This window comes from Astatotilapia calliptera, chromosome 22 (genome assembly GCF_964374335.1).
Source record: "Astatotilapia calliptera chromosome 22, fAstCal68.1, whole genome shotgun sequence".
Lineage (NCBI taxonomy): Eukaryota > Metazoa > Chordata > Actinopteri > Cichliformes > Cichlidae > Astatotilapia > Astatotilapia calliptera.
In genome coordinates, this window is record NC_137442.1 from 35,836,318 (window position 1) to 36,124,675 (window position 288,358).

The window sequence follows — 288,358 nt, forward strand, 5'->3', positions numbered from 1 at the left end:
GATTTTGGTGATACAACTGAGTAAAAGTCACTATTGTTTTAGAATAAAAAACTAATTGTCTACTACAATAAGAAATAGGCACTGCTCGTATTTGTACTTAATTTCTTATAAGTTACTGAAGCTCATATTCATGAATATCTTTCCAACCAACGTGCGTATGTGAACAGAAACCTCCTAACTGATACATGATGTTCACTGTGTACTGAAAACCAGGACTAAAACGGGTTACAAGGATTTACAACCAGAATAGTGAAAAAATAGGAAGTTCTTTTGGTTCAATCCAAGTTAAATTTCCCATTTTATTTTAGTCAAACTTGAATCCACCAAACAGACACTTGTTAACAAATTCCTCTTATTACAATTAACAAACAGCATAGGCCTTTCTTGGAAACATCCATCTAATTTACTCCAAAATATTATTTCATTTTCAGATAATTATGAAGGAGGGTCCAGTAAATTAGCTGAGCACACACAGAAAAGAGATGGCTATAAAATAAATGTTAAGCATTAATCATTAAACAGCAGTGTTTATGGGAGATGTGCATGTAACATGCAGATAAAATACCACTAACAATGCTACAAGAGAGAATTTAGCACCATCAATAAAAATGCACCAAAACCATGATGATTGTAGAGACCAAGCAGCTGTCCACACACATACACAACCTTTCTACATAGAAATGGGAAGCATTCCATCCAGCAGATAAGATTACATTCTTCTGTAGTTCATCAGGGTAAACCCAATTACCAATCTTGAGAGACCAGCTCTTATAATTACTGGACCCTTGTCCCTGTATGGAATTCCCTGGTGATTTAATCTGATCTTCCATCACACTCACCGTTTACTTACAAATTACAAGGTTATTCAAAATTATACAATTTGGGGTATTTATATTTAGCTGTACTCTTGACTATTTATATTTGGGCATTTTACTATTACTTTGTTCAATTCAATTGCATTTTTATAGTGCCAATGTACAATGCACTTCCAACTTGGTAAGGACAGAGAGACAAGCACTGATTTTCATTTCATTGCTTCCAATGCTCCAGATGGTTTCCCTGTGAAGCTGGCAGAGAGCAGGTTAAAACATTTGCACATAAAGCAGATGTTCGTTGAGACAATCTGCTGGAGATGAGCCAGTGGTCTGACACACAAAGCCACTTGATAAAGGAGGATCAAGAAAACAGACACTTGTGCATGCTCTTATATATTTACAGTATGAGTTAAAGACCAGCCTGGGTTGGAAATTATTTAAGGAAGAATTTTGAACTTTCTATCTCCATTTTTTTGCAAAATTCGCTCATATAACCAAACCACAGATAATACATATAGATACTTGGAATAATGCATTAATGCAGTTGTCTTACATACATCATTCTACTGTGTGGCAGCACGTCTATACAAGTTATAACTAGTCATACTACGCTGAACAATTTTTTTGCTGATTTTCAGGTGGTCTATTTTGTCCAAATCTCTAGATACTTGTACTTACATGATATGAGAATATCAGACAGAATAAATTGTAATAATGTTGTCTGTTCAGCACAATGTGTGTGTCTTGTGTAACAAATCACCAGCCCATAACAGGTGCTATTGACATTATTACCAGATTTCGGTAACAAAAAATCCAAATCGCACATGCACAGAAATCTAACCATAGATGTCCATAAGTTTTGTGTATTAATAAGAAATAAAACAGGGGAAAACTATTGAACACATGAAGAAGGCAAGGTGCAAAAAGGCATGGACAGTCATGACACCAGCAGAAATCTATCAGTAATTAGAAAGCAGTCATGCAAATTAATATCAGCTGGTTCAGTCCCAACTGATGGCCAATAAAAACGTGTCATTACCAACATGTCACACAAGAAACATCTCATGATGGGTAAAAACAATGAGCTCTCTCAAGACCTTCATAACCTTATTGTTGCAAAAACTACTGATGCCACTGGCTCCTGTGAGCACTGTTGGGGCCATAATCTGGAAGTGGAAAGATCATCATTTCACCATAAACCACAATTAGATGCCCCCCGCAAGATTTTAGACAGAGGAGTATAAAGAATTATCAGAACAGTTGAAAATTGGGCCACAACCACACCTGATGCATGCAAAGTTTCTTCACGTATCTTGAAGCTGTCCCCACCAACACAAAGTATTAAATATATTTCAGTAAGCATGTTAAAGACTATTTCCCTATGTCATTTCTCATAACTTAACCCATGGACATCCATGTTTTGATTTCATTGCATCTGTGGATTGGATAGATTGTTACCAACAGCTGAGAATTTCATTTCATTTGTAACTTATAAGACTCGTATGTTCAATTCGACTGCATTTTTATAGTGTAATTGAATTGAGTTGCACCCGTGGGGTTGCAGAGGGTGTCTGCCGTTTGAGACCTTGGATGAGTAGCGATAGCTGAGGCGATGAAATGGTCAAGCAAGGCGAACCTGTGAGTGTTTTGGCAAAGAAATTGATGCCGCCCAGAAATCGGAATGCAAAAGATACAAACCTAGACGTGATTGCAATGTCAAATAACGGGAAGGGAAGATTGAAGTGATTGTGGAAGAAACGGAACATGTTCCAAGTTGCTTGCGGCAAGACTATTGATTATAGCTTCTTGGGAGAGGTCGATGAGCTCTGCGATGCTAGGGTTTAGATCACGCATTTTGTGGCTGAAAATGGAGAACTAGTGTCAGAGCTGACAGCCATGCATGAGCAGATGCATGAGGGGCATGATGGAAGGGGAATTGCTTTGGCCTTTGTTGATTATGTGAGCTACAGTGAGGTTGTCTGAGTGAATGAGGATGGATCTTTTTGACCATTTGTGGCCCCACAGTAAGGCCGAGATGACCACTGGGTAGATTTCGAAAACAGCTGAGGAAGGCAGGAACCATTCCTGGATATAGTGGCAGAACTCAGGAGGCCATGCTGAAGTGAACCATCTTCTGCCATAATAACCCCCAAAGCTGGCAGAAGGGGCAGCATCTGTGTAAAGCTGAATGTCATAAAAGAAAGAAATGCCAGTCCAGTTAGCAAGGAGAAGTTGCCAGAGTCGCAGTTTGGCTTTGGAAGAGTTTTCTAGCGTGATAGTGCTGCGGAGTGATGGTTTAGATGCTGCAAGTGAAAGCAAGTGAGAGATAAAAGAGCGGTCTTGAGGAATTATCCATAGTGCAAAGTTTAAGTAAGGGAGGCTAGCTGTCGTTTGGAACATGTGGCAACGAGGAGAAAGTTTTGAAGGACAAAAGTGATTTTCAAGAGTTTTCAAGAGTTTTTCAATAGGCCCTCTTTTTTTCTGAAATTGGAACGCCAAGTTCGGAGAAGACTCATGAGCTGGCGGTGACATGGAAGGGGATATGACTAGGAAATTGTCAAGAAGATGAACTAAAAATGGCAGCTTATGGTTGTAGAAAAGGAACTAACATAGAGCTTCAGAGAGTGAGTCAAACAGCTTGGGGCTGCTTTTGCAACCAAAGGTTAGCCTGACGGCGAAATAATAGACATCCCTCCACTTGACTCCGAACAGGCACCTGAAGTCAGGGTGAATTGGCAGGCATTTTAAAAGCCATGCACCTCTGCCAGCGATCTTAACAAGGGAAATGGCATGGTTCACTGTAGAGTATTTAAGAGAATAATCATCGCTGGGAACAAGGCTATTTATGCACGCAATATGACTACCATGAAGCACAGATAACTCAACGATTTTGCGCTTTTTGCCTGAATAATTTCTGTTGTGATGTCAAGTGGGCTGATGCAAAAGAGGGGAAAAGGCGGTTTAGAAAAGGGTCCAATCATGAAACCCTCCCTAACTTCTTTGGCTGTCAACTGGAGGTTTCTACAGGTACAAGAAACTGATGGCTGGGTGACAATGCCTGGGTGGAAACCTTCTGAAAAACCTTTGAATAAAAAGTTGACAAAGTCTGGGTTAGGGTGATTTTTTAAGGCTTCTTTTGATCTTGGATTCTGAATGCGTGTCGAAACGGGTAAAGCTAGTCATTGCTTGGGGGGCATGCTGAGCGGGAATTGCCGCCGTTGTAACAGGAGCAGGAGTGGAGATAGCGGCACTAACACCTGAGGCAACCAGAATCGTTGAAATTATTGCAAATGGTGCGGCCTCCTGGATGCATGACGGGTCTGCCCTTCCTATCTGTACCTTGTGGCAAAGGCATGCTAGGAATGGATTCTGTGTGTTTTGAAATTTCTGGTGTACATGTTGGGGCCAAGCAGTTAAGAGCGGATGTGCGGCTTATGGGCTGTGAATTATTTTGGGCTCAAACGATACAGGATGATACAGGAGCACCGCATATCTTGCAGGAAAGACAAAAACGGGCAGCGAAGATGCGACCAGAGTTCCTGGTTGAGACTGCCCCTGAATGTGTCCTGATCAAACTGTTGTAAGCAAACTGCTGCATGAGAAGCGAACTGGATGTGGTACTAGTTAAAGCCGGTGCCGCCGAATCATAGGGTGAGATCAAGTATTATAGTCAAGTACGTATCGAGCTCTTGTGTTTGGAAGGGGAAAGCGGTGCAGAGAACACCTCTGTATAGTGAAAAGGCGAAAGCAAACTCAAGCGCAGTGAGCTCCTTTGCCCGAGATGGGGCCGCACATGATGATGGGACCGTCGTGGCTGTCGATCAACCTGGGTGGAGTGGGCTGGTTGAGTGGTAGTAGAATGAGGTCAGCTAGATCTATATATTTACCAGCAACGATTTGTTGGTGAAGGTGAGCAGATACTGGGGAAGGTTTTGGAGCTGGTGGGCTGGGAAGAGGAATTGCAGAGGGAGGTGAAGAGGCCAGCGAAAACTGAGCAATATTAGTTTGAAAAGAGGGGTCCTGGGCTAAAAAACTTGGCCATGTGCTGCTTGGAGCTGCTCTGACGGAAGGAGGAAAAAGAACTGGGTTAGGAGGAGATATAGTTGGATACCTGGTAGTAGGAATGTAGGCTGAAATATTGTAAAGAGAAGCCGAGGTGAGAAGAACTTGCAACCCGGTGCCAGGAGGGTTTGCTGCAGTGATTAATAATAATAATAATGATAATGATAATAATAATAATAACAATAATAATACATTTTATTTAAGAAAGCGCCTTTCAAAACACTCAAGGACACTGTACACAAGCGATCACAACAACAAACATAACAATTTACAAAAAAAAGGATAAAACATTGAGCAAATAAATAAAATAAATTAAAGTAGCAGGATGGAAAAGTTTCCGTGAAATAGGCTATTGTGAATAGGTGAGTTTTGAGTCTTAAAAAGAGGGAAGGAAGTGATGTTTCTTATCTCAGGAGGAAGGGAGTTCCAAAGACGGGAGTGTTAGGATGCCTGGGTCGTTGACCCAGGGTTTTTGAGTTTATGATATTATTTATATTTTCTAGTTTTTGGTTTTTTTGAGTTCTGTCTTATGGTTTATGTCTCTGTCTTCTTTAGTTGCTCTGTCTCCCCTATCACCTGCATCCCCTTGTCTAGTTCGCGTCTATGTGTATCCTTAGTTCCTATATCCCCGTGTGCAGTCAGTGTTTGTGTCTGCCCTGGTCCCACGTCTCTGTTCCCTCTGTAGTGCCTACATGTGAGGCTGTGTCTTTGTTCAGTCTGTGTTATGTGTTTCCTGTTTTACTTTGAAGGTCTCTGTCTTTTCTCAGTGTGTTCAGTTTACGCTTCTTTGGTCTCGTCAGTTCTGATTTGTCCCAGCTGTGTTTCCCTCCTGTTACTCATTCCCTGATTGCTCCCTCTGTGTATTTAAGCCCTGTGTTTCTCTGTGTCCGTGTCGCGATCTACCGTTTACTTTGCTGTGTGTTTTGCTCATCCACCGGTGTAAGTTTATTTTGAGTTTTTTCTAGTTATATGATGTTTGCGTTCAGCATTAAAGCTGTTTTGGTTTAAGTTCTGTCTCCGGAGTCTGCACCTTGGGTCCTATTCCTGCCTGCACACAGCCACACCTAACAGGGAGGCAGAGCAACAGAAAGCCCTGAGAGAAAAAATTCAAACGTACAGCTCTGCTGTCACTTCCAACATAAATGAAGACAGAAAACTAAACAGCAGTGACGTTTGTAGGGTTACTGAAGTTGGACTAGCTGGTATATAATGATGTGCTACTTGATCGCTAGCTACACAGCTAAGTTAGCATAACATAAGGCGGTCGTGGCTCAAAGAGTTGGCAGTTCGCCTTGTAACCGGAAGGTTGCTGGTTCGAGCCCCGGCTCGGACTCTCTTGTGTCCTTGGGCAAGACACTTCACCTACCGCCTACTTAGATAGATTATGTATGTTATACATACATCAAGTAATAAATGTTTAAGTAATTTTACTTTTTCAGCACATTGTATTGAATTATAACGTTTTACTCTTACATAGTTCAGTCTGTTGTTGTGACTTAAAATATGGAAGCAGCATTCTACACAAGAACAGTTCCCTATATAATAACCACAGTGTAATATTCTGTATCAAACACTTAATAACTGAAACAAGGTGTTCGCATCAGGTGAGGGCTACTGAAGCACAGAATTAATGTGCCTTAGCCTTCACCAGGCGGTACAGCACACTTCAACATACATCTAGAGGAAAAATACTTTGGTGCATTTGTGATGGCTGGGCGGTTACACACTGAAGAGAGGCAGCCACAACAATTTAGCCCTGCTACCTATTTGAAACTCATGGCTGCTTCTAAGAGGCAGTGTGACCACCTGCAGACAGATGGGACGTATAAACATAGATGCATTACACCCCTCATTACATGTATGTGTGGAGGTGTGGTCATCAGTTAGCTACATGGGCATCAGTTGCGGGGGAGCCTTTTTCCATTTTCTGCGTGATTAAACTTTGAGTCGGCTTCTCTGCATGTTAACATATACAGAAAGCTCAGAGAAATAAAGGCCATTGACAGACAAGTGGGCACAGCTAGTGTGGCTTACGAACAGGGAGAGAAAAATGAGCGACTCCTCAACCCTTACCCTCTGGCTGAACCTGCCGGTTGGGTAAAAAAGCACAGGCTCCCTGCTGGAGTCTGCGAGATGAATAAGGGGAGGGACTGTGATTGGCTATCTATGAGAACTGTGGTTAGTGACACCAGAGAATGCTGATATGAACACACACTGCCTTTTACAACCAGCCAGTAAGAGAACATGCTGACTGAGAAGTTCTTCTCTCTTGGAATGGAGAACTGACACCATATACCTCCCCCTTAAAGAAATTAAAATAATTCAGAATAGGGCTGCAACCATTCACCAAGTAATTTGAAAAAGAATTATAAAAAATCTTCACATTTTTTTGCTTCAATGCTTTTTTTTTATCGCACAGTGCCATAGTGCACCGTCGTCACCATGTAAGCGGGAGCGTTTAACCCACATTCGTGACTAAAAATAGACCTGCACCACAACAGTGTGTGAATAATAAGTTTGACAACATTAAACCCAGCAGCCCCCAGTTTTTCAACAAAAAGACTGATAACACAATAGCTCCACTGGAGCTGACGCTGCCACAGTTTAAGGCAGGGTTGTCAAACTCATTTTACACGGCGGGCCACATGCAGCACACTTTGATATTAGTGGGCCGGAGCAGTGACACTCCCCTTTGTGTCACTGTAAAGGATATTTACATACATTTATACATAATATATAATTATATAATATTAATATTAACATATTAAACTATTTTTCTACATGATGAAGAAAAAGCTGCTGTGACAAAGAAAGAAAAACTGAAAAGAAAAAACTAAAATTTCTATAGCAGAAGGTGAAAAAAGAAACTTTTCTGTCATATATTTATTGTTTAATGAACGGCCATAAGGGAGGTTTTTATCAGTAGGAAAAGCTGTAAAGTTTATGAAAATACAGTTAAAAGTCTACAAATTCTGCTTGTGTTTGTTTGTTGTGAGCAGCAGATCAAACAAGTTAAGAATTATAAATGGCTTCACTGTGAGACGTTGAGCCATGGCTCTGTGCTACATCTCTGCCATTCAAAGAATCTTTGCACATCCTTTATTTTATGAAAGATTTCACCCTTAATGCTACATTTTATTTTTTTAGGAAACCATTTTTTTCTCCAGTGTTTTCATTTTCACAGCACACTACAGCCAGTTTAGAATGACCACACCTAACCATGATTATCTTTGGACTGTGGACGGAAACCTATTTACAGGGAGAGCATGTCAATTCCATACACAAAGGTTTTTAGGTTTTAATCTGGAGATTCGTTCTGTGCTCTCTGCATCCTTATATCCAATTCTCTAGGATGGAAAACAAGTAGCCTGTGAAACTCTGTCCACACGGTCCACAAAACAGACACATAGCAAAGAATATGAAGCAAAGCCTGTCGCTACAAACAGCAATGAAGCTTTGGAGGACAAAGCTGCTTTTATGCTGCAGAAGGGAAGGTGCGCTAAAAATGTATGTCCTAAGTAAAAATCAATTGAGTGGTACTATCATAAATCACAGGATTTAATTAAACCTGACAAAGAGATGTTTCTGTATTTGGTTTGTGTTAAGCTGTGGTGATCTTGATGTGGAGACGTAGGCATAACCTGAGTGGCTGTGGAAAGGAAGCTCACTCTTAATACTGACACTCCTCTGTATGGGAGTGTGTTTTTGTTCAGGTTTTCACAAAGTGTGCACCACATTAGAAGCAGCTTTGCATGGCCTTACAATGTGTGCCAGAGGGAGCAAGGTTAAGAAGAGCTTAAAATACTCAAAGCATTTAAGCTAATTTTGTTGTGAGCAGCAGATCAAACAAGTGTCAGTACTGGTTGACCTGTCCAGGGTGTACCCTGCATCTCGCCCTATGATAGCTGGGATTGGCTCCAGCCCTCCTGCAACCCTGACAACGTTAAGTGGAAGAGGATGGATGGATGTCAGTTCTGGTCAGTACTGGTAGCATGAGGGAATATATTGCATATTTTACTCACACATATATGTGTGTGTGTGGGGGGGGGGGGGGTTAAAACATCAGATCTCAATGGGAAAAGATTATGCTGGATGTCTGTGCTAATATGAGCATGGTATCGATACCATTACATAGTAATGTGTTAGGAACAAAAGAATGCCACATCTTTTGATGGAAGTAAAAATCAACCTCGAGTGCTGAATTCAAAAGACCAAAAGTCAAAGGCAAAAACTGATGTGAGAGACTAGTCCATTCTGCACTCTTCTGTCCACTCTTACTTAGTAGTTTGTATGGCCTCCACATGCTTGTATGTCTGCCCAACAACATGGGCTCCTAATGAGATGACGGATAATGGGGATCTCTTCCCAGATCTGGACCAGGGCATTTCTGAGCTCCTGGACAATCTGAGGTGTAACCTGGCAGCATCAAATGGACGGAAAAATAATGTTCCGATCTGTTCTATCAGATTTAGGTCAGGTCAGTGTGGGGGCAGGTCAGTGGTATCAGTTCCTTCATCCTCCAGGAACTGCCTGCATACTCTCCCCACATGAGGCATCGTCTTGAATCAGGAAGACTTCAGGACCCATTTTGGAAGCGTAGGATATGACCGCAGAGCCAAGGATTTCACCCCAGTACCTAAAGGCAGTCAGGGTGCCATTGTGCAGCCCAGGGGTGCCCAATCCCAGTCCTCAAGAGTCCTGCAGCTTTTAGATGCATCCCTACTCCAACACAGCTGAATCAAACGATTGGATTACCTCTTCAGCGTGCCATCAAGTTTGGCAAAGGCCTGATAACAAGCCATTCATTTGATTCAGGTGTGACGGAACAAGGATGCATCTAAGCTGCAGGATGGTAGCTCTCGAGAACTGGGATTGGGCATCCCTGGTCTAGCCTGTACAGGTCTGTGTCTCACACCTCCCAGTTTTGGTATCCTATGGCAAATTCCAATTGGGCTATGGTGCCAGGCAGTGAGCACAAAGCCCACTACAGGAGTTAGGACCACCAGACCACCCTCATAGAGTCTGTTTCTGATTGTTTAATTAAAGACACATACACAGGTGGCCTTAATGTGCCATCCTGGACACGTTGGACTACCTGTGGAACCTCTGCAGGGTTCATTAATTGCCTCGCGCTGCTCGTAGGGTCACTGACCCTAGCCAAATGCAAAATAATGAAAAAACAGAAAAGATAAAGAGTGAAAATGTTTGTTCTGTTCTTAATTTCATTCAAGCTTCAACTGATTTATATCCGCTGAGTGAGTGTGTGTGTGTGTGTGTGTGTGCGTGTGTGTGTGTGTGTGTGTGCGTGTGTGTGTGTGTGTGTGTGAGAGTGTGTGTGTGTGTGTGTGTGTGTGTGTGTGTGTGTGTGTGTTATTGTTATTCAGCAATCATTCTGATAAAAGAATAATTGTTTTACTTTACAACCAAACATTTCACTGTTTGCCCGTCAGCTTCAGAAAACTGTATGATTATATTAGAAAATCAACGTTTATTTTTTTGGAAATCAAAAATCATGAAAAATCACATAAACACACAACTGTGAAAAATTATGAAACTATCACTGGGACCCTAATAAGAAGGTCTGTGACGGTGTGTTAAGAGCAGACTGAAAAACTTTCAGTATATTTTCAATAATGTATTTTAATGTATTTTTCAGGTTTGTACATTCAAATTCTGTCGTACACAGTACAACATGTAGTGAAACGTTATTGCTGTACAATATCCGACCATTAAACTACAGTAAAGAAATTTACAAAATTTACATTTTAAAAGTTTACAGTAAAAAAAAAGGTCTAACAGATTTGAAGAATAAATTAGGAATTTAACCTAAGAACTAAGCTAAATTATAAGATAAAAAATAGAATATGCAAATAAAATATTTAAGAAAGAAATTATAAGAAGTGTGCAAATAAACAGTGTGTGTGCAGTGACATGATGCATGACAGTTCAGAGTATCCCTGGGTCAAGACCCGAATAGCCTGAGGGAAGAAGCTCGTCCTCATTCTCTCTGTTTTGGCCTTAAGAGAGTGGAAGCATTTGCCAGACCTCAACATTGAGAAGAGGCCATTGTTGGGATGGGAGAGGTCCATATATAGTGTTTTGTAGTAGCCTAAAACATGTATATTTTCCACTTCTGCAAATATACTTTCAGAAGGAGAAATTCTAATGTATAGTCAAGTAATTAATGACAAATCAGGGAAAACTCCTCTAAAACTCTAATAAGACTGCAAAAGACACAACAAAAAATTCCTCATATTTTTTAACATAGTCGATAAAATTATTATCTATTGGTTTGTACTGAGGTTTCCCGTTGTTCGCTCTGTTGTTTTATCCTATTTCTTTATTTTTTATTGCAGTTTTAAACAAAACTGTCCATTTTATACATTTAAAGATGACATGAAGCTCAGGGCAGGCTATTTTTAAAAAAAATTCTGTGAAAAAAATCTAATTTTCAACATCATAAACCTTTTTTAAAAGTAATAACATCTAGGATTTTTTAATTACCACTACAACATCAGCTATAGAAAGTGTGAAAATGAGTCATTCTTTATAATATGAAATCTAAAAGTTGCATGTATCAGCAGCTATGATCATTTATGAGCTCGCTAATATATGATATTTATTTAAAGGCAGGTATTTTCATCAACACACAGTGTCAGCAGAGCCCAGGGCAGCCTTAATGCCACCCTAATCATTTCACTGTTGTACACAGCGTTTTATTTCCCCCCGTTCACCTGTCATTTCACACAGTCAATTAGTTTGGTGGCAAGTCGTGGCCTTTCATGTCCATATCAGAGATGCTAAGGCTTAAAGACAAAAGACTCATTATTTCATAGCATGTGTCAGATCTACAATCCATACCAGGCTGTCTCTTTGGCTTTGTCTTTTCATGATAACATTTCAGCTGCTTGTTTCCAGATTATTGACATCATGTGTAGCCATTCGATAGTCCATTTCATCAGTGTAAGAGTTTCTTTCACTCTTAATTAACATCTGAACTGAACGAGGAAATGCATTAATGGTTGCTTTGTTGTCATTGCAGCTAATTAATACTCAGGAGGTTTGCATTTTCCTGGAAAAACAAACTATAAAACCGATGTTTCAGTGAACACAAGACATGCTTCTTCAAATCAAGGTCTTATTTAAACAGTAGCTTACTGGGATGTGTTAGTTAGAAGGCCTCCTGTCACCTGCACACTGGGCTTCACAGGCCAAAGTGTTACTCATGAGTTCCTCATTTTTAGCATTGCGGCTATTTCAAGTTCACTGAGATCTGACATTGAGAGATTGCACAAAAATAATGGCATATTTAAAAAAATGGGGGCAGGGGAGGCTTTCCCAGTCATTTCCTTATTTCTACCTTACTTTAAAAATTAATCTGCAAACTTTTATCAAGAATAGAATTATTGATAAAAGAAACATTGCCCAGTCACCAACAGCAGTTTTACATGCCCTACAGATATTAAAATATTCACAAGCTACACTATTTTCATCAATCGATTCTTAATTTAATTTACTTAATTAACTTATTAATTAAAGTACTGAGTTCATTTTGAAGGTTCATATAAAAGATTAAGGACATTTTGCATCGTCAATGAGGAACATAAGAGTGAATTCACTCAATCACGGAACCATAAAAAATTATGAAATGCAAAATATAACAAACAAAAAACATTCACTTTTCTATTTGAAGTAAATCAAGTGCAAAAACTGTTGTTTCAAACAAAAAGGGAACAACTGAATAGGAAATAGTAGATACATGAAATAAAGAAATAAATATGCACTGGAACAGGCCTCTGCTCTGATGACAGAGAAAATCCTCCCTGCAAGCCAGTGAGACAAAGTAAATTTACGCAATCTGTTAATTAGTAGGCTCACTGCAAATTAAGAGATCATGTAAAACTGCATCAATATAGACCAATGCTTAAAAAGTCATTTGGACTTAGTGGAAGAAAAAACACTTGGACACGGCAGAAGTCTGAATAAAATCCAGTCCATGTTGGCCTTTTGTTCAAAGCTGACAGGACGAGTTTACATGGACATATCCAAGAACTCGTGGGACTAATGCTCCTTGCTACACACACTAAGATTTACCTTTTAAAAAAAATATTATTTTTCCAAGTAATGAAATGTCTTTACATTTACATTCTTAATGCGGACACTTTACCCGCTGGAGTAAACCTTTCACAGCACCATGCTATCATCGCTTTCTGGTTTTGCTCGTGTCTTAAATAAATAAATGGACAAAAATTAAAAAGCATATAATTGAAAAACTATACAGAATACCTGTAAATAAAAAACAATAATTCATTTAATCTTAAATACATATTTAAAACGTTTACATAGTTCTGACTGAGCACATAATGTAATAGAAAACATTTTTAAATGGGAAAATATTTAACAGGTTTAACGGCCTGATCGCTGTTTTTTTATTATTGTTATTTTATTTAGAGCAATAATTTGTAGATAACCACAAATTTATGTCAACTGGATATAAATTTTAGGAGAAAAAGCATAGCTCTTAAAGACAATCGAGTTTTGGCATGCTGATCATTTAAAGAGCCCTGACCACCAGGAACAGGTTTCTGACAGGTTAGCAGAAAATACAGTCATTACGAAAATAAGAACTAGATGTAAATTTGAGGTAAATGACACGCAGCACAGCGCTGTGGGAGTCGGCTGCTGGTTAAAGGCTTCAGCCGAAACTTTTCTGCTCACTGGGTTTTGCCTTTGAGCAGTGACACATGAGGAGGTCGTTAACAAATTAAGATGAATCAGAGAGCAGCAACAGGGCGTCAGCCATAAACAAACACTGACAACTGCCTCATGACAACAGGCTCAGTTGTGAGTGTGATATTATATCGGCTGTTTCGAATGTCGTGCAGTAACATGCAGGCTAGTTTTGTAACAAAAATCTAAACAGATCCACAAATAACGAGTCATAATTCATATAATAATAATAATTAACACAGTGCTCATTCTCGATATAGTCCTGACTGTGGACTGTTAAATCTTACATTTATTCTTTATGTCAACAGTACACGCAACACTCTGTGCCCTTAAAGCGTCCACTTGGTCTCCTGGATAAAAACTAGCACAAAATCATTCATTAGCTTTGGTCAGTTCGTGTTCCAGCAGCGAGCTGCCGCTAAAGTCAATGAAGTCCGCGCGCTCGTTTATCTGCATTAGTGTCAGAGAACGTAAGTCGCGGTTTGCCAGGCCCCCCCCCTCCTGTCATGTGCAGCCCGGGGAGGGAGGTGTGGAAACACCGCCCGTGTTTACGGTCTACATTCCTCCAGCTAGGGTGCTGCTCTCTGAACTGAACTGCTGGAAGCCATCAGCATTCATTCAGTAGATCGGCTCTGCTGGGAAGCACGTGAGGCGCTCGGAGACTTTTTCTTTGTTTTTAATAATCTAAACATTTGATTTTGCTCCAAAGATGCTCCACAAATGGTCTCCCTTTGAATCTTTAATACCTTTTTTTTTGGAAGATTTAATTATGCGGCAGCGTAAAACTCTCAAATAATTACCCAGCAGTTTCCATCGTGTTTACCACTGTCACTCTTGCCACCTGCAGGCCCTTTCATTAGAACTTGTTGTGAACAGATGCCGGACTCCGCCTGTATGATTATTTCAAGCTCACCTCTGCGACTCAAAGCGAAACAATAAGCACAAGAACGACAGCATGAATACGACAGAATGTGGAGAAGTTGGACCTACAGTGTGCGCTCCGGCGGTGCTGCCACTCTCTATGCGCCAGTCCGCTGATGCATGCTTTCAGAGCCTTCTCTTGCAACATGCAGGAGGACGGGCTGGAGGTGTAGAAATCCAGCATCTGTCCGGGACTTACGGTGAGCATGTCCATGCAGTCAAACATGATAAGAGGCTCTTCGTTCAACTACTCTTGTGTGTGATGGATAAAAATCGCCGACATAAGCGCAAGCAACTCCGTCGAACTCCTCTCCCCCTCCCTCCCCCTCTCCTTGGCACGGCGGATTTCGTTCCTCTTCTTCTCCTTCGTCCCGCACTGGAATCACTAATTATTTCAGTCCGAAACGCTCCGCCGCTTTTTCTAAATCCTCATTTCTTGCACCGAGTCTACTCTCCGCCCTGCCGCGAACCTCCGAAGACTCCATAATAATAACAATAATCCGACCTGTTTTTTGGAAATCGCCCCGTCTCGCATTGGGAGCGGTGGTAAAACACGCGCGAACAGGAGAATTTGTCTCTTGTAATAATAATAATAATAAAAAAGAACCACGGACGGCGTTTAAAAGCTCACGTTTCTTCAGCGATGACGAATGGGTTATCCACCCCCCCCGCGCAACTCATTTCCAACTAGTTTTGCCACAGAGAGTGAAAGATTGAAATGCTTAATATATGCCGGTGAACTCTGTATGAACCCTTCCGAGGCGGCTGACCTTCAAATCACCCAGGCAGGCTGACATCACTGCAGCTCCGCAGCGCGGAACAAGGCGAAGTGAAGAAACGCAGGGAAAATAATACTTTCTTCAGTTGGGAAAGAAGACCCACGCAGCTAAAATTTGAAACGAGGTTTTTTTTATTGTCGTTATTATTATCAATTGTATTATTGTTATTGTTATTATTGTTATTAGTCATTATACAGTATCAGCACTCACATCTCTCTGGCTGTGATGGGCATATTGCTTTTTACGCACGACGCTCACTGTTGGTGAATGTTGGACCATGAGATCAGTCGTGAGGTCATATTATTTATTTGATTAGTGATAAGAACTTTATCGTCATTTTATTTATCTTTTATTTTTGAATTAAAAAACAATACTCTATTTTGTTAATAGTAAGCGTTCTTGTTTTACATGAAAACCATGTTTTTCACTGACAACGATAAGCATATTCACAGTTGTGCGCATTAGTAAAAGATATAAAGGGCTTATAAACTAAACTGTGACCTGTGATTTGCAACATTTTAGAAAACTGCTGACTTTGTTGTTATATTGATATACTGAACATATATACACAATGTTGGTAGCATTTAATATCTGAATAATTAAATGGCTGCATTCTAAAACATGAGTTTCAGTAAGACCCAGAATACAGATTTAAGTTGCTTTGACTTAATTTTAAAATAGCAGATTAAAGCAAAAAAAAAAAATTAAGAAACTTTAGCATAATAATTTGAACCACTTTACTGAGAGTTCTTCTAAATACTCTTATTTATTTTGGCTACAGTGCAGCTGCCATTCCAAGAAATGAATTAAGTAGAACACATTTAAGCCTACAGGCTTACATGCTGAGGGAACAAATGTATTATTTCGAGAATCTTCCTTATTTAAAGTGTTCTTTGTATAGCATTTTCACACAGCATTAGTTTCTTATGATCTGTTATTGACAACAACATGATTCATCTGACTGTTGATCTTCCAGGCAGATGAATCTTTATCTGTTTTCAAACATGAAATCATATGAATAAGAGAATCAATCAACATAAATTATTTGCCCTCTCGCACATTTAGGAATATGCATGAGGGGGAAATCTTATATACAAATCCTCAAAACAACATTAAGGGAACAGCTGCTGATCACAAACACAAAGAGAGATAAACTTCAGTTAGGAAACAAAAACCATCGTGACCACTTACTGGTAGCTTGAGATGGTACCTGAAGGTCGTTCAGGTTTGCAGGTAGGTCTTCTAAAAAGGAACAGAAGTACTTCTTTGGGCTTCATGAGGGGCATTTCATAGGTTTTTTTTTTTTTTTTTTTGAGTTGGCTGCCTTTTGTTCCAATCTTTGTTAAGATGCACTACGTCAATAATGTCTAGGTACAGGCTTTCACGAGGCCAATCCATGACTGATTGTGTTCCCATGTGTATGTTTTTCTATGCAGGTATGCTTTTACTGCACTTGCAGTGTTGGGATCACTGTAATTTGGAAAAATGAAGCTGTTCCAATACCTTTAACTTTACAAGGTCCCCAAAAAACCATGACGACACCTAAGGTGTATTTTACAGATGGCTAAAACCGCTCACTGATGTACTTCTTCCCTAACCTAGACCGTACATATAAACAATAATTTGAACCCAAAATGTCCACTTTGGATTAATGAATGATTAAAACAAGTTGCAGTCCAGTACGTGTGTGGTTAGAAATAGCTCAGCCTTTTCTCCTCATTTCAATTCTCTCTTCCATTGAGACTCTTTGCTGGGATTTTACCCCCATTTCCTAAGGACATGACTTTTAGATACTGTTTATAGACATATATATGCTATAGACACTTCTTTTACTTACGCAGTTTTCTTACATTTCTTTAAGGACAAATCCCATACCACATTGAGGTTTGACAAATGTTTCAGCTGATAGCTCTGTGGGAATCACCTCGTTGGTTCAAAGATACAATTGTATGTCTCTCAAACCTTGACATTTTTGGAAATTTGTAAATTCAACTAAAGAAATGAGAACAGATTTTGTGTTTTTGCGACCAGACTAAAGATAGACTTGGTTTTGTGTAGGTGTAGGTACAACACTAGTTTATTCACCTAGTGAGGTGCCTTTTGATGTTTTAATGATTTATAGATCAAAGTTAAGTGGCTCAAGACTTTTACACAGTCCTGTAAATATTTTATTTTAAATAGCATCATGTGCTAATTAGACAAGAAGTGCTGCTTTCTGAACTAAGCTCAGTATATTCTATCTAATAATTACTCTCCCTGTGCCTGTGTTTGGTTTCAAATTAAGACTAAATTACTGTGATATTCTTTGCTGGCCACCAGGCTCTACATGTTCTACTGACAGACCAGGCAAACACCGAAACAATCACCTAAAACCAGAATTGTATTTTCTTGTAAATGTCTCTAATTCTTATCATCTCTGTTTTGTGGTTTGAACTCTTGGTTTACATTAGTGAATGTCAGTTTCTACAGTTGCTCTAGTAAAAAAAAGTTCTTTGATTTTTTTGTGTATAAGTTTTGTCAATATCATTCTTGTTATTGATTCCTGTGATTGTATTATTCCTGCCTTGTAGCTGTTCCACACCAGCACATTGTGATATTGTGTTATGTTTGCTTGAGTTGTGTCAGAGGAAATCTTTCATGCTGGTGCTGTGGTTGGTTCTACTGCATCATAGTAATGTCTCATGTCTAAATCTCCTGGTTGGGTTAGTTCTGGTTCTGTGTGAAAGTTTGAATGTTCTCTCAACGCCTGCTTGGGTTTCATCCAAGTTCTCTGGCTTCCTCCAAAAACACATGTAAGGTAATTGGTGATGTGAAATTTGTCATGGATGTAAAGTAGATAAAAGTGCTGTGTGAATGTACGTTTGAAAATGTGCCTTGTAGTCTGAAGCACTTTGGGTGTCAGGGCCCCCAGTGCTAAATATTCCTGTCTTCTGAGGCCTCTTTGCTCCCTGTTTCAGATTCTCTCCCAGTGGACCTAAGCAATCTCTGCCTTTGTATTCCTTCATCTGTTTTGTTGAGCTGGTTCTCCATTAAAAATCGCCCCTGGAAAACCCTCCGCTCCACCAGCTGCTTGCCCTCCTGCCTATGATCTCCTGTGAGTAAACCAGTCCACCCCTCCTGGACCACTATTCACAAGTACACCTGAACATTAATCTTAACAACACTTGGAACTGTTATTTTACCCATGTACATTTTCGGGATTTAACACCCATCACCTCTCTCCCAGTGGACCGCCATCCCAGGCTCAGGTTCTGCCTTCTGAAGCTCACCCATCTATGCTCTCCCCTTTGTGCCCGTATTCTCTGGCACATAGTTTCCCAGTGCAAACCATTCAGTGTTTCAAGTTCTCTACTTCTTGTGCAAAGTAAATACATTTGCACTACTCTCTAGTCTCAACTTAGTCATGCTTTAGAGTCCACTTACCTTTGGTGCTTGCACCTTAACATAAAGGTCCAAACAGCAAGAAATTATTTTTTGAGTTGCTGGTTTCCACTGGTTTAAATAAACCAGCCAAACTGGTTTATTCCCGAATTGTCCCATTTCTAAATCTTTGTCTAGCAGAAATATTACATACATATTTGGATGCTTAAGCCTTATTAAAATCAAGTGTCAAAAGAAGATACTCATTCATCTAAACTAACACCATTAATTTGCTACCCGACACCATACTATACCAGAGAAAACCATGAAGAGCAGAAAACGAGTCTCAAGGTTTCAACTAGATCTGACACAAGGACATTCTATCTATTCATATCACATATCTTCATCATTACAGTCATTATGAAAGGCACCATGCAGCCTGTGAAGCCTGTATAAACAAGCAAAGTTATCTGTGGCTCTGCAGGGCATGGCCGTATCTGTAACAAACAGTCACCAGTGGTGCTTATAAAGAAATACTTTTGAGTCATATTATGGGAAATGTTCTAGTGTTTTTGGAACCACAATAAATACAAAAACCTACAATTCTAAACATTGTTTTTATCTACAGCAAATCTCTAAACTTTATAGTTTTATAAGTCAAGATTGTTGAAAAAAAGGCGTTTGTTCTAAATGCTGATAAAATCAATTTTTCCACTTCTCTGGTATAGTTTTACTTGATTTACAAGGAAAACAGATAGATAGATAGATAGATAGATAGATAGATAGATAGATAGATAGATAGATAGATAGATAGATAGATAGATAGATAGATAGATAGATAGATAGATAGATAGATAGATAGATAGATCACAGAGTAAGTGAGGCAGTTTCAGAGGCAGAACCAGTTTGAGTGGTACACAGCACACAGCACACTGATCCCCACATAACTCATGAATATTGCACAGAGCCTACAGCAAAGCTGAAACAAAACCCCCTGGAACCCAGTCCCACCCCAAGCCCCTCCCCAACACACACGAGTTGACCCCTTGGAGTTCAGCAGGTGTAACACTAACTCCTGGACACACATTCACACAACCCCGGTCAGCACAGGTAATGAATACATTTGACAATCCACCTGTAATTAGAAGGTGATAATGAACCCATCCATCAAGATAAGCCACTTTTTGGCATCACTGCTCCGCAGTTCATGGCTGTTGCCAAAACTCACTCTACTGTGACTATAAGCAGTGTAGCTGATCATTTAATAAGGAAGAGTAAAGTCTGACAGCCTCAAGGGAACATGCATACAGCAGCTGATGTTTTTAGCTACTTTCAAATCCTATTTTTTCTCCACAAGAAATCCTTATTTTATAAAGTACTTATGAGAACTAGTCAGTTTGGTAGTCACAATTCATTCATGGGTCAAAACCCGTTCACACAGCTATATTTAGTTACATTTGCACTTAATCTATTGTTAATTTAATTGAACCTGCATGAAGCAGGAAAGTAATTTTCCACTCATGAATCGTGCCTGAGCACGATTTCAGTACATGAAATTATACCTTTGAGCTTCAAACTGATACAGAGTGAAAGTAAACCAATTTGGGATTCAGCATCTTGCCCCAGGATACTTTTGCCTGTGGACTGGACAGTCGGGTCTCAATGTAATGACCTTCCAATCGATAGACTGTTGGTATGCCTGTCTGCGTGCAGATTCTGTCAAGACTGCAGTGTGGTGACTAAGTAAGACAGAGTCAGGGTAGTCTTTTCAGGTCTGCAGTTGGGATCAAAATAAACATTTGAAGATGGTTGTGGTTGGATCCACAGATGGGGAAAGGGCTGGAAATTCAATTTTTAGAATTGTTTTGATGAAATCTCACACAGTATAGTGTTATCTGCTGCATATAGATTTTATATAATTTGTCCACGCTGGAGAAATTATATCTCTCGGCTGGCCTGGGAACCCCTTGGTGTTCAAGCTGGAGGAGGTGGCCGGGGAGGGGGAGGTCAGGGCTTCTCTGTTTAGGCCGCTGCCCCCGCGACCTTGGCCCAGTCCCAGATAAATGGAATAAGACGGATGGATGGATGATTTGTGCGGTCCAAGAAGAGCGGTGTTGTGGCAAATGTGCCAACAAAATGACTTCTAGTTACATGACTATTAGAAGTAATCAAGAGTTGGAATACTTTATATTTCCTTTTACATGGTTTGAGTTTACTTCATGTATCATGTGCTATGAAGTTCAGGACGTCTGTGTTCTGATGACTGATTGTGTTTATTTTGTTCATCTGATAAAAACAGAGAAGCTCGGGTCCAGTCCCGAAACATTTCTTGATGCACACATCAGAAACTTTTTTATGAAAGAGAGCAAAAATGAACTAATGTCAAACTGCCACAGAAAAATGTATCAATGCAGCCTCACAGAGGTTACAGCAGAAACTTGGCCAATAACAGGAAGTATACGCTGCTCCAAAAATTTAAGCAACACTTGAAAACACACCAGATGCCAAAGCTGGCTGTGTGGCTGACAGAGTTGGAACAAAATGCAAGACTTGGAAACAGAAGAGATAAACTAAAAGATGGCTTTATTAAACTAAAACAAAGTACAAAATTATGAGTCAAAAACAAGGAAACCAAATTTTTCTGGGCTCCTCTGGCAGCACTGTCCTATGTATGCAATAATTCTAACATGACTGTTTATTACGGATTTAAAAATCTTATTTGGTTTTCATATGTACCTATTTTCAGTGATATCAACTTTAATAGCAGGAAATTAACTAGACAATTCTTTTCCTTCTCTCTTTTTTGCCACATTTTTCAAGTAACCCTTTATTTGACAACAGTATAATAAAACTGGAGATTCTTTTTAGTGACCACTGTATGGAAACATTCTGGACGGGCCACTGAAGACACCCCGAAAAAAGTGATGCAGCATTTTGCTGAAATATGTTTCAAGCAACTCACAATGGTAGTTTGTGTGGCTCCCACATGCTTGTATGCATGCCTGACGATGTCGGGGCATGCTCATAATGAGACAATCGAGTCTCAGTTTCTTCCATGTGTCACGGCGGGGTGCGCCGCTGTGTTTTTTGAAACAGGACCCAAAAGCAGATGTGGACGAGGAGTTGCAGGTTTAAACAGAAAGCGATCCTTTATTTGGATGATAGCAGGAGTTAAACATGGAACCCTAAGCAAACTAAAAAACACTAAGAAACAAACACTATGCCGTTCTATGACTAAGACTATAACAATGACAATGGTGGGATAACAGATGACCTGACAATGACATTCAGAAAACAGAGGACTTAAATACACACATGAGGCGATCAGGGGAAGTGGAGACACATGAGGAAACAGCTGACTTGGATATACATAATGATGCACAGAAAAGAGTAAACTAAATGCAGTGAACAAAGAACAGACTCTTTCAAAATAAAACAGGAAACACGGAGACATAGACATGAAACGAACTAGACAACAAGAGCCACACAGACATGACACATAACGGGTAAGCGCACGAACCAGGGAGACCGAGTACAGGGGAAGATGACAGAAACGACAACATGAACTTGACAACATAAGACACACAGACATAAACACATGAAGGGCAAGGGAGACTTAACACAAGGGTAATATAATAACAAATGAGCTAGAATAACTTAATGAACCTAAACAAACAATAAACATCAAAATAGACTAAAACTGAAAACACTGGGTCCATGACACCATAGTAGTAGTAGTATTTATTTATTGTCATTGTCAAGAACAATGAAATTGCGTTTGGGGCTTCCATACAACCCAAAAAAAGAAGAAAATAATAAATACCCCTTAAAACCCAAGTGTACATATTTAACCCAGTGTGACTCCAATGCAATAAGACAATCCTTAGCAATAATGTTCGTAGAAATTCAGACCATGTTCATTTTTACAGGTTCTTGTGTCTAGTCCTAGTTCACCCAGTTTAGGTTATAGTTTAGTTTTCACCTTTCCCATTTCCTTTTGTATTTTTGCTCGATCCAGGTGTTTTTCTTTCCCTCCCTCTACTTCTTTCGCCCGTTCCTTTCCCCCAGTCATGTCTGTCCCGTATGTAAGAACTGAAAATAAAATAAATAAACAATAAAAACAAAGGTCAATCAAATGGACCAATACGGCAAGGCCGGGATGGTGCACTCGGTAAAGTAAATCGGCTGGGCATCTTTCTTGGCCTTTAGACAATAATTCTGATGGCAAAAGAACCAAACGGGACAGGCGGCAAAAAAAAAAAAGAATCTAAGAAACTCCCACCCAACTCTGTTATCCAACTCAGAACATAAGTATGTTTTTCATGTCTCCCGCTTTGAGCTGTTTCTAATTTTGTAATTTTAAGATTTTTAGGAATGTTTTTCTTCACAATTGCACAGTATTTATTGATTATGTGCACTATCCTTGTCAAGAATGGCTCCAAGATTACGCACATTTTTACTGTAATGCCTTCCAGAGTAGTTTTCTGGTTAAACACTACGTTTCTAAGACTTTTAGGCCAGGAGATTAGAGCCTATCCAGGTCCTTGTGTCTTTCAGAGATTCCTGCAGTTTAACTAAGTAGTATGTGTCACCTGGCTTCATAGACAGATACAGCCTGGAATCATTGACATAGCAAGGAAAATGTATACTATCCCATCTAATAATACTGTCTTGGAGAACGCTGTATAATATCAATAGAAATGATCCTAGCATGGAACTCCACCACCTTAAAGGCCCACGGTATTTAGCCCACTAATAGAAACAGATGGATCACATTTAATATCGAAACATTAATTAATGGCAGGACTTTTTTTGAGTAGTCTTCCAGGGATGGGGTTTAATAGAGATGGTGATGATTTAGAGGAAGTTATTGAACTTTACTCAGCAAGATCAACTGGAGACTGAAAGATTGATTACTTTGTAGATGGTACGTCATTACTTTGATGATCAAATGTCGTCTAAAAAATGCTTCAGTGTTTTCCAGAACAATTTCTTAACCTGTTGGTAGCACTAAGAGACTCAGGAAATAGCACTACCAATAGGATCTCTCCTCTGGGAAAAATTACTTCTTGCAATATTTTATGGCATTCTCCACCATATTTGTCAACCAAACACAGTTCAACCTTCACACTGGACTTAAAGTAAGCACAAGGCTCCCCTGACAGGGTATTTCAAGTTAAATGCACATTACTGTTTGCTCTGTACAAGACAATAGGTTATAAACAATGACTGTGAGGGCTGATTGTGAGTGGTTAAAGATGTGTACCGCTGGCCAGAGGTGCAGAAGAGAGACCCATTAGAAACGAGACTGCAATAAAGAGAGCTCATTTACTCCTAACAACCTAAGTACATTCAGCAATGGGTCCCCTGCTGGAAATCTGGGTCGATGGAGGAGCAGTAATTACACTTCTAAGTGTCTTAATGTGACTGCCTAAATTGTTTACTTTTCTGTCTCCCAAACACTGGCTGATGGATCATTTTCATTTCCAATTTGTGAGGGCATGTGTGTATCTGCTTGTCACCATATGCATGTGTATGAGCGTATTTTCTGTGTCACAATGCAATCGAATCCATCTAAGACAATTTTCTCATTTAGCCCTACAGCAAAGGCTTTCTTACAAAATTGTTAATGTTTTAATCTGTTTTTAGTTTACTTTAGTGTATTTTAATGGTGAGCAAAACACTATTAATTTTTCATTTGCTACATCCACTGTCCTATAAGAAAAGGTTTTAGATGTTGTTTTGACAGGTCCATATTTACTTGGCTCATGTCTCATGATAGCTGTGGTTTTAGCTATCATGGCAGCAACATTTCAAACTGTGATAGAACCAAACCTTTCTGTGGAAATTGATCTATTACGGTCAACAATTGGTTCTTTAACAGTTTTATAAAGTTATCTTTGTAAAATAAAGGGATATAGTGCTATAGTATAGAAATAAACTCTATTCATTCTCTTGGCATTGATCACCTTTGCATGTGATTTAAAAACATTTAAAAGATGTTCAAAAAGAAGAAGCTCTCATTTCAGAAAAACAATCAATAAATGTACTAATTTGTCCATAAAACCCATAGCCCTGATATTGTGTTTTCAGCTCTGCCAAGGGGATTCCAAGATATTCACAGAAAAAAGTTCTGTTTCCAGTATATATATTACATATTATCAGTGTTGGGGAGTAACGGAATACATGTACCGCCGTTACGTATTTAAAATACAAAATATGAGTAACTGTATTCCGTTACAGTTACCGTTTAAAAAGGTGGTATTCAGAATACAGTTACTGTGTTGAAATAAATGGATTACACGGCGGTACTTCCCTGTTTCATATTGTCGCGGGTCAGGACTGTTTGGGTTTGTTTGACAGCTACGTTCTGTTGTTCCAGGCGGCAGCGTTACGGTTGCCATGGTTACAGGGTGACGCTCTCTCTGCGTGTTTCCTGGGTGAGAGAGCGCCTTTTTGTTGTTGTGCTAAGCTAATAGGCAGAATGCTACAGGTATAGGGCTTTGGAGCGTGATGTCACGGGGGTGGGCGTGGAAAGGATTTTGGCCCGAGCCACCATTTTGAGGGTCTAAACAAAGCGCAAGCAAAAAAGGAGCAAAGGCACACACAACAGCCATGGTTCGTATTTGCTGTGTGGTCAGCTGCAATGTTCGATCGCACGACCAGCAAGAGAATAAGCTTGAAAGAATGTAGCCTCATAGGCAGTGTAGTCCCTGCTGCAGGGAGAATGGATGCCATACCCGTTATGTCTCTTATGAGCGCGAGTTGGGAGAAAAAGGGGAGTGAAAAAGTACAAGTTGTCATCAAGGAAAAACGGGAGCTGGAAGCATGTAAATATAATAATAACCACTGCAGCCAAGAAGAGAGCCTGACGAGCCCAGTTGTAAGTAAGCTATTAAGACTCGACTGTACACCGTGTTCGTGTTTTCCTCTGAAACAATAAGTTCTGTTGGAGCCTTTCAACGCCTCTCTCTGTCTCTCACTAGCAAAGTTGACCCAGACAACAAAGTAAAGCTATTTTTCGGCTACGAGCCGACACGAACCCGACGTATTAGTCAGAGGTCCCTTTACTACAGTTCGGAGTCGCGGACCTTCAGTAACAGTAATAAATCACACAGCAATAGTACATTCACGTAGTTGTAAACAGCATGATAATATATTAAGTAATCCAAAGTATTCAGAATACGTTACAGAATACATTTTGGGGCATGTAATCTGTAATCTGTAATGGAATACATTTAAAAGTAACCTTCCCAAAACTGTATATTATGTTACTGCAGTTTACTTAAAGTTGTAAAAAAATTTATTTGCTGTGTGCATACACATGAAAATGTCAAACCTGAATTCTTTTTAATGGCCAGTAAATAAATCATTAGATTTTATTATTTTAATAGACATTTTGACTCTCTCTCTTAGTCTCATTCTTTGAGCCAGTTTGTTACAAGATAGTGATAGAAAGAACACTCAAGATTCACTGAATAGTGGGTAAAAATCAATTAACACTTGCTTTTTCCGTTTTTTAATGCATCTTTTTTTTAACACCAACTATAACCTTATGTGACTTAGACACCGACTACTGTGAGCAAGAGCTGTATAGTGTTGTCATACACTGGTGAGTTTGAACTTTTAATTGACTGTTTGTGATGCTAGCAGCTGATGCTAATTGGCTGCTGCCAGTCCAAACAATTTGAAGGATTGTTGTCTATTTGTTGGATAACAAATGTTTTGAAGCTATACAATCTGTATATAGCAGTTGAACTGTTTTAGTTAAATCCTTATTGATTAAATATACTTTAAATATACTGTTTATTTATTTATTTATTTATGTATTTATAAATTGTGTACACAGGAACAAGAATAACTTAATGTATTTAGCTCAACTGGCTGACATTTTCATATTCTTGTGATTTGTTATTGGCTCTGTTTATTTAATGCAGGCCAGGTGACCCTTTTTGGGTATAAAAAAGGATGGCGAGCCAACGAACGGCTAGGAACAGGAATCGTTCTGCATTGAAGCTTCCACTTCCACTGGTCTGGTAGGAAGTTATCAAAGACGATGCTCTGTGCTCTTCTCTGAAACCATTTTTCAATTACACTGATTTCTACAATCATACACACCATTCCCCCGTTTATGGACAATAGCGCTTGGACATCTCTCATGGACACTCAGATAAAATTCATGGACTTTTCCCTCTTCTGTGTGGACAAGTGCTTTTGATGTTGATGTGTGTTACTTATGGGGAACATTTTTTTAAATTTGAGAATCTATATTGCTTGATATAAGCTACAGGATTATTTAGTTATCTTTGTGCACCCCAACTGGGTTTTTGATTAATCGAACCGCTGCAGCAGGAATGATTATTTAAGTTTCCCCTTTTCTTTGTTAGTTTCCTTTGGTTTTGTTGAAATACATGGTACCTGCAAAAGCATTTTGTGTTATGTGTATTTATTAATTACTGACAATCAGCTCCAGTGGCCGTTCTTAAATCTTCTGATTAACAATAGCCCAATATTCTGCTTAATACCTGACATGTATTAATTCAATAGAGCTTCATTACTGTTACATATGGACGATACCCACCGTCACCATTACCAAGACGAACAAGCTGATCTACACAACGGCAGCAGTGATCAGTGAGATGTTTGGCTACTAGCCAACTATTGGAGCTGCAGAAAGGTGCAATGAAGAAGGTGCCTAAGAAATACAGCAAGCTTTCCATACCTGAAACTGCCAGGCGAGACTCACAGTCTTGGCGTGCCACTTTAAGAGGTACACCAGAGGGATTGAAGGCAGGAGAATAAGCTGTTCTCCACAGAACCAGCCAAGGTGTACTCTCAGTGGCAGGGGAACAATATGAGAACAGCACCACCAAGGCTGGAGACAGAGCAATACTGGAAGAGCATATGGGAGAAGGACGCAACCCAAAACGGCAATGCTCAGTGGCTAGTAGATCTAGGAGCAGACCACAGCGACCTCCCTGAACAGGGTCCAGTAAACATCACAGTGTCAGATATCCAAGAAAGGGTCCCCAGGTGCTGTCCAGTTGGACAGGCCCTGACATGGTTCATGCCTACTGGCTAAAGAAGCTGACTGCACTCCACGAGTTCCTGGTAGCACACATGAACCAGCCGCTAGTTGACAAGAGACACCCAGAATAGCTAACCGAGGACCCCCAGAAGGAACCGGTCTCATCCAACTACCGACCAATAACCTGCCTCAGTACTACATGGAAGCTCCTGTCAGGCATCATAGCGGGTGAGATGAACAGGTACAGGGGTCAATACATGAGCGGGACACAGAAAGGGATGGGCAAGAATACCAAAGGCACAAAACACCAGCTACTGGCAGACCGAGCAGTCAGCCGAGACTGCAAGACCAGACTGACCAACCTGTGCACTGCCTGGATTGATTACAAGAAGGCCTATGACTCAACGCCCCACACCTGTATCCTGGAATTCCTAGATCTATGCAAGAGCACCAGGACCCTAAGAGCCTTCATCAGGAAGTCAATGGGAATGTGGCGGACAACACTAGAGGCCGTAGTGATCGATGTAGCGGTTCCCAACGACAGCAACATCAGAAAGAAGGAACACGAGAAGCTGGAGAAATACCAAGGGCTCAGAGAAGAGCGCGAGAAAATGTGGAGGGTGAAGGTAACAGTGGTCCCAGTCGGAGCACTCGGTGCAGTGAATCCCAAGCTAGGCGAGTGGCTCCAGCAGATACCGGGAACAACATCGGAGATCTCTGTCCAGAAGAGCGCAGTCCTGCGAACAGCTAAGATACTGCAGGACCCTCAAGCTCCCAGACCTCTTGTAGAGGACCCGAGCTTGGACAATGTAGCTTGTGAATAGCTAATCGAATAACAACAAATAAAGTGGACATCTGGCATTGCTAACATAATATTCCTGTTTCTACTTTTAAAAATACAGCTTTGGAGAATTGTTTCTGTTTTATCTTAATGTTAAGTTATAAATTATCTGAGGTCCCGGCATGGCTGCATGCTAACCTAAGTTAAATTAAGTTAAGCTAATAATAAAAAGGTAATAACATACCAAGGTTGCTATTTTTTATAGTATGTTTAAAAATGTACTATTATTCTTTTTTGACATTTTGTTCTTACAAATCTTACAAAATAGAACATTAAAATACTTTTAGTGGCTAAAGCTGTCAAACAACAAGTTGAATTTCAAATTGCAGCTTGCTATCTTTTATGAATACCCTGGCATTGGAGAATTTAACAAATGACCAGTTTTTGATGTGAATGAAATTTATTCCAACAGTTACCTCAACATCCAAGACCAGGTTTCCTGTTTCAGGCCTTCTCTGACTGCTGTTGGCAGGTACTCACCACTGCTGACCAGGAATACTCCAGCTCACCTGGAGATTTTCTAACCAAGAAGTCTAATAATGATTTCATCAACACTGGTTTTAAATTTGCCCTTTTAGACCCACAGACATGCAGACTACAATCAACATTATTTGCCTCATGTATGCATGGTCATAATATCTCCAAACCGTTGTACGAAACCAACAAAACCATATTTTTGATATCCCTGGTTATTTCACAGCCAAATCAAATTTCTCCTTAATGCGTCACCTCAGCCCTCACCTCCCTAACTCCGCTGTAGTCTTCACAGTCCTGGCTGTAATGAACAGTTTTAGAGGCAGAAGTCTGGTTTTGCAGACAGGGAAGCTGCCTATCATTCAGGCAGTCTTCTCTGTGGCTTGGGGAGAGATTACTGAGGATACAGACAGCTTCACACAGTGAGCCACAGCCTCTCTGATCAGTGGAGCACTCTCCTATCTCCCCACCTTATACCCCTGGGGCAATGATTTCACAGGGATTAGCACACAAAGTCGCCTAATCTCTCCCTCCTCTTTCTCTTTCTACTGATAGCTATCTCAGATATGAATGCATACATATACTGGCAATCACATTCCTTTATGTACAAACACGAGAACGTAATAACCAACAACTTGCAAAAAAGTAACTCCAGAAGACAACTTACCAGAAAATATCTTTAAATAAAACAGATCTCAAAAGTCTTAAAGGAATAGTATACACAAATCTGGAAAGTACTAATCCCAGATTCATAAAAATCTGTTGTACATTTGTTTTTGACAGACATTTGGTGTAAATGATATGATGAAAGTTTTCCATGCACCTTCCTTTGTTTGGGGGTCTAGTTATTGTGCATAAAAATTACCATAACTTAACATAAAGACATCTCAATGGAAAAGAACCATCATCAATGCTACCGTGGGTTTTTTCTGCAGGGATATGCTGTGGATAACCATGTCATTTGTTTGGTTGGCTTTGGCTCAGTTGACTTTTAAACTGTATCCAACTACTGGGCAGTGAAAACACTGGTTACTGCATCTCAGTGAGTACTATAAATTAGTACATTTTGGTTCAAGGGGTGTCTCTCCCATCTCAGTGTTGGGGATTCTTCAGACTAGTACCAAATGGCAGAACACAGACGGCTAATTCAATCAGAAACCCTGAGGGCCACCCAGCATTGCTAACTACATCATGGTTAAGCATCTTGAGCTTGTCAGAATTATCGAAAATGACAAGTGAACTTGACATGAACCAGAGAGTCGGAGTGGAATACTTGTATTGGCATTTCTTAATCTACGAACGGCACAGGGCAGTGCAGGAAAAATCAATACTTTTCAGTCACTGGTAGTTTTTTCTATGTGCCTGAATAAAAAGAACTCACAAGCATCAAGGTACAGTAAGAAAATAGCACAGGCTCATTCAAGTCATGAGACACAAAGGAAAGATGTTCAATGTTGTACAAATAATTTATTATATTTAAACCTGAATCCCTATTATTTATCCCACATTTTAGGAGCCCATGAAGTTGTTCAGACAAAGAAAGGAAGTTGTGGTTATAAAACTCTCCAGAATCATATGAGTTTGTTTTTTTTCCACATATATTTCACGCGTTGTGATTTGGGACCCCCAAAACAAAAGTCAAAACTAAATCCACTAAACACAGGGGCAGGAATAGACAGGGGATGATAAGAGATACTCAGACAAAGAACAAAGACAAAGGCAAGGTAGAGGTGAATCCAATCAATGACACAGAAGGAGGAAGTAAAACTAAACACAACAGACAAGAGAGAAACGACTACGTAAAAGCAAACTTCAATAAAATAACTCAAATAAGAATACAATATAATAGAAGATGGGATAGAATGCTGACAGGTACTAAACAAATATCAGCAAAAACAAGAAAGAAGTAAACTAATTGATAAAGAAACAAATGGTAATTTCTATGACTAATAAAGCAAGAACTTACTACGAATATAGTATGAACTGGTCTAAAGGAAAACCTAAAACACAAGACTCCAATAATGGAACAATAATACGACACAGGGGAGGAATAATAACAAATGGAGCTAAATTATAAAAGACATAAAAATAACAAGAACAATACAACAGAAAAGGCAGTAGAAACTCTACAAAACTCAAAAACCACAGCAGAGAAGAGGGGCCTGAAAACTGAAGGCTCTCCCTCCCATTCTACTTTTAAATACTCTAGGAACAACAAGTAGGCCTGCAGAGCGAGAGCGAAGTGCTCTAATAGGGTGATATGGTACTACAAGGTCATTAAGATAAGATGGGGCCTGATTATTTAAGACCTTGTATGTGAGGAGCAGGATTTTAATTCTGGATTTAACAGGAAGCCAAAACAGGAGAAATCTGCTCTCTCTTTCTAGTCCCTGTCAGGACTCTTGCTGCAGCATTTTGGATTAGCTGAAGGCTTTTCAGGGAGTTTTTAGGACTTCCTGATAATAATGAATTAGAGTCGTCCAGCCTGGAAGTAATAAATGCATGAACTAGTTTTTCAGCGTCACTCTGAGACAGGATATTTCTAACTTTAGAGATGTTGCGGAAATGGAAGAAAGCAGTCTTACATATTTGTTTAATATGTGCGTTGAAGGACATGTCCTGGTCAAAAATGACTCCAAGGTTCCTCACAGCGTTACTGGAGGCCAAGGTAATGCCATCCAGAGTAAGAATCTGGTTAGATACCATATTTATTATATGTGTATATATGTATATATGTGTGTATATATATATATGTGAGCGTGTATGTGGAAATATGTGTGTGTACATATGTACATATATGCATGCATGGGTGTATGTATAACTTGTACATATCTTTATTGTGTAAATGTAACTTTGTCTGTATTATTGTAAATACTTATGCTATTGTGTACTTCACAAACATGGAGAGATGCCAAACTGCCAAACTGCCTTTCATTGTTTTTGTAACAATGAAAATAAAGAGCTATTCTATTCTATTCTATTTCTAAGATTTTCAGGGCCGAGTACAATGACCTCAGTTTGATCTGAATTAAGAAGCAGAAAGTTAGCGGCCATCCAGGTCTTTATGTCTTTAAGACATTCTTGCAGTTTAACTCATTGGTGTGTGTTATCTGGCTTCATGGACAGATAGAGCTGGGTGTCATCTGCATAGCAGTGTAAATGTATGCTATGTCTTCTAATGATGCTGCCTAAGGGAAGCATGTATAATGTAAACAGAATTGGTCCTAGCACTGAACCCTGTGGAACTCCATAATTAACCTCAGTGTGTGAAGAGGACTCTCCATTTACATGCACAAACTGGAGTCTATGCCTGAACCACCTCATGCTCATTTTTTCAAAAAGGATCTCACCTTCTTGAAATGGCATCAGCTACATGTGTTACATCTTCCAAACACACAATCTTCGTATACACCTTTTTACACAGTTTTATACATCTAAAAACTGTTATTCAGATGGACTCCTTTAAATACAAGCAAACTTACATCTCATCAGCTGCTATCACACATCTCATTCGCATTTATTGGAGTTCATACATCATAATGAAGGTGCTGCAAGGGGCAGATTACTCCAATAAGTCTTGCACAGCAGGGATCGCCCCAAGGACAACAATTAAAAAGGGCCTTCCTGGTCAATGGACTAGAAGCTTGCCGAAATGGTGCCTGACATCCAGTCACCGCCGCTTTAACATTGAAACTTTCCTCTGCTGTGCTCATTTTTTCCTCACTAGTTTGCTGCTTTGTAAAAATTCTTCTTCCTTACAGTTTTTTCACCTGTCTTTACTTTGGCTCACCATGACATTGTGATTTTAATTGTTTTAAAGTTTCTATGCATTTAAATGCAGAGTACAGATACAAATGTAAAGATTTTTAATAAGAACAGGAAATTAAAATGCCTTAAAACAATAAAACATCTGAATATCAGAGTGAAGTTTAGAGCTTGTAAAAAAAAAAGGGAATATGAAGGAAAGTCCTGATTTTAAGAGTTCACATGTAGAACTCTTTTTTTTTCATATTTTTATTGAGAGACAAATGTACATTAGTTTTACAATGACAATCCGGTTGTTCAGTCTGACGTCACTAGCCATGTCTGGGTCTAAACTCCGCTGCAGGTCCATATATCAAACGATCACTGTGGCATTACTGAGAGTTGAAAAACTGTCTAAAGTCTTTCATCTTTAATAAAATGATCAGCGTTCTGCTCTACCGGGTGTAACAACTGAGTTTAACATCCAGGCATCCATGAAAACGGAATTTATGACATTTAACGGAGTTAGAAGTTAGCAGGGAGTTAGCTCGCTAGCTTCTATCTAAATACAATATAGCATGTCCTGGCTGCGGGGTTTTGGAAACAAATTCAAACGTACAGCTCTGTTATCACTTCCAACATAAATGAAGACAGAAAACTAAACAGCAGTGACGTTTGTACGGTTACTGAAGTTGGGCTAGCTGGTATATAATGATGTGCTACGTGACCGCTAGCGACACAGCTATGTTAGCATAATATAAACAAGCTAACTTTTTTTCCACTTGATAAAAGTTAACGTGAGTGTTCTCGGTGGTCAGGAACAAATGTAATCGCATGGCAGGATGCTGTAAAAGGACCAAACTTCAGCCAGGAGAACAACTGAGATAATCCATCCACAATACGAGGTTAGTCATTCATATACTGCTGCATGGGCTGGGCTGTAGTTACATCCTAAGGTTTTAAAAACTGAGCTTAAATAAATGATTAGTGGTAATAAAAGCCGAGGGAGGTCAACAGTGATCACTGACTGTTTTAGGAGCTTTTTGAGATCAAATAGAAGAAAATACATAACATTAAACATGTTAACAACACAAAAGCCATATTAAACGCAGACTACTTTAGACCCGGAAGTAGGATTCGTCGCGTCATCACTGAACAACCGGATACAATCTGTTCCCCTCACATATTTTTTAGTTTTTCTTACATGAACAGATACGATAATACACACACACACACACACACACACACACACACACACACACACACACACAGGCACACCCCCACACACGCTTAAATAAAATTGAAAAAACAAACAAACGAACAAAAGAAAACCTAATAAGAGACCCAAAACAAACACAAACAACAAACCCCAAAACACACAAAAAAAAAGGGGGGGGGGGGGGGGGATATGATATTAATCAGCTGGTAGAGCATTTAATGGCTTGCAATAGTCTATGAAGGGGCCCTAGATACGATAAAATTATCTGTATTTGCCCTTCGCCACAAGGCCTATCTTTTGCAATTTAAGAAATGACATCACATCTCTAAACCAAAAAGAAACTGAAGGTGACTTTGAAGATTTCCAAAGGAGTAAGATGCAACGTCTAGCTAAAAGTGATGTAAAGGCTAATATTTTGAAGTGTGTTGGGTCGGTTAGACCAGTGTTGACTGGAAGCCCAAAAACAGCTAGAAAAGGGTCCATGCAGATCTGGGTCCCAAGAGCCTTGCAAAAGAATAACTGAATACTGACTCCAGAAGCCATGGAGTCTTGGGCACAGAAAGAACATATGGCCTAGGTCACATGGGGTGGCATGACATCTCTCACACTGATCCATCACTTGTGGGTAAATCTCAGACAGACGAGACTTTGAATAGTAAACCCTGTACAACACCTTGAACTGGATAAGTTGTAACCTGGCACAGGACGTACTATAACGGACATTGGATACTGCTTTCTCCCATTGCTGATCCGAAAAAATTACTCCTAACTCCCGCTCCCAAGCCCCCCTAATTTTAGCAACTGAATGGACATTTAAATCCATAAGTTGTTTATATATTAAAGATATAATTGACTTCTTATTGGGTTTAAGGGATAAGACGAGAAGAAAGGAAAGAAAAAACGCTACCACAGTCTGCTTATTTTTAAGAGTCAGTAAGTGTAACAGTTTGGAAACAGCTGTTATGACCACTATTTAATACACAGCACAGAGCAGCGTTCTTTCATATTATGCATTTGGACTTGATTGTATCATATGTATCAAATGACAGGATCTTTGCAACACAGCAGGTGGCTTTAGCTTGTGCCAAAAAGCAATCTCCAGGGTGGGCCATTTATATGGATACACCGTAATATTTAGAAGTCGGCCATCTTGGATACAACCTTTGTTTTTTCAATAGGAAGAGGGCCATGTGACACATCAAACTTATTGGTAATGTCACAAGAAAAACAATGATGGTATTGGTTTCAACGTAACTTTATTCTTTCATGAGTTATTTACAAGTTTCTCTTTGTTCACAGCCATTGACATGTCGAAGAGGTTAACACGTGAGGAGCGGATCGAAATTGTGTTGATATCTGGTGAACGCAGTAACCGGGTCATTGCAGCAGATTTCAATGCCAGACACCCTACGAGACCACCCATCTCCCATGCTACAGTTAGCAAACTGCTTGCTAAGTTTCGTGAAACTGGTTCAGTGTTGGATTTGCCAAAATGTGGACGCAAGAAAACTGTCACTAATGAAGAAACATCAGTGGCTGTCCTAGCTTCATTCAGCAAGAGCCCACAGCGTAGCACTCGCCGCATGTCACTGGAGAGTGGCATTAGTCGAACATCCCTTCGGCGGATATTAGCTACTCACAAATGGCACCCTTACAAACTCCAGCTACTGCAGCATCTCAACGAGCATGACCCAGGTCGGCGCACAGAATTTGCAGAATGGGCAAAACAAAAATTTGAACAGGACCCTCAGTTCACGCAGAAGATTTTGTTCAGTGATGAGGCAAACTTTTATGTGAATGGTGAAGTTAACAAAAAAAACCCCCACCGCTATTGGTCTGACACTAACCCACATTGGATGGATCCCTCCAAGACTGTTGGAACAACAAAGTGATGGTTTGGTGTGGTATATGGGGTAGAATGATAGTGGGTCCATTCTTCATCAATGGAAACCTCAAGGCCACTGGATATTTGAAATTGCTACATGATGACGTGTTTCCCTCTTTATGCACTGAAGCTGGCACGTTCCCTGAGTTTTTCCAACAAGATGGTGCACCACCACATTATGGGTGCCAGGTCCGAGCATTCCTAGATGAACAGTTTCCTGGAAAGTGGATTGGTCGTCGTGGGCCAGTTGAATGGGCCCCAAGGTCTCCCGATCTGACCCCCTTAGACTTTTATCTTTGGGGTCATCTGAAGGCAATTGACTATGGTGTGAAGATACGAGATGTGCAGCACCTGAAACTACGGATACTGAATGCCTGTGCTGGCATTTCTCCTGCGGTGTTGCTATCAGTGTGTGAAGAGTGGGAGAAGAGGGTTGCATTGACAATCCAACACAATGGGCAGCACATTGAACACATTTTATAAGTGGTCAGAAACTTGTAAATAACTCATGACAGAATAAAGTTACGTTGAAACCAAGCACACCATTGTTTTGTGACATTACCAATAAGTTTGAAAGTTGTATCCAAGATGGCTGACTTCTAAATGGCCACCATGGTCACCACCCATCTTGAGGAGTTTGCCCCCTCACATATACTAATGTGCCACAAACAGGACTTTAATATCACCAACCATTCCCATGTTATTACGGTGTATCCATATAAATGGCCCACCCTGTAGATTCTCTGTTAGGGATTTCACGTTCATGAGTGTACAAAGAGCAATGGGTCAGAGCTGTCATCTAACTTTATTGATGGGAAAAATACATAACCAAGGGACTTAATACCTCTGCTATAGAAAATTGCTTGATGACAAAAACTATTTCTGCACAATTGTCTGACATTCTTTATAAAAGTTGCATTTGTAAAAATCAATCAATATTCTTTCTTTGCATTCATTTCCTTAACTTCATTTGGTATAATCTCATCATTATAATCAGTCTATAAGTTTGTCTTGTTACCTCAACGCCAAATATCCAGCGTTTGATAATCAATTGTTAGAGCTCTGCAGTTTTGCCAGTGTTCTGCAGAACCCAGGAGGGTGTGGCTTAGCGGCTTTCAAAGCCTGCACAACAAACAGAAACAGAGAACCCATCTTACTCTATTAATGAACCACCCCCTCCCTGTCTGTCTATGGGTTGCATTTGCTGGAGGAGGCCAAGACCAGCAGCCAAGTAGAAAATGAAAAGTTGCGTATATGTGTCATGTTTCTGGGTCATTTTGACCCAGCATTTTGAGTTTCTTATGTTTTGGTTTATTTTTGTATTGTGGAGTATTTTCTGATTCTCTGGTGTTTTGTCGATTATTATTATAAATCTATGTTTCAGTTATTGTTGGTGACAGCTTAGTTCTTAGGTTTTGTGTCTCATGTTTAATGTAGGCTTAGTTCAGTGTCTAGTCTGTGTCTTGTGAATTGTCTCGTTTCCTGTTTTACTTTGAAGGGTCACGTCTGATGTCAGTGTATTCTGTTTTTCTTCCCCTGTCTCGTCTTGTCTATTACTCCCAGCTGTGTTCCCCACCTGTTTGTAATCTCCCTGTGTTCTCCTGTGTGTATTTAAGTCGTGTCTAACTGTGTGCTAGTTGCTGGTCTGTCTGTAAATCTACCGTGTTTCATTCCATGTGTTCTCCCTGCTGTGTACGGTCATATGCCTCAGCTCACCCTCCTTCGTGTTCTTGTTCATGTTTAGTAGTTTAGTTTACCCAGTTTAGATTATCGTTTGCCGTTTTCAACTTGTGTTTTATTTTTACAGTAAACCTCTTTTGCACCTCCACGAGTGCCTGCCTCCTTTATTTTCTCCACATGGCTCATCCCACTCGCCGTGACAATATGCTTGCTGTCTACAGAACACCTGAGCCTTTTCCTCCTTTCACATAATCGTATGATCCCAGTCTTTCTTTGCATGTGATTGGCCGCCCGGTTTGTCCATCAAAATAAAGTTCCCACCCTGCATGGATTCTCAGCAGGGCTGAAGATTCAGTTCCTACATACCGACACAAGAAATTGTCTCACGGGCCGGATAAATTTGACACCCCTGTTCTAATGTAACTGAGGAGTTTGGCTCAAGGTTGTGACCAGAGGCTACAGAAAGGGTCCAACAGAGGCGGGTACACTGTAAAGACAGCGACTGAGTGTTTAGGCCACAGCATGTCAGATAACTGTAGAGACATTTGAGCGAATGTGTCATTGTGCCGAGGAGCTTTGTATGGTAACATTCACAAAGTTTATATTCTCAAACAGATTCTCAGACTCGATAAGTCTGATGATCTCATGGGAATAGTGAACAAAACTCTCACAATTATACACAGCTTGGGCTTGCAGTGTGGCTGGAGCCCGTCCTACTTAAAATAGAGGGCGGGTAGGATAACACCTGAGATAGGCAACATATCTGTTACTGTGAAAACTCAGAGATACTTACATTCCACCACCAGTAAACCATAATATCTGGAATCAATATGTATCTCTGTGGATAACCTACGCCTGCCATCCAAACTCCGCACAAAAAGGCCTCAGCTGATCAGAAAACTCTAGCCCAGAACTCTTCTGCTGTGTGGCAACTGTACCCAAATGTGACACTCTACGCGTGTTACACAGCAACGCTATCCAGATCTTACCTGCAAATTAAAAATAGTTTTCCATCATCCCTGTGTGTATTTCAGAGTCAAGCCTCATCTTGTGATGTATCCCTAGCCCATTTAGCAGAAAAAGCACATTGGCTCTCTGTGAATGACAGTGTACATTCATCCAACTTATCTCTGAGTGCAGACCTGGGCTCTGTGCCTCATGTTTTTGTAGGTTCATACAGACAACTCATGGATGCATGCTAAATGGCTTCACACATTAATTTCCCAACCCCCTTTTTTGAGTCTAGATGAACTGAAAGGAAACAAAGTGCTTGCTTTTCTGGAGGGATTACGGTAAAACTAAGTGCAGTAAAACTCCCAAAGAAGTGAGTAAAATTTAGCACATGAAAGTTCACAGTGGCCAGTATTTGACTTCAGGCAGGATGCCTGCTGTGTTTGCTTCGGATTACTCCTCATCCCCCACCCGACCCTGTGGCTTGTCACGTGCTCCATAATGTTGTGCTATGGACATTTATGTGCTTTTTGTGCAGAGGAGTTTTTTTGTTTCCTGTTCTCATGCTGTCCTCCCAGGAGCCCAGCATGAGTAGAGGTCTCTTTTTTTCCTCTTGTACTTTCCCATTGTAGTGTATATTTCAGTGTTTTTCTGTAATGCTACTGATCTCCGACCTGTATCCCCATGTGATGTCTGTGTTGTGTAAGGCGGGGGGGGGGTGTCCTATTTCACTGCAGGGCAACCTGCACGTGGCGAATAAAGCCTTGATTGATTGATTGATTGGTTGATTGAGAATCTCCAGCCCCACCTCACAATTCCTACAGCCTCCCTTTCTTTGTTCTGATGAAATCTGCTCCTAGTGATAGATTCAGAGCCCCTCCTCCACTCCCTTAACACCCACCACCCAAAAAGAAGCAAGCCTGATTTCTGCTGGCCTCGTCAAACAATGAGATGCTCTCTAGCTGCTTTGTGCTGCAGTTCTCTACATTCAAAGAGATCTCTGAGAACTGCGTTTTCATTGTTTCATCTTCAATGGGTAAAAAATAAGCGCTCAGACAGCTAGACAAGCTGCTACAGGCCGAGAATAACAATGCCATTGTTAAATAAGGCCAGCTTTCAGTCAAAGTCCATTCAAAGAATAGTTGAGGATCTGTAAGAGTGCATGTTGTGCCTGTTAATGAACATGCAAAAAGGAGCCATTTCTTTGATTTATCAACATGAAGACTATTCAGGCAGACAAGGCTATATCTTATAATGTACATTTGGATATTTATGTCTGACACCAGATTCACTGAGAAAGCAGAATTGGGCTAGAATTTTTTGTTTGTGTTTGGTGTAATTTTCAAAACTAAATTTGGGTTCAGTCTCACGTCTTTCGAGTTATGAAGCAGATTCGCTCGGCCCGGAGATGCAAACAGGAAATATGAAAAACCTTTGGTCTGCCAACAGGAAGTACAAAGCACACAGGCGGTGTTCAGTACAACAAAGCTCACTGGCTGCTTATTACTGTTACTGACTTACTTACTGTTGTTATTTATTTGTTTGCTTGCTCATTTTTGGTGGTATGTGACTCTGTGTGTGTATGTGTGTGTGTGTAGGTGTAGGTGTTTCAGTGTTACACAGAAGTGAAACTAACTACATGATATCCAACCAGATACGTATATTGAGCTGCGGATGAACACTGTGGACAGACAGTAACCGTAAAACCAAGGTCACTACTCTCAACTCGCTACCTATTAGAGAAGTTGCTTGTAGATGTGAGCAAGGTTCTATTCAATTCAATTCAATTTTATTTATATAGCGCCAAATCACAACAAAAGTCGCCTCAAGGCGCTTCATAGATACAGAGAAAAACCCAACAATCATATGACCCCCTATGAGCAAGCACTTTGGCGACAGTGGGAAGGAAAAACTCCCTTTTAACAGGAAGAAACCTCCAGCAGAACCACGGTCAGGGAGGGGCGGGGCCATCTGCTGCGACCGGTTGGGGTGAGAGAAGGAAGACTGGATAAAAGACATGCTGTGGAAGAGAGACAGAGGTTAATAACAGGTATGATTCAATGCAGAGAGGTCTGTTAACACATAGTGAGTGAGAAAGGTGACTGGAAAGGAAAAACTCAATGCATCATGGGAATCCCCCGGCAGCCTACGTCTATTGCAGCATAACTAAGGGAGGATTCAGGGTCACCTGGTCCAGCTCTAACTATATGCTTTAGCAAAAGGAAAAGTTTGAAGCCTAATCTTAAAAGTAGAGATAGTGTCTGTCTCCTGAATCCAAACTGGAAGCTGGTTCCACAGAAGAGGGGCCTGAAAACTGAAGGCTCTGCCTCCCATTCTACTTTTAAATACTCTAGGAACAACAAGTAGGCCTGCAGAGCGAGAGCGAAGTGCTCTAATAGGGTGATATGGTACTACAAGGTCATTAAGATAAGATGGGGCCTGATTATTTAAGACCTTGTATGTGAGGAGCAGGATTTTGAATTCAATTCTGGATTTAACAGGAAGCCAATGAAGGGAAGCCAAAACAGGAGAAATATGCTCTCTCTTTCTAGTCCCTGTCCCTTTTCAGGGAGTTTTTTGGACATCCTGATAATAATGAATTACAGTGCGTCACTCTGAGACAGGATATTTCTAATTTTAGAGATGTTGCACAAATGGAAGAACGCAGTCTTACATATTTGTTTAATATGTGCGTTGAAGGACATATCCTGGTCAAAAATGACTCCAAGGTTCCTCACAGTGTTACTGGAGGCCAAGGTAATGCCATCCAGAGTAAGAATCTGGTTAGATACCATATTTCTAAGATTTTCAGGGCCGAGTACAATAACCTCAGTTTGATCTGAATTAAGAAGCAGAAAGTTAGCTGCCATCCAGGTCTTTAAGTCTTTAAGACATTCCTGCAGTTTAACTCATTGGTGTGTGTTATCTGGCTTCATGAACAGATAGAGCTGGGTGTCATCTGCATAGCAGTGTAAATGTATGCTATGTCTTCTAATGATACTGCCTAAGGGAAGCATGTATAATGTAAACAGAATTGGTCCTAGCACTGAACCCTGTGGAACTCCATAATTAACCTCAGTGTGTGAAGAGGACTCTCCATTTACATGCACAAACTGGAGTCTATTAGATAGATATGATACAAACCACTGCAGCACAGTACCTGTAATACCTACAGCATGTTCTAATCGCTCTAATAGGATATTATGGTCGACAGTATCGAACGCTGCACTGAGGTCTAGTGCAGGACAAGCACAGAGATGAGTCCACTGTCAGAGGCCATAAGAAGATCATTTGTAACCTTCACTAAAGCTGTTTCTGCGCTGTGATGAGCTCTGAAACCTGACTGAAACTCTTCAAATAAACCATTCCTCTGCAGATGATCTGTTAGCTGTTTGACAACTACTCTTTCAAGAATGTTTGATATGAAAGGAAGGTTGGAGATTGGCCTATAATTAGCTAAGACTGCTGGGTCTAGAGATGGCTTTTTGAGTAAAGGTTTAATTACAGCTAGCTTGAAGGCCTGTGGTACATAGCTGATTATTAGAGATAGGTTGATCATATTTAAGATCGAAGCATTAATTAATGGCAGGACTTCTTTGAGCAGTTTTGTAGGAATGGGGTCTAAAAGACACGTTGATGGTTTGGAGGAAGTAATTATTGAAGTTAACTCAGAAAGATCAATTAGAGAAAAAGAGTCTAACTTAACATCAATGGTACTAAGAGTAGCTGTAGATAATATTACATCTGTGGGATGATTATTGGTAATTTTTTCTCTAATGATAAAAATTTTATTTGTGAAGAAGTTCATGAAGTCATTACTAGTTAACGTTAAAGGGATTGTTGGCTCAACAGAGCTCTGACTGTTTGTCAGCCTGGCTACAGAGCTGAAGAGAAACCTGGGGTTGTTCTTATTTTCTTCAATCAGTGATGAATAGTAAGATGTTCTGGCTTTGCGGAGGGCTTTCTTATAAAGCAGCAAACTATTTCTCCAGGCTAAATGATGATCCTCTAAATTTGTGACACGCCATTTCCTCTCCAGATTACGAGTCATCTGCTTTAGGGTACGTGTTTGAGAATTATACCATGGAGTCAGGTACTTCTGATTAGAGACCTTAGTTTTCACTGGAGCTACAGTATCCAGAGTCGTACGTAGTGAGGAGGTGAAATTATTAACAAGATAATCGACCTCTGTTGGGGTAGCGTTCAGATAGCTGCTCTGCTCTATGTTGGTACTGTCACGGTTTGCCGGGGCAAGCCGTGTGGAGGTGGAGAAAGGACCCAAAAGGCGGCAGCTCTGGTGCAGGTGAGTGCTTATTTACAGCAGTGGGTACAAACAGCAACGGGGTGTGAACATGAAACCGAAAACCTAAACTGGGTAAACTAACAACACAAACCAGGAATGACGGTGCAGGGAGATCCGGGGAAATACACATGAAGAGACGCAGGGAGACCGAGGGGAAACAACACAGACGAACCAGCAACTACTATGACAGAAGACACAACTTAAATACACTCAGAGAACACAGGGAGATTACACACAGGTGGGAACACAGCTGGGAGTGATTAACATGACGAGACTAGGGAGGCAAACTGAAAACACTCACATAAGATGCAGACCTTCACAATAAAACAGGAACTTACACATGAAAGGACACAAACTAAGAAACGCGGACTAGATACAGGAACACACGGGCAGAACAGAGTAAACGCTAACCAGAGGAAGAACAGAACCAAAATCACGAAGAGAAAACACAAAACGCTGGGTCAAAAGGACCCAGGATCATGACAGTACCCCCCCGTCAAGGGTTGGCCCCAGACAGCCCAACACAAGAACACCAAAACAAAAAAAAGAAAACCGCCCAAAACAGAAAACAACCCGACCAGGGCAGGCGGAGGGGGTCCAGGAAGGAGGGCACGAGGCAAAACAAAACAGGAGCACCAGAAGGCCAAAAGACAAAAAGAAAAACAAAACACGAGTCCCAACCCAAAACAACCAATGAAACGAAACACACCTCAGCCCAAGAAAAATGGAGTCCAAAACAGAAGAGTTCAGGGGGCCGGCCCGAGGCCGACAGCACAGGAGTCCAAAACAGAAGAGCTCAGGGGGCCGGCCAGGGGGCCGACAGCACAGGAGTCCAAAACAGAAGAGCTCAGGGGGCCGGCCAGGGGGCCGACAGCACAGGAGTCCAAAACAGAAGAGCTCAGGGGGCCGGCCAGGGGGCCAACAGCACAGGAGTCCAAACAGTTCAGGGGGCCGACCGTGCGGACGGCAACGGCGGCGACGTGGACACAGTTCGGGAGGCCGACCGTGCGGAAGGCAACGGCGACAGCGCTGGTCCGGGGGCCGGCCGTGCGGAAGGCAACGGCGGCCGCTCAGGCGAAGAGGGTCCGGGGGCCGGCCGTGCGGAAGGCAACGGCGGCCGCTCAGGCGAAGGCGGTCCGGGGGCCGCCCACGACGGCAATGGTGCCCGGCCAGTGGCCTAGCCAGCGGTCTAGACAACGGCCGTTTAGCTCCAGACCCAAACGAGGCTGGGCCAGGCGGGGCTGAAGGCACGGAGGCTGGGCCAGGCGAGGCTGAAGGCACGGAGGCTGGGCCAGGCGAGGATGATGATGAAGCTGCAGCAGGCGAGGATGATGAGGAAGCTGCTGCTGGCGGCTGGACGGGCTCCTCGGGCCCCCCAGCTGACGAGGCAGGAAGCAAGGGCCGGAGCGGTCCCTCGGACCCTCCAGCGGAAACAGGAGACGAAGGCTGGAGCGGTCCCTCGGACCCTCCAGCGGAAACAGGAGACGAAGGCCGGACGGGCCCCTTGGACCCTCCAGCGGAGACAGGAGACGAAGGCCGGACGGGCCCCTTGGACCCTCCAGCGGAGACACGAGACGAAGGCCGGAGCGGTCCCTCGGACCCTCCAGCGGAGACACGAGACGAAGGCCGGAGCGGTCCCTCGGACCCTCCAGCGGAAACAGGAGACGAAGGCCGGACGGGCCCCTCGGACCCTCCAGCGGAGACAGGAGACGAAGGCCGGACGGGCCCCTCGGACCCTCCAGCAGAAACAGGAGACGAAGGCCGGAGCGGTCCCTCGGGTGGCTGCTTAAACTCCAGGGGTACAGAATCAGCTGAGGACTGGGACCTAGCCTCTGGGGAAGCCCTGGAGCGGCAAACTGTGCCAATGGCGGCTAAACCATGAAAAGCACCTTGAGTTGGAATTAGACTTTCTCCCTGCATGGAGTGAATGAGTGAAACCGGTAATGCTGGAGCCAGAGCTACGGGTAGCGGGGGCACTGGAGCTACTGGGGCCTGCGCTACAGGCGGCACTGGTGCTACTGGGTGGCACTGGAGGCTCTGGAAACTGAACTGAAAGGGACACTGGAGGCTCTGGAAACTGAACTGAAAGGGACACTGGAGGCTCTGGAAACTGAACTGAAAGGGACGAGGGTGGCTCTGGAAACTGAACTGAAAGGGACGAGGGTGGCTCTGGAAACTGAACTGAAAGGGACGAGGGTGATTCTGGAGGCTGAACTGAGGGTGACTCTGGAGGCTGAACTGAGGGTGGCACTGGAGGCTGAACTGAGGGTGGCACTGGAGACTGAACTGAGGGTGACTCTGAAGGCTGAACAGAGGGTGGCACTGGAGACTGAACAGAGGGTGGCACTGGGGGCTGAACTGAGGGTGGCACTGGGGGCTGAACTGAGGGTGGCACTGGAGACTGAACTGAGGGTGACTCTGGAGGCTGAACTGAGGGTGGCACTGGAGACTGAACTGAGGGTGACTCTGGAGGCTGAACTGAGAGTGGCACTGGGGTAGCTAACCGAGCTGAGAGTGGCTGCGGGGTAGCTAACCGAGCTGAGAGTGGCTGCGGGGGAGCTAACCGAGCTGAGAGTGGCTGCGGGGGAGCTAACCGAGCTGAGAGTGGCTGCGGGGGAGCTAACTGAGCTGCCGGTAGCTGCACAGGCGATAAGCAGCTCGCGTTGACATCCGCCACACAAAACACAGCCCCTGAATGAACAGTCAAAAAGTCTGGAAAAGACACAGAGTCCTCACTCACCACAGCCGGTGAATTAGAAGTCCGAACGTCCGGCTGTGGGGTGGCGCGCCGGCGGCGCGATCTGCGTTTCCTCCCCGCAGACGGCTCCGACGGGCCGGGTAAGATCACATCCGGCGAGTCGGGCAGCGAGGCAGGAGCGGCTGAGAGAAGGTGCGGTGTGAGCCGGAGAAAAGCCTGCATGGTCGGAGGAAGCAACTGCAGAAGCCATGGCAGGCCAGAAAAGAGCCGTTGTAGCCGACTTTCCACGGCACGACGAAGCTCCTCTGGAGGGTTCTCTAGCCATAGCCCGAGGAGAATCTCCACATTATACACGATGTCGTCCTGGAGCTCCTCGGACGGATTTACTGCCGCTGGGTCCATGGTGGCTGGTTCGTACTGTCACGGTTTGCCGGGGCAGTGGAGGTGGAGAAAGGACCCAAAAGGCGGCAGCTCTGGTGCAGGTGAGTGTTTATTTACAGCAGTGGGTACAAACAGCAACGGGGTGTGAACATGAAACCGAAAACCTAAACTGGGTAAACTAACAACACAAACCAGGAATGACGGTGCAGGGAGATCCGGGGAAATACACATGAAGAGACGCAGGGAGACCGAGGGGAAACAACACAGACGAACCAGCAACTACTATGACAGAAGACACAACTTAAATACACTCAGAGAACACAGGGAGATTACACACAGGTGGGAACACAGCTGGGAGTGATTAACATGACGAGACTAGGGAGGCAAACTGAAAACACTCACATAAGACGCAGACCTTCACAATAAAACAGGAACTTACACATGAAAGGACACAAACTAAGAAACGCGGACTAGATACAGGAACACACGGGCAGAACAGAGTAAACGCTAACCAGAGGAAGAACAGAACCAAAATCACGAAGAGAAAACACAAAACGCTGGGTCAAAAGGACCCAGGATCATGACAGGTACAGGGCATTGAAGATGATAACAGTGGGTGGATTATATTCTTAAACTTAGTTACAACGCTTTCAGAAAGACATCTACTTTGATAAAGTCTACTCTCCACCGCTGTGTAATCAATTATTGTATATGTGTGTGTATTGCCTTTCTGCTGGGCCAAGTTACAGGCACCTTCAGCCCTGGGGGCGTGGCCTAACTTGAGGGCTGGCCACACCCGAAGTCCTGGCCGCACACCTGCTCCTCATCTGGGCTCGTCGGGGGAGCTATTTAGATGAGCGATGGAGCTTCCACCGACGCGGGATTATTGCGGTTGACTACACGTTAGTCTTCTAGCACAGTCAAGTGTTAGTGTATGCCTGCTGGGACAAGTGTGTAACGGCTGCCTCTATTGTTTTCCCCTCAGGAGGAGTGTGGGACGAGAAGGAGCAGTGAGCACAAGGAGCGCAGGGACACTGGGGCAGAGAGCACTACATGGGGACTTTTGGAAGAAGACACTACACAGGAGTCTGGGAAACGGGGGGTTTATTGTTGTTTACTTCACCACCTTGTAAATAAACACTGTTGCACTGAAGAGTCCGGCGTTTGGGTCCTATTTCCCCATCTCCCCACGGTCTGCCAGCCAGACCATGACAGTTTTACTCTTTGGTTCAGATGTGGATACTGTATTGTTCTTTCTTTGTAATTGTTTATGTTTAAGTTGTTTGTTGCTGGTTTTTAGTTTGTTTTTTGTCTTTTTGGAAGCTGACACAGTCTCTATGTAGATGGGTTTTTGGGGGGGGTAGCAGGAGGAGAGAAGCTGCAGAGAGGCGTGTAAGACTGCAACTCTGCTTCCTGGTCCCAACTCTGGATAGTCATATTTTGGGGTTTTAATAAATTTGTCCATATTTCTAGAAATGAGAGCTGCTCCATCCAAAGTGGGATGGATGCCGTCTCTCCTAACAAGACCAGGTTTCCTCCAGAAGGTTTGCCAATTATCTATGAAGCCCACATCGTTTCTGGGACACCACTCAGACAGCCAGCAATTTAAGGAGAACATGCGGCTAAACATGTCACTCCTGGTCTGATTGGGGAGGGGACCAGAGAAAACTACAGAGTCCGACATTGTTTTGGCAAAGTTGCACACCGATTCAATATTGATTTTAGTGACCTCCGATTGGCGTAACCGGGTGTCATTACTGCCGACGTGAATTATGATTTTACTGAATTTACGTTTACCCTTAGCCAGCAGTTTTAAATTTTCTTCAATGTTGCCTGCTCTGGCCCCTGGAAGACAATTGACTATGGTTGCCGGTGTCTCTAGCTTCACATGTCTGAGAACAGAATCACCAATTACCAGAGTTTGACCCCCGGCGGGTGTGTCGCCGAGTGGGGAAAAACGGTTAGACACATGAACGGGTTGGTGGTGTACCTGGGGCTTCTGTTTAGGACTATGCTTCCTCCTCACCATCACCCAGCCGCCCTCTTTCCCCAGCTGCTTGGGGTCTGCCGGGGAACAGCTAGCGGGGCCTACGCTATCTTCGGCTGCACCAGCTACAGGGGCCTGGCTAGCTACGGGTGTTCTACTCAACATCTCCACTTACTGTTTCTCTGAAATCAATGAGCTCAGATGTGCACTCCTGGAAACATTTGGGAAGAAAGATCAAGAATGATTACAGACTTAACTGAGGCTGTAGAAATTGCGAAACAAGGCCTCTCAGCTCTGATTACTAAGGTGAAGAGATACACCAGTGAAGCTGAGCCCAAGAGAATAAACAGCCTGTTCTCCAAAGATCCATCCAGGGTGTTCCCCTAAGTTACAAGGGGACAATAATACGAGGGCAGACCCACTCAGAGCTAAGACTCAACAATACCCCTATCTCAACGAGAGGTCTGGGCTTGGGTGAGCCTGAGTGCTGAAGATATCTACCTATTCTGAACCATGGTAACAGGGTTCTGGCGGATCGGAGCTGGCTTGGCCCTGACTTATCGAAGAACTAAGAAAGCGTAACCAGTTGTTCAAACCCCCACAAAGCTGCCCGCTGGGATTTGAATGATGGGAGAGATGTGAGTTTCTCAAAATGGGCTCATTGAGTCAGCACGGATAAGATCTTAGAGAGGCTACGGCTGCTGTGAATACTCAGAATAAGATCTCTGACTGCAGACTGGATACATCTCGGAAGGGCTAGCCCGGAATAACATCTCTGGGCGCAAATTGGATGACATCTTGGGGAGGCACACTGCCGTGAGTTCTCAGAAATCAGCTCCTTGAGCACAAGAAATGACAACATCACAGAACACAAGTATGGAGAAGCTCGCGGCTCTCCAACGGGAGATTGAGAGAACAGTGTTGGACTTTAGAACTGCTTTGAAATTCATATGAGCTGTTTGCACTAAAGTAAAAAGCACCATCACTTCATGCGGATACCCCTTTGGCGGCAGCGGCGGTCTCGAGGCTGGAGCCGAAAAACAACATCCTGATAACAACTGTGTTTAGTCTGTTCCTTCCCATTCCATGCAAGACCACCTGGGTTGGCTGGAAGACTGTTTACTTAGCCTGGCAGGGCGAAGGACACTGTCTCAGCTGAACTATGGACACGCACACACATACACTTACACTGATAAGCACACACTCATCCCCCTCCCTTTCCAAACACCTTCGATGCTTGTTTCCTGCAGGGGAACACGGCGGGTCTGTGTGCCACGCTGGAATGGTAGCGCTGTGCAGGGCGGCTGCTGTGTTCGCTTCGTATAACCCCTCACCCCCCAACCAATCCTGTGGCTTGTCATGTCTTTCACAAAGTTGTACTGTGGACATTTATGTGCTTTTTGTGCAGAGGAGTTTTTTTGTTTCCTGTTCTCGTGCTGTCCTACCATGGAAGCACAGCATGAGTAGAGGTCTCTTTTTTTCCTCTTGTACTTTCCCGATGTTGTGTACATTTCAGTGTTTTTTCTGTAACGCTACTGATCTCCGACTTGTATCCCCATGTAATGTCTGTGTTGTGTGTGTAAGGTCGGGGGGGGGGGGGGATCCTATTTCACTGCAGGGCAACCTGCATGTGGCGAATAAAGCTTTGATTGATTGATTGATTGATTGATTGATTGATTGATTGATTGATTGATTGATTGATTGATTGATTGATTGATTGATTGATTGATTGATTGATTGATTGATTGATTAATTGACAGGGCAGAACAAGGCTGACCACCAGCCAATGACCTGCCCCTAAACAAATTTAAAGCGCTTCTCAGGTATCATGGCAACAAAGATGAGTAGGGACATTAATCAAAACATGATTGCAGCTGAGATGGGCATTGGAAATAATGCCAGAGATGAAATAACTGGTGGCCAACTTTAAGACTGTTGCACAAGTCACCATAAAGTGCAGCATATACAAAGGTGATTCATGTTCCCCACTGCTGTTCTAAACAGGACTCAACCCACTAAACCAGATCATTGCAAAGCACATTTATGAAAACTGGTAGATGAGTGGAATGATCATCTACCACCTCCTGTACATGGATGACATCAAACTGCATGCCAGGAGTGAGCTGGCACTCATTTACCTCACTGGGATCTACATTGAGGACATTAAAATGTCAGTCAAACTGGATAAGTGTGGCTTAATGGTTGCAGAAAGGGAAAGCATTTTCATTTGTAGGTGCCCTACAAGCAACAGAAAGAGGAAGCATGATCATTAAAGAGTGTGAGAGCTATAATCCAAGAGGAACCATCACAAGATGAGTGTGTTGGGCACCTGAAAACAGATACTGATGAGGAACAGGACCTATCCATGAGTCTACCACACCTGATAGACCTAAGTGGCAGTTGGTGCAAAGGTGTTGTCCTGCACATAGTTGCAGGATGTAAGAAGCTGGAACTGTATACGCCGAGAAATGGTATGGACAGTGTACAGGAGTATTTGTGTTGTATATGGACTACAAGTCCACAAGTCTCAATAGGATACACCACCAAAGGTTGTTGAGAATGACACGGCTAAGATCCTGTGGGACTTTAGTTTAAGTCAGAGACATAGTAGTGACTGACAAGGAGCAAAAGAGCGTTGTGATAATGTGGGAAACCCAGCAGCCCACAGCTGCAGCCTGATAAAACAGAGAAGTACCAGAGTGAAGAAAGAGCTAAAGTCAAAAGTGGTCCCAATGGTCACAGGAGCATTAGAAGTAATAACCCTGAAACTGGAAGAGTGGCTCCAGCAGATTTCAGTCACAAATGGTAAATGGCCTGTATTTGTACAGCGCCTTTCTAGTCCCTAAGGACCCCAAAGCGCTTTACACAACCAGTCATCCACACATTCAGACACTGGTGATGGCAGCTACATTGTAGCCACAGCCACCCTGGGGCGCACTGACAGAGGCGAGGCTGCCGGACACTGGCCCCACCGGGCCCTCTGACCACCACCAGTAGGCAACAGGTAAAGTGTCTTGCCCAAGGACACAACGACCGAGACTGTTGCTCGAACCGGCAACCTTCCGATTACAAGGCGAACACCCAACTCTTGAGCCACGATCGCCCCCAACATCAGAGGTCTCCGTCCAGAACATTTTCTTAATCTTAACAACATTACTTTTTGGCTTTAGTTCACATCTAATATGTGTATGGAAGTATTTAAATAAATGAATACATATAAGACCTATCTTTGACTGAGCATTTGGGATATGTTCACATTTTAATGTGTATGTTATTCAAAATATGTATTAATTTGTAATCTTTTTTTTAAGTGTCATATAAAGTCACTGTTATTTCTCTCTGCCATGAACTTAAAATGATTTAAATGTATTCATACTGAAAATAGTAGTTCTGTAGTATTGTGATGTTGTTATGTTATATTAACTCTGAACTGAACTTGTCATCCCACATAGCAGACCGCACTGCTGGCTGACTTCTGGCATGGTAAGCTGTATGTCATCCAGTTTTGGGCCAGGCCTGGTGTAGATGACACTATTTATGTGATGGCATGCCACATCTGGCCCGATAATGGTTTGGTATGTGGCCCAGGCTCATAGAAAACAGGTCTGGCCCGGATTCGGCATCAAGCTGGCACTTCTGACTGACCGGTGTCATGGCAGGGTGTCTGTCAACCAGATGTGGGCCAGGTCTGGCAATGATGGCACTATTTATGTTCCTATTTTCCTATTTTAGTTAGAAGACCCAAATGCTATGTTGCAATACTATACTGCTATGGTAGCCAACGTTTCAAATGCAGGTTTGACAGGTTTGTGAGTGTACACTTTATCCAAAACCTAGTGAGGTTTTGGATTTTCCTCATGTTTACCACTGTCAAGAGTATGAATATGTATGGATGTAGTTAGGAAACACTCAGTTTAGAAAAATTGTGTGACTGGGTGAATGCAGCATGTTGCCTAGACCACTTTAATTAATCTGGGAGAGTAGAAAAACACTATATAAAAATCAGTCCATTCACTATCTGAACAGAGTTTCGTCATGTTACTTTTGCACTATTATGTTCCAGCACATGTTGTTATTACATGGCTTGATTAAGGTACACATTAGGCTGACATCTGGGTCCAGAGCTGAAACTGCCTGGGCCAGCACAGGACCAGTGTGTCTGCAACAGGCCCGTGGCTGCACACAACTTACACATGGCCCACATACCACAAAGAATGATGGCCCTTTGGTGGCCCTGATCAGTTTTGCCAGAGGTAATCCACACATGGGCCAGCACAGGACCACCAGTGTGTCTGCAACTGGCCTTGTGCTGGCCCATGTGTGGGCCACCTCTGGCAAACCAGATCTGGGCCACCAAATGGCTGTCATTCTTTGCAGTATGTGGGCCATGTGTAAGCACATTGTGTGGGCCAGGTCCGGGCCATACCAATTTTGCTATGTGGGATATTGATAATATCTGATAATATAAAGATACCTTCAGATCTTTAATGCTGTAATGTTTTTTTCCTTTTATTATATTGGTTACCATACATATTAACTATTTCTAACATCTGGAATATTCTAATGCTTCACAAAAACCAACATTCACTACATAGTCATCTGCCAAAATGACACTATCAAGTCTGAAAATGAGGCAGTACTTCTTTTTCTATGTACCACAGTCTATGGTACCAAAACTACACTGGACAAACCAGATAACAAAAGACAGAATGCAGGTGTTTTAAATCTTATGGAACACAACAACTGACTAAAAACGTAGCCTATGAATTGGCAATTTAGGGGGCATCCCTTCAAAAGAACCACAGAAAACCAGGTTAAAATGTTACTGTGTATTTCTGTGATAAGATGTTAACACAGTTGTCAGCGCTGGCTTTCAGACAATCCAATCTGTATAACTCTTTTGATTTAGTTAAATATCTGTGTGACTATAAACTTCAGTTAATTGCATTATTTTTCTTTTGTTGTTATTTCTTCTTTTTGTCTCTCTAATGGATAAACATGGACACACACACACACACACACATACATACAACTCAGGTGTTTACTTGGCCATTGGAATTCCCAGAAGGTGTATGATTTATGCAGTAGCACTAAATTTCCTTTGTGAATCCTACGGTGGAAGTGCAAGCAGACAGGGCCAACCAGATGGCTGACTCACAACAGTTTGTGTTTGAGTGTGTCCTCTGGGGATGCTGTGACAGCAATCAATTGTGTGGATCTACAAATGACACTCAACAGCAGTGGCCATTATCTTAATGTTTGTTCCTTCTGTTTTGATTTTTTAAAACAGAAGGAATTCAGATGTGTTCAGACACAAAGTATCAGCATCAGATAGGCTTACATGTAGTCTTTTTTTCTTTGTCGTGAGTCTTCACTCTCACATTCACACACTGGTGGAGGCAAACCACAGTTGTAGCCACAGCTGTCCTGGGGCAGACTGACAGAAGCGAGGCTGCCATATCACATCATCGCCCCCTCTGACCAACACCAGTAGGTGGTAGGGTAAAGTGTCTTGCCCAAGGACACAATGACCAGGACAGAGAGAGCTGGGGGATCAAACTGGCAACCTTCCGGTTACAGATCAGCTTCCCAACCCCCTGAAACACGGTCGACCAAGTGTGTGTGAGAGTGAATGAATAGTGGAATTGTAAAGCGCTTTGGGTGCCTAGAAAAGTGCTATATAAATGCAATCCATTATTATTATTATTAGTCTGTTTCACAAACTAAAGGAAGATCAATGAAGAGACACAATTTGTTGTCTTTTTAATAACATTTTTTAAGGTAAGCGACCCATGTTGGAGGTGACGTCAGACGCTGGAGATTTGGCGGAGAAAAAAAAAAGCGAATGGTAGCATAGAATTTAACAAAGTTTCTTTAAACTTCAGTATTGCCAAATAAACTAACCAACTGTCACATAACTAACAACATCTGTCCTATCATCTCTAACACCCTGGAGGACAATGAGGAGAGTTTAGACGCTCTCCAAGAATACATCGACTGGTGCTTCGAAGATTTAGTAATGAAGAAGGCCCAGAACGCTTCTTCCCCGGCCAAAGCTGAGACGCCGTCATCTAAAAGATATCGCCCGGCAGACTCCCCCAGCACAACATCGCCTGCCGGCAAAGATATCGTCGACATCCTGGAGTCAATCGATAAGCGATTGTCCAGTTTTGATGCAAGGCTGTCCCTGGTGGAGATTTTACACCGGGAATTTAAATCTCTAAAAGAATCCCTGGAGTTCAGCCAGCAGCAGGTGGAAACACTTGCTGCGGAAAACGCCACGCTACGGGACTCGGTCAAATCTCTAACCGAAAATGTGACCCAATTAAACATAGAAAATAAAAAAATAAAAGAGACCATTATAGATTTACAAGCCCGTAGCATGAGAGATAATCTGGCGTTTTCTGGTATTCCAGAGTCTGCCGGAGAGGACCCGGAAACGACCGTGAGAAGCTTCATTAAAATCCACCTGAAGCTGCCGGAGGACACGGTGAAAAACATAGGGTTCGATAGAGTGCATCGCATAGGGGCTCCGAAGACAGGAAGCGGGAGACCACGTCCTATTGTAGCCAAATTCAGCCACTTCAAGCAGAAGGAGCAGGTGAAGAGTCGCGGCAGAGAGCTGAAAGGAACGGATTTCAGCGAGAACGATCAGTTCCCCAGAGAGATCCTGGAACTACGCAGGGTCCTCTTCCCAGTCCGACGTAGTTTTATCCAGAAAGGCTCCCAGGCTGTCATCGCCGTGGACCGGCTCTACGTGGACGGACAGCTCTACCGCGACCCTGGCACCACTCCTTGGCTGTATTGACCGCACACCAGATAAGAGTCCGCTACACTATTCTCTTCACTCACACTCTCTTGTATTAACTTTTGCTTAAATATGTAATTTCAGTTTGCTAATTTAGTATAACGTCACCGCTTTAATTGGAATGTTTCCGTTTTTATTTCTTTTTCCCTCTCTCTCTCTTGTCGCTCACCTTGCTCTTTGGTTTATTTGCTTATCTTTTCTATCACTATGTCGATCACCTGTTTCCCTATCCATCCACAAGCGACACTGTCTATTTCTACATGCTTACTCTGCACGATCACGCACACACATGCGTTTAAAGGCAACACATTTACAACAGCCACACAGCGCACACAGATATAGGACACACGCACACATTTGCTCATATTAGTTATTATGCACACACATAGTAAGACCTATGGAGCTTCTTGCCGCGCATTTTCTTCTCTTTACTTACAAAAAAAAAAAAAAAAAAAAAATGACGTGTTTCCATTTTCCTCACCTGTCTAAGCGAGACACACAGCGTACATCATTAGCCACAAACACACAACTATGGGCATGCTAAGATTTGTCACATGTAATGTGCATGGAGCTGGCTCCAGAGAAAAAAGGTTAAAAAATACTTAACCAACTTAAAAAATTACAGGCAGACGTTGTTTTATTACAAGAGACTCACAGGCCTGTCACAGGCTTGAATGAACTTAAAACACCTGAGTTTCCTAATGTGTTCTCAGCCTGTTATAATTCTAGACAAAGTGGAGTAGCAATTTTAATACATAAAAATATTAAATTCATAGTACTCGATACAGTTATAGATCCAGAGGGCAGATTCCTAATTGTCAAACTATCTATACTTAACCAAAAGCTAGGTATTGTAAGTATATATGGTCCAAATGTTGATGACCCCTCATTCTTCCACGGTTTTTTTAGTACACTCTCCGAACACCTAGACTGCACAATTGTTCTTGGGGGAGACCTTAACCTGGGACTAAATGAAGAAATGGATAGGCTCAATACAGCAGGAACTCAGCGTAACTGGCAATCCACAAATATAATCAAACAGTATATGAGCGACTTTGGTCTTTGCGATGCATGGCGCTCCCTTCACCCCAACAGTAAGGAATATTCTTTCTTCTCACATGTCCATCACTCCTTCTCTCGTCTGGATTATTTTCTGGTCAGCAGCTCACTGCTGAATGACATTTCAGACACTGAGATTCACCCTATAGCTGTCAGCGATCATGCTCCTGTATCTTTAACACTAATACAGATGAATAATACTACACCAAGAAAAAACTGGAGATTTAATACATCGCTGCTCAAAGACGAAGAGTTTATCAAATACTTCAAAAAAGAATGGACTCTATATTTAGGCTTTAATGACATTCCTGGAAGATCAGCATCTGTCCTCTGGGAAGCAGGGAAAGCTGTGATGAGAGGTAAAATAATCTCTTTCTCATCACATAAGAAGAAAGAAGAAAACAAAAAAATTCAGGAACTAGAGAAAAACATCAAATCCTTAGAAAAAGCCTATGTGTCCCACCAAGATCAAGAAATATTAAACAAAATACGCAAGACAAAACTAGAATTAAATGAAATTATTAATAAAAAGACTCAATTCTTAGTACAAAGACTTCGCCTGCAAAATTATGAACACGGTAACAAATCCGGACAATTTCTTGCTAACCAGTTAAAAATCAATAAAGAACAAACGACTATATGTGCTGTTAAAGATTTATCTGGGAATACAATATATGATCCTAAAAAAATAAACAACATTTTTAGGGATTTCTATGAAACTTTATATACACCACAAATAAACCCATCTAAAAACGAAATTGATCAATTTCTCGACAACATAACTCTTCCAAAATTATTAGACACCCAAGCAATGGCACTGGAGTCGCCACTGACACCAGGTGAACTCCAGGAAGCTCTGATAAGTATGCCCAATAATAAGGCTCCAGGTCCAGACGGTTTTCCAACAGATTTTTACAAAGAATTCTGGACGATTCTGGCACTAATTTTCACAGAATGTTGCAGGAAATAAAAGAAAATGGTAGACTACCACTAAATATGAACTCTGCAAATATCAGTCTCTTACAAAAACCAGGCAAAGACCCTGTATTTCCTTCAAGCTATCGTCCAATGTCCCTTATTAATGTAGACCTTAAAATAATCTGCAAAGCTCTCTCAAAAAGATTAGAGAAAATAACCCCCCTCTTAATTCATCCTGACCAAACTGGTTTCATAAAAGGTAGGCACTCATCAACAAATACACGTAGATTACTTAATTTAATAGAGTACTCATGCAGTAAAAACATTGAAACCATAATATTTTCTTTAGATGCAGAAAAAGCATTTGACAGAGTTAACTGGAAATTTCTATTTGCAACTTTACATAAATTTGGTTTTGGAAACGCTTTCATAAGCTGGTTAAAAATATTATATAACTCCCCAACAGCTTGTGTCAGAACAAATGACCAAACATCGTCCACCTTCTCTCTTCTGAGGGGCACCAGGCAGGGATGCCCACTCTCCCCTTCACTGTTTGCAATTTTTATTGAGCCACTAGCAGCAGCAATTAGACAGGCTACAACAATTAAGGGCATAAAATGTATAAGAATATAGAACATAAAATCAGTCTCTATGCGGATGATGTGTTACTTTTTCTCCAAAACTCACAAACCAATATCTCTGGGGTAATCGCATTGATAAATTCTTTCTCAAGTGTCTCAGATTATTCAATTAACTGGTCGAAATCAACAGTTCTTCCGATTAATTGCTCCTTCCATAATTCTTCTCCTTCCCCACTGCAATGTGGAAATATAAAATATTTAGGTATTAATGTCTCTCCTAAACTTTCAGAATTAACCAAATTAAACCACATCCCGCTTTTAAAGACAGTAGAAGGTGACCTGGCTAGATGGAAATCTTTACCCATATCACTCATGGGAAGGGTCGCCGCTATAAAAATGATGGTCTTGCCAAAAATAAACTATTTATTTTCAATGATCCCAAATAAGCCATCACAAGATTGGTTCAGATCTCTAGACTCGTATATTTCTAAATTCCTTTGGAAAGATAAACCCCCGCGTATCAGCTTAAAAACACTACAAAAGACCAAGGATAAAGGAGGATTAGATCTGCCTAACTTTAATCACTATTTTTTTAGCCAACAGGCTTAAGTTCATCTCTAGATGGTTCAAACACACCCTCTTAGATGAACCTTGGATAGATGTAGAACAGGCACTATGTAATAACCTAGAAATTTCAGACCTACCATTTATCAGCTCAAACATCCAACGACATGAATGCTTTAAAAGCATCAACAGCAGCTCTTCTCTGACAGCATGGTGGGAGTTTCTAAAAATGACAGAGTCTTCATTAATCCCATGCAAACATACACCTATCTGGAGCAATTCGGACATATTACAAAACAATAATATGATAAACTTTCCAGACTGGAGTTGCAAAGGAATTACATACTTGGAACATATATTGGCAGGAACAGACTTTATTTCGTTTGACAGACTAGTTACACAATATAGGATCAACAAGAAACGATTTTTGGAATATCAATAAATTAAATCCATAGTAAAAAAGAAATTTAATCCCAGTGAAGCTGAATTACAAACACCACCAAGTGTGGTACAATTTTTTAGTCTAAAACCCCCCTAATTATTGTCTAAAATACAGGGAGTGCGGAATTATTAGGCAAGTTGTATTTTTGAGGAATCATTTTATTATTGAACAACAACCATGTTCTCAATGAACCCAAAAAACTCATTAATATCAAAGCTGAATGTTTTTGGAAGTAGTTTTTAGTTTGTTTTTAGTTTTAGCTATTTTAGGGGGATATCTGTGTGCAGGTGACTATTACTGTGCAGAATTATTAGGCAACTTAACAAAAAACAAATATATACCCATTTCAATTATTTATTTTTACCAGTGACACCAATATAACATCTCCACATTCACAAATATACATTTCTGACATTCAAAAACAAAACAAAAACAAATCAGCGACCAATATAGCCACCTTTCTTTGCAAGGACACTCAAAAGCCTGCCATCCATGGATTCTGTCAGTGTTTTGATCTGTTCACCATCAACATTGCGTGCAGCAGCAACCACAGCCTCCCAGACACTGTTCAGAGAGGTGTACTGTTTTCCCTCCTTGTAAATCTCACATTTGATGATGGACCACAGGTTCTCAATGGGGTTCAGATCAGGTGAACAAGGAGGCCATGTCATTAGTTTTTCTTCTTTTATACCCTTTCTTGCCAGCCACGCTGTGGAGTACTTGGACGCGTGTGATGGAGCATTGTCCTGCATGAAAATCACGTTTTTCTTGAAGGATGCAGACTTCTTCCTGTACCACTGCTTGAAGAAGGTGTCTTCCAGAAACTGGCAGTAGGACTGGGAGTTGAGCTTGACTCCATCCTCAACCCGAAAAGGCCCCACAAGCTCATTTTTGATGACACCAGCCCAAACCAGTACTCCACCTCCACCTTGCTGGCGTCTGAGTCGGACTGGAGCTCTCTGCCCTTTACCAATCCAGCCACGGGCCCATCCATCTGGCCCATCAAGACTCACTCTCATTTCATCAGTCCATAAAACCTTAGAAAAACCAGTCTTGAGATATTTCTTGGCCCAGTCTTGACGTTTCAGCTTGTGTGTCTTGTTCAGTGGTGGTCGTCTTTCAGCCTTTCTTACCTTGGCCATGTCTCTGAGTATTGCACACCTTGTGCTTTTGGGCACTCCAGTGATGTTGCAGCTCTGAAATATGGCCAAACTGGTGGCAAGTGGCATCTTGGCAGCTGCACGCTTGACTTTTCTCAGTTCATGGGCAGTTATTTTGCGCCTTGGTTTTTCCACACGCTTCTTGCGACCCTGTTGACTATTTTGAATGAAACGCTTGATTGTTCAATGATCACGCTTCAGAAGCTTTGCAATTTTGAGACTGCTGCATCCCTCTGCAAGATATCTCACTATTTTTGACTTTTCTGAGCCTGTCAAGTCCTTCTTTTGACCCATTTTGCCAAAGATAAGGAAGTTGCCTAATAATTATGCACACCTGATATAGGGTGTTGATGTCATTAGACCACACCCCTTCTCATTACAGAGATGCACATCACCTAATATGCTTAATTGGTAGTAGGCTTTCGAGCCTATACAGCTTGGAGTAAGACAACATGCATGAAGAGGATGATGTGGACAAAATACTCATTTGCCTAATAATTCTGCACTCCCTGTATACAGAACACTTTCTACAATAGATGAATCAATATCCCTTCCTATTGCAAAATGGGAAGCAGATTTATCGATCAGCTTAGACCCAAACCTTTGGTCTCAGATATGCTTAAAAACCTTTCAATGGATCAGAAATCCCAGTTTGCAATTAATACAATACAAAATATTACACAGAGTGCACTATACTGGTCATAGGATGTTCAAGATGGGCTATACGCCTTCCAACAACTGCTCACACTGCACAGCAAATACACCGGACAATTACATCCACGCTCTTTGGTTCTGTCCACCAGTTCAGAAATTTTGGCGTGAGATATGTGAAGACTTATCAAAGTGTCTGAAATGTAACATTCCAGCCTCCCCTTTAGTGTGCTTGCTGGGCAACTTGGATGAGGTCACTGCAGAAATAAACACAGCCCACATTGTTTTTACGGTCCTATGCATTGCCAAGAAAATGGTCCTCATTAACTGGAAAAATATAAATAATCTTAATTCTAACCAATATAAAAACCATCTAATAGATCACATTAGTCTTGATACAGCCCCTGCCATCACATTTGATCAATCCCTTTGGGCTCCTTTGATCGGCTTCATCACCTAGTGGGGGTGGGGGTTCATGGTTTGGTCCTGCCTTCGCTATTGTGGTTGATATGGGGATAGGGACGGCCTTAGGGCGTCTGGGGAGTCCCTAGAGGGCCTAACCTGCAGGATGTGGCCATGACCTGGTTAGGAGCTCTGGGGGCTCTTAGATGGTGTTTTCCTTGTGGCTGCGTACAGCGGAGATGGGGGAGGGTCTGTGCAGGGTCTGTGCAGGGTCTGTGCTGGCGGACGTTGGTTACTGGCCTGGTAGCCTGGCTGCCCCTGGGAGGGTCCGGGACGGGCGTGGAGGCTAGGGGGTCTGGCTGTTGTGTCGCCGGAGCAGTGGGCGGGTGGGTGCATGGGGGCTCAGCCCCAGTGCAGGGGACCTCTGGTGCATCGGCCCAACTGGAGGGTTCTCTAACTGGTGGGGAGGTTTTTATATCTTTGCAGGTGGTCTCCTCACTACAGGAGCTCACTCTGTAGGTGGGGGGAGAGATATAGGAGAGGTGGAGAATGAACTGGGCGTCTATTGTCTTGTGTAGTTTGGGAGATGATTGGATGATGGGGTGGGTGCAGTTTTCTCTGGGGTGGAGTCGGGTGGGCTGCCCCGGACTCTGTGGTGCTGGGCGGTGCTGCTGCAGCGGGCCCCGGTTCGGATGGGCCTGGGCCCCCTTGCCCTGGTGGGTTCCAGAGTGTGGGGGTGCCTACTGGGGTCAGCGGGGGAGCTGGCCCCAGGGAGGGGCCGCTTGCCCCTCCCTTTCTTCCCTCCCCATCCTCAGCTGCCTCCCTATTCCCGCTCTACCACACCCACCCACACACGCAGGGCTTGGGGTGCAGGTATGTCACCAGGGTGCAGGGGAGGCACTCCCCCTCTGTCCCCTTCTGGCCACCTGTGCCTCAATTCTATTCTGCAACCTAGACATCCACATTACTCACACTCTCACATAACACATACATATAGGGCCTTGGGGGTGGGCACGTTTTACAGCATCCAGAGGATGGTCGGTGTACTCCAACCCACCTCTGGCGCTGGTGCCCTACCCTCAATTTTAAATGCATTTAGACACTAAGGGTTTTCGGGAGGAGCCGTGCTGCTCTCTGAGAGGAAGCAGGAACCATGCTCTCCTGAGTTTTAAATGCACTTTAGAACAGCACACAGCAACACTACATATGAGCGGGCGTAGGGAGGTTTGAGGTCTTCACTCACCCCGGTTCTGTTAGCCGTCCGGGCTGGGGGGCTGGGAGGAGGTGCTGGCCGTCAGACTGGGGTCTGGGATGCGGGGCCTCCCTGCTACTGCAGATAAGGAGGTGGTCCGCTTGCCTCCACCCCAGGGAGAAGGGTTACATCTCCTGGGTCTAGGTGCGGCTTGCCCCTCTGAGGGCGGGGATACCTGGACCTGGGATATAGAGTATGTTTGGGGAGTGCGACAGTCTGTGCAGTGTCTATTTGTGTCTGTCTACACGTTGGGTGAGTGCCGAGTATTTGGTTGTGCATATGGGGTGGGAATGCACGTCTGTGTCCTCGTGTGCCTGTTCGTCTGTGTCTATATGTCAGGTTAGGTCTTAAGTTAAGTCTGTTAAGCTGGTCACGTTCCCGGTACCGGCGTTTGGCATCTCTCACCGCACGCCGTATGAGGCCGCTTTGTAGGCGCTAATATCGCCAGTGGCGAGTCCCGCGTTGTAGGAGGCGGTCCTGGCGTTTACTGCAGTGCGGATCGATCTGTCCATCCACGGTTTCTGGTTTGGGAATGTGGTGACTCTCGCAGTGGGGATAATCTCCTCCGCTAGCATATTGACGAAGCATACTGCTACTTCCGTAAACTCGTTGATGTCGACTGCGCATGCTCTGAACATGTCCCAGTCGACGTCGTTGAGTGCGTCCTGTAGCGTAGCTTCTGATTGGCAGTCCACCGTTTTACCTCCCTCGTGGTCACGTCCTCCCTCCGTATGCTTTGTTTATACTGGGGGATGAGGAAGATGGCGTTGTGGTCAGACTTCCCAAAAGCCGGGTGTGAGACAGCTTTGTAGCCCTGCTTGTATGGCGTGTAGCAGTGATCCAAAATTCGATCCCCTCTCGTTGGACACGAGACATGCTGGTAAAAGTTTTGTGCACATGGCTACAATGTTCTACATGTGTTTGTTAAATTTATGGGAAGAATTTAATTGCACAAGTGACAATGAATACCTGCACACATGAAATGAAATTGTTTGCTAGGATTATGTTTTTTCTCATGCCTGACTATTGACAGCAAAATAATTCTATACAGACATCCTGGAACCCATGGATTCAGGACTCTCTGTCTCAGGTGCAGAGAGAGGGGAACCCAGGGACACAAAACCTGGGGCTACTCAACTGACCAGGGGGAGATTTGGAGATGGGGACTGCAGCGGCTCCAGGTTGGAGACCCACAGGATTGTTGTAACCCCTTTGATTGCAAGGACCCTCAGCCTTCAGTGGATGAAGCTGCACATGGTACTTAGCTATACTGACCCTGGGGACAGCGTAAGGGGCAGGGGCAGGCTAGACACTGGCTACCCTGACTCCAGTCCCTTGGGTGCAGGGTTAAATTGGGCACTATCCACCCTCACGCTGTGAACAGGCTCAGAAGAAAGAGGGTTGAACTTTGAATGTCCTTGTTTCCTCATGTAAGTCTAGACCTGACATAGAGTGAGCAGAACTTGCAGTCAGCCTTTTACCGATGGGCCAGAGAGGTTGACCTATGACAATCTGGGAAATGGCAGCACTGAGCCTGGGGAACTGATTGGCAACTGCATCGAGGATAAGAGGCTGGACAGCAAGGTATACTTCTGTGTCCAAGATCTAATAGGGTGGATGAATGCTAAGGTGATGCATGTCTCAGGCATATTATTCTAGCATCCACCACTGAGGCCCACACTTCCTCAAACAGGAAGCAGGTTGCTGTGATGGCAAAGAGATGGACAGGGAGTCACTGGCAAACAGGGCTTGAGTGCAGGGGAACAGAGGCTGAATATTGACTGGAGAGGGGCTTCCGGGTGAACGGCAGGAGACAACAGGCAAAGTGAGATGCAGCGATGCAAAATCCAAGACAGTATCTGACGGAGGACTGAGGGTAGAAATGACTTTTAGGCAGATTGGAAAAAAGCCTACAAGCCTGGGGTTTTCAAAGACTACCCATCTGATCCTCCATCTGCTGTTCGATGCGCTCCAACTGCTCCTCCAAGAAGTCTGGGAGTCTGTGTGTGGTCGTGTCATTCTGTCATATTTCAGGAAGAGCTAGGACCTCAATGCAGGCTCATAGGCAGACTTCAAACCTAAAACAGCCTTTTATCCAATAATAATCCACGAAAGAAAGCAATAATTCTAGGGAAGACGTGTAACTAAGCAATACTAAACAAGGACCACCAAACAGAAACTATAATAACAGGGACCATAGAAACAGAATGACGTGACAAAGGCTATGGGAGACACAGCAGGTAATTAGGGAGAATAGACACTCCTGGAACACAGCTGTATGAGACCGGGGAGAGTAAAACTAAACACACACGGGGCAAGCATTACCAATAAATCCACTGCTTTATCATTCAGCAACAGTGTGGATTTCACAACTCTTTTGCACCTAGACCTCTCAATCTAAACGTGTCTTAAGTGTATCAATCCACAGCCAAAAGCTGTTTTAAAAATTGAAGCATATTTTATTAACATATGTAAGTAACAAAATTCTCCATATTAGGTCACCATGATCCATCAATCATAGAATTTTATATACTAATGATTCTACCAGCCAAGTGACACAAGTTAAGGTAGGTACTTGTGCTATATGGTTCAAGGCAGGAATGACAGGAAGAACCAAACAAGCTGTGTAATCTTATTTCATACTAGCTGGTTACTCGTTTCACATAGAAAACCTTTAAATCCTTATAACATGTATAAGTGGCGAATCAGGAGAACTCACCAACAGGCAATGGTGTGCTGCCACTGCTGGATAGGTGCTGAATCTGAAGTCTCTGAGTTAATTGTGGTGGCACCTGAGGCAGGGGGCTGATGACTGATGGGATAAGAAAAGAGTAGATCCCAGGTGTGTAGTGCTTCATCTGGGTCAGTGGGGAACTGCTGCGAGCCGGGGCACGGCTGGCCGTCTTCATCACAGTGATGATCAAATGACGTGCTGAGCACTGAATGGTCAGAGGTTTGGAGAAAATGGGAGACCATCGTATGAGCCCCTGGTTGCAGTTAATGTAACTGGAGCAGGTGTGGTACCACCTCTGCACTCCGAAGATGCATGGTGGTGGAGTTTAGTGTCATCCAGGTTGACTCAGAGACTAACCCTGTAACACAGACACATATGAACAAGGTGTGGAGCGGTCCAGTCTGCATTTCTCTGTTAATCATTTCCTGTGTCCTTGCTGAATGTTTCCTATAGGTATAAATGAATCAAGATCTTACTGCTTACATAGTTATCTTGAGGGGTTTTAGTCTTTAATTCTGGTTAGTTTTCTATTCTTTGTTTTTGTTATCTTGAGAATTGCTTTTGGTTTGTGTTTACTTCTCTGTGTTTCAGTTTAGCATAGTGTTTCCCCAGTGTTTCTTGTTAAGTCTTCGTCTCTGTCCCATGTTTGTTACTTCCTGTTTTATTTTGACACTCCTTTCTCACTTGTACTTTGTTTTAAATTATATTGCCTTCTTGTCTTGTTTCCTAGATTCTACTCACCTGAGTCTCATTTACCCCAGCTGTTTACATCCCCTAAGTGCCCTCTTATGTGTATTTAGTGGTGTCTTTCCCTCAGTCCTTGTCACAATGTTTGTTTTCACTTCTTGTGCCTTCCCTGCCTGAATTTCTGCATTTTTATGGGCTATGTTATATGGATTATTAATTTTTCCATCAGTTTAAAAAAAGTGAGTTTTCAGTAGTGAGGGGCAAAGCAAGGTTTTGTGAAACGCTGAAATATTCACCCCATCGGGGTGACTGTGGCTCAAGAGTTGGGAGTTCGCCTTGTAATCAGAAGGTTGCCGGTTCGAGCCCCGGCTTGGACAGTCTCTGTTGTTGTGTCCTTGGGCGAGACACTTCACCCATTGGTGGTGGTCAGAGGGCCCGGTGGTGCCAGTGTCCGGCAGCCTCGCCTCTGTCAGGGCAGCTGTGGCTACAATGTAGCTGCCATCACCAGTGTGTGTGAATGACTGGATGTGTAAAGCGCTTTGGGGTTAGGGACTAGTAAAAGCACTATACAGGCCATTTACCATTTTACCCATCTCCACAAATACACCAGTTAGCTAATTTGGTTATTCCCTCATTTTGACAATACTAATCTGAAACAAAGTCAGAGACACGACCTGCATAATTCCAAACAGAGGTATACATTTTCTTATAAAGGCATAAAGCTTAAACTGTACACCTTTTTTTGTGGTAATATTACACACATTTGGAAATTCAGGTTGGGGGTTTGACTCCCAACCAGGGCGTATGTATCCAGTAAGGGTCCCTAGGCTTGACTACAAGAACTCAACACATGGATCCTGGAATGCCTTGGAGAACTGTAGAAGATCAACAGGGCCCAAAGAGCCTTCATCAGGAACTCACTGGGGATGTGGTGAACAACACTAGAGGCAAACGTCAAGGCAATAGCACAAGTCACCATCAAGTATATAAGTGGGCAAGAGATGATGATGTTGCATATAGTTAGGGATGGATCAGGTGACCCTGAATCCTTCCTTAGTTATGCAGTGTAGGCTGCTGGCTCTCTTCCACTGCATGTCCTGTCTTCCTTCTCGCACCCCAAACGGTTGCAGCAGATGGCCCCGCCCCTCCCTGGGCCTGGTTATGCCGGAGGTTTCTTCCTGTTAAAAGGGAGTTTAGGGACTTCCGGTAATGGTGTTTACTGAGTAGACGTGTTTTAGGTCTGCTCCGCTACACGGTTCAGGATTTACCTTACCATTGTCGACTACCCAAGATCCAAATAATGTCAAAGTCAAAAGGCAAACAAGACCGAGACCGAGAAACTTTGATACCTACGGCACCTGTAACTGCAGCCGAGATTAGCTTAATGCTCGAGGAGCATAGAGCTGCATTGCTAGTGAACTTTAAGTCATCCTTTGAGGACTTGTCCTCTAAGTTAGACAATGTGCAGTCTGCAGTGCAGGACCACGGTCAACGCATTAACTCTTTCGAGTCAACATCGAATTTGACCAACGTCCGGATCAATTAGAGTCGGAATGCTTTACGCTTCGCAAAAACAACAACTGGCTAAAATCCAAGGTGGCAGACTTGGAAGGTCGCAGGAGAAGGCAGAATATACGACTTGTGGGATTACCTGAGGACATTGAAGGTCCACGCCGCACAGCTTTCTTCTCTTAGCTCCTGTTTTCGGAGCGCAGGTGCTTCCCTCACCGCCCGGGCTGGACAGGGCGTGTCATGGTTCTGGGTCCGTTGGACCCAGTATTTTGAGTTTATTATGTTTTGGTTTTAGTTTGCATCAGGGATTGTTTTCTTGTTCTCTTGTGGTGTTTATGATGATGATTATGATTATTATTTGAGTTTCATGTTTAAGGATTTGTTCTCTGTTGTATCTCACGTTTAGTTTAGTTCAGGTTCCATGTGTCATTCTGTCTGTCTCTCAGTGTCAGGTCTGCGTCTTGGTGTGGTGTTCTCATTTCCTGTTTTATTGTGAAGGTCTGGGTCTCATGTGAGTGTGTTCAGTTTTACCTCTGTCTCGTCTTGTTGATCATTCCCAGCTGTGTCCACCACCTGTGTGTAATTCCCCTGTGTTTCTCTGGGTGTATTTAAGTCATGTCCTCCGTTATTGTAGTTGCTGGTCCGTCTGTGTATCTACCATGTCTCACCCGTGTGTTCTCCCTGCTGTCCATCATCATTCTCCTCTGCTCATTCTCATTCAGGTTTGTGCTTTGTAGTTTTAGTTGTTTCCCAGTATAGTTTAGTTCTCCGTGTTGCCGTTTGCCTCTCCTTTTGTGTCCAATAAATCACCTTTTACACCTTCACGACTGTCTGCGTGTGGATCCTCCTTTTCCTTTTCTACACGGCTCTTCTCACTCGCCGTGACAGGGCGCACAGGAGTCCAGTTCCGAAATCGGCGAAACCATGGCCGGTTATTTTGCAATTTCACCGGTACCAAATAAAAGACCTGGTAATCCGTGAAGCTCGTAGCTGAGCTTGCGGCGAGCTCAGCTACAATGGCCATAGGATCCGGCTATATGAAGATTACAGCCCCAAGGTGGTGAAAAACTGAGCTGAGTTTAAAGACGCACTTTGATGTCTGAACTTTATAAGCGGGGATTTAAACCTGCGCTCCTCTTCCCGGCTAAACTGTCCCACTCTCACCTTTACTTTTCACTTTAGTAATGACGCCTCTCTCTGTGACTTTCAGAACTGTCATGGTCCGTGGACTCAGTGATTTTGTGTTTGGTGTATTTATTGTTGTTATTATTATTATCATTATTATTTGTGGATGGTTTGTGTTTTGGTGTTTTTGGATACTGGGTTTCTGGGTTGGTGCTCCCTCTGTTGGTTCCCCTGTCTCGTCAGGTTAATCAGGTCCAGCTGTGTCTCCCACCTGTGTGTGATTTCCCAGTGTCCCTCAGTGTATTTATAGTGTGTGTCTGCCTGTGTTCCTCGTCGCGTCGTCTGTGTTCATTCACTGTGTTCCTCCGCATCTCTCTGCCCAGCCTTCCTCATCTGCCATCTCTGTACATCTCCCGCTGTCCTTATGTTTCAGGTTTGTTTGTTAGTTTTTCCTAGTTTAGGTTTATGTTCAATTCTGCCCTCACCTTTGTTATTTTCACTGTAAATAAATCTCCACTCGGATCTCCACTGCTGTCTGCGTCTTGGGTCCTCATTCTTTCCACCACACGACTGCTGCCCCAGCCGTGACAAGAACCCCTCCTCTGTTTCAAGGGGTTATTTGTGGTGGAACATAGGGTTACTCTATATGCAGATGACTTATGAAAATACTTCTAAATTTTGGCTCTTTCTCTGGGTACAAGATTAATATACAAAAAAGTGAATGTTTTCCTATAAACCCAGCTGCACAAGAGCTTAGACAAACCGATTTTGATTTCCACTTAGCTTCTTCAGGCTTTAAATATCTAGGAGTGCATATTGCCAGTTCATTTAAAGCTTTGCGAACTGCAAATTTTAACCCTTTACTCACCTATGTAAGGTTGGCTTTTCAAAGGTGGGCAAACCTTCCTGTATCACTTCTTGGCAGGATAAATATTATAAAAATGAATATTCTACCCAAATTTCTCTATCTTTTTCAGTGTGTCCAACTGTTTTTACCTAAATCCTTCTTCAAATCTGTGAATCAAATGATTTCATCATTTATATAGGCAAATAAGACCCCCGGCATTAGTATGACCTCACTACAACAGGGTAAGCTTAGTGTGGGGCTTGTTCTGCCCAAGTTGATGTTTTACTATTGGGCAGCCAACATAAAGTATACCTATTGGTTGAATAATCCTCAGGCTACTTGGTGTGGCCTTGAGGCTCAATCATGTTTCTCTTCCTCACTTTCAGCACTATTATTTTCATGCCTTCCTGTTTCCCTGTTACAATTTACAGACAACCCTGTTGTAATTGCCTCTCTAAAAATATTTTAAAGATAACACTTTTCTCAGCTTTAGTGACCTTTCTTCTTTGTATGATTTGACCTCGTATCATTTGTTCCGCTACTTTCAAGTAAGACACTGTGCATCTTCTATCTTGCCAGAGTTTCCAAGTCAGCCTCTCAAGCCTTGGTGGGAAGACTTATTCCAGTTGAAGCTTCACAGTAAGGCTCTAATATCACAAATATAGGGCTAGCATTAGGAACAGACTGAGACAGCAGGCGCATCGCGCACCACTGCCCAGTATCCTACTGGCCAACGTACAATCCATGGAGAACAAGCTCGATGACCTAAGAGCAAGAGTCACCTTCCAACGTGACATGAGGGACTGCAACATTCTGTGCTTCACGGAGACATAGCTGACCCCCACCGTGCCGGACCAGGCCGTAACTCCGTCGGATTCATTCTTTGTGCTCCGCGCGGACAGAACGGCAGAGTCGAACAAAACCAAAGGTGGGGGAGTGTGTTTCATGATAAACAGAAAGTGGTGTGATGCCAGGAGCATTTCTACTCTCTCTAGCGGCTGCTCGCCACATCTGGAATTCCTGAGCATTAAGTGCCGCCCTTTCTATCTGCCCCGTGAGTTCACCTCGGTCATCGCCACGGCGGTCTACATCCCACCCCAAGCGGACACAGGTATGGCTTTGTCCAAATTACATGATGTGCTGAGTTCGCTTCAAAACAAGGACCCGGGCGCAGCCCTCATTGTAGCAGGAGACTTTAACAAAGCGAACCTCAGACAAGTCATGCCAAACTTTTACCAGCATGTCTCGTGTCCAACGAGAGGGGATCGGATTTTGGATCACTGCTACACGCCATACAAGCAGGGCTACAAAGCTGTCTCACACCCGGCTTTTGGGAAGTCTGACCACAACGCCATCTTCCCCATTCCCCAGTATAAACAAAACATACGGAGGGAGGAGTTAACCATGAGGGAGGTGAAACGGTGGTCTGCCCAATCAGAAGCTACGCTACAGGACGCACTCAACAACGTCGACTGGGACATGTTCAGAGCATGCGCAGGCGACATCAACGAGTTTACGGAAGTAGCAGTATACTTTGTCAATATGCTAGTGGAGGAGATTATCCCCACTGCGAGAGTCACCACATTCCCAAACCAGAAATCGTGGATGGACAGATCGATCCGCACTGCAGTAAACGCCAGGACCGCCTCCTACAACGCGGGTCTCGCCACTGGCGATATGAGCGCCTACAAAGTGGCGGTGAGAGATGCCAAACGCCGGTACCGGGAGCGTATGGAGTCCCGCTTCCACCAGGGCGACACACGGAGTATGTGGCCCGGACTACGCACCATTACGGACTACAAAGCCAGGGACACTGTGCCGATCAACGCCGACTCTGCATTCACCAACGAGCTGAATCAGTTCTACGCCCGTTTCGAGGTTAGCCAGGCGGCTAATGCTATCTACCGCCTGACTACCGAGGACAGTGACATCATCAGCAAGAGACCAGTGACCACCATCACGGAGCATGACGTCCGCGCAGAATTGAGGAGAGTGAACACAAGGAAAGCGGCAGGGCCAGATGGCATCACCGGCTGTCTGCTGCGCTGCTGTGCTGACCAGCTAGCAGGTGTGTTCACTTCCATCTTCAACGAGTCCCTGGCGAAGTCTGTGGTCCCCACATGCTTCAAAAGATCCACCATCATCCCTGTGCCCAAGAACAGCAAACCCTCATCCCTGAACGATTACCAGTTGCACTGACCTCGGTAGTAATGAAGGTGTTTGAGAGGCTGCTGAAGAACATCATCTCCTCCTCCATCCCAGACACCACAGATCCGCTGCAGTTCGCCTACAGATCCAACAGATCCACAGAGGATGCCATCGCCCACGTCCTACACACCACTCTCAGCCACGTGGCCAAGAAACAGGGTAACTATGTGCGAATGCTGTTTTTTGATTACAGTTCAGCGTTTAACACAATAGTGCCCTGCAGACTGTTCACAAAGCTGAGGGATCTGGGACTTAACAGCGATCTGTGTGCATGGGTGTTGGACTTCCTCACTGGCAGAACTCAGGTGGTGAGGGTGGGAAGGTGCTTCTCCAACAGCATCACCATCAACACAGGAGCACCTCAGGGATGTGTCCTCTCGCCACTGCTCTACTCCCTCTACACTTCAGACTGTGTGGCCACCCATGGCTCCAACACCATTGTGAAGTTTGCTGACGACACAGTGGTGTTGGGTGCCATCTCCAACAACAATGAGGTGGACTACATAGACGAAGTGAAGAATCTGGCATCATGGTGCCAGGACAACCACCTCCAGCTGAACGTCGGCAAGACCAAGGAGCTGGTGGTGGACTTCAGAAGGAGTCAGCACAGAGACTACAAGCCCATTATCATCAATGGAGCTCCAGTGGAGAGGGTGCAGTCCTTCAAGTATCTTGGTGTCCACATCTCCTCAGACCTGACATGGTCTGCCCACATTCAGGTCCAGACCAAAAAGGCTAGGCAGCGCCTGTATCACCTACGACAACTGAGGAAGTTCAGGGTCTCTCCAAAGATCCTCAGGATTTTCTATACAGGCGCTGTGGAGAGCATCCTCACACAGAACATGACATCATGGTTTGGGAACAGCTGTGTGAAGGACCAAAAAGCTCTCCAGAGAGTGATCCGTACAGCAGAACGCTGCTGCAGGATTGCTCTCCCTCCGCTTCAGGACACCTACACCAGGAGATGCCGGACTAGAGCAGCGCAGATACTGAAGGACCCGTCCCATCCTGGCAACAAACTGTTCCAACTTCTGCAATCTGGTAGAAGGTTCAGCATCTTCCGGGCAAGGACAGAGAGACTCAAGAGGAGCTTCTATCCCCAAGCCATCCGTGCCCTAAACACACACACCCGCCCTCTCACATCATCTATAATTGACTGAGTCAGGACTCTTCCAGACACTAAACCAAGGCACAATGTACATTTCAATACCTTTAATTTTAAATATGTTTATATTGTCTATCCTGTAAAATAGTCAGATTGTCTATTCATATTAATGTACAGAATTCACCTGCTTGCTGCTACTACTGCACATTCACCCAATGTATATACTATATATACAGTGTTGGGAAGGTTACTTTTAAAATGTATTCCATTACAGAATACAGAATACATGCCCCAAAATGTATTTTGTAACCTATTCCGTTACGTTACTCAATGACAGTAACGTATTCTGAATACTTTGGATTACTTAATATATTGTGGCGAGTTCAGACAAGGAGGAGACGGAGGTATCGTTTGGTCTTGCTTCCCGTGAGCTAGCCAGGGAGCACAGCCGTTTATTACATTTGCAGAAGAACACACTGCCACTAGCTAACTGCTCAGCGCGGCAACCACAACACACATAGGGCGCCCTCTGACCCCGGAAGGACACACCGTCGCAGCGAGAGGGCGCCACCCGTCACCATGGCAACATACACAAAACATAACTGTACAAGCAGAACCCCGAACAGCCCTGACCCGCTACAATATTATCATGCTTTTTACAACAACGTGAATGTACTATTGCTGTGTGATTTATTACTATTACTGAAGGTCCGCGACTCTGAACTGTAGTAAAGGGACCTCTGACTAATGCTGGGCTCACACTGTGCGATTTTTGGCCCATTTTGAGCCGATTTTTGAGTCGTGCGATCGTTTTGGCGATCGGCCCGATTTTGGCCTTCATCGTGCGTCGTGCATCGTGTAGTATACGTGGGGTAACGAGAAGCGATTGACACCTCACGACCAGCTCCCGATCATCAATCGCTTGGTCGTGAGGGTGTCCCCGCAGTTTGCCACACTGCGCACGCGCAAACACAAATGTCAGCGAAAAAGACGGCGTAGCACGGCAGTGCAGCGTATGATCTGGACACAAGCGATGGAGGCACAACCTGTAGAACCATCCGAGCCCTTTCGATGTGGCCTCACAAAATTATCACGACCACAACAACCGTGAAAATAGTTGGATCGACACTGCTGCTCAATCACAGCTGCCTGACCAATGTTTTTCATTAGCAATTTAGCAAAGTTGATGGTGGTGGTGTGTGTGTGTGAGTGAAAGACGGAGAGGGAGAGCGAGCGACAGAATTTCTGTTATAACCTTCATTTTTATGGACGCACAGTGTGAGCACTCAGGTCGCATCAGAGCATCGGGCCCTATAGTGTGAGACCCTGCATCGTGACCTATGAACTTCTAACCCCTGCGAGTCAATCGTACAGTTTGAGCAGGAGCTGAATCGCGCGACTGAAAAAATTGCACAGTGTAAGCCCAGCATAATACGGTGGGGTCCCTGTTGGCTGGTAGCCGAAAAATAGCTCTACTTTGTTGTGTGGGTCAACTTTTCTTGCGACAGACAGAGAGAGGCGTTGAAAGGCTGCTCCAACGGAACATGTTGTTTTCGGAGGAAAACACGAACACAGTGTACAGTCGAGTCTTAATAGCTTACTTACAACTGGGCTCGTCAGGCACTCTTCTTGGCTGAAGTGGTTATTATTATATTTACATGCTTCCAGCTCCCATTTTTGCTCGATGACTGCTCATACCTTTCCACTCCCCTTTTTCTCCCTCCTAGCGCTCACAGACACATAACGTGTATGGCAGTCCATTCTCCCAGCAGCACGGACTACACTGAACATGATGCTACATTCTTTAGAGCTATGCTTGTAGCATTCTGCCTGTTAGCTTAGCACAACAACAACAACAACAACGAAAAGGCGCTCTCTCACCCAGGAAACACACAGTCGCAGAGAGAGAGAGCGTCGCCCTGTAACCATGGCAACCGTAACGCTGCCGCCTGGAACAAAAGAACGTAGCTGTCAAACAAAACCCAAACAGTCCTGACCCGCGACAATATGAAACGGGAAAGTACCGCAGTGTAATCCATTTATTTCAACAAAGTAACTGTATTCTGAATACCACCTTTTTAAACGGTAACTGTAACGGAATACAGTTACTCATATTTTGTATTCTAAATACGTAACGGCGGTACATGTATTCCGTTACTCCCCAACACTGTATATATATAATGTTCTTCCTCTACCCCCCCCCCCCCCCCCCCCATTTTTGTACATGTCGAGGAGCGTGTCAGGTTACATTTCACTGTGTGTTATACTTGTATAACTATGCATGTGACAAATAAAGAACCTTGAACGTTGAACTTTGAATATATATTTTAATTATGGTATCAGGCAATTACTCAAACTTAATAGTCTTAAGTTTGGGGAAGGTTACTAGGACAAAGTAATTGAAAAAATTCATACCTCAGCCTCATGCCTCATGTGTAAGACTCTCCCTTATTCAGTTTAAGACGGTATACGGATTACACTTCTCTTATCTAGACTACCTAAAATATACCCCGGCAAACCTGACCTGTGCAACAGATGCAGTACCTCCCCCTGTGATTTAACTCAGATGTTATGTTCTTTTTAAAAATTGAGAAAATAACATTCAGACTCAGAGGAAATGTTAATAAGATCTCACAGATGTGGCAGCCTTTTATTATTTACTTCAATTCATTGAAAACACGTAGAACTTACAAGTTGTTTTTTGTTTTTGTTTGGGGGGGTTTTGTTTGGGGGGGGGGGGTTCTGTGTGTGTGTCACGGCTGCCGAGGCGAGCCGTGTGGATTTAGAAGGAGGACCCAAGATGCAGGCAGTGGATGAGATACCGGTGGTTTTATTTACAGAGGTGTAGTGGCAAACAAACAGTGGGGCATAACAAACAACTAAAGACACCTAAACTGGGAGAACTAAAATAACAGACCTGGGAGCATATGACAACGGATGATGAATAGCAGAGAGACGCAGACGAGGAACAGGACACCGTGGAACACAGGGTAACAGACTGACACAGAGGAACACAGACGAACCGGCAACAGGCAGGAGAACACACAGGGCTTAAATACACACACCAGTAATCAGGGGATGAGAGACAGGAAGGCAACACAGCAGGGAGGAATCTGGGCTGACGGGACAGGGGAAACGTAAACTGGTCACACTCACATATGACACGGACCTTCACAATAAAACAGGAAACTCAGACACATGGAACCAGACAAGACATTGAACTAAACAGACAGATTCACAAACAGATGGGGTGACACCATAGACAGACAGATACAGACGCAGACTCAGAGGCAGACCGAATATAACACAGAACCTAAACAATCATCTAGAAAATGATAACAAACTAAAAGCGCTGGGTCACCGACCCAGGACCATGACAGTACCCCCCCCTCAAGGGCTGGCTCCAGACAGCCCAGCAGAAACGAAAAAACGGACCAAAATTAAACAGAAAACAACCCGACCAGGGCGGGCGGAGGGGGCCCAGGACGGAGGGACAGAGTCCAAAAAGGCCCAGATGGTCAAGTTCAGGAGGCCGACCATGCGAATGGCAACGGGGCAGGTCCGGATGCCGGCCACGCAGTAGGCAGTGGCGTGGAAACAGTTCTGGGGGCCGACCGTGCGGACGGCAACGGCGGCGTGGAAACAGTTCTGGGGGCCGACCGTGCGGACGGCAACGGCGGTGTGGAAACAGTTCTGGGGGCCGACCGTGCGGACGGCAACAGCGGCGTGGAAACAAGTCCGGAGGCCGGCCACGCGGAAGGCAGTGGCGGCGTTCAGGAGGGCGTCCACGGTGGCGGAGATGCCCAACAAGCGGCCTGGCAGATGACCGACGATGTGGAGGTGGTAGTAGGGGACCTGAAGGCTGCGTGGCCCCTGCAGCCCCAGGCGAGGCGCAAGCTGAGGCTGGACCAGACGAGGCGGAAGCTGAGGCTGGACCAGACGAGGCTGATGAGGATGATGAGGATGCTGAGGCCGGACCAGACGAGGCCGATGAGGATGCGGAGGCCGGACCAGGCGAGGCCGATGAGGATGCCGAGGCCGGACCAGGCGAGGCCGATGAGGACGCTGAAGCTGGACCAGGCAAAGCAGCTGAAGCTGAAGAGGAGGCCACTGCAGGTGATGCGGGAGCTGGACCAGACGAGGATGAAGACACGGAGGCTGGACCAGGCGAGGATGAAGACACGGAGGCTGGACCAGGCGAGGATGAAGACACGGTGGCTGGACCAGGCGAGGATGAAGACACGGTGGCTGGACCAGGTGAAGCGGATGAAGCCGAAGCATGCGCTGGACCAGGCGACGCTGAGGATGCTGAATCCGGACCAGGCGACGGCGTGAATGATGCAGCAGAGGCCGGGCCAGGCAACGGCGTGGAGGATGCAGACGGAGGCGCTGCAGCAGGTGGCGGCATGGATGTAACTGCTGCTGCAAGCGTGGATGAGGCTGCTGGTGGCTGGATGGGCTCCTCGGGCCCCCCAGCTGACGAGAAAGGAGGCTGGACGGGCTCCTCGGGCCCCCCAGCTGACGAGAAAGGAGGCTGGACGGGCTCCTCGGGCCCCCCAGCTGGCAAGAAAGGAGGCTGGACGGGCTCCTCGGGCCCCCCAGCTGACGAGAAAGGAGGCTGGACGGGCTCCTCGGGCCCCCCAGCTGGCGAGAAATGAGGCTGGACGGGCTCCTCGGGCCCCCCAGCTGACGAGGCAGATGGCTGGACGGGCTCCTTGGGCCCCCCAGCAAAAACAGTCTCAGAACCAGTGGGCACTGGAGCCCCTGGCACACACAGAACAGAACCAGCAGGTGCGGAGACCTCTGGCAGGAACGCAACAGAACCAGCAGGCACACGGGCCTCTGGCAGGAATGCAACAGAACCAGCAGGCACACGGGCCTCTGGCAGGGACAGAACAGGACCAGCAGGCACACGGGCCTCTGGCAGGGACAGAACAGGACCAGCAGGCACACGGGCCTCTGGCAAACACATAGCGGCCTGCAGCTGCGCAGAGCATTGACCCTGCTCAGGCAGCGACAGCTCTGTGCAGTCCTCAGCTGGCTTCTTAAACTCCAGGGGTCCAGAGTCTGATGGGGGCTGAAACCCAGCCTCTGGGGAGGCCCTGGAGTGCATCTCAGTCTCAGAACTGGCCAGCCTTTGAGGAATGTTGACATTGTTCTTGGGTTTGTCTCTCTGCTTAGAGTACGGAGTTGTTGAACTGTCCGTTATGGGTTGGACTGACATGGCTTGCTGTACAGGAGGAGTAGGTGAAGGTGATGGCTGAACAGGTGGTGGAGCAACTGACACAGGATGCAGGGCTGGTGACTGCTGAACAGGAGGCTGAACTGAGGATAAAGCTAATGATTCTTCTGCTAACCGGGCTACTGACTGGGCCATGGATTGTAACAGGGTTTGTAATAAGTCTGGCTGTGACTGTAATTGAGCTATGGATTGTGAGGCTGAATGTGGCGGAGGTGGCGACTGGGCTTCTGGCCGGGCGGCTAACTGAGCTTCTGGCCGGGCGGCTAACTGAGCTTCTGGCCGGGCGGCTAACTGGCGATAAACGCCGTACAGAACATCACCCCTGAGTAAACGGTCCCACAGTTCAGACCAATAATACTGTCCTGTCCACTCACCACAGCTGGCTGCTTGGAAATCCCCAGGTCCGACTGTGGCGAGGAGCGTCGGCAGCGTGAGCGCCGTTTCCCCCTCGAAGGCTGGGTTGACGGGCCGGGCAGAACATCCTCTGTCGGACTGGGCAGTGAAGCATGAGTTGCAGGGTGGGCGGTAGCAGCCGGGGGGTGAAGACGGAGTCCATTCAGAATGAAATTCTGTGCGAGCGGGTGAAGTGAGCTGAGCAGCCAGGGGAGACCAGAAACCAAGCGCTGTAGCCGATTAGCCACGGCTTGGCGAAATTCTCTCCCCTCGTGCTCCAGCCACGCATTGATTAATTTGTCCACGGAGTAAACAATGTCCTCCCGGAGCTCCTTGGGCGGGTTGAATGCTGCTGGGTCCATAGTGGCCGGTTCGTACTGTCACGGCTGCCGAGGCGAGCCGTGTGGATTTAGAAGGAGGACCCAAGATGCAGGCAGTGGATGAGATACCGGTGGTTTTATTTACAGAGGTGTAGTGGCAAACAAACAGTGGGGCATAACAAACAACTAAAGACACCTAAACTGGGAGAACTAAAATAACAGACCTGGGAGCATATGACAACGGATGATGAATAGCAGAGAGACGCAGACGAGGAACAGGACACCGTGGAACACAGGGTAACAGACTGACACAGAGGAACACAGACGAACCGGCAACAGGCAGGAGAACACACAGGGCTTAAATACACACACCAGTAATCAGGGGATGAGAGACAGGAGGGCAACACAGCTGGGAGGAATCTGGGCTGACGGGACAGGGGAAACGTAAACTGGTCACACTCACATATGACACGGACCTTCACAATAAAACAGGAAACTCAGACACATGGAACCAGACAAGACATTGAACTAAACAGACAGATTCACAAACAGATGGGGTGACACCATAGACAGACAGATACAGACGCAGACTCAGAGGCAGACCGAATATAACACAGAACCTAAACAATCATCTAGAAAATGATAACAAACTAAAAGCGCTGGGTCACCGACCCAGGACCATGACAGTGTGGGGTTTTTTCCTTTTATTTTTATTTTTATTTTATTTTTTATTGGTATCATCCAAATTTTAATGGCCTAATCTGTATTGAGATATGTCTTTGTATCAGTTGGTGCTTTATTGGGCCTGATATGTCAAATTACATGTAAAAACTCTATAAATAAAGGGGGGGAGGGGGTTTCTTTCCCACTGTTGCCAAAGTGTTTGCTCATAGGGGGTCATATGATTGTTGGGTTTTTCTCTGTATGTATTATTGTAAGGTCTCTCTAAAATAAATAAATAAAATTGAATTGAATTGAAGAGATGCTCTGTCTGCTGTTCTGCATAGACCTGAACCCCATCTGAGAGATTATTTACTAGATTACTAGGCTACAGATACTGAATACAGAATGGAGCAACTGTCAGCCACCTCGTGTACATGTATGACATCAAGATGTATGCCAGGAGTAAATGAAACATCAGTTCACTGATCCACGCCACCAGGATATATAGCAATGACACTCTAATGCCATTGGTGTATAGGAGAAGTGTAGTCAGATGGTAACCAAAGAGAAGGTAGTCAGAACTGAGGGGATCGAGCTACCGGAAGGCAACATTGCAGACATAGAGGACAGCTAAGTACCTGCGCATCCCACAGGCAAATGGAAACCATGAAGAGGCCGCTAGGAAAGCTGCAACAACCAAGTACCTGCAGATGGTCAGGCAAGTCCTGAGGAGTCAGCTGGATGGTAAAAACAAGATCTGGGCTATCAACACCTACGCCCATGATCAAGCCGTCAGACTCCAACACTCAGTGACTGGACTGACACACACACACACACCTTCATACACGTCACCACCTCAAAAGCACTTATCTGCACAGTCTGTTAAGTAGTCGTCCGTTTTATTTTGATACTCCTTTTAAGTCTCATGTCCTTTTGAAACTAAAAGAGTGCAGCTAGTTTGAGAACCCAAAAATTATAAAACAAATGGAAATCTGTTGAGTATGTTGTGTGCTCACAATCAGCTGTCTTAGGGTGTGATGAGTTCATTGAACCACTTCTGCACATAGAGAACATGCCGCTCTTGCTTGTCTGCTTCTTTGCCTTTACAATCAAAAACAGATATTTTTGCACTTTTATAACTGTGGCTATTGTTCTCTTAGTGTACTGTATGTGTATAATTATAAGTATGCATTGCATGTTTTTTTGTTTGTTTGTTTGAAATGGCAAATCCATCCCTAGTTTTCACTTTATTCTGTTGCCTTAACAGGCTTCATTTGTGTCTTCTTCCTGCAACCAACTGTAACCAAAACATAGACACAGCAGGCTTAAACCTCTCTGAAGAGGAGGAAGAGTATTTTTATATTCTATATTCTACATGTGAGAGAGATTGCTTGAGCAAAAGGAGGCAGTTAACACAGGCCTCTGTATCCTTGGGAAGAGCTCACTTTGTTTAAATGAGGAAGAATGGTCACCCGTCTCTCCATAAATGTACTCTGTCCATTTGAGGAAGCAACCAGAGAGATGTCTCCTGAAAAATATGTTTCTGTGTCCAAGGTGATTCCCCTGGTCTCACTGCTTCTCAGAACCACTAAAGCTTCAGAGTCTCAAGGTAGCAAGCAAGCTGCTCAGCTGTCAGGGCATTGTCACCGTCGTTTCAACTCTACTGAAACATTTTATGATTTTGCTGTCTGCACCTTCCTGGACAACAGATTTAAAAACCTGGGATTCTGTGACAAACGTTGACTGTGTAAAAGCTCGACTTCTAACTGAAATGCAGTCAGATGTCAGGACATTCATCATCCGCCACCAGCTCTTTCCCAACTCTAGAAACTACCTTAAGCTCTTCTGGAGGGGTTGCTTCATCCCCACCTGCAGCAAAAGGTTTCCATTTCCATCATATGTGGAGCCTGTTTATGTTTTTGCGGTGGCTGACCAGCATTCTGATCCATAGAGGGTGACTGGGCAGATAATGGTCTTGTAGATCTTTGCCTCGAGATGGTCTACAATCTGACACTCGTTACTTGATACCAATTCGTCCAAGCGGCTTTGGCCCTTGCCTGCATGTCAGGGAGGATATCCACATCACTACTGACCATCAGTCCCAGGTACTTACATTCATTGGTCTTCTTTAGGTCTTCTTAATCTTCATCAACATCTTGTTGGGTGTCCATGTAATCGGTCTTCCTGGTGTTGAGTCTCCTGCCATAGTCAGCCAGGCATGTCTTCCATTGCTGCATATGGTGCCGCAGGTCTGTTCTGGTTGGATTTACCAGGAAGACGTTGTCGGCGTAGAGGAGTGACCATGGGTGAGGTGTTTGGAGATCGGTAATCTTAGTGTCCATGCAAAAGATGAACAGGAGGGGCGAAAGGGCCGAACCCGGGGGTACACCCACGTTGATGGTGAGACTCCCGGGATGGGTGTCCAGGATCCGTACAAATATCTTCATGGTATGGCATAGAAAATGGATTAGGCGGTAGTTGGCCCAGTTGATGGCATCGCCACTGGCTTTCCAAATTGTTACCATGATGCTGTTGGTCCAGGCTTCTGGCACTTTGCCACCCATGATAATACAATTGTGATACTTTGCTGGCCAAGGAGTTTCCAGGCTCCTGCCGGGATATCTTTGGGACAAGGTACTTTTCCATTTTTCACCTTCTTCATGGCGTCTTTGACGTCTACTGTCATGATTGGCAGGACTGGGCCATGAATAGGGGTGGCACTGTGGATTGGCGGGTGGGGGGAAAAGCAAAAATAAGATTGCCAAAAATATTGCACCTACATACTACACTTCTTGGAGAAACAAAAAAGTCACAAAATACCATCACTGTATATAGAAGAATCTGCAGCACATGTAAATTATGTCACCGCTGGTGCTTTTCAGATGGGAGCACCTCATTAGCTGTATCTGTATGTGTATAAATATTATTTTGTTTTCAGCACTTTTTATTTTCAGCACTTTTCTAAGCTTACTGCAGTAAGCTTAGAAAACACCGGTGTCGCACATAAGGATGCTGTCATAGCCTGTCAACCACGTTGATTAGCTGCGTATATACGAATGTGAATCGCATCATTGGCTGGACTTTGGGATAAGGTGGCATCGCTCTAATCCCATACGGGAGCAGCCAGTCACTCACTGACTAACACTGCAAAACAGAATTGTTAAGGTATTTATTTTAATTTCAATTCAGGTTAGATTATTTTTTTGTGTGTGCGCAACACAGATTTTCTGTGCACAGAGACCGTGCCAGCAGTGCACAATTGCGCAAGCGCGCAGCTTAGAGGGAACATTAGTTATAATTCTGTTTCCATGTTTTCCTGTCACCGTGTCACTCTCTGTGTCCTATCCAAGTCTGTCGTGTCCTCTGTGTTTGATTCTTAGATGTGTTCATATCTTTTCTCCCTTTTTGTTCTAAAGGGACTTTTTTGGTCCCAGTGTGAAGTCCGTGTGCCTTAGTCTGCGTGTTTTCTGTTTTATTTTGATAGTCTTGCGTCCTGGGTTCAGTGTCTTTAGTTTTGCATCCTCCTGTGTCGTGTTTATTCGCCCCAGCTGTGTTCTCCGTGTGTTTCCTCTTACCTCGTCACCCTCTTCTGTATTTATGGTGTGAGTCGTCATTCATGCTTTGTCGGGTCGTCTGTTAACCTTCCCTGTACCTCCATGTCTCAGCACATCCAGGTATTTCCAGTTATTTTAGGTTTCATGCATTTAGTTCTTCCCAGTTCAGGTTTTACACTTGTTCCCTTCTAGTTGTTTCCCTCATTTGGTTTATGTTTGTGATCAGCCATAATAAAGGCTTCGTGCCTTTTTTGCCTTTTTTTGCAGTGGTTTGTATCACATCTAACTAATAGACTCCAGTTTGTGCATGTAAATGGAGAGTGCTCTTCACACACTGAGGTTAATTATGGAGTTCCACAGGGTTCAGTGCTAGGACCAATTCTGTTTACATTATACATGCTTCCCTTAGGCAGCATCATTAGAAGACATAGCATACATTTACACTGCTATGCTGATGACACCCAGCTCTATCTGTCCATGAAGCCAGATAACACACACCAATGAGTTAAACTGCAGGAATGTCTTAAAGACATAAAGACCTGGATGGCCGCTAACTTTCTGCTTCTTAATTCAGATCAAACTGAGGTTATTGTACTCGGCCCTGAAAACCTTAGAAATATGGTATCTAACCAGATTCTTACTCTGGATGGCATTACCTTGGCCTCCAGTAACACTGTGAGGAACCTTGGAGTCATTTTTGACCAGGACATGTCCTTCAACGCACATATTAAACAAATATGTAAGACTGCGTTCTTCCATTTGTGCAACATCTCTAAAATTAGAAATATCCTGTCTCAGAGTGACACTGAAAAACTAGTTCATGCATTTATTACTTCCAGGCTGGACGACTGTCATTTATTATTATCAGGAAGTCCTAAAAACTCCCTGAAAAGCCTTCAGCTAATCCAAAATGCTGCAGCAAGAGTCCTGACAGGGACTAGAAAGAGAGAGCATATTTCTCCTGTTTTGGCTTCCCTTCATTGGCTTCCTGTTAAATCCAGAATTGAATTCAAAATCCTGCTCCTCACATACAAGGTCTTAAATAATCAGGCCCCATCTTATCTTAATGACCTTGTAGTACCATATCACCCTATTAGAGCACTTCGCTTTCGCTCTGCAGGCCTACTTGTTGTTCCTAGAGTATTTAAAAGTAGAATGGGAGGCAGAGCCTTCAGTTTTCAGGCCCCTCTTCTGTGGAACCAGCTTCCAGTTTGGATTCAGGAGACAGACACTATCTCTACTTTCAAGATTAGGCTTCAAACTTTCCTTTTTGCTAAAGCATATAGTTAGGGCTGGACCAGGTGACCCTGAATCCTCCCGTAGTTATGCTGCAATAGGTGTAGGCTGCTGGGGGATTCCCATGATGCACTGGGTGTTTCTACCTCACTCACTATGTGTTAACAGACCTCTCTGCATTGAATCATACTTGTTATTAATCTCTGTCTGTCTTCCACAGCATGTCTTTATCCTGTCTTCCTTCTCTCATCCCAACCAATCACAGCAGATGGCCCCGCCCCTCCCTGAGCCTGGTTCTGCTGGAGGTTTCTTCCTGTTAAAAGGGAGTTTTTCCTCCAAGTCCGGGCCCATAGAGGGGTGTCCCCGTCATGGGACTCGCCACACCGGAACGCAATCACACCTGCAGCTGATCAGTCTCATATCGAGAGCAGTCTTAGCAGAGCAGCTGAGCATCCATCAGCGCTGGATCATTGTTTGAGAAACTGTCAGTTTCCCAGTTGATTTAGATATCAGGAAGTGTGTGATTCTCGGCTAACATGCAGTTTTCTAACAACAGCTTTTGTGGTGTTTCCTGCAGGATCTCGGAAACAGGTGGGTCGAGCTGACGCACAGGTTTTGGGAACAGAGGAAACGCAGACACGGGCCATCGTCACCAGAAGAAAATATTCTGCACTTTGTCACTCACCTCACTGTAAGCAAACAGTCTTCATTCAAAGAGTCCTGCGTGTGGGTTCTGGCAGATCTGACAGATCTAGAGTAAGCATCTGGTTACCACTGAAGTATATTACCTTCCATTTGTATGGCATGCTGTATCGAACACTGCACTGAGCTCTAGCAGGACAAGCACAGAGATGAGTCCACTGTCACTAACACTGTGATGAGTTCTGAAACCTGACTGAAACTCTTCAGAGCACAACTACTCTTTCAAGAATTTCAGCTAGAAAATGAAGGTTGAAGATTGGTCTATAATTAGCTAAAATAGCTTAAGTGATATCTTTTTAAGTAATGGTTTAATTACTGCCAGCTTGAAGGCCTGTGGTATGCAGCCATTAATAGAACTACACTGATCATATTTAAGATTGGAGCCTTAATTAATGGTAAGACGTGTCTGAGCAGGCTTGAAGAAATGGGATCTTATAGACACATTGATGATTTGGAGGAAATGATTATTATCGGCTTATATCTCTGATGTGGTTATGAGTATTTATTTTTAATGTTAAATTTTTATTCAAAGAAATTAATGAAGGCGACTGTTTTGATGTAGCACTATGTAAATAAAATTGAACTAAATGCAGTTATTACTAGATCAGGTTAAAGGAAGGCTCTAACAGAGCTCTGACTCTTGGCTCGTCAGGCTTTTTCTTTTTTTACCTGATTTTTGTTTCTAAGAAAATGAGAGCCACATATATTCATTTAAAATTTCAGTAGAACAGTAGCTGTATAATGTCCTTGTAAGTGGATATCAGGCCCTTGTAGAGCAAAATCAAGTTTTTTTTTCCAAATAACCCAAACTGTGATGTCCACATATGTGAACCCAGGTCCTAGGCGGTTAATATTTTCTGCACTTGATAGTGACTTGTGCCATTGCCTTCAAGTTGGCCTCCTTTGTTGCCTTCCATGGACCCATTTAGTTGCTGCCATTAGTATCTTTAGAGAGAAGCCTTGAATGACGTTTGTTTCTGACACTGTCTTCCTCTCTGTGCCAGATTGGATGTCTGGTCAGACTCTAACCCTTCAGGGTGTTTTTTTTCCTGTGGTCTGCTCTTATGTCCACCAGTTACTTTGTGTTGTCATGGAACTCCTTTCTCCCAGATGGTTTTCATGAACAATACATGTATTTCATGTATTGTTCAAGCTCTATGTTTCCTGTGCACCCTGTGTGGATACTTGGAGAGCAGGCCATTAGTTCTCCTTGGCTCTGCTTGTCTGGTGTGTCTCTTCAGCCTAGTAACCAGTTCTGTGACCATTTGTTTTTAAATGATGATTTCATTCTTTTTTCTTTTTTTTTGATACTCGATACTCAAAACATTTGAGTATCGAGTTTTTTGTTAATTTGTTAAGTGATTCTGTTCATTGTTTCCTTCTTAAAATGTATTATAACTGTCTTCGTTTTGCTTATTATTGTTTATCAAGAGATCTCCATTTTTATTTTTACAGTCCTACAAAATTTAGGTTATATTTTAGGACTGAGTGTCTGTGTACCTCTGTCTGTTTGTCAGTGTTTTGTTTGGATGTGCTGAGTTGTTCTTCTGTTCTTAGCTTTGTTACTCTCTTTAGTTAATTCCCTTTGTGGCTCCATTCTGTTTCTCCTTCTGTACCACCTTTTTCTCTATGTCTGCCTGTTTTCTCCTCGTGTCAACTTCATCATATCCCCCTGTTCTGTTCTGTGCCACTTCCTCATTTTCTCAATTTTTCCAAGTGTACAGCTCACCTGTTAGAATCCCAGTTTAGCCAAATCACCAGGTTAGAATCACTAGTTAGCCTAACCCCACAAACTTGATCAACATTGAAAACATTATTTTTCTGTTAAGCTTCTGCCTTCCTGCATTGTATTCCATGTTTATTAAAATTTTACATGGCATCCAAACGTTTTTGGAATTGGGTTCTACTTATCCTGTGTCGACATGGCATTTCCTTGCAGCTTTTAATAGGAAAACATACCATAGGTAAACATTGTGGTGAAAATGTTTCTAAGCACTATATGCAGTGTTTTTTTTTAGAAAAGGTAAGCTGAGTCATCTGTTCTTTGGGGTTTTATCAGTTTTTCTTGTATGAATTGGTTTATATTATTAGTATTATTTACCTAATTATCCAAATAACATTCACTCATCAATATGTTAAAGTCTTGTTGATGTTTTTGAGAAGTCATCAAGATACTTGGTTTTTCATTTAGACTCAAAAGCTAAAAATGGTGTGTCAAACCAGGACATGAGGCAGGGTAAACTGGATTACACATGTTCACAGACAGTCTCCTGAACTTCGAGGGAAGGATTCTAACATTGTTGGCAATGTTACTCTTTACAGGTTAGTGTTATTCACACAGCAGTCACTGGCTATTGCAGAGGCATCCTGCAACTTCTTAACAGTCTCCTTCAAGACAACTTTCTTCCTTCATTGTGGGAAGAAAGAAGGGGTAAAGCACTGCAAGAATAATTCATGAGGTTTAATTTTAGAAGTATAACCCATACGCTGTGGATAGAAACCACACAGCCACCGAGCACAAGCTGAATAAAAATAGCATTAAAAACAGCGAGATGGTGCATAGAGAATTGACAGTTTGATAGAACCGCTCTGCACCCTGCAGTACATTCAGTAAGGAGTGCTCATTCTTTTGTTTACTTTCCTATAAAAACTAACAGTGTTAGTCTAGATATATAAGGAGAGTAGTAAGAATTTATTTCATTTTGATTATGCAGAAAATTAAAATTAAATTAAATGTTCAAATCTGAACATTTAATTTAGTATATTCACAAAAACCGGAGCTTCTAGTTTATTGCAGATACCACTGCACCCCATTAAATGTTGTATCCTTGTGAGATGCACACCATGCAGTACAGATCATTTTAATTTAAGTGAGATTAGTTTTAGTTTTAATTAATAGGTTTTTTTTATATTACCAGATTTATTTTTCTGCTCTTGCTCTTGACGAAGGCGGTCGCACTTTTCTCCTCCTCCTCCTCTCCCTTAGCTTCCCTGCTTAGCCTCTTGTGTCCTTGTCTAGTCTCGTGTTTTTTGTATTACTTTTCCCTGGAACACTCTCTCACAGTCTGTTCTCTAAAACCTAAAAGAGGAATTATGGATTTGATCAACTGGTCCCTAAATGCAATTGACACCCCTTTCTCAACTAGAAGTCTGGGCTTGGGTGAGCCTGAGTGCTGAAGATATCTACCTATTCGGAACCATGATAACAGGGTTCTGGCTGATCGGAGCTGGCTTGGTTCTGACTTATCGAAGAATTAAGAAAGCGGAACCGGCTGTTCAAACCCCCACAAGGCTGCCCACTGGGATTGAAATGATGGGAAGAGGCGTGAGTTTCTCAAAATGGGCTCATTGAGTGCAGCACGGATAAGATCTTGGAAAGGCTACGGCTGCTGTGAATACTCAGAATAAGATCTCTGACTGCAGACTGGATACATCTTGGAGGGGCTCGCTCGGAATAACATCTCTGAGCGCAAATTGGATGACATCTTGGGGAGGCTCACTGTGGTCGTGAGTTCTCAGAATCTGCTCTTTGAGCACAAGAATGACAACATCACCAAGCGCAAGGTTGATACATCATGGCGAAGCTCGCAGCTCTCCAACGGGAGATTGAGAGACCAGTGTTGGACTGTAGAACTGCTTTGAAATTCATATGAGCTGTTCGCACTAAAGTAAAAAGCACCATCACTTCATGCGGATACCCCTTTGGCGCCAGCTGCGGTCTCAAGGCTGGAGCTGAACAACAACACCCTGATAACGACTGTGTTTAGTCTGTTCCTTCCTGTTCCATCCAAGACCACCTGGGTTGGCTGGAAGACTGTTTACTGAGCCTGGCAGGGCGAAGGACACTGTCTCAGCTGAACTATGGACACGCACACACATACATATACACTGATATGCACACACTCATCCCCCTCCCTTTCCAAACGCCTTCGATGCTTGTTCCCTCCTGGGGAACACGGCGGGTCTGAGCGCACGCTGGAATGGTAGCGCTGGGCAGGATGGCTGCTGTGTTTGCTTCGGATTACTCCTCACCCCCCACCCGACCCTGTGGCTTGTCACGTGTTCCATAATGTTGTGATGTGGACATTTATGTGCTTTCTGTGCAGAGGAGTTTTTTTGTTTCCTGTTCTCATGTTGTCCTCCCAGGAGCCCAGCATGAGTAGAGGTCTCTTTTTTCCTCTTGTACTTTCCCATTGTAGTGTATATTTCAGTGTTTTTCTGTAACGCTACCGATCTCCGACCTGTATCCCCATGTGATGTCTGTGTTGTGTGTTTAAGGTTGGGGGGGGGGGGGGGGGGGTCCTATTTCACTGCAGGGCAACCTGCACGTGGCGAATAAAGCCTTGATTGATTGATTGATTGATTGATTGATTGATTATCTTCTCTATTTGAATGTAAATTTACAAAATGTACTTACTTGTAATGTCTCCTACAGGGACAGCTCCATTCATGAATTTCCTCTGTGGTCTTCCTCACTCCTGCCTGGCAGCTCCATATTCAACATCCTGTGTCATCAGAAAAGAGGAGAATACTTGTTCACAGCACTGTAACTCTACATTTTTGTTTCTTTATCTGACAACCACAAAATGTAAAGGGCAGAAATCTTGATAACCTTACATAGCAACACACTCCAGCTGTGGCCAAGTGTTTGCTCAAAAGGGGTTGTTTGATTGTTTTCTCCGTATTTACCATCAATAAAGTTCATCCTGTATGTAATTACTAATAGGTTACATTCTATAGGAATCTTTTTTTCTTTCTTTGCCTCTGACACATTCATTCACCCACCAAAATCACTGAATTTAGGTGTTCCAGTCACTTCCACAGCCACAGGAATCATAATTCAAGCACACAGGCATGCAGACTGCTTCTATAAACATTTGCTGTCAGGAGCTCAGCGAATTCCAGTGGTACAGTGAGAGGAATAGTGATAGTCCCGTGAATATGCCTTGCTACTAAATACTTCACAGTTAACTGTCAGTGGTATCAAAAGAAAGTAGTGATTGGGAACAAAACCAACTCAGCCACAAAGTGTTAGGCCACTTGAACTCACAGAGCAGGGTCAGCTGGTGCGTAGGGCACAGTTTGCTAACTTTCTACAGACAGGATCACTACAGACCTCCAAATGTTATGTGGCCTTTAGATTAGCTCAAGAAGAGTGGATAGAAGGCCACCACAGGACTCTAGAGCAGTGAACATGTGTTCTCTGGAGTGAAACTTCACTGACAATCCAATGGACAAGTCTGGGTGTGGACAGCAGTACTACTCTGACTTACACTGTACCAAGTGTAAAGTTTGATGGAGGGGGTGGGAGGGTTATGGTGCGGGGCTATATGACTGAACTCATGAACAACAATTCTTTTTTTTATAGATATGTGGTCCTCAGAGGACAACCACCACAAACATGTGCTTTATACATGATGCTGAATATTAAACAGAAATTGTGTAAAATGGGATCAACATTTTACATTTTTGAGGGTCCCCATGCCTCCAAGACCACCCTTCAGATACCAATTTTCAGGTATCTGAAAATTGTAATTAAGTTCAATTTAAGTACAATATCTGTACTTTCTATTCCTTACATTTTTAAAACAGGCTCACTGCATTTTGGTTTGACACATTTTGGGAGAGTTAATATGTCATCGCTGCCAGCCTTCAAACGTGAAGCCGATTTGAGCCTAAACAGTAACACATGAAAGGTTTGTGTAATAATCACCAGTGGGTGTCACATGAAAAGAGATGACGTGTGCCAAACTCAGGGGTTAAAAGTGGTTTTGTTGTTTCTTTTTTTTTTTTCTTTTTCTTTTTTTTGTGTCCCGTTTGGATCTTTAGCATCAGAATCGTTGTCTTAAGGCCAAGAAAGATGCCAAGCAGATTTACTTTACCAAGTGGATCATCATGGCCTTGCCATATTGGTCCATTTGATTGACCTTTATTATAATTATGAATTTATTTTATTTTCAGTTGCTACAAACGGGACAGACATGACTGGGGGATAGGACGGGGAGAAAGAATGAAAGAAAGAGAGGGAGAGAAAGAAAACCAAAGGGGAGAAGAGACGGCGAGAAGGGGGGGAAGAAAGAAAAAAAACAAACAAACAAAAAAACAAAACACCTGGGTCACCTGTATGGAGAAAAAAAACAGAAGAGAAAGCAAACAACAAAGAGCAACATAATAAGAAAAACAGCACCATCACAATAAACTAGCTAGCAGTAGATAACAGTAGATACTAAATAATAAACGATATTGTGCAGCACGCAAGATAGACAGCGCACAATGTGCTTTGAGGCAGCAGCCAAGAAAGCTGTAGTCCATTTGATCGACCTTTGTTGTTATTATTTATTTTATTTTATTTTCAGTTGTTACAGACGGGACAGACATGAGTGAGGGATAGGAAAGGGTGAAAGAAAGATGAAGGACAAGAAAAACAGAAGGGAAGAGGGACAGTGAGAAAGGAAACTTAAAAAGAGAAAGAAGAGAAAAAAAATCTCCTGGATCAGCTGTTGAGAGAAAAAGAAGAGAGCAACATACTAAACACAACACCATCCCGTTAATCTAGCTAAGTGTAAACAGCAGTAAATACTAAATACTGAATGTTGTTGTGTAGCACGCAGGACAGACAGCGCACAATGTGCTTGGAAGTAGCAGCCAATAAAGGTGTAGTTTATGTCTATGAACAGTGAACACCCGTGTGCACACCTGTGTGGATCAGCGCGCTCGTATTCAAAAGGTTTCCCCATGTAATGGTCTGCTAGAGGATGTAGAGAGCCATAGCCCCGTCCCCCAGGGCATGAAGCAGGCATGGAGGACATCCAGAGGCCCCAGAGTGCGAGAGCCCAAGGAGGACCACTGGAGGGGCATCCGTGCCACCCTCCTGGGAAGAGCTGAGGAGAGCCCCAGATGAGGGGTCACCCAGTAGCTACGGAGCAGAAGCCAGAGGGGGCCGGACAGGCGTGCCCGCCGGCTCTGCTGGCAGCCAGCTGTGCCAGAGTGAACCGAGCCGCAGGCCCAGAGGCCCGAGGGCCCCCTTTGCCCCGGAAGAGGCCTGACCGAGCATCAGGCGCCAGGCCCCGCCAAGTGAGCTGGTACATACCTGAGCGCCCATCCCCGGACACCAAGAACCACCAACGCACCGACCCCTGAGGGCATCAGTCACCGGCAGGGAGTGTGGTGAGGGGAGATAGGCCTCCATACTTTGGAGGGCCTGAGAGTTGCCAGAGAGGTGGAGTGCTATTGAACTTAATAATTCTCAAGCCCTGCAATTCTGCATCTGCTGAGCTGATAATGAAGACTGTGGTCAAACTCATGGAGACCAGCTAAGACAGGACAGAACAACCTCAAGTATGCCACAAGGGTACGACACCAAGAAACTATCAGCCGACTACCCTGCCTCAATACAACATGTAGGGTCCTTTAGGGCATCACAGCAACCAACACAAGCATCCACACAAGGACAGGTCAGAAAGGCTTTGAAAATAAAACCAAAGGGTCAAAGCACCAGGTCCTGGTTGATAGAACAGTACACCAGCACTATAAGACCAGACAGACCAACCTTAGCACCACCTGGATTGGCTACAAGAAAGCCGATGACTCACACATGGATACTGGAGTGCTTGGCACTGTACAAGACTAACAGTATGCTGATAACATTAAACAGGAACCCTGTAGGACTGTGGAAGACAACAATGGAGACAACTGGAAGACAATGGCAGAAGTCACTATCAGCTGCTTATTATACCAAAGCAATGCATTGTGCCCACTGGTGTTCTGCATAGCCTCAATCCTCTAAGCCAGCTCATAAAAACAGCTATGAATGTAGCTTCAGGAGCAGAGTGATCATGAGCCACCTGCTGTAGATGGATGAGGTCAAGCTGTATATCAGGAGTGAGTGAGACACACTCCCACTGATCTAACTTCATCAGTAAGATGCTAGAATGGCCCAGCCAATTATCTGACCTGACTCAAACTGAAAATCTATAGGAAGAGCTAAAGATCAGAGTTCATAGAAGTGGCCCACAGAACCTTCAGGGTTTGAAGACTGTGTGGAAGAATGAGCAATGCATGCAACTAGTTTCTCCACTTGAAGCTTTCATCACCAACAAAGGCTTTTGAATGAAGGATTAAATGAATTTATTGTCTGTTCAGCACTTCAATAGTGTTCAATACTCAGCTGTAAAACAGCCTGTTTCAGTTGTTTTCAATAAATTGCATTCTCAAAAAAAATTTTTGTCTCACACCCATTTCTTCTGGTTTCATGCTGAAGCTCTACTTGGAACCTTGTTAAGATCCAACCATGCAAAATATGATTTTGTTGACATTTCTTAAATGGTCTTAAACCTTTGATCAGGACTGTGAAAATAAAGCTGAAGTGGCACAGGATGAACTCAACGGTGCAATGGATCATCATTCTCAATTTTGTCCAAGCAGTGAGCGCATGCAGTTCTGCCGCTTGAACCCAGTTAGTCATAATCCATGCAGTCTTTCATTTAGCGGGACGAGCGGTTGGTGTATTGTCATATGGAAATAAGAGGAGCTGATCAAAGCTCCCCTTCCTTGGATGAGCTCCTCATTTGTCTCTCCAAGGACTTCCAGCTTGCCAGCCAGTACAGCTCCTAATACAGATGTCTCAGTGCTCATGGCCAACCACCCACCATCATTAAAATTTCATACTGACACACAGACAGATTCCTGCGAGCACTACAGACTCCACTGTATCCACCCGCGTGACTCCTTCTCACCTGCCCTGCTGTAACTGGCTTAATGGACTTGTGTGAGGAGAGCTCCATGTGTGTTCAATGTTTTCAATGTGATCATTAAAGATCAGCAAGTTATATTACATTACAATCATTTCCTCTAGCTCTTCAGCCATCCATATTTGCCAGGAAAATGGGAAATAAGTTTAGCATTTCTTTTAGAAAAATAGTTTTTTATCCAAACGAGCTTGAAAGTCACCTTTATTCTTCAACAAATCCTGAACTCTCTAAGGCAAATGTTTTTTTTTTATTTATTCTAGTAGTCTTCAGGAATAGTTCTCCAGGCTTTTCAGAGGACAATGCAAAGCTTTTCTGATCCATTGAGTTTGATGCATTTTGTTCTGTTCTCTGTCAAATTGACCCCTGTTTCAATGACCTTGAGGTGTGGGGTATGGTGAGGCCAATCCATGACTGACTGTTCTATTGTGTTGATATGCTTTTATCATCTTGTTGGTACAAAAATGTAATTTTAAGCATGACGTTTTTATATATTTAACTAAAGAAATGCAAACAAATGATCGGTTCTACGAGAGGCTTTTGCTAAGAAAGTGCATATGGACATAATCTATACAATGTATTCTTTGCCACCTTTTCTGTTATGTAGAGACACGATAGCTGAACAAGTTAGATGCAATGTTTGAGTGATTTGTAGGTCAGTGTCAAATGGCTTAACAAGCAAACAAAAAAGGTTTGTCTGAAAATGGTCAGATACAAGGAAAGGATTGAAAATGAATGGAAGTGCAGCCAATATTCAAAGAAACCCTTTGAAAGGCCTTTAGAGAACCAATGAAACTATTACTCAACATAACAAAACAAAAACAAGAACATCTGGATCCTTATAAGTGAAACACTGAGGAAAACCTTTGCAGGAGACCAAACGCTTTTCATTCCATGCTCCTTAGAGTACGATGACCTGGATGACTGAGAACCTACAGTACATGGACATGTTCCTGTATCTCCTGTACTTCCCAACCTCTTTCAGCAGTACTTTACTGCACTTCCTCGTTTCATCTCAATACACACACACACAATACAAACTAGGGCAACGGTCAATCATTACATTACACAGGTTATTTTTCCTTATTCAATATATTGATTAGATTTATGCATAATTAACTACTAGCAGAATCACACATAGATATATTCTATTATAGCACTCTATTACTTGAACCATAAAAGGGCTGATATGAAGTATTTTATTCCACTTCTGAGTAGAATCGGGGGATCTCGTTCTCCTTGACAATTAGATAAGGTCTTCTTTATTTTATTAATTTAGAATGTTTGTAAATTCTTTATAAACGTGCTACACACTTTAGCTTTAAATAAACTGTCAAATAATGAAAATCATAGTTGTTTATTAGTAACATAGTAGCAGCTTAAAAGTCAGTAATAAATATAAGAGGATCTCTGCAGTAGGGCTGGGCCATTTTATACCGTTCACAGTAATACCGGTATAATGTTGGGCAACGATAAGAAAATGAAATATGGCGATAGAATATGGGTAAAACACGCATGTGCAGAGCCTTTGTTTTTTTCATACACACATGGCGGCGAAAGCAGATCGTTGAATGAAACAGATGAACCTGAACTGGTTTGTAAAAATGCTGCAGCTTCACTGGTGTGGAACTGGTTTGGCTTTCGTCCGTCAGATACACAACAAAGCACTATTTTTGGCAGCGCATGCTAGCGGGCCGTCGTTATTACCGTGTTGTTTGGAAAATACGGCGCACTTAAAATCAATACTTTGATTTTTCTGAAAGTCGACAGAGCCCCTTATCATCCCGTGTGCCTTATGTATGAACTCTGGTTGTGTTTACTGACCTGGAAACGATTTTATGTGCACGGCGCTCGAAAATCAGTGCGACTTTGCTAAGCTACAAAGCTGCACTGCTTGATGGATTGTGGGAGCGTTACAGCTGTCGTAGGCGGAGCCTCGCGGAGTGATACGTACTGTGCTTCAACATAATATTACCGTATTGTGTGTATAACCTCTTTTTAAGTTCTGTGGATGTTATACATGGTTATGCTGAGGATGTGTCGGCCAGTTTCCACTGGAAATGCCTTTTGGTTAAACTGTCAGCAAAGAATTTGCATTTGCACTGTTAAAGTTTATATAACTTTAATGCAAAAAACAGCTGCTTGTTTAAGTGAAAATACATTGATGGGTTTTTGCACTAATAAAGTTGTGGAGTTGTAAAGTATTTTGTCTAGTGTTAGTTATGTCGTCGGTTATATCGTTATCGCAAATTTATCGTTATCATGATAGTGTGCATTTTCAGATGCTGCTCATAAACCAGCAGCATCTGAAAAGGCTGCTCCTCCTCAGCCTTGATGCCTCCTCCCCTTCAAAAGCCAAATCAAAACCAAAAAAAACCTCCTGCTTTGATTAACAGTTAATGGAGAAGTTAAGACGCATGACAACTCACTGCTCCACGCAGTGATACCAGGATGAAAATCCATCAAGACATTTATTCCATCTTCTTCCCTATTGTTGTTCAGTCATAGCAGGAATGAGCAGGTGGTGCCTTCTGTCCTTTTGTCATTCAGCTGCAGTGCCAGGATCAAGGGGAAAGGAAGTGTCAAAGCTAAATTGGTGACATCTTCTGAAATGATACGCCCTGTCAAACCGACAGCTGGAAACAACAGATATTTTGTAAAGCGGGAAGGTTGACACATTTGAATGTTGTAGCTGTTAAACTGCTAATTTATTTCTTCACAGTTTTCTCTGGTTTATATAGAGAGGGAGTTCGGGGTAGCACTTTTGTTTTGTTTGGTTTTTTTTTCAGGGTTTAGGCAGCATGTGGTTGGAATAGATTGCCTTGGCTCACCCTAGAGTTTATGCTTTTAGTTTTTGGTGTTACTGGAGCAGCAGTAAACCTCACCTTAGGTTCTGAATTTGCGACTGGTCTTCTTGTTTTGGGGACAGCGAGGAGTCTCTTTTTAACCCTTATGTTGTGCTCCCATACCCTTAGACCCCGGTATAACAGCTAGCTTAAGCTTACAAATATAAAGAATATTAAATACAGTTTTGAAATTTATTAATAACAATAAAAATAGTTAATTAAATCATGAATTTGCTTTAAATCACTTTCTTTGGAAATTCAGTTTAGTAGCCACGCGCAGGCCTGACTACTGCCACTACGCCGTTACATATTTAAAATACAAAATATGAGTAACTGTATTCCGTTACAGTTACCCTTTTAAAAGGTTAAGAGGGAGAAAAAGGAAAAGTACGAGCTGTCACCGAGCAGAAACGGGAGCTGGAAGCATGTAAATATAATAATAACCACTGCAGCCAAAAAGAGAGCCTGACGAGCCCAGTTGTAAGTAAGCTGTTAAGACTCGACTGTACACTGTGTTCGTGTTTTCCTCCGAAAACAATAAGTTCCGTTGCAGCAGCCTTTCAACGCCTCTCTCTGTCTCTCGCTAGCAAAGTTGACCCAGACAACAAAGCAAAGCTAGTTTTCAGCTGCGAGCCCGACAAGAACCCGACGTATCAGCCAGAGGTCCCTTTACTACGGTTCGGAGCCGCGGACCTGTTTTATATACGCGCGAAATAGTTTTCTATACGAGATCGCTGCAAAAAGTGCAGCCTTACCTAATGTCCACCTACTGTTACTCATTTATATTAAGATTTAAACATGTAGCTGGTATTGGTGTGGAGAGTAACCTTCAGTAATAGTAATAAATCACACAGCAATAGTACATTCATGTAGTTGTAAAAAGCATGATAATATAATAGGTAATCCAAAGTATTCAGAATACGTTACTGTCACTGAGTAACGTATTCGGAATATGTTGCAAAATACATTTTGGGGCATGTAATAATAATAATAATAATAATAATAATAATAATAATAATGGATTGGATTTATATAGCGCTTTTCAAGGCACCCAAAGCGCTTTACAATGCCACTATTCATCCACTCTCGCATTCACACACTGGTGGAGGCAGCTACAGTTGTAATCTGTAATCTGTAATGGAATACATTTTAAAAGTAACCTTCCCAACACTGCAGAGACATGACCCAGCCAATCAACTGACCCGAATCCAACTGAAAAATAAAAGGAAAGGACTAATGCTCAGAGTTCACAGAAGGGGTCAAAATAACACATGAACAATGCAACTAGGTACTCTATACGGGATGTATCTTGAAGCTGTCATCATCAACAAAGGTGGTGTGTTAAATAAATTTCAGTAAGCCTGATCAATACCTGTATCATCTGAACTATGGAACATTCAGTTTGACTGCATTTAGCTGGATGTGAGCAGACAGGCTGTCTCTGAACACCTCAGAGTTCACGCTGCTGCCTCTGTCCTGTGTCACATCGTTAATAGACACCAGTGTCCCAGTGCCACTGGCAGCCATGCACACCCGAGCCATCACTGTGTTTTACAGATGATGTGATATGTTTCTGATCACGAGCTGTTCCACACCTTCGTCATACTGTTTTCTTGCCATCGTTCTGGTTGATCTTGGTTTCATCTGTCCAAAGGATGTTTTTCCACAACTGTGCTGGCTTTTTCAGTTCTTTTTGTTTAATCAAAGTCCAGTCTAACCTTTCTATTCTTGAGGCTTATGGTCGGCCTGCACCTTGCAGTGAACCCTCTGCATTTAGACTTGGACATCGATACAGCTACCTCTCCTGGAGAGTGTTGTTCACCTGGTTGTGATGGGGTTTCTCTTCACCGTGGAAATGATTCTGTGATCATCCACCACTGCTGTCTTCTGTGGACGTCCAGGTCTTTTTGTGTTGCTGAGTTCACCAGTGCTTTCTTTCTTTCTCAGGATGTACAATCTGAAGATTTTGCCACTCCTAATATTGCAGCAATTTCTCAGATGAGTTTTTCTGTTTCCACAGTTTAAGTACGGCCTGTTTCACCTGCATGTAGAGCTCCTTTGACCACATACAACATGTGTTCACAGCAGAATCTTCCAAACGTAAGCACCACACCTCAAATCAACTGCAGGCCTTTTATCTGCTTAGTTATAACACAGATTGAAATGAAGGGATTGTGTTAAAAATGCATTAGTTCATTTTTATGCAATCCTTTTGTTCAACCTTCACTACAGCTACATCTGAGTTGTTTCACACGTTGTTTTCCAGTGTGTGCCTGTCTACTGTTTTGTATTTGTCCCACAAGACTGCATCTACAGTGGGGCAAAAAAGTATTTAGTCAGCCACCGATTGTGCAAGTTCCCCCACCTAAAATGATGACAGAGGTCAGTAATTTGCACCAGAGGTACACTTCAACTGTGAGAGACAGAATGTGAAAAAAAAATCCATGAATCCACATGGTAGGATTTGTAAAGAATTTATTGGTAAATCAGGGTGGAAAATAAGTATTTGGTCAATAACAAAAATACAACTCAATACTTTGTAACATAACCTTTGTTGGCAATAACAGAGGTCAAACGTTTACTATAGGTCTTTACCAGGTTTGCACACACAGTAGCTGGTATTTTGGCCCGTTCCTCCATGCAGATCTTCTCGAGAGCAGTGATGTTTTGGGGCTGTGGCTGAGCAACACGGACTTTCAACTCCCGCCACAGATTTTCTATGGGGTTGAGGTCTGGAGACTGGCTAGGCCACTCCAGGACTTTCAAATGCTTCTTACGGAGCCACTCCTTTGTTGCCCGGGCGGTGTGTTTTGGATCCTTGTCATGTTGGAAGACCCAGCCTCGTTTCATCTTCAAAGTTCTCACTGATGGAAGGAGGTTTTGGCTCAAAATCTCACGATACATGGCCCCATTCATTCTGTCCTTAACACGGATCAGTCGTCCTGTCCCCTTGGCAGAAAAACAGCCCCATAGCATGATGTTTCCACCCCCATGCTTCACAGTAGGTATGGTGTTCTTGGGATGCAACTCAGTATTCTTCTTCCTCCAAACACGACAAGTTGAGTTTATACCAAAAAGTTCTACTTTGGTTTCATCTGACCACATGACATTCTCCCAATCCTCTGCTGTATCATCCATGTGCTCTCTGGCAAACTTCAGACGGGCCTGGACATGCACTGGCTTCAGCAGCGGAACACGTCTGGCACTGCGGGATTTGATTCCCTGCCGTTGTAGTGTGTTACTGATGGTGACCTTTGTTACTTTGGTCCCAGCTCTCTGCAGGTCATTCACCAGGTCCCCCCGTGTGGTTCTGGGATCTTTGCTCACCGTTCTCATGATCATTTTGACCCCACGGGATGAGATCTTGCGTGGAGCCCCAGATCGAGGGAGATTATCAGTGGTCTTGTATGTCTTCCATTTTCTGATGATTGCTCCCACAGTTGATTTTTTCACACCAAGCTGCTTGCCTATTGTAGATTCACTCTTCCCAGTCTGGTGCAGGTCTACAATACTTTTCCTGGTGTCCTTCGAAAGCTCTTTGGTCTTGGCCATGGTGGAGTTTGGAGTCTGACTGTTTGGGGCTGTGGACAGGTGTCTTTTATACAGATGATGAGTTCAAACAGGTGCCATTCATACAGGTAACGAGTGGGGGACAGAAAAGCTTCTTACAGAAGACGTTACAGGTCTGTGAGAGCCAGAGATTTTCCTTGTTTGAGGTGACCAAATACTTATTTTCCACCCTGATTTACGAATAAATTCTTTACAAATCCTACCATGTGGATTCATGGATTTTTTTTTCACATTCTGTCTCTCACAGTTGAAGTGTACCTCTGGTGCAAATTACTGACCTCTGTCATCATTTTAGGTGGGGGAACTTGCACAATCGGTGGCTGACTAAATACTTTTTTGCCCCACTGTATATATCGCTTCTGTTTGCTATTTATTCCTGTTAAATAGCACTACTGGCATGGAGCACCTACAAAGGGCTATTCTATTCTGTTCATTTAAAATTTATTGTCATAAAGCAAAGAACCAAAATTAGAAAAACGTTTTCTAAATATTTATGGACCTAACTCAATATCCCGCCCACCAACAGGCATCATGATGAAGAGATAATTAATGTTATTCACTTCACCTGTCAGTGTTCAAAATGCCTCACTGGTGTATATAATGGAACCTAACAGTAGCTGTTAAAATGTTGCTGATAATACTGTAAACCAGTGGGAAACTGTGAGAAGTCACATAATTAAGGTTCCAGCCAGAGTATAGTGTCAGAAATACTACTTCCTACTACTTTCCTAACAAAGGTAATAATGCACGGTTAGGCACAGAGAATGTTGTGCTGATAGACGCTGCAAAGTACTCAACTGAAATCAAAGGAAGATCCAGCACTTGAGAACAAGATAATCAGCCTCCAATCCCTCTCCTCTTTGATTGCAACCCCAGGGCCTTGAGTCGGTACAGGAGCACTCATTAAAAGCCTAACAGAGAGTCCAGAATGATCCTGGCATATTGCATCCTTTCTAACCTCATCCACAGTACATATACAGAGGTCTGTACGGTGGCTGGGAAGTGCAAATCACATTTACAACATCAACAACAAACATGTTGTCAATTTTTTTAGTTTTTTAATGTAAGTTTTCGGAAATGTTATTTTGTTGTTGATGTTGTAAATGTGATTTGCACTTCCCAGCCACCGTAGGTCTGAGAGGTAGACTAGCAGGGATTAAAACTCATGAAGCAAGTTTGTAGTGTTGAATAAGCTTAAGGTTAGAGAGAACAGCTAACAGTGCCCTGCTGTTTATATTTTGAACTTCCATATATGTTTCCCAAACAGCATTAAAACATGTTTAAAATTTCAGTATTCTGGGAACCTAAGTGAGTTATATTTGTATCTTCTAATAATCAGAATACTTTATGAATCCCAAAGGAAATTATCTATTATTATTTATTATTATAAATATGTTCAGTATTTTGTGCTTTGTCTGTTTTTTCCCACTGAGAAGACTTGTTTGAGTTTCAAAGTATTTTTTACATGCTTTGTATGACTAATAACTGCCTGCTTTACTGCCTGGTTTCAGTTATTGTGTAAATGTCCTGTTTATAAGGTTGGAGAAACCTGCAGTCAGCTGAGACTGAAGAAGTCACCTGATGATGATGAAACGTTTCTCCCACTGAAAACGTCCAGATGAACAGCATCAACCTTTTTGGGTGTTGCTGATTTACCCATGAAACAATATGAATGTAGCCTCTATTTATAATTCATTAAATCATTATTATTATAAAACTTCTATTAACTCACCAGCAAACAAATAATAATAATGGATTGGATTTATATAGCGCTTTTCAAGGCACCCAAAGCGCTTTACAATGCCATTATTCATTCACACACTGGTGGAGGCAGCTACAGTTGTAGCCACAGCTGCCCTGGGGCAGACTGACAGAGGCGAGGCTGCCATATCGCACCATCGGCCCCTCTGGCCAACACCAGTAGGGTAAAACGTCTTGCCCAAGGACATAACGACCAGGACAAAGAGTACGGGGATCGAACCGGCGACCTTCCAGTTACAGATGCGCTTGCCAACCCCCTGAGCCACGGTCGCCCGCTACAAACAGCTAATTTGATAAACTGTATATGTTTAGCAAGTGACTGCTTGTAAGTATCACTTTTAGTTTGTCTTTAACAATCCAACGTGTTGCACGTCTATTTCATCCCATGTCTACTTGAAATGTGAATAACCAAAGTATATAATGACTGTGAAACTGTATTACTCTTCAGCACTATTGGAAAGCAATACAGTCCTGATAGATGTTTGAGTCTTATCACAGAATTATCATTATTTTTATGGTCAAATTAGAACAAATGTAATTAAATTGGCCTGCTATATAAAACAGCTTTAACTGTACTTGTAAATTGTAACTACCTGTGGGAAATTCACAACAAACCAAAGTGACTGGGCACATATATAGTGGAAGTCTACACGCTTTCATTGACAGCAGTGGAGTTTCTTCAGGTCTATCGATGGCTGTTTCCAAGCTCCCTTTAGTGCAGCAGCTGCAGAGCTTAGATCCCACTAGAATATTATGAAACTGACCTAATTTTCAAGGCTTGCTGCAGGCAGTGAAATTGTGCCTTTTGTAGTTTTCATTTTAGCCTAAATAATTGATTCAACCCTCCTTTGCCTGTAATCTTTCATTTAGAATACCAGCCAGTGACAGACTCAAGGTTTGTGCCATTATAAATTAAAATGGATAAATGTGTAATAACTGCTGTTTCAATCAAATTTTAAACTCATGTGACATGATTTAAACTTCCTGGCAAAAAATTTAAAAGCCACATCTTAGTCATATGTATGCACTCATTATTTCTAGAAATGCGGGGGTTTAAAGTTAAACTTTAAATGCAACAAAGATAATAAGACTACTAACCTTTAGCCAAATGTGTCACTGGATATCTGACACATATTTGGTCCACTGTAAATCATGTACAACATGAAGCATGCCTGCCCAAAAAGAGGCCTGCTGGCTCTCTTCCCCATATGGTGGATATACACAACACCCAAAGTTTGTTCAGTAACTCCAGTCATGTGCTCACCCAGTGACCAGGGTCTGATTCAGAGTAAGATTATGGAAACTACCATTGCTGCTCATGCTTCAGCTGTCTGCAGCAAGAAACCCACAGACACAGCTAACAGGTGGATGTGAGTGTTCTGCTGACAGCCCCTCAGCTTCCATCTCATTGAAACAACTTATCAGTGGAGAGAGGCCCGAGTGCCTCAAATGGATTTGACCAGTCGGAATTGAAACAACCATTTTAATATTACTCTGTAGGAGCTTCTAACTGTGAAGTAGACTTTCTGTTTTCCTCACTGTCTTCCTGTGAGACATGTATCAAATCGTATTCAAAAATCTAAATGATCCACTTGTCAGCTCGACCCTCTTCCCACTGTGCTAGTAAAGCTTGTGTTCCCTCATTGGCTCCTCTCATAACTAGTATTATCCACTCTTCCCTTAACACTGGGATTTTTCCTCCATCCTTTAAAACTGCTTCTGTCACTCCGATTCTCAAAAAGCCTGATGCAGATCCCAATAATTTTAATAATCTCCACCCTATATCAAACCTCCCCTTTATTTTAAAGATCCTTGAGAAAGTTGTTGCCTCCCAGCTTCACTCACATCTCAAAGACCATAATCTCTACGAACAATTTGCATCTGGTTTCCGCCCTGATCATAGTACAGAAACTGCTTTGTTAAGGATTACTAATGACCTTCTGATGGCAGCTGATTCTCATCCTTCTGGATCTTCGTGCGGCATTTGGCACAATTTCTCATAATGTCCTCCTGAGCAGATTAGCATCCATTGGCATTAGTCACACCTGGTTCACCTCATATCTCTCAGACCGCACCCAGTTTATCCAACTTCAGTCACACTCTTCAAGTCTCTATCCTGTTTCTGCTGGTGTGCCCCAGGGTTCAGTATCAGGGCCTCTTTTATTCATTATCTACATGCTCCCCCTTGGCTGAATATTCCAAAAATATATATAATATAATATATTATCAGTTTTCATTGTTATGCTGATGACACCCAGCTCTACATTTCCTCCAAACCTAATTCATCCCTCCCACCTACCTCCCTCTCGAACTGTCTTATGGAGATCAGATCCTGGTTCTCCTCCAATTTTCTCAAACCTAACAGTAATAAAACAGAAGTCTTACTCGTTGGCACGGCCTCTACCTTAACAAAATCTCACAGTTTTTCCATTAAGATTAAAAATTCCCCCATCCTTCCCTCCCCGCAGGTTAAGAGTTTGGGTGTCATATTTGACAGTACTCTCTCATTTCAGTCTCACATCAATTACATAACCCTTTCTGCATACTATCACTTACGTAACATTAACCGACTTCGTCCCTTCCTTACTCCCCATGCTGCTGCCATCCTCATCCATAGTCTTATTACTTCCCAGATCGATTATTGCAACTCCCTCTTATTTGGTCTCCCCAATAAGTCCCTCCATAAAATTCAACTTCTTCAGAATTCTGCAGCTCGGGTCATAACTCGTACTCCCTTAAGAGACCATATTATCCCATTTCTTCAACAGCTTCACTGGTTGCCCATAGAAGCCAGGATAAACTTTAAAATCTTACATCTCATATGTAAGTGCATCCATAACCTTACCCCTCATCTCTGTGATCTGCTTCATATCACCACTGTTTCCTGCTCTCTCAGATCTTCGTCTGTCACTCATCTTGTTGTTCCTTCTGCTCGTGTCATCACTGTGGGGAACAGAGCTTTCTGTCACTCTGCTCCTCGGCTCTGAACCTCACTTCCTTCAGCCTTAAGAAATATAGATTCCTCAAAACCTACTTGTTTTAACTGGCTTACTCGATTTAATACAGATTTTACTTGCTGTCAAATCGTTTTTTGTTTTTTAATTTGTTGTTTGTGGTTGTAATTTGCTGGTTTCTGTATTTTAATCTATTTTATTTGACTGTTTTATTGATGTCTTTTTCTCTTTGTAAGGTGACCTTGGGTTTTAGAAAGGCACCCTCAAATAAAATGTATTATTATTATTATTATTTGAGAAGTCTCCTAGATGTTGTTGATCTTAACAATGCAGACTGTCCAAGTATTAGAGAATAAGAATACATAGATTTAATATTATTCTTGATATAAATAAATATTAATTTAAGGCTGAAACCGAGAGTGAAATAGCTGGTCCAATGCTTCCTTTGCTTTAACTTTATTTTCTCTCACGTATTTACTTTATTGTTGGTGACTCCTTTTACACTGTGCCATGTCTAAATTTGCTGATTGAAAGAGCTCTCTCTGTTCTTGCCATGTTGCCTTTTTCATGTTAAACTCTAAGAACACCGAACGTGACACCTGAAACACAAAGGGAGAAGAACTGATAACCTGACAAGAGACAAAGGGGAACTGTCACAATATAAACACAGCAGGGTGATTAGGAAAAATAGAGATACATGGGAACACAGCTGGAACGAATAGACATAACGAGACGGGGGAAGTGAACTGAGCACACTGAACACGGGACTGTCAAAATAACACAGGAAGCACACCGAGACGTGAACTAAAACACACGGCTTGACACTGAGAAACACATGGGAACAAGAAAAAGAGAGAAACATGGGAACAGTTTAGGGATATGAGACACGGAGAGAGAGAGACAAAGATGGAAACAAGAGATGCTGTAGGAAACTAAACAACCTCAACATTAACCTGAATCACTAAAGATAAACAATATCATCAGAAACATATAGACATAAGAAAAGCAAACTAATTCTTCAAGGTCAAAACAATAAAACAACAAGTCCCAAAACACAAACACTGGCTCACAGAACCAGAACCGTGATATGGGCAATGTGAGACTGCAGGACAGTAAGACAGACGAGCTAATGACAGTCAGTAAGGAATCAAGGGGAGTTGTGTAGTTGTGTTTCACAGAGACACCACTAAGGGAAAACACTACAAATCCCATTATTACCATCAATGCAATGGTTCAGGCAAAGAGGAATAAATGAAACAGATTCAGCAGTGTAAAAACAGTCATGCAATTAAAACCCTAAATGTAAAAAAGTGTTTAAATTAAAAGTACACAATGTGTCTCATTTCAGAATCATATATTATAATTATTGCTTCAACACAAGCAGGAGCTAATCTTGTATAAAAACAATCATTTGTATGTTGAAAATAGTTATAAAGTGTCATTATTGCTGCATCTCTGATTCACATGTATGTTTTTATAGTTTCAGCATGAACTCTTTTATTTTCTTCTTTTTTTAATGTTGTGAGTTTTCACGTGGCATCCTGGTTGTTGTCCCCTTTTCCTCCCTCCACTAACCAAAGAAGTCCACTGTGGCATGATCCACTCTTCAACAGTGTTCTCTTCTACTCTTGTTTATGTTTACAATGTCTACAAGCTTGAGTAATTGCTGTAATATTTCCATACAAAGATTCATATATTTTTGTAAATTTCATATTATTTCACCGTGCAAGAACGCTTCTTTTGGTACATTTGGCACACAGCTTGAGCCAACAGAGCTAAAATATAAGCTCATCACTCTCAGGAATTAGATGCATTCATTTACCAAAGATACCAGCTTACTGCTGGAGATTGGCTTCATGGTCATCAAGTTTAAATACAATGCTGTGCTTTAAGAGGAATAATCAAATAATTAAAAATTTATTCTAAATTTGAATAGTAAAGTCAAAACAGCAATGATTTGAGTGGAAATGGAAATCATCCATACCCATACTGGGGTATGGATCAACTGGATTAGACCCAGAGATTCAAGATTGAGTCTTTTTGCTCTGGATTTTGTAGCAGTTAGACCATCTTGAAGGAAAGATTATTGTAATGTGGTTTAAGTTATGTTCTTTGATTAGTTGTTTTTCATGGTTTTGTGTTTATAGTTCCTAGTCTTTAGTTTTCTGTCAGATTGAGTGTATTTCTTTTGTCATGAGTTGGATCAATAAGAGTGAGAAAGTCTTTTATTACACTCACAGCAAACATGGATGTTAAACTCACCAACTATTAAAACACAGTTATATCCTAAGACTCCCCAGCAAGTTGGCAAAATCAAGATTAAAATCCTTGACACATTTTGGTGGTACTTTGAATCTAGTTTAGAAGACAGGTGACAGCTGCCAACAACAACATACTGAAGCAGCCACCTTAACCAGTGATCCAGGGAGAGCTAATAAATGAACAAGCGCAGGGAAAGTGTTCCAAGAAAGACAGAGTGTTATGTCCACCACTAGTCGAGGAAGACTTCCTGGCTTATTTGTCAGATCAAACTTTTGCAGTTTAACTGGACAAAGACTCAGAAGTGTTTGGTGTTCAAAAATGAGTAAAACAGAGCCATCAGGGCAACATAAGAACAAACAGCAGACAGAGGAACCTAGAGAGACGGCTCACCATGCACACTGCCGTGGTCTTCAATAGAAAAACAGGCCGCTGGACAGACCACTGACCTCTATCATTTAGCAGTTAAATTGTCATTCTTAAGTTAATTGCTTTATTATTGCAAACAGATGGCAAATAACTGCCAACCTGATTGCACTCAATCACAGACTGAGAGCACACTGATTCCATCGTCTTCACACAGATCTCCTCCCGGTCTTCAAAGCAAACAATTCAAAAGCAGCACAACTTCAAATTCAGTGATATTGGCTGTCCCCGAATCACCAACCAGTTTCCTCAGACAGCTTTACTGTTGCAGTGCAGATTGTTGTTTTTTCTAAGTAATCTTTCCCAGTAAAGCCCAAAACATGGGTGAGTTATGCCCAGATGTAGCGTTACTAAACATTGCTTTCATACATTTATTATAAAGATGAAACATTTGAATATTGAATAACACATTTAGTAAAGTTCAGAATATTTTACTTTTCCACATACGGGCCAATTGACATATAAAAGTCGTTCCAAACAGACTTACAAAAAACTCCCAAATAAATACAGCAACATATAACAACTGGGCTGACCATTGCTGCCAAGTAAGATACAACATCATAAACACACAGTAAGTTCACAGTTTACATATCAATGTCTGGTAACCCAGTGTTTGTGTTCTTTGTTTAAGTTATACTCTTTGAATTATGTTTTTCTGTTTGTATTGTATTTATGGTTCCTGGTTTCTGTTCTTGGTGAAGGTTTAATTCTGGCTCTTCCAGAACTCTCCATGTTTTGGATTTTAGCCAGTCCTACATGGAAGGCAATCCTCCCCCAAAATGCGTGACAATGAGTAACAATGTTCTAATCTTTTGCACCCGATGTAAAACGCCTCTGTGTGAATTTAGGTATTTTAAGTGGGAATGTCCTAATTTACTGTTTACCAGAAAATACACGTTTTAAAGAATTACATTTTACGGAAAAGTCTTTTCTTCACTTTTGATTTATGTAAGTACTGGAGTCCCCTAATATTGTGACAATTATATTAAAGATATATATCTACATGTCCAAATATGCTAAACAACATGTTTTCATAGGTTGCGCTAATTTCGTCACATGACTGTACGTGGTTAAGAGCCATGCTTACAGTTAAAGCTTTGTGCATGTCATCAAGCACCTTTGGAATCATGGGGCCTTAAAAAAGCAGTGAGCATCAGTCAGCGTTAAATAAAAAAACCCACCTGTTAAGCACAATTACAGACGACAGAGACTCACAGTGAGCGAATGGTGAAACTCCCGCAGTCTGAAATGAGTCTTCATTTGATCAAACTAGACAAATGAACTGTGAAAGTTATTGACACACAATGAACAACTCTTCATTTCATGAGGGAGGGAGAGCGATGGTAGCCATAATGCCAGACCCATTTTTCACAACTGTTCCTTTTTCAGAGTAACCATGCCATTAATAATACATTAGCTTTTTATGAAATGAGAACCGGGGCAGCTAAGTTTCCCCACGATGCATGTTGATACACATAATGTACAACTCAGCCCATTTATAAAATTGTGGCCTAATCTACACTTCTGATGACTGAAGTCATCAATAGAGTTGCTGATGACAGCATTAGTCATTAGTGTGAGAGTCGAGGTGGCAACCAGTCAAAGCATTAGCAGTGTGATGTAGGTGAGGAAGACATCCTCTCAACATACCTTACTGGCTTGCAAATCTAATCCAATGTTACTTTACTTAGAGAGCACTTTAAAAACAACATAGTTGAAAGACAGCAATAAAATACAAAAACACATAGTTTCATATTTCATATCAATGAAATATGAAAAGTAAACATAAAAACTGAAAATGATATTTACAATAAATAATACTAAAAAACCAAAAAATGATTAAAACCGACTAGATGCTAACTCTGGTACCAGTCTTGAAATGCAGAGAAGAAAAGGTGCATTTTTAAATCTGGACCATTTATAAGTGTGACTGTGAGGCCTTAACAGTAACAACATAAAGTCCATTGCAGTACTGAAGACAAGTGGTCACAAATGCTTGGAACGGCCTCTCTCCAAGCCACTAAAAGAAACAAACGAAACAGCTAAAAAAGCTTTGGCAGTTTGTATTTATGTGTTTCTTTATTTTTGTTTTTAAATGTTCACCCCAAAGTTGATGACAACTGATCTGACATGCAAGAGCACCAAGTGGGGAGGTGTTACACCTGGACCAATAGAGATAAGAGATAACTCTTTATTGTCATTGCAGTCATACCTAGTACAACGAAATTGGAAACTGTCCCACGTCGGCACTACGCACAAAACTACACAACACAAAATAGTAACTTAACTTAACAAATAAAAATGAGTGTATGTTTTTATTGCACAATAGTATCATTATTATTGTTATTAGACCCCCCAAAACTCCAGGGAGGTAGCCAATCAGGTCAGCTGTTAGCATGGATTAGGGCTATTGCGCTGTTGTAAAAGCTGTCCAAGGCCTAAATATAATAACCTCGGTGCTATTCTCTTTACAATGTAACAAGGTTAAAGCCAGCCACTCTGCTGTCTTTCAGGGATTCTAACACAGGCCTGAGAGCGCCAGGGTCACTGTGTTTCGTAAACCTTACTGTCATTCGCATAAAAATGAAATCAGACATTGTGTTTTTTAAATAAGTGATCCCAATGGGAAGGAAGTAAATACTAAGAAGTGGCCCAAGGATGGAACCTTGAACCACTCAACTTAGGAGGGAGCATGATGAACAGAAATGACCAAGAGAGACAGAAACCCCTTTGTCAGTCATGTACCAATTGAACATGGCAGTGCCTGTAATGCCAGCTTGGTGGAAATATCTTTCAAACTTTCAAAAGTGCAGACTGTGCTCTGGAAAGCTTTAAAAATTAACTGAAACACCCAAAAATGCTGTGAGTGTTTAAAAATACAGCACCTGAGAGGCCACTACTAGTCTAAGACTGAAGAGCCAACAAAGGCATTTCAGCAGAGCTGTACCTCTGCATGTTTACAACTTCCAGGTACCCTGCCTGAGGTCAGGTTGATGTTTGTGAGCTTTTGAATATAAGGTCCAATAGTGACCCAGACTTGTTTATAACTGAGCAGAGAGGAGAGCCAGGTTAGAGTAACAATTTTCCCCAGAGATAGAGGCACAAATTCAAACCTGTGGTTCAAAACTGCAGAAGGAATGGTAATAATAGAAATGTCTTAAGAAGGTCTAATAGTTCAAATCTTGTCGATAAGGACTTTTTTTTAAATCCACATGTTCCCACAGCAGCTTGTATACAGATGGATTTGGGAGAGTTTAGTTTCAAATACTAAATGAGACATTTAATTTACACACAGACTTGCGATGCAATTATTTCCAGACTACTACTTCTTATTAGTCATCTGGTCAACCATGTGTCCTTTTTGTTTTCAGTTGTTTGTTTTGCTCTCACACATATCTCCTGAGTAGTCCTAGCCTGTTCTCTGGCAAATCTCTCCAGCTCCTCCAGATTTGATGGTCTTCTCACAAAAACCTTTGTCTTCAGTTTGTCCCAAAGATTTTCAGCAGGATTCAAATCAGGGCTTTGTGCAAGCCAGTCAGTAATGTTCACTTTGGCCTTCAGGAGGTAGCTCTTCACCAGGAGCTCTTTGGGTCACTGACATGTTTGAAGACAAAGTGATGACCCAGACCCAGTGCCAGTTTTGCAGCTGACTGCTTGAGGTTTTCTTCCAGATTCTTCACAGATTCTTCTTTCTTCATGACTCTTCACACCTTGATGAGAATCCCAGCCCGGGACACACTGAGGCATCCCCACAGCATGATACGTACACTATTGTGTTTCAGTGTGGGGATGGTATGCCTCTCCTTTCTTTCACCAAACATAAGCAGCATCTCTCCAAAGAGCTCTATTTTCATCTCATCTGACCAAATGACAAACTTCCAGTATTTATAATCTTTCTGCAGGTCATCCTTCAGTCTAGTTTGTGTATCTTCTGCATTAGTGGAGTTTGCCCTTTATTGTGCAGAGTTGTAGGTAGGGCTGCCACGATTACGTCGACTATCAAAATTGTCGACGACTGATTTAATAGTCGACGCGTCGTTTGAAGCTTTGTAAGATCACAAAAGACGCAGGAATAAGTAGCAGGATTTAAGAGTGTAATAACGGACTGAAACAGAAGATGGCAGCACTGCATGTACAAGGATGCCAGCTGCCGTTAAACCCCGAAGAAGAAGTAGCTGTGTCCCAGAATTCATAGCGCAGCCCAGCGCAGTTTCCAACAATGGCGGCAGCTAGTAAGTTTTAATGTTACTCTTATTATTCTTTCTGGGTCACAAAATAAACGTTTAACACGTTTTCAGGCGAGAATGTAGCTGTGTAAACCTCAAATATCTGCTCAGTTTATCAGGACACCACATATTTTCAAAAGCGCTCCGACGTTTTCGGAGACGTCTGTTACCCACTAGCTCGATAGCTAGCCGGGGGCTAGGTCACTAGCGCCGTGAGAACACCGGACTCCCGGCAAATCGTTTTCAAACCCACCGCCGTCTTTCGCTACTCAGGTTAAACATGATATATGAGTCACTTAGATAACTTAAAATGTTGTTGTTTGGCTTTTTTCAGTGTTTTATTTGTTCCTGAGTAAATCGGTTTGGCTGAGATTAAAGTTTTTACACAGCTGAATAAACGTCAAGCAGACAGCTGATTATCAGAAGTGTGAGATGCTCAGAGTTTACTCCGGTGTCCTGTTATATTTTAGATAGCAAGGAGTTTATTAAACTTCACCGAAACAATCTGCAAATTTCATTAAACTTTAATAAACTATCATCTTGTCTTTATTTGTAGTTAGCACCTGAAACACTTAAAGCTGTATGCTAATGATAGTTATATAAGAGCAATAAGCTGTACCTGTACGTCCAATGGATGATGATCTGATTAGTCGACTAATCGCAAAAATAATCGGTGACTAGTCGACTATCGAAATAATCGTTTGTGGTAGCCCTAGTTGTAGTGATTGTCTTCTTTGAAACTACAAATCCCAACTTGACTAAGTCATTCACTTGACAATTGTTTTTTTTTTCTGGAATACTTCTGTTATTGTGTGCAAATAGAAATTATTTATGCTTTCTCAAGAAAACTAGTATATTTAGAAATTTTCTGTTGAAAATATTTTGTTCTGTTCAAAAAGCACTTTGGAAACTTCATCAAAAAAGCGCATTTTAAGCTAATGTTAAAAGTAGAAAGGGTTACTGTCTCCCAAATTTAAAGTGGGAGCTGATTCTATAAGAGAGGGGCCTGAAAACTGAAGGCTCTACTTTTAAAACAATACAGTGACGATACTGTGAGATCCTTAAGATAAACTATGTTGCCAAAAGTATCCACCACATTACTTTCATAAGCACACGTCTACAAAATCAAGCATGCTCCTTCAGCAAACATTTATGAAAGAATGGGTTGCTCTCACTGCATTCCTGCATGATACCATGACAGGACGCCACCTGTGCATCGAGTCGAGTTGTGAAATTTTCTCACAACTAAATATTCCACAGCCCTGTCCTTTTTCTGTCCTGCTGCAAATAAAAGGAGAAAAACTGTCACATGGTGATTTCCATTATTTTCACAAGAAACATCCAACATTTTAAGAGTGAAGAGCAAAAGTAGCAGCTGTTAGCTAACTACTCCTGTTTGCTCAGTACTGGTTTGTACAAATTAACAAACTGTGGTATTTGAACCTTGGTAAAAAAAAAAAAAAACTTTTTTACAAAAGATATTAGAACAGCAGTCATACTGCTTCAAGGTATTTCCCGATGTTTATGCCTTTTGTCACTTGCATTTCAAGTCTCCACCATCTGTAGGACAATTAAGCGGCGTGACCAAAGTGAATTTTTTCTCAGAGCGTTGTGAGATTTGACAATCACACAGTTGCATCAACCCTTCGGTCTGGATTTGACTCTTTTTAAACCATTTTGTCCTCGATGTGTCAAGCGAGAAAATGTTCTCAGGCACAGATGCTCATTAATACAAAGTGTGAATATCTAAGGACACCTCAGAGGGATCGCAGAAAAGAAATCCTAGTTGTGGAACAGCAGAATATTTATGTGAACTGTACTTTACCTCATATTGAACTTCATTTCACTCATTCACTCTCATATTCTGTTTCATATTTCTAATACAAGCAGCCATTCATCTCTTTGTAAGACCAGAATTACATTCTTTCATTTTTTTCAGCTAAGCACAGCGTTTCGATTTACATTTTGGCATGGTGGGTTTTATTTAGCCATAAATAGTGCAGAGCTTTATCTCTGTAACACACATTTACACAATTTGTTCTCACTTTTTCCTCCATCTCCCAGGAATCTCTGTTTCCCTGGATCTCTTTCTTTGTTTCTATGTACACGTTTATTAAACTGCAGTAGAGCTGAAATGTCTGACATTGCATCCGTGTTTTGAAAAAAGAGAAGTTGGTTTCTCTCACCTGCCAAAAAATGCTTTATAGCATTGTAAAATATTTGTGATGTGTGGTTTAGTCTAGGGATTTAGTAGGTTATATTCATTTAGCTTAACAAATGCCTAAAACATTTAATCGAATAACAAACAGATCGAAACAGAAAGCAACACAGAAATGCAGTATTTTTTATCATACTGCCCACTGCTATTTAATGTTAAGGACTGCACAAATTTGCACACAGTCGCACTAAACTATATCAAGATTTATGTTTGACAAGCAGCTCCAGGTGAACATTTATCCACAATAATGAACGTGTATTTCAGCAGATATATGTTCAACCTCCAAAGACCTGTTAGCAAATCTTAAGCTCTCTTTCTACATGACTTACATAAATATTCCCCTGAACATAATAATAATAAATAATATTAATATGTTTTATTTATAGGCATCTGTCAAAATAGACGCAAATAAATAACAAAATCACAGTATGGATAAAATCACATCATAAAATGAAAATCAAACAGAATAGGCAAGCTTTACAAAATGTGTTTTAAGGCTGGCTTTAAAGATGAGTGAGCATCCAGTGTTTTTCCACCATTTTCCTATTTTATCTCCGGTACCTGCCCAGTAGGCGGAGCCTTGATACTGCTCAGAAAATACTGCACAGAACAAGGAAAGAACAAAATATTGCACTGGCAATAGCAGCGACAGTGTGATTGTATGAGAGAGGTCTGCTCACACTCTTAGTTTGCATTAAAAGTTCTGACAGCTGTTTTTCAGTCTGTTGGTTTTTCAACTGACGGATCTGAATCTTTTTCCAGAGGGCAGGATGTTGAAGAGGTGGTGGTTATGATGGAGGTGGTCTTTTATAATTGCCCTGGCTCTGGAGAGACATCTCGAACTAGCAATGGAGTCCAGGGAGGAGCGTGTACAGCCGATCACCTTCTCTGCAATTCTGATGACCCTCTGGAGTCTCTTCTTATTGGCTGTTGTGCAACCAGCGTGCCACACAGAGATGGTGTGCACCACCACACTCTCAGTTGTGGCTCAATAGAAGGACACTAGTAGGTCAGTCTGCAGCCTGTTCCATCTCAGAACCCTCAAGAAATGGAGGCGGTGCTGGGATTTATTCATTAGGGCTGGTGTGTTTGTGGTACAAGATCGGTCCTCGGATACGTGGGTACCGAGGAACTTAAAGGAGGGCACACTTCCCACATTCCACCTTTTATGGAGAGGGGAGGGGGATCAGTTCTTGTTTTGCGGAAGCCCATGACCACATCCTTGGTTTTCCTGGTGTTGAGGGTGAGGTTATTGTAGTCACACCATTCTGTCAGATGAACTGTCTGGACCTCATCTCTGTAGGCGGTGTCATCATCGTTGGTGATGAGCCCCATCAGAGAGGTGTTGTCTGCAAATTTGATGATGATATTGCAGGGTGCGTGGGGATGCAGTCACTGGTGTAGATGGTGTATAGGAGAGGACTCAGCACACATCCCTGTGGTGAGCCAGTGCTGAGTGACAGGGTGGATGATCTCCTTGACTGATTGTGTTCGGTCAGTAAGAACATTTCTGATCCATGCACATGTAGGGTCCAGTTTTACCAGGTGGGATGATGGTGTTAAAAGCCCAGCTGAAATCAATGAAGAGCATCCTTACTGAAGTCCCAGGATTCTCCAGGTGATGCAGAGCAGAGTGAAGGGCAGTGGAAATTACCTTATAGGCAAACTGGTGGGGGTCGAAGCTAGGTGGGAGGCAGTCCTTTATGTGCTTTAGGACCAGCTTCTCAAAGCACTTTATAACTACTGGAGCAGGGGTGGCAAACTCTAGGCCTCAAGAGCTGGTGTCCTGCAGGTTTTAGATGTGTCCTTGATCCATCACAGCTGATTTAAATGGCTAAATTACCTCCCAAACATTTCTTGAAGTTCTCCAGAAGCCTGGTAATGAACTAATCATTTGATTCAGGTGTGTTGACCCAGGGTGAGATCTAAAACCTGCAGGACATCGGCTCTCGAGGCCTGGAGTTTGCCACCCCTGCTGTCACGGTCTGACTGGCAGACCGTGGGGGGTGTGGGGAAGGGGGACCCAGGTGCGGTGCTCTATGTACAAGCAGTGCGTTTATTTACAGTGATGGAACTGATACACAACAATAATACATCCCCGTGTGCTCCCGACTTCCACTCCGTGTCTTCTCCCAGTGTTTGTGCCCATGTGTCTGCTCCCTCGTGCCAGTGCACTCTGTGTCTGCTGCCCTCTCATCCAGCAATCCTTCCTGGGAAAATAGAGGCAGTAGTTAGTACCCTCAGTTCACTTGGTAAGCTCACACTCACAAACAGACCAGCTGGAGAACTGACGGGAAGTCTCACGAAATGATCCCGTGTCGGTGGGAGCTCCAAGACTCTCTTAAGTAGCTCCCCCAACGAGGCCTGATCAGCAGCAGGTGTGTGGCTTCGGGTGTGGCCAGTCCGCCAGCAGGGCCACACCCACCAGGCCTGAAGGCGCCCGCAGAAACACATACACACACAAGCAGGGATAACGAGGGACAGCAATACAAAATATATATTATAATATTAGTCCATAAGTGCTCAGGGAGCGACCCAGGACCCTGACACCTGCACTGGAGTCATGGGTCTGTAGTCACTGAGGCCACTGATGGTGGTGGACTTGGGGACTGGGACTATTGTTCCTGACTTTAGGCAGTGAGGGACAGTGACATGTAACAGGGAGAGGTTGAATAGTCTGGTGAACACAGGAGCCAGCTGGTCAGCACACTCCCAGGTATTCTGTCAGGGCCAGCAGCTTTCTCTGATTTACTTCTCTGAACACACTGCAAACCTGGTGTTCTTGGAGGCTAAATGTGTGGGGCTGTGCTCAGAGGAGGCTGTGGGCAGGGCGGTGTGCATAGTAGAGGTGTCTGCACTTCTCTCGAAACGAACAAAGAAGTGGTTAGGTTCCTCTGCTAATGAGATGTCCATGTTATCTGTATTTGTCCCATTGCCTTTGTAATTGGTCATTTGTTTCAGACCCTCCCATACCTATCTGGAGTTGCTATCTGAGAGGTGATCTGATAGCTTATTTGAAAAGTCAGTTTTGCTGCTCTGATGCCTTTTTCTGCTCTTGCTCTGCTGTACATATCCTGGTCCCCAGATTTGTATGCAGAGTTGCGTGCCTTTAACAATGCCTGAACCTTGCTTGTCATCCAGGGTTTATGGTTGGGGTAGAACCGGACCCACTTTTCCGTGGTGGCAGTGTCCATGCAGTGTTTGATGTAACCCAGCACTGCAACTGTGTGAGTCTCGAGGTCATCATGTTCAAAGGCACTCCACTCTGTAAGGGCAAAACACTTCTGCAACTGAGCCAGAGCTTCCTCAGAAAAGGTGTTAATGGTTCTGATGGTGGGCTTTGTCCTTTTCCTGAGTGGTGTGTATGCCGGGACAACGAGCAGAGAGAGGTGGTCGGACAGCCTCAGGGTGAGGGTGAGGGGAACAGATCTGTAGGCTTGCCTGATATTTAAGTGAACATGGTCCAAGGTGTTTTTCCTTCTCATACAGCATTTCACATGTTGAACAAATTTAGGTAGCACAGTTCACAAGCATGCTTTGTTGAAATCCCCTGCAATGTACTCCCTCTGGATATGGCCATTGCTGTTCAGATATTGAGTCGTGCAGGTAGGCTAGGCAGTTCTCTAGGCAAGTAGAAAGGTCTGCACATGACAGACATTGCCTCTATGTCCGGGGAGCAGACTGTGGTGATGATCTTAGTGTTTGTGCACCAGTTGTTTTGTGTGTAAATGCACAAACCTCCTCCTCTGCTTTTCCCCGCTGTAGTCTTTCTCTCGCTGCGGTGCATTGTGCGCCCTGCTAGCTGCAGTGTCAGGAATGTCCTCTTGTAGCCATGTCTTCGTGACACAACAGTCGTGGACAAGTGGCTGTGCGGCGACAAGTAGGATCAGTTCATCTATTTTGTTAACGACCGACTGTGCGTTGCTCAGGAAGATGCTGGGGAGCGGTGGTTTAAAAGGCTGCTTCTTTAGCCTGTCCTCCTGCCTCCTGCCTGTAACGGTTCCTGTTCAGGCGCCACTCTGTAACGTGGTCTGGCGAGGAAGGAGCAGCTAGCAGGTCCAGCGGGTGTGTGGTGTGGAGGTTAGCCGGACAACTTGGAGGCCAGTCAGTTAAATAGAACAAAAGACCTTTTTTTGAAATTAACAGAACAAGACCATACAAGCCAGATCTCCACGGCTCTACCCTATTTGTACATACATGTGCCAGGGTTAGGTAGACACCGGCGCCAGGCGCCAGGCTATTACAATGGTACAGCCTCTCAGGGTTCATACGCCTTTTTCAGGGTCAAATTCAAGCACTTTGTAAGCACTTTCAAGGTCCACTTTCAAGCAGTAAGACTGTGAAAATTGGAACAAATCATCCTAGGTGAACTTAAACACCTTTGTTCCTGTTTTGTTAAGACATAGAAAAACGCACCACACAAAAATACTGCTTTTTAAGTTAATTCCCAATAAAACTGTTCTATTGCTAACTACATTGCTGTCTGTATTATTGCTGAAGTCCTAAATGATCACCTTTAAAGTGTTTGTGCTAATAACATCATGTACAGTCAGACAGGCATGGAGAACAGCACTGACTGGGAGGCTTTGAACAGATCACATAGTTCAATTCAACATATACGACTTTAAGAATGCACAAGCATCTACTTAAAATCTATTTATTTAATCTATCATCTGTGATATTATTATGTACAATTCTAATGTACTTTGCACATCTCTCTTAAATAAACAGGCAGCCTTAAAAGTATGAAATATTCATATACAAATACACATATAAATGTGTGTACTGTCTGAGTGTGAGCTTGAAGACATTTATACTGTTTAAGTAGTTTAATGTGTCGGTGCTGACGATAAACACATTTTGAATGAAAGCCGGGGAACTTTGGTAGCACAGAAACAAGAGGCTATTCTTTGTGACCATATGGATCACTCATATTACCATTACTTGGGCGACCGTGGCTCAGGGGGTTGGGAAGCGTATCTGTAAGCGGAAGGTCGCCGGTTCGATCCCTGGGCTCTCTGTCCTGGTCGTTGTGTCCTTGGGCAAGACACTTTACCCTGCCACCTACTGGTGTTGGCCAGAGGGGCCGATGGTGCGATATGGCAGCCTCGCTTCTGTCAGTCTACCCCAGGGCAGCTGTAGCTACACCTGTAGCCTCCACCAGTGTGTGAGAGTGACTGAATAGTGGCATTGTAAAGCGCTTTGGGTGCCTTGAAAAGCGCTATATAAATCCAATCCATTATTATTACTTCACCCAAAGGCACCAAGTTAATACTCAAAAAAGCTGCAGCAATACACACAAATATAAACAGTACTTGGTGACAGCTTTGCTTTTAGCCTCTAACCCTCTGGTGTTCAGGGAATAATTGGCTGTTTTTGTTCTCTATATTTCACCTTTAAAAACGGTTTATCTTGCCAATCTGTTACTTTCTCATTTTGACAAACTGTATCGGCACAATTTATCTACATTCAGACAAAATTTAAAACATGAGTAGAAAAAAGTGATATTTCTGACTGTAAAAACCACAAACATGTTTAAAGAATCAAATAGAAATTGTACATTTTGTACATTTTTAAAAATATGCACAAGTTTTGCAAACAACAAAGCTTTATGGTACTGTTTACTTGTTTTCCATGTGGAGGCAGCGTTTACACTGCAATCTGCCTTTGGTGGCTTTTTTACAGCAACTGTGACGTTCACTTGTAGAACTGACACACAAAACAAAACAACGACCACACTACACACTAACTACACAAGACAACACACTAACTTGACTCCAAACACAAATCTATCATGTTTCAAAACTCGCTCTCCATTTCTTTCACTCGCTGTCTCTCGCCCGTGTCACTCCTAAAGATCCCCCTCTTCCTAAACAACCACATGCCACATGTTGCGTCCGTCGACCCCAGAGGGTTCATCAGAAAGCCTGAAGTTGGCTAGTTGTGTAACGGGCTAATGTTTAAAGCTTTCACGTGAGTAACTCATATTACTGCTACTGCTAAGTAATGTTAGCTAAGTTCACAGCATATTCCATAACTTAACATAGTCCAGGCCATAACTAACTGTATAACAGCGCTGCCGCATTGCATCACACTCAGTGCACTTCAATCATTTCTCCAGCAGGTTTGACAGCAAAATAATCATCATAATGTTAAAAATGAGCATGTGTAACGTACACGTACTGGAAAATTATTTACTAGGACTCACCTATCATGTGACTGCAGAGCGCAAACTCCGCCATTGTTGTTTTCCATCAAACACTCATTAAAACAGCAGCTGCAGGTATGTTAGCGCACTCATCCCCACAGTTAGGGGAGGGGCGGGGTCACATATTGAAACAGACAGAGGTGCAAGGCAGCCCAGGCAGAGACATTTTGCTTTTACGTTTTTTTCTCTACCTATTAAAAAAGTGAGACAGTTATTTGTGGAGAATGAAATGCAGTTACGCTTTCAAGCACTTTTAAGCACCACATCTGAAATTCAAGCACTTTTCAAACCTTAAAAAGACAATATTAAAATTCAAGCATTTTCAAGGATTTCAAGCACCCGTACGAACCCTGTAAACAGATGCACAGAGAGCAGCATCCTCAGCTGTAATGGCTGCCGCTGCACTCACACCAGGAGACTCTCCAACTACTACAATAATTGGACGACACCCCCTAGCAGTGCTATACCATAATAAGGGTTGTTAGATACCGTCTCCTCTGTATCGCTCACCGTTCAGGATGCTCATCTGGCAATATCCCCTCCAGAGTCTCATGCTCTCTACCTGCAAAGTAAGCCACAAATTTGGTAATCTTCACCTCACCAGTCCCAGCTTCCCTGGCTCAGTTCATAACCTCACTCTCCCTTTGTTTACAGTATCGTCAGAGAGCATTCCCTTCGTGTCATTGCCTACCTTTGTGTTTGACAATAAACTTGTGAAAGACCTTATCACGTTTGAATCTGCATTTGAGTCCACTCCCACATACTGGCCTTCTGGTCCCCATGACACAAATAGATCATTGTTAGTAAGGGAAAAGACTAGATCTGAACAGCCAGAGATTAGGGAAGAATAATTAATGTCAGTAAAGTGAGAGAGAGGATTTAGCCACCTGAGCAGGAAGTGGATAGAGGCGACAGGTAGAAGGTTTAGATTTCCTAATAAATCCAGATATTTCCTCAAAAGTCAGGAGAGTGAAAGTAGAGACGAAAGAGGAAGGGGGGTCATACAGTGTGCTATATGTGGAATTATCTAGAGCCAAATGCTGATCTATGTACTACTAATCTTGGTATTGAAAAAGGCCATAGAAATATTGCACTGCTAAGTGCAGTAAAACTGAGATGGAAAATTGTCAGGTGGCTGAAGAAGAAGAGAAAAGACGCCTAATATTCACTTCACCCGACTTGATTAATGTTCTTAATTCTCCCACTGAAAACGTCCAGATCAACAGAATCAACTTTTTGGGATTTATTTCTAAAGGTGCTATTGACATTGAGGCATGACATGAATTCTCACCAGATGTTGGTAACACCGCCTCCAATCCACACATGCAAAGACATCCAACCATACATGCCTATAAATTAAGTTATGTATAATAATGAGAAATGACACCATTAAAATTTATTTAGTACTTCATATAGAAGCCTTTATTGGTGATGCGTCCCTCAAGGTGCCTCCTGTAAAGAGAAACTAGTTGCACTGGATTTAGGTCAGGCGATTGGCTGGGCCAGTCTAACAGTTTTCTTGGTTGTATGGTTTGGAATCATCGCCTTGCTTAAACATCCATCCTCATTTCATCCTCATCATACTGGCGGATAACAGCAAATTTGTATCAAGAATTTCTCAGTACATTTTTACATGTCTCAGTACATGTACAGTACAGTCTACAGTATATGTAGAAATGCTGTTGAAGTTGCATCCTGTTCTAACTGCAAAAAAATTGATTATGCAGTATATGTTGCAACATATTTGTACCATCATGTGAATCTTTGGAAAACATTTTTAAATGTGAAATAAAAGTATACCTGGCTTGCCAGTGTGCTCACTGATCTCTTCAAACCTGCTCTAAATGTGTCGAATCAAAGTGTATAGAGCAAAGCATGCTGGGTAAAGAGCCCCAAGCAAATATCAGCTATGACAAATGTGGCTTTGATGGATACAAATTGAATTATTCAGACTCTGAGGCTTTGGGATGGATGGGGAAAAATCATTGGTTTGCTTTCTCATGCCCATCCTTCATGCTATGGAACAATGACAATAGCAGAGGCAAAACAGAGGTCATCATATATCATCTACTGCATCACACAATTAATCAATACTTTTGTTTGCTTGTTGGTGCATGTGTGTGAGTATGGGAGAAAGCAATGGGGATACACAGGTGGAAGGAGAGTTCTATTTCAGTCCTGACGTGATCAATTCACCACACTAAATTTGTTCAAGTCAGTGTGAGCAATGGCAATCTAAGAGACAACAGCAAAAGTCAAAAGAGCTTATTCACAAGTAGATACTGCTATATACAGTGAAACACACACACTTTACTGAGGTGTAGCTTTAAAAATGCATTATACCATTAAATACACAGAATATGTCAGGATGTTGGTCAATGTGTTTGTTGGACTTCCTTTCAGATACTAGATAATCCAGCTGTTATGTAGCTACTCATTTGGCAAATTAGGCTGTCAATCTCCCTCCCATCACCCCAACCAGCTGCAGCAGCTGTCTCCCTCTCCCTGAGCCTGGTTCTGCTGATGGTTTCTTCCTGTTAATGGGGAGTTTTTCCTTCCTAATATTGACAAGTGCTAGCTCAAAGGAGGTCATTCGTATTATTGTAAGGTCTTTACCGTATGATATAAAGCATCTTGAGGAGACTGATATTGTGCTATATAAATAGAATTTAATGGAATTGTCCAATTAGTCACTAACATGTTTAGTTTGCAAATTAGTAACAGTTGAGTTTTGTCTGTTTTTGTGAGATACAGTAAAGTCACTATAGTTTGTTGTTTTTTAGGATCTATCCAAAGAGGCAGTGTATATCCTGGATGCCAAATGCATGTCTTTGGACTGTGGGAGGAAGCTGGAGCAATGGGCGAGAACCAACGCAAACACAGGGAGAACATTCAAACTGCACACAGAAAGGCCATGGCCAGATGGGGGATTCAAATCCAGGACCTTTTTGCCAAAAGGCAATAGTGCTAACCATTGTGCTACCGTGCTACCCTGCGCTAAATTTTACTTCACAGTAAATGACAAAAAATCATGAAGTTCTTTGTTATTTTATGACATTTTTATGTTCACATTAGTAAAGAATGAGCAAATCATTCTAGTTTGTTCTGAGATTTAGTATTTAGTATTTAGTATTTATTTATTTATTGTCATTGTCAAGAACAATGAAATTGCGTTTGGGGCTTCCATACAACCCAAAAAAAAGAAGAAAATAATAAATACCCCTTAAAACCCAAGTGTACATATTTAACCCAGTGTGACTCCAATGCAATAAGACAATCCTTAGCAATAATGTTCGTAGAAATTCAGACAAAGACCTGAGAAACATGACAAAATACAACAATGCAACCCATTCAATATTATTGTACTGTGAGATATGATATCAGATATGATAGTTATCTATTTAAGAAAGAGGGGGGGGGGCAGGAGGGGGAAGAGAATAAAGATATGATGCACCAATGCAGACCAGTTCATTGCTATTAAGAAGTTGGATATGGTTATTGTCCGTGAGAGGGGGGCAGAGAGTTCAGGAGCCTCACAGCCTGTGGATACAGGCTGTTGGCCAGTCTGGATGTTCTGGCCTGTATAGACCTGTACCTTCTCCCTGAGGGCAGCAGATGGAAAAGGTGGCGCGCAGGGTGATGTTGGTCCCGCAGGATACTGTGCACCCTCCTCAGACAGCGAGTGGGGAAGATATTACTGATCTCTGGCAGACTTGTTCCAATAATTCTGCCAGCTTCTTTCACCACCCGCTGGAGTGCTTGCTGATCGGCCTTGGTGCAGCTGGGGAACCACACTAGAAATCCATACGTCAGAACGCTGCTGATGGCACAGTTGTAGAAGTTCAACATCAGAGATCTGGGAATGTGTGCGCTCCGCAGTCTCCTCAGGTAGTACAGGCGCTGTTGGGCCTTCCGTACAACTGAGGTGATATGGTTGCCCCAGGACAGGTCCTCGGTCACAGTTACCCCCAAGAATTTAAAACTGCTCACCCTCTCCACCGCCTCACTGCCAATGAAGAGAGGCAGATGGTTGTTATGACCCCTCTTCCGGAAATCTACAATGATCTCCTTGGTCTTTTTGGTGTTTAAGACCAAGTTATTGTCGTGGCACCATGACTCTAGTTGTTGCACCTCTGTCCTATAGTTTGTCTCATCATTGTTGGATATAAGTCCGAGCACTGTAGTGTCATCTGCAAACTTAACAATGAGATTGGACGCGCAGGAGGAAATACAGTCATGGGTGAAGAGAGTGTATAGCAGAGGGCTCAGAACACACCCCTGAGGGGCACCGGTGTTGACCACAAGGGTGGAAGAGGTGTTCTTACCCACTCTGACACTCTGTCTACGGTTAGTGAGGAAGTCCACAATCCAGTTGCACAGAGAGGAGTTAAGTCCCAGTTGGTGGAGTTTGGGACGGAGTTTGTATGGCCGGATGGTATTAAAAGCCGAGCTGTAGTCTACAAAGAGGAGCCGTGCATAGGTGTTCCTGTGTTCCAAGTGCTTCAGTAATGTGTGCAGCACTGTGGCGATCGCATCCTCGGTTGACCGGTTCTCCCTGTATGCAAACTGGTGCGAGTCCAGGGATGGTGGAAAAGCAGCTCTGATGTGTTTAATGACCAGTCTCTCCAGGCATTTGGCGGGAATGGGGGTGAGTGCCACAGGTCTGAAATCGTTCAGACATGTGACATTTGACTGTTTTGGGATGGGAACGATGGTTGCTGCTTTGAAACAGGATGGTACCAGTGAACAGGACAACGAGGTGTTATATATAGAGGTGAAGACGTCCGCCAGGTCCGCAGCACAGTCTTTTAGCACCCGGCCCAGCACTCCATCCGGCCCGGCCGCCTTCCTGGTGTTAATGCTCCGGAACACACGCCTCAGCTCATGAGTGCTCAGGACCGGAGCAGGGTCGGTTGAGGGGAGAGGGGACAGGACAGGGTCGGTGTTCTCCCTGTCAAAACGGGCATAAAAGAGATTTAGATCCTCAGCCAGAGTAGAACTGTCGGCTGAGGGTGATGGTGTTCTTCTTTTGTAGTCCGTGATAGCCCTGATGCCCTCCCAGACCTGCCTTGGGTTTGTGTTGTTCTCAAACCGGGCCTCGATACGCCTCCTGTGCTGCTGCTTGGCAGTCTTGATGCCTCTTCTCAGGTTGGCCCTGGCAGCACTGTATGCCTCCTGGTCCCCGGATTTGAAAGCGTTGTTCCTTGTTCGAATAAGTTGTTGAACTCCGTGTGTCATCCAGGGTGGATTATTAGGGAACACACGGAATCGTTTCCAAGTTGTTACATTGTCCACACAGAAACAGATGTAGTCCAAGATGATACAATTTAAACTTTCCTACATCTGTTTTCTATGTTTTCGTCAGCAATATCATTCTTTGTGGGAGGAAAACTTTAACAGGAAGAAACCTCCAGCAGAGCCAGGCTCAGGGAAAGACCGATCTGCTGTAACCGTATGGAGGTTCTCCAGAAGAAGATTATAGATATCCATATTAAACATACGACCATTTCCAAGCAGTTTCATGTTTCTGTGACCACGACTGCCAATATTATTAAAAACTATATGGTTCATGAGACTGTAGCCAGCCTCCCAGGATGTGGTTACCAACCCCAGGTTGATACTGCAAATGTTAGAAAAACAACCAAGGAAACCATCGGAAAAGATTCAGTGCTAAACTCCAGACTCAAGGTACGTCACTTTTTGATCCTACCATCCATCGCATTTTGAACAGTAATGGGCTCCATGAAGACCCAGGAGAGCTCAGCTACTAACAGAAAAGCACAAAAAAGCCAAACTAGAATGAACCAAAATGCATGTTAATAATAACGGATACTTTATTGATCCCCGTGGGGAAATTCCTCTCTGCATTCACTTAGTGAAGCAGTGGGCAGCCATTGGGCACCAGGTGAACAGTGTGTAGGGACGGTACCTTGCTCAGAATTACCTCGGGGTAGCTGTTCAGGGTAATTGAACACCTGACCTTCCGATGATGAGGCCTACTCTCACTACTGAGCTATCCCTGCTTGTTGACATGTTCAAAACTTTCTGGGAGAACGTCCAGAGTTTTCCAGACACTTACATCAGCTGTAGGTTTGCAAAAGGAAAAATTAAGCTTTAAAAGAACAAAACACCTACTGTGAAACATGGAGGGGCTAGGCTGGCACGGGAACCTTGAATCTGTGAACAGTACAATGAAGTCTCAAGACTATTAAGGCATCTTGGAGCAAAACATACTCCTCAGTGTCAGAAAGCTCAGCCTCAACAAGGTAATTACCTAAAGCACACAGCCAAACGCAGTCAACAATGGCTGAGAAACAAGCCACTGTACTCTTCTTAAATGGCCGTGAGCCCGGATTTTGATCCCGTTGAAAATCTATGGAAATATCTGAAAATTGGAAATTCCACCTGTTAGTACTGACTGCTGCAAAACGTCGTAGGACCAAATATTAAAGTAAGGCAGCATATTTTTTGTTCGCGCCATTTACATATATTATACAAAATATTCAACCAAATCAGTGATCAGGAGCAAAGTCAGAGTTTATTGTGAAAAAAAAAATGAGGCATGTTAATTAAAATGATTTAAGAGATTATTTTTTGTTTGTTTGCTATTATTGTATAAGGGTACCAACAAATGTATACGTCTGTATCTGTGAAATACTATTTAGATCTGTATGTTTTTATTATAAATATTTTGATTCTTTTTAATAAATTAGGTGGTCAGTTTACTTACATAAGTAGTATGTCACACAGATTGCTTCACTATACCTGTCTATTAATCTGTTCCCCAGGACACAAAATAAATCCTGCTGGATAAAAATTAAAATGTAAACCTCCTCTCTGCAGTGCAGTGCACATCACTGTGCCTTTGGTGTACAAGTAGCATACTGGGTGAAATATAAAAGTGGTCATTAGTATTCTGTTAGCTGCACAGTCAGCAATATTATTTGTTCTGTTTTGTTTTTTTCTTTCCTTCTTGCTTTTTTGGATGTCTCTGTGGAGTCCGTCTCAATAGGTGGAAATCAATCTATTATTTAGGAAAAACCCATATCCCAGTATCATTTGCTCGATGGCTTAGGCACCATAGAGTCCAAAAGCTTTAGTATGGATTGTGCCTCTGAGAAGTCAGTGCTGTCTTTGTGAGATCAAAGCAACTGAGAATAAAATGATCTGTGCGGTGTTTAAGACAGCTCTGAGGGCCTGCAGACGTGAGTGGACTGCCTGGACTAGGTCAGAGCGCTCAGAAGAGGTGATGGATTCCATCAGGCCCAAGGTGAGATGGATAAAATGTCAAGAACAGAAGCCTGCTGCAGTGTACATCCAAGAAAAAGTGTTGCACGTATGTGGCAGTATAAGGTAATGTCTACAGTTTTTGCATGCTCGGCCACAATTTATTTAATTTAATGTTCAGCATCGATACAGCTCATACATTCAGCAAGCGTGTAAGTAAAACATGAAGAGAACTGGACAGCACTTAAGGATTTCTACATATACTGTAAAAAATAAAAAACTATGGGGACACTGTGATGTTTGGATTAAGTGATTACTAAAGTTAACATAGAGAGATCAATCGGTGAGAAAAATGTTTAAATAAATATGAATAGTATTAAAAGTATTGGTAGCAATGATACATCTGAGTATTTTTTTTCTCTGTAAGTTTTTGATGCGTAAGAAATTAATGAATTCATTACTAGTTAAGGTTAATGAAAACTTGGCTCAACAGAGCTCTGACTCAGAGAAACTTGGATTTGTTCTTAATTTCTTCGAACAGTGATGAATAGTAAGATGCCCTAGCTTCAGTGGAGCTCAGTGAAGCTAGGCCATACCTTGCAAAGGATATGCTAAGCATCACTGGGCGTATCCATTAGACGACCACTTGTAGTGGCTGAACCCATATGGAAAAGATATATATAAATCTTATAAAGTTTGTATCTGTCTTGTGTGAAACTTGTATGAAAAGCATATACAGTAAGAGTGAAAACAGATATAAGGTCCCTTGAAAAATTATATAATGAAACTTGTATGTTTTGGATACTTACTAAAACAATGTATGAAAGTAATGAGAAAGTGGCCACTTTCATGAGTAAATCATGTAAGCCTTATATGATTTACTCATGAAAGTGGCCACTTTCATGAGTAATCACATATAAGTTTTTACTATTTCTTTTCCATATGGGAAAGCATGGAAAGCCTGGCTAGCACACTATGGTCAGCAGTCCGTCCCCTGGATATCCTAGCAGAGCAATGTTGCTGTTGATGTTGTAGCTCCGTCTGGCTCCACAGTGGATACTTTGGACATGAAGACCAAGTGCATCAGTAAAGTCGGTGTAGGAAAGCCAGATTGAATAATTCTAAGGGAGTGTACCGTATAGTAGATAAGACAGACACGAGTATGGAAAGCTGAATAAATAGAGCAGGTAGAGGCAAACAGGACCTGAATCCACATGATGTTGTTGTGTCAGAAAACAACCTGCAGCTGATGCTGACAGATGACAGCAAGTATGGCCCAGAACACACCAGCCAAACAGGTAGGGCAACAGAACACAACAGGCAGCAAAGGCAAGCTTGTCTGACTATATTATACTATACTACACCTTTATCCACTAAACTGAGAAAAGATCAAGTCTTTGTAAGATCAGTCAATATCAAGAGAGCGGCAGCAGCAGCCAAATGTGCCAAATCCGCAGTCGTGTTGAGGGAGAAGAGGCAAGCATACGAAGGAAGTGAAGAGGTATTCCTACTAGGATGTTAATTCCTTCACTTCCATTGCATCGCTTCACTCATCATGTTGAAAGACAGCACACTCTCTGCCATATGAGCACTTTTGTTAATGAAGTGACACTGAAAGAAGACCAAGTTCTCCAAGGAATATTTAGTTACCGAGTCTCAAATTACTGTTGAACTCTTGCCATTTGGAACTATTCTTTGCAAATGTACTTAAAACCAAGACTTGACACTCTGTTTACTGCAAACTCTTTTTTTTGTTGTTGTTGTTTTTTAATCCACTCACAGAGCTGCGCGCGTGTGCAATTGTGCACTGCTGGCACGTCTCTGCACACAGAAAAAATCTAACCTGAATTGAAATTAAAATTAAAACTTTAACAAATCTGTTTTGCAGTGTTAGTCAGTGACTGGCTGCTCCCGTATGGGATTACAATGACGCCACCTTATCCCACAGTCCAGCCAATGATGGGATTCACATTCGTATATACGCAGCTAATCAACATCGCTGACAGGCTATGACAGCATCCTTATGTGCGACACCGGTGTTTTAGCAAAGCGGCTGATGTGGAGTGAAGCCACGTTAATGACTAGTGATGGGATTTCCGGCTCTTTTTAGAGAGCCGGCTCTTTCGGCTCCGAACCGGCTCTTCAGGTTGTTTTGTTGCTTTAATTTATTTATTATTAACAACAATATAAAATTATGCACAAAAGGAATTACTAATGTAAAAAAAAAGTGGTTATATGTATAAATGTTTATATATAAATATATGCGGTGGCCCCTAGAGACAAAGCACGTACAAACTCCAAAACGCATTTCTAGCATGAACTGAACTTCCAAAACAGAGCTACTAGATCACTTAAATTACACAATTGAAAGCATATGTGTATTGTTTGTGTATTTATACACAAGCACTCATATATATTCAAATAATTTTTTAAAAAAAGTACATTTACCTGTTACTACCACACACCAAATCCGGTCGTTGGTACTTCCTGGCTTGTGTAGCCACCAGGTAACAAAAGCTCAACACTGCCCCCTAGTGTCCTGGAGCACTTCTGTTGTTTTTTGTACGTGTTTTGGAGTTTAGGCCACCGTAAATATACTTTTATTCATTCACTCCACATAAAATGTAATAAATAAATCATATAATGCAAAAGCCAACTAGTCACAGTTCAACTTTTAACTATTTAAATTTTCAGCTTTTTCCTTTTGAACAAATTTAAAGTGAAACAACACAAAACACTGCAAACCACAACACAATTAAATATAAATTGAAATATGAAAACAAAAAGAAGATGCACATTCTCTGTCATATGGGCCCACATGAATAAACTTTCTGAATCCTTTATCATCTGCAACTGAAAATAGTTGTGGATGATTACTATACCTTTCTAATGTGACGTTGTTGTCCCTGGCTCTCTCTCTCTCTCTCCCTCCCGCTCTGTTCCTGTGCTACTGAGTGTAACTACCGCCCCTCCCCCCTCTGCCCAGTGCAAAGCACAAGGCTGGCATGCAGAGTGAAGCAGAAAAAAGTGCGAGAGAGAGGGTGAGAGAAAGAAAAAAAAAGATAAGGAGTTGGCTCGCGTCGTTCATGTCATCACTATTAATGACAACGTGTACAACCATTGGAGATGTGAGCAGGACAGACGGAACAACTGACAGGAAAAGTGTGGACTTTATACCAGTTTTTAAATCGTGTTGATCGGCCACGTAAAACCAGAGTTATGATAAAATATCTGCAATGTTTGGTTTTCTTCCTGAATACTGTCGTTGTTTATATTTACTGCAGGAAGAAACGGTAAAAACGGCGTTTTATAAGGAAAACGCTCGAAAGCCTGCGAGCAAAAACAAACCCCCTCCCTCAGCCTTTCCTATTGGTGGAAAAATGTACCATGTGGACCAATCAAAGAATGATATGGCAACATGGCCTTTAGTTGTTTAGGGAGGGGGAAGTTTTAGGAGTGACGGCGTGTTTGAGATGTGAGAGATTTGAGACGTTTAGCACAAATCTTGTGTAGTTAGTGTGTAGTCAGTGTGTAGTCAGTGTGTAGTTAGTGTGTAGTGTAGTCCAGCGGTCCCCAACCTCCGGGCCTCGGACCGGTGCCGGTCCGTGAGTCGTTTGGTACCGGGCCACGATTGTTGAGGCTCAGGTGTGAAATGTGTGGTTTTCAGGGTTTTTATCGGTTTTCAGTTATTTTGTTATCGTTTTTATCGTTAACTCGGTTTTCCTGGGTCTTTTCACGTGTGTTATGAATAAATCTTCTTTTTTCGGTACTAGTTTTATTTTGTTGTTTTTATCCGCGACACCTTAAAGGCCGGTCCGTGAAAATATTGTCGGGCATAAACCGGTCCATGGCGCAAAAAAGGTTGGAGACCGCTGGTGTAGTCAATAGTTTTGTTGTGTGTCAGAACAATGAGGCGCCTGCTGAGTGTTACAGGTGTTACAGCAGTGACACATCTGCTGCTGTCAGGCCTGCAGGTATCAGGCTGATGTTCTCCTTCATCTCATAGTGGACAGAAATTATTTTTTGGAGTGGCACAAATAATTTGTGTGGCATCAGATTTGATGCAGAACAGCTGATTGTTCTGTAAATAGTTTGAAATGTTTATTAAAAAACACCTTGGCTGCATTTTTAGGTAAACAGCTGCAAAACACTTTGTTGTTTGCAAAACTCAGTTACTTTTTTGTGAAGAAGTAACTATATAATTAGTTAGAGTTACAGACTCTCTCCCAGACCACAGACTCAGAATACAAGTCAGAGCTTTATAAAAAAAAAGAAAGAAAGTTGTGTTTTCAAAATTGGAGTTGAAGTTATTTTTCCTTCCAATAGTGTTAACATGCTGCACAGGACAGGAACAAGATTTTTATAATTTTCATTGTAAGTGGGCTAAAGCAGTTAATTAAAAGTCGTCTAACATAAATGCTGTAATTAGATTACTTTAATAAACACGTAACTTGGATGGATTGGATGCTGGCGTGACCACAGTGCACGTCTGCTGTTGCTCACAGTGGTCCAAGGGGACGCTCAGGGAGTTTGTGTTCGCTCAGACACGTGAAACATTAGAGGGAACATTATTTCCAGTTCATCATCAGAATTATTGGACACTGTTTTTTAATCACTCATTAATGTAGTATTAAAAAGGAATCAACGCATTTTTGCATTTTGCTGCCGTAATTCCTTTTCAGGTAATCATCACACTTCTTGAAGCATGCTTTAACAGGTTATTAATTTTGCATTAAATATAAACGGGCAGTTTTGCATTTTGCACCCTTGATTCTGGCTTCAGGAACTACCACAGATATTTCTACGTAATCATCATGCATCTTAAAGTTTGCTTTCATCAGTTATTAACATGATACTAAATAGAAACATCCGAATTAATTAACTAACTAATTAACATTATATCTCCCTATTAGTGATCACACATTCCTCTACTAATATGCATAATAATTAGCAAACTTAAGTCAGATAAGATGCTAATGTCAGAGCTGAAGCTAGTAACCTGTGAGTTAAAGGACAAATTAAAAATTCCCATTTATTTGATTAGCAACATGACTGGATATTCACTCTAGGTATTAAGAAGCTCCCTTTGAGAGAAAATACAGCATAGGAAGAACGATGTTAGTGCACAGGGGGTCATCTGATTGTTGGGGTTTCATTCTGATAATGTAGGGTCTTTAGGCTGCAATGAAAAGCACTTTGTTGTGAATTTGTGCTATATAAATAAAGATTAATTGAATGATAAAATTATAAACATCCTAAATATTTTGGTAATTAACTAAGTTTTTAAAGTCTTATGGAGGAGATTATGTTTTAGAATGACTTCTTGGCAAACCGTCACACATATGGACAGCTTCATGGATCCTTGTTTTCAAGGTGAGGTTGCCAAGTTTGATGGGAATGTGGTGCAAGGAGGGTATGCATTACTGAAATAGACACTCATTCATGATTCCACCCCCTGGTTTTGACCATGCTAACAAAACCAGACCTGCTTCCACTGGTCCTGTTGCTTGGTTTGTGCACAAAGTTCAAATATGTGAGGATACATTGCAGGTACAACAAAACTCTGATGTCTTCTTTTTACAAGACGTGAAGCAGTGTCAGATGAACTGGAACTGCTTCTGAGGGAGGGCATTATTGAATGTCTCTCCCTGGACTTCACCTATTTTAGTCACAACAAGAAGAGACAGCAGACCAAGACTGTGTTGATTTAAGTGAACCTAATAAAGCTTTTGTTGCCCACAGCCACCCCTTGACCCACAGGGATGAGCTTTTGAGTGAACTCAGGGCTGCTTCTGTGTTTTCCACCTGTTTTCCATCTGTCCCCTGCGTACCACCAGCTTGTACTGCACGAGGACAGTCATGACCTCACTGCTTTTATCACAAACAAACGACTTTTCCACTACTGCCGTGTTCCTTACAGTTTGGCCTCTGCTTCATCGGCGCTCCAAAAAGTTATTGAAACTGTGCTTAAAGTTCTACCCAGTGTGCATAATTATTTCGATGATGTAACTGTTGCAGGATCTTCTGTGCAGGACACGATGAATGCCTGCGTGATGTTCTCAACATGCAAAAATGTTCATTTAGACAGTCCAGCCTCAGATTCCTAGCTCTCCAAGGATGATATTCTTCCTGACACAGATCATAGCGCAGCCATCCGTGATGCCCCACCACCAGTGTTGGAGAGTAACGGAATACATGTACCAGTGTTGCGTATTTAATATACAAAATATAAGTAACTGTATTCCGTTACAGTTACCGTTTAAATAGGTAACAATAAGAATACAGTTACTTTGTTGAAATAAATAGAATACACGGGGGTCACTTCCTGTTTCATATGTTAGGCTATCCCTTCTTCATTGCTTCTCCAATTTTTGTGATTAAATCCAATTAGGCGCAGGTTTAGCTCAGTTGGATGAGCATGCAATAACATGGCTCATAGCTGAGAGTGACCGGCAGCCCTTTTTTTAAAAGAAATTTAAAAACATAATAATTTTTACTCATTTTCCATCTGGGATCAATACAGTTTCTCTGATACTGATTAACGAAAATCCAAACAAAACACGCAATAACAGGCTCTAAATTACGTGTCATGTTAATGTTGGTGGTGTCAGTTACACAATGGACCCAGAGCCAGCACAACAGAGCAGCAGTGCACGGGCAGGAATGCATTTGTTACCTGGAAATTCTGACACCACTTCGTAAGAAGAATGGGACGGTGAAACTTCAGTATCTTCAGTGTACTATTGCTGATATTTGATATGTGATATTTATTAGTATAAATGAAGGCTACTCGCCACTGAGCTAACATTGTTAGCTGGGGTTAGTTCATAGACTGCAGACTGTTAGGCCGTTTCTAAATACTCAAGTACAAGAGTCCGTACTCGCATTCTCGCTAGCCCGGACTTCAGAAGTTCACACAGGAGTCCAGACTTCCCGAGAAGGGTTATTCTACAATTGGAACGGCAGTGTATTTGATGACATCACAGCTCCATCCCCTCCGAATTTAACTGTGAATAATATTTGCAATGAAAATTACACATGATGTATTAGATTTCTTTAAGAAAAAAAAAGATCATTTAAAAAAGTATCTTAAGCACTTTGGCAGAATTCGCTTTTACTTATCATCTGTTTCATAATGTCTAATAAGCTTCATCGCTCTTAATAAACATGGTACACATGTATGCCTGAATAAAAACAAACAAGTGAGATGTTAGAACACTTTTATTAGTATTGTAGTAATTACTCAAAACTTACAATAGACAGTCGCTGGAGTTTGGAAGAGAACTGAACAAATATTTAAAATATAATCTGATCGTTTTTGGAGCAGCCTTCAGGATCTCCACGCATTAACATGCTGTTATAGACTTGATGGATAGCATGAACAACCTGCTAGCTGCAAATAGTCATGTGCAGTTCCACATGATTATTAACAGACAAAAGAAAACATACGAGATCGCTGCAAAAAGTGCAGCCTTACCTAATGTCCACCTACGGTTACTCGTTTATATTAAGATTTAAATCTAGTTGGTGTTGGTATGGAGAGTAACCTTCAGTAACAGTAATAAATCACACAGCAATAGCACATTCATGTAGTTGTAAAAAGCATGATAAGATATTAAGTAATCCAAAGTATTCAGAATACGTTACTCTCATTGAGTTACTTAACGGAATACGTTACAAAATACATTTTGGGGCATGTATTCTGTAATCTGTAGTGGAATACATTTTAAAAGTAACCTTCCCAACACTGTCCACCACCATGTGATCTTGCATCTGTGCGTTCTGGGGTTAATCTCTTCGACTCGCTTTGCTACAGTAGTGGAACCAATGCGAGCTGTACTGGGAGATGCTGCTGACTCTGGGTCCACACAGACTGAAGGGGCTGTTCGCAGCTCTTAAGGGTGAAGGTTTGTGTAGAAACAACTGGTTTTGTACTTTGCAATGTCATTGATATGTGATAATTTTGTTATACAGTAAATTCAACTGTGAGAGTTATAAAATACCCATTTACTTTGTTGGTTTTGAGTACTTAAATAACCACTTAACTTGAAGTGATAACAGTTATGACATCATATACATCAGGTAACTAAGGTTGATGTTCATCGATGTGTTTTAATGGATACATGCAGTTTTTCAAGTAAGGGGGGATGTTGTGTTCACCATTAGGTGGCCTTTTAGGATGAGGCTGAGCTCTGAGGGACCGGCGCATAAGAGCAAATGTGTGGGAAAATGCATCCCTTATGCTGCTGTACTGGAACCAATCAAGTGGCTATTAAAGCCGTTCAGAGGAATTCTTGTCTAATTGCTGTTTCTCCTTCACGCTGACTTCCAAACCTAACACTATGGATAACTAAAAGAAATAAAGAATTTCACATCTATTTAGTTCTCCTGTGATTGGCTGTTCTGGCAACTCGTCGTTATAGAGCATGATTTTCAGGAACAAAGTAAATGGCTCTCGCCCCGCAAGAGAGTATGAAGAGGATTTTTACAACACACACCCCTCCACCCCCAAAACTAGCCCTCTTATCACTGTCAAAGGGGAGACTGGGGGTGGCTACATGCCAGGGACAGTTCCCTTGCCAGACACAGTGGATGGGTACAAACGCTTGGCACAGTGTGGAAACAGATTTGCCAACAGCTACTCTGGCAACCATCGACTCTGAAGGTTCAGTGAGAGGTGAATCATCTATCACCAGAAGCAAACACAGAAATGCAATGACATACCATACAATACACACTGCCACGAGCTGCAGCTGCAAATATCAGCAGCCGGAAACTGCAAACCAAAAAAATGACAATTATATTAAGAACCAGCCAATGACAAGTCACCTATGTGTTTCCGTCCACATACTGCTAAGTGGATACAAACATGTAAATATGAAACGCTTTGTTTTGTTTTAAATTAACGTCATTAGATGCAACAAATTAGAAGGCCCATGTTAAATCTCCTTACTTTTACTAAATGAGTGAATCACCAACATCACCAGTACCACAGCTGCAGCAGTTAATTCTCTTAAACACTTCACTAATGCAGCAGTATTGAAGCTAATTTCTAATTTCACAAAAACACAAATTTTGTCTCAGTTTCAGAGATCCCTTTTATAAAGCCAGTTACTAATTTATGATATATAATACAATCATATTTGACATGTCAACTTTACATGGTGAAATATTAACACTGAAATTAAAATCAGTAAGCATGATAATCATGTTTTTTTCACAAGCACAGATCGCTGAAGTGGTTTAAACCTCCGTTTTTTGGAGTCATGACCCTCAGGAGTGTTTCTGCGATCTCTCTGCTTCAAATGTTATCTGCCAGTTTGTCCTCTTCACTTACACAAACTGTAGGTGCAGAGCATCTTACACTTTACAGTTCACTAACAAACTAAAACAGACATGCAGTCCTGTTGTGATAGCGTGGAACAGGTAGGATACTATGTCAGTATCAGATTATTGGGGTTAAAGAAATAAATCATTCGTTATTAATGATAAAGAATTAAAACAAAGTAAACTAAAAACTAAAACCAAAGTCACACAATCTAATTTTTGAAAGGCACAAATGTTTGAGAAATACATGCAGAGCTAAAATTAGACAAATGTTTTATTGTTTCAACCTCACAGGAGAATAACTTTAGTGAGGCTTGGTTCAAAGATTGGAAAACCACCTACACCAATGAAAAATCAAATATGATAGAAATTGATGTCAAAGGATGATTTGAACCTCATTCAAGAAATGCAACAGTTCCTTAGCCCACAGTCCACTTCCACCCAAGTATCGTCAAAGTCTACATACCAGTTCAACCAGATCATTACAATATTATATTTACTATAAACTGAGAGAAGCCAACCAGACAAGCAGCTATTTCGGTGCTCTATTTACTGCATGTATATGTGGTACTACTACTGCGCGTCTGCACATACAATTTATTCTGTATATATGCTGTTTATTTATTTATTGTGCAATGACAATAAAGAGTTAAAATACAATAAGAGCAATTTCATTCTTATATCAGTCAAAATTATATAAACTACGTACAGAGAGAAATACAGGTTCAAGATACAGATGTAAACTACATCTACTTTAAATCTCCGCACACACACTTTATTACTTTTAATCAGTATCTGAATCATTTTTGTGAGCATGTAGGAGCTTGGTGCTTTCACAAAAGAGCTGAAGACTAAACATCTAAATTCACAGCTTAGCCAGGCTTTTCTGCAGATGACTGAAATTCAATATTAAACTGAAAGATAACAGTCGCCTGAAGGAACAACATTAACACCTCAGACATTTAAGCATCTTCTGATATAACACTAAGGAGTTTCAAAAATAATGCTTGATTGCAAACCCTAAGACAATGATAAGATCTTAAAAGGTAGTACTGTTTTTTAGTAAATCAGATTTACTAGACATGCATCAAACTTATAAATGCTCCTCCCACCTCTCAGCAGGGAAAAGAAGAAACAGTGTGGGCGTAAGTCTGTTAACTTCACTTTACTTGTATAGTTCATTATAGCTATAACTTTATGCATCTTAAAATTCAGCTATGTTCTGCTATTTAGTAATATGTGTGGTTGCCTTAATTACCTTCAGAAAAGCCTCAAACAGGAATAAAATCCTGGGTGATGCAGAGGCAGCAGGAAGTTCAATGAAGGTGAGAAGAGAGGGAAGCGGCAGTCCTCACCAGAGGAACTACAGCACTGTAGCAATTATGTCAAATATAAATTCACATTTTTAGAAAGTTTGACAGATTTGCTGTGGAAGGAGAACCTCCACAGCTGAGCTGCAAAACTAACATCAACTTTGCAAGAGTCTGATAAAGTTGAACTTTGCAACACTGCCCATTCGCTCTTTGACTAAATGAGTGGCAGCAAACTGTAAGCAACACATTCTCAATTAGAATGTTTTGCCTTTATGATTAACCCTCTGGGCTCCAGGGTATAATTGACTACTTTTGATTTGACCTCTACATTTCACCTTTAAAAATTGTTCATCTCGCCTTGTTTGGTATCACTATTTTCAGCACAACCTCAAATATCTGAAATTGGAGTTATTGTTTCATTTTTACTATATTAGCACAGCTGATCTAAATTTAGACAAAAAAATTAAAATCCGAGTAGAAAAAAGTTATATTTTTGACTGTAAAACCCACAAACATGTTTAACGAATCATTTTCATAACTTGAAATGCAAATAAAAATTATACATTTCTAAAAATTATGCACAAGTTTTGCAAACAACAAAGTTATATGGTACTATTTACCTAAAAATGCAGCCAAGGCCTCAGACTTTTTTTATATAACCATTTAAATCTATTTACAGAACAATCAGGTGTGCTGCATCAAATAAGAAGGCACACAAATTATTTGTGCCAGTCCAAAAACTAGTTTGTGTTCAGTATAAGACAGAGGAGAACAGCACAGGCTTAAACCCTGCAGGTCTGACAGCAGGAGGTGCATCAGTCCAGCGTTTACACTGGAATCTGCCTTCAGTGGCTTTTTTGGAGCAAGTGTGACATTCAGCAGTATGACTGACACACAATACAAAACAATAACTACACAACACACTAACTATAACCTCCAAACACACTAAATGTCACTAATGTCTCACATGTGAAAACTCGCTCTCTCTCTTTCTCTCGCTTGCCTGCTTTCTCTCGTCGGTGTTGCTCCTAAAACTTCTCCTTCTCCCTAAACAACCAAGTGACACATGTTGCCATATCATTTTTTAATTGGCTGACATGGTAAACTCTAACACCAATAGGGAAGGGAAGGGGTGTTTTTTCTTTCTCTTTTTTCACTCGCAAGCGGAGAGTGTTTGCTAGCGCTGTCCGTAGAAAACGCCGTTTTTACACCACTGTTTTGTTCAGAAAAAAGCGTTGCGTGTATTTTTTATCATAACTGTGGTTTTATGTGGCCCATCGACACAATTCAAAAACTGGTATATAGTTTGAAGTCCGCACTTTAACCCAAGTTGAAATGGAGACTCTGGGTCGCTGCATCTTGTAGCTGTGTCGTCTTAAATTGGTCATGTGATTTTGACACGCCCCAGAGGGTTAATTAAAGAGTGTTGACACAAAACAAATAAGTATTGCATAAGAAGTAATTCTTAGGGCACCTATGTTTGAGATACAGATTAGAAGGAGACAATAAGGCGAGAGGAAAAAGGTGGGAGACAAAGTGGGAACAAATTAGAGATAACAAGAGGAAGAAAGTAGAACTAAATACAAAGTACCAGAGACAAGAGACTATCAAAATAAAACAAAAGAATACCAGAAGAAAAATCAGAGCACTTCCTAGTCCAAACAAAACAGAAAAAAGTCTGGGGGTTGGCCTGGCAAAGAGGCAAGACAGGGAGGGTGAAGCGGTTTAGGAGGTCGGCCCAGCCACTGGGCTAGGTTCAGAGGCAGAGGCTGGTGACAGGGAGGAAGAGATGTTGGGGACCAGCCTGGAGGCCCACAACAGAACCAGAACTATCAGGAGGCTGACGGCAGCAGAGGTGACAGGATACCTCAGGTGGTTCAACTGTAGGCTGGTATCAGGGGGGTGTCATGTTCCTGGGTTTTTCACCCAATGTTTTGTGTTTCTTTGTTAGATTCTTTGAGTTATTCATGGTTCAGTTTCCTAGCCAAATCATTTGCATTTCTTATTCTTAGTTATTTTATTAGTCTTTGGCTTCTTGTTGCTGTGCCTCTCCCGTGTTCTACGTTTCACGTCTAATCACTGTCGTCTTTGTGTTCGTTCTGTGTTTCCTTTCTGTCTCACCTGTCACTTTTGTTTTCACGTCTGTCTCTTCCCGGTCCCAGTGTCAATTCTCTGTTTTGTGTCTCATGTTTCCTGTTTTATTTTGACAGTCCCTTGTCTCGTGTTCATTGTATTCGGTTTTGCTTCCTCCCTGTCTCATTAAATCTGATTGGGTCCTACCCCTGCCTGCCACACAGCACTATGTATGGGGATGATGGAGATGTGGCATGGCTGGGATTTTGCAATGACATCAAAGACCATCGGGTTGCTGCTTATCAGTTTATTACCCGTTGAAGTTCAGGGTCTGGGTGTTGGGCAGGTATCTGGCATTCACTCAGCTAACATCACTCTGGGTTCTTGGCTAACTTAGCATTAGCAGGTGATTGCAAGAGTCGCTGTTGTGTTAACAGCATAATACAGTTGTTTCTGTACTGGATGCAGTTTGAACTTTATCATCTCGCCCTCATTCTTTTGTGGAATAACAATAAAAATAATATATTTATATTTATACCCACGCCCTAGACTGTGCCACTATTTTCCTCCTTGGATAGATGAACTGAAATCAGTTCACTTCAGCGCAAGTGGAACCAATAAGCAGGATCAATAGGCAAGCAGACTAATAATTCTAAGGATTTGAACTGGGAACCAGTAGTTCGATTCCCATACCTCGTCAAGGTATTCGCCATACACACACAACTATGGGCGCACTAAGGTTTGTCACATGGAGTGTGCATGGAGCTGGCTCCAGAGAAAAAAGGTTAAAAGGGTTTAACCAACTTAAATACCTACAGGCAGACGTTGTTTTATTACAAGAGACTCACAGGCCTGTCACAGGCTTGAATGAACTTAAAACACCTGAGTTTCCTAATGTGTTCTCAGCCTGTTATAATTCTAGACAAAGGGGAGTAGCAATTTTAATACATAAAAATATTAATTTCACAGTACTCAATACAGTTATAGATCCAGAGGGCCGATTCCTAATCGTTAAACTATCTATACTCAATCAAAAGCTATGTATTGTAAGTAGAGCTGGGCGATATATCGAGTTTTTAAAACATATCGATATATTTTTATACGAGATATAAGATGTGACAATATCCTTTATATCGATATAGTCTATGTTACGTTATAATTATAGTTGTGGAGCCGCAAGTTTGCCTCTCTTTCGTCCACTTTTGTCTCTACGCAACGTTACTCCGCCTCTCCTTCACTGAAGACAACTCCCCCTCCTCCCCCATCGCTTCACGTGCAGGCAGCGACAAGACGGACACGGCAAATCTCCGTTAACGAGTTACTGCGCATCGCCCCGTGCGTGGGGCTGGACGGCGTCAACGTGCTAACGAGCTAACCACGCTAACGAGCTAACCACGCTAACGAGCTAACAGCGCTAACCCTAAAGTCCTTTCATTTTCTCAAAAGTTGACAGCGCGCCTTATGTATGAATTCTGGTTGTGCTTGATGGCCGCGAACCGATTTTATGTGGTACACGGCGCTCAGCAATCTGTCAAAAATGTTTTAGTACGACTTTGGTAAGCTACGGAGCTGCACCGCTTGATGGATTGTCGGCGCATTACGGCTACTGAGGAGCTTCGCGGAGTGATACGTACTGTGCATCAACGTAATATTACCGTATTGTGTGTGTATAAGGACCATAAATGGCACCTGTAAGAGACGTGGTTATGAAGCGGATTTCAAACTCCAGGCTGTCAGTCACACAGTAAAACTTGGGAACAGAGCAGCTGTGAAATCTGTCTTTGTTATTGTGCTCGGCGTCTTTTAGTTTACATTTTGACTGCACAATTGTGAGCTCTTTGTTTAGCACAAAAACAACCTTGTTTTCTTTTATTTATGGAGCATGATTATTTAATGAATGCTCATAATTTAATTTTGAGTAATTTTTCATGTACATCTGTGCTGTATGTTAATAAAAGTGTCTGTGTGACATCTGGGACACAGCTTTGACTAAGAACTCTTTTTGTTCTTACTTTATGGCTTAAAAAAAAAAAAAATCGAGATATATATCTTATATCGCCATCCAGCTAAAAAATATCGAGATATGAATTTTGGGTCATATCGCCCAGCCCTAATTGTAAGTATATATTGTCCAAATGTTGATGGCCCCTCATTCTTCCACAGATTCTTTAGTACACTCTCTGAACACCTAGATGGCACACTTATTCTTGGGGGCGACTTCAACCTGGGGCTAAATGAAGACATGGATAGGCTCAATACAGCAGGAACTCAGCGCAATTGGCAGGCCACAAATATAATCAAACAGTATATGAGCGACTTTGGTCTTTGCGATGCATGGCGCTCCCTTCACCCCAACAGTAAGGAATATTCTTTCTTCTCACATGTCCATCACTCTTACTCTCGTCTGGATTATTTTCTGGTCAGCAGCTCACTGCTGAGTGACATTTCAGACACTGAGATTCACCCTATAGCGGTCAGCGATCATGCTCCTGTATCTTTAACACTAATGCACAAGAATAATACGACGCCAAGTAAAAACTGGAGATTTAATACATCGCTGCTTAAAGATGAAGACTTTATTAAATATTTTAAAAAAGAGTGGACTTCATATTTGGACTATAATGACACTCCCGGAACATCAGCTTCTGTTCTCTGGGAAGCAGGGAAAGCTGTGATGAGAGGTAAAATAATTTCTTTCTCATCACATAAAAAGAAAAAAGAAAACAAAAATGTTCAGGAATTAGAAAAAAACATCAAATCCTTAGAAAAAGCCTATGTGTCACACCAAGATCAGGAAACATTGACCAAAATACGCAAAACAAAACTAGAATTAAATGAAATTATTAAGAAAAAGACTCAATTCTTAGTCCAAAGACAAAATTTTGAACACACTAACAAATCCAGACAATTTCTAGCTAACCATTTAAAAATCAATAAAGAACAAACAACTATATGTGCTGTTAAAGATTTATCTGGGAATACAATACATGACCTTAAAAAAATAAACACAGTTTTTGGGGATTTCTATGAAACTTTATATACACCACAAATAAACCCATCTAAAAACTAAATTGATCAATTTCTCGACAACATAACTCTTCCAAAATTATTAGACACTCAAGCAATGGCACTGGATTCGCCACTGACGCAAGGATGAACTCCAGGGAGACCTGATAAGCGTGCCCAGGTCCAGAAGGCTTTCCAGCAGAATTTTACAAAGAATTCTGGACGATTCTAGCACCACTTTTTTACAAAACGTTGTTGGAAATCAAAGAAAAGGGCAGACTACCACCAAATGTGAACTCTGCAAGTATTAGTCTCTTACTGAAACCAGGCAAAGACCCTGTATATCTCTCAAGCTATCGTCCAATATCCCTTATAAATGTAGACCTTAAAATAAGTTCTCTCAAAGAGACTGGAGAAAATAACCCCCCTCTTAATTCATCCTGACCAAACTGGTTTCATAAAAGGTAGGCACTCATCAACAGATATACGTAGATTACTTAATTTGATAGACTACTCATACAGTAAAAACTGTCATGCGGTGTAGTAGGACTCAGGCGCAGAGCAGAGTTCAGGGGAAAACAACGTTTATTTACACAATCACCAGGTGCAGATATATACAGTGAGGGGAACGAGGGTCCTAGGTCCGAAAGGGAAGTCCGGGATTGGAGTCACACACACGTTAGCTCTTCTTCTTTACAGTGGTTGAAACAGCAGGTTAGTCACGGGTCCGGGGAAAACTGTGCACAGGAGAAAATAAGGTTACACAGAGATCGCAGCAAGTTTAAAAAGCTTAAGGATTTGAGGCAGACGTTCACTGACGTGTCTAGCATAATCATCCAGCAGTGAGGCTGTCTGCGTCCCGGCCTTAAGAGTCCAAACAGGTAATCAGAGCCTGACGAGATGCAGGTGTGTGCCAAGGGCAGGAGCCTGCAGTGAGCTCCGCCCTGGCGGGGAGGAGAGAGGAGAATGTACACCAAACACATGTGGCCTTGTGGAGCTGGCCGGGCAGACACGGGGACCATGACAGTCCCTCCCCAGCTCAACGGGAGCCTCCCTGCGACCCACCAGGCTTACCTGGATGCCTGCGATGGAAATCCTGGAGCATGCCCTTGTCCAGGATAGCTGCCCGAGGCACCCAGGAGCGTTCCTCTAGCCCGTAGCCCTCCCAATCCACCAGGTACAGGAATCCCCTACCACAGCGTCGGGAGTCCATAATGCGGGAGGTGTCATACACCAGCTGGCCATCCACGAGCTGGGGGGGGGGGGGGGGGGGGGGGGCAGGGGCCTGCAAGGAGGGCACAACGGGCTGGAGAGCACCGGCTTGATCTGCGACACATGAAACACACTGTGGATGAGCATGTTGCTAGGGAGTTTGAGGTGTACAGACACAGAGTTAATGATCGCTGCTATAGCAAAGGGACCGACAAACTGAAGCGACAACTTCTTGGATTCAGTCCGCAAAGGCACAAAGCGAGTGGACAGCCATACCTGTTGGCCACCGCATACTCCGGGGCAGGTGTTCTACGGCGATCCGCACGTATCTTATTCTGAGCTGCGGTGCGGAGCAGGTGGAGGTGTGGCTGTTGTGCGCGTATTCTATCCAGGGTAGTTGTTCGCTCCAGAGGGACTGGTTGTGGGAGACGACATAACGGAGGGCAGCCTCAAGCTCCTGGTTTGCTCGCTCGGTCTGACCATTGCTCTAAGGATGAAACCCGGAAGAGAGACTGACTTTGGCGCCCAGGGCGGAGCAGAATTCCCTCCAAACCCGGGAGGTGAACTGTGGACCCCTATCCGAAACCACATCGTCAGGGATCCCGTGGAGCTGGAAGACGTGAGTGGTGAGGAGTCGAGCTGTCTCCAAGGCAGAAGGCAGCTTCGGAAGGGCGACGAAGTGAGCCGTAGAGAACCTGTTTTTAAGCAGAGTGAAAGCATGCTGGGCGGCAACACCCCAATGAAACGGTACTTTGGGAGAGGTTAGTTTAGTGAGCGGAAGGACGAGTCCCGGATGAATCTCCTGTTGAAATTTGAGAAGCCCAGGAAGGGCTGCAGCTGCCAGCGGTTGGGGGGAACCGGCCATTCCACCACCGCTCTCACCTTCTCCGGGTCGGTCCATAGGTTCCCTTTCTCGATAATGTAAGCCAAGAACGCCACCGAGGTCACATGGAACTCACACTTCTCCTCCTTCCTGAACCCCATGAAGGCTTCACCAGACTCTTCAACCTCTCACTGGATCAGGCAGCCATCCCATCCTTTCTAAAATCAGCCACAATCATCCCAGTGCCGAAGAAGTCTCCCATCTCCAGCCTGAATGATTACCGCCCTGTGGCCCTCACACCAGTAACCATGAAATGCTTTGAGAGACTAGTCCTTCAGCACATCAAGGATTACCTCCCCCCAGAATTCGACCCCCACCAGTTTGCATACCGTGCAAACAGATCCACAGAAGACGCCATCGCCACAGCCCTCCACGCTGTACTGAGTCACCTAGAGCAGCGGCAAAGCTACGTCCGAATGCTCTTTGTGGACTACAGCTCAGCCTTTAATACAATCATCCTGGACATCCTCATCACCAAACTGGTCACTCTTGGCCTCCCTCCTCTCACATGTGCCTGGATTAAGGATTTCCTCACAAACCGGCCCCAGACTGTAAGACTCGGCCCTCATCTCTCCTCCACTCGCACACTGAGCACCGGCTCCCCACAGGGCTGTGTGCTGAGCCCCCTCCTGTATTCTCTCTACACCCACGACTGCAGCTCAACCCACAACAACACTCACCATCAAGTTTGCTGATGACACCACGGTAGTCGGACTCATCTCGAAGGGAGACGAGGCAGAGTACAGAGAGGAAGTCCTGAAGCTGGCAGCCTGGTGTTCAGAAAACAACCTGGCACTGAATACTAAGAAAACCAAAGAGGTCATTGTTGACTTCAGGAGACACAGCACTGACTTGGCCCCCTCTACATCAACGGGGAGTGTGTGGAGAGGGTCCACACTTTCCGGTTCCTTGGTGTCCTCATCTCTGCTGACATCTCCTGGACAGACAACATCTCAGCGGTCATCAAGAAGGCCCAACAGCGGCTGCACTTCCTGAGAGTCCTCAGGAAGTACAAGCTGAACTCCAACCTGCTGCTGACCTTCTACCGCTCGTCCATTGAGAGCCTGCTGACATACTGCATCACGGTATGGTACGGCAGCTGCACCAAAGCAGATAGAGTGAGGCTTCAGAGTGTGGTCAAGACAGCACAAAAGATCATTGGCTGCCCTCTCCCCTCCCTGATGGACATTTATTCCTCCCGCTGCCTCAGCAGAGCAGCAAACATTATCAAGGACAGCTCCCACCCTGGCTTCAACATGTTCAGCCTGCTTCCCTCAGGGAAGCGCTACAGGTGCATCAACACAAAAACCCACAGACTCAAAAACAGTTTCTTCCCCAAAGCGATAACCACCCTGAACTCACACATGCACCGATAACACAGCCCCCCACTTCCCACTTCCTCTATGGACCACCACTGTGCAATACCAATTCTATGTGCAATAACTCAACTGTATATACATAACACTATTTATTACATATTACTTACGTCTTGTTGGCGTACGTGTTGATGGCCCGGATCTTGTTCTTACCATTCAGCTGACTCCTCAGGACTTGCCTGACCCTCTGCAGGTACTTGGTGGTTGCAGCTTTTCTAGCGGCCTCTTCATGGTTCCCATTTGCCTGCGGGATCCCCAGGTACTTGTAACTAGGGATGGGTATCGAAAACCGGTTCTTGTTGAGAACCGGTTCCCACTGTTTCAATTCCTTGGAATTGTTTGCCGTTTTTGCAAACGATTCCTTTATCGATTCCAGTCGCCCCGAATGACGTCACCACGTTGCGGAGCGTCATTTACCTGGCAGGAAACATGGCGGCTCAAACGCTAAAAAGTTTGGTTATACTTTACAAGAACGGAAGACAACAGGGCAACTTGCAATACTTGCAAAGTAGATATTTCATTGAAGGGAGGAAACACTACGAATATGCAAAAGCATTTGCTCACAAAACACGCGATGACCTTAAATGAATGTCGTGTTTTTAATTCCGCTCCAGACTCGTGAATCTCAGCCCAGCAGCAGCGGTAACGTTTGCACATCCTCTCCCATTAATGCGGCAGGTAAATAATCAACTAACAGTGCATATTATGTTAGCGCGATCTGCCTTATTACAAAACCTGCCATTACTGTGCATTTAGTGACCATGATGAGACAGACAGAGTCTGGCTGGCGCTCGCTGGCAGTTCTCGCTGCAGTCTACCGGTAGCATCTCCTTTCAAGCCAGGATAGACTAATGTTACCGAGCAGTGACTACGTTTTTGGTCAAAGGCTTGCACCCATTTGCCACAGCAGATGCCCCCGATTTTCGGTAAGTGAATGTGTTTAATTGTAGGCAGGGACATTACTGGATATTCTTGTGTAATTGCTACTGAATAATTTATGTTATACTTTGTTATTGCTACAGAAGAATATTTATTTTATTATTTTACATTTACAATTTTTTTCCCCCGGGGACCCTGTGACACCCCATTGAAGAGCCGTAGGCTGGATTTCTTAAGATCTCACTGCTGGGTTTGTAAGGCCATGTTACTCCTAAATTTCTGTCTTGTTCAAAGAGAAGATATAAAACAAAGTTCTAAGCTAATCGACCTTAGTGTTCTCCTTTTTTAAAAAGAATCGATAAGAGAATCGATAAAGAATCGAATCGTTAAACAGAATCGAAAATGGAATCGGAATCGTGAAAATCTTATCAATACCCATCCCTAGTCACGGAGCACATCATCAACCATGGCCTGGAAAACCGCAGGAGCGTTAGTCAGGCCAAAGGGCATCACCAGATATTCAAAGTGGCCCAAAGGGGTGTTAAAGGCAGTCTTCCATTCATCCCCCTCCCTAATTCGCACCAGGTGGTAGGCATTGCGCAAATCCAACTTGCTGAAAACAGTCATGCCTTGAAGCAGCTCAAAAGCAGATGAAAGCAGGGGCAGCGGATACTTGTTTTTAACCGTGATCTGATTCAAGCCCCAATAATCTATGCACGGACGCAGAGACTTATCCTTCTTATCCACGAAAAAAAACCCAGCAGGAACAGGCGAGGATGAGGGGCGAATCAACCCCGCCGCGAGCGACTCCGTAATGTAGCATCCCTTTCAGGCTGAGAGATGCTGTACAGCCGGCTGGAAGGTAACGGGGCCCCAGGGAGGAGATCTATTGCACAATCATACGGGCGGTGGGGGGGAAGCGAGCGTGCCCGATCCTTACAAAAAACCTCTCGCAAATCACGATAAATCCGCGGGACCCCCAAGAGGTCCGGGGAGTCGAGCGACGCAGCAGTGGGTTGAGTCGAGACGGGAGGGGCGGCGGCCCGAAGGCAATGCATGTGACAGTCAACCTCCATCCCATTACTTTTCCTCTTGTCCAGTCAATATGTGGGTTATGGAGCCAGGGATGGCCCAATACTAACAGCGCGCTTTGAACGCGAAAAACCAAATCTTCTCAGTGTGGTTGCAGTCAAACATACTCCTGAACTTTTCAAGGAAGACAGAAAAATAAATTTCAGGGTTAGACTGAAGCACCGCCTGTGCCCACATCAAGGCACGGTCCTGGAGCAGCTGGAAAATATACGCGATCTTAGACCCATCAGTAGAAAACACTTGAGGTTGTTGTCGAAACTGAAGGAAGCATTGAGTGAGAAATCCAGCACATTTACCAATTTCACCAGTAAAGGGTCTGGGAGTGGGAAGGAATCTGTCAAAATGAACAGGTGTGGGTGCGGAGGTAGACGCACTTACAGGAGGAGCTGATTCAGCTGGTCGGGCAGCGGCGGCAGATGGAGATGTAGGCAGAGGAGTTAACTGGGCCACAGCTTGTCTAAGACTTGTAAGCTCACCTCTGATATGGGCAAACATTTGCTCATGCTGCTCCAAGATTGCAGTCAGGGTGGCGAGAGTAGGAGTGGATGTCGCTGGGTCTGCTGAGTCCATCTTGGCTGGATGATTCTGTCATGCGGTGTAGTAGGACTCAGGCGCAGAGCAGAGTTCAGGGGAAAACAACGTTTATTTACACAATCACCAGGTGCAGATATATACAGTGAGGGGAAAGGGGGTCCTAGGTCCAAAAGGGAAGTCCGGGATTGGAGTCACACACACGTTAGCTCTTCTTCTTTACAGTGGTTGAAACAGCAGGTTAGTCACGGGTCCGGGGAAAACTGTGCACAGGAGAAAATAAGGTTACACAGAGATCGCAGCAAGTTTACAAAGCTTAAGGATTCGAGGCTCGCATAATCATCCAGCAGTGAGGCTGTCTGCGTCCCGGCCTTAAGAGTCCAAACAGGTAATCAGAGTCTGATGAGATGCAGGTGTGTGCCAAGGGCGGGAGCCTGCAGTGAGCTCCGCCCTGGTGGGGAGGAGAGAGGAGAATGTACACCAAACACATGTGGCCTTGTGGAGCTGGCCGGGCAGACACGGGGGCCATGACAAAAACATTGAAACCATAATATTGTCTCTTGATGCAGAAAAGGCATTTGAAAGAGTTAACTGGAAATTTCTATTTGCAACTTTACACAAATTTTGTTTTGGAAACTCTTTCGTAAGCTGGTTAAAAATATTATATAATTCCCCAACAGCTTGTGTTAGAACAAATGACCAGACATCCTCCAGCTTCTGTCTCTTGAGGGGCACCAGGCAGGGATGCCCACTCTCCCCTTCACTGTTTGCAGTTTTTATTGAACCACTAGCAGCAGCAATTAGACAGAATTCAGTAATTAAGGGCATAAAATGCAAGAACGTGGAACATAAAATCAGCCTTTATGCGGCTGATGTGTTACTTTTTCTCTAAAACTCACAAACCAATATCGTCTCAGATTATTCAATTAACTGCTCAAAATCTACAGTTCTTCCGATTAATTGCTCCTTCCATAATTCTTCATCTACCCGACTGCAATCTGGAAATATTGAATATTTAGGTATCAATATCTCTCCTAAGCTTGCAGAATTAACTAAATTAAACCACATCCCACAAGTCAGTAGAAGGCGATCTGGCTAGATGGAAATCTTTACCCATATCACTCATGGGAAAGGTTGCCGCTATAAAAATGATGGTCTTGCCAAAAATAAACTATTTATTTTCAATGATCCCAAGTAAGCCATCACAAGACTGGTTCAGATCTCTAGACTCATATATTTCTAAATTTCTTTGGAAAGACAAACCCCCGCGTATCAGCTTAAAAACACTACAAAGGACCAAGGACAACGGAGGACTAGATCTGCCTAACTTTAATCACTACTTTTTAGCCAACAGGCTTCAATTCATTTCTAGAATACACCCTCTTAGATGAACCCTGGATAGATGTAGAACGGGCACTATGTAATAGTCTAGAAATTTCAGACCTACCATTTATCAGCTCAAACATCAAACGACATGAATGCTTTAAAAGCATCAACAGCAGCTCTTCTCTGACAGCATGGTGGGAGTTTCTAAAAATGACAGAGTCTTCATTAATCCCATGCAAACGTACACCTATCTGGAACAATTCGGACATATTACAAAACAATAATATGATAAAATTTTCAGATTGGAGTGATAAAGGAATCAAATACTTAGAACATATACTAGAAGGAACAGAATTTATTTCATTTGACAGACTAGTTACACAATATGGGATCAACAAGATTTTTGGAATATCAACAAATTAAATCCATAGTAAAAAAGAAATTTAATCCCAGTGAAGCTGAATTACAAACACCACCAAGTGTGGTACATTTTTTTAATCTAAAACCCCCCAAATTATTGTCTAAAATATACAGAACACTTTCTAAAATTGATGAATCAATATCACTTCCTATTGCAAAATGGGAAGCAGATTTATCAATCAACATAGACCCAATCCTTTGGTCTCAGATATGCTTAAAAACCTTTCAATGGATCAGAAATCCCAGTTTGCAATTAATACAATACAAAATATTATATAGAGTGCACTATACTGGTCATAGGATGTTCAAGATGGGCTTTATGTCTTCCAACAACTGCTCACACTGTCAAGCAAATACACCGGACAATTACATCCACGCTCTTTGGTTCTGTCCACCAGTTCAGAAATTTTGGCGCGAGATATGTGAAGACTTATCGAAGTGTCTGAAATGTAACATTCCAGCCTCCCCTTTAGTATGCTTGCTGGGCAACTTGGATGAGGTCACTGCAGAAATAAACACAGCCCACGTTGTTTTTACGGCCCTATGCATTGCCAAGAAAATGGTCCTCATTAACTGGAAAAATAAAAATAATCTTAATTCTAACCAATATAAAAACCATCTAATGGATCACATTAGTCTCGATACAGCCTCTGCCATCACATTTGATCAAGCCCTCTGGGCTCCTTTGATCGGCTTCATCACCTAGTGGGGGTGGGGGGTCATGGTTTGGTCCTGCCTTCGCTATTGTGGTTGATATGGGGGTAGGGACGGCCTTAGGGCGTCTGGAGAGTCCCTAGGGACGTTTTCCCTGGAGGGCCTAACCCAGGGGTTGTGGCCATGACCTGGTTAGGGGCTCTGGTGGCTCGTATATGGTGTTTTCCTTGTGGCTGCGTACAGCGGAGATGGGGGAGGGTCTGTGCTGGCAGACGTTGGTTACTGGCCTGGTAGCCTGGCTGCCCCTGGGTGGGTCCGGGATGGACGTGGATGCTTGGGGATCTGGGGGTGCTCCGCCCTCGAGCTGGGGCTCTGGCTGGGCCTTCGGGGCTTGGGTCCTGGTTGTTGTGTCGCCAGTGTTGTGGGCGGGTGGGTGCATGGGGGCTCAGCCCCGGTGCGGGGGACCTCTGGTGCAACGGCCCAACTGGAGGGCTCTCTAACTGGTGGGGAGGCTGTTACATCTTTGCAGGAGGTCTCCTCTCTACAGGAGCTCATTCTTCAGGTGGGGGAGAGATATAGGAGAGGTGGAGAATGAACTCAACCTGGGCGTCTATTGTCTTGTGTAGTCTGGGAGATGATTGGATGATGGGGTGGGTGCAGTTTTCTCTGCGGTGGGGTGGGGCAGTGCTGCTGCTGTGGGCCCCGGTCCAGATGGGCCTGGGCCCCCTTGCCCTGGTGGGTTCCAGAGTGTGGGGGTCCCTACTTGGGTCAGCGGGGGAGCTGGCCCCAGGGAGGGGCCGCTTGCCCCTCCCCTTCTTCCCTCCCCATCCTCAGCTGCCTCCCTCTTCCGGCTCCACCACATCCACACACACGCAGGGCTTGGGGTGCAGGTGTGTCACTGTTATGGCCCCTGGCCTCAGGTGGCCCCGCCTTCCTCTATGGAAATCAAAGCGTTCCAGGACTCACAGGTGATTGGCTGGCCAGGGACCTATGCCCGCCCAACTTCATGCAGATCAGAGTGTGCCAGACCACTCACACCATTGGCTGCTGAAGGAGCCATGAATATGACGGACCAATGACGCGGCTGCCTGCATTTACCTGGGAGTATAAAAGGCTGAGGAGTCTTCATTTGTGGGGGACTTGTTGATGCAAACAGACTGTGTAGACTGCCTTTGCCTTTGTATTGCTGCCCTTTGCAACCTTTGTGTTGAGTAACTGCCTGAGAGATGTTTAGATGATTAGTGTTCTACTGGTGTTATTAGTGTTATTTGAATGAGTTATTTGTTATGTTCGTTTAAATCACCCCATTGCGTAGTGAGTTGTTTCACTAACGGTTTTCAGTTGTGTTAATAAACCTTATGTTTTTCTTTTTATTTAACCCTCCTGTCTCTGGGCTCATTTATGTTACATCCCCTGTCGCCTAGCAGAGCCGGGTCGTAACATAAGTGGGGGGGAAAAAAAGAAAAAAAGGGGGCATTTGTTTTAGAGTAGCCTTATCACTTTAGGTGCTATGTCGGCTGCGTTTTGTTTACAGCACTTTATAGATGCCCCATCTATTGAGCTTTTAAATAGCTGTCAATAAAATGATTTGCTGCAAATTGTGGATCACTTTCAGCTGCAAGTCTCAAAAACCCTCCGTAAGTGTGATTTGAAAGCTTTAGTGGTGGACAAGTTGGTGGGAGCTGGTGTGATTCAAGCGCCTGTTTTGCCTGTGGTCTCTGGTGTGCCAAGCCAAGCTGCCGTAGTTGAGGAGGGCCATAAGAATGGTTCTAGTGGGGATGGCGAGGGGGATGAGCGGGGAAAAATGCCGCGCACGCTTCCTCGCTATGATCCACTCTCCTCTGGGAGTTCAGAAGGCAGAGAAGGAGCTCGGCTGAAGGTGCGGCTGGCACGCCTCCAATTGGAGGCTGAGGAGAAGGCCCAGAACAGGCGGGCTCAGCTAGAGCTTGAAATAAGAAGGCTGGAGATAGAGGCAGACAAAGCCGTTAGGCTGCGAAAGCTTGAGCTGGAGCCTCAAGCCTCATCTGTCTCTGCTGAAAATTCCAGCTCCACCTCCTCGTCCGCTTCAACTTTTGATATCAGCAAGTGCATTTCTTTAGTGCCCACCATTAGAGAAATTGAGGTTGATACATACTTTGCAGCATTTGAGCGTATCGCTGGCGCATTGCAGTGGCCTATTGATATTTGGCCTCTTTTGTTGCAGTGCAAACTGTCCTGCAAAGCCCAAGAGGTGGTGGCTGCACTTTCTTTAAAGGACAGTTTAGATTACTCGTGTGTTAAAACAGCTGTTTTGCAGGCATATGAGTTAGTCCCCGAAGCCTATAGGCAGAGGTTTCGCCAGTAAAAGAAATTGCCGACCCAAACTTATGTGGTTTGCTAGAGAAAAGGTGTGTTGCTTCAAAAGTGAGTGACTATGATGCTCTGCGCGAGTTAGTTTTGATGGAGGATTTTAAGAAATGCATTCCTGAGCGTGTTGTGCAATATCTAAATGAACAGAAAGTGACTTCTCTCGCATCTGCTGCTGTTCTTGCTGATGAGTTCGTGCTCACTCATAAAGCCTCGTTTACTGGCAGTGAGAAGCCACGGGTTAGCGCTGTGCAACAGCCCCACACGGCTAAAGTGTCGGGGTCCAGGGAAAACCGTGAATGTTTTTACTGTCATAAAATTGGACATGTGATTGCTGACTGTTTAGCCTTAAAACGCAAACATCAAATGCTCAGCAACCCAAAGGGGTGGGTTTTGTGAAAGCTGAGGCCTGTAATGAGGTCCATAGTTGTGGTGGTAAGGTGCCGGACCCCTGTTTCGAACCATTCATTTGTGATGGCTCAGTATCGCTAACCGACAATCCCTCTGATTTAAAACCTGTGCGTATTTTAAGGGACACTGGAGGTTCTCAGACAGTCATCCTCTCGAGTGTTTTACTGCTGAAAGTGAATGTGGTTTTAATTCTGTTCTACGGGGTATAGAGATGGGTTACGCTCCCAGACCAGTTCACAGAGTTTTTATCAAATCAAAACTTGTTACAGGATATTCCCCTGTTGCTGTTTGCCCGGCCTTGCCAATAGAGGGTGTGGCCATGTTGTTGGGCAATGACAACAAGGAGGGTTAGTGCTCCCTTGTCTGGAGGTTTTAGACAACCCCCTAAATAAGAAGACTTCTGAATTTTCCGTGCACCCAGGCTGTATCCACCCTGGGCTGTATCCACCCTGGGCTGTATCCACCCTGGGCGATTACTCGAGCACAAGCTCGTAAAGATACTGATGTTGCCCTCTCTAATTCGGTGTTGATGTCCTCATTTTCCGAGGAGAATGATGTACCAACTAAAAGAAACAATGTTCTGTCACTCCCAGACTCAGTGAAACCTGAGGAGCCTGATCCATTTCCAAAGGTCTCTTCGCTGCCCTTGACTAGAGACCAGCTGTCAGCAGCTCAATTAGCTGATGAAACACTGCAGAGCTGTTTCAAACGTACGGTAAGTGCTGAGCAAGTCAATAAAAAGCAACAAGCCTATTTTGTAGAACATGATGTTCTAATGCGTCAGTGGTCTCCACCTGGTGCAGAAGGTGCAGAATGGAGTAAAGTCAAGCAGATTGTCGTGTCCTCTGTGTACCGGCAGAAAATCCTGGCTCTTGCCCATGAAAGCCAGTGGTCAGGACACTTGGGCATCACAAAAACATACCAGCTACTATTAAAGCATTTTATTTGGCCTGGTATGAAGCGTTGCAACCGCAGTTGCCATGTATGTCAGATTGCAGGTAAACCTAATCAGGTCATACCCCCAGCTCCGTTGTGTCCCATTCCTGTAGTGGATCAGCCATTTGACCATGTCATAGTAGACTGTGTGGGTCCACTACCTAGAACAAAATCAGGAAAGCAATACCTTCTCACAATCATGTGTGCAGCTACCCGTTTCCCCGAGGCTGTCCCATTACATAAGGTTACAGCAAAATCAGTTGTTAAAGCGTTAACAACATTCTTTTCCGTGTTTGGTCTGCCAAAGGTCATACAGACTGACCAGGGCTCAAACTTTCAATCTAAGTTATTCAAACAAGTGGCTAGCACTCTAGGTGTCAAACATATCGTGTCCTCTGCTTATCATCCTGAATCGCAATCATCCTGCCATCGCATTAGAGCGGTGGCATCAGACCTTAAAGGCAATGCTACGCAAATACTGCCTAAAGTCTGAAAAGAGCTGGGATGAGGAGTTCCATTTATGTTATTTGCTGCCCGTGACGCTGCGCAGGAGTCACTTGGTTTTAGTCCTTCTGAGCTGGTATTTGGCCATAGGCCACGCAGACCCCTCAAAGCTCTGAAAGAGGAATTTTTGGCCCCACACGGGGCGTCCAAAGTAAATGTAAGCAGGTATGTAAAGCACTTCCGTGAGCGTTTGAACCAAGCCAACGCTCTGGCTAAACAGCACCTTGCTGTTTCACAGGGAAAGATGAAACGCCATTACGATAAGGCTTCTGTTAAAAGAACCTTTCAGGTGGGTGACCAGGTTCTTGTGCTCTTGCCTGTTCCGGGCTCAGCCTTGTCTGCTAGGTATAGCGGCCCCTTTAAAATTAAAAATGCAAAAGACAATAAATGTCCCTAAGGACCTCTGAGGGTTAAAGTCTGTGGAAAGAGAGGGGAGACTGATTATGTAATTTGCACTCCCAACCGCAGACGCAAAACATGCGTCTGCCACATAAACATGTTGAAATTATACCATCCTCAGTCGACACCAGAGCCTGATGGCATCTGTGCACCTGTTGCAGCCTCAAGTCACCTAGAGAAAAGAGGGGTGGACGAGGTTGATGGTTGATGAAGTTATCCCACCTGTTCTAGATCCCATCTGTCTAACTCAGAAATGCTGAAAGTTTGCTTGAGCATCTGTCTTCAGAGCAGCAAGAAGACATAACTCTCTTGATTAATAAATACACCTGTTTATTCGGGGATGTTCCAACTCGCACTACAGTGCTAGAGCATGATATTGATGTCCAGGGAGCTAAACCTATTAAGCAGCATCCTTATCGAGCCAGCCCCCATAAACGCTTGCTCATGAGACAGGAGGCTGACTATTTGCTGCAACATGGCTTAGCGAAGCCCAGTCAAAGCCCCTGGAGCTCACCTTGTATAATGGAGTCTAAGCCAGATGGCTCGCCCCATTTTATTACAGACTTCCAGAAGGTGAAGGTGACTGTGGCTGACTCACATCCTCTCCCAAGAATTGAGGATTGTGTGGACAGTATTGGGACTGCTCAGTATGTCACTAAATTAGATCTTCTTAAAGGTTACTGGCAGGTCCCTTTAACTGAACGTGCCACTAACATCTCTGCCTTTGTAACACCTGATGACTGCATCCTCTGTAACACAGAGGATGCAGTCTCCATCGCACTGCACTCTGTCCTCTCACACCTGGACAACAACAACACCTACGCCAGAATGCTGTTTATAGACTTCAGTTCAGCGTTCAATACAATCCACCCCTCACAACTCATCAGGAAACTGACAGACCTGGGCATCAGTTCCCTCATCTGCAAATGGTTACTGGACTTCCTGACCAACCGCCCCCAACATGTCCGGCTGGATAACCACTGCTCATCTACAATCACGATGAACACCGGTGTACCACAAGGCTGTGTGATGAGCCCTTTCCTCTACTCCCTCTTCACCCACGACTGCAGACCTGCTGATGGTTCCAACACCATCATTAAGTTTGCAGATGACACCACGGTGATTGGCCTCATCAGTGACAACGATGAGGCCGCCTACAGGGAGGAGGTGGATCGTCTGGCTGAGTGGTGCGACAGAAACAACCTGCTGCTTAACACCAAGAAGACCAAGGAGCTCATCGTGGACTACAGGAGGAATGCTGACCCACATCCACCCATCCACATTAAGGGGACGGCTGTGGAGCGTGTGAGCAGCTTCAAGTTCCTGGAAGTCCACATCTCTGAGGATCTCACCTGGACGATCAACTGCTCCAAGCTGGTCAAGAAGGCTCACCAGCACCTCTTCTTCTTGAGGACTCTGAGGAAGAACCACCTGTCCTCAGACATCCTGGTGACTTCTATCGTTGCACCATCGAGAGCATCCTGACCAACTGTATAACAGTCTGGTACGGGAACTGCTCTGCCTCGGACCGGAAGGCGTTGCAGAGGGTCGTGAAAACTGCCCAGCGCATCGCCGGAGCACCACTTCCTGCCATAAAAGACATCTACAGGAAGCGGTGTCTGAAAAGGGCTGGGAAAATCATCAAAGACCCCAGTCACCCATCACATGGACTCTTCACCCTCCTGCCCTCTGGGAGGCGCCACAGGAGCCTCCGGACTAAGACCACCAGGTACCGGAACAGCTTCTTCCCCACAGCTGTCAGACTCCTGAACTCTGCCTCCTGACATCTGACCCACATTAAAATAATGGCCTGAACATATACACACCCACAATGGACAACTGTACCCTCAAACACACAATAATAACATGGACTGAACCACCACTCACAACCACTAGCACTTTATATAGCCTCTGTAGAAACTATCTACACCCTCACTTATCTTAACTGCACTACTGTATAGCTCTGTGTAAATAATCATTCTGTACAATCGATAATCTTTAATCCTACAACTGTTTACAACTTGCATAGTTCCCATTTCTGTATAGCTGTATATCTCAGATTCTGTAAAGTTATTTATTTCATATTCTGTATAGTTTTTCATATTTATATCCTGTTCATAGCCTGTACATAGCTTGTACTCACTACAGCCTGTACATACTTATAGTTATAGAATATTCACAACATACTTCATACCGTGTACATTATAACTGTCAGGGCTCTGTGTGCGGGCAGGCAGAGATGAGGATCCAAATGCAGGACTCGAACACAGAATTGAAACTCAAAAAACCTCAGCTTTATTGCTGGCAGAAAAACAAACATGGAGTGAGGATGGAACACTGAGACCAAGGACACACAGGCATAATTCTGAGGGTACGACGCGACACTGAGCATGGGAAAACACAGGGCTTATATACACAGGGTAGTAACGGGGGAATCGGCAACAGGAGGGAGACACAGCTGGGAGATATCAGGGCTAACGAGACGGGGGAGCTAAGCTGCACACACTAACATAAGACAAAGACTTTCAGAATAAAACAGGAAACATGAATTACTAAACAAGCATGCAGACTTTACACTGAGAGACAGACAGAATGACACATGGAATCTGAACTAAACTAAACGTGAAATATAACTGAGAACAAATCCTTAAGCACGGATAAACAGAAACAAGAAACTAATAATAATCATCATCATCACTACGAGAAGAAAACAATCCATGAAGCAGAAATAAACCAAAACATAATAAACTCAAAATACTGGGTCCAACAGACCCAGAACCGTGACAATAACATACCATAATAGACCCATTTCTGTAATATACTCACATATCTATATTATTGCTAATATATATTGTAATATATCTATATCACTAAAGCACTTCTGGATGGATGCAAACTGCATTTCGTTGCCCTGTACCTGTGCATGTGCAATGACAATAAAGTTGAATTCTATTCTATTCTATTCTAATCTATTCTATTCTATGATTTTCTACAGTACACAGTCATGGCATTCGGCATGTGTAACTCTCCTGCCACCTTCCAGAGGCTGGTAAATAAAGTCCTACGTGGCCTGTCCAACTGCAGTGCCTACCTAGATGACCTAGCAATTTATACTGAAACATGGCAAGATCATTTGGAAACTCTACGTCAGGTATTTCACTGTTTGGCTCAAGCTACTCTAACTCTCAACTTCGCTAAGTGTGAGTTTGCCAAAGCTACAGTGACGTACTTGGGCAGGGAGGTGGGACGTGGACAGGTCCAACCCATTGATGCCAAAGTGGCAGTGATTAAAGAGTTCCCCCCACGCAAAGGTTTCTAGGGATGGTGGGCTACTACAGAAACTTTTGTAAAACTTTCTCTTCTGTGGTCAAGCCACTGACTGACCTACTCAGCCCAAAGGTTGAGTTTCTATGGTGAAGTGAGTGTCAAGATGCTTTGAGAGTGCGAAAGCCCTTCTCTCCCACACTCCCGTGTTAGCAGCACCTGATTTGACGCGACCATTCAAACTTGAGGTTGATGCCAGTGCTGTCAGGGCTGGGGCAATGCTGTTGCAAGAAGACTTGCGGGGTTTGGACCACCCTGTTTGTTACTTTTCCCGCAAGTTTAATAAAAATCAGTTAAACTACTCCACCATTGAAAAGGAGACCCTGGAGACCTTTGTTGTTGGCTCTTCAGCACTTTCACGTATACCTGGGGTCCAGCATGTTACCTCTTGTTGTGTACACTGACCACAACCCACTTGTGTTCCTTGGTAAACAAGACGGCGCGGCCACGTCCAGACGCCTTCCTGACCGCTCCGCTCCGACTATCTACTTTTCTTGTTTTTTACTTATTTTTTGCTCTGGTTTTCATCCCAAAATCCTCTAGTCTTATAGTTTACGACAGCGGATCACTTGTAAACATCGGTGCCAAGGTTGCACATCTAATCTTGGACACTTTTAAACCCGACCCTTCCTGGCCGCCAGAGATTCTACGCGGCGCGAAGAACAACAAAGGACGGGCCGCTCATCCGAGGCGCAGAACAAAGAAGCGCCGGGGGAAACGCGCTGGTATTAGGAACAGACTGAGACAGCAGGCGCATCGCGCACCACTGCCAAGTATCCTAGTGGCCAATGTACAATCCATGGAGAACAAGCTCGATGACCTAAGAGCAAGGGTCACCTTCCAACGTGACATGAGGGACTGCAACATTCTGTGCTTCACGGAGACATAGCTGACCCCCACCGTGCCGGACCAGGCCGTAACTCCGTCGGATTCATTCTTTGTGCTCCGCGCGGACAGAACGGCAGAGTCGAACAAAACCAAAGGTGGAGGAGTGTGTTTCATGGTAAACAGAAAGTGGTGTGATGCCAGGAGCATTTCTACTCTCTCCAGCAGTTGCTCGCCACATCTGGAGTTCCTGAGCATTAAGTGCCGCCCTTTCTATCTGCCCCGTGAGTTCACCTCGGTCATCGCCACGGCGGTCTACATCCCACCCCAAGCGGACACAGGTATGGCTTTGTCCGAATTACATAATGTGCTGAGCTCGCTTCAAAACAAGGACCCGGGCGCAGCCCTCATTGTAGCAGGAGACTTTAACAAAGCGAACCTCAGACAAGTCATGCCAAACTTTTACCAGCATGTCTCGTGTCCAACGAGAGGGGATCGAATTTTGGATCACTGCTACACGCCATACAAGCAGGGCTACAAAGCTGTCTCACACCCGGCTTTTGGGAAGTCTGACCACAACGCCATCTTCCTCATTCCCCAGTATAAACAAAACATACGGAGGGAAGACGTGACCACGAAGGAAGTAAAACGGTGGACTGGCCAATCAGAAGCTACGCTACAGGACGCACTCAACGACGTCGACTGGGACATGTTCAGAGCATGCGCAGTCGACATCAACGAGTTTACGGAAGTAGCAGTATGCTTTGTCAATATGCTAGCGGAGGAGATTATCCCCACTGCCAGAGTCACCACATTCCCAAACCAGAAACCGTGGATGGACAGATCGATCCACACTGCAGTAAACGCCAGGACCGCCTCCTACAACGCGGGTCTCGCCACTGGCGATATGAGCGCCTACAAAGCGGCCTCATACGGCGTGCGGCGCGCAGTGAGAGATGCCAAACGCCGGTACCGGGAACGTGTGGAGTCCCGATTCCACCAGGGCGACACACGGAGTATGTGGCACGGACTACGCACCATTACGGACTACAAAGCCAGGGACACTGCGCCGATCAACGCCGACTCTGCATTCACCAACGAGCTGAATCAGTTCTACGCCCGTTTTGAGGTTAGCCAGGCGGCTAATGCTATCTACCGCCTGACTACAGAGGACAGTGACGTCATCAGCGAGAGACCGGTGACCACCATCGCCGAGCATGACGTCCGAGCGGCATTGAGGAGAGTGAACACAAGGAAAGCGGCGGGGCCAGACGGCATCACCGGCCGTCTGCTGCGCTGCTGTGCTGACCAGCTAGCAGGTGTGTTCACTTCCTTCTTCAACGAGTCCCTGGCGAAGTCTGTGGTCCCCACATGCTTCAAAAGATCCACCATCATCCCTGTGCCCAAGAACAGAAAACCCTCATCCCTGAACGATTACCGGCCAGTTGCACTGACCTCGGTAGTAATGAAGGTGTTTGAGAGGCTGCTGAAGAACATCATCTCCTCCTCCATCCCAGACACCACAGATCCGCTGCAGTTCGCCTACAGATCCAACAGATCCACAGAGGATGCCATCGCCCACGTCCTACACACCACTCTCAGCCACGTGGACAAGAAACAGGGTAACTATGTGCGAATGCTGTTTGTTGATTACAGTTCAGCGTTTAACACAATAGTGCCCTGCAGGCTAGGCAACGCCTGTATCACCTACGACAACTGAGGAAGTTCAGGGTCTCTCCAAAGATCCTCAGGATTTTCTATACAGGCGCTGTGGAGAGCATCCTCACACAGAACATGACATCGTGGTTTGGGAACAGCTGTGTGAAGGACCAAAAAGCTCTCCAGAGAGTGATCCGTACAGCAGAACGCTGCTGCAGGATTGCTCTCCCTCCGCTTCAGGACACCTACACCAGGAGATGCCGGACTAGAGCAGCGCAGATACTGAAGGGCCCGTCCCATCCTGGCAACAAACTGTTCCAACTTCTGCAATCTGGTAGAAGGTTCCGCATCTTCCGGGCAAGGACAGAGAGACTCAAGAGGAGCTTCTATCCCCAGGCCATCCGGGCCCTAAACACACACACCCGCTCTCTCACATCATCTATAATTGACTGAGTCAGGACTCTTCCAGACACTAAACCAAGGCACAATGTACATTTCAAATTCCTTTAATTTTAAATATGTTTATATTGTCTATCCTGTAAAATAGTCAGATGTCTATTCATATTAATGTACAGAATTCACCTGCTTGCGGCTACTGCTGCACATTCACCCAATACATATATATATATATATATATATATATATATATATATATATATATATATATATATATATATATATATATATATATATTGCACTACGGGCAATACCTACAACCACGATTACCGACACTAACAAGCTCATCTACAATACGGCAACAGTGATCAGTGAGATGCTTGGCTACAAGTTGAACAGCGACAAGGGGCAGTACCCTCCATGGAGAAGGAGGCTAGAGGGCAAGATCAAAGTAGCTCGGAGGGAGGTTAGCCAACTAACGGAGTTGCAGAAAGGTGCGACAAATAAGGTGCCTAAGAAATACAGCAAGCTGTCCATACCTGAGGCCTTGGAAACTGCCAATCAAAGACTCACAGCCTTGGCCAGCCGCTTGACAAGAAGACAAGAACTAACAGACTTAAAAACTCCTTTGTCCCACACGCCATCAGACTGTTTAACTCCTCTCTGGAGGGGAGAGGGAGGGGAAACAGGAGGACAAAGGAGGGAACAACTAAGCTGTAGTGCCTCTTCACCTCACTGTGCAATACCTTTTGTGCAATACTTTTGTAAATAGTCAACGGTGCAATAGACTCAATACTTGAAATGTGCAATTCACTTGTATTTTTATTTTTATTCCTATTTATTCTATTTATCCCCTTCGTATATTTTATTTATATTGTCTCTGTATTTATATATATGTGTGTGTGTATAACTCTGTAACTTCTGTCGGTGCTGTGCTTTTTTGGAAATCGAATTTCCCAGAGGAACCCACCCGAGGGATTAATAAAGTTCTATCTTATCTTATCTTATCTTATCTTGAGGAGGTACACCAGAGAGATAGAAGGCAGGAGAATAAACCAGCTGTTCTCCACAGAACCAGCAAAGGTGTACTCTCAGTGGCAAGGGAACAATAAGAGAACAGCACCACCAAGGCTGGAGACGGAGCAATACTGGAAGAGCATATGGGAGAAGGATGCAACCCATAACGGCAATGCTCAGTGGCTAGAGGATCTGAGGGCAGACCACAGCGACCTCCCTGAACAGGGTCCAGTAACCATCACAGTGGCAGATATCCAAGAAAGGGTCTCCAGTATGAAGAGTTGGACAGCACCAGGGCCCGACATGGTTCACGCCTACTGGCTGAAGAAGCTGACTGCACTCCACGAGCGTCTGGCAGCACAAATGAACCAGCTGCTAGTTAACGAGAGACACCCGGAATGGCTAACTGAAGGCCGGACGGTCCTGATCCCCAAGGACCCCAAGAAGGGACCGGTCCCCTCCAACTACCGACCAATAACCTGCCTCAGTACTACATGGAAGCTCCTGTCAGGCATCATATCGGCTAAGATGAACAGGCACATGGGTCAATACATGAGCGGGACACAGAAAGGAATTGGCAAGAATACCAGAGGCGCAAAACACCAGCTACTGGTAGACAGAACAATCAGCCGAGACTGCAAGACCAGACTGACCAACCTGTGTACTGCCTGGATTGATTACAAGAAGGCCTATGACTCAATGCCCCACAGCTGGATACTGGAATGCCTAGAATTGTACAAGATCAATGGGACCCTAAGAGCCTTCATCAGGAACTCAATGGGGATGTGGCGTACAACACTAGAGGCCAACTCCAAGCCCATAGCACAAGTCACCATCAAGTGCGGGATCTACCAAGGAGATGCTCTGTCCCCACTGCTGTTCTGCATAGGCCTGAACCCCCTCAGTGAGATCATTAACAAGACTGGCTACGGATACCGACTACGGAACGGAGCAGTTGTCAGCCACCTCCTGTACATGGATGACATCAAGCTGTATGCCAAGAGTGAACGAGACATCGATTCACTGATCCACACTACCAGGCTATACAGCAATGACATTGGAATGTCGTTCGGACTGGAGAAGTGTAGTCGGATGGTAACAAAGAGAGGGAAGGTAGTCAGAACTGAGGGGATTGAACTACCAGAAGGCAACATTGCAGACATAGAGGACAGTTACAAGTACTTGGGGATCCCACAGGCGAATGGGAACCATGAAGAGGCCGCTAGAAAAGCTGCAACCACCAAGTACCTGCAGAGGGTCAGGCAAGTCCTGAGGAGTCAGCTGAATGGTAAGAACAAGATCCGGGCCATCAACACGTACGCCCTGCCCGTGATCAGGTACCCTGCTGGGGTAATAGGCTGGCCAAAGGAGGAGATAGAAGCCACTGACATAAAGACAAGAAAGCTCCTTACCATGCATGGAGGGTTTCACCCCAAATCCAGCACCCTGAGGCTGTACGCTAAGCGGAAGGAAGGGGGCCGGGGACTGGTGAGTGTCAGCACCACAGTCCAGGATGAGACAATGAACATCCAAGAATACATTGGGAAGATGGCCCCAACTGACCGAGTGCTCAGTGAATACCTCAGGCAGCAGAAACCCAAGAAAGAGGAGGGAGACGAGGAACCATCATGGAAGGACAGGCCCCTGCACGGTATGTACCACCGGCAGATAGAGGAGGTGGCTGATATCCAGAAATCCTACCAGTGGCTGGACAAAGCTGGACTGAAAGACAGCACAGAAGCACTAATCATGGCAGCACAAGAACAAGCTCTGAGCACAAGATCCATAGAGGCTGGGGTCTATCACACCAGGCAAGACCCCAGGTGCAGGCTGTGTAAAGATGCCCCAGAGACAATCCAGCACATAACAGCAGGGTGCAAGATGCTAGCAGGCAAGGCATACATGGAACGCCATAACCAAGTGGCCGGCATAGTGTACAGGAACATCTGTGCCGAGTATAACCTGGAAGTCCCGAGGTCAAAATGGGAGATGCCCCCAAGGGTGGTGGAGAATGACCGAGCTAAGATCCTGTGGGACTTCCAGATACAGACGGACAAAATGGTGGTGGCTAACCAACCGGACATAGTGGTGGTAGACAAACAGAAGAAGACGGCCGTAGTGATCGATGTAGCGGTTCCGAATGACAGCAATATCAGGAAGAAGGAACACGAGAAGCTGGAGAAATACCAAGGGCTCAGAGAAGAGCTCGAGAGGATGTGGAGGGTGAAGGTAACGGTGGTCCCCGTGGTAATTGGAGCACTAGGTGCGGTGACTCCCAAGCTAGGCGAGTGGCTCCAGCAGATCCCGGGAACAACATCGGAGATCTCTGTCCAGAAGAGCGCAGTCCTGGGAACAGCTAAGATACTGCAGGACCCTCAAGCTCCCAGGCCTCTGGTAGACGACCCGAGCTCGAAGGATAAACCGCCCGCAGGGGCGTGCTGGGTGTTTTTTATATATATATATATATATATATATATATATATATATATATATATATATATATATATATATATATACATATATATATGCATATATGCAGTCTCTCTCTCTCTCTCTCTCTCTCTCTCTCTCTCTATATATATATATATATATATATATATATATATATATATATATATATATATATATATACTGCATATATATATATATATATATATATAGACTATATGCAGTCTATATAAATATCTATATAGACTGCATATAGATATATATATATAGACTGTAATACAAACCGTTCAGCACATGTCGAGGAGCGTGTCAGGCTACATTTCACTGTGTGTTATACTTGTATAACTATGCATGTGACAAATAAAGAACCTTGAACCTTGAACCTTGAACCTTGCTCGCATGTTTAATCATAACCAGCGGCTTGTGCGCTGGGCTCTGTTGTTGCAGCAATACAACTTAAGTATTTACCACAAAAAGTGGTCTGAAAATGTTATGTTCATTTTCCTAGTGAGTTGTTTCACTAACGGTTTTCAGTTTTGTTAATAAACCTTATGTTTTGCCCAGGTCTGGGTACGGCTTGCTCCTCTGGGGGCAGGGGTACCTGGACCTGGGATATAGAGTATGTTTGGGGAGTGTGATTGTCTATTTGTGTCTGTCTCCATGTCGGGTGAGTGCCGAGTATTTGGTTGTGTATATGGTAGGGGTGGGGGAAAAAATCGATACTGTGTAGTATCGTGATATTTTGTTTGCTAATAATGTATCGATACAGGGACAGCACAAATCGATATTTTGTTACAAAAAATGTTTTTGTGGACTCTGACTTCAGAGCATGTTGATCCTTTTTCTGAGCAAGAATCCTGACATTCCTTCACTGTCCAAATGTGTTTAACAGCAATAAACATGACAGTTTACTTATTTTAATTTAAGACATGTTTTATTTTAATTAAGTTTAAAACTTTTTTATTTAATGTAAAATTATATTTTGTTTTAATTTACTTTCAAATTCTTCAGTTGCTGAAGGGGCTGCATAGTTTTCATATTGCATAGTTCAGAATAGCTATAATTGTACCAGATGGTTGCATTCAGTTAAGTTGGACTAGACTGTAATACAAACCGTTCAGTTTGTCAACAATAAAACTGAAATGAGAGAAAGACTGAGTGTGAGACTTTGTTATTAGATAAAATTAATATTGATAAAGTTTACCTTTATGTACAGAATCTGAATATCGCAAAATATTTTTAAAAACTTGCAATAATGTCGTATCGTGCATTAAGTATTGTGATAATATCGTATCGTGGGATGTATGGGGATTCCCACCTCTAGTATATGGGGGTGGGAATGCACGTTTGTGTCTGCGTGCACCTGTTCGTCTGTGTCTATATGTCAGCTTGGGTCTTAGACTCCACCTCTCTGGGTGCATCTCAGGCTCTCCGAGGTATGGAGGCCCATCTCACCACACTCCCTGCCGGTGGCTGATGCCCTCAGACGTTGGTGTGTTGGTGGTTCTTGGTGTCTGGGGCTGAGCGCTCATGTATGTACCGGCTCACTCCTGGTGGCCGATTGGCGGGGCCTGGTGCCTGTGGCCCAGCTGAGCCCCTTCCGGGAGCTGAGGTGCCCTCAGGCGTCTGCCCTCAGCCACGGAGCAGAGTGCTGGGTGACCTCTTGTTTGGGCTCTCCAGCTCTTCCCAGGAGGGTGGTACGGTTGCCCCCCTTGTGGTCCTCCTTGGGTCCTCGTATTCTGGATGTCTGGGGCCTGGATCTCCTCCATACCTGCTTCATGCCCTGGGGGACAGAGCTATGGCTCCCCACACTCCCTAGCAGATCGTTACATGGAGAAACCTTTGGAATACAAGCGTGCCGATCCACACAGGTGTGCACACAGGTGTACACACAGGTGTTCACAGACTAAAACTACACCTTTCTTGGCTGTTACCTCAAAGCACATTGTGCGCTGTCGATCTTGCGTGCTGCACAATATCGTTTAATATTTAGTATCTACTGTTATCTACTGCTAGCTAGTTTATTGTGATGGTGTTGTATTTATTATTTTGCTCTTTCTTGTTTGTTTTCTCTTCTGTTTTTTTTTATCTGCATACAGGTGATCAAGATGTTTTTGTTTGTTTTTCTTTTTTTTTTCTTCCCCCCTTTCTCACCGTCTCTTCTCTCCTCCTCTATTTTTCTTTCTCTCCCTCTCCTTCTTTTATTCTTTCTCCCTGTCCTATCCGCTAGTCATGTCTGTCCCGTCTGTAACAACCGAAAATCAAATCAAATAAATACATAATTATAAGAAAGGTCAATCAAATGGGCCAATATGGCAAGGCCATGATTCAGACAACAATTCTGATGGCTAAAGATCCAAACAGGACAGGCAAAAAAAAAAAAAAAGAAGGAAAGAAAACTAGGCAAACAACTGCGCCAGTGTAAAGCAGCAGAGCTCCACCTCTCATGAAGAAGATGAACAGCATCTCCATTCCCCAGTAGTGCGGTTCATACCCTGGGGTGAGCCAGGACATTTATTTGAGAGTCCTTTCTAAAACAGTGAGCCAACTGCTGCCACACATCCAAATCCATGCTTGCTGGATCCAATCTAGTTACATTCATTTGTCGTATGTCACTGTGTGGCACAATGTGAACCCAAATGCAGGACAGAAACTTCAAAACAAATTTGCTACGTGTGACTCTTCTGATCTTCTACAACTCGGACAATAAATACTCACCAGATAATGAGGGGAGAAAAAACAGCTAGGAGACATAGTGGGAACAAATCGGGGATAACAAGACAAGAAAAGTAAAAGCACAAGAGAAGACTGGTTAGATAAATTAAAAGCCAAGTGGTAAAAAGTGGTCTCTCCTCCTGCTTTCTATGATTGGCCATATCAACCTTATAAAAATGGTTGTGTAAAAATGTTTTAGATCTCTCTGAGAACGTGTCCATTTATCTACCAGTGTCTTTTCTTAAAAAATGTGCTTCTCTTATTCTTTCCTTTGTGTGGAGGAATAAACCTCGTATCTCCAAAGCTAAAGCCTGAATCCTCATTAGTTATGGATTATTCCCCTCCAGCGCTGCTGTTTTTGGACAACTGCCTTCCTATGCCGCCTTTGGTGATAACTTCATTCTTAGAAACTCTGATGATTTGGAACCATCTGCATTTCCCTTTTTTACTCTTCTATGACCAACAGCCATCGGCCAGCGCTGATGAATACAGTCTTCCTCGATTGAAAAAGAGGGGGATTGTGCTGTTTCAGTCAGAATCACCAAGACAAAACTCGACAAAACTGTTGGTACTGTCTCCCTCTTATGTGATAAATGTGGTGTCACAGAAGAGTCACTCTCACAACTGTTTTGGTGTGGTCCTAGACAATTTCTGGAGGGCCATTTTTGAAGTTTTCTAAACAGTTTGTTAGGGACATCCAACTAGACTGGAACCTGGCCATCACTTGCTGCTCTGAGAGGACTTGGCCACTTCCATCTCACCAAAGGAAACTCCTCAGGGAAGGCATGATAAAGAGAATAATCTTACTAGATAATCTTACTAGAATGGAAATCCTATCATCACCTCCCTGTTTCAAAAGGTTGCTCAATGAAATACTACTTCTCACTAGACTTGAGCAGATTCATTGCTGTAAAGGCAAGTCTCTCACCAGTTTTCAGGCCATCTGGAAACCATCCCTGGACTTTCCTGGACCAATTCTGGAATTGCTTCATGCTGCTGTATGCTTGATGTCCACTTATCACTATATTTGTAATCCTGTGACTTTGTATAACATCTCTCCACCCATTGTTTTTGTTTCATTGCGTTTTTTGTTTGTTTCTCTTTTGTATAAAATGTTCTTAAAAGTTCCATTTAAAAAAAGACCCAAAACCATGATACCCATAGTATGCCAGCAAAATAACTCCCACACAATTAAACCATCACCACCAGCCAGAAAACTTGACACAAGGCAGGATGGATCCATTCATTCAGGTTGTTTATGCCAAACTCTAATCCTACCATCCAAATATCACAGAAGAAATCAAGATTCATCAGACCAGGCAACGTTTTCAGTCGTCTATTGTCCAATTTTGTTGAACATTGCAAACTGTGGCTTTAGTTTCCTGTTCTTAGCTAACTGGACTTTATTAATTATATATTTGCATTAAAAATCCTTTGAATGTGTCTACAAAATGAAGTGCCTGGTGAGTATATATATAAAGCACACTGTCTGCTGCTGTGTGTTGCATGTAAGAAAGAACAACTTCAGACAATGTCGTAGCCTGATTCCCCCACCAGTTTCCAGAGATCATGCATGAAAAGGGAAGAGCAGTTCGATTACCAGCTAATAATCACTATTCTTCACAATGTTTAGGCTAAATACTGCACATTATAGACTGTATGGCTTCAGTCACAAAAAAAACATGCCCTAAAATGAGAAACCCCACTAATCCAGAGGTTAAAAGCAAACAACCACTGTTATTATTTAAGAGCTTTTGGCTTAGGTAGCAGGGAGTGACAAAGAATACAGGTGGATTATCAAAGCAGCAAGCCTACAACGCACATGATAGAGCATTAGGTAACAAAGAGGATTATTCAAATAAGAATCAAGTTATTAGCATTGCAAATTAGAACAGTATTTAAAGCACAGCAACATGCCCTTCAAATATCTCCTGCTGCAGAGAAGTCCCAGCTCTCCTCAGTGTTAAAAAAGTTATAAGGCAGGAAGAGTTAGCACTTCCATGTTAAACTTTACCGCCACACTGAATTATCATTGGATCCTCCATTTCTCATAGAAACTCCTCCACCTCCTCATAATCTCTTCATTGCTATAATGGAATTGTGTCGTGTGCCACAAATTTTTTAAACCACCACTGAATGTAATGTAATGTATTGTAATGGTTATCAGAATCATTTTAATCCACCAGCATGCATAAGCTCTTTAATCAAAATCACATTTTTAATGCAAAATGATTATTATTAACCACATGAATATTTTTGATTAAGATACCAAGTTACAGTTTGTTACTTGCATTCCTGAAAAGAAAAATTAGTTTTAGTAGTTAAACATTATACTTGATTATTTCTGACTTCTCAGAGAAGTCAATGTAAAGTTTAGTTATATAGCACAGGGTTGACCTAAGTGCTGAACATTAAAATTATATAGTTACAAGTAATATTACACTAAAAATCCAGAAGATTTTAACACAATACTCAACATTTAAATAAATTAAAATGAAATAAATAAAACCAATTAATAATATCAAAATGGACAATACAATGCAATCAACTAAGGCCCATAGCCTCAAACTTGAGAGTAGTGTAATTTTATACTTGATAACTTTGGGTTGCTGAATTTCACTGTGATTCCACATTTTCTGGGTGCCAGTTTCTTCTTATTTCTACAAATAATTATTAGAATGTAGATAAAAAATTTTAGAAAAAAGTAAAATATCATAGCATCCTATTCACAGTTTGGTATAATGTCTGAATTATTTATAATGCCTGAGAAATCATATATATATATATATACATACATATATATCTATAGATAGATAGATAGATATCAAACGACACAATTCCATTATAGAAATGAAGAGATTATGACAGTATTACCAAGACTACATGAAGTACCCTCAGAAGGTCTGCTAGATGATGTTAATGCAGCACTACGAACGATACCTACAAACACCATTACTGCACCTGCTCGCCTGACTACAGTGGGACTCAGAGCCTTTAGTTGTTCTGCCCCGAGACTTTGGATGCACTTCCTCTTGCTCTACAGACCACACACTGTCTCACCACTTTTAAATCACTACTCAAAACTCATCTGTTTAGAATTGCATACACCTGATCTGTCTTAGACCATTTTTACCTTGCTCAGTTTTTATATTTGCTTTTATACTTTTATGACTGTTTATGTCTAAATTTTATCTACCATGTTTGCTATATATACATTTTTCTTATGTTTTTTTATGGTATTGTTTACGTGTTACTGTAAGGTGACCTTGAGGGTCTGAAAGGCGCCTATAAATAAAATGCATCATCATTATTATTATTATTATTATTATTATTATTATTACTGAGACTAATAAGCTGATCAGCGGCGTGTCGAATAGTATAAATGGCTGGTACAATAGTACACTTCCCCATATGGACACCACCATTATTATGTATTATACAAATGAGGTGAACACCTCAACAGCTAAGAAACCAGTCAAAACAATGGAATGATGCAGAAAGTCGTCTTTTTTCTTGATTCCTGTTTCAACATCCCATCTGCATTCACAGTCATCAGTGACAGCTCCTTATCTAGCTAATGAAGCATAACAAACACACTGATGCAATTTTTACATAAGGTTCATAGTAGCAAATCAGTATGCCAGTTAAGTTCAGTCTTCCACTGAACAAGATATCTTTCATTCATTATTGATGTTGTGTGAGAGGCTCTTTCCCGGAAGGCACCCTAAGATTCCCATAGCCAGACACAGCATCAAAGGCTTCCATATAATCTTGTCTACTTTTTTTCTGACCTATCCACATCCCGACTCTCTACATTACATGGTTTGTAATTACTGCTTTCCCTTGCCATGCATGTTTAATTACGTCATAACTTACAACCTAACAGTGAGAGCGATATTTGTGATATCTTTATTAAGAATGATTTTTACAGTTAAAGGTAAATATTTTGCATAGAAACAGTCTTACTAGGACTAGGATTCTTTAGCTGGATGGCGATATACGATATATATCTCGATTTTTTTTTTTAAAGCCGTAAGGTAAGAACAAAAAGAGAGTTCTTAGTCAAAGCTGTGTCCCAGATGTCACACAGGCACTTTTATTAACATACAGCGCAGATGTACAAGAAAAAAATACTCAGAAATAAATTATCAGCATTCATTAAATGATACATTTCCATAAATAAAATAAAACAATGTTGTTTTTGTGCATAACAAAAACCTCACAATTGTGCAGTCAAAATGTAAACTAACAGATGCTGAGCGTAATAACAAGCAGCTGCTCTGTTCCCAACTTCTACTGCGTGACTGACAGCCTGGAGTTTGAAATCCTCCTTGTAACCATGTCTCTGAACAGGTGCCATTTGTGGCCCTTATACACACACAATACGGTAATATTACGTTGAAGCACAGTACGTATCACTCCGCGAGGCTCCCGACTACGGTAGCCGTAGGGCTGCTCAATTAATCGAATTTTAATCACGATTACGATCTGGGCTTGCAACGATCATTAAAAATGACTGAGCCGATTATTAGCCCCTCCCTCATTTATCCGCAACACCTTAAAGGCCGGTCCGTGAAAATATTGTCGGGCATAAACCGTCCGTGGCGCAAAAAAGGTTGGAGACCGCTGATTAAGAGGACCCGAGGGAAGCTCGGAAAGCTAAGCAGAAGTTATTTGGAGAGTGACTGCCGTTGGTTGAAAAGAGTTAAAAAAAAAAACTTCAGTGGTGTTGCACACTATTTTATATTATTTTTTTAAAGTCATTGTTAACCCTTTAAAGCCGGTCAGAGCAGCACGCTCCGTCTTGCGTAACTATTTTTAAATCCCTGTAGAACCTGAACCGTGTAAGCTAGCGCAATAATTTGTTTTGCATATGAAACCGGAGGAGTTGTACTTACATCTGATGCCATCAGCTGGTCCTCGGTCACGATTTCGTTCCACATATAGCTTTGCAAAAATTGCATAAAAAGCGCTTGCAGGAACAAAAACATAATATTCCAGAAACACGCTTTGCCGATCCATCAGCTGTTCGTAACACTTCCCACAGTGAAATGATGCACCTGCTGTTTTCTTTGCAAATTTGCATCATAGGATTGTTTTTTGTTTTTCCTGCAGTATATAAAAATTGCTGTATCTCCAAAATAAAACTATGAAGACACTCAAAATAAATTTCCTGTGGTGGGAAACTATTTTTTGCAACTTTATTATATTTAACGTTTTGAGGGATAAACCTCTTAAATTTCTCCAAGTAGAAATATATGTAAACAAAACAAAAGCGATTTTCAATTTTTTTTGTAGTTTATTGCACTTTTTTGCAATTTATGTAATTACTATGGACTTAATGCATACATATTATTAAAATATGGGCTATAACAGTTGTATTGATGTATAGCAACTTGAAATGCTCCCACAAATGGCACTACAGCATGTACAAAAATAATATAAGCTCTGGTGGACTTGGTTCTATAGTAGGTCTTAAAGGGTTAAATAAATATCGTCAAATAATCGTGATCTCAATTTCAGTGAAAATAATCGTGATTATCATTTTTGCCATAATCGAGCAGCCCTAGGTAGCCGTAATGCTCCAATCAAGGAGCATTATCAAGCGGTGCGGCTTCATAGTTTACCAAAGTCGTACTAAAATATTTTTTGACAGATTGCCACATAAAATCGGTTCGCGGTCAGTAAACACGACCAGAATTCATACATAAGGTGTTGATTTTTGAGAAAATGAAAGGATTTTAGGCCGTCAACGGGTTAGCGCAGTGAGTGCAGTCAGCTCGTTAATGCGTTGATGCCGTGCAGCCCGCATGGGGCGATCCGTGGTAACTTGTTAAGGGAGATTTGCTGTGTTAATGCAGTTATGCGTCATTTTAACAAGATTAACGCTGATAGCACTAAAATAATAATCTCCCAATGTTTTCTTTTTACCGAGCAGCTCCTCTTTGATAGCTGCCATGTCCGTTTTGTGCTGCCTGCAGGTGAAGCGATGGGGGAGTTGTGTTCAGTGAAGGAGAGGCAGAGTAACGCTGCGTAGAGACAAAAGTGGACGAAAGAGAGGCAAACTTGCAGCTTCACAAGTATTTATTATAACATAACATAGACTATATTGATATAAACTATATTGTCAGATCTTATATCTCATATAAAAATATATTGATATATTTAATCCTTTAAGACCTACCAGACTCACCTGTTCTCAGCTGCATTTGAATAAAGCACCAAATCCACACTTTAAGCTTAAATTTCAAAACTTACATTTAACTACTGATTTTATCTACTGTTCTGATTTTATCTGTTTTGATTTTATATACTGTTGTTTGTTTGTTTGTTAATTAGTTAGTTAGTTTATTTGCTTGTTTTATTCAATTTTAAATCATGCTTTTTATTTGTTCTTGTTTCTAATGTCTCTGTAAAGCACTTTGAATCATCTTGTTGTTGAATTGTGCTATACAAATAAACTTGCCTTGCCTTGCCTTGCCTTACCATAGAACCAAGTCCACCAGAGCTTACATTATATTTTTACATGCTGTAGCGCCATTTTTGGGAGCATTACAGGTTGCTATACATCAATACAACCATTATAGCCCAAATTTTAATATTATGTATGCATTAAGTCCAAAGAACAACATAAATCCAAAAGTGCACTAAACTATAAAAAAATAGTAAATCGTGCAAAAAGTTGCACAAAAAAGTTTTAAACCGCAGGAAATTTATTTTGAGTGTCATCGTAGTTTTATTTTTGAGATACACCAATTTTTATATCCTGCAGGAAAAACGAAAATAAATATCATAATGCAAACTTGCAAAAAAAACCAGCATGTGCTTCAAAATAAACTATTTCCAGCAGTGCCTTTTGGGTTCTAAGCATCCCAGAAACTATTCAGAAAAGCATAAAGCCAAATATGACTTTTAAAAACACCAGTATAGGCTTATAAGGCCTTGAAGGTAAAAACTACATTTTCCGCAAGAATGACATCACTTCCAGTTTTGGCCCGGTAATGGCGGACATACGATAGTTCGCGCTGACGTCTATTCCAACCTAGTTAAAAGCGTGTTTCTGGAATATTGTGTTTTTGTTGCTGTAAGTGCTTTTTATGCAATTTTTGCAAAGCTATATGTGGAAGGAAACCGTGACCTAGGACAAGCTGATGGCATCAGATGTAAGTACAACTCCTCCGGTTTCATATGCAAAAAAATTAATGCGCTACCTTACGTGGTTCCAGTTCTACAGAGATTTAAAAATAGTTACGCAAAACGGAGCGTGCCCGCTCCGACCGGTTTTAAAGGGTTAAAAACTCAATATGTCGCCCAGTCTTAAGTCTTACTATACTGCACATTATGCATCTTAAATAGTTACGTGGACTGATGCTGGTAAAGCAGCAACGCTGATCATTTTATTAAAGATGAAAGAATTTAGACAGTTTTTCATTCTCAGTGATGCCACAGTGTTTCTTTTGACTTTGGGACCTGAAGCTGACGGAGTTTTGGACCCAGATTACTCCGAGAGGCTCCTGACTACGGTAGCTGTAATGCTCCGACAATCCATCAAGTGGTGCGGCTTCGTAGCTTACCAAAGTCGCACTAAAATATTTTTTGACAGATTTTTGAGCGCCGTGTAGAACATAAAATCGGTTTGAGGTCAGTAAGCACAACCAGAATTCATACATAAGGCGCGCTGTTGATTTTTGAGAAAATTAAAGGATTTTAATGTGCCTTAGAGTGTGGAAAGTACGGTATATACAGTAAATGTAGCTTATGGACAAGTTCAGTAAGGAAAATCTGTAATCACTGCTGCTTTCTTGGGTGCTCAGCTGCTCGTCTGTTCGTTACACCATTACCACTTTCCCACCATGTCCAACACAATACTGACATCATTACTCTAGTCCAGTCACCTTCTTGCCCACCTTATTTCAGCCAGTCAGCGTCCACTCAGATTGGTTTACAAATGTTTCGTCTTTCTCCCCATCAGACTTTCCCTTAGAGCTCCATCCAAGCCTCATCGTCACCACCACCATCAAGACCCCAGGAGGTCCTGTCCTAAATCCTATCACTGCTGTGATTCTGTTCTGCTAACATGGTTATTGACGTTTAATGTGTTCATTTCTCTATCTCAATAAAACATGTTAGTCTCAAGTCTTCTTATTGAAATGAATCTATGATATATATATTTTTAAATATCTTTCTTTTAGGATTCTTTGTTGGTTTGGGGTTTTCTCTGTGTTTCTCTCATATTTTTTTCTCAAGTCTTCTTAGTTTTGTTATCTAGATTTTAGTTTCCTTACATTTCATCTCTTGCTTCTGTTATCATGGCTCCCCTGTGTTCCTCACACCTTCTAAGTCAGTCTTCTCTCTGTGATTGTTTGCCTTTCTGTCTTTGTGTGAAGTCGAGCCTTAGACCTCTAAATTTCATCATAGAATCACTTAAGATAAAAATAGCAGTTTCAGTGGTATTTTCTGACATTGTCTTTTACAGTAATGTTAATATTTCCCTATATTGTCTATTGAAGACCATATAGGTTAGAATGAAAAACGGTTCGACTGTGCGTTACTGCAGTTAAAAGGAGATAAAGAGTTAATTTCATGGTAAAACACATTTTACCTTTACCTGTGTCTGCTTTTCATCTGTACTCTGAATCACATTAAAAACATTTGCTAATGTAAACTAGATCACTATAGATTTTGAGCTTATTGTAGCTTTAAGACTGACTAGTCTGCTTCTATATCATTTGTTGCCAGCCAGGGAGTAGGGATGGGTACCGGTATCGGTTCTGACATAAACGGTAGTAACCACACCGAAAAGCAGCGCACATTTCGGGGCTTTATTTCGGTGCTTTTTTTTCCTGAGATGTCATACACTTTAGATTCTAGCCAATCATTTTAAGTTTCCGAGGATAGTAGGCGGGGCCAGGTACGTACGTTCTTTTAGAGCAGAGCTACAGATTAAAAATGCCCAAGGCGAAGCGGTCAAAAGTCTGGCTGTACTTCACAGCAAAATATGCAAACTCAGCAGCAACAAGTGCTTTAAGCTGATACTGTGATACTGTCAAAGGAGGTAACACCTCAAATCCGATGAAACACCTGGAGACGTATAGCATTTTGTTAAAGCCGAGAAATGCGCTGTATTTGATAGCTTGCTGCGAGACCTCACACTGTGCACATCTACTGTGGGTGTGGTGCCTGTTATCGAGTTAGCAACATCCCCCAAAATCCCGAAGAGGAGAGTCCTGGCCCCTAGCCCTGCCAGTGTAGCAGAAATGATGAGGATGATGATGCAGCAGCAGCCGTTCCTCTGCGTGAGTAGCTTCATGTTGTTCGTGTGTAATTTACGTTGAGTAGGCTAACCACGTTATTACATTAATGCATGTAAGGTGAACTAGCAAACACCATCATAGCTACATGCGGCTGTCTTCTTGTTTGATGGCAGATACTCCCTTCACCCTGGCCAAGAAGGCTAAAATGACCAAAGAAAAAGTGGAAAACAGTTAAACATGAGAGGTTTTTGGACAAAGTTCGTGTTTTTCCCATTGTTTAAGCACTGCTTCCAGCCAAGAGTGATACCATATATGCCCCATAGCTGCAGAAAAGGCTAACATTGTTATCTTTTTACAAAAACCAGCTGAACATGAGAGGTTTTTGGACAAAGTTTGTGTTCTCCATTCTTTAAGCACCGTTTAAGCACCGGCACCGTTTCAAAAGTACCGGTTTGGCACCGGTATCGGATAAAACCTAAACGATACCCATCCCTACCAGGGAGGTGATGGCTACTTTATTATTTTAATTTGTTAAGGATTTTAATTGTTTATTTTTTTTTTAGAATAGCTCCAGATCCAGCTGAAAGTAATTTAAAAGGATACCTCACCTTACTCAACAGCACTGTGTCTGCTGTGGAAACCTTCTACAGTCACCCAGGATCTGATGTTTTCAACCAACATAGACACAATAACCAAAAAGGCCCAGCAGAGCATACACTTCCTGTGTCAGGGCAGGAAGTTCAGTGTTAGTGTTTCTTCACTAGGAGTCTGTCACAGCAGCGGAGCCACTGTACAGATTGGAAGTTGCTGTTCCACGATTCATGCCATGGACACGAGCCCTGTGCGGGATCTGGCAGAAAACGGCACAGAGTGCTGGGATTTGCACATCCTTGTTCACTGTTTGCCGCTGTAAAGTCCTGCGTTTGGGTCCTCTCATTACCTCAGACCTGACATAAACTGAGTAAAATTATATTCTTCTAAGCTAGCAAAGCTGCTTACTTCAAGCCTGACGTTGTCTTACAGGTGAAAGAATGATTCCAAATCACTGCCCCACAGCAAGGATAACAGCTTATTTAAACCTGATACTGATCAGGTGTCAGCAGAAACTGGTACTGGATCAGAGCAGAAAAAACTGAACTGGTTCACCTCCAGCAGAGTCCCTCAGTGTAAACATGCCGTAACACATCTGCCCATCTTAACCCAGACAATAGAAACAAGTACATTTCTACAAATGTCTCTTTAAAAAAAAACACACAAATGCAAATTTAGTAGGAAAAACTGTGTAAATGTTGAATAACAGGGAATTCTATACTGTAATAAATTATGACCAACAGGCAAACAAATACCATGACCGCATGTCATGGTTGCGTGTTTGGAGTTTATTTTTTGTACACCATAACATTTCAGTTTTAACTTGACATCATTGCCTTTAAACACCAAACCAATGTGAGCCTAAACAGAGGGAACCTTAACAAAGTAAAGGCATTCACAGCTTATCTCATACAAAGAGCTGAAAGAGGCTAAATCAAAAAAACTGATGCAACATTTATAGAGCTGTACTGAGGCTGCAGGGAACCAAAACAGCATGTTTGGTGCAGATATGAAACTTAATCCTGTGTACCCGGTGTCTGAGTAGTTCTGTACTTAGATGTTTCTGTTTTGGTGAACTTTGTTAGGATATTCTGTTTTAAAAGTAAAGTTCTGCCATTTTCTTTAAAGTAGTTTTCTCCTGTTTTGTGGCTGGACAGGGAGTTTAGACATTGTACTTTTGTGTTTTTAGATAAGAATTGTTTTTATTTTTTAGCCAGGATGGGGAATTTTGGTTTTGGCCTTGGAGACCCTGAAGTCTACAGCTTCCTTTCTGTTTAAGTCAAGTGTGAAGCTCTGAACTTGTGAAAGTAAACCATTTAAATGCTGATCTGGCAACACGGTGGTTTGCGCTGTTTCCTCACAGCAAGATGGGCCTGAGTTTAATTCCACCACCTGGCTGGGGTCTTTCTGTGTGGAGTTTTCATGTTCTCCGCATGTCTCTGTGGGGTTTTTCCAGGTACTCCGGCTTCCTCCCGCAGTCCAAAGACATGCGGTGGGGATATGTTAATTAGTAACACTAAATTGGCCATAGGTGGCCATGGTTGTGACAGACTGGCAACCTGTCCAGAGTGTACCCTGCCTATTGCCCTAAGACAGCTTGGATAGGCTCCAGCCCCCCGCCCCCCCCCCCCTACCCTGGTGACCCTGACAGGGATAAGCTGGGTTTTATTCAGTAGTTTTAAGTAGTGGAATGCTACATTTCTGTGATACATTTATGAAATGTAGACTGTGCCTCCTAGACTTCCATACTAAGTGTTGTGTGTCACAATAGTGTGTCTGCCAGCTAAAGGCACAGCTGGAATATTTTCCAGCAAAAGAAAAGATTGTGAGATAACTTCATTCAGAGACTGAAGATAAGAAGAGAAGAAGAGCGGTTATATTTAAAAAGATAGGACTGCCATGTGAATATTTAAAGCTTCATTTAATGTCCTCATTTTTTCAATCACACACTGGATTTGTATATGATGTGAAGGCATGTTTTGCATTTATGAAACTTCCCATAAAAATGAGGTACACAAAGTTTCTGTTATTCAAATGTTGCATGACGTGGAAGCTTAGTGCAGGATGAACAAGTTAGCGTGACTTCCTTTGATGACTTTACAGTAAAGGTCTATGATGGACTGGTACTCAGTGGCTGTGGTGTTCATGGTCAGTTTGGTTGCATCGAGTGTAACAGATTCATTTGAATTTAAGCAGCTTAGATTCAACCGTTATAGTAATTGTAATATCAGCCAAGATAGCTTAGCTGGGAAACATCTGTTTACATCTGGTTTAAGTCATTGTGTAAATCCACGAGGAGCAGTAAACCTCAGAGCAGCAGCACAGGTCAGGTGATCAAAGCCTGTACACAAAGAAAACCTGCTGGATCGCTGGATAGAAATTATTGCAAGCTGAGATTATGTTTCACACGCAGAGCTACTACAGCCAATTTCAGGGTTCCCCTACCTGCCAAGTCCCACTTGTATGTTAAATTAATATAGCAAAGAGAATGACTTTGTAATTTCTTACTTTTTTCCTTTTCTTTGAATAAAAAAGTCGAATCAGTAGTTTTATTTTTATCAGAGTATTACTTAACACAAGTATCGTTACTTGTAATTATTAAGAACAAAATTTTGCAACCTCTGAATTCTTCAGAGTTTAACTACTGAACTAACCAAGAACCTCTCATGTAATGAGGCTGAATGCTTTTCACTGAAGACTCCTGAGTTTAGAGTTACAACTGAACTAAGAAAGAGAAGCGAGGCGAAGCAGCAGCTACTTCTCTGACACTCGGCCAGCATTCTGTGGAGTGGAGCAAGTCACACTTCAGAATGTCACACAGCAGCCTAACAGGCCATCTCCTATCCCTGAGAGCATTTTGCCATCTGCTGACTGTTACTGGTAATCACATGACCAATCGCATTTTATATGCAGCTTTAACATCATTTCCTTAGGGATCATTAAAGTATTCAGATTCATATATAGTTCAGGCACACGGTGCGTAACGATATGACTCGTGTCATCCATGAAGAAAAAGTCACATTTGAAAAATCCATGATCCATGTGATGGAGCTATAGAAGGAGAAGTTCAACGAGGAATAGGAGATGCACATTAGAGTCAAATTAAAATGTATGGAATAATTAAAGATCTTTCATTTTGGCACAGGGCTCAACATAAAGGCGCTGAAGAAACATTGCTGATGGAATTAAGCACATTATTAATGCAGGCTTACTCCAGGCTATTGCGCCACTGATGTTATCCTTTGATATCTTCCAAAGTCATTAATATTGCATCATGTAGCTGAAGTCTTAATCACCAGCTTCACTGCTGTACTGTATAAAGGAGTATTTTTTTCTGGTGGTAATAAGTCGGAGGCACTATCAAACCAACCATCATTTACAGCTAAAATTGCCATTGACTTTGAAATTCCCACTGACAGCATGCCATTCTGTCATGGCTCCCCACCCCCTCGATGGCATTTCACAGAGGACAATGCTGCTGTGCGCATACAAGTGGGTTAATTAAAAGATTCATAAGTCAGTCTGAGAACATTGACATACTGGAGAGCGATTCCAGCATTAGAAAACATCAAAGGGTTTAAACTCCAGGCATGAAAAGCATGGGAAATGAGCTTTCACATTGAGAAGCGCCTCCAAACCCTGCAGGAAGAGAGGAGCCTCTCTTTGACTCTCAGGTAGCGAGAGCTTGCGACTATGTCCTCATACCACCACCTGCTCCCACGAGGAGGGGATGGGGGATGAGAGCAGAAACACTCAGTGTTAAGAAATGAAGTTATGATATTGTTGTGACTGTTTTCAAGACAAATGTATGAATAAATACATTTATCCAGGGCTTTCCTTTTCCTTTTTGTTGAAATCAGAATTAAATTCTTGGCTTGAAAGCACTCTGAATGAATGAAGGGGCATGCTGGGTGGGAGTGTTGCTGCACATCATATCACGAGGTGATGCAAACCTGCACTTCCCCTGATGGACCGTTTCACAGTCAGGAGTGGGCTGCAACAGGTAAATGCCATCATGGTCATCCCCATGAACATCAACATCATCATTACTGTACAAACCATCTCCTCTCCAGTGCACCACGTTCACCGCTGATGACCACCAGACCACCTCAAATATTACATTTTTTTTTTTTTTAATCTAAAACTAAAATTTCAGGGATGCCGCGACGCACAATGTGACCAAGTGTCCGGATCCATCACTTCCCGGCGGCGCCAAAACAAACCGGTCAGGTGCCCGGACACAAGAAATCACGGTCCCTCTGTGACCCACTTAACAGAATAATTAACAGCAGCGTATTGCTCACAACTTTTCAATAGCTCTTTGCACCAATCTTTAAAATTTCTCATGGAGAAACTTACCCCCGTCGCGCAGCTGCTCTCGGTATGTTTAGTACAAATGGGCATCCTATTTTTTTCTTTTCTTTTTCCCCCGCCCTCAGCCACGCCACCTTTGCCTGAGCGCAGCCGAGCAGGGAAGAGTGGAGGAGGTGAAGTCCTTCTGCCAAAGGCTGCTGCACCCGACCTGATGGCGCGCAGCTGCGCCGCGCTGCCGCAACATGGCAGTACCGGGTCTAACCCCGCGTGACGGAGTGACTGACACCGTTCACCACATGACGAGAGCCTTTAGGTGGTGCTTTAACCCAAACAGTTCATCTTTAACTTTCAGATCTGAAGGTCACGTTTATTTAGAAATTCTGAATTTAAGAAATCATTTTGTACGAAGGAAAGGCGGATGGTGTTAGTCTGGGCTGTCATGCTGGGTTGTAGAGTGGTTACCATAGATTCTTTATAGCACCTAGTATGTACCACTTGTTTGTATAAATGAGGACATGTAAAATTCCACACAGGCATTCAGCACTGACGTTGTTCTGTTACTGCTGTTCTGAGTCCTTCAGCTAAAATCACAAATAAATAAAAGGGAAACCTTTTCCCCTTCTTAATTTTCTCTCAAACCTTATGCGAGTGGAACTACGCTAGCTACAGGTGGGCAGATCGATCGATAGTATTGATACTGGTGTCAGTATCAGATTGATACTAACACAATTGGACTGATACTTTGGTTTTATCCTCAAAGTCCAGTGTGTTTCCCACTGTTCATCCATCTATCCATTCTCTTCCGCAATTCAGGGTCACATGTGGCCGGAGGAGTCGATCGGAGCTCAGGGCGAGAGGCGGGGTACAGCCTGGACTGGTCACCAGTCTCTGGCAGGGTTAGCAGACAGAGACGTTCACATTCAAACCTAAGGGCAATTTAGAATCACCAGTTAACCTCACCCACTGTATCCCACTGAACTGTGTTAAATACGTGTTATTATCTTCTTCTTTTTTTAATGAGAAAATATCCTCACAGAGCACATTTAAACAACAGAAGCTGACTCAAAGTATCTAAAGACAGGAACGTTTACATTCCAGGTCTCTACAAACACACAGTATGAATATATAAGAAGATGGTGTTAACTAATTATTTTTGGGTGGTTAAATTTACAACACTGTTGTGTTGGTGTTCAAGTAGTCAAGTCAAGTCAAGTATTTATTTATTGTCATTGTCAAAGAACAATGAAATTGCGTTTGGGGCTTCCGTACAACCCGTAAAAAAAATAAAATAAAATAAAATAAAATAAAAACACCCCTTAAAACCCAAGTGTAAATATTTAACCCAGTGTGACTTCAGTGCAATGAGACAATCCTTAGCAACAACATGAGAACAAGACAGGTAATGTTCATAGGACATTCAGACAAAGACCTGAGAAACATGACAAAATGCAACAATGCAACCCGTTCAATATTATTGTACTGTGAGATATGATGGTTGTCTATTTAAGAAAGAGGGGGGGGGGGGGGAGAGAGAGAGAATAAAGATATAATGCACCAATGCAGACCAGTTCAGTGCTATTAAGAAGTTGGATATGGTTATTGTCCATGAGAGGGGGGCAGAGAGTTCAGGAGCCTCACAGCCTGTGGATACAGGCTGTTGGCCAGTCTGGATGTTCTGGCCTGTATAGACCTGTACCTTCTCCCTGAGGGCAGCAGATGGAAAAGGTGGCGCGCAGGGTGATGTTGGTCCCGCAGGATACTGTGCACCCTCCTCAGACAGCGAGTGGGGAAGATATTACTGATCTCTGGCAGACTTGTTCCAATAATTCTGCCAGCTTCTTTCACCACCCGCTGGAGTGCTTGCTGATCGGCCTTGGTGCAGCTGGGGAACCACACTAGAAATCCATACGTCAGGACGCTGCTGATGGCACAGTTATAGAAGTTCAACATCAGAGGTCTGGGAATGTGTGCGCTCCGCAGTCTCCTCAGGTAGTAGAGGCGCTGTTGGGCTTTCCGTGCAACTGAGGTGATATGGTTGCCCCAGGACAGGTCCTCGGTCACAGTTACCCCCAAGAATTTAAAACTGCTCACCCTCTCCACCGCCTCACTGCCGATGAAGAGAGGCAGATGGTTGTTATGACCCTTCCTCTGGAAATCTACAATGATCTCCTTGGTCTTTTTGGTGTTTAAGACCAAGTTATTGTCGTGGCACCATGACTCTTCACCATGACTCTTCATTAAAATATGTTCAGAATTTGGCCAGTTCACAATGATTCAGCTCAAAAATCACAGTACACTGCTCTCCCCTAAATAAGCTCCCTTTAATAATAATGGATACTTTATTGATCCCCATGGGGAAATTACTTGTTTTTCTCCGCATTTGACCCATTCACTCAGTGAAGCAGTGGGCAGCCCACTAAGCAGGCGCCCGGGGAGCAGTGTGTAGGGACGGTACCTTGCTCAGGGGTACCTCAGGGTAGCCGTTAAGTGGATTCGAACCGCCGACCTTCCGATCATGGGGCGACCACTTTACCTACTGAGCTATCCCTGCCCCCCTTTACAGGTTACAAGTACCCATACTGGTGTCAATGTCAGCAATACTGCTCTTAATTTACTTGGTATTGGATCGATATCAAAGTTTGCAGTATCACACCGCACAAACACTAACTAGAGATTCTGCATATAGCAGGGGTGTCAAACGCATGGTCCACCTCTTTACCTCGTGTGTGTATTTGTACAGGTATATAATGACTTTAATATATTCCTTTTGGGTTTTTTCTTTTCTTTTCTTTCTTTCGTTCTTTTTTGTCTGCTTTGTTATGTTTTATGCTTTTCTTGATAATGAATAAAAACAGTTTAAATAAATGTCATACAAACCACAAGTAAAAAAAAAAAAATAATAATAATAATTCATGTTAGTATAAGAAGTACCGTAGGGAATCATCTCATGTTACTGCATTCACTGTGATACGAAGGTCACTTAACACATGCTTGAGGACACCCTCCAGTTTGTTGGCTTTGTACCATCTCACAGTTGGTTTTCATGAATTATTATTCACCGAATAAAGAAGTAAGAAGTATAAAATAAAAAAAAACGCGTGGTCCACGATATCCGGCCCATTCGAAAATTTCACATGTCAGTTAATAATGGCCTGTGTGGGAACTGAATCTTCAGCCCTGCTGAGAATCCATGCAGGCAGGTGTGGCAGACCATGCAGCAGAGACTGGGATCAAACCATTATGTGAAAGAAAGGAGGGCAGATGTTCCAAAGACAACAAGTGTAGTGGTACAGCCCAGGAGAGCCCAAGCATGTCAGGAAAAGGTGAAGAAATGAGTCAAAATGTAAAATGAGCAGCATCTGGCTGCATTTCAGTTATTTGGGTGTCTGAGTCCATAAATGAGCCTCACAGGCCTGAATGTGCGCTTGAAGCCATTTATAATTCTTAGCTTGTTTGATCTGCTGCTCACCGCAAACAAGCACAAGCAGAAATTGTGGACTTTCAACTGAATTTTTGTAAGTTTACAGTTGTTCCTCCTGATAAAAAACCTCCCTTATGGCCGTTCATACTATAAAGATGAGCCAGTTGAACCCCAACGCCCCGGCACCAGGGGCGAGAGGAAGAACGTGGTTTGACAGGATGTACAGCCAGATCTGTTATTCAAGTATACCCATGTTTGGGCGTTGTCTCGTTGTTACCCCTCTGGTGAACCTGTTTTTATTAACGATTTATTATCAGTTTTATTAACACCAAAATAGCTAAAACTGTTTAACAACCCCATTAACTACTTAACTTCGGGTTTAACTGACTTGTTATCCCAGACGTGGGGGATTCCAAACTTTGTGATTCATTTTGCAATTAATGGAGTTTTCAATTATTAACATGAGTTCAGGCAGAGTAGATTTGTTTGTTTTCACTCTTTTATTTTAAGTAAACATAAACCCAAAACTCGTGTAGAAACTCCAGAGAGCCCAGAGTCTACAGAGAAACTGGAAGATGATAACCTATGACAAAAACCTGATCTTAAAAGCTCTTCCTCTGTACTAACAAGCATTGTTAAGTGCCTGCAGAATGGGCTGCCTTGCACATCAATCTTTAGACTGGTGAGTCACAAACACTGTCTCATGCATCCTCCAGGTCTTCACTTGAAGAGCTGCCATGGTGCCATGGTCGTCCAGTCCTCCTGTGTGTGTGTGTGTGTGTGTGTGTGTGTGTGTGTGTGTGTGTGTGTGTGTGTGTGTGTGTGTGTGTGTGTGTGTGTGTGTGTGTGTGTGTCTACTTACAGATCTGAAACTCAGGGCTCACTGATGGACTTGTGGATTTTGTAAATAAATTCTGAATCGAGACCTGCTTGAGGACTTTTTTTATGGCTCAACTTTTACTTGCACTGTAAATAAAATCACTGAACTTGCACTCCTGAGTCTTGTGTTTGAGTCCCTCCAGACTGATCGGTCAGAGCAGCCAGCATCAGTTCACCTGCCTCTACACCCCTTTCTTATATGATGCTGAGTTAAAGCTGAGCACAATGTGTGTATAAGAAAACTGGAAAAGGTCTAAATGTAATGAGAGACATGAAAATGGAAATTCTTGACAAGCTGGCACAAGAGATATTTTCCTAAAAGGCTAAACTGACAGACATGAAATAGAAACAGTCTGCCTTTGAACTTGTCACTAAACATCCCTGCCTTAGGGAGCCTACAGGATATGATCACTGGACAACCAGCATAAATACAAACTGGGAAACTACCAATCAAAGCTGCTCCAAGCTGGCTATAATGAGGTCTGTGTAAAACAGAAAAAGGCTGAGGGATGAAGATGCAGATAAAGGAAAATTTCCAACCTGAAATAAATGATCGTGAAGTATTGAAAGGCCAACGATGCATCTTGATTGGTGCAATGAAAGAAAGAGGCAAAGGCATTTCATCAGATAAAAGATGGCTCTCACGTTCCCCCTCAGGAGGAAGGAGATTGTCGAGATGGAGAGAGCAGTCTCTGAAATCCAGGAGACATGTCCTGCTCTGTCCCCTGAAGAGCAGGCGAGACAGATTTTTGCATTTCATGCTCATCATTTCATTAATGTTGATTAAGTTGTTTATTATCATTGGAGAGAATATTCCAATTAGTCATTAAATATTTTTATGCTTTTTGTTTTACGGATTTGTATTCCTCCTGTGTCAGGACCTGCTGGGACATGTGTAACGTCTCTCCACTAGTACCAACTCGACTTGACTCTGCTCAGTTTCCTTCATTTTCCATGATAACTGAGTACCACCACGATAGGCGTGGTGTCATTATAGCAGCTAAAAGCCCCACGACACAAACATAACACAACAATGGAGGGCGTAGAGTCGATGGTACAGCTGCTGCTCCGTCTATGGTTTTTTGTCAGTCACAGGGACTTTGTTGTTGGTTTATGTGTAGTTATTTGACTATGTGGTGGTTTTGACTTTTGTGAAGGAGTCCCTCTCATGACTCATGACTATTTTCCTCCACTGCTGAAACGGTAATGTGCCAGACAGAGGGCCTGTGGTCAACACATGAAGGACCTCTTGGATAGTCTCGATTAAGACCAAATGACGTTGGTAAACGATCTGTGTCCACTACAAAGACCTCAGCAGGTCTGAGCTCATGTATAAACTCATATTTAGTTAATCGTGCTATAGTTAGCGTTAGTTCTGTTGTACTTTGAGCATAAAGCAACAATGTCATTCATCTGAAACTGTGTCTCTGACTATCTGATGATAGTCTGTCTTCTGTTCCCTGATTTAAACCAACTCTCTTTAAATACTAAAAGCTGGGGGTGGCTGTAGCTCAGGCGGTAGAGCAGGTCATCCACTGATCGGAAGGTTGGTGGTTCGATTCCTGGCTTCCTCTAGTCTACATGCCAAATATCCTCGGGCAAGATATTAACCCCAAATTGCTCTCCGATGCATCCATCGGAGTATGTATGTGAATGTTAGCTATGAAGCACTTAGAAAGATGTGCTTGTGCGAATGGGTGAATGCACAAGTTGTGTAAAGCGCTTTGAGTGCTCAGATGAGTAGAAAGAAGCGCTATATAAGAACCAGTCCATTTACCAGTTAAACAGTTTAGTGGCGGTTCGAGTATTTAACTGTTGTTAGACAATTAACTGAAAAAGAAAAACAATAGCAAAAAATGAATTCAGTCTTCTACTTGTCCAGGATTATTTGAGTAAAGATTACATTAATAATATACCGCAGTAATTAACATGGACACTCAGCTACAGTTACAGTAAGGTGCTTTAGCATAATAACAGAAGGAAAATAATCAAAGCATTAAGACGTCTGTGTAAACGTACATATTCAGAGATACGGTCGATCTCTTCAGGTACTGCAGATGCACAGGGCGCCTCACATATTGCACTGCTTGCCACTGCCTTCCTAATGTACCCCCCCCCCCCCCCCCCCGCCCCACCATCCCACTGCCCATTCAGTGGCAAACGATGATGCTGTTATCAACATTAAGGGCTGAGAGTGCATTCCTCTTCCTAGGAACATTATCTGAGCCTCTACTGCAGACAGCCAGAGAAAGGAAAGACTGATTGCAGCAAAGAGGGAGAAAACTCCTCTTTTTGATGCCATATCAACTTGGCACTACTTATCACTCCCATTTGCTGCTGGGCCAGACTATTACCAGAGTGGCTTTATTCACATAGTTCCGACACTCAATTAGTCTCCCACACCCACTTGCTCTGTAGAGCTCAGCACCAGAGACCCACAACAACAGACACAGAGCAGGAAAATGCAGACGAGTTGGCCCACATCAACAGATCAAAGCTCACACCTCGCTCGTGTCTGAGGTAGCGATTGTTTGTGTGGTACATCAGATACACACTATTCATGTTTTTATTTCTGTCACAGTGTGAATACTGAACTGACACAGACCTGACTCCTCATTTATTTTGTACAGAGCAATGAGCAGCTGTATAACTGCTTCACCACACAGGTATCCAGTCATTCAGTGATATGACATCCAGTCCTGAAACAACAGATTCAGATGTAGCCCAGAAACGTTAAAGCTGAGTTTTACAAACCAGGTAACAGTCTTTTTTCTTTTTTACATGACTATATATGTATGTTTGATCGATTTCAGTGGGTTTGTTAGCACCCTTCTCCTTCCATACAGCTGGGTAAGGCTCCAACACCTCCACTGCCCAGAACTGGAGTGAATGAATGAATTATTAGGATTTTATTGAATTGTTGTGATCTTGTCGATTATCTATTAACCCTTTCACGCACCGTGGTCACTACAGTTACAGCTGTTCAAACGCTGTTTCCCTGTGTTTGTGTCAGTGTTGATGGTGTACTTGCACATTAACCACTACATTGGACACTGATGGTTCACTCCACACCCTGCCACCCGCTGCTCGTTTAATGTAACTATAGGTGTGTGAGGTGTTTCATTGTAATTATTGTTATTTAACCCTGTCATGCATGAATTATGACAACCTCAATCAGGATTTTTTTCTTAAGTACTTTATTCCTCTTTATTCATCTTTTAATGCCTAAAGATGAATAAAAATACTTAAGAAAAAAATCCTGACGTCATAATTCATGCATGAAAGGGTTCAGCTACACTGCTCAGAAATTAAAGTAACTCTTCATAAATACAAGGATCTCAGTGGGGAAAAATCATTATGGACATGTTTACTGGGTAATGTATGCCACAGTATTTGATGGAAAATGATCAACCTACAGAGGGCTGAATTCACAGACCAAAAATCAACATGTGGGCCAAAATGTCATCACAGCAACTCAAAATGGTCTCAGCAGTTTATGATGGTATGCAAAATCAAATTCTTCATCCTTTGGGAACTGCCCATATACTCCACACAAGGCCACACATTATTGTGCACCAGGAGGAACCAGCGTAGGTCTGTGCATCCCTCCTTGGAGATGCCTCACTGACCCATCACCAAACTGGTCATGCTAAATGATGTTACAGGCAGCATAACGTTATCCACGGGGTCTTCAGTCCCCTTCACGTCTGTGGCTTGTGCTCAGAGTGAACCTGCTGTCATCTGTGAAACACAGGGCCCCAGTGGAGGACCAAACAATTCTGGTCTTCTATGTCAAATGCAATCAGGTTCCACAGTACAGGCTCACTAGTAGATGTCGGGCCCTCCGGTCACCTTCATTGTTTGATCAGAGATATTCACACCAGTGGCCTGCTGGAGGTTATTTTGTAGAACACTGTTCCTCCTCACCCAGAGGAGCAGATACCAGTCCTGCTGATAGAGCTTCTGCTGGCCTGTCCAGCTCTCCTAGAGTATCTGCATATTTCCTGGAACCCTCTGTAGGGTCCAAGTACTGTCTCACAGTACCTGTGGCGACACTGACCCCATCCAAATACAAAAAACAAAAAGATGTCAGTGGCCTCCACCTGTGACACCATCTGTAAAACCCATTCCTGATTTGGGGGCTGTCTCACTGTGTCCCCTCTAGTGGGCCTGTTATTAATGTAATTTTCATGAATTGATTGTTCTTGTGTACATTATTTTAATGCCATCAACCCTTTGCTTTACAGGTCTCCCAAGTCTTGGCAGTTAGCAGACAAAAAAATAATCATTTCAGCTGACACGCACCAAAACCTTTTTGCATTTCTTGGGTGTTGTGGGGTCGGGGATGTCACCGAGAATGGCTCAGACCTCACAGAACTGCTTATATGGCTGTTAGTTACAGGATGTGTGTGAACTCTTCTTTTTTTGTTTCTCTGCATTTTGTAAAAATCGTTAGTAGATATACTTTAACCTTAACTCCGTGGGCTATGATTACAAAGGCTTCACATCAGTTAAAACAGAGGAAATCATGTGAAATCTGTGGTTATGATGGACTTTGTGCCTTGGTTTTATCAAACTCTGGCTGATGTAATTGGGTCCTCCTTTGGGTCTGGGTTGTGGTGGACAGGTGAGTCTCGATACAGCCTTTCACGACTCAGAGACTGGACCATGAATGCATCATCACAGAAACAGAAGAATTTATCACCATCAGATGAAAACACTGACAGTGGAGGCTCATCAAACCCCCAGCATACATGAGTTTCTCACTTCATCTCTAATTCAGAAACCACACGTGTATCCATCTCCTTCCTTCGCCCTTTCTGGATTTTCCCGACCTTTTCACTGTGTTGCAGCAGTTAAATGACATTGTTCCAGGCTTTTTGTCGAGAACAACACCCCTCATTTCAGATGAATGATGGTCCATATTCATCCTGTGGTGTATGATTTCTTATCTTTGTCGGCAGGCAGTGGTATAAACTCACCAGGCACCAGAGGACCATCTATTTGCACTACAGCTCAGGGGAAGAGGTCAGTGTGAGGGCATCCCAGGAAACAATAACACAGAGCAAATGATGACACAATACAATAGAGTCCTCTGAAAATGGCTGAATTGTCATCAGGGCTATCATATGTTGGGAAATATTGTGACAGAGATACGGAAAACAAGTACTCCCCCTAGTGTTGAGACACGGGTGGTCTTTACAAACCTCATGTTCCACCTTCAGCAGCATGATGATGCAGTGCACTAACACTGTTACCTCACAGGGTTCTGAGTGTCCAACCACCTTTCTGTGTGGAGTTTGCATTTTTATGCTGTTTCATTAAAACTAGATTCTTAAAGAGTCTGAAGAATCTATTTTAGGATAACCGCTGATTGTAAACTGGCCCTGTGTGGTGTTCTCTCTCTCTCCCCAGTACCCCTGTGTTAGACTCTATCTGCTACATATCTATAATGGACAATTACAAATAGGGAACTAAATCATTTTGTTCACCACACACTAACAGAACAGCTTCACTGAACCATTGACTCTTCCTGGAACCAAGTCTCTGGAAGTCTACTACAAAATGTATTCCTTTGTTTGCTGTTGTGATGATGAAGCTGAGTGTTGTCTAATATGTCGGTGCAAAAGCTCACATATGCATATTTACACTACCAGTCTAAGGTTTGGACACAGCTTCTCATTTAATGGTTTTTGAGGTCGTCACCTGAAAAGGTTTCCAACAGTCTTGAAGGAGTTCAGAGATGCTGAGCTCTTGTTGGTCCTCCATCTCATCCCAAACCATCTCCACTGGGTTTAGGTCAGGTGACTGGAGGCCAGACCATCAGGTGCAGCACTCCATCTCTCCTTCTTGGTCACAGAGCCCTCACACAGCCTGGAGGTGTGTTCGGGGCCATTGTCCTGCTGAAGAATAAATGATGGGATGTGGCTGCAGGATGCTGTGGTAGCCATGCTGCTTCAGTCTGCCTTCAATTTTGAATAAATCCCCAACAGTGTCAGCAGCAAAGCCCCCCCACACCATCACACCTCCTGCTCCAGGCTTCACAGTGCATGTAGAGACCATCGTTCACCATCGCACAAAGACACAACAGGTGGAACCAAAGATCTCAGCTGTGGACTCATCAGACCAAAGCACAGATGGTCTAATTCCTCGTGTTTCTTGGCCCAAACAAATCTCTTCTTGTTGCTTTTCCTCAGTCGTGTTTCTCAGCAGCTATTTGACCATAAAGGCCTGATTCACACAGTCTCCTCTGAACATGTACAGATGTGTCTGCTACTGGAGCTGTGTGGCATCTATCTGGGCTCTGATCTGAGGCTGGTGACTCAGATGAATGTATCCTCAGCAGCAGACGGACTCTTGGTCTTCCTTTCCTGGGGCGTCCTCATGTCAGACAGTTTCATCGTAGTCTTGATGTTTTTGCGACTGCACTTGGGGCCAAAGCTTTAGCAGTGTTGCAGACTGACTGACCTTCAGTCCTTACAGTAATGATGGGCTGTTGTTTCTCTTTACTTAGCTGATTGGTTCTCGCCATAATATGAACTCTATCAGTTGTCAAACAGAGCTGTGAGCTGTGCACCAACCTGACCGCTGCACAACACAACTGATGGTCCCAACCCCATTAAGAAGGCAAGAAACTCCACAACTGCACCCTGACAGGCTCACCTGTGAGATTTCAGGTGGCCACATCATGAAGCTCAATGACAGAAGGCCGAGGGTTTGCAGCGCTGTCAACAAGGCAAAGGGCGGCTACTGTCAGGAATCTAAACTATAAAACATATTTAGAGTTATTTATCAATTTTCTCTTTGCTACATAATTCCAAATATTTGATGTCTTCAGTTTGTATCTATATCGTGGAATAAAAACAGAAGCACCGAACATTACAACCTCTGAGATGGGGACTTTGGTTTGGGTGAAAAAGAAATGGTTGGACACAAAACTGGATGCAAAACAAGAATAGCTTGAAAAAAAACCTAGAAAAAAAATGTGGAGGACAATGGCCGTCAGCCCAAGATGAGAGACTTGTAGAAATTACTGGGCAATCATCCATAACTGGAATATAACCCAGACATGAGGGTTAAAGTGATGACATCCTGCTAGGACTTTTAATTTGTAGTTGGAACGTTTTATATACCCTTCCTGTCTGTTAGATCAATGTGAATTAACAGTAAGGGCTTAATTGCAAGTTTACTAGACCTGGAGAGGCGTGGCTGCAGTAAACGCATGCGGATGGTGAGTTTGGAGAGTCACCACTTTCAGATTTTATGTTCTTTAGGGTACCAGCTGCTCTAGCTCAGCTTATTAAGTAAAAGCCTGGTGGTAGTGCTGTTGTTGCTTTTGACCTGGCTCTTTGAGTCTGAGAGTTTGTTTTGCTGGAATTTCCTTATATTCTTTTTTTAAATTGCCATTACAATCATAAAATACGATGTGTTTCTTTGTTGTTTGCTGTTGTTAACTGAAATATAAAATTTTAGGTTTCTGCAAATAAATACAGACACACTATTTATTCTGACCATATAGATATGAGCTTAGAAATATGAGGTTTTATTCAAGTAATTTTGTGCCAAATAAAGAAACGTTTCACGACCCTTCTAATTCCACATTTTTCAGTATCTGAGTGGAGAACAGTTCCTGTGTATGAACACTTGATGGTAGCAGCTGACCATGGATTTCATGTTATACAGTTTCACACGGTATCACCAGATAAAACCGTTTACCATAAAGCTGCCACACAAGCAAATAACATATATGACTAACACTGTTTGAGCCAGTATTTTGAGTTGTTATGGTTTGGTTTATTTTTGAATGATGGATTGTTCTTTGTGTGGAGTTTGCATGTTCTCCCCGTGTTTGCGTGGGTTCCCTCCGGGTACTCCGGCTTCCTCCCACCGTCCAAAGACATGCAGCTTGTGGGGATAGGTTAATTGGATAATCCAAATTGCCACTAGGTGTGAATGTGAGTGTGAATGGTTGTCTGTCCCTGTGTGTTGGCCCTGCGACAGACTGGCGACCTGTCCAGGGTGGACCCCGCCTTTCGCCCTATGACAGCTGGGATAGGCTCCAGCGCCCCCCGCGACCCTGAAAAGGATAAGTGGAAGTGAATGGATGGATGGATGGATTGTTCTTTATGTTTCTCTGGTGCTTTGTTGGGTTTTATGATGAATCTGTGTTTCAGTTATTTTGGTGTGTTTTTGCATTATGGATTGTTTTCTTATTCTCTTGTAGTGCTTGTGGTGGTGGTGATGATGATGATAATGATAGATTATTATCAGTTTCTTGTTTCTGTTTATCAGTGTTTAAGGATTTGTTGTTTCATGTATTGTTTCAGTTGCTTGCGTTATATTCTGTCTGTCTGCGTCTTTGTTTAGTGGGTTCTTGTTTCCTGTTTTATTGTGAAGGTCTGTGTCTCATGTGAGTGTGTTTGGTTCGACTGTGCCCCTGTCTCGTTAGTCCAATTTCTCCCAGCTGTGTCTCCCTCCTGTTTCTCATTCCCCGATTACCTCCCTGTGTATATAAGCCGTGTGTTCGTGTGCTCCCTGTTGCGTTGTACCTTCGGATTATGCCTGTGTGTTTTTGTGTTCAGTACCATTGCTCAGTTTTTGTTTTGTTTTCTGCCAGCAAATAAAGCTGAGGTTTTTTGGAGTTACAATTCAGTGTTCGAGTCCTGCGTTTGGATCCTCCTCTCCGCCTGCCCGCACACAGAGCGCTGACAAACTCCTGTTTTATATGTGCTTATACCCTACAGTGAGGAAAGACACTGTCATAGACACTGAAGTAAGAGAGTGTGAGTGTGAGTGTGTGTGTGTGTGTGAGTGCGTCTATGTGGTATGGATTGACATTTGACCTGCGCTGTACCTGGGCTCCGGGGACATTTCGACTTTTTGCTGTGTATTCATGTGTCCCCCTAAAACATGACTTGTAAATGCATTTTTAAGTGTCTAAATAATAATTTTTTCTACTTCTTATGAGGTCATTATTTATCTTTTGACCTGTATTTGCTTAAACTGTAGTGTAAATTCATTTATTAAACTATAATTAAAAGATTTTCTGATTTTCTTAAAAGTCCACCTATACCCCTCACCTGATTTTTGTGTATTCCAGTGTATTGCACAGCGACGTTTCGAGTTAGAGTGGATGTGTGTAGGTACTGCAATTTAATACACATTTTCAATACACACGGCCGGAAGTCATTGTGATTGGTAGGTTATATATATAGGCGGTACCTACAGGAAACGGCGCCACAACTTTCGCGCGCGTGCCCTTTAACAAGTGTATGTCGACGGCAATACGAAGACGGATTAAAAACACAAAGGTAAGCCTTTTTTAATGTAAAATGCACCATGACTTTAATACTATATGAAATTATAGGTGCACAGGCCTATATTAAACTGGTTTAATTTATGCTTTATGGACTGTTAGTGAGTCTTTGAAGAAGTAAAACGGCCCCAGCGTTTGTCATTGAGTAAATAAAATAGGGCTGACGACTAACCGCGTCAACGCGATAAAGCGGGCTAACCCGTGTTAGGATTTACTCGGTGTTAAAGCATTATTGTGGCTTAAACGTGTTAATGCCGACATCGCGACTAACGCGATTAACAATTAAACCAGCGCAGTCTGAGTCAAAATCCCTGATGTCGCTGTTAGCTAATTTCGGGCAGTTTGTCCAATGTCTGTCATTCTGCTGACAGCCCTAAAATAAAAGCAAGGGTATAAGTGTATTTAGTCGTGTATTTATTTATATGCCTGAAGAAAAAACTTCTTACAGTTTTGATGCCTAAGCTTTCTCAGTACTTGTATCACTCTCTGCAGTCGCCATTACAGAAATGTCACATGTCGCCATTTTGAGTACTAGGCCTTTAACATTTTAAAAGAAGGCATAAATTAGCACTATGAATAAGTCAGCTGTGTTTATGCTGTAAACTACACTACTGCTAGTTCTGCTACTACTGATGATGATGACAATGATGACGATAATCGTAATACTTTATATGCTTTGGTAATACAGCCAATCGTACAGGAGAACATGCGAAGGAGACGCATTCCTCCACGGGAGGATGCAGTCTGTCATGTTTCTGCTGGAAGGGACAAACTGGGACTTGATATCCACTACATAAATGCCTTCAAAGGTAAGTTGGTCTTTAGTTTGGATTAGATTTGGAGTTTGTCACTTTGTCTTTTGTCACTCACTTGGTATGCCTCTGCAATTCAGGTCGGGGCATTTTCACGACTGTTCCATTCCAAAAAGGAGACTTTCTTTTGGAATACAGAGGTAAACTCATAACAAAAGAAGAATGTGAGCGGAGACACAGAGTTTATCATGACAGCCTGAAGGTGTTCATGTTTGAATTCAAGTTTGATGGAAAACTCTGGTGGTGCGTATTATATCAGTGTAGTTTGATTAAGATTAAATGACACATTGCTTTTGATTTATGAAAAAAAAAGCTTCCTAACTAACTAGTTAAGCTAATACTTTTTTGCCTAACCCCACAGTGTGGATGCATCTCAAGAAGATGGGTCATTAGGCAGACTTGTCAACGACAACCACATCAGTCCAAGTGCTAAGATGAAAATATTAAATATCAATGGAAAGCCCCATCTATGCTTATTTGCAAGCAGAGACATAAGTCCAGGTGAAGAAATAGACTATAATTATGGTGACTCGGATTGGCTCTGGAGATGCAAGGTATTTCTACAATTGTACTTTTTGGAACTGATAAATTGCATACCCTAAGCCATTTTTACATTTGTACCTACTCAAATTGGCTTAACGTGACTTAGGGCATCTAGTTTTTCACTGAAATTGAGTATCACCTACTGTGCCTGGGGTAACTATAGCAATGCAGCCGAGCATCCAGTGATATAAATGCCACAGCAAGCATGGACGTCAAGGTGACAAAATGCCTGCTGCTCAGTCTATACTTTAGTGTTCAATTCAGGGATCACGCTGTTAATTTTGGTCGCTATTTCAAACATTTCAGAGTTTCAAAAATGATGGCTTGGATTTTCACGAAGGAGGCGCACTCATAACTTATCGAGTGACACCATTGACCAGCCACCTGGTGGCATTCAGTCTATGTCAAATTTTCTGATCACTTTGGATCACTTGGAACCTTGGTGCAGTAGTTACTGGAAAAACTACATGGTACTATAACCTACTGGAAAAACAGGGGTAGGTACTAATGGAAAACAGGCAATTGTGATGGCTGCCACATCAAAGCCCTCTAAAAGCACTAAAAAAATATCAGCAGGTATGCAGAAATAAAAAATGGCTTTCGGTTTCTAAATTTTAACAGTGATTGATGTTTAATGTGATTCTACACAGCAAAATCTCCAGTGTTAAATTAACACTGGAGAGTGTCTATAAGGGTCCACACCTCTGAGTGTTAAATACAACACTGTTGAGTGTTAAATTAACACTTTTGACAGTGTTATATGTTTAAAAGTAACCTAGTCAGTTTTGAAGATTAACAATGGCTAACACTGAGCAGTGCTGATTTTCTAACACTGGAAAATAACTCAAAATGTTAGAAATATTCCAGTGTTAGAAAATCAGCACTGCTCAGTGTTAGTCTTTGTTAATCTTCAAAACTGACTAGGTTACTTTTAAACATATAACACTGTCAAAAGTGTTAATTCAACACTCAACAGTGTTGTGTGGACCCATATAGACACTCTCTAGTGTTAATTTAACACTGGAGATTTTGCTGTGTAGCCTCTTTAGTTAGATTCATTTTAAATTTTGTCCCTTGAAGATAAATGGGCCCTAGTGACAGTTCGTTGCTGCTACAGGTGATTGTTTTACTCCTTTAGCAATGGCTTAAAAAATAAAGAAATCACACTGACTATTTGTCTCTTAATCATAGGGCCTTAAATTCTCTATACATGACAGTGAATATTTTAAAGACAATAGCTTGAAACTTATCTTTCTCATACAGTTTATTTAATGTTTCAAAAGCCTCTTCAAAAATGCACTGTATATTCATTCTCTATCTGTTACACACGAAGACTGAGACCAGCCAGATTCAGAAGACTGTGAGCTGCCTAAAGCCGCAACCAAACAGCTTTCCAAACAATGATCTGGACCTGAAACATCCAGAGCCTGAAAGGGTAAATATAATCCAGTGTACCACTTAATGAACTAATAATTTAATCTATCATCATTCTTTATGGATGCCGTGTGTGTGTGTGTGTTTGGCAGTCACCTGGGTGTGATGTGATTTACATGGACCGTGGCTTGTAGGTCCTTTTCATTGTTTCAAAGTGCAAGTCTGGATAACATCTGAGTGTGTGTGTGTGTGTGTGTGTTAACCACCCAAATGTGACTTAGGAGGACCACACTGTTATTGGGGGACTCCGTCAAAGTTTGCTTCATGGTGACATCACTCTGGTTTTAGGAGGGGTCTTCTCGTATGTCTTGACAGTTTGACCTACAGCATGCAGAGCTGACTGCATGTGCTTTGTTTCTATGTTGAAATTTTTTGAAACTCAGGCTTGAACATTAAGATAGATAGTACTATACAACTTCTTAACTTGTTTTAGGCACTTTTTACTGCTGTAATGCATGGGCTCTCTCTGGCTGTGTACTCTGGCTTCTTCCCACAGTCCAAAGATGTAGCTTATGGGGTTAGGTTAACTGGTGATTCAAAACTGCCCTTTGGTGTGAATGCAAATGCTTGTCCTTCCATGTTAGACTGGCGATCTGTCCAGGTTGTACTGCCCTATGGTAGCTGGTATAGGCCCCAAAACTGCTACCCCACAATCCTGATAAGGATAAGTGGAAGAGGATGGATGATTGCAAAGGAATCAGTTGTTAATTATTGTAGCCAGTATTTTTTTCAGAAGAAAACATTTCTTGAGTGGAAAGCCCCCCCCCCCCCCCCCCCACACACACACACACACACACATGCAAATTAAAGACAGAAGCACAGGACTGCCCAGTACAGTTGCAAGAAGAGCACTTGGTCTAATCTTTGTGCCATCTTTTCTTTGTTGCAGGATCTTGATGAAGAAATGCCTCAGCAAGGCTCAGAAGCCATGCATTCTTCTTCAGTGCAAGATTTTGAAGAGGTAACATTGACCTAGGACAGATTTTAATGAATGTTTCTCATGCACGATGTGTACCTTACGCTATTTGCCGATAGTGAAATGGTCTATTCATCCTCTTGAGTGATGCATTTTTAGTAACTGTCAGATTACTGTTCTTTTGTCTTCATTCTCTATCTGTTACACACGAAGACTGAGACCAGCCAGATTCAGAAGACTGTGAGCTGCCTAAAGCCGCAACCAAACAGCTTTCCAAACAATGATCTGGACCTGAAACATCCAGAGCCTGAAAGGGTAAATATAATCCAGTGTACCACTTAATGAACTAATAATTTAATCTATCATCATTCTTTATGGATGCCGTGTGTGTGTGTGTTTGGCAGTCACCTGGGTGTGATGTGATTTACATGGACCGTGGCTTGTAGGTCCTTTTCATTGTTTCAAAGTGCAAGTCTGGATAACATCTGAGTGTGTGTGTGTGTGTGTGTGTTAACCACCCAAATGTGACTTAGGAGGACCACACTGTTATTGGGGGACTCCGTCAAAGTTTGCTTCATGGTGACATCACTCTGGTTTTAGGAGGGGTCTTCTCGTATGTCTTGACAGTTTGACCTACAGCATGCAGAGCTGACTGCATGTGCTTTGTTTCTATGTTGAAATTTTTTGAAACTCAGGCTTGAACATTAAGATAGATAGTACTATACAACTTCTTAACTTGTTTTAGGCACTTTTTACTGCTGTAATGCATGGGCTCTCTCTGGCTGTGTACTCTGGCTTCTTCCCACAGTCCAAAGATGTAGCTTATGGGGTTAGGTTAACTGGTGATTCAAAACTGCCCTTTGGTGTGAATGCAAATGCTTGTCCTTCCATGTTAGACTGGCGATCTGTCCAGGTTGTACTGCCCTATGGTAGCTGGTATAGGCCCCAAAACTGCTACCCCACAATCCTGATAAGGATAAGTGGAAGAGGATGGATGATTGCAAAGGAATCAGTTGTTAATTATTGTAGCCAGTATTTTTTTCAGAAGAAAACATTTCTTGAGTGGAAAGCCCCCCCCCCCCCCCCCCCCCCACACACACACACACACACACACACACACACATGCAAATTAAAGACAGAAGCACAGGCCTGCCCAGTACAGTTGCAAGAAGAGCACTTGGTCTAATCTTTGTGCCATCTTTTCTTTGTTGCAGGATCTTGATGAAGAAATGCCTCAGCAAGGCTCAGAAGCCATGCATTCTTCTTCAGTGCAAGATTTTGAAGAGGTAACATTGACCTAGGACAGATTTTAATGAATGTTTCTCATGCACGATGTGTACCTTACGCTATTTGCCGATAGTGAAATGGTCTATTCATCCTCTTGAGTGATGCATTTTTAGTAACTGTCAGATTACTGTTCTTTTGTCTTCATTCTCTATCTGTTACACACGAAGACTGAGACCAGCCAGATTCAGAAGACTGTGAGCTGCCTAAAGCCGCAACCAAACAGCTTTCCAAACAATGATCTGGACCTGAAACATCCAGAGCCTGAAAGGGTAAATATAATCCAGTGTACCACTTAATGAACTAATAATTTAATCTATCATCATTCTTTATGGATGCTGTGTGTGTGTGTGTTTGGCAGTCACCTGGGTGTGATGTGATTTACATGGACCGTGGCTTGTAGGTCCTTTTCATTGTTTCAAAGTGCAAGTCTGGATAACATCTGAGTGTGTGTGTGTGTGTGTGTGTGTGTTACCCACCCAAATGTGACTTAGGAGGACCACACTGTTATTGGGGGACTCCGTCAAAGTTTGCTTCATGGTGACATCACTCTGGTTTTAGGAGGGGTCTTCTCGTATGTCTTGACAGTTTGACCTACAGCATGCAGAGCTGACTGCATGTGCTTTGTTTCTATGTTGAAATTTTTTGAAACTCAGGCTTGAACATTAAGATAGATAGTACTATACAACTTCTTAACTTGTTTTAGGCACTTTTTACTGCTGTAATGCATGGGCTCTCTCTGGCTGTGTACTCTGGCTTCTTCCCACAGTCCAAAGATGTAGCTTATGGGGTTAGGTTAACTGGTGATTCAAAACTGCCCTTTGGTGTGAATGCAAATGCTTGTCCTTCCATGTTAGACTGGCGATCTGTCCAGGTTGTACTGCCCTATGGTAGCTGGTATAGGCCCCAAAACTGCTACCCCACAATCCTGATAAGGATAAGTGGAAGAGGATGGATGATTGCAAAGGAATCAGTTGTTAATTATTGTAGCCAGTATTTTTTTCAGAAGAAAACATTTCTTGAGTGGAAAGCCCCCCCCCCCCCACACACACACACACACACACACATGCAAATTAAAGACAGAAGCACAGGACTGCCCAGTACAGTTGCAAGAAGAGCACTTGGTCTAATCTTTGTGCCATCTTTTCTTTGTTGCAGGATCTTGATGAAGAAATGCCTCAGCAAGGCTCAGAAGCCATGCATTCTTCTTCAGTGCAAGATTTTGAAGAGGTAACATTGACCTAGGACAGATTTTAATGAATGTTTCTCATGCACGATGTGTACCTTACGCTATTTGCCGATAGTGAAATGGTCTATTCATCCTCTTGAGTGATGCATTTTTAGTAACTGTCAGATTACTGTTCTTTTGTCTTCATTCTCTATCTGTTACACACGAAGACTGAGACCAGCCAGATTCAGAAGACTGTGAGCTGCCTAAAGCCACAACCAAACAGCTTTCCAAACAATGATCTGGACCTGAAACATCCAGAGCCTGAAAGGGTAAATATAATCCAGTGTACCACTTAATGAACTAATAATTTAATCTATCATCATTCTTTATGGATGCTGTGTGTGTGTGTGTTTGGCAGTCACCTGGGTGTGATGTGATTTACATGGACCGTGGCTTGTAGGTCCTTTTCATTGTTTCAAAGTGCAAGTCTGGATAACATCTGAGTGTGTGTGTGTGTTAACCACCCAAATGTGACTTAGGAGGACCACACTGTTATTGGGGGACTCCGTCAAAGTTTGCTTCATGGTGACATCACTCTGGTTTTAGGAGGGGTCTTCTCGTATGTCTTGACAGTTTGACCTACAGCATGCAGAGCTGACTGCATGTGCTTTGTTTCTATGTGGTTTGAAACTCAGGCTTGAACATTAAGATAGATAGTACTATACAACTTAACTTGTTTTAGGCACTTTTTACTGCTGGTAGTGCATGGGCTCTCTCGCTGTGTACTCTGGCTTCTTCCCACAGTCCAAAGATGTAGCTTATGGGGTTAGGTTAACTGGTGATTCAAAACTGCCCTTTGGTGTGAATGCAAATGCTTGTCCTTCCATGTTAGACTGGTGATCTGTCCAGGTTGTACTGCCCTATGGTAGCTGGTATAGGCCCCAAAACTGCTACCCCACAATCCTGATAAGGATAAGTGGAAGAGGATGGATGATTGCAAAGGAATCAGTTGTTAACTATTGTAGCCAGTATTTTTTTCAGAAGAAAACATTTCTTGAGTGGAAAGCCCCCCCCCCCCCCCCCCCCCCCCCCACACACACACACACACACACACACATGCAAATTAAAGACAGAAGCACAGGCCTGCCCAGTACAGTTGCAAGAAGAGCACTTGGTCTAATCTTTGTGCCATCTTTTCTTTGTTGCAGGATCTTGATGAAGAAATGCCTCAGCAAGGCTCAGAAGCCATGCATTCTTCTTCAGTGCAAGATTTTGAAGAGGTAACATTGACTTAGGACAGATTTTAATGAATGTTTCTCATGCACGATGTGTACCTTACGCTATTTGCCGATAGTGAAATGGTCTATTCATCCTCTTGAGTGATGCATTTTTAGTAACTGTCAGATTACTGTTCTTTTGTCTTCATTCTCTATCTGTTACACACGAAGACTGAGACCAGCCAGATTCAGAAGACTGTGAGCTGCCTAAAGCCGCAACCAAACAGCTTTCCAAACAATGATCTGGACCTGAAACATCCAGAGCCTGAAAGGGTAAATATAATCCAGTGTACCACTTAATGAACTAATAATTTAATCTATCATCATTCTTTATGGATGCTGTGTGTGTGTGTGTTTGGCAGTCACCTGGGTGTGATGTGATTTACATGGACCGTGGCTTGTAGGTCCTTTTCATTGTTTCAAAGTGCAAGTCTGGATAACATCTGAGTGTGTGTGTGTGTGTGTTACCCACCCAAATGTGACTTAGGAGGACCACACTGTTATTGGGGGACTCCGTCAAAGTTTGCTTCATGGTGACATCACTCTGGTTTTAGGAGGGGTCTTCTCGTATGTCTTGACAGTTTGACCTACAGCATGCAGAGCTGACTGCATGTGCTTTGTTTCTATGTTGAAATTTTTTGAAACTCAGGCTTGAACATTAAGATAGATAGTACTATACAACTTCTTAACTTGTTTTAGGCACTTTTTACTGCTGTAATGCATGGGCTCTCTCTGGCTGTGTACTCTGGCTTCTTCCCACAGTCCAAAGATGTAGCTTATGGGGTTAGGTTAACTGGTGATTCAAAACTGCCCTTTGGTGTGAATGCAAATGCTTGTCCTTCCATGTTAGACTGGCGATCTGTCCAGGTTGTACTGCCCTATGGTAGCTGGTATAGGCCCCAAAACTGCTACCCCACAATCCTGATAAGGATAAGTGGAAGAGGATGGATGATTGCAAAGGAATCAGTTGTTAATTATTGTAGCCAGTATTTTTTTCAGAAGAAAACATTTCTTGAGTGGAAAGCCCCCCCCCCCCCCCCCCACACACACACACACACATGCAAATTAAAGACAGAAGCACAGGACTGCCCAGTACAGTTGCAAGAAGAGCACTTGGTCTAATCTTTGTGCCATCTTTTCTTTGTTGCAGGATCTTGATGAAGAAATGCCTCAGCAAGGCTCAGAAGCCATGCATTCTTCTTCAGTGCAAGATTTTGAAGAGGTAACATTGACCTAGGACAGATTTTAATGAATGTTTCTCATGCACGATGTGTACCTTACGCTATTTGCCGATAGTGAAATGGTCTATTCATCCTCTTGAGTGATGCATTTTTAGTAACTGTCAGATTACTGTTCTTTTGTCTTCATTCTCTATCTGTTACACACGAAGACTGAGACCAGCCAGATTCAGAAGACTGTGAGCTGCCTAAAGCCGCAACCAAACAGCTTTCCAAACAATGATCTGGACCTGAAACATCCAGAGCCTGAAAGGGTAAATATAATCCAGTGTACCACTTAATGAACTAATAATTTAATCTATCATCATTCTTTATGGATGCTGTGTGTGTGTGTGTTTGGCAGTCACCTGGGTGTGATGTGATTTACATGGACCGTGGCTTGTAGGTCCTTTTCATTGTTTCAAAGTGCAAGTCTGGATAACATCTGAGTGTGTGTGTGTGTGTTAACCACCCAAATGTGACTTAGGAGGACCACACTGTTATTGGGGGACTCCGTCAAAGTTTGCTTCATGGTGACATCACTCTGGTTTTAGGAGGGGTCTTCTCGTATGTCTTGACAGTTTGACCTACAGCATGCAGAGCTGACTGCATGTGCTTTGTTTCTATGTTGAAATTTTTTGAAACTCAGGCTTGAACATTAAGATAGATAGTACTATACAACTTCTTAACTTGTTTTAGGCACTTTTTACTGCTGTAATGCATGGGCTCTCTCTGGCTGTGTACTCTGGCTTCTTCCCACAGTCCAAAGATGTAGCTTATGGGGTTAGGTTAACTGGTGATTCAAAACTGCCCTTTGGTGTGAATGCAAATGCTTGTCCTTCCATGTTAGACTGGCGATCTGTCCAGGTTGTACTGCCCTATGGTAGCTGGTATAGGCCCCAAAACTGCTACCCCACAATCCTGATAAGGATAAGTGGAAGAGGATGGATGATTGCAAAGGAATCAGTTGTTAATTATTGTAGCCAGTATTTTTTTCAGAAGAAAACATTTCTTGAGTGGAAAGCCCCCCCCCCCCCCCCCCCCACACACACACACACACACACACATGCAAATTAAAGACAGAAGCACAGGACTGCCCAGTACAGTTGCAAGAAGAGCACTTGGTCTAATCTTTGTGCCATCTTTTCTTTGTTGCAGGATCTTGATGAAGAAATGCCTCAGCAAGGCTCAGAAGCCATGCATTCTTCTTCAGTGCAAGATTTTGAAGAGGTAACATTGACCTAGGACAGATTTTAATGAATGTTTCTCATGCACGATGTGTACCTTACGCTATTTGCCGATAGTGAAATGGTCTATTCATCCTCTTGAGTGATGCATTTTTAGTAACTGTCAGATTACTGTTCTTTTGTCTTCATTCTCTATCTGTTACACACGAAGACTGAGACCAGCCAGATTCAGAAGACTGTGAGCTGCCTAAAGCCACAACCAAACAGCTTTCCAAACAATGATCTGGACCTGAAACATCCAGAGCCTGAAAGGGTAAATATAATCCAGTGTACCACTTAATGAACTAATAATTTAATCTATCATCATTCTTTATGGATGCCGTGTGTGTGTGTGTTTGGCAGTCACCTGGGTGTGATGTGATTTACATGGACCGTGGCTTGTAGGTCCTTTTCATTGTTTCAAAGTGCAAGTCTGGATAACATCTGAGTGTGTGTGTGTGTGTGTGTGTTAACCACCCAAATGTGACTTAGGAGGACCACACTGTTATTGGGGGACTCCGTCAAAGTTTGCTTCATGGTGACATCACTCTGGTTTTAGGAGGGGTCTTCTCGTATGTCTTGACAGTTTGACCTACAGCATGCAGAGCTGACTGCATGTGCTTTGTTTCTATGTTGAAATTTTTTGAAACTCAGGCTTGAACATTAAGATAGATAGTACTATACAACTTCTTAACTTGTTTTAGGCACTTTTTACTGCTGTAATGCATGGGCTCTCTCTGGCTGTGTACTCTGGCTTCTTCCCACAGTCCAAAGATGTAGCTTATGGGGTTAGGTTAACTGGTGATTCAAAACTGCCCTTTGGTGTGAATGCAAATGCTTGTCCTTCCATGTTAGACTGGCGATCTGTCCAGGTTGTACTGCCCTATGGTAGCTGGTATAGGCCCCAAAACTGCTACCCCACAATCCTGATAAGGATAAGTGGAAGAGGATGGATGATTGCAAAGGAATCAGTTGTTAATTATTGTAGCCAGTATTTTTTTCAGAAGAAAACATTTCTTGAGTGGAAAGCCCCCCCCCCCCCCCCCCCCCACACACACACACACACACACACATGCAAATTAAAGACAGAAGCACAGGACTGCCCAGTACAGTTGCAAGAAGAGCACTTGGTCTAATCTTTGTGCCATCTTTTCTTTGTTGCAGGATCTTGATGAAGAAATGCCTCAGCAAGGCTCAGAAGCCATGCATTCTTCTTCAGTGCAAGATTTTGAAGAGGTAACATTGACCTAGGACAGATTTTAATGAATGTTTCTCATGCACGATGTGTACCTTACGCTATTTGCCGATAGTGAAATGGTCTATTCATCCTCTTGAGTGATGCATTTTTAGTAACTGTCAGATTACTGTTCTTTTGTCTTCATTCTCTATCTGTTACACACGAAGACTGAGACCAGCCAGATTCAGAAGACTGTGAGCTGCCTAAAGCCGCAACCAAACAGCTTTCCAAACAATGATCTGGACCTGAAACATCCAGAGCCTGAAAGGGTAAATATAATCCAGTGTACCACTTAATGAACTAATAATTTAATCTATCATCATTCTTTATGGATGCTGTGTGTGTGTGTGTTTGGCAGTCACCTGGGTGTGATGTGATTTACATGGACGAAGTTTATTAGTTGATATCTGCAACTGAATTGAAAACACACCTTTCCAACTGTCCAAAACAAATAAATGTTGCAATATTTTGCTAACAGTGTCACAATCATCGTCTGGTGTGCACAACAATATCATCTTTGGACAAGTGCATTCAGTGTGTGGGACCGGTTTCCTCCCTCAAGTGGCTTGGCTTTAAGTGCAAAGGTGAGACATTTAGTGAATAGGTACAGTGTATAGTAAAAAGCATTAATAGAGTTCAACAAGTTAAGACGTGCTGAAATGAACACTGCTCCCTTTTTAATTAATGGGTGGTCACTTCTAATTAAAGAAATGCAGTATTACCTCATTGGTGCAGGACCTTGTAAAAATGGTATACTTGGGATTGTCCTCAATTCCCCATTCCATAACATAAACTGCTCAAAATAATAAAGGGAACACTTAAACAATGCGATGTTACTCCAAGTCAGTCACACTTCTGTGAAATCAAACTGTTCACTTAGGAAGTAACACTGACAACCAGTTTCACATGCTGTTTTGCAAATAGAGTAGACAACAAGTGGAAATTATAGTCAATTCACCATAATAAAGGACTGGTTCTGCAGGTGGTGACCACAGACCACTTCTCAGCACCTATGCTTTCTGGCTGATGTTATGGTCACTTTTGAATGCTGGCGGTGATTTCATTTTAGTGGTAGCATGAGACAGTCTACAACCCACACAAGGGGCTCAGGTAGTGCAGCTCATCTAGCGTAGCACATCAATGTGAGCTGTGGCAAGAAGGTTTGCTGTGTCTGTTAGTGTAGTGTCCAGAGCATGGAGGTGCTACCTGGATGTGGAGTAGGCCATAGGAGGGCAACAACCCAGCAGCAGGACCGCTACCTCCACCTTTGTGCAAGGAGGAACAAGAGGAGCCCTGCAAAATGACCTCAAACAGGCCACAAATGTGCATCTGTCTGCTCAAATGGTCAGAAACTGACTTCATGAGGGTGACTTGAGGGTCCAGCATCCACAGGTGGGGATTGAGCTTGCAGTCCAACACCATGCAGGATGTTTGGCATTTGCCAGAAAACACAAAGTTTGGCAACTTCAGCACGGGCACCCTATGCTCCTCACAGCTGAAAGGAGGTTCAAACTGAGCACGTGACAGTCTGGAGATGCCGTGGGGAATGTTCTGCTGCCTGCAACATCCTCCAGCATGATCATATTGGCAGTGGGTCAGTAATGGTGAGGGGTGGCATTTCTGTGCCTGCCAGAGAGCCTGACTGTCATTGGGTAACAAGATGAGGTCCTCGGACCCTTTGTGAGACCACATGCTGGTGCATTTGGCCCTGGGGTCCACCTAATGCGAGACGACACTGGGCCTCATGTGGCTGGAGTATGTCAGCAGTTCCTCCATGACAAAGGCATTGATGCTATGGACTGGCCCGCCTGTTCCCCAGACCTGAATCCAATTGAGCACATCTGGGACATCATGTCTCACTCCATCCACCACAAACTGTCCAGGGGTTGGCAGATGCTTTAGTCCAGGTCTTGGAGGAGATCCTTCAGGAGACCATCCGCCACCTCATCCCGAGCATGCCCAGGCATTGTAGGGAAGTCGTACAGGCATCTGGAGGCCACACACATTCAACTACACACTTTCATGCCACTCAACTACCTAAAGAACAAAGTATTTAATAAGAATAATTCCTTCATTCACATCTGGGATGTCCTTTTTTGGGGGGGGGAGGGGGATTAGCAGTGTATGTGTAGTCATTAAAATATCCTTAATGTGAACAGTTTTGTTTTTTTTTGTTTTTTCAGCATTTGACATTACTGCAATGCTTTGACAAAAAACTACTTCACTTAAATAGAACTGCAAAGCTAAATTAAGTCTATCAAAATGTGTTTCAGTTTGTTTAGGGGTCTGGCACAAATCTTGCCTTGCAAAATTGGCAAATCAGAATTGCCACCAGTCAACACAGGTGTGTATCCCATTCATATTTGGCTTGACTTTTTTTCAGTTTATTTTTTACCTGTCTAAAGTATTGATCAATTAAAAAAACTTTTGTTCTTACATTCCAGAAAGAAGAAATTTCTGAATATTCAGGGGAGGATGGATTGCCACATTCAGTTCTGGATCAAATATCAAGCGATGATGATGGCAACCACAGCATATCAGAAGAAGAATATGTGCCAGATTCAGAGTCATATGATGAAGATTCAGATGAAGACATCTCATTATTGCCAAGCACATCAAAAGGTCTGCTATGCCAAGATGACATCTCCAAAGCGCATGAACAATCAGATTCAACGAATTTAATCCACAACTTGACAAAGGACAAGCCACAAGATAAAAGTGAGCTTTGCGAAACTGAATCAGAAAAAATGACTTTAAGTAAAAGAAATTACTGCTATTTTTGTGGCAAACCACAAGCTAAAATTTCCCGCCACCTGAAAACGCACAAAACGGCTCCTGATGTTGTGCATGCATTTTCCCTGCCTAGAGACTCAAACGAGCGTAAAAGTCTGTTAGAGAAATTGAGAAATAAGGGAAATTTTAAGCATAATGCTGCAGTTTTGCATGGTGGAGTGGGACCACTGAAAGTGAAGAGAAGACCCAAGATTAAAGCAGTAGAGGGAAAGTTTGCTCATTGCTTTTATTGTCAAGGGATGTATGTTCGCAAGGATCTTTGGAGACATGTCCGCAGATGTCCTAACAAACCAAAAGATGACACGGATAAAGAACCTGGAAGAACCAAAGTACTCGGCCTGGCTTTAACTCTGGAGTCTCAGTGTTATCCGCAGGTGTCAAGTGGAGTCTGGAAGGTTCTTGCTGTTATGAAACAAGATGAGATTGCCTCAGCTGTGCGAAATGACTTTACTGTTATTCACTTTGCCCAGTCCCTCTACAATAAACATGGACAAGACCCTACAAAGTATGATTATATACGACAGAAGCTTCGTGAAGCGGGACGTTTGTTGTTGTGTCTGCGCACAGAATTCTCAGTGCATAACATGGAAGAAGCTATTAAGCCTGCTAATTTCCAGAGAGTTGTGCAAGCAGTAAAGAAAGTTTCAGGTTTTGATGAAGAGACACTGTCATACAAAACTCCAAGCCTTGCGCTGAAACTGGGACATACACTGCATAAAATGTCTGACATTATCCATTGTCGTGCCCTCATGACAGAGGATGAAGCCCTAATCAAGTCCACTGATGCGTTCAAGAAGTTGTATGTCTCCAAATGGTCTGAGATGGTGTCTCACCGTGCCTTGAACACATTGAGTGAGGCAAAGTTTAACAAGCCATCAACATTGCCCTTTACAGAAGATGTTCGGATTCTCCATCACTACCTTCAAAAATCTGCAGAAAGTGCCTTTTGCAGCTTGGAGAACGAAGCCACAGCTCAGAATTATGCCCAACTTGCACAAGTTACACTCTCACAAATCATTGTGTTCAACCGAAGACGTTCTGGAGAGGTTTCAAAGATGCGCCTCAAAAGTTTTCTTGAAAGAGACAAAACAGCACTCCACACAGATGTTGCCATGGGGCTCTCAGAAATGGAACAGAGACTCTGTAACTATTTCTGTAGAATAGAAATAATGGGAAAAAGGGACAGAAATGTTCCAGTTCTGCTAACACCAAGCATGCTGGATGCTCTGTCACTACTGGTTAGTAGGAGGCCTGACTGTGGTATTTGTGCCACTAATATCTACCTCTTTGCAAGACCCCGATCAATGAGTCATTACAGAGGAATGGACTCCTTGCGTGTTCATGCACACCAGTGTGGAGCAAAGCAGCCTGAGTATCTAAGATCGACACAGCTCAGAAAACATGTTGCCACACTCTCACAAGTCCTTAATTTGAAAAACAACGAACTTGATCAGGTTGCAGATTTCCTGGGTCATGATATCCGCGTTCACCGCGAATTCTACAGATTACCAGTTCCCACAACACAGCTGGCCAAGATTTCCAAACTGCTTTTAACACTGGAAAAAGGACAACTTTCCCAGATCCAGGGGAAATCACTGGATGAGATCAAAATAGAAGGTTTGTATTGAAAGGAGCAAATATTAGGGCAGTAGTTGAATATTATGCTTTATCAACCGAATTAAAACCTAAAAGCACAGACCATTCTGTTAAATGTCCATGATTTAAGGTTCTTGAAGTCTATTGTTTCATCACTTTGCAACATTTGGCAAACTGCAGAGTGGTGGCCTTAAATAGTAAAACTATGTACTATAATTTCCAGTATTTGTTCTGTATTTTGTCATATCTCGTTGTTAATGTGAGGTTTTTGGGGGGTTTGTGTTTGGTTTTTTGGGGGGGTTTTCCCACAATTTCTCAGATGAAATTGCATTAAGTGATGCTGAAACAAAGGACAGTGAGAGTGAATCAGATGATGATGACACAGCACTCACAATGTTGGCGTGTGGCACCAGTGAGCCTGTACATGCAGTAGCTGATTCCACAAACACAGCGCAGCTCCAAGACACTGTAGATTGTGGTAAGTTACCACTAGCTTGGTTTCTGTGGATAAAATGTTTGTTACAAATATTAAAACTTAATCAAATTGTGTAATCAGCAGATGAAGGACCACTCACAATGCCTGCAGCAAGTGAGACTGCTGCTCCCTCTGAAGGTAAGGGGTGCAGTTGGTTCTCTAAGCTTATTATTGTTTCATCACTTTGCAACATATGGCAAACTGCAGAGTGGTGGCAAAAAGTCACTTGGATGAGTGACAAAATGTTTCTCCCACTGAAAACGCTACGTCCAGATTAACAGAATCAACGTTTTGGGATTTACTTACCTGGATGATTGAGCATGCATCAAGAGACTTTTATTCAACTTTTTATTCAGTCTTTTATTCACAGCGGAACACTAAATGTCTCATTTTAGAAATTTGATAAATTTTCAAAGAGAATTTTAGCTCGTTTTGATATTGATGGTAGCAACACATTTCAGAAGTTAGTACAGGGTAGCATCCATTCTTTTAACCACCAAATGTTTTTTGTTTTTTTTGTTTGGTTTTTTGTTTGTTTTAACTACTACTACTTTATATATCTTCCAGAGAAAAATGCTGCTCAATCCCACAATTCCCGAAGAGCTCCCAAAAACATGTGGTCCAAGGCTGAGGTTGCTGCAGTGATGAGGCATTTTAAAGACCACATAAACAAAGGGAAACTAGCCACCAAAAATGAATGCAGTCATTGCAAATTGGTAGAAGATCCGGTGTTGGCAGGAAGAACAGTTCAAAACATAAGAGATTTTGTAAGAAACAGAGGATTAACTGCAAAAAGGCAGAAAAAAATGAACTAAAATAACTGTTTAGAGAGCTGTGGTTTTACATCTTGGTCAGATTGCCAATTGTTGTTAACACTGATGTTCTGTTTAAAGAAAAAAAAGTTCTTGTTAAATACAGAAGTAGTTTGTATTTCATAATTTTTACATTTAATTTATTTAGGGTTTTTTTTGACGGGTTATATTTAAAATAAAAAATTATAAATGCATATTTTCTCCCCTTAATATTTACCTTTAAACTATTAAAATTCATTTTAAATGTTTTTAATTTTTCTGTTTTCTATATTTTTATATTTCTGTGGGAAGCGTGGGCATTTTTGTCCATAGATTTCTTTTTTTATTTATGGTTAAAATTAATGTTCAGATCCAAGAACACTAATAAAATGATGTTCCAGTAATCCTGTGTCCTGTCAGATGTGTATTCATGGTAATGATGAGCTATTTACATATTACATCATTGTCCCTTTAAAGACCCAATATTGTTTTTTTTGGACCTCATAAAACACATTGTTGTCAAGTGGACAATGTCTCCAGAAAACACAATAGAGTCTGGTTGGTGTGTATCAGTGTATCTAGACTTCTATAGGGAGTGTATGAGGTCTGAAGTGACCCAAATTTTTTTCAGATTTTTTCGAACACTTTAACCTCGCTCCCTTGGCTCTAAGTCCTTTCAAAAGGGTAGTCCACTTAAACCACCACCGGGCGGATTGACGTAGTATAGTCCCGCCATACCACATAGACCCGTATGTGTGTGTGTGTGTGTGTGTGTGTGTGTGTGTGTGTGTGTGTGTGTGTGTGTGTGAGACAATAAACAGCAAGATTCATAGATATCTCAATAGGTCAGAAGTCCTACTTGTGTCTTTAATAGATTTGTGGCCTTAATCAAACCCAGCAGATAATAAATGAGACCAATCAATAACCACGTGCTTTGAACGCCGTTCCTGAACATAGTTGGGACATGTGCCATGTTTCCAAGACCGTGCATAACAGGGCATTGTGTGTCCTCATGTCCACACTTGACATGTTTCTTACCTGAGTCAAATACTTTGAAAGATGAAACCATGTCTTACTCTCTCTTTTCATTTTGTTAATATTGAAGATTTTAAAAATACCTTAATCAAATTACAGCATGGTCTTCATGCAGTCAAACATGAAGTTTGTAAGTTTTTTGACTTGGTAAATTTATTCATCTAAATGTGTTTAGAAATTAAATATGAGAGCAAACCTGAGTTTAACACAAGCATGATGTCTGTTACATTCACAAGAACGTCAGGACTGAAGTCAGCAGAAAACCATTCAGCCAACATTCGATTCTTCTTCCTTTAGACATGTGTGCTTGTATTTTTCTCATAATTTGCTGGGTCTGAAATGCACCAGGATGTCATTTTTCTGATACACCGGCTACATAGGGGATGACAATGTTGTTGCGTCTGTCCTTCTTATCCTCCCTCGCTGGTGTCTGATCTTCTTTTCTGTGCATCTTTGCTGACTTTAAGAACGCCCATTTAGGATAGCCGCACGTTTTGAGTGCTTCCTTTACATGTGTGTGTTCCTTCTTTTTTCCTTCAGGCTTAGAGGGAACATGTTCTGCCCGGTGGTGTAGGGTCCTGATTACTCCAAGTTTGTGTTCCAGAGGGTGATGGGAGTCAAAGAGGAGGTACTGGTCCGTGTGTGTGGGCTTCCGGTAAACTTCGATGTTGAGGTTGCCGTTCTCTTCAATGTGCACGGCGCAGTCCAGGAAAGGCAAACAGTCGTCCTTTGTGTCTTCCTGGTGAACTTGATGTTTTTATCCACAGCGTTAATGTGAAGGATTCCACTTCTTGTGTCTTGATTTTGACCCAGGTGTCGTCCACATATCTGTACCAGTGGCTGGGTACTCTTCCTTTGAAAGAGCCAAGAGCCTTCCTTTCCACTTCCTCCATGTAAAGGTTGCTACAATAGGTGACACGGGGAGCCCATGGCACAGCCATGTTTTTGTCTGTAGAAGCCTTCGTTGTATTTGAAGTATGTAGTGGTGAGGCAGAGGTCTAACAGTGTGCAGATCTGATTGGGTGTGAAGTTGGTCCTGTCTTCCAAGGAGCTGTCTTCTTGTAGTCATTTTCTGACAGTCTCCACGGCCTCCGTGGTGGGTATGCAAGTGAAGAGAGAGACTACATCAAAGGACACCATGGTTTCATCTGGATCCAGGGGAAGTTTCTGGACCTTGTCGGTGAAGTCGGTGGAGTTCTTGATGTGGTGTGGGGTGTTCCCCACGAGAGGAGCACGGATGGTAGCAAAGTGTTTTGCAATGTTGACTGGCTGAGTTTATGCTACTGACTATGGGTCTGAGTGGGACATCTTCCTTGTGGATTTTAGGAAGTCCGTAAATGCAGGGTATGGCATCCCCTGGGTAAAGGCGGTGATATGTAAGGCGGTCAATGATCATATTGCCGTACATTTTGGGAGGAACACCCTTCAACTGGTGCGGGACTATGAAAGGGAATCAAGGAAACTAGCGGATTATAGGAACCATCTCTGTTTCAACCTAAGATGCAGACAAAGCAGAGTTGTTCCTAAGAGCCTGCGCCTTGGATCCACTGTCAGGGGATACAGAGCAGACTTGATTCTACAGAGAGCACAAAATCAGCTTCTAAGTGAAAGGATAAGACAGGTCCATTTCACTATAGATGCCCTCCAGATCAAGATCAGCCAGACCCTGCAGGAACTGGAAATCCTTCTACCCTCTCCAATCTTAGAAGAGGTTTACAAGTTTGTGGACAAGGCTCAGCGGGCCCAACACTCTAAAGGAAAAGAAAGACAACGCAGGAAATTCCACACCTTGCTTTCAAAAACACACACTCCTCATTCTGAACTAACACAACCCAGAGAAGAAAACACACCTGATGCCAGTCAGGAGAAATGGGTGAAGAACTTTTCAGACCGGAATCTCACTGAACCTGAAAAGAGAGTATTAGCCAAAGGACTCAATTTTGCCATTTCTCCACAACAGTTGCCCATAGTGGACCTCATCACAGCCACAGAATCTGCCATACGGATTAATAAATTATCACAGACAGAAGCAGAGCAAATCAGGATGAAAGTCTCAGCCACGCTCTCCAGTGCCAAAGTCCCTCCGTCCAACCTCACAATACAAGAAAAGAAGGCTGTCGCTTCCCTGAGCAAAGACCACAACATCACTGTTTTACCAGCTGATAAGGGAGGATGCACCGTGGTCCTAAACACTACAGATTACCATACAAAGATCACTACTCTCCTCAGTGACAACAATACCTACGAAGCCCTAAAGCAAGACCCCACAAGCAGCTACAAAAATAAAGTTATAGCTTGCCTTCAAGACTTTGAAAAGGACAAAGTCATTGACCGCCTTACATATCACCGCCTTTACCATTAGTAATTAGGACCCTACACCACCGGGCAGAACATGTTCCCTCTAAGCCTGAAGGAAAAAAGAAGGAACACACACATGTAAAGGAAGCACTCAAAACGTGCGGCTATCCTAAATGGGCGTTCTTAAAGTCAGCAAAGAGGCACAGAAAAGAAGACCAGACACCAGCGAGGGAGGATAAGAAGGACAGACGCAACAACATTGTCATCCCCTATGTAGCCGGTGTATCAGAAAAACTCAGGAGGGTTTTCTCCAAGCATGACATCCCGGTACATTTCAGACCCAGCAACACGCTCAGACACAAACTGGTTCACCCGAAAGACAAAACTCCAAAACACAGACTTAACAATGTGGTGTATGCTGTACAGTGCAGCGAGGAATGCTCAGACCTCTACATTGGAGAGACCAAACAGCCACTTCACAAGCGCACAACACAGAAGAGCCACCTCCACAGGACAAGACTCAGCAGTCCATCTGCATCTTAAGGTCAAAGGTCACTCTTTCGAGGATGCCAATGTTCACATTTTGGACAGAGAGGACAGATGGTTTGAAAGAGGAGTGAAAGAAGCATCTATGTCCACTGTGAGCGACCATCTTTGAATAGAGGCGGGGTTTACGACACCAACTCTCTGCCATCTATAATCCAGTTTTGAGATCCCTCCCAGACGCCTTAACGCCCACTCACATCCTGGGCCATCTGATCTCAGGAATTCGCATGATAAGGTGGGGCCAGGTTTCACAATGAACACACCCGAAACTCTGGCTGATTGTGACCCACGCCCAGTTTCACACCTTGGCTCAGGTGATTAGAGGATCATCAGGGGGTCCTTTTGTCCCTCTGTGGGGGGGTCACTCCCACTAGGTTTATATCTGGGACTCTCCACCATTTGACCTTAGAACTGAAGAAGCTTCTCGGATGAGAGGTGAAACGTCTTCAAGTAACTTAAAGAAGTCCAGACGCTTTTCTTTGCAAGCTCCTTTGACTACGATGACCTGGATGACTGAGAACCTTCACAGACTTTCTGGTTTGTCATTTAAGATTGTTGAGTTTAGACATTTAAAATACACAATTCCACTATTCCAGTGATTTAAAGAATATGAGCTTTTAATATTCATTCAAATGTTTTCTGCCTATAGAAAAACTGACTAATGACAAAAGAACCTTTTAGAATAGAATAGAATAGAATTCAACTTTATTGTCATTGCACATGCACAGGTACAGGGCAACGAAATGCAGTTTGCATCCATCCAGAAGTGCTTTAGTGATATAGATATATTACAATATATATTAGCAATAATATAGATATGTGAGTATATTACAGAAATGGGTCTATTATGGTATGTTATAATGTACACGGTATGAAGTATGTTGTGAATATTCTATAACTATAAGTATGTACAGGCTGTAGTGAGTACAAGCTATGTACAGGATATGAATATAAATATGAAAAACTATACAGAATATGAAATAAATAACTTTACAGAATCTGAGATATACAGCTATACAGAAATGGGAACTATGCAAGTTGTAAACAGTTGTAGGGTTAAAGATTATCGAATGTACAGAATGATTATTTACACAGAACTATACAGTAGTGCAGTTAAGATAAGTGAGGGTGTAGATAGTTTCTACAGAGGTATATAAAGTGCTAGTGGTTGTGAGTGGTGGTTCAGTCCATGTTATTTTTGTGTTTGAGGGTACAGTTGTCCATTGTGGGTGTGTGTATGTTTTTATGTACATTTTAAAGAAAGTACATAAAATGAAAGAGGTTGTTCAACTGGTGGAAGTTTGCACCAGTGCTGCTGTTGTTGAGTAAAATTTGTTGTGGATATTTCTCTCTGATTTCATCTCTGATGGAGCAGGTGAAGATGGCCTGGCTTTCCATAGCTGTAACATTTTTGGAGGCTCTATCCAAAGTGGCCTTGGAGAGTATGCTCACACTCTGGGAGGCCATGTTCAAGAGAGGGCGAGGGGGAAGCTCCCAGAAGCCCTGCTGGGAACTACCTCTATCACCACTTCCTGTGCAGTTTGGAGGTTTGTGCTTCCTGCTGCTTCTCTTTAAGGATCTGGGTCTTACCTAAGCCCTGTAACCCGGTGGACCCCAGCATGTCGTCACAGTCGTGTTGTAAATGGGTGTGTTGAACAACACCTGTCAAAGAAATAAGAAGCTACTCATTGTTACTTGAGTCGATTCTGACTTTGTCAGCTTTTAAAATACACTCAACAAAAATATAAACGCAACACCTTTGTTACTGCTCCCATTCCCCATGGGATGGATGTAGAGACCTAAAATTCATTTCAGATACACAATATAACCATCCCTCCCAAACAGTGGTCACAAATCAGTCCAAATGTGTGGTAGTGGGCACATCTGCCATATTGAGATAATCCATCCCACCTCACAGGTGTGCCACATCAGGATGCTGATCTGACATCATGACACAGGTGTACCTCAGACTGCCCACAACAAAAGGCCACCCTGGAATGTGCAGTTTTGTCTCACAGTTTTGTCTCACAGCAAAATGCCACAGATGAGGGAGCGTGCAATTGGCATGCTGACAGCAGGAATGTCAACCAGATCTGTCGCCCGTGCATTGAATGTTCATTTCTCAACCATAAGCCGTCTCCACAGGCGTTTCAGAGAATATGGCAGCACATCCAACCGGCCTCACAACCGCAGACCTCGTGTAACCACACCAGCCCAGGACCTCCACATCCAGCAGGTTCACCTCCAAGATCGTCTGAGACCAGCCACCCAGACAGCTGTTGGAACAATAGGTTTGCACAACCAAACAATTTCTGCACAAACTGTCAGAAACCGTCTCAGGGACGCTCAACTGCATGCCCGTCGTCCTCATCGGGGTCTTGACCTGACTCCAGCTCGTCGCCGTAACAGACTTGTGTGGGCAAATGCTCACATTCGATGGCGTCTGGCACGTTGGAGAGGTGTGCGCTTCACGGATGAATCATGGTTCACATTGTTCAGGGCAGATGGCAGCTGAGAATGTCCCAGTTCTTGAATGGCCAGCATACTCACCGGACATGTCACCCATTGAGCATGTTCGGGATGTGCTTGACCGGCGTATACGACAGCGTGTACCAGTTCCCACGAATATCCAACAACCTCGCACAGCCATTGAAGTGGAGTGGACCAACATTCCACAGGCCACAATTGACAATCTGATAGACTCCATGCGACGATGTGTTGCACTGCATGAGGCAAATGGTGGTCACACCAGATACTGACCGGTTCTGGGTCCCCAGACCCCCAATAGCGCAAAAAACTGCACATTCCAGGGTGGCCTTTTGTTGTGGGCAGTCTGAGGTACACCTGTGCACTACTCATGATGTCAGATCAGCATCCTGATGTGGCACACCTGTGAGGTGGGATGGATTATCTCAATATAGCAGATGTGCCCACTACCACACATTTGGACTGATTTGTGACCACTGTTTGGGAGGGATGGTTATATTGTGTATCTGGAATGAATTTTAGGTCTCTACGTCCATCCCATGGGGAATGGGAGCAGTAACAAAGGTGTTGCGTTTATATTTTTGTTGAGTGTACATCAAATTCTTTAAACTGTTCAAATGCAGTAAAAACAAAAACTGTCACATACCCTGATGCGTTTGTAGATTCCTCTACTGGCTTCCATTGAAATGTTGTTGTTGTATCACAGCTGGGAAAGAAAAGAGTCAAATACTCTCCATAGCGTAAGGTAAAATGTAGATATGAAAATACTCTGAACTCGATGGTTTCTCTTAAATTAAGAAGGTTTATACTAGAAATATTAAGACCGAAATGGCAACAATACATTTTAAATGGCCTAATGGCTAAAATACACTCACTGGCCACTGTTTCAGGTACACTTGCTCACGTACTCCTTAACACAAATATCTAATCAGGTGGTCACAAGTGCATTTAGGCAGACGTGGGAAGCATCAAATATTTTGTTACTGTACTTAAGTACAAAATTCGGGTATCTGTACCTTACTGAAGTTTTTTTTTCTGACTACTTTTTACTTTTACTGCCTAAGTTTGTGAACAAGTACCTTTACTTTGTACACTTTACATTTTCAAAACAGGCTCGTTACTTCTGCGCATCTATCTATCTCTCTCTAATGCTTTTTGCATTTGTTATTGAACCTTTAGCTCTTCTACTGCGCTCAACAGACGAATACACAGGGATCAGAAGGGGAAAAGCAGAACATAAAGTCTCGCTTTATGCAGATGATTTACTACTGTATATCTCTAACCCTGCAAAATCAGCCCCAGTCATCATGGAAATTTTGCAGAACTTTGGAGAAGTGTCAGGATACAAATTGAATTGATCTAAAAGTGTGTTCCCAGTCAACTCTAAAGCAATAGGTAACCCAAGTTGTTTCAATACTTTACCATTTCAGGTTTCTAATCAGTTCCAATGTCTTGGGATAAATATCACTCAGGATTATTATGGTTTATTCAAACATAATCTTTCTATTTTATATGATGAAACCAAAAATAACAGACAAATGGATTAATCTACCGATTCCACTAGCAGGGAGGATAAACATTGTTAGAATGAATATTCTTCCCAAATTCTGATTTTTATTTCAGTGTATCCCTATTGTGATTAATAAAGCCTTAAATTAGACGAGAAATATCCTGTTTCATATGGAACAGAAAGAATCCCAGAATCAAGAAAGGCTACCTGCAGAGACCGACAGGTCAGGGAGGGATGGGGTTACCATGCTTCCGTCTGTATTATTGGTCATGTAATGTTCGTTCCATGTCGTTTTGGTTGCGCACTAAGGGGGCCGACTGGACAACGATGGAGAATGAAAGCTGTTACCCTCCTCATTAGAGGCTATGATCTATTCAGCTCTCCCTATCCCCAAACATGACTTTAAAAATCCTGTAGTCTCTCATACAATTAAAATCTGGACACAGATAAGGAAACATTACGGGTGGAAGGAAGCCTCCATACTAACTCCACTCATGAATAACGCAACATTCACACCATCACTTTCAAACATCTCATTTCTCCAATGGAACCACACAGGGCTGCACTCAAAGGATTTATTCATCAACAAGGTTTTTCCCACATTCCGGCAACTGCAAGAAAAATTTGACTTGCACAGTAATGACTTTTTCAAATACTTACAGATCAGAAGCTTTGTAAGGAGGCTTTTTCTATCTTTTCCAGATCGGCCCCCAGACTCTGCCTTAGATAACTTATTCCAGTTTGATCCACTCAAGAAAGGACTCCGCAGCTGCTGAGTGAGCCCTCATCTGGGACTCTCCTCAGCTCTTTCTGGGACAGTGGCGCGGCTGCCCCTCTGTTGGTCTTCCTTGGTCTCTTGTGTTCTGGGGGCCTCTGGATGTCTGGAGTTTTGATCTCCTCCATACCTGCTTCATGCCCTGGAGGACGGGGCTGTGGCCCCCCCACACCCTCTAGCAGATCATTACATGAAGGAACCTTTTTAAAAACAAGCGCGTCCATGCTCACAGGTGTACACACTGGTGATCACACCCACAAACTACACCCTTTTTGGCTCCTACCTCAAAGCACACTGTGTTCTGTTGATCTTATGTGCTGCACAATAATGTTTAACATTTAGTATTTACTGTCATATTCCCATATATCATTGTGATGTTGTTTATTCTATTACTCTTGTTCTCTTCTGCTTGTTTTCTTTTTTCTTTCTCAACAGGTGATCCAGGTGATTGATATATGCTTTTTTTTCTTTTTTTTTCTTTTTTCTTTTTCCTGCTTGTTCCCCCGTCCCTCTTCTCAGCTGTTTCTCTTTCCCTCTTTCTTTCTCCCCTTCTTTCCCCCAGTCAAGTCTGTCCCGTATTCAGCAAGTGAAAATAAAATAAACAATAAAAGGAGAATCAAATGGACCATTACGGCAAGGCTGGGATGGTCAATTTGGTAAAGTAAATCCGTTGGGCATCTTTCTTTGCCTTTAGACAACAATTCTGATGCAAAAGAGCCAAACGGGACAGGCCAAAAAACAAAACAAAAAAAAAAAAAAAGGACTAATAACAGAAGTTCACAATGCATTGTCACAACTGGATGGAACTACCACACTTGACTATCTGAGAGAGGCCTGGCAGTGTGACCTGGGTACGAGAATCACAGACAGTCAATGGACAAAAGCCCAGGAAAATGTAAACTCTTCCTCTGTTTGCATTCGTCATGGACTCTTACAGTTTAAAGTGCTACATAGACTCCATTTATCAAAGTTGAAACTGTCAAAAATGTTCCCCAATGTAAACTCGTCCTGCGAAAGATGTAAACAGCAACCTGCTTCACTGGCGCATGTGTTTTGGAATTGTCCCTGTATACCAGCATACTGGAATAATGTCTTTCATATCTTGTCTAAAATTCTAAAAAACCACTTAAGCCAGACCCAATCTGTGCTTTATTTGGAGTGAAGCCGGTTGTTGTAAACCTGTCAGCCACCCAAAATAATGTGATACATTTTGTGACGCTGCTGGCACGCCGTTTAATTCTACTAAATTGGAAACAAAAGGTGCCTCCTACCACATCAGCCTTACAAGATGTATTGAGACATTTGCAGCTGGAAAGAATTAAACTCCTATTAAGGGGGAGGTTGGAGGAATTCCATTCAACCTGGCAACCTTTTATAGATCTCTTCAACACAGTGCAGATATAAATGATCACTGGATCACCCCAGGGTTGTTGCCTCTCTCCCCTTCTGTTCATTCTGTACACAAATGAGTGTGGCAGCAATTTCACGAACAGACACATCCTGAAGTTTGCTGACGACACAGTGATCGTCAGTCTTCTAGTGGGGGACGAGTCAGGCCATGGACAGGTTGTAGATGATTTTGTGAATTGGTGTGATGAGTCCTTCCTCTCACTTAATGTGTCAAAAACTAAAGACATGATTATTGATTTTAGGAAGTCCTCTTATAGCTCATCACCCACTATCATTAAAACTGCCGATATTGGGATCGTTGAGAGTTATAAATATCTAGGTGTGGTACTTGACCATAAACTGTGTTTTGAATCTCATGCTGATGCCACTACTAAAAAAGTTCAACAAAGACTGTTCTTTTTAAGGAAAATGAGATCTTTGAATGTCTCATTGAGATGTCCTTGTTTTATAGAAGTTTTATTGAATCTGTGATGTCTTTTTGTGTCGCTGCCTGGTTTGGTAACCTGACGGTGAAGAACAAGAATCGGTTGGGACTTCTGGTAAAAACTGCTAGCAAAATTTCAGGGTGCTGGCAAGATGGACTTTTGGCCATTTACAATAGAAATGTGCTTAGAAAGGCTCATTCTATTGTTAATTGTGTGAACCATCCACTTCACAGTGAGTTTGAGTTGTTGCCTTCCGGCTGCCGTTTTAGAGTACCTCCGAGGAGGAGGACTAAAAGACTCCAGGTCTCTTTTATCCCTACTTGTCTCCTTAATGGCAAATAATTGTCCTTGAACTTTCTATCATTATTATTGTTATTATTATTTTATAGTATTGTTCTGTTTATTTTTATCCTGCTGCTGAACTAATTTCCCCTTGTGGGACAATAAAGAAATTGAATTGAATTGAGCCTCATTGGTAGTTCGATAAATAACATCCTCTGTCCAACTTTTTTTCGTTGTTTTGTTTTGTTTTTTCTTTGCTTAATTTTTACTGTATCTATGTAATCATTTATATTTGAATCTTTGTCGCCTTTATGATAAAGAAAACTTGAAAACCAAATAAAGAGATTTGGAAGAAAAAAAAATTGGGTTTATTAGAACAGGATGGACGAACGACCACAGCACTCTCAGCACAGGGCTGACAGGACTTTTCCCCATATAATAAATATAAAGACAGATTACTATACCAAACTTACAGATAACAGTGCATTTACTGGATTAGTTCTGTTAACTCTTGCTTTTCAAAAAACAGTGAGGAACAAAGTATAATCGAAGTGCTTGCTCTGATGAAGGCGTTTAAACTGGAAACAGCAGCGTAGTGAATAAGGATCCGTGTCCACACATCTCCTGTATCCACTAATCCTCAGCAGTGACAATGCTTAGTTCAAAATCCTCAATGCAGCTTTTTCTGTGCTCAAGATGCTCTCAGCTGTTTAACTTCAGGTAGGGGAGAAAAGTTTGACATATTTCACAACCAATAAATGTTAGAGAAGCCTCTGAAAACAAGGTCACAGTTACTTCCCAAGCAAAAACCTCTGCTTGTGCTCACAGACACTAAATCGCAACAAATAATAGGACAAAAGTGACACAAGAGAGTAAGGGAGGAGCACGCATGAAGTGAGACATGTGTGCACATATGTACACACGTGTTCTTAGTACTGCTCTCTAAACACAAATGTGAATCTCAAAGGAGAATAAGAGAGAGCACAGATTTAAACCATGCAGAACGGAGGCTGTGACTCAAAGAAGAAGGCAGGAAGATGATTGGACTAGAGTAACGATGACAGTATTGAGATGGACAGCGTGGGAAAATGGTAGCGGTGTAATGAATAGACTAGCAGCCGAACACAGATCTCGAGAGACCAAAGCAATATCTGCCTGGAAGTCAAGAATGTGCTCCGATCGCCCCAATCGGTCCTGGAATGTGGAAGGCTAGAGCGCTGTTTATAAACCCTCAACAGAAATGCAGCTGTGCAAAGAACAGAGGTGTTCTGGGCACTAAATACAGGATGAACTGTGCCTTATACTAATTTGGCTAAGGGAAGCCACCAGTCCACTTTTTTATTATTGCTTCCAGTATCTCGAGTATCTCTCTATTTAGAAAGTTTTACAGTCTCTGAAATTGTTACATTATGTCTGCACTGTGCTCCCTGAACACTTCATTTGATGGGTTTTCTACTCAAACTGTGATGAACACAAATAACTAAATGCTGTAACACAAGTTACGCATGTAGCTGTGGCCTGTGGGACCACCAGCTGATGGACTCAGTACCGTACTTTAATGTCCAGCTTACTTAATGTTACCCTCTCATGGCTGCTGGTCTGACCACATCTATAAAAGCCAATATTAAGATCTTGTTGAGCCCTTGGTACAGTCATGCAGTGGTTAGCACTGCCAGCTCACAACTACACAGTGCTGGGTTCAAATCTGCCATCTGGCCGGGTCTGTGTTTTTAGCTGCTAAATGCGTCACGTCTGCTTCTTTATTATAAAAATAGGACTGACATTAAAATACCAGAGTCTTAAAAAATCTTGAGTCATGTGGTAAACTGTGGGGTGAACAAGGTGATGAGCATGGTCACCTCTTAATTCTGTCAAGTTTCTTAGAGCTCACCTTACAATGAAATGCCAGTTGGACAACGTGATACATGACCTCAGAAATCAGAATCAGAAAGGGTTTTATTGCCAAATGTTGAGCAGCTTTACAACATTAGGAAATTACTGCGGTGCTTCAGTGCAAACATGCTGTCATATAACGCTTAAATAGACATAAAAATAAGAATTAAAAGTGCTAAGTAGATAGATATATACATGATATATACATGAGTGCAGGTGGTGATCAGTGCCAAACATGGAATGATGCAGTGAACACAGCGTAGGGTCATGTGTTAGTGGTGGGAACAGTCATACGGTTATTGTTCATGTGTCCAACAGCAGAGGGGAAGAAACTGTTCTTATGGCGAGAGGTTCTGGTGCGAATGGACCGGAGCCTCCTGCCTGAGGGGAGCAGGTCAAACAGACTGTGTCCAGGGTGAGAAGGGTCAGCTGAGATCCGGGCTGCACGCCGCAGTGTCCTGGAGGTGTACAGGTCCTGCAAAGATGGGAGTCTGCAGCCAATCACCTTCTCAGCAGAGCGCACAACACGCTGCAGTCTCTGTTTGTCCCTGATAGTGGCTCCAGCGTACCACACGGTGATGGAGGAGGTGAGGATGGACTCGATGATTGCAGTGTAGAACTGCATCATCGTCCGTGTTGGCAGGTTGAATTTCTTCAGCTGCCTCAGGAAGTACATCCTCTGCTGGGCTTTCTTGATGACGGAGGTGATGGGGGTGTCAGTCAGGATGATGGGGGGGAGTGGGGCTGTGTGCTTCCTGAAGTCCACAATAATCTCCACTGTCTTCTGGGCATTCAGCACCAGGTTGTTGTGGCTGCACCAGGACACCAGGACCTGATACATGATGCAGCATTTTGTCAAGCATTCAAAAGATATCGCAGGAATAATCAGGTTGACCAAGCAAACTATCAGGATCTATTATACATTTATGGTTAATGTCAGTTGACCTGCATCATCATCTGTGAAACAACTGGGCAAGGTGTGTGTGTGTGTGTGTGTGTGTGTGTGTGTGTGTGTGTGTGTGTGTGTGTGTGTGTGTGTGTGTGTGTACTGGTCTAGAGGGATGTGTTGATGTTGACTGTAACAGCATTTGACAGCTCCCAGAACAAAATGCCCTAGTTGCCAAAAGGAATGGGCACTCAACTGCACACAGATCCTTTATAGGTGAAGAAGATCAGAGGGAAGATGGGTTCATGAGGTCAGCTGCTAACAGCATTAAAAGGCTTGTTAACTTAACAAACTAAGTTAACTTTACAAGGGTTAAGGGTTATGATTTCAGAAACCCTGAAAACTCTGTCCATATATAACAATAATAAATCTAAACTTAGAGTAAAATTTAAGTTAAGTTATAACAATGGCCAGACAACTGTCATCGAGTTTAGGACTAGAACTGAACTAGATAGAAATAAACCCAGAATTTGCATACTTTTACTCTCAAGAGACACAGCAGAACCCGCAAGAAATGTGGAAACAGAAGTCTTCCTAGAGCGGGCTTTTCTTAGTGGAGTTTTATCAGCCCAAGCAGCTCGATAGCTAAGGAGGCTTCGTGGTCATCACACCAGCAAATAGGTACTATATTGACAAATTAACCAGATTTTCTCAAGAGATCACAAAAGTCTCCACGCCAACATTATCATGTGTTTAAAGCTTTGGGTTTTCTCCTCCACAGTTGTTGTTGATGAGGCCATCTGCCTGAACTTTAAGTCTTGACCTGAATCCAAAATGGATATTTTTTTAATGATTATTGCTTAATTGGACAGCTGAACTATGTGAGGTGGTGAAAAGATTGCAGTTTACCATTATATCCTAATTATATCACTATATAATAGTGAAGTCACCTATGCTGTTGGATGTGCACAAATACGGGCAACACTGTGTCATGGTGCTGGGTTTGGTGACCTAGTGTTCATGTTTGAGTTTTGTTAATATTCTTTGGCTTTGTGTCAGCCATGGTTTTGGTTCTCTTTACACGTTTGTGCTCATGTTATAGTTTTTAGTCTTTTTCTGTCTCTGTGCCGTCCCAGTGTTTCTTGTTTTTAGTGCCTCCGTGTTCCAGGGGCTCTCTCTGTCTCTTCAAATCAGTCACAGACATGAATGTATGGACTGGGAATCTAAAAACTGTTTCGCAAGAGACTTTGCTTTTATCTGAAGTCCCGCTTGAACTTTCTCCCTGTCCGTCTGTATCCCTGATCCCTGGGCAGCTCGGACGCAGCTCCTCCCCGCACCTGTACCAGTTCCTCAGGTAGGAACAGCTGGTGTTCAGTCATTTCCGGCTCCCCAGGTGAGGACAATTGTAAGCCAGTCCTCCTCAGTACCCGTGCCTGTTTCTCAGGTGAAAGCAGCTGGTGTCTGGTGGGTCCCTGCAACTGTGTCCAGGGTGAGGGCAGCTGTGACCCAGTCCTCTCCCACACCAATATTTCTTCCTTGGTTGGAGGTGGCTGGCACCCAGCGAGCTCCTGCGTCGGCTCCTAGGGGGAGGGCGGTCAGGACCCAGCTAGGCCAAAACCCTGGGATGTTTCTTTGTGGCGAGTGGTATTTCCTTACAGGTTCAAGTGACTACCGTCACTGAGTATGCTTGGGTGATGTGCATGGTCTTCAGCAATATACAACATAACATTGTGACAAGATAATCAAGATTATTCACTTCACCTGTGATTTTGACATTGTGACTAAATGTGGTACTTATGCTAATGACAGGTAGATGCAGTGCAGTCTATAGTCTACAACCTGACTTGAGTTTGCAACTACTCGAACCAAATGTATCAGCAAAATTAGAATGTAATGCAATTATCTATGGGCTGAATCCCTGCAAAATTTATTTTTTGGAAAGTACCAATTTCCAAGGCCACTCAATACTTGAATTTAAAAATGTCCATCTGCACCCCAGGGTAGACTCAGGAGCAATGTTCCCTCTAAGCTGCGTGTGTGCACAATTGCGCACTGCTGGTACGGTCTCTGCGCACAGAAAATCTGCGTTGCGCACACACAAAAAATCTAACTTGAATTGAAATTAAAATTAAAACTTTAACAATTATGGGATCAGAACGATGCCACCTTATCCCAAAGTCCAGCCAATGATGCGATTCACGTTCGTATATACGCAGCTAATCAACGTGGCTGACAGGCTATGACAGCGTCCTTGTGCACCGGTGTTTTAGCAAAGCGGCTGATGTGGAGTGAAGCCACGTTAATGACAACGTGTACGACCATTGGAGATGTGAGCAGGACAGACGGAACAACTGACGGACAAAGTGTGGACTTTATACCAGTTTATAAACTGTGTTGATCGGCCATGTAAAGCCAGAGTTATGATAAAATATCTGCAATGTTTGGTTTTCTTCCTGAATACTGTCGTTGTTTATATTTACTGCAGGAAGAAACGGTAAAAACGGCGTTTTATAAGGAAAACGCTCGAAAGCCTGTGAGCAAAAACACCAAAACTCCCAGCCTTTCCTATTGGTGGAAAAATGTACCATGTGGACCAATCAAAGAATGATATGGCAACATGGCCTTTAGTTGTTTAGGACGGGGGAAGTTTTAGGAGTGACGGCGTGTTTGAGATGTGAGAGATCTGAGACGTTTAGCACAAATCTTGTGTAGTTAGTGTGTAGTTAGTGTATAGTTAGTGTATAGTTAGTGTGTAGTTAGTGTATAGTCAGTGTGTAGTTAGTGTATAGTCAGTGTGTAGTCAGTGTGTAGTCAGTGTGTAGTCAGTGTATAGTCAGTGTGTAGTCAGTGTGTAGTCAGTGTATGGTTAGTGTGTAGTCAGTGTGTAGTCAGTGTGTAGTTAGTGTGTAGTCAGTGTGTAGTCAGTGTGTAGTTAGTGTGTAGTCAGTGTGTAGTCAGTGTGTAGTTAGTGTGTAGTCAGTGTGTAGTCAGTGTGTAGTCAGTGTATAGTTAGTGTGTAGTCAGTGTGTAGTTAGTGTGTAGTTAGTGTGTAGTCAGTGTGTAGTTAGTGTGTAGTCAGTGTGTAGTCAGTGTGTAGTCAGTGTGTAGTTAGTGTGTAGTCAGTGTGTAGTCAGTGTGTAGTCAGTGTGTAGTTAGTGTGTAGTCAGTGTGTAGTTAGTGTGTAGTCAGTGTGTAGTCAGTGTGTAGTCAGTGTGTAGTTAGTGTGTAGTTAGTGTGTAGTCAGTGTGTAGTTAGTGTGTAGTCAGTGTGTAGTCAGTGTGTAGTCAGTGTGTAGTTAGTGTGTAGTCAGTGTGTAGTCAGTGTGTAGTCAGTGTGTAGTTAGTGTGTAGTCAGTGTGTAGTCAGTGTGTAGTCAGTGTGTAGTTAGTGTGTAGTCAGTGTGTAGTTAGTGTGTAGTTAGTGTGTAGTCAGTGTGTAGTTAGTGTGTAGTCAGTGTGTAGTTAGTGTGTAGTCAGTGTGTAGTCAGTGTGTAGTTAGTGTGTAGTCAGTGTGTAGTCAGTGTGTAGTCAGTGTGTAGTTAGTGTGTAGTTAGTGTGTAGTAAGTGTGTAGTTAGTGTGTAGTCAGTGTGTAGTCAGTGTGTAGTCAGTGTGTAGTCAGTGTGTAGTTAGTGTGTAGTCAGTGTGTAGTCAGTGTGTAGTTAGTGTGTAGTCAGTGTGTAGTCAGTGTGTAGTTAGTGTGTAGTCAGTGTGTAGTTAGTGTGTAGTTAGTGTGTAGTCAGTGTGTAGTTAGTGTGTAGTCAGTGTGTAGTTAGTGTGTAGTCAGTGTGTAGTCAGTGTGTAGTTAGTGTGTAGTTAGTGTGTAGTCAGTGTGTAGTTAGTGTGTAGTCAGTGTGTAGTCAGTGTGTAGTTAGTGTGTAGTCAGTGTGTAGTCAGTGTGTAGTTAGTGTGTAGTCAGTGTGTAGTCAGTGTATAGTTAGTGTGTAGTCAGTGTGTAGTTAGTGTGTAGTCAGTGTGTAGTCAGTGTGTAGTCAGTGTGTAGTTAGTGTGTAGTCAGTGTGTAGTCAGTGTGTAGTCAGTGTGTAGTTAGTGTGTAGTCAGTGTGTAGTTAGTGTGTAGTTAGTGTGTAGTTAGTGTGTAGTCAGTGTGTAGTTAGTGTGTAGTCAGTGTGTAGTTAGTGTGTAGTCAGTGTGTAGTCAGTGTGTAGTTAGTGTGTAGTCAGTGTGTAGTCAGTGTGTAGTTAGTGTGTAGTCAGTGTGTAGTCAGTGTGTAGTTAGTGTGTAGTCAGTGTGTAGTCAGTGTGTAGTTAGTGTGTAGTCAGTGTGTAGTCAGTGTGTAGTTAGTGTATAGTTAGTGTGTAGTCAGTGTGTAGTCAGTGTGTAGTCAGTGTGTAGTTAGTGTGTAGTCAGTGTATAGTTAGTGTGTAGTCAGTGTGTAGTCAGTGTGTAGTCAGTGTGTAGTTAGTGTGTAGTTAGTGTGTAGTTAGTGTGTAGTCAGTGTGTAGTTAGTGTGTAGTCAGTGTGTAGTCAGTGTGTAGTTAGTGTGTAGTCAGTGTGTAGTTAGTGTGTAGTTAGTGTGTAGTCAGTGTGTAGTCAGTGTGTAGTCAGTGTGTAGTTAGTGTGTAGTCAGTGTGTAGTCAGTGTGTAGTTAGTGTGTAGTCAGTGTGTAGTTAGTGTGTAGTCAGTGTGTAGTTAGTGTGTAGTTAGTGTGTAGTGTAGTCAGTTGTGTTGTTGTGTGTCAGAACAATGAGGCGCCTGCTGAGTGTTACAGGTGTTACAGCAGTGACACATCTGCTGCTGTCAGGCCTGCAGGTATCAGGCTGTTGTTCTCCTTCATCTCATAGTGGACACAAATTATTTTTTGGAGCTGCACAAATAATTTGTGTGGCATCAGATTTGATGCAGAACAGCTGATTGTTCTGTGAATAGTTTGAAATGTTTATTAAAAAGCGCCTTGGCTGCATTTTTAGGTAAACAGCTGCAAAAAACTTTGTTGTTTGCAAAACTCAGTTACTTTTTTGAAGAAGTAACTATATAATTAGTTAGAGTTACAGACTCTCTCCCAGACCACAGACTCAGAATACAGTCAGAGCTTTATTTAATAAAAAGAAAGAAAGTTGTGTTTTCAAAATTGGAGTTGAAGTTATTTTTCCTTCCAATAGTGTTAACATGCTGCACAGGACAGGAACAAGATTTTTATAATTTTCATTGTAAGTGGGCTAAAGCAGTTAATTAAAAGTAGTCTAACATAAATGCTGTAATTTGATTACTTTAATAAACATGTAACTTGGATGGATTGGATGCTGGCGTGACCACAGTGCACACGTCTGCTGTTGCTCACAGTGGTCCAAGGGACGCTCAGGGAGTTTGTGTGTTCGCTCAGACACGTGAAACATTACAGGGGACATTGCTCCTGAGCTGCTGGAAGCATTATATTTACTGCTGGCAAATAGAAGAAGTGGCTGATCTGAGGAAGTCCTACCAGTGGCTGGACAAAGCTGAAAGACAACACAGAGGCACTAATCATAGCAGCACAAGAACAAGCTCAAAGAACAAGATCTATAGAGCCTGAGGTCTACCACACCAGGCAAAGATGCCCCCGAGACAATCCAGCACATAATGGCAAGACACAAGATGCTAGCAGGCAGGTTATAGAATGAACACCATAACCAAGTGGCCGGCATAATATACAGGGACATCTGTGCCGAGTATGGCCTGCAAGTCCAAGCGCAAAATGTCCTCCTAGGGTGGTGGAGAATGACCAAGCTAAGATCCTGTGGTACTTCCAGATACAGGCGGACAAACTGGTGATGGCTAACCAACATCATAGTGATAGAAATACCAAGTGACAGAAACTCTAGTGATTCATTTGACATTGATATTGGAATCCTTCCTAAGCATCGACTTTAATTGACATTTGTTACTTTTAAAGCAACTGTATTTCCCAGCTCTATCTCTCTACCAAACCTGACTCTACTCTTCCTCCACCCTCCCTCATCCTCTGTCTAGCTGAACTTAATTCTTGGTTCTCCTCCAACTTTCTTAAACTCAACAGCAATAAATCGGAACTTCTTCTGGTTGGCACTAAACGACTGCTATCCAGAATTAACAATTTCTCTCTCACCATCAATAACTCGCTGGTCCCTATCTCTCTGTGAAAAGCTTGGGTGTCATTCTCGATAGCACATTATCCTTTAACTCACATATCAATAATATTACACGTGCAGCATATTTCCAACTCCGTAACATTAATCGCCTCCGCCCCTTCCTCACACCTCACGCCACTGCCATTCTCATCCATAATCTTGTTATCTCTAGAATTGACTACTGCAACTCATTATTATTTGGCCTCACACAAAAATCTATCAACAAGCTCCAACGTGTCCAGAACTCTGCTGCCCGTATTATTACTAGGACTTCTTCTACCCACCACATCTCCCCAATCCTGAAGCAACTTCACTGGCTCCCGGTCAAATTTCGCATCCATTTTAAAATAATTCTGTATACATTCAAGGCTATTCATTCTCTCTTTCCACCGTACCTCTCTGACTTATTACAGATGAAGCTCCCATCCCGCTGCCTCAGATCTTCATCTTCTCTTTCTCTCTCTGTTCCCTCTGCTCGTCTGATCACAATGGGAGGGAGGGCCTTTAGCTGCTCTGCCCCTCGACTTTGGAATTCCCTACCCCCGGACCTCAGAAATATTAGCTCATTCTCTCTTTTTAAGTCCACCCTTAAAACTCATCTGTTTAAAATTGCTTATTCTTAAATTTCTGTATGTTTTAACTTTTATCTTCTATTTTTATCATTGTGTATATTTCCAGTTTTTATCTGTTGTACAGTGTCCTTGGGTGCTTTGAAAGGCGCTATTTAAATAAAATGTATTATTATTATTATTATTATTATTAAAAAAGTTGTCTGATAGTTGTGCTAACATTGCTATCATGGCCTTCAATGCAGAGATTCAGCGTGTTGAGAACTCACATAAAACTGCATAAACAGGGCAGTCGTCAGCCTCCTAAAATGCTTGTGACGAAGTGGTAGGCTTGAACTTATCTACCACTTGTCCCTTAAACATATTGATAATTTATCCCATGTTATTTTACAGTTGGCCATAATGCTTTAGTTTAGGCACTGCTGGTGTAACTTTGCTCTACATACCATCCTGGGTTTGTTTGTGGCAGCACAGTTTACATCCATGCATATTCTCTTAGCTAATACTACTCAACCTTCAGGTGATTTAAATGTTCTTGTGTTGACAGGTAAATGTCTGGTAAATTATGTTAGCTTATGTTGCTTTGTTTATACTTACCTTTGGTTGTCCCTTTGTTCTGGTCATATACTCAAAACAGGTGTGTGGGAGGGGCTGACCCATCACTTCCTGTTTATATAGGGTCACCATATCATTGACCGCCTCACTGGGTGCAACCAAACGAAGGGTTTTTCCTTTTGTATAGTATTGTTTGTTTTTTAAGTAGCCTTTGAGTTTATGCAGTGTTGTACCTTTCAGACCATTTAGCTGTGTGAATGGGTTTGTCAATGGGGTGAATAATCTTATTCCTGTTTCTTTGTTTAGGTTGCATTGTTTGGGGTAACCTATTTCTTAATGGTAGAGACTAATGAGGTTCAGGTGTGTGTAAAACTGTATAAAACCAGTAAGATTTTGACAACTGGGGTTGTTGTAAGATGCCAGGAAATAAAGTACCAGTCTGCTGATGCCATCTACTTATCGCTTTCCTTACTTGCTCTAAAGTGCCTCGCAATGTTCAAAATATACTTCATTTTACTCAAATCATTCATGAAACTCCACATCAGAGTAAAAATAAATACAGACCATGAAGAATGAATCTCCAGGCAGATTGTCAGCTGAGCTGATCTTCTTAGCTTGGACCAGATATTCAAACTTTATATTTTGTACTTTGGAAGGTGGACAAATGTCCTGAATATGCCATTCACTTGTTAAAACCATCCTGTAGTCTTTAGGCTTTGTATTGTTTAAACTATTTTAAGTTTGTATGTTTAGATTATATTTGAACTCAAACAGAGTTGAAAATGTTTTATTAATCAGTGCATTTTTCTTCGTAGCCGAGCAACATTTGATGATGATTTCTCTACTGCATCCAGTTATCAAATGTAGCTTTGTCTTGTATAAAAATGTGAGTCAAGAGTCAAATGGCTTTATTGTGATTTCAACCACATACAGTGGTACAGTACACAGCGAGAAAAGACGGCGTAAATCAACACAGGACGACAGAAAGTGCACGTGTGCAACCCCAGAAAGAACAGAACGATGTAAGCACACAACAGTGCAACAGGAAAGTGCAATAATGACAGTGGGTTGTGCAAAAAGACTGAGCATTGTGCAAAAGGTACTTGAGGTAATGAAATGTATGAAGGTACGTGTGTGTGTGTGTGTGTTCCTGTCTAGCTATCTTTGTGAGGACCGAAATCTGCATTCTATTATACTTGTGAGAACCAGCAGTCGCTTGTGAGGACACACAACCCGGTCCTCACATTTTTGAAGGCATTTGAAGGCATTTTTGAGGCTCAAAATGGGGTTTTAGTGTCAGGGTTACAATTAGGTTATGGTTAGGTTTAGGGTCAGGGGCTAGGGAAACCATTATGTCAATGAGGGTCCTCACTAAGATAGCTGAACGGGGTTGTGTGTGTGTGTGTGTGTCTCAGACCAGTGTCTGAGTGTTCAGGAGACTGATGGCCTGTTTCATAGTCTGGCCCGAATGCTCTGGTACCTCTTGCCAGAAGGCAGCAGGCTGAAGCCTTAAATGGTTTAAGTCAAGTCAACTAATTGAGGTTAAGAGTCTGAAGAGAGTGTGAAAGTAAAAATGAAAAAAACCTGGTTTAATATAATTACAAGAATTACAAACTGGAGCTCTGGAGTGACGCTGACTCTTCTCGCTGTGCTGTAAGGCCATCTGACTATATGCTTGAAGTGATCTACAGGAATTAAGGACAAACACTACTTCACTAGAAGCAAAAGCCTTGTGAAAGCTGTGATAAGTGTCAAACCAAGTCTTTTATACAAACCACAGTTACACTGATCACTAACCAAAACCCACATGTCACTGACTCTTAGTCTTAAAATGGTTAACAGATCATTTACAGTTGTATGAATCGTCCCTGTCAAGTTGTGATCAGACAGAATTCTGTCCAAGGTTTGAATATTCAGTCCTGCAAAAAGTTCATTTAAAACTATTAAGAATGTAGTAGAAGCACCTGTGGTATAAATGTGAAACCTCTCAGTAATTTTCATTACTTGACATCAAAGTACCTGAGATGAACCTGGTAATAATTTCACATTTCTGCATTGTCTCGTTCTCAAATGTTCACATTCAGCAGATTTTCAGAAAACTTGACCTCTGATCTTTACCTTGAGGCTGCGCTAACTGAGATTCGAACTCATCCAAGGCTTTAGTAGATCCACCTGTGGTGTCGATTTCAAAATCCGATGTCACCTTGTTCTCCAGTCATTACACTCACAACTTGGAGGGTTGCCCACCCTGCACGGTGAGGAGGATCCCCGCCAAAAGGAAAGCAGTGAGGAAAAACCCAAGATGTTATATTTCTGGTAGACAGAGTAACTTTTGAAGTCACAAATTTATTACATCACAGTATATTGACATTCAAGTTCAGATGACCTAATTCTCTATGATACAGCCAGATTAACATCCTTCTTTTCATCAGTGGTTTACTTTAATAGTTTTCACTGTTGTTGCTGCAGTCTGTGAAAACAAGAGCATTGCTGTGGAAATCCAACCTTACTTAATGTTCTGCACACACGTGAAACAATGAATCGAGTAAATGATGGCTTATGTGAAACAAAGACACGATTAGAAAACAGTATTCAGGTTTCTGCATAAAGCATTTGTTACATACTTGTGTGCACATGCATAACTTGCATTCTAATGTAGCTATAGAAAGTGACGCAAAAATGACTAAAGTCCAATATATGTGCTGTATTTAGGCCAGTGTTGCGTATATATGCAGTAGTAGTGTGTTAGCCCACCTCACACGAGTGCAGAATAAAGCCGGAGCAGCGTTTCCTGCCCTGTCGGCATGTACCAGGCGGGCCTACTGTACCAGCAGCCAACCGCCATCGAAAAGGAGCGAGGAGAAAAAAACTTGGAGTTTGTAATAAGGGCGAGGCTTATTTCGCGCAGTTCCTGCTCTGCTCTCTAATTCCCCACAGCGTTCAGTCGGAGAGCTGCAATTGTGTCGTCTGTAATGTGTCTGAGCTGCTTCTTTTCAGCGTTTGTTTTCGCTTCCACGTTGAAGTTTTCAGCGTCCAGAGCAAACACTGACACAGTCGCTCACACCGTTAGCTCACCCTGCACTCAGTCCGCTCCGCGCGCATAGACCTCGCCTGATTTGCACTGGCGCGGGTCATTTCAGGTTAAACCCTGGCGCTGTGTCCCGTTCACTTTAACCGACGGAGATCAACGCTGGTTCCAGTTGAGGCGGAATGCACACCCACTGGGACTCCGAGTGATATTTGGACACGGGCTTCGTCTTGCATATGCGGTATGTTTGTTTTAGAGGGTGGGGTTGGGGGTATTTTTGACAGCAGTCTTGCTATTAACAGCAGCCTCTCCAGAAACTAGCTGTGCGCCACTGTGGTAGCTAAATCGCGGTGCGTCGCGCTTCCTAAGCTAATGTTCATATTAATTTTTAACATAGCCGCAAATGTGTTTATGTCCTATGAAGGGACGGCGTATAACGAACTTCATTCACAATTCGTGCAATTCAAGTGCCGTGCTAATCGTGGGATTGTTGGTTCGTGGACAAACGTGACTTGGACCTCAGCAGAAGTGTCGGGTTCTGTGTAGCAGTTCGGTGCGCAGTTCTTTTTGAAACAGCAACGTTTCATAACACATATTTAAACATAACAGCGATCTGACCCTGCTCTCCGCGTCCACGGCGGCGTGTGTTGTCGGAGTGAGGCAGCAGGAATAAAAGAAGAATTTCGCTAAAAGTTAAAGTTTTTTTCCGTTCCCGGCGTGTTTTACCGTCGCCGAATTGCACACTTGCTTGTAATAATGCAGAAACTTTCATCCGCGTTTTTTCATAGTTGGCTAATGTCAACAGAAAGCGAGAGGCCGTGCAGTTGTCAGATATTCGGCTCGAGGTTCTGTCAGGAAAACAGAACAGCGCGTACCCCGGAATGGCTTTGATAAAGACTTGAGGGAGTTGCTTTCGGGCCCAAGTTATCGTTTCCCTCATAGCTCAGAGTATCCCACGAGCAGTGAGCACGGCTCGGTTTACTTCTGTCACTTGACTTAAATACATGTATGTCACCTACATTTCCGCCTTAACCTTTGCTTTCGGTTTAACAACAGGAACTTTCACTCAAGTGTCCAGCTAACATCTGGCGTGTAAAACAAGCAGACCCTTCCACAGTGCATTAGCGACTTTAGTGTTTGGGATTACATAGAGTCGGCGGCGCTGGATGATTGGCTCTAGTGGACAGAGTCGATCCCAAGTGTTAAGCTATTTACAAACAAGCGTCACCTGTCCTACGTGCCTCGTCGTAGTGCGATATTCGTTTAACAAGCTGTAGTGATACTTTCACGCACTGTTGGGGGGGCTAACGCGTGCGAGGCTGAGCGAGACAGCTGATTGTGGGAATTTGTGTTCTTTTGTTTTTGTTTCGTTTTTGCCTTGATGCTGTGATGAGAGGCTTTATGTGTTGCACAGCACTTACTATATGACTGCAGCTGCTGTTCCAAGTGAACAGTAACAGCATTAATCCAAGTGAAAACGTTGCCCTCTGTGCCCAAAACATCGAAAGATCATTTCAATTATAGAATTCAGAATTAACAGACATTTTCAAGCACCGTACGTTTTATTTCAAAAAGGGAGAAATTAAAGGAAGCAGTGGTTTTGAATGAATGGTATTTAAGGTCATTCTGTCTTTGCAACTTTTTGCAAGAGCGTGTGAGGACAGTATTCACTTGTGACATCAGTATATCTAATCTGCACTGTTTGCAGCAGAACCAGCTGCAGCAAATAGATGTAATGTGTTGGTTGGCTGTTGTTAAGCATTTGTGTGCGTTGAAACCTGTTTGAATGTATTTAAGGTGGAGCCTTGACAGTCGTCAGTTTTGTCCCCTAATAAAGAAAAGCTGAGGCGCCGCAAAGTAGGTTTCTGACAAGTCCGTTAATAAAATTCTGAGAGATCAAAGGTATTGTGCAGATTTCATTTCTAAGAAGCTTCTATCAGCTGTTCCATTATTCACAAGGGGTCGTGGCAGCAAATAGCTCTGCATATTTGATTTGGCAGATCATTATACCCGATGCCCTTCCTGATGCGATGCCAGGGACCTTTTGCATGTTAGACAACTGTGTAAACCATCACACTATTTTGCTGCTGTGCTCAGTGACTGTGTACATTCCTGTTTGTAGAGTCTACATGTTTCTGGGTCACACTCGTGTTTATCAACCAGGGTAAGAATCCAGATGAATTCAGAAGGTGCAATTTCAGAGTTCCTAGTCTGAATAGGGTTTCTTACTTGGAAAGTCAGAGCAACACTACCAACAATCCGAGATGGTGGCAGTGAACATAAACAGTAATAAAACGGAAACTTTGAAACTGTCCTGCCACTTTTTCTATTTGTGACTCACTAAATAAGCACTGACCAGGCTCTATCATGAATGTACTTCAGCAGTACGAGTCTTGTGCTGTGATGCTTGACGGCTCTACCTTACTAAGAAGCTTTCTTTTGAATGCACAAACTCGGGACTGAAAACACTTCCAATTTCCGAGGTACCTGACGCAGTCTCTTGTTTGTCCATTATTAACAATGAGCAATAACATAACAGACCAGCCAACGATGCCCCTGTGATGAGTTCACACAGCAAGACTGCGTGAACTCATCTGTGTATGCAGTTAATGGGCATGCTAATGCAAACAAGGCACATTTGAACCACAAATACTATTTGAATTTAATGGGAACGATTTGACTTTTTTACTACCGAAGACCTCAAACTGCTCCCCAATGACTGCGCGTAGCTGTGGCAGACTGGCTAGCTTTACCTGACAGTTTGCACTCGACCTCCTTTACTAATTATCACGTAAAGAAGTTCCACACAGGGCTTATTGAAGCTGTAGTCGCCTCTGGTTTTATCCTTTTACTCTTTTAATGTTTGCACAGTGCCAATAAATCGAATCAGTGTCACACTATCTCACAGTATATTTGCTTGAAGTTGGTAGTGCATTCTTTTATTTGTGTTTGCAAACAGCTTTGCTAGGTGCCACTTTCCATTGCCACCAGATCATCGTATCTCACCAGGCACCGGTAAGAATGAGAGGGAAATGGACGTTTTAGAGCAGCGGTCCCCAACCCCCGGGCCACGGCCCGGTACCGGTCTGTGAGTCGTTTGGTCCCGGGCTGTGAGAGTTGAGGCTCGGGTGTGAAATTTATGGTTTTCAGGGTTTTTATTGTTAACTCAGCTTCCCTGGGTCTTTCCCGTGTTGTAGTTGTGTGTCTTATTTTGAAAGAAATGTTTACACGTTACCATAGCGACCAGAGAGCATTAAGGAGCAGAGAGGAGGACGTTACGCTCAATGTTGTTGGTGCACTTCAGGAGGACGCTGCTAACAAAATTCAAATTCAAATTTTATTTGTCACGTACACAGTCATACACAGTACGATATGTAGTGAAATGCTTGGACAACTGCTCGTGACCGAAAGAAAACAAAAAAGGAAAAGGCTATGAATAAGATAGGAAATAAATATGAAAAATTAAAAAGGGTAAATTTAACTAGGAAGGAATAAAATATAAATTAAGGTTAAAAATGAAATAACTGTACAACACAAATTAGAATGAAGGGTAAATTTAACTGGGAGAATAAGATAAAATATATAAATTAAAGTTGAAAATAAAATAACTGTACAACAAAATACACAATATAGAACTATATAAGAATGTATGAAGAAATCTAAATCTAAATAAATATATACACAATAACAGCAGCTGTACAAGTATTAACTGGAAATGAAGAATATAGTGACCAGTGTTGTGCAAAACCAAAGTCCAGAAAGTCCAGTGTGTGTGTAAGAACCATATGTGTGGGTCAGTACTGTGTGGGGGTGTGATTGAGAGACCGTATCGCCTGCGGGAAGAAGCTCCTCCTCAGTCTCTCTGTGTTGGTCTTCAGGGAGCGGAATCGCTTTCCTGACCTCAGCAGAGAGAACAGTCTGTTGTTGGGATGGCTGAGGTCCTTCACCATCTTCCTGGCCTTGGTCCAGCACCGCCTGCTGTAGATTGAGTGCAGGTCAGGGAGCTCGGAGCGGATGGTGCGCTCAGCTGACCGCACAACCCTCTGTAGAGCTCGTCTGTCCTGCATGGTGCTGTTCCCGAACCAGGTTAAGATGTTTCCCGCCAGGATGCTCTCTATGGTGCAGGAGTAAAAGTTCCTGAGCACCTTGGAGGGCAGTTGGAAGTCTCTCAAGCGTCTGAGGTGGTAGAGACGCTGTCGGGCCTTTTTCACCACGGTGTTGATGTGACAGGACCATGACAGGTCCTGCGTGATGTGAACTCCGAGGTATTTGAAGCTGTCCACTCTCTCCACTGGGCACTCGTTGATGACGGGGGTCTGGTAGTTCCTCTCCTGCTTAGTGCTGAAGTCCACTATCAGCTCCTTTGTCTTACTGACGTTTAGAAGGAGGTTGTTCCTCTGGCACCAGTTCTCCAGATTCCTAATCTCCTTCAGGTAGGCCGTCTCGTTGTTATCAGAGATCAGGCCCACCACGACGGTGTCGTCAGCAAACTTGATGATGGTGGTGGAGCTGGTAGTGGCCACACAGTCATATGTGTACAAAGAGTACAGCAGGGGGCTCAGAACACACCCCTGGGGGGCTCCAGTGCTGAGAGTGGTGGAGGCTGAGACATGTCCGCCCATCCTTACTGCCTGTGGTCTGCCAGTTAGGAAGTTGGAGATCCACTGACACATAGATGAGCTGAGTCCCAGATGCTCCAGCTTGGTGGTGAGTGTGGAGGGAATTATGGTGTTAAATGCAGAGCTGTAGTCTATGAAGAGCATTTTAACATAATTCCCCCTTCTAGTGTCCAAGTGAGTGAGTGATGTGTGGAGGAGATGAGAGATGGCATCGTCTGTGGAACGATTTGGACGGTAAGCGAACTGTAGTGGGTCCAGTGTGTCTGGTAGTGAAGAAATGATGAAGTCTCTGACCAGGCGTTCAAAGCACTTCATCACTACTGAGGTGAGGGCTACAGGGCGGTAGTCATTGAGAGAAGCAGGGTGGGGTTTCTTCGGGACAGGAACAATGATGGACTCTTTGAAGCATGTGGGGATCACCGACTGAGATAAAGAGATGTTGAATATCTCAGTGAACACAGGAGCTAGCTGGTATGCGCAGTCTCTTAGGATACGACCTGGGATGCCGTCTGGTCCTGCTGCTTTCCTGGTGTTCACTCTTTTGAAGGCTCTCCTTACTTCATGCTCGGAGATGACGAGCACGTTTCCGGTGCTGGCAGTATCTTCCTGTCTGCAGCCGTTAGCGCCGCTAACACTAGCATTGTTGGAGTCCTTAGCTGCAGCCTCGAAGCGAGCATAGAAAGTGTTCAGCTCGTCTGCCAGAGTCACGGCCGCGTTCGTCATACCGGTTGTTGGTGCTTTATAGTCCGTTATTGTCCTTAGTCCCCGCCACAGGCTCCTAGAGTCACTCTGTTGGAGTTGTGACTCTAGTTTCCTCCCGTAGCGCTGCTTCGCCTCTTTCACCGCCCTCCGCACGTTATATGACGCGGCTTTGTACGGGTCCATGTCCTCCGTCGTGAGTCCCGTGTTGTAGGCAGCGGTGCGGGATCTCAGAGCGTCGCGGATGGTTTTATCCACCCACGGCTTCTGGTTGGGAAACGTTGTGATAGTCTTTGTCTCCACGGTATCATCCGCTAGTTTCCCGATGAATCCCACAACCGCTTCCGTAAACACGTTGACGTCATCGTCGGAGCTGTTTCTGAACATGCCCCAGTCTGCGTCATCGAGTGCGTCCTGTAACGCGGCCACCGATTGATCCGTCCAGCGCGCGACCTTCCTCTGAACCGGAACTTCCTGTTTCAGCCTTTGTTTGTATTTTGGCATGAGGAAGATGGCGGCGTGATCAGATTTGCCAAACTGAGGGTGGGATTGTGCCTTGTAGCCGTCCTTGACCGTAGTGTAGCAGTGGTCCAGTGTCCTTTCACCCCTGGTGGGGCAGGTGATGTGTTGATAAAAGTTCGGCGCTGCGCGTTTGAGGTTGGCGCTATTAAAGTCCCCCGTCACAATAAGCGCAGCGTCCCGGTGTTGTGTCTGGTGCTGTGTGAGTGCCTCATGCAGCTCGCATAAGGCGGTGACCGTGTCCGTTGTGGTGGAATATAAACGGCACTTACAATGACCGATGTAAATTCCCGAGGTAGATAAAAAGGACGACACATGATGGACAGTAGTTCCAGATTTGGTGTGCAGGAGCGTGTGAGAGGAACAACGTTCGCACTGTTGCACCAGTTGTTGTTCACCATTAAACACACGCCGCCTCCCCTTGACTTCCCCGAGTCCCGTGTCCTGTCCATGCGGTGAACCGAGAAGAACTCGGCCCGCTGGATGGCGTGGTCCGGCACCGCTGGGTTCAGCCATGTCTCGGTGAAGCAGAGGAGATTGCAGTCCCGAATGTCTCTCTGGAACTTTACCCTGGCCCTGAGGTCGTCAAGCTTGTTCTCCAGTGACTGGACGTTGGCGAGCAGGATGCTAGGCACAGGTGTGCGGTGTGCACGAGCTCTCAGCCTGTTCCTGACGCCGGCTCGCTTCCCTCTAGGCCGCCGCCGCTTCCCTTTGTTCTCCCTCGAGATCTCACTCGGCCAGCTCGGATCCGGAGTTAAAAACTTCGAATTGTGAGTACATTGTATACCAATAGAAACAAGAGTGTCACTGTCATACCTAATGTACCCAATGGTGATGATTTTGCCGATTTAGAAACGCTGAAAACTAACTTAAAAAACAAAGACAAAGAAAAAGTGGTCGGAGCAGTCGTGACGGCAGCCGACCTCACCGGCGCCATCTTCCCAAAGTTACACAATTACACACTGAATTCACGTTTATTGTTATATTTACTAAATACCAGTTTGTGTCGTATCTTTTATTTTGTTGTATTTATCCGCCACACCTTAAACGCCGGTCTGTGAAAATATTGTCTGACATGAAACCGTCTGTGAAGCAACGAAGGTTGGGGGCCGCTGCTGTAGACAAAAAAGGACTGTTTGGTTAATTGAAACCCATTCTCATCCTAGTGTGCAGCTAAAACGCACACTTCTCTTGTTTCCTCTGCTGTGGCTTATGCTAGATTTATTGAGTGTGGTGTGTGCGAAGTCTTTGGATACTTTCAGTATCTTAGCTAACTCTTTTATTTCTTTTGTCTGGAAGCCTTATTATAATTTGTGTGCACATTCTTTTAATAACCATGCTGTGGTAGTCGTAATCATCATTTTTGCTCACAGAATGAGAAGTTTGGTTTGCCTGAACAAAGTCGTCTGGGTTGGAGTGAAATTCAGAGTCCATGGAAATGCACTAATTGTAAATTTGTTTGACTGATTTGAAGTGTATAAAGTGTATAAATTCCAGTTGTCTTTCTAAGAAATATACCTGACAGCATATACCAAGAAATTCTATTTTCTTTAATGCAAAATCTCATTTTCATTGTAAAATTAATTATTAAATGTATCCCAGATTGCTCTAATTGAAAGCATCTTCTCTCTTTGAAACAGCAGATAATAAAGTTCTGGCAGGAGGGTTACATTGGTAACTGAAAATGAGTCGCTGTCCAGGCAACTTCAGCATTTTACTTCACCAAACAAGTACTTTGGGTTATTTTGTGTCTTTGCTCACAATGAGGAAATCCCATGCTAAGGACATGTTAGCGTGTAGGCGTGTGTGTGTGTGTGTGTGCGTGTGTGTGTGTGTGTGGCTACTTGCTTGTGCCACTGTGCATGTGTTGTGCATGGATGAAACACACTGGCTTATAATTAGCCATATGGGAGGCTGAGCGCCGATCACCGGTCCAGGAACGGTGAAATCAGCTGATTCTGGTCCCTGGCCGTCTGATTGGTGCATCTCCAGAGTCTCCAGTGTCCCTGCATTAAACACTTAGGATGACCTTCACCAGGTTGCCCTTAGTCAGATGATGTAATGGAGGCCTTCACTGTCTCATTCAAAGTTTCAGTTGGCCCTTCAAATGAGAAGCATGCAGACCTTGTAACTACGCTGAGATACCCGCGGTGTGCACCTGCTCCTCTCCTGTTCTGAGTGCTGTTGTCTTTGCAAGTCAGAGTGTGTGTTTACATGCACGTGTATGCAGACTTGGTTGAAGCTGTGCAGTCCTCATTATGGTTCTTATGTGATAACCTTGTTTCATTCCAACGGATATGAATTGATCAGTTTTTTAAAGAGAAAATGTGATTCTGTGGTAGCAGAAACGTTTGGATCAGCCTGTATTTATTGACAGCTGAAAAGATATTAAGTGCAATTGTTGGCCTGATATCTTAAGCCAAGAGTTTAAGATATTAGTTTGTTTTTGTGGTGAGCTAGGTGTTGGAAGATGTAATGGCAGAGAGAGCCGGATGTCAGGGCTTCATCACTGCCTAAAATCAATACTCCAGTCCCTGAAGTAGTCCAGGAATCAATCATAGAGTATTGTACTGAGAAGAACTGAACTGCACCTAGTCATGGCCTATTACAATAACTGACTTACAAGATCACTACAAAAGAGATCCTGTCAGAGCACAGTTACACTCATGTTTTAGATGAGTATGAACACAGTCTGGAAGCTCAAAGCTGACAGAAGGCAAAGTTAAAAACAATAATAGTGGTGCAGTGGTGCCTTCATCTACGCTGGATGGGGCTGAGTGATGTGGAAAATTATTCTCGAATCTTTTTTTCCCATATCAGTTGATATTGAGATAAAACAAATCACTGTTTCTGTTAAGTTTATCTTTCGATTTTCACTTGGGAGTAAAAACCTTTAATTGTTGTTAAGGGGACATTTTGACCTGTTGGCATTTTAAAAATGGTAAAACTGTTCAAATGAAACCCATCTTTTGCTAAAATGGGCTAAAGCTTTAAATTCATATTTTGTTTTTGGTGTGTGGGCTGAAAAAACAAACAAACAATTTGTACGTAGAACAGCTAACCACGTCATTTTGATCCAATACAAATAAATGTCAACCTGCTGCTACTTACCAACATGATTATTTGCACACATTTTGATTTTAAGCTAGCTAGATGTGATTGATAAATATACTGGACGTCTTCAGCTAGCTGACTGAAGGCTCACCACAGGGTTTAATTTCCTCTTCAGGAAGTCGTGATTTAAACTCTCATAGTACAATAAAATGAATGATTGTGTCATCATGAGGCCTAATGTGCCCTCTTCCATCCTAAAATAATTTATTGCAGTTACCTTCATTTGTCTTGCATTTTTCAATATTCAGTAATGTGCATGAGTTCATCCTGTCCGTCCCGTCCAGCACTGGGACATGTAAGGAGAGATTGGCTGGTTATTCGATCTAATAGACAAAGCTTTGTCTGGCTGTAATCAACTTCTCATGCATTTTGCAGGTGTTAGATTAGTGACACATCAACTGGGAGCTCAGGGATCCAAATGTCCACACTGAGGCGGGTTTGATGGCACTTCCCTTGGTCAGTGAGGGAGGATTACAGCTGATGAAATCCTGAATTTGTGCAACATGTCAAATGATCGATGGCTCTAATCGCTGCATTATGGCTTTCATAGTTGCATAGCCACACCATGTGTGCAGTGACAGGGAGAATCTGTCAGTCTCTGCTACATCAGTTTTCACTGTTGTTATTTGATCCTGTGATGTTTGGGTATCACAGGATTTTAGACAGGCTACTGGTAGCCACTTTTAAAATGAGCTAGCTGCCTGCTGTCTGTTTATTACTGAACACAGTGATGTTCACAGAGGCAGCTGTTGTTATGGAGCTTCCTGTTTGGCTCTGGTAAGAGCTCGACCGTAGTCCAACAGAACCTTGCTTAGGCCCAAGCAGCTGGACCGTGGTATGCTGTGAGGGGAAACATAAAGTGTCCGTCCCGCCTATCAGGTCTTGCACTCGTGCTGCAATCAGCTGATTTCAGTTGGCGTGTCAGAGGGAAATTGCGATACAGGCTAAAGCATGGATTATTTTTATTGCACAAAAGGACACGATAAACGGTAAATGTCCTGCATCCAGGACAGAAACAACTGCACTGTGCTGCTAACACAACTTTGGTTCTCTGCAAGCATCTGCACAGACAGCATGCTAACGCTAAGCTAGCCAAGGACCCAGTGTGAAACCTGAGTGAATGCTGAACACGAGCAGCAGAGCCTGAACGTCAACAGGTAACAAACAGCCTCCTCTTCTACCTGTTCAGGTTCCTAAAGCAGAAGCACTGTGTCGATCACCTTTTTGTGCTGCTGTTCAGTTTCACGTTGTGCGATCAGCTTCGTATTCACTAAGATCTTAGAGACGTGTGTGTCCTCATTCGGGATTTGTGTTGGTGTGTGAGGGTGTAGCCTCTGGTTTATTATGAGTGTGTTTCACAGAGTAACATGAAAGTAACGTTACAAGTAGTGTAATGAATTACTTTTCCCTGGGAGTGATTACTGCATTACTTTTAAGTAAGTGTTGTGTGTAATATGTGTAATCGTGACAAATAGAAAGCAGCGTACCTCCACAAACACGCAGAGCATCAGATTCATGTGGATGAGTGGAATTTCCTCGTTGCTGCTTAGTGATGAGGGAGACTCTCAAAACGGAGCCAATGAGAATCAATAATTCATATAAATCAAATGATTGGAAAGCTTGAAAGTTCATTTTCACTCCAAAGTAAAGGTATAACTCATTTGATTTAAATATGATTTATTTTCTGTCAAAAGTGAAACAATGTACAGATAAATGTGCTGTGGAACATCACACCACAGAATTCTAAATATAAAAAATAGAAGTTGAATAAAATAAATAAATTCTGAGCAAAAACAAACAAAATGGAAAACTAAATTCTTTGGTCACTTCCAAATAAGTAATGTAGATATTAGCACATAATACTGCGGTCGGCAGGAAACCAGCCCGTCTGTCTCTGGACACGCTGGTTGTCTGTGTGTTGTTGCTGTGTGTTGTTGCTGTGTACTGGGCCACGTTGTGGATTTCCTCCAATACTTTGGCCTGACACTTGTGATATACACTTGTGTGAAGTGTTTTCAGCTGAGCGTTGTGTGCCTGGAGTCAAATGGTTTGACCACACAGAACCCCATAGTTACCAAAATAAGTTGGCTCCCGTTATCTTCACAAGTCTTTATTTTATAGTGCGCTGCGTCTGTCACGATGTGGCTGGAATGAGTTCTGTCGACTTTATTTCGACAGTCTATTTCTATCTGGTCGTTCAGTCTGACGTCACTAGCCGTGTCTGGGTCTAAACTCTGCTGCAGGTCCATATATCAAACGATCACTATGGCATTACTGAGAGTTGAAAAACTGTCTAAAGTCTTTCATCTTTAATAAAATGATCAGCGTTCTGCTCTACCAGGTGTAACAATTGAGTTTAACATCCAGGCATCCATGAAAACGGAATTTATGACATTTAACGGAGTTAGAAGTTAGCAGGAAGTTCGCTCGCTAGCTTCTATCTAAATGCAATATAGCATGTCCTGACTGCGGGGTTTTGGAAACAAATTAAAACGTACAGCTCTGTTATCACTTCCAGCATAAATGAAGACAGAAAACTAAACAGCAGTGACGTTTGTAGGGTTACTGAAGTTGGGCTAGCTGGTATATAATGATGTGCTACGTGACCGCTAGCGACACAGCTATGTTAGCATAATATAAACAAGCTAACTTTTTTCCCACTCGATAAAAGTTAACGTGAGTGTTCTCGGTGGTCAGGAACAAATGTAATCGCATGGCAGGATGCTGTAAAAGGACCAAACTTCAGCCAGGAGAACAACTGAGATAATCCATCCACAATACGAGGTTAGTCATTCATATACTGCTGCATGGGCTGAGCTGCAGTTACAGTGGGGCAAAAAAGTATTTAGTCAGCCACCGATTGTGCAAGTTCCCCCACCTAAAATGATGACAGAGGTCAGTAATTTGCACCAGAGGTACACTTCAACTGTGAGAGACAGAATGTGAAAAAAAAATCCATGAATTCACATGGTAGGATTTGTAAAGAATTTATTCGTAAATTAGGGTGGAAAATAAGTATTTGGTCACCTCAAACAAGGAAAATCTCTGGCTCTCACAGACCTGTAGCGTCTTCTGTAAGAAGCTTTTCTGTCCCCCACTCGTTACCTGTATGAATGGCACCTGTTTGAACTCATCATCTGTATAAAAGACACCTGTCCACAGCCTCAAACAGTCAGACTCCAAACTCCGCCATGGCCAAGACCAAAGAGCTTTCGAAGGACACCAGGAAAAGTATTGTAGACCTGCACCAGACTGGGAAGAGTGAATCTACAATAGGCAAGCAGCTTGGTGTGAAAAAATCAACTGTGGGAGCAATCATCAGAAAATGGAAGACATACAAGACCACTGATAATCTCCCTCGATCTGGGGCTCCACGCAAGATCTCATCCCGTGGGGTCAAAATGATCATGAGAACGGTGAGCAAAGATCCCAGAACCACACGGGGGGACCTGGTGAATGACCTGCAGAGAGCTGGGACCAAAGTAACAAAGGTCACCATCAGTAACACACTACAACGGCAGGGAATCAAATCCCGCAGTGCCAGACGTGTTCCGCTGCTGAAGCCAGTGCATGTCCAGGCCCGTCTGAAGTTTGCCAGAGAGCACATGGATGATACAGCAGAGGATTGGGAGAATGTCATGTGGTCAGATGAAACCAAAGTAGAACTTTTTGGTATAAACTCAACTCGTCGTGTTTGGAGGAAGAAGAATACTGAGTTGCATCCCAAGAACACCATACCTACTGTGAAGCATGGGGGTGGAAACATCATGCTATGGGGCTGTTTTTCTGCCAAGGGGACAGGACGACTGATCCGTGTTAAGGACAGAATGAATGGGGCCATGTATCGTGAGATTTTGAGCCAAAACCTCCTTCCATCAGTGAGAACTTTGAAGATGAAACGATGCTGGGTCTTCCAACATGACAATGATCCAAAACACACCGCCCGGGCAACAAAGGAGTGGCTCCGTATGAAGCATTTGAAAGTCCTGGAGTGGCCTAGCCAGTCTCCAGACCTCAACCCCATAGAAAATCTGTGGCGGGAGTTGAAAGTTCGTGTTGCTCGGCGACAGCCCCAAAACATCACTGCTCTCGAGAAGATCTGCATGGAGGAATGGGCCAAAATACCAGCTACTGTGTGTGCAAACCTGGTGAAGACCTATAGTAAACGTTTGACCTCTGTAACATAACCTTTGTTGGCAATAACAAAGTATTGAGTTGTATTTTTGTTATTGACCAAATACTTATTTTCCACCCTGATTTACGAATAAATTCTTTACAAATCCTACCATGTGGATTCATGGATTTTTTTTTCACATTCTGTCTCTCACAGTTGAAGTGTACCTCTGGTGCAAATTACTGACCTCTGTCATCATTTTAAGTGGGGGAACTTGCACAATCGGTGGCTGACTAAATACTTTTTTGCCCCACTGTACATCCTAAGGTTTTAAAAACTGAGCTTAAATAAATGATTAGCGGTAATAAAAGCCGAGGGAGGTCAACAGTGATCACTGACTGTTTTAGGAGCTTTTGGAGATCAAATAGAAGAAAATACAAAACATTAAACATGTTAACAACACAAAAACCATATTAAACGCAGACTACTTTAGACCCGGAAGTAGGATTCGTCACGTCATCACTTAACGACCGGACAGAGGGAAAGTTATTTTGAAATGATTGCCATTTCATTGCCCTGTCCTACTAACTGGCCTTGAGGAGTCAGATGAGCTTGAGCATAGTAGAGATGATCCTGTGTGGTAAATCAGTCCTACCTAATCTCCCTGTGGTCCCACGTTGTTGCTGACACAGCCCTTAACATGCTGTGTTGTGTTTTTTAAAAAAGGCTTTGGATCTCAGTTCCATCCACATGAATGCAGCTTTCCTACAGTTGTACTCGTCAGTGAGCTGATGCCTTAAATGCTCTTCAGGATAAACACGTTCACTAAGTTTTCGTGTGTCTGAGAGAAGCTGGTAAAATATGAACGCCTCAGTTCAGCAATGAACTTAGTGAGCAGCAGTAAGTGGCACAGTGACGTCTGAGCCCTTAGGTTTGTTGTCTCACTATTGGCTGCCCTTACTTATTGCCCTAAGTAGATGTGGGGTCTTGTTGAAGCTGAAGGCAAAACCTGCAACTGTACTCAAACATGCAGTGTTTTGTAGGTTGTAAACCCTTTAAACTAGTGGCAGCTCGTTAAAACACTTGAAAGTATGTGTCAGGATGCAAAGTGAAACAAACCTGATGAACTGTTTTATGTTTCTGTAGAGTTTCACACAGTTTCACTGGATGACTGAGTGAGTGCTTAATTGAGTGGCTGTACAAACCAGACAAAGCTCAGTAACAGCCTTTCTACAAGTTTGAACATTCTGCTCTTTTTATTGTACCTGATACTTCATATATCCCACAGACCACATCTGTCTGTGCTCTGATCAAAGCATTCATCCAGCTGATGGCTCAGATATGTTGTGTTTCATCACACTGGCTCTTTCTTTCAAATGCAACCTCTGCTGTTCTTGACCGTAGTTAAAGCTCAGCTTTACGCCTCAGGGACGTGCGATTGGGAAATCTTATCTTCAAAAGACAGCCGAAGTCTCGTCGCTGTGAACCCAACACGGGGTTCTATGAACGTGTTGTGGATTTCATTATTTCATGGCAGAACTGTTGTATTTTGCATTTTGCTATGGTCGGGATTGTTGTTCCTAACGTTTCCTCCCTGCTGCAACATCTTTGGCAGTTACTAAAAGTCTGACTAATGCAACAGTTTGTGTCCAAAATGCTATGATTATGTGTTCTTTTATGGAATTCAAATAGTGGTGTTGCCACTCTGCTCAGGAATGCTTGGACACAGCTGGAGCGTGCTGCAGCAGCTGTTTAGAAGATCAAATCTGTCAGTGTTTGCAGAGATGTAGAATAGAATAGAATTCAACTTTATTGTCATTGCACATGTCACAGGTACAAGGCAACGAAATGCAGTTTGCATCCATCCAGAAAGTGCGTTAGCAATAATATAGATATGTGAGTATATTACAGAAATGGGTCTATTATGGTATGTTATAATGTACACGGTATGAAGTATGTTGTGAATATTCTATAACTATAAGTATGTACAGGCTGTAGTGAGTACAAGCTATGTACAGGCTATAAATATGAAACTATACAGAAATATGAACTATGCAAGTTGTAAACAGTTGTAGGATTAAAAATTATCGTATGTACAGAATGATTTTATGATGAGTTTAACGTGGGTCAGATGTCAGGAGTCTGACAGCTGTGGGGAAGAAGCTGTACCTGGTGGTCTTAGTCCGGAGGCTCCTGTAGCGCCTCCCAGAGGGCAGGAGGGTGAAGAGTCCATGTGAAGGGTGACTGGGGTCTTTGATGATTCTGCTTCCTGTAGATGTCCTTTATGGCAGGAACTCGTCATAAACACAAACCTTTGTGTTGCATTGGTCATTATCAGGGCATCAAGTAAACAAAATGTTTACCTTTGGAATATGGAATCTCACATAACATAGCAAAGGTTAAATGTAGTGTGTGAGTACGCAGCGTGACTTCAGGCACAGCTAGTGTCTGTTTGGATGCATGACATCAGTCCAGCAAACCTATCAGAGTGTTGCCACATCTGTAACGAGCTCTTTGTGTCACCTGCAGGTTTTCCAACAGTTAACTAAAGCTAACTCTTATGCTAAGCAATATTTAGCTGCTTTTCTTTCAGTACTTACTGCAAACCATGCTCAGCTGGATCCAAGCCTGAACTCTGATTGCTAAGTTAAAATGCTCCAACTAAACTTCTTTTCATAACAAGGATCACTGCAAAGGTCTGCTTGCTATAAAATGTCGAGGGGTAGAAATCCTGCCTGTGCTTTTATTGCCAATGGCGTGCAAAGCTGTCAGCTGATCAGCAAAGATCTCGTCTGTTCATTTGGGTGCTGCAGCTTCACTGGGACAAGTTCTGTTTTGTTTCTGTGATTTTCTTTTCTTGCTTGATAATTGCAAGAAACAGTACATTTAGTTTTTTTACACTCTTTTTATTACTACATAGGTCTATGTGTTATTTGAGCCTGACATATACTTCCCCTTCAGGGCTTCCCGTGGAAGCATTTCTACACTTTGGGGGGTAATTGGACAGTTTCTGTCTGCTGTGTTAACAAATAATGGGGGACTTCATTGAAATTAACCCAGAGGTTGTTGGTTTGAGTCCCTGTTCAGTTTAACATCAAAGGCTGAGTGATTTGATTAATGAACGGCTATTATTATTAGTAGTAGTAGTATAACACACACAAGGACTTTCTTATGTAAAATAATAATATGATTGTGCACAAAGTCAGATTGGTGTTGTTAAATTTTTTTAAACGAGTTTTCAATGAATTCCCCGACAGCCACATTAGCCGTCTGTCGTCATTAACATAGCAGACTGCAGTTATGTAAAAGATGACAGATAGCAGATGGAATATTGAGCTGTGCCATGCTGAGGCTGTGCAGAGCAGCGAGGGGACCACAGCTGGACTGAGGAGAGTCCAGAGTGTGGAGGACCAACCTGAGCTAATAGAAATACAGAGCAGCCCGGTCAGTGTGCTTCAGGCCCGAGGAGCAGAGGGGGCAGGTGGAGCAGCGTGAGGCTGCAGGCACGTAATAATCTTCACCCAGCAACTACTACGCTTACACTGATTTGTTCAAATGTGCTTTTTATATTGTTGTAGCCAGCTTTAGGTCAGTTTTAGCACTCAGTCAGTTTAGTCGTTCACACACACACGTTAGCGTTATGCTAATGCTGTCCTTCTGCAATAATAAAATAATGAGTTGATGGAGCCGTGCATCTGTTGGACGGCTCCATGTCCGTGTGCCTTCCTGCAAAGGAAATCTGTGAATCCTACGAGGGACGGCGAGAAAGCATGAACATAATGAGACTGCTGTAATTTTGTGGGATTTTCCCGCATTACAAGTGCTACATTTGCAGGATTTGATTACATAATATTGGCGATGTAAGTCTCGCCCTGTACACGGTCTCGTTGTCTATAGAAAGTATTTGGTTGGCACTACTATAATGTGTGAATCTGTCATAGTGACGAGGAGGAATAAGTCTTGACAAACTGTGCTGGGTGGTGTGATCTGTGCCTGGCTGTACACACTGTACTCTGCAGCTGTCAGAAACAACTGCTCACATACAGACAACTGTCCAACCTGTGAAGTCATGAAAACATGCGCCCTCGTGTTGTCTCGGCTATCAAGTGTAGCAAGTTGAATTTTAATGGTGAAATGTGTCCTTTACACGTTATTTTTCAAGAAAGACAATCAGAAAATGAAATGTCGTAGTTAGACGTTACACTGCCACAGCTGGCCTGTGCAGTGATGCCACACGCTATCAAACGATCACTGCTGCGAGTGAGAAGAACGTCAGTATCATTTGTGCTCCGTGCTTAGAAATAATGTGCATTTGGCTGAGTATGCTCATTAAAAAAAACAATGTTAAGAGGTCTGGTACTCCGTGTACACGTGGGATTATGCTTAGAGCTCACACCTTGGCATTGCAAATTATAAGCTGTGAAAAACGTGGTGTTAAAATTGGCTTTAAGTGGCCTTTGATGGGAAGTCACTATTAAAGGAGAAGCTATGGTTAACATTAGGGCAACAGCATTAACATTTGCTGCCTACTTTTCAGTATTATCAGTCGCACCTGTCAGTCATTGCTAGTTGATAAACCATGTTAATGTAACCGGTAACTAGGTTGTTTGTTCTAGAGTATTCTGTTGCTTTGAAAGTCCCAGACTGAGGCTGAGAAGTCCACCAACAACTAGACTGAAGGCTGGCAGCACAGCACTGCCTGAGACAACCAGAAGTACTCCTTTGTTTGGGCACTAAGAGAATCTCAAAAAGTTACATTACTGTAGTTTTTGCACTACGTCAGACAGCTTGGATATCTGTGTAGAGAACATGCCTGATTAGTTTTGTCTTTTTGGTTCAACAAGCATTAAAGATGTACAGATTGTACTGTTGTCCTGATCCTATCCACTGCTCTATGTTTTACACAACCACAGCACTGTAGTGAGGCATAACAAAAGCAGTGCTGTCTGTTTGTCTCTGACTCCTCTTTGACACACAACGTCAGGTTTTGGCAACTCCCTGTAAACCTGCCTACAGGCTGCAATCACTTGTTCAGGGGTGTGTCTCAGAGGGGCCTCGTTCAAACTCATTGTGAGCTGTTGTAATAGAAGTGTAATTATTTCTTGGGCTGCAATGGTTCATTGAGTGACTTGATGCTTCATATGATGCATGAGTCTCACCATGTGAGTTGCATGCGTTTCACCCACATCTGCACCCAGACATGCTGGTGAAAAGTATCCAGGAGCAAAGCTTTGAATAAAGAGTGCGACGTTAAGCCCAAGCAGCTCCGCGTTTTCTCAACCGAATGTGTGATAGCACAGCAGCAGCTGTGAAGATGCTGTTGTAGTTTAACGTGGAGTCTTTTTAAAACCGCAAAAAGCAAAATGCCCAACCTTTACCAAGACGATGAGCTCGAGTGGTGTGAAGGGAAACTTTTTTTGTTCTCTTTTGCAACTATAATCAGCATTGAGGTCTTTACTGAGAACAGCTGCCAGGAGTCCTTAATCAAAGCGCCTGGTTAACAAGCTCCAGCGTGAAGGAAAGCTGCTCCCGTCTGCTGCCATTTGTTTTCAAATCATCCTGGAGACACAAAAGATTGCTTCTTTTAAAATAGGAACAGATTCCAAGAAGACAGACTAAAGGCTGGATATTAGGTATACCTCACTGCGCTATTTTTCAAGTTCAGAAAATATTTTCTTCAGAATAAAAATGATGTTTTTGGCACATAAACAGTGAAAGGATTTAATTCTGTAACTTTTATAAAGCATGTTTGTCTGAAACAGGTCTGTCCTCCTGTAAATGAGACATTGAGTCAGTATAAATAAAGGTTAAATGAAAAAAACTGTAGATAAAATGTATGAAAACTATGAAAACCAATGAACAGTTTATTTCGCTTTTGAATGTTTAGTATTGCTCATTAATAAGACAAACGTATTATCAGATTAGTCGGTGTCATAATTGATATAATGCTCAGTTACTAAAGTTATTAATAGCTACGGGCCTATTTTGAACTAAAAGAACAGCAGTAAGTATTGAGGAGCAGTGTCAGTGTGAGTAATACTGTATCAGTCCCTGTCTGTGAGTTTAACATTAGCCTCATCAGGACAGAATAACAGGCAGAAACCACCAAGCCTTTGGCAGCGTCCTATTTTTTATAGACACGCAGCTCAAACTTCAGGGCGTGACTGCTACTTCACCCTAGTTTGGATCATATTTCCTTTTTTGTGCATTTATATTACTCCTGGTAAACTGATGCTCAGTAATATACAAGATTGAGCATCCAGAGGAGTCCTTCCATCATTAGTGTCCAAACTTTGCAGGTCACAGGCTGACTGAGTTCTTGACCCAGTTAAGTTGCATTAAATACACAAAAGTAGAAACGTCGTTATTGCATTTAAAGATGTGCAGAACAAGTCAGATAGATCTGAGACGTTGGTGCCGTTGGTAGTCAGTCAGCAGGAACATCTGTAATCGCATTTTGAATCTGTAGAACTACATTGGTTTGTATTTTTAGCAGATATTTCAGTAATACTATACGTTTTAATACTTTAATCCTTAACACATCAGCTTACCCAAAGGCATTATATAAAGGGTTAAATTATTCATTTACCAACCTGGAAACGTGGAGTGATAATCAGCTGGACGATGATGGAGACTGTTCAACAAAATTAAAGGAGCTCTTTGAATAAGAACACATCACATGTCAGTGGTAATGCTGGATATTGGTACTGATGCAGCCGGGATCATTTTCTGTCGTGTGATGGAGTTATAAATTACTAACAAACAGGGCGAAATTCAAAGACGCGCTTTGTGTGGCCCCCACGTGCTTGCGTGTTGTGGGGTTGGGGCATGCTCCTGATGAGATGACAGACGTGTCCTGGGGGACGGCCTCCCACCTGTGCTTGGGGTGAACCTGCTGTTGTCTGTGGAAAGCAGCGGGAGCCAGTGGAGGACCTGCACATTCTCAATACCAGTGCTGGGCAGTGCTCACAGGGCCAATGAGGAGGATGTCGGGCCCTCGGGACACCCTCAAGAAGTTTGACTATTTGGCCATATTCACGCTGCCGTACTGGTGGTCGTTTTGTAGGGGTGTGGTTTCTGGAGCAAATACTGACCCCACTGGTGGGTTAAACAGCTTGTATGGCCCTGTGCAGCTCTCCTTGACTAACTGCCTGTCCCGTGGAAGCTCTTCCATGCTCTTGAGACTGTGCTGGGAGACGCAGCAAACCTTCTGACAATGGCACGGTCCTCAGCAGGACCAGGCCTCATGCTACCAGCAGTGACCCTAAAACTGAGCCGTCCAATCGTCAGTGTTCACAGCACAGACCGATAATTGGTCAGTCAGTGACACATGTCGGATTATAAGCTGGTCTCTTCCTTTCATACACAACACCCTCACAGCTACATGCTAACATGTCGTTCCTGTTAGAGCTCCTCACTGTAAGTGTGGACACAAACTCCCCCATAGTAAAGTGTAGGTGGACCAGCACACCAGTGTTCATAACAACAAACCTAACTGGGCACTAACCCTCGCCCAGCTGGAAGGACATTTCAAAAGTTAATAAGGGAAAGTCGCCGAAACAAGAGAGACGGCCACAAGCTGCAGCCTCAGTGAAAGCAATGTTATGAGCAAAGGATCAAAGCAGTAAAAATGAAAAAAGACCAAAGGGTTGAACTTATGCAAGTATCTGAACTTTGTTTTGTTAGATATCTGCATGTAAATCTCCCCTGCAGACATGATATAGTTCAGTTGTTTGACTGCAGTTTAGGGGAAACTGGAAGAATCTTGTTTTTTGGATATATGCTATTGGTTATACAAAAGAATGGTATCTGGGATTTTAGCATTGTTTTGTTGTATTTAATAGTGTATGGTGTTTGGGTTGGATAAACAAGGTAATCAAAGTGTATGAAAGCTTTAAAATAATGGGTTTAATGTCTGTTTCACATCAGAAATGTTGATTTCAGTTACAGGAACTTGAAATGTTGTCATAGACAAGAGTTAACGAATGAAGAAACTTTACAGAGAACACGCTTTCAAAGAAACTACTGAAAAAGAAATCTGCTGAAGAGATATGAAAACTGTCTTTTTCGACTTCTTTTGTTGTTCAGTCTTTTTAGTGTGGAACTGGAAACTAACAATATTTCACGACTCTGGGCTCGTTGTTATTGGCTGTTATTTTATCCATTAAAAGAGATGACGTCATGTGTTTGGGCCTATATAAGCTGGGTTTCTTCCAGGATGGCAGTCCTCCTCCCAGCAGGCTAGGCTCTTTCAGGCACCCAACGGCGGTTGTCCTTATTCTTTGGATTTGGTTGTGTTGTAGACCTTTGTAATTTCAGTCACTTGTTGGTTAAAGATTTGCACCTAGTTTTCTTTCACTCTCTTCTCCCCCTCAAGTTAGGGTTAGTAATAGTGTCCTAAAGAACACGAGCATAACACGAGTAACTGCTGTGGCTAATGTTAGCACCGGTCATATGTTGGTTTTGTTTCAGAAATAGTGATGTTTTAATAGTGTTTATAAAATGTCAAAACCTAGGTACGCCTGCTGTTAGTGTGCAGTGGTGCTGTGCAAAGTTGTGTGTCGGCTGGACGAGGCCAACACGACACTGTTGGTGTTGATACCGTTGCAAACAAGTATCTTGTATCTAGTTTTTGTACCAATTAGTATCCAAGTATGTTTTCTTTTTTCTGACGAGCGCTCTCTTGATCTGAGCCCTCAGAAACTCTTTCTAATGATATGAAAACAAATACATCGCTTCATTTACGAGCAGTGACTCCATGAACATCGGGTCAGCTGATGTTCCCATTTATCAAAAGAAAAGCGTATGTATATTTTATTATAAGACATGACAGGATGAAAGTGTTTTTAAATATCCTGCAAAATCCAAATTAAAACGACAGCCTGTATTACAGCCTGTGCTAACATCATCAACCAGTCTGTTAAGTGTTTAGTAGTAGAAGATTTAGTTTCTTCCAACATTGCACAGCCCAAATATTTGGGACATAATGTTATAAAATGTGAGTTGAAGCCCAGAAACATTAAGGAGTCTTCTTTTACAAAGAGCTGACGAGGCTGTGGCCCGGCAGCAGACAGGACAGCCTGCTGCTGTGTTGTTGGGTCAGTTACTAAATGCCAAACATGACTGAGCTTCCTGTAGGTGTTTTGTAACATTTCTATTTTCCACTAGTTTAGAGGAGTTTTATTAGAGAAGCGCTTTGCCATTAATGTGTAATAGTAGGAAATCATAGTAATCGTGGGTAACAGTGGAAAGTTGAGGCTTGTTGAGTTTGCCTCTGCATGACTCTCATTTTTGCCCAGAAGAGGTTTTTTCCACAGTTGAAACGAATTTTTGAGTCTCAGTAGATTTAGCCGAGTCCAAACTCCGGCTGGGTCATGTAAGGACACTCAGACTTAAAGCTCGTCCAGCTTTGTTTTGGCTCACTGCCTCAGCCACTCGTGCTCTGCCTTTCTGCTGTTGGCTGTTTGCGCTCAGCAGCAGGTTACTTCTAATATCTGTATGTTTGGCTGCATGTACAGTAGTGCCCTCAGTTCTGACCAGACTTCCTGCCAGTGTCATTCATAATAGAATAGTACAAAGTCAGAGTAAGTAAGTGTGTATATATAGTTCAATTCCACCATCAGGCCGGGTCTTTCTGCGTGGAGTTCTCCCCGTCTTTGCGTGGGTTCTCCCACCCTGAAAAAAGAAATAAATATATTTCTACATTGGTAGAGTCCCGTTATAAAGCCATGACAGGTCGCTAGGAAGTTTAGCTTCCTAGCGACCTGTATTGTTTACACACATTGTGATCTGAAGGCTGCGATTATCTGAGCCAGAGCTAGCTGGCTATGACAGATCGATGTATATGGGGGCCTGTCTGTAGGTAGAAGATAAATACATACTTCTGGGGTGAACGATTGGCAGATGGAAACTTGACAAAGCAGGCCAGAACGGGGGAATGTGTGACAGAACCCATGAAGGTCCGGGCAGGTTGTTGGCTGCAGAGCAGCAGGGGAAACAGCTGCACTGAACAGTGAGTCTAGAATGGGGCTAATTCTGGCCAAGAATAAAATATGGAGCAGTGTGTCTGAAATGGACCGGTGTGACGTGGAACACTGTGGACAGAGGATGAGAGAGAGGGACGCTGCAGGTCCAGTGACGAGGCGCATGTGAACGTCGTGGTAAACAGTGCTCTAGATAAACAATCATGACTTTATTCAATGTTTTTATTGAATTGTAACCAAATGTGAAGGCAATTTTAAAATGAAAGCAATGACTGGATAATAATAATAATAATAAATAAAGGCGATACATAGCAATACAAGTTAAAAACAGTAAAAATGTAAAAACTAAAAGCCACAGAATTAAGACCTGTAAGAACAAATGTGTCTTCAGCTTAGTTTTAAAAACCTCCACAGAGCAGCCTGCCTAACATCTTGAGGGAGGTTGTTCCACAGAAACGGGGCACGAAAAGAAAAGCATGTTCTCCAATAGTCTTTTTTCTGGCTTTAGGAACCTTTGGAAAGCCAGAGTCCTGAGATCAGAGAGCAGGGGATGGAAACTAAAGGTGTAAAAGGTTGGAGACGTATGAAGGTGCCGATCCGTTTAAAGCCTTGTAGGTGAGCAGCAGGACCTTAAAATCTGCTTGAACCTGACAGGGTAGCCAATGCAGAGATCTCAGAACAGGGTGATGTGCTCACATTTCCCGGTTCTTGTTAAAATGCGAGCAGCTGCATTTTGCACCACCTCTGAAACTTTTCTTTGGTAGGCCAGAAAGAAGAGCGTTACAATAATCAATACGTGAGGACACAAATGCATGGACAAGAACCTTCTGAACCTCAGTGTGGCCTATCCCAGCTATCACAGGGCGAGAGGCGGAGTCCACCCTGGACAGGTCGTCAGTCTGCCGCAGGGCCAACACATAGAGACAGTCATTCACACTCACATTCACACCTACGGGCAATTTAGAGTGACCAGTTAACCTAACCCCACTAACTGCATGTTGTTGAGTCAGATAGAAAACAGTAGGTGATGTGTAATAGCAACAGTATAGCTTCCTTCAACAGAAAAAGACCAGAGAAATTAAAAAAACCTTGAACAAACTATTTTTTCTGCCTTTTATTGGGTAGTTTTTCAGAAAAGAAAGGTGGGACATGTGGGAAAGAGAGCATTAGAATACCATGCAGCACCAGTCCAGCCCACTGGGCGTGGGACCTCTGCTGTTTGGGACACTTTCACCCATGTAGAATGCGCCCGAAACACTCACTCAGTCTTTTTAAATGAAATGTGGCTTTTTATTCAGTGTGGACTGTGCAGCCCTTTACTATCAGGCTGTGCCAGCAGCTGGCTGATTCTTTTGATATTTGACTGCAGATCACGAGACGCTGATCGGTGATCAGTCTGTCAGTCGGGCTGCAGACTGGATCTGTTTTACCTCAGAGTACTGAGGCAAAAGTCAAGCGTCACATTGGGAGCTAGTTTACCTTGTATTATAAAACAAATGATGCATTTTAAGTAAATCACACCTGATCGCTCTGTGATCGTGTCACAGCCTTAACAGGAAACAGGAAGTAAAGTCCACAGGTTTAAAGGGGTGAGGGCTCACTTGGAGAAAAGTCATAATTGCCCCCAAAACGCCAAGTTTCCTGAGAAGTTAAGTGTAAAGTAAGCCGACTAAATAGTTTAAAAGGATTTCATTTAATTATGATCTTCAGAGAATTTTTATTGTTTGTATTGCATTTCCTCACCCCCTCCTCAGCTTATCACTGAGCCAGCCAAACAGAAGGAAGTACACATGACAGCGAGGCACAGAGGAAGTGTGTGGGCGTCTTCTCATTATAAAACTGGCTGAACAGGAAATAAAATATGAAGTTATGGCAAAATGTATTTTTGTAATTGATCAAAAAATGTATGAAAATTCCAAAGGACTAAGAGCCTGATGGTTTGATCAGCACTGCAAAGAAAGAGTACGTTTAGCATTTCACTTTCAGCATTTAGAAAATAAAGATGACACATTTGTTGACCAAACTGGTGCTGCTGACGATACTGGGAGAGAAAATTCTCAGTGTCAGTGTTCAGTAACTGGGGCTTTGAGAGACATAAGGCTAATTAGATTTACAGGCATCCAAGTAATCAGATGACTCAGCCAGATTTGGAGGAAATGGCTGAGAAGTAAACAAAAGGCTTTGGTGCTTCTGTCGCGGCTCTCCAACTGCTCTTAATGTTGGATTGAGAGCAAATCAGATTTGGCCTCACACCTTAACCTTTTTACTGCGATTAGTTCCAAGTGGTTTTATTTGAGCTAAACCTGCTTTGGTATTTCCTTTGATACAGGAAATGAATATGGAAGTTGAACATCTCAATAAAAAGTATAATCATTTGGAAAATAATAATAAAAATAACAGAAACATTTAGAACTTTATCAAAGATTTGGTTTTCCTGGGAATGTACTAGGAAAGGTTGTAACCTATGCAAGGCGTCTAAATATCCAGGTACAAGCCCGTGTGTGTGTGTGTGTGTGTGTGTACTGTAGATGCCTTGATAAAACTGGGAGTAAATGGGATAAATAGATGTCATGTTCAGTTGCAAACCATGTAAATTAGACAACAGTGCACCGGATTGCTACGAAAGCACAGCCTGACTTTCCTTCTGAAACCACAAAGCTTTAAATATTCTATTATAACTGATCATTTTGAGTCACTCAACAGTTTGGATCATTTGCTTGACTAAATGTTGCTGCCCTTGCTAATCAGCCAGTCACTGGTGAACATGTCAGTCCGATGGTGGTTACCTGTGAGTTTGAAGATGTTGCAGTGCAGCAGTCACTACCTAGGCCTACCTGCCTGCAGACATGTGGCCTCTCTCTCTGTGGCAGTAGGATGAAAACAAGCAGGGAAAGTAAACAGAACAGTAGTTGGAGTGGTTGTAGGTCAGCTGTGTTAGAGTAAAGTGACACACTGACCAAAGGACAAACTTGTACCTAGTGCTTCTTGTTTAAGCTCCTTAAAGATGACTCTGTGCAATCATTCAGCCTAATCATTTAAATTAAGCAAATTAGCAGGCAAGTAGTGTCTGTCTATCTAGTGTCTCTGCAGATGTATGATACATATATATTTACTGAGGATGTCATATGAGGCTATGTCTTTTGTCCTTTTCTAACAGTTGAGTAGTGCATTCTCAGCTTACTTAGCCTCCAGGGTGGTTTTTAATTAGCATTTCAGCAAAATGGCTCAGAACTAATGTGTCCTTTATTCTGTTGGAAAGAAAAAGTTCTTTGACATTTCTTTAAGTGTAACCCCTGTAGATTTTCAAAACACTGATGTTGAGCACAGAGGTTACTGTGCAGCATACAAATGTAAGGTTTATTAAACTGCAACAGCTTCCAGAAAGCGCACACACACACACTGTCAAAGAAAACACTGAAGTGCTATTGGATACATTAAGTAAAAGATGTAGCCGTTGTAGGTTTCCTGCGAATGGAGCCTTAGCTTGACGCTCCACTTAGTCCCTCTTTCCATATCCAAAAAAAACCAACAGTCCTTGATAGTTTCTCAATATTTACTTCAAAGGTCCAAACAGGTGCACAGCAACAGAATTCCAAATTATGAAAACTTATGAAGCTCAATTCAAAAGAGAGATTGCGAGGACAAAAAACCAAGTGGCTCCACTCTCCTCTCACCTAACTTCCTGTTTTTGCTGCACTATCAAAATAAAAACATACATTTCAAATTAAACTGCATGTAGGCTCCTACAGCCATGTTTTAGAATTGTTGATGTTTGTGGTTTCAGTCTGTATGCACCCGCTTGTTTTTGTTGTTGTCAGCTTTCTGTAATTTGTTGTTCTTCCTAAAACATTGTCATGGACTGGCCTCCCCAGAGCCCGACGGTACTGAAGAGTTTGGGATAATGTTGACAGAATGGAATAAAAGGCAGCAAACTTCGAAAGAAGAGCTTTCTAATGTTCCTAAAAAGCCTGGAGAACATAAATAAATTACAATAAAGCTCGCCTCAGGTAGAAAGACGTCTATTACCTCCACCAGAGAGGCGTTTGGTAGCGTCTGTTTGTGCTTGCATGTTAGAATTCTGTCAGTAAACATGACGGCTCAAATTTTAAAATCAGTTCTCAGTAGGGACGTAGAGTGGGGTCATGTTAACTGTCCATTCAAACCTGGCTTACATCCACCACGGCCCTCAAGGTCAGCTTCATTATTTATTGGGCGAATACTGACAAAACGCCTTATAACTTAAAAACAAGTTTGGCATGTATGAGCTACGTATAGAAAGTAAAGCGTGAAGTAATCATTCTTGGCTCTGTGGCTCTTTCTTTGTAGTCGACCTTATCCACTGTGTTACGGGATTTAATGCAAACTAAAATGGACATAAAGGAAAACAGCAAATGCAATGTTGATTTGTGTATCAGGACCATGTAGCCTGTGGGACAGCTTCCTGTCCTTTATGAAGAACCCCAGTTTATGATATGAGAAAGGGAGTGAGCAGATATTTTACGCTAGTTAGAGGAAAATTGCAGGAATACTTATTAACATTGATGATGGCTCTTTTCCACTTGTATCCCTTAAGTTCTTCCAGTTAGCTAGTTTATTTACTGGTCTTCAGTAAATAAACTGAAATGACTGCCACTGAAACTTAATCAGTGCTGTTAAGCTTGAGACATCCTCAGTGAGTAGTATGCTGATAAAGCATGTGTCGTTAAGCTTCTGCTAAAGGCTGTTAAACGGTAATAAATACTCCAGGAGATTTCTGTGGTGGTATCTATTCTGAAGAAACGGGTTACCACGAAAATGTAACAGACAACTTTCACTTTGAACTGGGGACAGCTCTCTTAACCAAAGTGTGTGGGAAGGTACTGTCGCAGGAATTTAGCACTTTCAAATTATAGACTTCATTTACAAAAGACAAAGATGGCCAGCGGGACGCTGATTTTAGAATCTTTTCTAACAGCACGTCAGTATCCTGAGGAGTTTGATAATCGAGCCTGTTCAAGGTGAAACATTCAAGAAAGGGAAATTGTTTTTGGAAATGTGCTTACTTCAGCAGATTAAAACAAATAGTTATTTTTGTGGAGTGAGTGGAGGCAGGAGCGCTGTGCTTTACCATCATATGGAGGGGACATGCATGTTGGACGTACAGTGGTGCAGTCTTCATGTTCATTTCAATTCACTCTTTCCTTCCAGTCAGGATCCATTTATTGTGATACACGAGTTCATCTAAACGTTTATATAATGTTAACTAAGCGACCACAACGATAACTGTGTTAACGAGACAGACAGGCTGTGTCGCAGCTTCCTTGGGGTGGCCTTTTGTTGTGGGCAGTCTGAGGTACACCTGTGCACTCCTCATGATGTCAGATCAGCATCCTGATGTGGCACACCTGTGAGGTGGGATGGATTATCTCAATATAGCAGATGCGCCCACTACCACACATTTGGACTGATTTGTGACCACTGTTTGGGAGGGATGGTTATATTGTGTATCTGGAATGAATTTTAGGTCTCTACGTCCATCCCATGGGGAATGGGAGCAGTAACAAAGGTGTTGCGTTTATATTTTTGTTGAGTATATATATATATATATATATATAGGGGTGCAACGATATTCGTATTGATATTGAACCGTTCGATACAGTGCTTTCGGTTCGGTACGCATATGTATCGAACAATACAACATTTGTAATTTATTTTATCAACTTTCCTTCTGACGATGCTGTCTGTGTTGAGCGCTCAGTGAATCTGTGTTCGACTACTCCGCCTAGGCTGCACTGTCGAGCGCAGATCCACTGAGCGCTCAACACAGACAGCATAGTCAGAAGGAAGAGCGCAGGGCAAGCTAGCGAGACAGAAGTTAAGCTCTCCTTGCAACAGGCAAATTGAACCTCATTCAGATCTGGCGTTTGGAACTATTTTGGTTTTCATGTGACGTATGACCCTGAAGGTAAGCGAGTCATGGACTAAAGTAAAACAGTATGTTGGATGTGCCATGCAATGCTTAATTACATTGGTGTGAACTAGTGTGTTAGCGCAGTTAGCTCGTTAACGTGTTGGCCGTCTAGCCCCATGCACGGGGCGATCGGCGGTAGCTCGTTAACGGAGATTTGCCGTGTTGTGGCGTTAAGGTCATTTCAACGAGGTTAACCTGAAAGCACTAGTGGGAACACAACGAATATGACTGCACATTTACGCCGACATCATCCTAGTGCAAAGACAAAAACAACAAGCATGTTACTAACTTTAGCCGAGTCATTTAGACAGCTGTTAGCACATGATTCTCCTTATGCTGCTGAGAATATAGCCCAGAAGAAGCGGATAGTATAGCTTTTATTTTGGAAAGAGACATTTCTCTGTAATAAACTCTCTTTTCCAAAGATGAGTGATTCCTCAATCAGATACAGGGCTCGCAATATCGCTAGCCCGACGTCCCGGAGCTAGCGATTTTTTCAGTCGGGCTACCAAAATCTATCTCTGCCCTGCCCGTCGGGCTATTGTAGGAAGGAAAAATATATGTCAATGCTTTTGCATTCTTTCAGAAATGTAGCTGGGTAATTATGTCATTGGGTGAGCCACTGTCAATATGTGACATATTGAAATCGCGTTTGAATTTGCGCTTGTTTTTTTTGCTTTCACTTTGCAATCGTGCGAACTGTGTATAGAGAGCGACAGCACTGATCTGTGAGTGATGATAATTTGTGCACCAATTCCTCTGACATCGTCTTATTAATCGTTAGCTTACTATGCAAACATGACAAGTGAAATCTCCCGCAGCTTAAACATGTGAGAGGTTGATCGCGCAGAGAATCGCTGAGCTTATGTGAGTGCGTGTGTAAAAGCATTTCAGTTGTGCTGAGCCAAATAAGACAGGTCAGGGTGAAGAAGTGACAGCCAAATAAAAGCTTACCACAAAACGGAGAAGTTATGACAAATGAGACTATAAGGCAAAAAGAAAGTGCAGCTTTATGGTTTCATGGACAAAAGAATTTCTGTGGCTGCAATATGACGAGCTAAATAACCAGGGCTGCACATAAGTGGTCCGCAGGTGCGCATTCGCTGTCAAAATAAAAAACGCGCACAAGGGTTAGGGTTAAATTTAAAAACTGTACTTTTGAGTTAAAATATATATTTATAATTTTAATAAATGACAAATTAAAAATGCATGAACATTTTTTTTGTATCGAAAAAATATCGAACCGTGACACCAAAGTATCGAACCGAACCGTGAATTTTGTGTATCGTTGCACCCCTAATATATATATATATATATATATATATATATATATATATATATATATACACACACACACACACACACACACACACACACACACACACACATATATATATATATATATATATATATATATATATATATATATATATCTATATATATATATACCACTCATCTTTGGAAAAGAGAGTTTATTACAGAGAAATGTCTCTTTCCAAAATAAAAGCTCTACTATACGCTTCTTCTGGGCTATATTCTCAGCAGCATATTAAACATATCAGGTCCCCATAAGGAGAATCCTGTGCTAACGCCTGTCTAAATGACTCGGGTAAAGTTAGTAGCATGCTTGTTGTTTTTGTCTGCTTCCACTTGTCTTTGCACTAGGATGACGTCGGAGTAAATGTGCAGTCATATTCGTTGTGTTCACACTAGTGCTGTCAGCGTAAATCTGAAATGACGTTAACACCAAATCTCCGTTAACGAGCTACCGCGGATCGCCCCGTGCATGGGGCTAGACGGCCAACACGTTAACGAGCTAACTGCGCTAACACACTAGTTCCCACCCATGTAATTGAGCATTGCGTGGCACATCCAACATACTGTTTTACTTTAGTCCATGACTCGCTTACCTTCAGGGTCATCCGTCACATGAAGACCAAAATAGTTCCAAACGCCAGATCTGAATGAGGGTGGGGGAGGTTCAATTTGCCATGTTGCAACGAGCTTAGCTTCTGTCTTGCTAGCTTGCGCTGTGCTCAGTGGATCTGCGCTCGACAGTGCAGCCTAGGCGGAGTAGTCGAACGCAGATCCACTGAGCTCTCAACACAGACAGCATCGTCAGAAGGAAAGTTGATAAAATAAATTAAAAACTTTGTATTGTTTGATACATATGCGTACCGAACCGAAAGCACTGTATCGAACGGTTCAATATCGATACGAATATCGTTGCACCCGTAGTATTTAACGCTCAATTCATTGGAATAAGCAGACTGGTTTCTTTGAGCAAAGCCAATCGTTTTTAGAAGGGCAGTTCGATATAACGATATATATCGTATGATGATATAAAAACGTCCATCGTTTCATTTTACGCTATCGTTTGTTTCATGGTGTCGCAAAATAAACTGTTACGGCAATATTTTTTCATGTTTTGATGGTCACTGTAGTGGCTATATTAATTTCTTAAAGTTCTCTCTTTCTCTTATATTTAATATAACCACACTAGCACCTGTTTTTATGGGTTGTCGTTAGCAACAATGACGGTAAAACCATCGCATGTCCGCTTGTTTATTTTCCACATAAACCTTACACAATAAAGGTCAAGATCCTGTTGAGACTTTTCAAAATAAACTGAACCACGTGAAAGAGTATGCAGAGTATTTACGGATGAGAAGCAAAAAAGAGCCGCCAGGTGCTCCAAATAAACCTTAGACTCAAACGTCTTCTCCCCGCAGCACGCCGTGTAATAAATACTCACAAAGAAAATGGCGGCCGTTACAACTTATGTCTAAAAATGTATCGTTTCATGCATCGGTTACAACACTCCAGCTACACGACGCCCAGCTGGAAACACTTCACGCAAGTTCAGCTGCCCGAGATTCACAGAATTTACAGAAAATGTTACATTTTTGTGATTTATATCGTTATCGGACGATAGATGTCTTATATCGGGATATGAGATTTTGGTCATATCGCACGGCCCTAGTTCTTAGGAAAGAATAATTCGTCATGCAGCGAATGAGGTTATGCATCTGAAACAGGAGGGCTGACTGACACAAGAAACTGATTTGTTTGTTTTCTTTCTTCTTCTATGTGATTGGATAATGGGAACCATCCACTGACACCACCACAGGTAAGTTTTCTTCATTCCTTTCATGTTGAAGGAGAACAGAGTACCTCAGCTGGCAGGTGTTGTATTTGCTGTGCTGCAAGAAATATTCCATTCCCATTTGATTTTTGTGTATTGCTGTTCATTTGAGTTTGTCCTCGATGGTTGTTTGGCTTCCAGCTGGAATGTGACATTTGTGCAAAATGGTAAAAAGCAAAGTTTGAAGTCTGACATTTAGCATCTCTTCATATTCATGTTTAATTTGCTCGGAGTTGAGTTTTTTGCTTGCGTGGTATATGTTGATGCTCAAGTGTAAAGGATAAGTTGGAAAGGTTTTTTTTACTCTTCCGCTTCAGTTTCAGGTCACGGGAGTTGCTGGTCCGCTCTGTGCACTGAGATCATTTAACTGGTCACATTCAGCTCTGCTGATATTTAAATGGGTTGTTTTTGTAGAATCACTTGAACTGTTTTGTCAGCAGATTTGTCATGTAGTTTATCAGTTTCTGTAGTATTCCTGAGCAGATAACACAGGGCCCTGTGTGCCTTTTAAACACTATATGCACATCTGTGCTTACAGCACGAGCTCTGGTTGTATGGCCTAATGTGATCTTATTGTAATCAGGAGTGGATTTATGTTAGGTATGAGGAGCTTATGAACCCCCTGGCAGCCACCGTGGAGTCTGCGCTGTCTTTTCATGCTTCAGGGAACGTTGGAGAAAAAAAATGGTCTCAGGCTTAGATGGAGTTGAATTATTCATGGCGATAGAGTGAGAGGAGAAGTAAAAGCCTTCATTTTTGCTTTCTGCCCCTGGCTGTGCTGCTCTTTGGTGTGATTGGGTGAGTAGGGGTAAGAAGGCACATGATTATGCTTGTAGAGTATCAGTACCACATGGACTATCAGGGTAAGAGCGTTAAGAGGGTATTAAGACCCAGTAAACCCACTGGGTACCAGTCTGTAAGAGCTGTGAAGGATGTGGAGGATACTGATTTCTCCACAAGCAACAGTGGCTGGCTACTCCAGCTAATTACCAATGATTCACTACCATCAGGGAGGCTTGATGTCTTTGGCATTGGCACAGAATGGACCTGATGTAAAATTCCTGTTACCTGTTGATGTGCATAGCCAGGGAGGAATGACTGTTTCTGACCTGTATATATTTGTCTAGACTGGTCAGTTTATCCTAAACCAGAGATTTTCTATTGAACAGAATGAACTGTTTGTCACCCAAGTGTCACACAGGCCTTCTGGGCTTATTTTGTACTTTTGGCTATAAAATAAAAACTTTTTATTTGTTTTTGTTTCTAATGTCTCTGTAAAGCACTTTGAATCACCTTGTTGTTGAATTGTGCTATACAAATAAACTCGCCTTGCCTTGCCTTGCCTATAAATTTACAAAATAACTCAAATCTCTCTTTCTTGAATTTTCTCTCTAGCACATAAAGTTAAACATTTACCTGATGTGATGTGCAGTAAAATCGTCTTTCTGAATTGTGTTTCTAGCACAGGCTGTAATGGAGTTACTGTTAGAGTTAAAGAGAAGGCTTAGCCAAAGCAGTCAGATTAAAAGGACACCGTTTACCTTTTTAAATAAACAAGTAGGTGAATATCACACGCCCTTAAACAATGCCAGAGCACAACTGCAAATATGCTTTTGTGTGGGGAATTCAAAGCTGTGCAGCAGCCTTACAGTCTGTGGGTCATCTGCTCAAATCTGTGAGCAAAGGTTGCACCTCAACAAGTCTGCCCCATCTTTGTGAAAGATGTCCATCACAGTTTATATAATCACAGCCTCTGTCTGTACTGCACATGCTCAGTTCACCTGTTGAGGAGGCATAATAATAAATCAACGATAAATAAACTCACTTTCCCCCTTTGTATATCTCTACAATACTGTATAATAATGATCATAATTCTAGTAGTAGTTGTAGTTGTTGGTATTAACAAATGGTCAACAGTTGATGTGTTCATCCACCTCAGTGCTCAGTCCTGAAAGTTTCAGTGAAGTCTGTCATATTCTGTGAAGCGTATCCTTACTAATGAAAAGGTATGGGCTCAAAATGTGGTCATAAATATTTTGTACTTGTAAATCAGGATTTGTGTGTGCGTAAAAAAGATTTGTGTGTGGACTTAGCCAAAAAAACCCTGCAAGTTACAAGTACAAGTTTTGACCCTATTTTTCTTCCTTTCATCTGATTGGCCAGTGTCATGTCAATCACAAATGTAACTATCCAATCAGAGAACAGATGGGTTTGGCTGTCGGAGGGGTGCTTTTTTGGACTGCAGGTCCTTGAAGGGTGATACAGTTTGAAGCTGGAGGATCTCTATATAAATATCCGATAGCAGCTAGGTCCCCTAACTTTCAGCAGCTGTTGAAAGGATAAAGTTGTGCTATATCAGTGGTTAGAAATACCATTATTATTTTAGGATTAGTTTAACACAAAGTCTGGGCTGACCCGGGACCATTGCTGTGAGTCACAGTGCGCAGCATAAAGGTCCTTTCACATCGGATGCAGGGGAAAGCGCATCAAATCCGACTTCTTTGACCCTCTGCGACCATCTATCCCATCATGGTGTGACGGTGTGAACGGCACAAATCCGATATCTTCAAATCCGATCTGGGTCACTTTGGTATGTGGTGCTGAATCCGATACATATCTGATGTTTTAGAAAGCGACTGCTGTTTGACGGTCACGTCGCATTAAATCCGTCTTTTACGTCACCGACACAAGACAGACGCCGACTATCAGCGCCCGACATGGTGAACGCTTCTATCCAGGGAAACTGCTGGGAAGACAGCGTTGGAGAAACGTGAACATTTTCTTTGTACTGTATAATCTGCAGATTCTGACAGAAATCTGCAGCTAGAAGCAGCGCTCCTCTGAAACAGCAGTAAGGATCATTATTAGGACAAATGTAAATAACAAAACTTTATAACTTAAAGCAAAACTGGGAAACGTGAAGTCCGAAGTCTTTACATTAAGGCCATCAGTCACACATCCTGTTGCTCTGGGTCTAAACAGAGCGTCGTGTGTGACGTCTTCTTTTGTGCACGCGGCCGCTCTGAGCGTTCACACTAGAGCGCGTTTGATCAAAAGATCAGAATTGAGCATCAAGACCTGCAGAGTGAACGTAGCCTCAGACTGTTTCTTGAGTTTTACAGTTATGAATATGTCTCTGTCTACAATGTGCCGTCTCTCAAGACAGTCAAAACCCTTTAACTGGAACTTGATCAGTCAGGCTAGAATCAAAAGTACTGATGTCATCAGGACATTTCCACACTGAGCCAACACCTCTCTGTTACAGAGCTGAGGACGCCTTTGTGCCCAATATCTAGAATAAATATCTACATTTAACCTACAATGACAAAACCAACTCAAAGTGCTCTGACTAAATCGAGTTTGTGCGATTGTCTCTACATTGTGACTGATGAGACTACAAACCATTGTACACATTTAACAATTAAATGATCTGACAAACACATTTGTGTCATTTTCTGCTCATTTTATTTCCAAATTAAGAAGCAAATTCTGTGAGTAATTATGAAGATAATCACTCTGTCACTCTGTTTCTGAACAGCCTCCTCAAAGAGCTACAAAAAGAAGCGAGAACGCTTTTGTTACTTTCTAAACGTCTCAGCGCGTGACCGGAGCCGCTCGATGCTTTTAGCTCTGCTTTTAATAGCTCCACAACGGCTGCTACAAAAGTCGCGTCACCCTTTTCCATCACAAACTGAAGCACGTATTTGGATCCAAATATGCGACACAGGTCTTTGTACATTATGATGTACAAGTTTTTTACAGTTTTTAGAGGAGTCAAGTCTCCCCAATCTTCCCTCTTATATCAGTCACTATCTGCTGAAAATTCAGCTTTACAGCAGTTGTTTGTGTTTTCTCAGAAACGTGAGCGACTAAATTTGCAAGACACAATATGAGAAAGGTATCGGTCTCTGCGGGCGCAGGAAGCGCCCCAGACGAGCACTGCGGGGCGTCGCTACATTTTTCTTCACTCTCTGAACTCTCACGGTCAAGATTTTGGACATCAGTGATTTGAAATGCATCACTGTTGCCCTCGCTACCCACATCTCCCTCACCTACACAAGCTGGAGTCTGTGTGCTTTTAAAAGTCTCTGCAGACTCTGGTTTAAAGTCGTCATCTTCCTCAGAGTTTGGCGAGTCAACAATGCTGTAGCTGCGACTCTCACCATCTACAAAAGGGGGAGCTAAGGTCTTTGTAAAGTCCTTTAAAATGTTCGCTACACTGTGAACCATCCCAACAAAGTTTGTTGGGGATGTGGATCTATCTGATTGCAAGGACGTGGACCCTGTGATACGACTCAGGGCTGAGTTTACGTTCTTTGCAATCGACACTGAAAATAAAGTCAGTAGTTTGTCTGAGTCACAAGACCGCCGTTGCCCAAAACCCAAGACCCAACCGAAGCAGTAATGAAAGATGTTTCTGAGGCTGGCCTGAATATCATCCTCTGTCACCCTGCAGTCACTGCACCCATCAAGCAGAGGTTCAACCTTCATCCTGAAAAGGGAGAGAAGAGAAACGTAGTCATTTTCCCACACTATCACTGCTTTGTCCAAATCTACAGGCGTCATTAAAAGAAACCACATGGACGACTTCACACGTGATGTAAATGAAGCAATGCTGTGTCCTCTGAAAAACCCCTCCGTCACCAGGATTACCCGATGAACCATCTCATGTAAAACGTCTAAGAAGAAGAAAGACTGAATGAAACTGTTTGATAAAGCAAGCTTTAGATTTACCGGTCAGCGGAGCTTTCTTTGTCTCCACGATCATGGCGATGTGGGCAGCATGAAACCTGTCGGCGTATGACTTTATACACTACGGTGCTAATGTGCCCTATGAGTGCTCGGCACATCTCGCTCAGCAGATCGACGACATCCGAGGAGACGTCATCGGTGGCTAATGCCGTCCACTGTCTGAAAGAAAAACATTGAGAACGGTTGAGCGAAACAAACCTGTAACCAGTGAATATGTCTGTGTATGCTGGTAACTGTCTCGCTGACTTTGAGCTTGTGACTTACCTGAGCGATAAATCGTCTAAATAGTTTCTGAGGCATCGTTCAATGTCTCCAAATCTAAACAGAGGCACGCTGAGATGACTGCACCTCGGTTCAGCACGTTCATCTAATGGGATCTAGAAAGAACAGACAGATGTCAGGGAGCAGGCGTTACACATCCAAAATAACAAGAATTAGACCAGCAGCCAATGTAAGGTTTTTGTCACAGCTGCACAAACAGTATTGGTGCTCATTTTGGATGCTTCTGTAACAGTTAGTCCACCAGTACCACTAAGCTTCTCACATATAATCATTGCAATTATTGCATTTTCAAAATGTCTAAAATATTGATGAGAGGTGGTCTGATCAATTTTTCAGAGTCCTACCACGTTCATGTTTCCACAATCTCGTCCGTGAATTCACGTTTTGGCGACAGCTTTGCACAAATGATCACTTTTTCCAATCTTTCACTCTCCGTCCTCACACTAGATCTGGATAGTTGTGTACTTTTGACCATCAGGGACCTGACGTGACGTCGGTTCGAACGTTCAGCGCCTTTGGCCGTGGCGCATGCGCATGCTTCGCGTTGACTTCACGTGCGGCTTTTCTGTGTAGTTTTCATGGCATAGCTACTGAGACACGCCCACCTGGCAGTACTGCGGTCTTTTGCGCTCCAGGCATCGTTTGAACGTCTTCGAGTGGAAGTTTAGCTGAAATGAAGGACAGTGTCTTTGCTATAAGAAGCGTTTGTTTAGAGAAGGGCGCAGAGTATGGCGCCAACATGTGAACGCAGCTCTCCCAGCCCTGCTTTACAGCTCAGGCCACTAATTAGACAGTTAATGATGATTATGAGTCACCTCGTGAGCTAATGCTATTGGAGGATTTTAAGCATCCTTACCCGAGAGATGAATAATGTTCGTAAATGAACACAAGGTGACGTTAATGTCGAGTTGCGCCGTGCGAGGCTTGAGTCTGGTCGTGAGACCCCCTCACGTCCACATGATGGTGAATACTGTTATTAAAGGATCACCTTGTTGCTGACTGCCTGGCACTGAAGCGTAAACAGCAAGCCTCATTACAACTGAAAGGGCCGGGATTGATTACGGCTGTAGAGCAGCGGTCCCCAACCTTCGCTGCTCCACTGGCCGGTTTAACGTCAGACAGTATTTTCACGGTGTGGCGGATAAATGCAACAAAATAACATGATACGACAAAAACGGTGGTATTTTGTAAATATAACAATAAACGCGAATTAACTGTGTAATGGTGTAACTTTATTAGCCAGTCAAGACTGAGAGTAACATCCTCCATAATGCGCTCTGGTCGCTATGGTAACGTGTAAACCTTTCTTTCAAAATAAGACACACAACTACAACACGGCAAAGACCCAGGGAAACCGAGTTAATTATTAGCCTCAACTCTCACGGCCCGGTACCGGTCTGTGAGTCGTTTGGTACCGGGCCGTGGCCCGGGGGTTAGGGACCGCTGCTGTAGAGAATAGATGAGTCCCTCCGTCTGATGGAAAACTATGACTGTCTGCGTCCTCCACATATAAAATAGATCATTATAAATATTTTTTATGAAGTCTTAGTAACAGAATTTCCTTTTAAGTGTTCAACTTTCTACAATAATGTCCATGAATCCTTTCTATATTTGTTCGTTTTTTCTAAAAAGCGACTAGCAACAAATCTGGCGACTTTTTCTGGTGTTATTGGAGACTTATTTATAATGACTTTTTGACATGAAAGCGCGCATCGCTCCTACTCTCAACAAGCAGCAGGTGCTGCCGTGGGCACCTCACCCGTGCCAAAGCGCTCACAGGCGGAGGATAGTCCTCACGCAGCTGCTATCAGGGTAGGAGATGTTCACATCTTTGCGTCCAAACTGCAAATGAGTGAAGCCGCTGCTCCCGCACTGACTGTAACGCAGTCAGTTCTTCTTTAATGTTATGTTGTTTTGTGGATCACAAGGTTTAAAACTACTTATAAACACACACAGAGAAAGTAACTCCACCAGAGTGCCTATTTCGGGTCACTTTTGCCGGTCCAAGCCCGGGTAAAGGTGCAGGGTTGGAATTGTGACATTAAAACAAAAATTGCCAATAGCGATTTTCCTTACTGGGGAGTTGGCAACACTGCATCGGAAGCAGCATGTGCTGCTAATGCTAACTGCTAGCTAAAGGCCAAGGATCCAGAATTTGTTGCGCTGGCTGCTGAGCTCTGTGGGGTTTTTCGGCAGCTCTACCTGTACTAGATTCACCTGCTCCTTGTCGTTTCTATCTCTGACTTTATGTCCTCTACAAGAGTTTCTGTTTTTTTATCTTCAAATGTTCAATAAAAACGTATCGCTAATTCAAAATGAAGAAGGCTTTGTAACTATCCCCACTAGTGAAGACTGTGCCATTTCCACAACACTGCCCCCTCTCCCGAGGTCCGCAGCGCTGTTGAAAAGGCTCTGGAGGTCCCTGTATTAAGCACGTAAACCTGTGACACAAAAAATCACCAAACTCGGACAACCACAGACTGTTTTCCTTCGTGGTGATGAAGGAAAACGCTGGGCAGGCATGTAAAAGGGCATTTATTCAGTGTTGCCAACTCCTCAGTAAGGAAAATCGCTATTGGTTGTCCTAAAAGTCGCTAGAAGTCGCTAAATGACGTCATCGCCTAATTTGCATAATTGGTAATGCTAATCTAATTGTAACCTATGTTGTTGGAGAGAGAAATAACATCGTGGAAGAGACATAAAGTGAGTAAAAATGTCCTAAATGCATTTAGAGTTTATTTAGAGCTACAAATTAAATTTCTTTTAGCAATTATTGTTTTTTTTTAATGTCACAATTCCAACCCTGCTCCTTTACCCGGGCTTGGACCGGCAAGTGACCCGAAATAGGCGCTCTGGTGGAGTTACTTTGTGTGTGTGTGTGTTTATAAGTAGTTTTAAACCTTGTGATCCACAAAACAGCATAACAGTAAAAGAAGAACTAACTGCGTTACAGCACCCGCTGCTTGTTGAGAGTAAAAGAGATACGCGCTTTCACGTCTTTTTTAGCAAAAAAGTCGCTAAGGGGTCTGAAAACTCGCTAAATATAGTGACAAAGTCGCTATGTTGGCAACACTGCATTTATTCCCTTCAAAGACCTGCAGTTCAAAAAAGCGCCCCTCCGACAGCCAAACCCATCTGTTCTCTGATTGGATAGTTACATTTGTGATTGACATGACATTGACCAATCAGATGAAAGGAAGAAAAATAGGGTCAGAATTCGTACTTGTAACTTGCAGGGTTTTTTTGGCTAAGTCCACACACAAATCTTTTTACACATACAAATCCTGATTTACAAGTACAAAATATTTATGACCACATTTTGAGCCCATAAAAAGGCTCAGCAGTAAAAGTCAGTATTAGGTGTGCAACACTATAACAGCACTAAAGACCATATTTACCTGTGAACGTGGGGACTGCACTTTGATGTGGACCAAAAGAGCCACACCGAGACCCTTCGGAGGACGTGGTCTGTAGAGCGGTTGGTTTATAGTGTGATGGGATTTGAGTTGTCCACCAGGTATCTGGTGTATTTTAGCTCAATGCCATCCTGTAGCCAGGGATGCTTTGCATTCTGGGACACAGCACCCGCCTTTCTTTCTCTTGCCCCAGACAAATCTGACCAATACGAGGACTAAATGTGGTGTGTAGTGACACATTTTTCTGTTTTTGTCCCTGAGAAGAAAACCCTGGGATAAAGCTACAAGTTTACAAACTTATCAACTGACCAAATGTAACGAACTATAGGTGTGCAAAGACCTTTAGATGGCGTCGAGTGTTTCCATTGAGACACTGTGGACAGCGATACTTTAAACTGAAGAAGACAGCAAACCAAAACAAAGCAGCAGGATGTTGTTTTATTGGGTTTTTCACCCAGCTCTACAAAATGTAAACATGGATTTGTTCTTTGTTTTTCAGGCTTGGGGGATTTTGTATTTTCTTCCTATGTATGTAGATACATATATGTGTGTTTGTAATGGTGACAAATGTATTGGTAGCTGTGTCACGGGGCTGTGATACGTTTTAAATCTTATATATTGTAGAGCAGGTTGAATGACAGTGGAAGGAGCTGTATAAATATGCTTTCACAACATCTATTGAACACTGTGCAGCTTTATATTCAAACTCACGTTCTTCTTTCTTATCTTAGGTTCGTACACTTTTTCCATTCCAAGTGTAACTAACATGTAACATTAACCGTAGATGTGCAGCTAGAAAGGCGCGTTTGTCCGTCTTTTTGGCTCGTGGCTGATGTGCCTTCACCTTTAAGAGGTGCTGGAATGGGAGCTTTCAGCGCTGTTGCCTGTTATGTAAGACCTTGGCTGTGGCGCTCAGAGCTGCGTGGTCCCTGGGCTGTTCCACTGCCAACAAGCACAGGAGGTTTCATCACCCTGCTGTTTCAAAGGGCCCTCTGGACTCTGGATATTATTCAGCACTGCTCTGTAGTTTGCCTAGTTTGCCTCCTTTCCTCTCTCCTTTACACCAGCCATCTGTCATCCTCCCTAGTAGTCTCTCTCTTTTAAACCCTCTCCTCATTTGCTCTCCTCTTCTGCTGACTCATTGCACTCTCTGAAATTATAATGCACTGAAATAGCCGACTCCCTTTCTGTCTGTCTGTCCCTCTCTCTCTCACACACACACACACACACACACACACACACACACACACACACACACACACACACACACACAGTGTTATTGCACCATTTTGTTTTTATATCTGCTTGTCCTCTGTGGTTTGCACTTCACTGAGAGTGTGCCTGACAAGAACCTGTGAGCGTGGATTAGGCACTCAGATTTGGTTATAATGGTGGAAGCAAGTGAACTTCCGTTATAGTGGGAGCGAGGCATGACGGTTGGGAATCATTTTCCCTGGTGGTGGTCTGCAAAAACATAATGTTTGAATTTTAGTCGCCATCATGGCAGCAGAGCACAGGTTCAGTATTCAGAACCAAATGATGACGTCCGATATGAAAAGTTGTCTTTTGGAACAAATCGCCTTTAATGATCAAAGGCACCAGTTTAAATTCATTAAGGCTTTATCCACGTACCAGTTCAGCTGTCACAGTGTGGGGAAGAAACATTTAGCTTCCTTGTCCATTGTTGGCATGAAAGGTGGCTGCAGGGTTAGCATATTCGTCCACCTTTTTATCTCCATGCCGTTTATCCATCTGTTTTCTTCCACTTAACTGCAGCCAGGTCACAGGGACAGCAGCTTAAGCACAGTAGCCCAGAGCTCCCTCTCATCAGACACTTCCTCCAACTTATCCAGGTGGGAGGACTGAGGCTTTTCCAGGCCAGCTGAGGGTGACTGAAGTTCTCACCCTATCTCTAAGGGGAGAGGCCAGACACCCTTCCAAGCTGATTTCAACCTCTTTTGCCCACAATCTAATTATTTTGGTCACTAACCAAAGCTCGTGGAACAGGAACATAGATCATCGGGTATCAGGCCCTGACATACATTTTGTCCTTGACCCAGAATGAGCACTCCAGCCTTTTCCTGCCTCAGACTTGGACTAATTCTCATCTCTGCTGCTTTAAACTGTTCTGCAGACCACTTCAGTGTGGAGGTCATCACCTGATGAGGCCAACAGCATCCACAAAAGCAGAGATAAAATTCTGAGCCTACCAAACGGAAGCCTTCCTCCACTTACCCCTACAGTTCATAAAAATTATGACTAGACTCTGTGACAAAAGGGAAGGCCTGACGAAGTGCAACACCCACCGAGATCGAGTTGGCAGCAATGCTGACCGAGCTCTCACTGAATGGTGTGTATGAATGGGTAATATACCCCAAACTCTTGAAGCACCTGAGAAGGTATTCAATGTTTCTATAATTAAATATGCAGCCAAGGATGATTGTTTGTATATGTTCATTTAAACACAGATTAAACAGATTAAACACAGATCTTTGTCCCACACGCCATCAGACTGTTTAACTCCTCTCTGGAGGGGAGAGGGAGGGGAAACAGGAGGACAAAGGAGGGGGGAACAACTAAGCTGTAGTGCCTCTTCACCTCACTGTGCAATACCTTTAGTGCAATACTTTTGTAAATAGTCAACAGTGCAATAGACTCAATACTTGAAATGTGCAATTCACTTGTATTTTTATTTTTTATTCCTATTTATCCCCTTCGTATATTTTATTTATATTGTCTCTGTATTTATATATATGTGTGTGTGTGTGTGTGTGTGTGTATATATATATAATATTCTGTAACTCTGTAACTTCTGTCGGTGCTGTGCTTTTTTGGAAATCGAATTTCCCAGAGGAACCCACCCGAGGGATTAATAAAGTTCTATCTAATCTAATCTAATCTAATCTAATTAAGCAGAATTTTCAGAGTACTTGAACCTTCATCTCACCAAATGGGGTCCATGAACACTTTAGAGGGAATAAACTTTGTCGTATCTCAGGTGGGTTTGGGGATTTATCCCCTATAAACAGTTAGGAATTGTCCCAGGTTAGAGACGGATTTCTCAACAGTCCTGGGTGCTCTTGGTCATAATTTTCTTTCATGATACTCCAAATGTTTTCAATATGTGAACAATCTGGACCAGGGGTGGAAATTAGCAGCCACCACTGGCCAAATGCAGGTAAAATTTATAAAGTGGCGTGTAAATTTGAACAATGCACAAACCACCGTGGCTCCTGACCTGCTGGGGGCAGCAATGTGCCTGAGTTGCTGCTAGTCTGCTCTAAACGCCGTCATGTGATCCGAGCAGGTACTAAAATGTGACGTCAGTAGCGTCAGTCGATGAGTCGTGAGCGCGTCTCTTTCACGAAAATTTAAACCGCCAGTTTTGAAACTGGGCAGCGAGGGACATGGTTGCAAAAAACAATGCACGCAAAGCCACAGACTGAGCAGCAGGTATGTCGTCGCCTCGACGTCCATCTTTTTTGTAGCGTTTGTGTCGCTTACTAACTGCGTCACGGGACGCTTGGGTGCGTTGCTATGGCGACAACCACGCAGCTTCGATCCGAGCAGGTACTAACGGAAAAGGGGCTTTAAAAGGAAGCAGTAACTTTAGTAATGTGGCGTTGCATTTATGGAGTTGAGCAGGCGGCAGAAACAAACACTCTTCTCAAGAGGTTTTACGTTAAACGGCAGTTTTAAAATGAAAAAATGGAAAAGAGGTGACAACCGTGAGATACACGACTTCCAGCAGCAAGACTGATAGCTTTACTGTAGGCACAAAATACTCTAAATTAGAGGTCATCAAAGACCGGGGATCATCTAAAGGCCACAAAGAGGTGAAATGCATCATTCAAGGAATTGCGGTCCTGGAGAAAACAGGCTGTGTTGTGTTGCATCAATTTTTAATTTCCACCCTTGGTCCGGGCTTCAGGCAGTCCATTCCAGCACCATGACTCGTCCACTATGAGGCCATGCTGTTGTAATAAATGTGGTTTAGCATTGTTTTGCTGACATAAGCAAGGTTTCCCTGAAAAAGATGTAATCTGATGGGAGCATATTTTGCTTTGAAACCTGTGTATACTTGTCATCATTGATGATGCACCTCATACCAGCCAACATGCAGGCTTTTGAAATGAGTGCCGATAACAAGCCTCCCGTTTAGCCTGCGGGACGCAGCGTCCATGTCTTACCCAAATCGGATTTTAGTTCCTTTGACCTTTGACCTTTGACCGAACAGAAGAAAAACATCTTTGCCTTTTCATTCCAGAATAATGCTTTTTTTCCTCTCTTTTTTTAGCGCAGGACCCAATCATGGGCATCCAGTATTGAATGTTGGCCTTGTCCACTGTGCACACAGATTCCTCTGGATTCTTGGGTTCTTGTGATATTGTTGTAGATCCCAAATATTTGCAGTTTCATTTGATGTATTTTAATCTGAAATTGTTCCAAGATTTTGGGAGTTTTTGCATATTGCTAAATCTCTGCTAATCTGCGTCTGAAGTAGTTTGCCTCTCTAAGATACACGTTCTGTACTCAGTCATTTTAATACCCTTACCCACATCTAAATGTTCTTGTAGATGTGTATTTTTAGAAATACTTCATTTTCCAGCCTTTGTAGCCCTGTCCAAACTTTTGAGACATGTTGCTGCGTCACATTGAAAATCAGCCAACATTTTACATGAAATACATTGTCTGTGCTTTCTGTGAGATTCATATATGGATTCAATATTTGCAAATTACTGCTTTGTGTTTTTATTTACATTTGCACAGCATTTCTGAGATACACTGTCTAAAACTCCAGGTAGTTGAGTGAAGATATGGAGAAACCTCTTTAGTTTCTTTGTAGTTTGCTGTCACCATGGTGAGCAACACAGAGTTTTTAAGGTCAAACTGATAAATAATTCCAATGTTCATTTGTGTTGCAGTGTTCATCGAGATGAGCCTTTGGGATGGGTTTTATAGCCTGCATTTAACTTTCTTCCCTCCATATTTTCCATTTCATTAAAGAAAGTTAATCAGTCAAGGTCTACTTGTTAGCCTAATTTCACCTTTTTGTGCAGATGCACTCTATACAGCTGAGCAAACTGACTGCTGACAAAGATTAGAGCGAAAATTGCTTATGTTTGCAACTCACTCCCTTTTAAGTGATCAAACTGTTGTTTTTCATGAAGGAAGATGAAAACAAATTGGCACCAGACCAGAATACAAATGTGAATTACTGTTGGCAGCCTGTTGGCAAGAAAAGATTGGCCACGGTCAAATTTCCTCAACTAACAAACGAGCTCACACACTACCAGCAAACCTAACTTATCTTAGCTGATGTTGATGGTGTGAGTGTGAGCAGTTTCCCTGGCTGGGAGTCCGGGGGATGCAGTAATGTGACCCAGCACTAATGTAGAATGAGATAATGGGGATATTTATCAGGGAAGACAGCAGTGAAGACCTTACACTTGGCTTTAGATATTCAAAATGTGCTCATTACTCTGCTATACCACCCTGTCTTATGTAGCGACTTACAGTTTTATTGTTCCTTCAGGGGCCGTGAATGTAGCACAACACAAAGGCCTCTTCTAGACTTGCAGCTGTGCATGAGGCTTCAGCTGGACTCACTGCCCTAGTTTGGCCACACACACACACACACACACACACACACACACACACACACACACACACACACACACACACACAGAATTGAAAGAGTGACACAAAGCTTTCAGGTTAAACAAGTAATGTGAAAACACTGAATATCCACACTGACTAAAAAAGACCCCGTTTGTCCTACTTGTTGCAGTTGGTGTTATTACTTTTATGATGTGCTCCAGATTTCCAAAACTGGGTGTTGTGGTTAAAACCAGCATTTTTGTCGGGGCTCCAAGATGCCTTGAGTGAGTTACATCTTGCCAGAGTGGTTGTAGTCACTTCCAAGAGGATATGGGTTGGAAAAAGGAATTGATTTTAAGAATAATATGACTTTCGCTTGGATGGTCAAAACTTGTTTCAAAACCCAAAGAAAATTCATGCACAACCTCTGTCAGGAACATATTTGAGGGGAGTTCTCTTTGGTGGTTTCCATCGTTTGGTAATTTAAGCATCCTAATTTTACGAGGATATGTGATTTCAAAAGGATAAAACTGACGTGAATCTCTATGACGTGGAATTATTAAGATGGTTACAAACTATTCTTTGGAAAGACGTTGAGTTGTTCCTCCCACTCTGCATTGGAATTACTTGGTGCTCTAAATAGAGGACATTATCTCAGGTTCTTATTCATGAGAAAAGAAGGCAGTTGGAATTTGACAGATTTAATGGTTCCTACGCTCACCTGACTCCAACAATCCTGTGTAGCAACAGAATCAGACGGCTGATGCAAGCAGGTGACCTCCAAAGCATTTCGGTGAGGAGCTCGGTTATTTGGGAGGGACTCAGGGAAGCGCTGCTGCTCTTCTCTACATCAGAAGCCTGCTGAGGCAGCTTGTGTGTTCGACTAGGATGGGCCTCCTAGGTCAGGTGTTTCGGGCATGTCTGTGTGATGGTTTATGGTGATATGCTAGCTCTCTCTGATGGTTTGCACTGAATTTCATTTTGCTTATTTTTCAGAACTTTTAATGGCTGTAGTTTCACTTTGGGTTTAAGGTTTCAGTGCAGTAGTAGTATTACTGCCATCTTCTGGAGGATGGGATGCATTGTTCACTCTCAAGTGCCGGCACAGAAGGCGAAATGGATTTAGACCTGAAAGAAGCTCAAACTAATTTGATTGTTTAAAGCATTTCATGTTGAGAGACGACATCCAATGTATGCCACAGCAGAAGAGGTTGTTTATAACAGTAAATGGTATATGGCTGACACATATTATATGTACTTGCTATGGCTCTGCAAACTTCAAACCTGCTTAACATCCAGAAGAACTCTCACTGTGCAGTTCAGCTGCTGCTACAAAAAGCAGTGAAGCTCAATGCTACGAGTAGGGTTAGAACTAATGTGCTTTTTATACAATCTAAAGGTGACATTTTTAACATTTTCTCCAGTGTTTGCTGGCCCTCATTTTCGTAAAATTGCATGAATTGAATGAAACAGTCACACGAATGGCCTGCTCAACGTCCTTTAATACGACTCTGGTAGCAATCATTCTGTTCCTTCTGGCACAAAAGAGAAGATACCAGTCCTACTGATGAGTTAAGGACTTTGCAGAGCCCTCTCCAGCTCCACTGGACAGGTGTCTGTCTTCTGGAATCTCCTCTTGCAGAGTGATTACAGACAGAGCAGGTCTGGCTGTGCACAGCAATGGCGATGATAGCTGACCTGAGCATCGCGTCCAGACTGTGGAGGATTTGTTCGAGCACAGAGTGAAACAAACAAATATCTTTCATAGTTGTGATGTTGGAGATGATCTACAGAGAATGAAGGCCTGACATGGGATTAGGGCTGGGCGATATGACCCAAAATTCATATCTCGATATTTTTTAGCTGGATGGCGATATAAGATATATATCTCGATATTTTTTTAAAGCCATAAAGTAAGAACAAAAAGAGAGTTCTTAGTCAAAGCTGTGTCCCAGATGTCACACAGGCACTTTTATTAACATAGAGCAGATGTACATAAAATTTACTCAAAAATAAATTATGAGCATTTGCTCCGACCATCAAGCGGTGCAGCTCCGTAGCTTACCAACAGATTGCTGAGCGCCGTCCATCCATCCATCCATTCGCTACCGCTTATCCTTTTCAGGGTCGCGGGGGGTGCTGGAGCCAATCCCAGCTGTCATAGGGCGAGAGGCGGGGTACACCCTGGACAGGTCGCCAGTCTGTCGCAGGGCTAACACACAAGGACAGACAACCATTCACACTCACATTCACACCTAGTGACAATTTGGATTATCCAATTAACCTATCCCCACAAACTGCTGAGCGCCGTGTTCCACAAAAAATCGGTTCGCGGCCATCAAGCACAACCAGAATTCATACATAAGGCGCGCTGTCAACTTTTGAGAGAATGAAAGGATTTTAGTCCGTGCAGCACCTCTGGGCTGCATGGCGTTAGCGTGGTTAGCTCGTTAACGTGGTTAGCTAGCTAACACGTTGACGCCGTCCAGTAACTCGTTAACGGAGATTTGCCGTGTCCATCTTGTCGTTGCCTGCAGGTGAAGCGATGGGGGAGGAGGGGGAGCTGTGTTCAGTGAAGGAGAGGCGAGGCCGAGTAACGTTGTGTAAAGACGAAAGTGGACGAAAGAAAGGCAAACTTGCGGCTCCACAAGTATAATTGTAACCTAACATAGACTATATCGATATAAACGATATTGTCACATCTTATATCTCGTATAAAAATATATCGATATTTTTTAAAAACTCGATATATTGCCCAGCTCTACATGGGATTAAATGTATTTTAGAGATTCTTTGTTTTTGACTTTCTGTGCTGGATGGGTCCAGAGTGGACAATGAGCATGGATTCAGACTTGTTTCCCACCTGTTCACAGGGGCTTATTTTTTCATGACACAATTTGTATTCCTTATTTAAAATAGCTCATCTGTATCTGTTCACGGAAATATTTAACGTCTATACAAGGCTCGACATTTCTTATAAAATATTTGCCTAATTACAGAAAACTGTACATTCATTAAGACTTGAGAAGCTGTCCTGTAATCAAACCATTCCTGGTGACCCTGAATCCTCCCTTAGCTATGGTGCAATAGGCCTACGCTGCTGCGGGTTTCCCATCATGCACTGGCTGTTTCTTCTTCTCTGACGTCTTATCATTCACTGTTTGTGTTTATACACTACTTTGCATTTGATCATTAGTTATTATTAATCTCTGTCTCTCTTCCACAGCATGTTTCTTGTCCTCTCTTCTTCCCCTCACCTCCAACCAATCACAGCAGATGGCCCCGCCCCTCCCTGAGCCTGGTTCTGCTGGAGGTTTCTTCCTGTTAAAAGGGAGTTTTTCCTTCCCACTGTCGCCAAAGTGCTTGCTTGTAGGGTCTGTTCCTTACAATATAAAGTTGTTTGACACAATGCTTTTATTTGGGGCTGTATAAATACAGTTAAATTGAGTTGAAGCCAGGTTTTGTTTTGTTTTGTTTTTTAATGCTGAAATTTGACATTTTAATAATTTTACGAGTGAGAAAAAATATCTTAGGTGTTTATTTGTTTGTTTTCTTAGTTTAAAAAAATTGTTTTGGTCCATTGATGTAAAACCAAAAGCAGAATTTGATGTGGATACAGTCCTTGGAGCAGGAGAGGGAAAATAGCAAAGCGCCTGCCAAACTATGTGCAGGAAGGGAGAAAAGGAGGCGATCGAGAGGCTCAGAGAATGAAGGAAGTACTGGATTAAAAAAACAAGGCTGAGAAACATATTGTGAAGCTATTTTCCAAATGCTGGGATCGCAGATCACAATCAAAGCACACACATGTTGTATCAGCCTTCAGGCTGGTGGCAGAAGCAGCTTTTTGCCTTCTAATAACACATTAGAGCCCATTGATTTCAATGTTTGTTTTTCTATTTTGGTCTTAATTGGAGGCTGGCTCTGCCCTGGCACCATCTCCACCCCCTCTTTCTGTGTGGTTTCTCAGGTCAGAACTGATTTCTTCTCAGTCTCTGCAGTCCATACGCTGCCTTAATTAGCCACAGATCCAGCAATATGACTCAATATGTCTTTGTTACATTCTCCAGAATGGATGTCCAGGGGATACGGGAAGTAACGAGTGTCGAGGACACGAGGAGGCTGAATCGGAGCAAAATCAAAACCCACTGTTTTAGGAAACAAACACACCTTCAGCCTGTTTGTGTTTTCAAAAGCAAAGAGAAACGCTTCAAAAAGCTTCTAAAGAAGGATGTAGTTAGTGTAACACGCTCTTCACCACAGAGCAGCCATAAACCTGCAGCATACTGTAAGGACTGAAGTGCTCCACTCTCTCTGACCTTAAGTGCTCCCAGGCCTCAGTGCTGAGAGGAGTCAGCTGCATTGAAGGGTGGTACCTCAGCCTGGAGGAGAGCACAGACCACACCCACACAGGAAACAGTCGGTCTGTTATGGCTTCTGATCAAACGGGATTGGTGAGGTCAATGACTGTAAGAGGAACGCAAAGGTTCTTCTAATCACAATAGTTGTGACGTTGTTGTTTGGAGATATAGATGTTAAGGAAGTTCATTCAGCTTTCAGTAAAGAGGATCGATTTGAAAAACCATGTAATGCCTGTGCTGTCCAAGGAATGACCATCAGCTGTTGTCCAGGTAGCTCCCTCAGGTGATCTGGAGCAGGTTTCCTAGTTATTCCCATTTAAATCCACTTTAATGTGGTCACTTAAAATGTCTTATTCCAGAGTCACCACTTTAGAGGGTGGAGCAGAGCAGGTAATCTACACCCTGGCAGGTTGGGGGTTCAGTCAGTGTGGGAAATATGCTTGGATACGATACTAACTCCAAGTTCCTCCGATACATCTGTCAGTGTGTGAATGTTAGAAAGCACTTAGAAAAAGGATGAATGGGTGAATGCAGTTGTATAAATCACTTTGATTGTTCCAGTAGAGTTAAAAAACACCGTGAAAGAGTCGATTGGTGGATTATAAGGTCGGGTAGCGTTCCTGACACGACTGTTACAGGATCTGCTTCACGCCTGAGCCGGGGATGATTTACACTTTAGACAAATGTGTTATCAGCTCCACTTATGGATCCACACAGATGATGATGATGATGATGATGATGATGACTATTTCACTTCATTTATACTTCTTTTAGTGGCTTCAAGTTCAGTTCAGTTCATTTTTATTTCAAACACGTGCCTTCACAATCATTACAAACTATTATTCCATTATTTGTTTGAAAAGGAGTAGGTAGAAGTATTTACTTATTTGTCCCTGCCCCCTTAAGTTTTACCTCTCATTCATTTAATTGTTTTTTTTGTCTTAAATTAAACAAACAACATATGCAACAAAAATAAAGCAAAACAAAACATACATCAATCAAAAACAAGAAATTAGCAAGCCCCTCCACAGTATAGTTTCTTTCATATGATAAATACAGAATGTGTATATTTGCAGATACACAAGTTATGGAAAAACAAACAAACCAAAACCAAAAAAACCAAAAAAGAACCACAACACCATTACCAGCAACATTACCGTCCTGGGTTAACCCCGTTTTCTTCATTCTTATACTTATTTAAAATTAGGTTTTTATATTTTACTTTAAACTGTTTTATGTTTTGACTGTCTTTTATTTCTTCTGTTAGACTGTTCCATAATTTAACTCCTGCAATTGAGATAGACATCGTTTTTAAAGTTGTTCTAGCACTTTGTATTTTTAAATTCCACTTCCCTCTTAAGTTATACCCACCTTCTCTTTCTATGAACAATTTACAGATTTCTTTGGGAAGCAATTTATTTCTGACTTTATACATTATTTACGCTGTTTTAAGCTTCACCAAGTCTTGGAATTTAATAGCTTGCATTTTGACAAAGAGTGCATTTGTATGGTCCCTGTACCCCACATTATTTATTAATCTAATGGCCCTGTTCTGTATTATAGTTATTGTTTGTGTGTTACTTTTGTATGTGTTTCCCCAGACCTCTACACAGTAGCTCATATATGGCAGTAGTAAAGCACAGTATAAAATGTGCAGTGCTTTCTGATCCAACATATGCTTTGCTTTCCCCAGGACGGCAATGCCCCGCGCCAATTTCCCCCGAACATAAGTAATGTGTGGCTTCCAACAGAGCTTGTGGTCAATGATCACCCCAAGAAATTTTATTTCATTTACTCTTTCTAAATATACATTGTCAACACATATTTCTACTTTGATGTTTTTCTTTTGGTTTCCAAACAACATAAATTTTGTTTTATCTAGATTCAATGATAATTTATTTATATCAAACCACTTCTTTAA

General features: G+C 42.7%; 3 protein-coding genes and 4 long non-coding RNA genes across 10 annotated transcripts in view; 4 read left to right on the forward strand and 3 right to left on the reverse strand.

Annotated features, from left to right (window-relative positions):
- The first annotated feature begins 14,216 nt into the window (after window positions 1–14,216).
- LOC145423401 (uncharacterized) lies at window positions 14,217–18,357 on the forward strand. Its single transcript, XR_013904454.1, has 2 exons — window positions 14,217–14,728; window positions 18,265–18,357. It is a non-coding gene; the product is annotated as an uncharacterized LOC145423401 (long non-coding RNA).
- Window positions 18,358–64,648: 46,291 nt separating this feature from the next.
- LOC145423400 (uncharacterized) lies at window positions 64,649–181,856 on the reverse strand. The gene is made up of 3 exons (XR_013904453.1): window positions 181,742–181,856; window positions 88,441–88,528; window positions 64,649–64,787 (listed from the first exon to the last, which is right to left on the reverse strand). It is a non-coding gene; the product is annotated as an uncharacterized LOC145423400 (long non-coding RNA).
- On the forward strand, window positions 68,824–78,773 carry LOC145423708 (uncharacterized). The gene is made up of 3 exons (XM_080296464.1): window positions 68,824–68,842; window positions 75,473–76,043; window positions 78,544–78,773. Exons 1-3 carry the CDS (start codon window positions 68,824–68,826, stop codon window positions 78,626–78,628), a joined length of 675 nt encoding a protein of 224 aa, XP_080152590.1. The 3' UTR covers window positions 78,629–78,773.
- Window positions 181,857–194,796: 12,940 nt separating the features above from the next.
- Window positions 194,797–197,123, forward strand: LOC145423402 (uncharacterized). 2 transcript variants are annotated; one of them, XR_013904456.1, is made up of 4 exons: window positions 194,797–196,121; window positions 196,205–196,367; window positions 196,486–196,678; window positions 196,974–197,123. It is a non-coding gene; the product is annotated as an uncharacterized LOC145423402 (long non-coding RNA). The 2 variants fall into 2 exon arrangements; XR_013904455.1 differs by having other exon boundaries at window positions 196,486–197,123.
- A 36,625-nt stretch (window positions 197,124–233,748) lies between these two features.
- Window positions 233,749–235,750, reverse strand: LOC113014235 (uncharacterized). Its single transcript, XR_003270945.2, has 3 exons — window positions 235,612–235,750; window positions 234,976–235,105; window positions 233,749–234,542 (listed from the first exon to the last, which is right to left on the reverse strand). It is a non-coding gene; the product is annotated as an uncharacterized LOC113014235 (long non-coding RNA).
- A 237-nt stretch (window positions 235,751–235,987) lies between these two features.
- The window catches only part of thrb (thyroid hormone receptor beta), a 115,114-nt gene continuing 62,743 nt past the window's right edge, over window positions 235,988–288,358 (forward strand). For both annotated transcript variants that reach the window (XM_026155628.2, XM_026155629.2), the window contains exon 1: window positions 235,988–236,126. The gene's annotated coding sequence lies outside the window, so the exon portion shown is untranslated. The remainder of the gene's footprint in view (window positions 236,127–288,358) is intronic.
- On the reverse strand, window positions 271,590–274,484 carry LOC113014234 (uncharacterized). Of its 2 annotated transcripts, XM_026155631.2 has the most exons (5): window positions 273,919–274,484; window positions 273,407–273,730; window positions 273,045–273,157; window positions 272,763–272,939; window positions 271,590–272,520 (listed from the first exon to the last, which is right to left on the reverse strand). In XM_026155631.2, the coding sequence occupies exons 2-5, from the start codon at window positions 273,413–273,415 to the stop codon at window positions 271,803–271,805; spliced, it is 1,017 nt and encodes a 338-aa protein (XP_026011416.2). In that variant the 5' UTR covers window positions 273,416–273,730; window positions 273,919–274,484; the 3' UTR covers window positions 271,590–271,802. The 2 variants fall into 2 exon arrangements, with proteins under 2 accessions (XP_026011416.2, XP_026011415.2); XM_026155630.2 differs by having other exon boundaries at window positions 273,407–274,484.

Excerpts from the sequence above, each read along its gene's own strand:
- LOC145423708 (XM_080296464.1), top strand. Across the intron at positions 76,044-78,543 it reads CTGCAGGTGATGCGGGAGCT|GGACCATGACAGTGTGGGGT; the intron begins GGACCAGACGAG and ends GTCACCGACCCA.
- LOC113014234 (XM_026155631.2), bottom strand. Across the intron at positions 272,940-273,044 it reads TTAGACGATTTATCGCTCAG|ACAGTGGACGGCATTAGCCA; the intron begins GTAAGTCACAAG and ends TTTTTCTTTCAG. Across the intron at positions 272,521-272,762 it reads AAAGAAAGCTCCGCTGACCG|GATGAAGGTTGAACCTCTGC; the intron begins GTAAATCTAAAG and ends CTCCCTTTTCAG.